The following is a 245,296-nucleotide window of genomic DNA, read 5'->3' on the forward strand; positions in this document are numbered from 1 at the left end:
AATACAACCATTATACAGTATATAATTCTCTTTTACCAATGATATAGAAAAAAAATACAACTATTCTAATTATCTTTTACCAGTGATTTTTTAATATAGAAATGAAATTCTATGAAAATATGATTTCACTCATTAGAGTTATGGAAAACAGTTTTCTACATAATCTTCATTCATAATAAGGCATATTAATGCCATAGGTGTATTGAATGCATCTTAAATATATCAATATTATTTTTATTCTTAATTTCAAAAGATTTAGGAATAAAAATATGAATATTTGGTAGTGCAGAATCACAGGTATAGTCAAATATTTTTTCACCCATATACCTGTATTTTGTTCTTATCTGTACATTTATTTAATTCTGGTATCAGTTTAAAAATGTCAATGATACATTATAAAAACCCTCCATTATTCAAAAATATAACATACAGTATTTTGTCAAATATATGGGTGAGCTTGTGGTATTAAATTGGTTATTAATTCCCCAAAGTAAAGAAGAAGTGAAATTTATTTTCTAAAATCAAAATTAATTCATATTCAAATGATACCCTCTTATAATGAAATTAGGTTTACAAGTGATAATAGAGTGTGTTATACCTTCTGGTTATGTAAATTATAGTTCCTGTTCTAAAAAGTAAGGTGATGCTGATACATTTTTTTTGCTTTAAATCCTTTTAATTATGACAAAAACAATTTTATTTTGAATATGTGATCTTACTGTTTTAATAAAGAAATACATGTTGTGTGATATTTTATATTTAAAAATAAAATTTATGAAAAGAACAAAAGTACTTTCACTCAATATAACTCAATATATTAAAGGAAGCAAGGATTTATATTTTCTAAAAAAAAAAAAAAAATACTGATGAAAGATAAATGAACACTTGTAATAATTCATACTACTTTTTAAAGTTTATATATTTATAAGATGGTAGTTCACCAATTCTTAATGTCAATTTTTTTTTTTTTTAATTTTAATAGACAGCAAAATATTTACTTACCCAGTTTTGAAAATGTAAAAAATCAGGGACTGAACCCTAGCATCATTTCAGCAACAAATTAGTAGAACTATAGCTTCATATATTTACTTTTTCGATAAATGTTATTTCTAATACATGCACAGTACATGTATTTTGCAATATTTTTTTTATTATGACAATGATTAAAATCTTACACATGGAAAGGTATAATGATATGTCTGAAGCAATGGAGGGTGCTCTATTTTTTCCTTTAAGCACATGTAGCCATAGACATTGAATACTTACTACTGACAGATCTTTTCCTGATAACTTGTTCACAGACAAAATTAATATGGAATATATTTAAATTTTTCTGTGTTCCTAATTCTTGAATGAATTTGACAACCATACCAGGATTTCACCAAGTTTTGAAGCTACCACGAAAATAGCAATGATTTTGTTTTATTATAGTTTGCTTGAGTTCTATGCATTGGTTTAACTTGTAACTTTATTTTAATGATAGAATGAACATCGATTAAGCTGTAAAGGGTCGATTTTTCAGTGCATGTTTTGGCAGTGAAAAATATCGCCATTCTAGGGTCATTTGTCACGTGACTTTTGCAGATTAGCGTCGCCATTTTATTGACTTTGATTGTCCATGTAAAAATCAGGCAGATCCTATGATATGGGTGGCACAGTGTGAAATTTTATCGCACTGGATTTTTGTTGGAATATAATGAACACATATATACCATATGTGATGTGTCAAAAAAATCGATAATGGATGACTCTGAAAATGCTTTAAAAGTTCTCTGACAAAGCAACAAAATTTTGCTCAAATGAAAGAGTTGTCTGCCTTTCTTCAATTCAATGTAATTTGTTTTTTTCTTTGGTTGTTGAAGTTAATCAAAAACCAATTTTCAACTTTGAAAAAGGATGCATTTGTGATATGAAATGGGTCAAAATTTTTTGTGCCACCTTCTTCCTAGTTTTTGCATGAACACCCTTGTAAACATTATTGAACTTACTGAACTCAACAGAAAGTTTCTTTGTTAACTGAAAAAAAATGTTGTAAGAAATCATTTAGTGAATGAACTCATATTTATCATGTAAAGGATGAATGCTAAGAGGATAAACAATTTAAAAAAAAAAACATTTTGTTGCTTTTACAATTCTAGTTTTAATCGTCTTGATAATGTAATTAGCAATTGGGAATTAAAAGACGGATGAAATCTCCATTGAAACTCCATTCCAATGGTTTGATCTTGAGTTATGTGGGCAATCAAGAAAGGAGAACAAATAAAAAATAAATAATTCACAAGTTCCAATTTCCTCTACTTTTGCTGAAATTGCAAAACTGAAATCCTTACCGGCTCTGTGAAGTTCAGATCAATATTTTACGATAGCATATATCATGTTTATGACTAGATCAAAGAAACTAAATTAATACATCTTCCTGCTCAATGGACCATGGTCTGCCACGCATGATGAATCCCATTTTAAGAGCCAACCCGAAGCATTTAACTGCAAAATAGTGAATTGGTAATGGCAGCAATTAAAAATAAAGAAAGACTTTAGAATGACAATTTCTATTAGTTACGGGATTCCACTGTATCCGATTCACCCTTTTTTGAAATAACACCGGTGGACTATGACCAAGTTGTAAGTGACTTTAATGTCCGTCTCCATGTTATCATGCTGCGTAATTTGGGATATGGCTGCGCTAAAACTCTGCTTTAATGAACCAGGTTTTTTTTATCATTTCTAGCTTCCAGCTTTATTGTGTCATCACAACTCGAATCTTAAAAGTAATCAAGACTTGTAGACAATCAGGTAACCTGTCTGGGGTAATAGGGGCGCATTCGTAACTTACTCGTAAGTAATCGCTGCGCCTCGCGTTTGCCCTGCCGTGGTTGGTATGCGATCCATGTTGTATGATTGGTTAGAGAAAGAGATTATGTTACTAAAAATTATAAGCACCTTTGTTTACGACTACTAAATAGTTTGTTTGTTGGGGTTTAACGTCCGAGCAGCAGTATTTCAGCTATATTCAGACGACTACTAAATAGTAGGGATTCTCTCCAACTATTGGTGAGTCAGGGGTTAAATATACAATAAATCCTGAATTGGGCAGGGAACAAGCTTTACACCTCGAAAAATTTAGCAAATGTTTATTTTTTATCTGAACTTTTTGATTTTGAAACAACAAAAAATAAATAAATAAAGGAAGAAAAAATGCATTCAAAATTCATAAGAGCATTTCAACATCAAAATCAAATTTTTAAATGATATATCAATACACACTTTTGGACAGGTTCTTCTCCATATATTTCATTAAGCAGTATACACTGTTGTAAGTTTTTCAGGTTTTTAAGCATATGAGCATAAATCTTCAAAAAATCCTAAAATAGTCTTTTTTGCGTTAACTTCAGGGTACTCCATGGACATGCATGACATATACTTCTGCGAATTAGGGCTTGGGGTAGAACAAATTTTTCTAGTGTGTACCGTAATCATGCTCATCGACTACCCTGCAGTTAACATGAAAGGGTCTATTTGCAAATTTTGCAGATCCGACCGACAAATAATTCTCTTGTTTTTTTTCGTATTTAAACCGGAAGATTACTCGCTCGTAGTTGTTTGATAATCTCGTATTAATATTGAAGTTAAATTTATTTTTTTACCAATTTCTTTATGTTAAACAAAACAATCTTAACGATATTTTAATAAGTTCCTTTGTCTCAACTTGCTATAATGCATATTAAAGATATAAATTAGGTCACCATATGGCCCTGATTATGTTACAGGCATTTTCTTAATTCACGCATTTGGTTAATAAATTATAAGTTATGTATCAAATTTAATTCTTTTTATATTAACATATATCATGTTTTTAAACTTTTAGTCCCGGTTTGTTGTAGGAATGAAAGCATTTCACTGCGTCGGCTATCTTTTTTTAAAGATAGTACTTGTTTTCATTTACCCCATTCCATTTTGAGAGTAATATTCGTTCTATCATTATTGAAATAATAATTGGAAAGTAATTATAGATTGTAAATTATTTTTATCAGAAATTATTCCTAGACCAAAGGATTTTAATAGGTGTAAGGAAGAGGTTCAGAAATTTAATCAAGCCTCGTAAAATGTTTCTTTAGTTGAAGGGGCTTTTGCATAATAGCTTGTGGAAAGAATTTTCTGTCACTATCCCATCAGATGTTTGTTTTCTGATGGTAGGCAACGCAGGTATTGTTGATCATGTAGAAATACAAACATTACAAAAAAGAATTATCAAAAATATTTCAGTCTACGTCAAACTCTGATAACTCACATTCATATAAAATCTGATAAATATTTTGCTAAAATACCACCAAGTTTCAAATGAATTAAAAATTTTCATTCGAACCCTAATCATTCCTAAAATTATACGATATAGGAAATAAGGATGTGCGGGTTGCAAAACAAATAAAGAACACGAAGCAGCTCTCAATAAATGAATTCATATTAACCAAATTGAACTAAAATTCAAAAAAACATGACTATCAACTACTGGTCAGTTCACCCTGAGATGAAAATGACTGGTTTTTTTTAACGACCTTTAATACCAATGCAGGTCGATGTTAGTGGTTAGTAAAACCAACTGGTGTTGGTAGCGGAGCGCAGCCATCGGGATACCTGACCGAAGAACTCGGTTAGAGTATGTCCTACTAGTGGCTGGTCCCGGGCTGCTGTATTGACGCTCTGGCCTACTTCTAGACCCCACGTGGGTCCGAGAGCTTTTCTCCACTCTAACTATTTGGGAGTACGTCAACGTGAAGAGTGATGAAAATTTTGACATTCTATGAAATGACTAAATCAGTCCAGAAAATTGTTAGGCATATTGTAAAATAACTAGATTTATCGATCAAATTTAAAGAAATAGCTTAAACTGTTTTAAAAGAATTGGATATTGATAACTACACGCCCTTCAGGGTATAGGGTACTCTTAGAAACTAATGGTGAATTTTTGTGAAGTCTTTCATTGATTGGGAAATACGTTTCATCTATGAGTAAAATATTCTCAGAAAACATTAAGTTCATTTGTTAATCTTCCCTTGAAGTTGGCACAGGCAAACTTAACATTAACCTCTGAGCAAAAATTGACTAACTGTTGAAAATTTTGGATGCTAGTACAAAGACTATGGTATGAAAGAAGGAGAAATATATTGCAGCGCTTGAGAAAGTAAAAAAAAAACTCTTTCAAAAGAGCATGCCGTGGACTACTACTATTTCCAAAGCTAAAACTATGTTTATTTCATTTCCCTCCGCTTGATTTAAAATCAACTTTTGTAAAATAAAACATCTGCGATAACTTTAGCAATCTTTAATTGTCCTCCACTGCAAAGCAGAAGCCATAGTGGACATAAAAATTCCGGTGTCTGTACGTCCGTCCGTCCAACCTGTTTAACAAACTTTGCTGAAAAAGTATACATAGATGATAGTTGTATGTTCAACTGAGTACCAAAGTTCATGTTAAATGCTGTAATAATTCATAAAATACACGTTAAAAGTACAAATGGCAGAAAATGTCAGCAAACTGAAATACATATATGTACAACGATAATGACTGATTTAAGTTCATTTAGATAGTAAAACACGCAATATTGTGGATTATATTCTGCCATTACAGGTTCGATGTCTTACAGTGTAGCGATGTGGAAAAGTTGATATAGAAGCGTCAATCAGAAACAGAACCTATTTTCTTTACTACTAGTATGCAGAGGAGGTTAATATTGTTATGAGATCGCACGTCAATACATGACATGGAGGCAGGGATAAAATCAGGTGGAAAAAATGAACTTATATCCAGTGATGTCATTAAGTGTCAGTCCCTCTAAGAATCGGGCAGCGGCTGAAACATGGTGTGAAAAAACCCTATCATTTTGATTGTGTAAATTGACTATTGGCACCATCAGAATCAAGGAAAACAGACAATATTTTCCATGTCATGCTGGACCGTTGAGTTATACTTTCATTGAATTGCACTGAAAATGAAGGTTTCAAGGGCAGATGACTATCAAAAGCCTCCTTTTTCTAAAATTTCTGAACAAAATCCAATGATGCAGAGATCAAATAATGGTCTTTTCAAATAGAGAAAGTATCCTTGAGTGTTATTTTATTGTCAGATCGGTAGGGTTTTTACATGCATGTTTCTGATTTTTCCCCATTTTGCCTGATTCTTACAAACACTTACACTTAATCTCTAAGAGATGTGTGAGGAATGCCAACGGAAAAAGAGAAAAGTTGTAGGTAAAGGTCCTGGTATTAAACTGCTGCTCAGAATACACTTTGACAGTAGAGAGCAAGTGGATATTGTTGATATGCAACCTATGAGTAAATTAAGGTGATTACTATAGTATTAATGTATAGCCTTTTCCATATTGGGCCTGTAACATACCCGAGGTAATGATAATGGCAAATGATTACTGTAATGGCCCGAAGCAACTCCCAGTTAAAAAATAAAAAATGGTAAATTTATAATACAAGATTAAACATACCAAAGAATTGGATATACTCAGTCACATATTGTAGTAAGTTGGTTAATAAAAACTTATGGAACGACTAAACTGTCTGATGATATACACATTTGTTTACGTGTTGCCAATTTTATATTACTTGCTGTGGTTTTATAATTACATGTGGTCATTTTGTATTTACGTTATGTAGGAACATCTTTACATTATGTCCTTTTGTCTTTACGTTCTGTCATTTCGTCTTTACGTTCAGTCATTTTGTCTTTACGTTCTGTCGTTTTATGATTACGTTATGTCAACATCTATTTACGTTATGTGGATTTATCTTTACGTGCAGTGGTTTTCTTATAATGTGAGGTCGTTCCATCTTTACGCTATGTCGATCTCTAAATACATTATGTGCATTTTTTTTTCTTTACGTGCAGTGATTTCTTCTTTACGTGATGTGTACAAAAATTTCATGATGACGTGTGACCCCGGAACTTTTCGATCCGGTGTAAACTTCAAATCAGTCCGTAAAAGGCAAAATAGACGTCACAACGCCGATTAGAAAAATGCTGAACGAAATACACTTGGGTAGTCTATCCAGTCACCCTAGAGTGTTTATTCTACAGTAAAAAATAGCTTATTTGTTATTTACGTTCAATATTATCACAACTGATACACCTGGGACGCTGTTGATGACTTGTGGCGATTTTCGTAGTCAGAATATATTTTTTTAATTCCAAAAACATGGGAATTTCAACTCCCGCGAAAATTTGCATAAATTCGACTCTACAAGTTATTGCGTGACTAAATTTATTTTCTACATTAATAAACCACCAAAGCTAACTTTCAAGAAAGCTAGAAAACTGGTCTCAGATCAAACGTAATTTTCATTCACAGCATAACGACACTGTGAAACACATATTTTAGGCATTCATAATTAAGATAATGATTTACTCAACATATCTGATCAATTCAGGCGTTTGAATTTCTTTATGAATTTTCCCTTTTTATGAAAAAAAAACAAACACATTATTGGCGCCTACGCTCTTGAAATTAGCAAATATGTTGGATCAATCGATAATGAAAGCAATCGCCCGCAACATGCCCAGTGTTGTTAAAAATTAACATTTTGGTTCATGTTGGGTCTTTTTTTCATGGGTAGGGGTGTTAATTTTTGCACAAACTTTAATTGGAAAAGTTCAAATATTAATTACCTGGCCGATTTGAAAGCTTAGACACTATAAAAATCTACTGTATCGCACATGAGCTTGTTTAAACTACGGTATTCTGAAAAAAAGATAATAACTGGTGATATAGAAGAAATTCTGAAATTCTGTAAATTCTACTTTTTACGATTTTATAGTAATTGTGACCCTATAAAAAATCACACGCCTTATCTTTTAAATTATGAATGCCTAAAATATGTTTCAATGTCGGTATGCTGTGAATGAGAATTATGCTTGATACTGAGACCAGTTTTTTTCGGGGAAGGGGTTAAATTTTAAAGCATTAAAAAAATCTTTCTTGAAAATCAGCTAATGGTGGTTTATTAATTCAGGAAACTTAATTTCCATCGAATGATTCAAAATATGAGACGAGTAATATCTTGTAGAGTCGAAGTTACGCGACTTAAACTTAAGGAATATTGAAATTCCCATTTTTGCATTTATTATTATTATTATTATTTTTTGTTTTGGTTTTATAAATTCTGACTACGAAAATCGCCACAAGTCACCAACAGAATCCAAGAAATATCAGTTGTGAATATCCCGAACATAAATAACAAATACTAGTAAGCCATTTTTACTGAAGAATAAATACTCTAGGGATTTTGGCTTTGAAAACTGTCAATTTAAGCGATTTCTATGAGACAGAGTTCCATTGAATTCATTTTGATACAAAACCCAAGTATTACCGCAACTTTCTTGGTATCATTGTAAAGCTGAGACATTTGGCAGCATATTGATACATGCATAAGTGAATTTACTTCGTTTTACAGAAAACAAAAAGTTTAGAAGTATAAAAAACGTAAACAAGATGCTCCAAGGACCCTAAATAGCTCACCTAGTTATTTTATTTTATTTATTTTTTTTTTTTTTCAAGGACAACAACTCTAACAAGGAGATGTCCAACAATTTTTACTCAATGAAAACTTTGGTAGGACTTACTAGAAGGATTCTTTTATCAATTGAAAGTTTCATTCTGTCTGTTATAGTTTTCAAAATATTGGCTGAAAACTGCTAAAACATATTTTTTGTCTTTCAAGTTAAATGAAAACACTGCGACATTATAAATAGTCATCAATAATAGAAACTACAAAGAGGAATGCTCTTGGTCTCAGCCTCTCCCATGTCATATTGAGATCTTTAAGCTCTCCTTTAACAGTCCTTTACAAGACTTTATGGTCTGTCTACCAGTCATTTCACATGTGGTGTCCACCTTAAGGCTGCTTTTTGTAATGCATGATCCTTCCATTCTAAAGACTTATCCAAGCAATCTGAATCTCCTCTATATTATTTCATCAATTATGCATTTTTACTCTGTCATTTTTAGCAAGCTGATGTTTGTGATGCTATTTGACCAAAATACTCAGCAAATTTGTCGGGGGTAGTTATGGTGGAAACTAGACAGCGATCTTTTCTTCTTGTCTTTTTGGCTTGGATCTTCTGTTTTAACTACTGCTCATATGTATACAAATTTATCTGCTTGTTTTATTTGATTGCCGTCAACATTTAGTTTATTTTCAGATGTTGTGTTAAGTTGCATTTCTTCAGTTTTATGGCGTTAAGATAAAGACGAAGTAAACGAGTCTTTGAAATTTTTCATGACTTTAAAAAGTCCGACTCGAATCCCACCTACGCTTGCTGATTTACACAATTTCAAGGATTTAATTGCTATCGTTTAGTTGTTATTTCTTCCTTTGTTGCTCGATCAGTGCTTGTATCGAGTTCATTCTGTTGTTGTATTCCCTCAAATACCGAATCTGGCTCTAGTCTATTCAAAACACTTTTAAAATGTTCAAGCCATTGGGTTGGTTGTTTATTCTCAGTTGTAATAACTTTACCAGAAGAGTCTTTGACAGGTGGCCATGGCATTATGTTTGTTTTTCCACTTATTCCTTTCGTTATGTTATAAACTGTATTTCGGTCGGCTTTTCTGCTTCGCCTGCACGCATATGGATGAAATATTACGTTTATCATTCCTGGCTGATTGCTTTACCTCCTTGTCTTTATCGTTGTATGTTTTTTGTAGTTGTTCTCTAAGTCTTATGAATTTTGTGTTCAAGACTTTCTCTCTAAGCTTTTATTTTCTTTTCTTGACTTTCTATGTGTTTTAAGACAACCACTGCTTGTCATTTCTTTTTTACACCAATAGTGTTTCGACAGTCGTCTGTTGGTAAACATGCTTGATGTTCTCTTGCCTCATTTGTTTGTCCATAACGTTAGATTACAGAGATCTTTGAAGCGAGCTCTTAGTCGTTCATTTATAGGTTCCCACTCTATTATACTTTTTGTACTTTCCGTGTTCATAATATTTCAACGTCTCCTCTATTTTGGTTACCAGATTTTCCTGAGTAAATGATGGCATGGCTATTAAAGACAGCTCATCTACATTCACCAACTCCCATGATGGCAATTTCATATCTGTCCATTTCTTTAATGACCTAAGCTGTTTTCGAGACTTGATACATTGTCATAACGTTCAATATATTTAACTTCGTTCTCTCCTGCCTCACATCAAAAATTGCTAAAGCAAAACTAGACATAAAATATTTCAACCTACGTAAAACACTTATATTGTCTTTCAGATCTTTTGCGTTTAAAACATCAATATAATTAAAAATCAGTTTACTCTCGCGAGATTTCATCGACTTTTTCAAGATTTACGTTATTTTTTTAATGCATTGTTTCAACATTTTGGTCGTCGTTGTTCTGTTTAGTACAACGTGCACTTGGTTTTATCTAAAATCATCATGTCTGAGTGTATTTTTATTCTTTCATTTCGTTGAGATCTGTCCTTTCAATTTTACTCTGTAATATCAAATATTGACTTATCTTGTATATCTAGTGTAGTGCCATCTGCATAAAACGTACCGTATAAAGTAGTTTAAAATATTGGGTAGTTATTTACACATAAAATCAAAAAGTAAAGGCCTAGGTATGAATCCTTGAGGAACCACCTGTCCAATTGTTTTGCTTCGAGGCTGAAACTCATTGTCCATTATAACAAAGATATGAATTTAAAAATACAAAAATACCAATCGTGTACACATTGCATTTCACCATAGAAGAGTAGTTTTGAAAGTTTCAAACAATTTTAACTTGTGTAGTTCCGGGGAAACATTGTGATTAACGGATCAATTAAGGAATGACTTTTACATTTTTCGGTCTATGAAGAAGTAAACACTAAATAACCTGTGCAGCACGACGGGCGTTGAGGTTATTTCAAATAGACCGAAAAAATATAGCAGTCATTCCTTATAATTTAATTTAAGTACCAAAAATTCAACGTAAATCATTAAAAAAAATTTGATGAGGTCACTGTCATTACAAAATTTGGTCTATGAGATGATAACCAAAATTTTTTTATCCAATCAGAAACCGTGTTACTTCTGATATTTAATTATTAACAATACTTCTGATGATTAAGCGTCATCAATATAATCAACCAACGACCCATTCTTGACTATCTGATGCTGTCTCACAAGAACGGATAATATGTCTTTAGGTTACAGACCACCAATTCAACCAATGAGCATTCGGAACGTACGCAAAAATAGTCCTACGCAGAAATTACCCCTGTTCCTCATAGTGCTGTGAAAAAAGTTCTCATCTTATTTAAAAAATTTAAACAGTTTCTGAAAGGAAAAACATTTCTGTACATTTTATAGGTGCATTTTGCTTCTTGTGATGTGAAGCCTAATCTCCATAATGATTTTTAAATATACCGCTATCTTGTGAAAACACTGGGATTTCCCATGCTATTTATAGACCCTTCACTTCCGGTGACCAGTACTGCACTGCAAGTCTGCTAACCCCACATGCCATTCTGAGGATTGTGAGCTGACATATGTAGAATCATGCTGATATATAGTCCTCTGCAGGTTAAAGTTAGGTAAAGTCCAGAGAAGCCATTGAATATTGTGAAATTAGCATAGAAGCCTATGGGAAGTGGAATTAGTGGTTTTTAGCCTTTAACCAGACTGACTAGGAGTTATTTGTCTTTATTTGACGTATATTAAAAAGGCATTGCAAACATGTATATCATGAATTTTACTCACATTAGACAGTACTGAAACTATTCTATAATTAATGACAATTTCATCTTCACCTAATTGTTATAAAAAATGTTACTTTGACATTTTTCAAATCTTTTTCAACACAATTTGTTCAAAATTGAAAAAAAAGGAAATGCATGCACGTGTTAATAGATGAACAATTATAGCTGGTGTTTTTTTTAAGTATTTAATAGATGTACCATCTAAATCTACTGTCTTTGCAGGCCACACAATGACTCCGGTTTTTTTCCAGCAAACTTCCAGACATAAAGATTTACTTGAAATAAATTGTTCAAATTCTGGCAATGGATTATTAGAATATTTACTTAAATTATGACCATTACTATGAGAAAGTGGTTAAAGAGTAATCAAGGAAACCAAGGTTATAGCGGTAATCAAAAGAATACAATCCAGGAACAAACCAGACATGGAAAACAGACATACGCAACAAAGAACATAAAGTAACTAAAACCATACATACAAAGTAACAAAAGCAAATGAGCAACTCGGACTCCACTAAAAACTGGGAGCATGAACTAGGTGCACCGGTATGGTAAGCGTCCTCTGCTTTTCTAGAAACACCCGCCGAGTTGTTCATAAAAAGTCAAGTCCGGGGTAGACAAACGAGGGAAAGAAAAACTATGACCCGTTGAATAAATCAATTTTCTTGGTGCGGATGGGTACACCATAACGATCCACGAGTTAATGTTGACGACCATGAAACTTCTGTAATGATGATTTAAATCTTGTAGCAACATAACCCTGTTCCAGAAGCCTATTTGTTAGAGTTCTAGCGCGATACAAAAAGTCTGCGTAGTTCCGGCAAGCTCTGGCATAACGAATGAGTTGTGATAGGAACACTCCATACGCAGATGCTGAAGGGATGTTGCCACAGATGAAAGGAAAGTTGACAATTATGAATGAAAAGTCATCACGTTTGTCGTAAAGTTTGGTCAATAGTTTTCCTTTACCTTCGATTTCTAAGTGTAGGTCAATCCTCGAAATTAGGATTGTTAAAGATAATACGTCATCTATATTGCGGAAACTGAGGATCTAGCCAAACGATATTTTTTCTTTCGGACCAAATCAGCTATAAATTCAGCCTCATAAGAGTGAAGGAATAGGTCGGCAAGTAAAGGAGCACAATTCATTCCCATTGGAATGCCGACCGTTTGTTGAAAAACACGTCCACCACACTGGAAAAAGATATTGTCGATTGAAAATTCCAGCATTTTGTAAACATCTTCCTCAGTATATTTGGAAGATGATTTGGAATTATTTCTTACAAAGTATGAGGAATCTCTACCAAGAGCTAAGTATTTGTACCTAGGTGTACCATCTTTTTTGGAAAAACAACGATGTATCATGTTTTTAAGTCGAGATTTTAACTGAGTATGGGGAATAGAAGTAAACAGTGTTGAAAAAATCATAGGTTTTAATGCTATTATAATCAGATAATAGTCTTGAACTGATTGTCTCCAAAAGATCTTTCGATTTTTTCAGGATCCACCTTGAATTAATACCACTACTAAACTGTTAACAATCTAATCATTATCAGTAACTATACGACCGCATTTTTTGTCGGTCGTTTAATGGTATTAGTCTATCGTCGTCGTCGTCTTCGTTGGCATACATTAACTTTAGTTTATTTACTATAACTTGAGTAAAACTTAAACTATCTATTTGAAACACATTGTTTTTATGGACATGGTGGAGAGCCCTTTAGTTTTTGAAAGGGGAACAATCGGTGTTACCATTAAAATTAGAAGGCCAAGTTTATTGTAGATCTGATCTTTATGATTCAGATGACCATGTTCTGTGATAAAATATTTTTACAGGATTGACTTATCTTTACCGTTTTTGAGTGAAAGAGGTACAAAATTTGGCCACGTCATTAAATAATTTTTTTTTTTTTATTTTTTGTCCGATTTCGATTTTTAATGGATTCCTTATGAAAACCCCTGCCTTCATTTTGCTTTCAGATATCAGATAATTCTTATGTTTTTTATCAAGGAAGTCTATTTATAGACTGAACTTGACTTAGAGGTCGTCGGCAACCAAATTACGTAACCAGGGTAGACATTTCAACATATAACTAACAAAATAACACTCCGCGGGTTATTCTCCTTGCAAATTTTGCATTAAGATATCGCTCCGTTGTCGATCATACTCCAAGTCAAATATGTGATGTTTACTTTACGTACGATATGGGCGTACAGTAATATTAAGACTATTTAATATGTGTAGAACTGCAAGATTTCAATGATTATATGATATTATCTATTTAAATTTGACGCAGAGAGCTGGACTATTTTGTGAAATTGACCCGAACAATCGCACTCGCAGGGAGAAAAGCTCAATCGAGATTTGCCATTTTTTTTCCTCTCGATCTGACCCTTTTAATGAAGATGTCGGGAGCTTCTAATGACGGATTTTCGGAGTTGCAATGTACACTTTTCATGTAGTAAGTATAGATTACATGTACATACATGTAGCAAACAATGAAGTATTTAAAATAGAAAATAAATAGAATTGTTCAATTATTATGATTTCAAAGCGGAGATATAAACAATGTCTCTGTTTCAACGGTAAGGATGAAAGGAGGTCATGTGGCATATTCATCACATTCAGTAGGTAATCTTGAACTATCAAAAAGGAGGGGTATCCAGTGAAATAAAGTAATGTCCTTGGGACACGAGTGGATACATGAGCCATGACATTACACATGCACTTGTACATGTTCCTAAAATCATACCTTCCACACCGACCACAGACCTATATCGCATACCCTATATCATACCCCTAGACCTGTATCACATACTGTATATCAAACCCATGGACATACATGTATCTCATACAGTATATCACACCCCTAGACCTATATTGCATTCTATATCACACCCCTAGACCTATATCATATACTGTATATCACACCCATGGACCTATATCGTATTCTCTAATTCACACATCCATAGACCTATATGGCATACCCTATATCGCACCCCTAGACATATATTGCATATCATATATCACACACCTTGCACAGAACACAACTGAAGTGCATTTTGTATAGATAAAATATAAGAAAGAATGAACATGACATGAAAATATGTTTGATATGCAGTATCAACCCTCAACCTATATCACCCCACGAGCCAGTGGCCCTTGAGTTGATATAGGAGTCTCCTGTTGATACGGCATGTGATGCAGATTTTGTCATGTACTATTCAGTATGGAATTTAAAGAAATAGTAACACAATGTTCATGTGTATTATATCCATGTAAGTCATAACTGATTGTCAATATGGTCCTTTTTCAGTACATTGTCAAGATATACCAAATACATTTATTTAGAATGTAGATTATCAAGTAAGAAACAGGATTTTCATGACACAAGAAAGACACAGTTATGTTAGAAATTTTGTGTCCATGAAAGTGCATTGAAAATGTGTTGGAATTATCAAGACTACCAAAAGTAGACCTTTTCTAAGAGCTGATTTTCATGGACATTCTTACATGTACAATGTACTAGGTAAGTGTTAAATGTATACATTATTCATATACTTTGTATGTACAGTTATTTAAAATTTTCAAAACTGGTGATAGGAATACTGTTTTTATTGCTAGTGTAGAACAGTGTAGTCATATTTCTTAGCAAAATTTGCAGATTACATTTGTATGTCCCTGAACAAGAAATTTACACTGAAAACTACAAAAATACATGTGCATGTACTCTAACTATGGTTACTGGCGTATGCAGTACAGTATCAATTAAAGATTTCATACATGAAATTATGATATTTGTAATATAGTAATACATGTATTTAATTTGTTTTCTACCTTACAATGTGACATTAGAATAGATAAATCAACATTCAGGGATTGATCCAGAGATTTTGAAATGGGGGTCCAAACATCATTATAAATCAGCAGGTAGCGAAAAGCATACATGGAAGAAGCCCTAAAAGCAATATCCTTAGCAAGCTTTCCATTTTCTGTATTTAGAAGGTTTTTGTCTGGTAAATGAAATGACTTTAATTTATTGTTTTAAACTCATCACTTCAAACCACTTTTCATGATCTATCTGGTTATGAGGGGATGTTGTTTTAACAATGACAGGTGAAAAGTAACCTGTTCTACTCTTACTTACATGAATGTTACCTGTTATTTATAGTTGTTGAAACAAAGATGTGCTCATGAAATACACTGTACAATTTTGTAAAGTTTGTTATGTTATTTCAGATAAATTTGAATTATTTTAGAGAAAAAAATGTTTATTTTTTCTTAATAAATACAGCTGATAGAGATATTCAAAGAATAAAATCTAAGAACACTGAAATATAGTAGATATATACTATATTAACGTCTTTTAATGTAGGACAAAAACTATGAATAATGACAAAAATAGTGTTTGCAAATTTTCAGTCCACCAGTATTGATCACTGTGGGAATATTGACCAGGTGATTTAAAAACCAGTAAAAACCTGGGACTGTTATAACCACCCAACCTTTATTTTTGCCTGATTTGCACGAAATGCCATATAACAATATTTCCCAACAAGAGGAAGTTTCTCCATATCATATGGTTAAAATACATGTATATTTTCATGAATTAACATTGAAACATTTTGCATATATCAGACACTGTTATGATTTTTTCCTTGATTTCTTTTCAGTGGTTATCACTTGTAAGTTTTCCTAGATGAAGTGAGAAGAAAGCATAAGTAAAACAGACCATTTCTGTGCTGGGACACTATTTAAGCATGAAATAATGTTCAATAATTCTCAAGTGCTGGTACATATATGTGTAGCATGAAGCAGCTGTAAATGTGTGTCAACATCTCTTAATAAAAAAAGTATAAAAAACATGAAGCTTGATTTCTTATCACTTATATATTTGCAAAACATAAGAGTTACTTGTATTATTATCTTATACATATTTGTGAAACAATCATGCAGAAAAAAGTGAAAGAAATGCTCATACGTTATTGAAGGCAGACAGGTATAAAACACTCAGCAATAGTGATTCATCATCAAAAAGCGGTACTCATGGGGTATGGGTTCACTAGTAACTTTTTTGTTTTGGAGAGAAAAAAAGATGGATTTATACTCAAAGTGCATCATATTCTCTGTATTCACCTCATCTCTATACCATTGACCTTCCAACTTAATTGGAATCTTAAAGTGCTCGAATCTATGAGCTACAAAGTTGTTTTTAGTTTAATGATCTTTAAACTGCATAGTACTTTTTGCAACAAGAGTTTTTATCCTTTTTTGAACTGAAAAAATCCTAGAGGAAGGTAATCATTTATTGTAAATATTTGCACAGTTTTGACGAGTTACACCCATAGCCTAATCTAGACAACAATGACAAGGACAAATTTTAGTTTAAATTTATTACAAAAAAATTCTACATGAAAGTGAGCACAAACAAGGAAAGGTTTTTTGCTCATTTCTTTCTTGAGATTAGGCCTTTGTTCAACTTCCTCCATTCTGCTGGATTCGTTTTGTTCAACTTCCTCCAGTCTGCAGGATTCATTTCTACTACATGCATCTCCAAACCGAAATTTCAAGGTGTGGATACATTCTTACTTTGAAAATTCATCAAATTTTGATAGTCAGTGATTCTTAGTGGAATTCATATTTTGTAAGAAATGGTGATTCAAGTGTTAGGAAATTTGAGGACATTAACATACGTGTACCGTCAGGAATACCAAAAGCAATAATACAAAAGAACAAAAAAGATCCCAAAATATGTATTGATAAACGGACTGTATAAATGTACACTGCGTTAAAACAAATGATTATTCTTTAAAAGGACTATGTTTTGATCGGTTTGTTTAGCTTACAATTTGGTTATATGAATATTGTTGATTACTTTGAGGTCTTCCTTGACTCAGTGCCTCAGCACTTTGATTGAGTTATAGTGCGAAAAGAACCACACTCCAAAAATCGACTTTTTAAATTTTTGGTCCGATTTAAGAACATTTGTAAGATAATTATAGCATCAGTAATGCATTGCTCACGTCTCAAATGAATCCGTCATTCATTGAAGGGTCAAATGCTCATCGGTAAATTTCGGTGAGCTTTTTAATGATGACCTGATTTCTTAATGGACTTCCAATAATTTTTTTACCATATTTTCTAAATTGTAGGATTATTTTTTGCATCCCTCAAAGTTTCGCTGAAATTTCCTTTTCAACAAAGGAGATGTCTGTACGTCACTAAGATTTTAATTGTCCACAATGAAAGGAAGGACAACAAAAATACTGTGAAACTGTTACTCGCGTAATAAATCATACACGTATGTGAACTCTGAAAACTTCACTGAAGTTAAATGTATTAAAACTTTTGGCTTTTCAAAGTTATATACAACCTTGCCGTAAGATAAATTGAAAACCCGTCTAAAAAGAAATCATCCACAATCCATTTAACTGCAAGAATTTTTAGGCTATGATTCTGCATAATTTTTACCACAAAAAGACAAAATCAAAAAACACCGAGCAATTGGTGATCATTATGCTAGAGTTTCTCCTCGATAACATATTTGTCACTTTTTGGATGGACAATTTTTCAACATTCCAGAGTATAGACATTCCAATCGGCACTAATTGTGCCATTCTCTTAGCCGATCTGTTTCTTTATTCTTATGAATCGGAGTTCCTTCAAGATCTTGTGAAAGAGAGAAAGGTTAAAGAGGTAAAGTCCTATAATTTCACATATCGATGTACATGTATTGACGATATGATCCTAAATTTGGAGAATAGCTTTTGTTCATTTATCCACAACAACTGGAAATTAATGAGACCACTGGTAAAGAATCTCCTGCGTCATCTTTAGATTTTCACATTGAACTTGACGACAGTAGTAAAATATGAAAAACGAGACGATCATACATAAATTTCCTTTTCTTTTGCAATGATATTCCAGCTTCCCCTGCATACGGTGTTTATATTCTTAAGGTATGTCAGAGCTAGTAGCAACTATTCTGACTTTTTAAGACACCACCGTGGTCTTCGAGACCGACTTTCGGCTTTTAAAAGAAAATACGTCTCATACGTTGCATAAAAAAAGTTTTATTTCCGATATCATATCTTAATGAAAAAAATTCTGTTTTTGACAAACAAATTATAGATGATGGATTTTCATAATGAATTGTCCACAAATAACTTTTTGTGCTTATTTGTATATTATTATTTTATCTTGAACTTGATGCACCTTCCCACAAAATACCAGATTAATTTAAAATCCATAACTTGGATTTGCATATTTTTACAGTATTTTTTTCTTTATGTTTTCATTTACTTATTGTTTATATCTTCTTTACTGTTTTGAATACTGTTTTTATCGATTTTGACTAGTGGCAATTTGAATTGAAATGTACCAGAAATAATGAACGTAATGGAAGCGGGAGGTTTAGCGCTATAAAACCTGGTTTAACCCACTTCATTTTGAAATACCTGTACCAAGTCACAACCATTGGAGTGGTTTCCTAGTTTTTACCCTGATACATGTATTGCCATTTGTTACACGGATATTCCATTTTTGACTACTGCATAGAAGTTATTTAGTTCGGTATTTTTTTTAATTGCCCCTCAATCCCTTAACCTCTTTACCAACTCCAAAAACTGAGTCATTGTCACAAATTGTTTAGATGGAAGCGGTGTTAAGTGTGGTTTGTTTATTTTCCAGTAGCTAGAGTTCCATGTTAAAATAACAATATATCAGTGTTACATATTCTGGAGACAGTACCATGCGGGTTTAGGGATATAATTGCCAGTTTATACATTATAGTATGGCATTTATAAACCTGTATGAAAGTTTGCAGGTGCTAAGTATTAGATAACAATAATACTTGAAACTCGAAATCGAAATCTTGTTTTAATTACGTAAACAATAATTTTTTGACGTGACATTTTACGAAAATCGCGGTATGAAAGATAATAATTTATGAAAATAGGGGTTCGCAAACAAGAGAAGAAAATAAAGTTGTATATATAGGGCAGTCAAGACTAGAATTAACTTCATTCTCAATTAATTTGGTGCATGAGTCCATTTATAAGGAAGCTTGTGGAATTTTTCGGACGGACATTTTCAGTGTTTTTCTTTGGTAATCCGGCATTATGATTTGTAAGCCTATATCCTAACGCTGGCGTTTACCAAAGAAAATTGCAGAAATTTTCTACTAAATCAGCATAACTAGATCATTATATTATGTATGTATTTTGAAAGACAAAGGTATGGAGACAATATTTGTGTTATTCCATATAATTTTGGTGATCGTGTATACATGTAATGTAAGGTAAGGTATAAGCGATTTGTTATATAAAATGATCGTTCCACGTAGTACATGTTAATTGATTATTACTTCCTGTCCGTGTTGCTGGCAAAAATTTGCCCGAAAGATTTCTTAAGTTTTTTTGTCAGGACAAACTTGAAGAAAGTATATGCATGCAACAGTCTGAATTTTAATGAGATTAAGTCCATTGCCGCGAATAAGTTACAAGAACACTATTATAGGTAACCTAGTGAGAGCTTAGAGGGACCTAAAGTTTCTTTCCTCGTTAATTCTGGCAAAAGCCGGAATTTTTGGTAATCCAGCTTTATGGTGTGTTTTTTTTTCAATCATGGTGCTCGCGGTTACCAAAGATTCCAAAATGTTGCTGGAATGTCAACAAGATTATTGCTCTGAACAAAAGGGGGCTAATGCACATAAATCAAAATCGGTCCGTCTACATGTTAAACTTGTGTCATGTGTACATACAACATTTTTGACTGGAATGTAGTGCAAAAACAAAAAGTAATTAAAGATATTGTACTCATGATTTTTTTCTCAATTTTTCGCGAAAATTCACGAAACTCTGATTTTTTTTTTTTTACTTTTTTCACTTGTTACCTGTCCGAGATCCAGACTACATCTCCATATGATTGTATCTTAGTGGCCATGTAGCGTCAGAGACACATTTTTTATCTCATTTTTCGAATTACTTACAACCGGTGAGTAGCCTATAAGTTAAAATTCCGTCCTTCCATACTCCAACGTTAGGATGACACCAAGTCAGATAGCTTGCCAGGCAACCTCTATCATTGCTGTAGTAGGGAGTAACCTTGTCTTCAGAAACGGGATTGGCAGGCGGTAATTTGTGAAACGTGACGGATAATTAACAACACCAATATTATGACCATTTACTTTTATTCCGAACTTGCATGCAAAGTTTTCATTAACTCAAAATTCTAAAGCACCAATAACGATAAAGACTTACATTGAGAAATCGGGCACACGCAACTTTTTTTTATTGTAGCAATTACGAAACTGTTTTTGATGAATTATACTCGGCGTCACATAAATAACATACTGTTAAAATTTGAATAAAAATATTTTCTACGACTTTATTGACACCAACCGTCGTTTAAATTGTCTTAAATGACTTGCTCATTCGTTTAGCCAAACAGCTTCTCAAAAACAAGTCGCTTATTAGCTTAAATCATGCGTAACAAATCCTTACGGGAAAATCCCATACTAATATCCGCCATGTTGGTTTCTACGGGACGATTTGTTTACAAACGAAGTGCGTAAGTTCCCGTCGAACTCCGGTGACAATCGTCTGCTTGATCAACTTCTCGGTATTATACGTTGTTCGCGTAAAATAAATCCGAGATATCCGAAATAACGCCGAATTGCATTCTGGGTTCTTCGGTTTTTGGACAAACCATTTAAACGTACACAACATCTCCTAGCAACCCGATCACTGTAAACATGGCCGACTTTTTACAATGTAAATATTGCCACCTAGAATTAAAATCTGACCGGAATTTAACGATTCAATGTTTAGGGAGAAGCCGTTTGGCTAAACGAATGAGCAAGTCATTTAAGACAATTTAAACGACGGTAGGTGTCAATAAAGTCGTAGAAAATATTTTTATTCAAATTTTAACAGTATGTTATTTATGTGACGCCGACTATAGATTGTCTTTGAACAAAGCAGATTTCTAATATAATGATCAGATAACTTAATAGCTCATCTAACATATTACCGTTTTTTTTTTACCTTAAAACATAGGGCTGTTTTTTTTCCTTAAAACATAGGGCTGTTGTACTTACATTTTATTAGAAAGAAAACAGTAGAAATCTCACGTTCCATTTGGCATCATCTGAATGGGATCATGAGATTCCCATTAGATAGCTATGGCCTACGTAAGGAATTAAACATGTCTTATATACCCTTCTGATTTCAATAACACTTATCCGAGAGAAAAAAAAACTTTTCATTGGTTCTAAAGCAATGCCGGCTCCAGGAGATTTTCCTGTTGAATGGACCCCTTCCCTTTTGTACACATACACACATATGCACATACGCACTTTTCTGGGCTAATTTTATTAATTTTGTGCAAATTTGGGTAAAAAACAGTAAGTTTTAGTCTGGAACCCTTTGATAAATTTCCTGATCGGAATCCCCTTTTATTAATTTCTTGATGACTGCTGACTCGTTAGTGTATCTATACGACCCTGTTACAAGTAATATCCTAATCTGGTAATGAACTATATCTAATCGTTGTCTTGTAGGAAACAGCATGAAACTGTTCCCCCAAGTCCCCAAAATACAGCTTGAATCAAAGAAAAATGAAGTAATTTTTCTTAAAGTGTCCAGATAGTGCTAGATTCCCGTTTTTGTTAGTTTTATTTTTACATTGCATTTTGTTTGTTTTGAGCTATTTTTCACTTTCCCACTCAATCCCTTTGTAGAATTGATCACATGCAAATCAACTTTGAATAGTAATATTAAACTGCATATATAGAAAGCTTGACTAGTGTTGTTCTGTCAGTTCTTGAGTGGACCAAGAGCGATTAAATAAGCCATTAAAAAAATGACAATAAGTAGAATCTTCAAAAGGTTGATTACATTCGTTTGATTTTTTTTTTGGTACTCGGCTCATTAATCAGTGAAGTTCTTTTCTCAGTTATTTGTAAATCTGATTGTCTATCATACCGACCAGGTGGAAGGATTAGGGAAGACTTATTTCTACGGTTTACGTACATGTAAGATGTATTTATTGTCAATATAATTACAAGACTTTTATGCTACTGGTATAGTGTATTTTTTTCCATTAATGCCATTAATTGGTTTCTAAAACAAAATAAAATGGTCATATTTAACACAAAAGTACAACCATATTTTGTTTAATACAGTTTTTTTGCAGCTTTATTTTCGTTGGTACGGTATTATCCTACATTAGTCCAATTTTGTAGTAGGTAATAAGCTTTATCGATACAATGGAACTCTTTCGTGTTAGAGTTGTCAAGGTGCGATGTAAACAAATGGAAATAGTTGAGGAGATTGTTTTTGGAGATAACAGATAATTGTCGACGAAAAATCGAATTGAATGCGAAAGGAAATGTGTAATAAATTCATCACTGTTTTTTTTTGGTAATGATGTGCCTTGCTTGTCTTAGACATTAAGTGAAAATTTATTCAGCAGGTATGTAAACTCAACCGGAAAAGGGCAGATAAATATTCATGTAACTGTATGTATTTGCTTCTTTATTTTATCCTTACTTTGTACAAAAACACTGTAAATCATTGACTTTATAAGCCTCTCAACAATATATATAAGAAAGAACATCGAGAAGCAATATTCCTCTATCTCCAATTGATATCTGAGGTTCTTTATTTTCACTAGAATAGATACACTCCAAAATAAATAATGGTCATATCCCAAATTGATATCTGTGGGATCTTATTAAAAAGCGCCAGGTTGTGTTTGAGGCTCCAGGACAATAAAAAGTGCTCTGTAGATAATAAAAAGTGCCATGGGAGAAATAAAAAGCACCCAGATTGTATTTTTTGTTTTTGAATGACAAAATGTGTAAAGTTTGTGGAGAAATAATTTTGCTCTGACAAAAAATATCCATTTATGTCACAATACCCATTCATAAGTCAACATTGAATTTAAAAGATTCATGATACATAAAGAATGACAAAACAAAACCAGGAACAAGGAAATTAACGTTAAGAAATAAAATTTGTAAATTTTTGATGAATAAAAGAGAGTATAATTGAAACAAATTACAGAAAACTTTAAAAATATAAAACCAAGATCAAATCTGTATCACAAAAGCATTACATATAAAGCATATTCTAATATGTATTTGAATTAATCATTTAACCTGAATTAAAATTAAAAAAAGTAATGACACTGGATAGAATTATTACATATACATGTACATGTATCGCATTTTGTAACTCTAGAAAGTGAAGCATTTTTATAAAGTCAAACAAAAAAAAACATGCAATGTAAAGTTTTTTTCTTTAGAAAAATAAAATTTGTAAATATTTGATTATGCATAAAAAAAATTATTAGGACTGACAATATTAAACGAAACCTTAAAAATAATGTCTCATACATGTAAAACCTGGATAAAATGTATAACACAAAAGTATCACAATACATGTATATCCCAGTATATTAATAAAAGCACTAAAACATAATTATGTACAAAGTGACTCACTTCCAAGAATACTTCAAACATATTGCTTTACTGTTTTTGATTCTCTTCTTTTGGTTTGGGTTTTTTGCAGTGATGGTGTTTTTAGAATCTGTTGATTTAATGTAGTTTTCTCTGTTTCTTGTTAATGTCATGAACTTTGAAAGAGTGTGTTCTTTTCGGTTTCATTTTTTGATGCCCACATTGTATCTATAACTTGAATTTCTTCAGCCTTTGGCACAAGTGTGTAATTACCTTTCTTGTGCAGTGCTTGGTGCATGTCCTTGTATTGGAGCTGCACAATTCTGTGAATCTTATCCAAGAGGTCCAGTAATTTCACAGATTGCTAATTTGTGCACAGCTTTAGGATATTGTTTATTGACTTGCTCAAATTTTTCTTCAAATTTACTCAAGCAATATTTTTTGAAGACATCCAGACATGTGTTTTCAGGTAGTCAAAATTATTAGTAAAATATCTTAAAAATTCAAATATACAATTTTCAAATTTCAACTCCAATTCCGCAACTTTATGTCAAATTCAACATCATTGACAGAGTGAAGAAGGTCATCAGTTGGAAAAAAAATTATTAACTGACAGTTTTATAATTTGCAGAGTCAATTATACAGTGACATAGGACATCTTTTGAACCATGATGAGCTTGTATAAGGATTCTGGACCAATCAGTTGGGTACAACAATTACCCTCATTTCTGATTTAAAGTTATGATTCTAAATATTTAGTAAAATCCATGTAAATCACTGAGCAGACTACACAGCTACAGACTACATGTAGCTGTAGTAATGTCACTAAATGGGATTTTAATATTTTTTTTTATCTATCCAATGATATGACAAACTGACCTCTGTCAACCTGTCAAGTACTTCTCTGTCTAAGAATCAGGCAAATGTGTATAAGGTGTGGTACTTGAAGGAAAAGTCACAGAGATTTTATTGCATTAACCAAGTATTTACATGGATACTTGATAACCTCCAGAAATAATCATCAAAGTGTTTGTGAAGTTTACCTTTTTAAGATACTGATATGTCAAATTTTGTTGAAATGCACTGTAGAATAATGGCAGGAAAATTTTCCCTTACTTTTTTTCATACTGGTATATAAGCAGTAAAAAAAATATCTACATCACAGATGGTTCAGGATAAATTCAAATAGCTTTTCAGTTGTTTTCTAGATTTATTGAATATATTTGAGGCAAAAAAAGACTGAACTGAGAATTGTGGTGCCACCCTTTGCCTGATTCTTACACAGAATGGTACTTAAAGGCTTCAGAATGCAAATATGTAGCTGTATCCTTGAGGAATATCATCTGTAAGACAACCATTACATGTGTATGGCATATCCTATTTAGTTGAGAAGATCTCAGACTCCTCAAGTTAAACACACTGGTGGGGGGGGCACAAGGAACTACAAATGTTGCAGCAGTACTGGGTTAGCTTTAATGCTCGGCTTTATTTTCTGTTTCTATGTGGCTGGCACTGTGAGGATCAGATCAATGCCACTCTACATCTGTCTTGACTCAAATCAAATTTTGGAGTGAAAAAAGTAGTTCAAATATGAACACAATTGACTAGGGTTCATAGTATGTCTGGGGGCCAATATACTAGTATTGAACTCTAACAATGTCAGTAAAGTATGTTGCATGGCCCCCTTGATTTGAAAATCGGTTTATTGATTAAGCACTATGAAGAGTCATACATATCAGTCCAACTAAGAATAATTCAAGACAGGAAAAACCGTGATTAATCGAATAATGCATACAATTTCCTTGATATTAGTTGAGTTTGCCCCTAAAATAACTTTAAGTTAGTTAATTCTAGATCAGCCTCTAGATACCAGCAGTGGAATAATCTAATCCTGAATGAAGAAATTTCAAAGAATACTGTGAATGTACTGTTGTTCGTTGGGTATCAATTTTCGTGGTTTTTGTGGGTAGGCCAAACCACAAAATTTGGTTCCCAAATGAAAAGATTTCCATTAATGTGTATGCTGAAAACCTCAAAACCATGAATTCAAGAATCCATGACCTTGTGTTTCTTCTCTTATCCATGAAAATGGGTATCCATGAATTAAAGTATCCTCACAGTAACAGTTTAATAATGTAATACAACAATTTTATAGTGAAATTCTTGTATTGTTACCATCATGTAATAAAACGATTGAAGTTGTATGTAGCACCAAAGTTGGTCTGATAAAATCTTGGTCCAACTTTTCAAAGGTTCTGTTGTGACATCATGCTATTGTGGTATTCATGTGTCAGAAATCCATTTTCTGTCATTTTGCTTATTTTTAGGACCTATAATACTCGTGTATTTTACTTAATTTTCTTTTTATTTTATGAAAAAAATGTTTTTCCTCTACTACTAAGATTTGGCTTCTTTCTGGAGCATTTTATATATATGCATATATGCTTAATGTTTCCTTACTTATTGAAGAATTTTGAACTTTATATGATGCACGACAGATGGTCAAGATGGCTGATTTGGTTGTTTTAGCTACTCGTTTGCCTAAGACTAGGATTTAACCAAGAAATATTTTGAAAGACATAATATGCATAACCAGAATTATTTTTTTTGTTATTCTAAGGCTGTGATGAGCACCATGTTAGACAGAGGTACTGCCATTGCTGCAGCAGTTGAAGTAGAAAAATATTCTAAACAAGGGACAGAACTCTTACAAAGTGGTCATTTAACAGGTGCTGTAAAGGCTTTCAAGTATGCATACAAATTTGCTGGTGACCTTGATGATGAGTACATGGAAAGAGCCTGTGCATTTAACCTTGGGGCAGCTTACATTGCCATGGGGCAAGGAGAGAAAGGTTTGAATGTTCTTAACCATGCTATTCCCACTGAAGAAAGGAAGGATGGAAGATCAAATGGTGACCTGTATTTCAACTTTGGTCTTGGTTATGAAAGTACTAAAAATTTTCCAGAGGCAATAAGGGCTTTTAACAAGGCTTTAGGTGAGTACAGATGTGAGCGAGACAACCTTTCAATGGAGATCGAGACCTTGCTGAAGCTAGCTGTACTATGTCATAATACCAGGAACAATCATCTCATGAATACCTACCACCAGCTTGCAGAGGCTTATGCCATGCAGGATAACATTGAGAAGCAAATGTGGGCACTATGTGAGAAGGCAAACGCTTATAATAGTTATGGTGACATAGAGAGGGCTGAGTCTGCAGCTGATGAATGCTATAAACTGTCAGAGAAATGTGATAATACAGCAGAATCAGGTTAATATGTATGATGAACTCGGTTAAAATTGTTTAAACTCGCGTGAAATAATTTGGATTTTTTCATAGAGTTGGAAATTTTTATTTTTTGTTGTGTACATTAATGGACAAACTGCATCTACGAACTTAAAACTCTACGAATAAATGAAAAGAAACTTTGCCGATTCCACTAAAGTTGAAACCCACAACTTAATTTTTTCACATTATGTAGGTAAATAGTAAATACAAGACTAAACACAAGAAGGTAAAAGATGTAACACAAATGTACAAATAAAACATAAAGATGAAACTGAATGAAGTAACAGCTATCATTTATACATGTGCATACATGTATATATATGTACTATCTCCTGTTTTATATCAGACAATCTAATGTGCAAACATGTACTAGTAACTGATTTTCTATGCTGTATTTTTTTTCAGGAAATGTCTTCAATGACCTAGGTTTGTTGTATACACAGTTACAGAAATATGACAAAGCAGTAAAATGTTTTGAGGAAGCTCTACCATTGGTCCAGACCAGTGAGGATAGGAAGAGAGAGGCAGTTGTACGCCAAAACCTTGGTGCTGCTTACAACTTCATTGGAGAATACCAAAGAGCTATAAGTTTTCATAAATCTGCTGCTGATATGCATGGTAAGATTGCTCATTAAAGGCTTCTTTATTCATTATTATACCCCTCGCTATATAGTGATTATGGTTTCTGTCCACAACTACTCTTTACAATATTCTCTGCTCTGCTTATCACAGCTACTTGATATTATGACAGAAACTTTATATACATGTAGGTTTGTGATTTGAATTGATTTGTTTTCAGGCTGACATCACATCAACTTCCTTTTTAAGGACTTTATTTGGGTATCCATCAGTGAGCTTCACTTTTAATTTTTCTAGTTTTTTTTTTTTTTGGGGGGGGGAGGGGAGGGATGTCAAACCCAGAAATGAAATTTAAATTCAAATGAAAATTTGTATTCCTCAGTGAATCTTCAGAAAAATTGAAGCACTAGCAAACATGCTCAGAGTGAATTCTTTAGAAGTAGGTAAATATCTCAGTAAATCATTGCTTTCCATTTGAAAGAGCTCCTCTTAACTGTTTAATATTATAATGAGGCAAAATGTTCTCTGTAAACCAATTTTTGGTCAATGTCAAATGATTTAATTCATTTAAAATCAGTTTTTTTATATAAATTTTTTTTGTTAAATCATTACCCTGTGTTACATGCTGTATATCATAAAGTCCTATTTTCAAGGCCTTGTTTCTCCATTACATAGGGAGCAGATATCTTAACACAAGAGAGAAACCTCCCAAAGGTTTGCCAACGTTTTCGGTATTGAGAAATGATTTCGGTAAATGCACAGGTGTAAACAATGCAGCTTGCTAGAATTACATAGTATCTGCAATAGGTTAAATGCTTTGGTTGAATTTCTTTAAAGGAATTGTTAGACAGCATCTCCTGCAAAAAAAAATAGTTTTTTACCTCTTACATATTCTCATTTCTTTTTTTGCTGTAAATAAATCAGGGCAATAAAAGATTTAAAACATACCTTTGTGGGTTTTCTCTGTTATAGTTTTCATTGATAATTTTTTGGAAAATCAATCATTTACAAACTTTTAAAATATCTATGCAGTGGCAGATCCGGGAGTTAAGGGGTTGGAATTGATGGAAATATTTTTTAAATTTTGTTCATTTTTTACCTAAAAAAGACAAATACGAGCCTGCCCCCACCTCTCTAAATCTGCTACTGTTAGAACATAGAATAATTTATTTTTATGATGATCACATAGTACCATGTGATATTTTATATAACTGGATGGCAATGTGATGCATAAGTACATTTTCATGGAAATAAAATATATTTTATTTATACCATCAGATTTAAAAAATAGAATTATTAATGTCAGAAAAACCAAAAAAATGTTTACTAGATACCTGCCAAAAGGGGAGAGGTAGTTTATAATATCTTAAAGACCAGGGATGACCTAGAAAATTTAACACTCCAAGAGAAATTAAGCCAATATGAATGTGGGAGGGGTTTAAATGAAAAGAAATTTATTTTTAGTGCATGATCAGCTGTTTTGAATAAAAACAAATTCATATTTTTTTTGTAAAAGAAAAAAACAAAAAGCTGAACTTACTGTTATAAGTAGCTAGAAAATATAGGTTTTCTATGCGCTATTGAGGATTTCTCATTATCTTGACATGTTCACTTTTGTATCTGCCTTGTTATTTATATGGTATAGGTTTGGATAGACACCTAGATAGTTCAAACAGTGTTTGGTATTCTAACCCAACTTGTATACCAGTAATGCACAAGATATTATAATTATGTATCAGCACTTGACTAAAACCATAATTTTTACACAAAATTCAAGTTATTATAAATATAAAATATTCTTGACTTCTTGTATTGCTAAAATAATATGTATACAACTGTTTTGAAATGTATGTACCACCCTCTCCCCTGCAAAGCTGGAACTATGTAGTGATCATGTGTCTGTTAGTTCTTCCATCTTTTTGTCCCTCCTCAGTTTTAATCCAAAACTCCTCTGTAAACTGCTGTATTGAATTTCATACAACTTTCACAAATTCAGTATAACATGATACCATTCTGCACCTCCTATTTTGTTTTTTCTATCAGAAGATTTTTTGGGGGTTTCTTGATGCAAAATATGGACTTTGTTATTGGTTGCCCAAGGAAGACCATCATTTAATCCACAACTCCTCTAAAACTGCTGAATAGAATTAAATAAAACCTTTACAGATTCTTTATCACATGATGCCCATGTGATCTCCTATTCTTCATCAGAATGTGGGGTTTCCTATATGGTTTCTAGGGAGGGGAGCAGGGATATCATCAAATAAAATTTGCTCACAGTTTTTCTAGTTTTTATTGTACATGTTTTATGATATGCCACTTTCAGTATGTTCAACTGTGTGTCACATGTCACATGTCACATGTCAACTTAATAAAACAATAATAATTCTTAAGTACAATGTATGGATGCTGCCACCAGTTTTTCTTTGTTTTCAACATTTTAATTTCATTATGTTTTGCAACCAGTGATCTTCAATTTACATATATGGTTTATCATATTTGTTTCAGCTCGCCTTCAGAACCGCAACTCCCAGGGTCAGTGCTATGCTAATTTGGCCTATGCTTACAGCCAGATTGGAGACATACACAAGTCTAAAGAAGCCTTTAAACATGCACTGTTAGCAGCTGAGGATACAGGTAGCATTACTTGTAGTTGTACTAGACTGAAAAAAAAGAATAGGTTGGAAGGTCAACTTACTTTTTTTTTAAACACAGCTAAATACTTTTATAAACCATTGTTCTTTTATGCAAAAAATAAGAAAAACAGCTGGTACATAGTGCTGCTTTAAAAATTAAATCAAAGTTAGATTAAGTTGATCTTTCAATGTATTTGTTGAAAATTTTTATGAAGGTTAGGCAGGTCTGTCCCATTTCACGGGAAAGTAAAGTCAACATTCGGACAAATAGAAGTTAAATAACACTTGCCCGAAGGACCTCCATATTTTATGTATCTTTCAACATGGGTTAACCTAAGGCCACCTTGTTTTCAATGTGGGCAAATTGAATTTTCATCAACATCTCTGTGAGCTAGCTATCTCCTTGTTATGGTTGCAGTTAATTGACATTTCACAATCATTATTTATTGTAGATGACAATAGGACAACTTGGCAGGTATCAGAAGGACTGGGTTCTGTAGCTTTCTCTGAGGAAAACTTTGATGAATCCATAGAGTTTTTTAAGAAGGCATTAGGTGTACTGGCAGCCAAAGAGAGTAATATAACAGCCCAGAGCAGAATTGTAGAGAAACTCAAGCAAGCTCTGGAGGCACAGATCAAAGAAAGAGAAAAACCTTTTGGTCATATTACAAAAGAGGTGGGCATAATATTCAAGTAAACTGTACTTATAAAATGTATGATACCATTTATTATTGAACTGGAATGGAGTAATTATCTTGAATCACTTTATATTTAGATGTGATTTGATATAGACTCATATTCATAGTTTTTACAGTTTTTATGTACATATTGAAGTGCACCTCCTATACATATTGAAGATGTGGACCTTCTATTATGGACAGAATTTTTTTCTTACATTTATAACGTGTTGAATTTCTTTGTCACTTTGTGTTATAGATTGTTACCGGTACTTTTTGTAAAACTGTGCACAGAAAATACAGTACCTTAACGCAGCGTTTATACAGTGAAACCTTCATAAATTGAACCCTGAATAATTTGAGAATCCATCTTTTTAAAGTCCCTTTATATCAATTTAATTGTATTTTGAACCTTGTTTGTCCAAACCATTTTAAAGTCCATATGTGGTTTAGTTTAGTCAGGTTTCTCTGTATACCCATTGAAGATTTGCACCTTTTGAACAAGTGTTTTAAAAATTAAATATAAATTTTTACCTGTTGATTTTTTTTCTTTCAATATTAAATTAATTTATAAATGAAAATTACAACTACTGCTATAAATAACCAAATTTCTAAAATTATGACATTGCGTTCAATGTAGAGTACTAATTTTTTGTAGAATATATAAATTTATAAAAATAAAATAATTATTAATTTTACCTTTGAGAATTTTGCCTTTTGAAATTAAAAAAAATTGTTTTACAGAGTCGTAAATGATCAGTGCAGCTGTTATTTCAGTTGTTTGATCTTTGATTGCAACATATGTTTAATGTCGATCACAAAAAATATGTTTGGATCATAAAGTCATTCATGCATATCAAAAGGTGTTTTCCCCTTTTGATCATCTCTTGAGACTACTTGAATCAGATGTGTCTAAAACATTTATGAAGTACAAATAAGATTTGTATGCAAAATTTCCATCTTCATTGAACAGGAATTTAGAGAAATTGTAATAAAGAACGGGTACAATGAGATGACCATGAAAAACTAAAGTTTTAAATAAATAATTTATTTTTTGGGTTCTGTGAAAAGTAATTTAAAAGTACATTTTTTACAATCACAAACAAGTTTTAACATCAAAAAGAATATATTGCTATAATTTCCCAATTTTTAGTACTCTGTTATGTGATAACAACTATCATATATATTACCTTTTATACATTGAAGTAACCTCAGGAATCATAATAAACGTCTTAATTATGATTTTTTGTATTCCTTCACGTTTTATAGGGGGCAGAGGCGATAAACTTCTTTAATATCCTTGTGTACTTGAGAATGTCTCTTCAATAAAATTTTGTCAGCTTCAGTTTGGGATCATTTATGATAATGGTTTGGAACAAGGATTTAAATGGTCCAGTATCCTCAATATTCTACCCTAGGACCTTCAAAATTTCATTTACCTAGGTTTTGGAGCATTGTGGCAACTGAACTAATCCATGCAACTATAATTGCAATCTGATAGATGGAAAGATACTTTCAATTGCTGAAATAATCCTTGTAAGTTCTACCAAAGTCTTCTTGAGTCAAAATTGTTAGAGTTATTGCCTTGAAGGCAAAAATTTAACCAGGTGAATGATTCAGGCTCCTGGGAGCCTCTTGTTGTAGTTCATAAAAGTAACATGTGGCCCATTTTTTTTAAGATGTCTTTCTGTGTCATATTTACCTGGTAAATAAGTTTCAATGTTGATTTCAACTAATAGATAACAAAGCGAGTATTTCTTAAATGATTTTTATATTTATATATTCTTCCTTGTTATTTTCAGGATGTTGGACCCCTCAAATCAGGATTCAAAAGGGTATTTATGATTTGCCTCACAAAGTTAATTACTAAGTTCTCAGGCCCTCCCTCATCTCTTTTGAGGGTGCCTCATCACCCATTTTCATTGCCATATCAGTTGAATAAAAAAGAAAGTGGCTTAATTAATTTTTTGTTGCATGTAAATAGAAATAATTTTCTTACGCATTTGTTTCCATGAAAAATAGCATGAAAACCAAGAAATTAACTATGAAAGGCTTTAAGGAGGAAGACCTAAGATAAGGAACACAACTCTTACAAATCATTGGAACGTTTGTATTCGGTATTTTACATCAATCTCATGTTAGCATCAAAGGAACTTGGACTTATTTCATTCTGTTTCAAATGAAAGCTTGATAAGCTTTGGTGAAATTTAATATGATACAAACATATCACTGATTTCAAGAGTTATTTTTCTTAGCCAAGCTCTACCTCCTTAAGAAGCAATTATATGATAGATTGTTTTAAAGTTTCATACTTTCTTTGCAGTTTTGTATGCAAGGAAAGAAACTTCTAAAAATATAAGGTTTCTTGAAAGCAAAAATGCTAAAAGTGTATAAGTAGTTCCAAATGGAATGTAGTGAAAAATTCTGGATACACTTCAGGTGGATTTGGTAATAAATTAACCTCTAGTTTGTAATGCTTAAGTTTGTGGTCTATTTAGATTTTGATTTATCACATGTAAACGTATTAAAAAACAGTACACTTCATTATATTCAGTTGTCCTCCATTGTCAATAGGAATCAAAACTAAAAAAAAAAAATATTATTTTATATTTATTTACTATTTATTTTCAATTGGATATTGGCAGGCCTCTAGACCAACTGCTGATCAACCTATTGTTGAAGAAGTCTTGGCTGTTAGTAGAGTCAATGATCCACAAGGGAAGATGCTGCAGAAAAGGTACTGTCAAGTAGTATTTGTGAGGAGTTATAGGGCTATTCTTGGTTTCTTAGCTTAATTGGATGAATGATGAGAAAAGAGGGATCTTAATGAACATGATTGAATTAAAAAATGAAAACAGTTATTTGGAGTAACTGATATATTTTTATAGAATGCTTGTTAAATAATAATGATTGTACAGAGATGCAGTTAAACTTTTTTTTATTATCCTTTATTATAAACTGTTTGTTGTACATTTTTTATCACAAAAAACGTGTTTCAGTCTTTTCAATGTAAAGATCAAAGTTTGCCAAAAATCATAATAACCGTTATAACCTTATTAGCCCAATAAGACCACATTTGTATTCAAAGGAAGACAACTCTATTTCCTTACATGATAAAACTCACAAGAGGTTTTGTTTATAATTTATCTCAAATATGATACATGTATATTTTTTAATTTTGAAAATTTTGAACACTATCACAAATTCTACTATCATAATTGCCAAAAAAATTAATTATATTAATTTCACACCATATTTAATGTATGGGCACAATTAAACTCCATTACAGTGCATACAATGATGTTGTTAGGGGGATAGAGTAAGGCTAGATTGAATGACTTTGCCTTAGGTAATTAACAGCAAAAAAAATGTCGAAGTGGTTTAAACGTTCTTTCAGAAAATTTATCAATAGACTAATTCATATGAATTTGAATATTTGTCTGATAGCGAGTTTAAATCTCTTTCTTAATTCTGAAGCTTACAGTCTGAGAAAATTCATTTAATGAAAGGTAAACAAATGCTACAGTGAAAGTACTGTTGTTCATTGGGTACCAATATTCAGGATTTTCTCGGGTAGGCCAAACCATGAAATTTGGTTCCCAACAAAAAGGAGATTTTCATTGACATGTATACTGAAAATTTCAAAACTACGAATTCAAGAATCCATTAACTTGTGTTTTTTACCTAATCTACAAAACTGAGTATCCAAAAATTAAAATACTTCAAAGTGTTTCCTTAATATATCATCATTGTATGCGCTGTAAAAATGTGTTATGTATATCAATATTTATCTTTGCCTATTCTAACAGTACAAGGATCCGTTCAAAAAAGTAAGAGAGTGTGTGTTATTGAAAATTTGATGCTATTTGGAAAGGGAAAACAATTTGTGCACGATCTAGATTTGATGGGGAAAAAATTTTGGTTTACTTTGCACTAACACTCTCTAATACAATAACCTCTCCTATCATTTGTAATTCTGAAAGCATTTTTTCATTTCTTAAATTTTGAGGGTTGTTTATGGAGAAAGATCTGTTTGCTGTTATATAACACTATGTCTTTGGTATTATTCTTAGTCTGTAAGATATTACTTTGATTTTTCTTTCTTAACCAACTCATTTGGCTGAAATAGGTCCTACTTAATTGAAATATATGATAACTGGTTTAATAACATGAGAATAGTAGGGTATATATGTCAAAGAGACAACAACTGTACCAGGATGAAAATGTTAGCCCAAGGCCTAAGTACTTACATGTACATTTTGTATTGTATTAAGTTATCATATACATGTATTATGTTTTATCAAAAATATAACAATTTAATTTTTTAAATATGCATTCAACCATGTTTAACCATTCAGTGTAAATCTTTCACGATGTTGAAGGATGCTGTAGACAATAACTTTATGTATAAATAATCACTTTCATACTATGAATTTCCAAGAACAAAATTACAGCCTCTGTAGCCAGGGTAGAGGAGGTTAAAACATTCGTTGTATTGGTTAAATGTAGAAAATTTCGTCCAAGTTATCCACTTCAAACCCACCTTAAAAAAATTGGGCTACAGGCCTGATGACTTTACATGTGCTTGGTGAGTAGGATATAACGGTGTATTAAATCATATATATATAGGTACCAGGCAGGAAGGTAATCAGTCATTCAGTATCCTATGACTTATCATTCCCACAGTTCAAGAGGTCACTTTGTTATCCATTGATTTTTCACCTACTTAAATATATACAACTTTGTTAATGTTTTATTTCTGTTTGTCATTTTTTTCTGCCATTCTCATATTTTCCTCCTTCTGATGTGTCATACTTGATTAACATAAATTGCTTATGTTTTCAAATTTTCCCAGTATTTTAACAATATCACTTGTTGGCCATTTTTTTTTTTTTTCTGTGAGGTATTTGTTAAAAGATTAGGGCCCATTTTAGGTGGGTCCCACTTCAAGTCATTTGTTGATTTCACACAAGCTGCATAGTTTTCAAAGAAAATTTCTCATTTACAAAAACCATGAAAATAGATACCCTTTGAACAACAGTTCTATAGTATCATTGACATTTTAATCACATTTTGTTGTGATGTACAACCTTATCAAAAGCTGAGATCTAGCCCAGACTGACCTCTTGAATCCTGTATGGCTAGGGTAGTATTGCATGCCACAATAACCTACATAACACTAGTTTCTGAAAGGTTCAATCATAAGGTTGGATAGGACATCATATTTCATCATTTGTAGAGGGAAGGTTTCATTGCAGCTAGAGTGGTGCTGAATTCCTAGCAATGATAATTCCTGACAATCTAAATAGTTTGAATGTGTTTTACTATTGTAGGACCACAAAACAATACCCAACATATCATGGCATCATGTAGTCCTCATTTTTGTTTGTAACATTTGAAGTCCAGACAATAATTGGAGTATTGATCTCTATGACATTGTGTTTAAAGTTGCCTTAATAAAATAAAGCTAGAATTGATTGATGGGGTCGTGATATAAAGTGTTTAGAATTTGGGCAAAAAAAAGTAGTAGAAACAATGCTTTTTCTGATGTCTGAATGATGATTTGAGTAACAGTAAACGGATTTCTGTCCAATAGTAGGTCTCTTACCTTAAAAGGAAGGGTAGGATTGATTTGAGGATTTTGACTTGAATCATTGAGGAATTAAGGGCCAAAAGGGGTCAAAAATGAAATGAGCATTTTTCAAATGGTAGACAGTAACATAAGTCAAAGTGATACTATACCACACAGTGCCATAATACAAAGTGAAGGCTAGGGTAGAATTTTTGGGTTGTAACTTCAAGTGCTCCTGAATTAGGGGCCAGAAATAAGCATTTTCCTGTGTTCAAACAATAACTTGAGTTGAAGTGCACAGAGGATCTTCAAAAGATGGCTGGAATTGATTTTGATGGTTGTGCCTTGAATAATTTAAGAATAATGGGGCCAAAAAGATGTCACTTTGATTCTGGTCAAATTCGTATTTTTTGTCAAACACTTGATTTCAATTCAAAGTCAGAGCTCTATCAAGCTTGACTGATCTGTCTATATTTGCCCAAACAGGTTCAGGGTTGGACATTTGCAGTCGTATCAAACTGCACCATGCAGATTTTTTAATACATCAATAAAAGCCTTGATATTACCTACTATGAATAATTACCTTTTCACGTTTTCAGCCAAAGAGAAGAGTGAGTTGTTATTGGAAGCTTTCCTTGGTTGTCTCCCATTTTTGTTTAAAATGCTTGATTTAAATTAAACATTTTGCTTATGAGTAATTTAGAAATAAACCGTTGAAAATACTTTAATCAATAATAAAGTTTGGCAGGTTAGCCTGTTTCTTTGATATCAAACTTGATTATGACCTTTCTTGCGTACTTACCTTTATTTCTAAATTTTATCTTCAGAAAATAAACTTTTTGGGGTGGTCAAAGAGTTTCAGACCTTAATTTAATTTTACGTCTAAAACTGAATTTTTATTTACTTTTGGAGTTTTTTTTTTTTGCTTGATGAACATAGTCAAAGTAGATTTAGTTCAATTGTATATTATCAGTAGTCTTTGCATGATTGTTTTGTACATAATGTCTAATATTACCTAATATTTATTTATATTTTACCAGTACTTTATTTTTTGTATTTTTGATTAGATAAATTATATATATAAGACAAAAACCTCAATTTATGGATTTGTAAGTTTTTTTCCTCATCTCAAATTGCTTGTGGGTGTATGATAATTATCCTATGATAATTAGTAGGATAAATGTGTAGATGTGCATACTACACTGATTTATATAGGAATTTTGAGACCAAGATCGTTAGAAAAGTATTTGACATTTCATTTGTGTCGTGGAACATATGTCTACATGTAGCTGTCTTTTTTGAAAGATCATTGGCTACATGTAGCAATCTTGTTTGAAAGATCATTGGCTACATGTAGCAATCCTGTATGAAAGACCATTCGTATGATAGTTATAAAATCTGTACTATAATGAAGATAAGTATGATATATATGTCAGTCAACAACCCCAACGGGATGAAAATGTCAGCCCAAGGCCACCCATTGGTCTTCAATGAATGTTGAGGAAACCCTTATACTAGTACATTAATTAGAACCTTCACTGCACATCCTCATATTTGTAAAGAAATGTGAAAAGAAAAAAAAATGTATGTATTGCAAAAATTCAGGTTCATTGTAGATAAATTAGCATATGCTTACACACTAGTTAGAAAAGACGACATGCACATCAGGTTATATAGTCTTAAAGCACATAAACATCTGCAAGTCTATGATGTGGGAACTAAGCAACAAAGTTTTGATACATTTTGCAACTTTTATTTAACAAAACATGGAGGCATTTTTTATAGGCAATAGTTATGGTATCTAGTAAATTCAATTAAAAAATTATTGCAGTGTCTAGGTCTACTATGGCAATTTAGGCACACAATAGAGATTGCAATATTGCAATTATATACTTGAACAGGATTTGAGTTTTAATAGGACAGGACAAAAAATTTTTTGTTGTATAATGGTATCAAACTTTCATTGTCGTTATTGACATTTGTTACCTTTAGTTTATTTTTTGTTAGATTTGGAAAATTTTCGATTAAATTTAAAATTTTGTGCAATATTGTGTCCAAACGAGTTATTTAAGTGTGTCAAAAATTAATATTGTGTCCACGCTTGCCTTAAGTAAAGATAGTTCGACATGCTGCTGTCGTATCATGCTGTGCTCCACGATGCTCTTAACAGTAATTTGAGAAAATCTGCCTGTTATATTACAAATTCTGTAATATTAGATTTGATTATTGTGAAAATATTAACAAATAAGTTTCGTATTTGGCAGTAATGAATTTTTCATTTAAATGTTTAGTAAGACCATTAAGTGCAAATAATTCCATTAAATTATTTTGTTTTAAATTTTTTTCAGCTCACAGTTTACAGTATTATTTTGTATCTTTCATTTCTATGATAGAACCAATACATACATGTACTACATGTTTAATAAAACTATTTATACTTGGTTATAACTTTTCTTAACATTACAATTATATTGATCATTTTCACTGAATCAATGTTTTATCAAAAAAAGTAAATTAACTTATTTTTAGGTTTGTGCGTGTGTCAAACTCAAACTCAACCAAAAGATTCAGTAAAGTTGCTAGAGGACTGTCAGATCTAATGGAGCCTGTTCAACTTTCACCTACTCCTAGACAAAGTGGCAGCCTCCAGGGGGAGACACTTAGGCCTGTCCAATCAGAATCAGAGGAGGGATCATCTGAAAGTGAAAGTGAAAGTGAGACAGAAAGTGAAAAAGAAGCAGAAAAGTTAGTACATGTATAAAACAATAATGGATGAAGTTATCATTAAACAGGTTATGTGAGTCCAAATGATTATTACATTTTGTATAAATTGGTCTCTTTCAAGAAATATGAGGTACCTTGTATTAATTTACTTGTATTAGTAACCTTAAAAATCTGTTCTTCAGCAATTATATGATGATGAACTGATTGTAATGAAATATTTCGTTAAACATGCAAATAAAGTCATTGCAGAGTTGTGGGACTTTGAATTATACAAAAGAGGTCATGCTGCTGAAAACATTTTACCAGTAATTTTTAATAACATTTAACATCAAATAGTAAAATGCTCCATTTGTTTGAAGATGGTTTTAAGATTTTTTTTCCCAAGATTTTTGCCATATTCCCCATACTGAAATATCATTCTGAATAATTGTGTTCCTGTAACCATTAGAAAAGTTCTTAAGTCTGACTTCGACATTACAGAGTAATGGGACTTTGACTTTGAGTGATACAATGATAGCCATATTGCCTATATCATTTCAAGTTCATGTAAGAAATCTCAGTTCTAGATTTTAACTCCATTATTGACTTATGACCTATATTGTGGAGCAAGTTTTCTATTTGTACTTTATCACAGTCTAGCAAGGTGTTTATAAGATAATAAACTCATATAAAATTAATAGAGGTGTTTAAGTGTGGCTATTTATAGGCATTATCATGATAAAGTTTGAAAACTTTAGCACTTTTGGAGAATACAATGTATGCTATGATTTCTATATTAAATATACTACATAATAACAGTAGAAGAAAAATGATGTCATTTTCTTTTCACTTGTATATTTTTAAACCATAAATCCAAGCAGTTTATGATATCTTCATTTTGGTTGTAAAAGTGATTGTCAAAACAATGAAGTGTAGCTAGTCATGGACTTATCTGAAGGGACATGTGTCAATAATTTTTTATATAATCTTGAATTCAGAGTCTGACATGTAAAGATCTTCCTTAAGGATAACCAACTTCTTTTCTAGGTATGTAGTTGTGATGTTGTGTTGGTTATTTTAGGTTCCCTTTTTGAGACCTGTTATTGTCTAAATTATTCTTTCAAGTTCAGATCTTCAGGTTTTCTATGGGAGCATTTTTTTCATTCTGATCACTATCATGATAGTTGCATTTTTTTTACATTGATCATAAAAGTGATCAGTGAAAAAAAACTATCAATGTATGAACCATAATCATTTTATGATCAACGATGGTGACCAACATTCTTGACTTTCAGTACACACAAAAGAAATATAGAATGTAAAAATCGCTTGCATAGCATGTGTTATTGGTACTGGAGTCCGTTAACCTGACTTGGGTGAAAGTGCCTATGAAAGTCTGATAAGGAATAACCTGGTGAAATATCCACAGCGTATCTTTGAATCCTGTCCTTAGATTTCCTTTGTTTTGATTGCAAAGTTTTCAAAACTGTCTACATGTCTGAATTTCTTCTTCAATATATAAGTACATGTACTAGTTAATTTGTTGATTTTGTGCGATTAGAGTTAGGAAAAAGGCATCGATGTCTGTGTCTGCCATTTTTAATGTTGAACATAAATTTGATCATTGAAAAATATTATCGGAATCTAATAAACATAGATGTGTTCAAACATGATCACAAAAATAATTATGTAAAAAATGATAATGAGTATGATAGACTGTTTTGACAATTTTTTTATCATGTTCATGATCAAAAGTTGATCAGATTAAAAAATGCACACTATATGTACATATGTAGGTCATAAAACAGTGAAGATTAACCAGTATTAAATACCATTCTGTGTAAGAATCAGGCAATGGGTAACACATTACTTTTCTCAATTTGGTCTTTTTTGCCTCATATATATTCAGTACATCTAGAAGACAACCCAGAAACAATTTAAATTTATTCTGAAGCATATGTGACTTAGAAATAACGAAAAAGTATGTGTGTGTGGGAGTTGGGGGGTGGGGGGGTGTTCCCGCCATTTTTCCATTAAGTATTTCAACTTAATTTGACCTATCATTATCTTAAAAAGACCCAAACTTTACAAACACCTTGATGGTTATTTCTGTAGGTTATGAGGTATACATATCCATGGAAAATGTATATCTGTTTTGTTTATATCAGTCATTAAGAAATATTTTTCTGTCTTGTCTCACCTAAACCCAAATTTGATCTTATTTTCCTATATACCGGTAAGTAAGAAAATACTTTTAAATTTCTGACTGACTGAATTTTTGTCTGACATGTCTGTGATTCAGACAGTATTTCATAATGATAGTTATATTTATCCAGTTCTTTTTAGTTCAGTATGATATATAAACTTTGTTTAACTGTGATTTTGTAGTAAAAGTCAGAAAATGTTTAATGGTTTTCAGCCAAAATGAACATATCACTTATTTCTATTGGTAATTTTTATATCTCCACTTAATGAATGGGTGATACATTAGAATCACACTGTCCAATTATCTCGACTTACAATGGATAAACTGACTTAACATTTGGTGTCTGGCTTTATATAGATGGAGCATATGTTGTTAGCAATTTAAGATACTGTCAAATATCAACTTTCTTTTTTTGCATTGTATGGAATGATAGGGAACATTTTTGTCGGAAAAATCTCGGCTCCCAATGCATGGATTGATTTCAAATTTTGTGTGTGACTTCGGTTATAGAAGAGCCATATGCTATAGTGATTTTGGTTGCTTTCTGATGTATCAACTTCCTGTACAAGTGGGGGTTTACCTAGTGCAACAAATTGTCCAGCTTCATGTTTTATTGAAGTTTGCATTTTAATTCATCTACTATTTTTAAATGTGTTTTGTTTTTCTATTAGGAGAAAAATTAAAAGATTTTATAGAGTTTCGTACGTATTTAAAGATTTGCTTCATTCTTCACTAAAATAGTGCTATTTTTTCTCAGTGGTGCAGTTGCCATTGTAATGGTTAGAGTAATAGCAGTCATCATTGATCATTTAGCTATTCGCTATACATGTTCATATGTTTGGCCAGAATGTTAGGTTTAGCTGTTGCTCTAACTTGGATTAGATAGATTTAATTTTAAGACTGTAAACTGAACCTTTTAGTACGAATTAATCAAGAACAGAAATATGATATTTAAACTAGACATATTGACACATTAGTAACTTTTTTTACAAATTAAAATACAGTTTATATTGTAATTTTAGTTTTATTCAAACTGTACAGTGTTTTGATTTTAAAGAATTTTTTTCGGTTCTATTTTTACACACTCCTTTTTTTGAAGAACAAATTATAAATTATGGTATGGATCTGCCTGTCTGTCTGTCTGTATATAGCATATGTAGTAACTCAGGTGTATTTTAGAAGCTCCCCTTCTTATGCCATTATTTTTTATACCCCTTCACATGAAGTTGCAAGTATTATGTGTTACCCTGTCAATAGTTTTGTGTCCATCAGTCTGCCTCTCCCTGACAGTTTTCAGGTGACATCAGAAGAATAGATCAATGAATTTTTTAAAACTTTGTGCAGTTTGTTTAGAGCCATAAAATTCAGGTCAATTTTGAGCAAAATTAAAAATGTAGTTTTTGAGTTGGGACATTTTGAACTTTTTGCCATCCCTCCTTTTTCATCATTATGTGGGGGGAGTGTGAGTATCACTAAATGTTCCATTAAGACCCAATTTTTGTCCCCTGCTATGGTGGACATGTGGCTACGCCTAGCTATCTTGTTGTTCTGTAGTTATGGATCAGTAGACTTTTTGACAGGGCAAATGTATTGTTTGTTGTTGTACAGATATTCCTGAGTCAAGAACCAATTACCAGTAGACATCAAAAGTTCTGCAAATGATTTGCTGCATTCTGGTTTCGAGTTTTCTGTTTGTCTAATTTTAACAATTCACAAAAGAAAACATAAACAAACATATGATTGAGTTTCACAGAAAACATTTTATCATTTTGATTATCATTTATAAAAAGTTTACCAGTACTACGAAAAAAAATATTTATTTTTTTTAATATTCAAGACAAAAAAATATTCTATTCTGTAGTTTCAAGACGGAAACTCCTAGACCAGGTGCTTCGTCCATGTCCAAAAATGTAGAGACTGGCTCATTGGATACAGAACATGGTTCAGAGGAGGAATCCTCTTCAGGAGAGACAGGGGAGGAAAGCTCAGAAGAGGATGAGGATGCCAAGGCTGTACATGAACAGATGAAAAAGTATAAAGGTACAGTAAAGCAAGAAATCAAAATTCTCTTTAAAAAAAATTGTTCAGATTTAACATGAGATATTTTTTTTTAATTTTTTTGCTCTTCTCCAATGTTTCTACTCAAACATGCCTTTTGGATTTGTTGAATAATATTATTTATGTTTTTTAATACTCATTTGATCTGTGCTTATAGGCTATGTTGAAATCAGCACACTTGATCTTTAAAAAAATTTTTTAGGTCAGTTTGCAACTGACATGAGCTTACTTTTGTAGGGGGGTGGTCTATTTTTTTATAAGCGATCAAATCAAAACAAATAATAGTAACTATGGCATTGCTTCTGGAACAATTACATTCACTTTTGATGTATGTGTCAATTTAAAAGGACCACATCCCAAGTCAATTGTCAGAATGTCTTGCAACAAAAAATATGTTTTTCTTGAGGCGTACTTTTTAGTAGTATTTTGAGTCAAAATGCATTATTTGATTTATTTAAAAAAAAAAAGAAGAGAGAATGAAAGTCATTTTATTTTTAATATTTACTACATCAGGATTAACTTCAGGCTTTGCCCTGGTGGGCTAAACTGACAGTAGCCATGATAATAATAGGGTAATTGATTGAAAATAGTGAATAACCAAAATATGATCACGAGTGCCAAGGAATGCCTAGATTTAACAAGTGTGCCTAACTTGTTCCAGGCACAAGATATATCTTAATGCGTTCTTGAGTGATTTTATGATGGTTAATAACAATAACCAATTGGTTATCCTATTTAGTACTTAGGTTTTCTCCTTTATTTGTTGCTGTTTTCAACATAAAATTCAAATTTTATGAACAGCAGATTGATGTACATATTTTGATGTTTTGTGATATTTTGGCAGGAGAAAGTTTGAGAGTGAAATTACTGAATTTATTTCACAGTGTGAATTATCGAAAATTTTTACACAGGGAACATTTGGTAAATCATTGCTATCTATAAGTAAATATCAAAATCAGTATACAATTTATTCTATATATGTTCAGTAAATAAGTTAGATAAATAGAAAAAACTCAAAAAGATAAAATTAACCATTTTAATATATACTAGTTGTAATGTTGTTCTCAAGAATTTTCATTACGGTAATAATTCTATATTTTAAAGGAGAGAGCGGTCCAGAATCTGAGGAGGATAAAGACAGAGGAGATGAAAAGACTGGGAGGAAAAAGGTAAATTTCCTGATCTTGGTCAAAGGTCAAAGAAGGATAACTTTTTTTAAATCCCACCTGGAAAGAGGCCTATACTTTTTAACCCTTGACAGTCTCTCTGTCCCTCTGTCATAATTATTTTCTGCACCCTTAAAGCAGAACATTTTTCACCTTAAATTAAATTTCAAATTTGTGCTATATTGTGTCCAAACTAGTTGTTATGTCATAACCAATTATTGAACTATAAGTACCTACTTTTAATTCTGTACTGCTAAGTTCTGTATTCACTAATATAGAATGATAGAGAAAAGTTTCATCACAAAAACCTCAGCTCCTACTGGACAGATTTATCTCAAATTTGTTATATGGCTTTATATAGATGGGGCATAAGTTGTAAGCCATTTTAGTTGCTGTCCGATATTAACTTTCTGTAGGAGTGAGAGAATACTTTTTAAACACAGCAATGCATGCAACTTCATGTTTTGTACTTAATATTGTTTTCTTGACTGGTATAATCACTTTTGTAAACAATATACTCCATACTAGTACTTACTTTATGAAAGAATTTTTGATACTTATTAATTTGATTTATATACATGGAGTTATGACCAGTCTGGTATGTATTTTTCCATACACCTATTGCCATCACTTGGCGTCCGTCTTCATCCTCATTGTTATCGTCGTCATTAACAATTTTTCAAAACTCTTCTCCTCTGACAACACTTGAACAATTTGAACCAAACTTGGTATGACTGTTCCTTGGGGTATTGTGCATGGAACTGTTTTAGGGATTTTTGATCCATCGAAAAGCATGGCCGCTGTTACTGAAAAGAGAACATAGGGGTCAGACAGTAGTTTTTTGCATATATCTCCAAAACCAATAGGTTTAGCCAAATTCTGACTTGGGTAAAAGTGTTCAGCATGATGAGATCTATCTATGGTCAAATTTTCATTTTGATATGTTAAGCCATTTTTTGACATTTTTTTGCTATTTTGAATGTTATTTCTTTCAAAAATCTTCTCCTCTGACACTACATGACCAATTGGAACCAAACTTGGTTGAATGTTCCTTGGGGTATCCTGCATAGACCTAATGTTGGGATTTTTGATCAGTAAAAAAACATGGCTGCTGTTACTAAAAATAGAATATAGGGGTGACACAGTAGTTTTTCACATATATCTCCAAAACCATTAAGTTTAGCCAAACTCTTTCAATTGCTGAAATGATCCTTATAACAAGGCCTTCAAAAGACTTGTGGGATGTCAGATGACTCATTGTAAGAGTTATTGCCCTTGAAAGATGAAAAATGATAGTTTTTTTTTTTTACAGTTTTTGGCCAATATCTCAAAAATTATAATAAATAGCAAGAAACTTTCAATTGCTGAAATGATCCATATGATAAGTCCTGCCAAAGTCTTCTCGAATCAAAATTGTTGGACAACTCCTTGTTAAATTTATTGCCTTTGAAAGGCAAACTTTAACCAGGTGAGCGATTCATTCTCCTAGGAGCCTTTTGTTATGATAACCAATTAAATTCCCAACTTTTTGTAAATATTGATAGCAAGATTGATTTGTAGGCTGTTGAAAGAAAGGAAGAAGAAAGTTCTGGAAGTACTGAAACAGAATCAGGATCAGAGACAGGAAGTGACACAGAGTGAGTAAAATTAGAGAAGTCTTATAACTCGTAGTATTGGCTAATTCGGTGCTCTATGATTTCAGGTTCCCTCCACTTGGCCAAGTGAAGTTTTGATGGCGGAATGTTCTTCTTTTTGTTCTGCTTTCTCTTTGGCAAGCACAAGTTTTCAAAAAGATTTATTAAGTTTTGAAAGCAGACACTGTGTTTTTGGTAGAAGGTCCCTCTTAATGTGTATTAGGGCATTCAAAGTTAATTTCTCAGGTCATAAAAAAGGCATTTATTTTTTACAAGGGCATTTTTTTTACATTGCTGATAGCCAGGAAAAATGGTGAAGGAAATGGTTTTCATACAACTAGAAGAAAAATATCTATCGTATAATAATATTACCCTGTCATCATTGTCTTTGGTGGTGTCTTTGTTGTCATTGGCATCCGTTAACTTACATTTATGTATGATAACTTGAGTAGAATCATCTTTGAGAAATTTTAACACATTGTTCTAAGGGATATAAAAAAAAATTGGTTCAGTTTTTGTAGATTTTGGCCCAACTTCTTTTAAAAATGAAGGGCTTAAAGGGAAAAATTGGTGATATCATTAGAATTGATAGGAAAAATTTACTGTTGATTTGATTTTTATGATTTAGAATTTCAAATTTTATGCTATATTGTGTCCAAACCAGTTGAATGTCAAAAACTAGTATTGTGTCCACACTTGTCCCTAGTGAACAGAGTTTGACATGCTGCAGTCATGTCATGCAACACTCCAGGATGCTCTATTTATGTAATTGATATGGTGTTAAACATTGGTTATGAGGCTTCTTCGAAAAAGACAACAAAAGGGCTTAAATCAAAAAAAAAATCTAGTTGTTGGTCAATATTATGTCTTTGTATTAGTTCGACATGCTGCAGTCATATAATGCTGCACTCCAGGATGCTCTATCTATATTATTGATGTGGTGTTAACCATTGGTTATGAGGCATCTTCGAAAGAGGCAACAAAAGGGCTTAAAACCAACAAAAAAAAAATCTAGTTGTTGGTCAGTATTGTGTCTTTGTGTTCATTATTTTACTTTTTAGTTTATTTTGAAGAAGTGTCATTTTTCTGTTACTGTGGATTATATTAATTTTGTTATCTGGCATTCAGAGCTTACTTAAAGATGTGTTTACACTTGTTGAAGACCTTTTGGTGGTCTTTGAAAGTATTTACTATTGTGGATTCAGATTATATGCTGGTGCATTTTAACATATCAGTTTTTTTTCCCTTGCAATGCTTTGTTCTAGATGTAAAATCATTAAGTTTTTCAAAATCCTTCAGCTGTTACATAAAATGATTAAAATATTTTGATTTATTATTCCTTTTTCTACAATGGATAATGGAATTATCTCCCTTTAATTGGAAATATATTTAATGTCTTATTACCCATAATCCAGATGTAATTGTTCAATTTAATAGAGATTTTGTTTGTGTTTATGTCTAAGTTCTGAATTAGATAGGATTGTATTGCTTTACCTTAATTGTTCCATTACTTATCACCAATATTTTCCCTTTTTCTCTTCAATTACTAGTCACAGAAGTTTGGTGTAAGTATGTCATGCTGTAGGATGTGATATCAGACCTTGGTTACATTAACTTCCTGTTACATTTCTTAGTTAATATTGTGACCTAATGGTTTAAGTACTTCTCTGTCTAAGAATCAGACAAAATTTGTATAAGGTGTGTCACATGAAGATAAAAAAAAATTATTGCATTATCCAAGTATTTATACTTTATAACCTCCCCAAATAATCATCATATTAGCCTTTCAAGATATTGATAAGTTAAAATTAGCCAAAATGCATATGCATTATGGAAAAATGGAGGGAAAATTTCTCCACATTTTTTCCGTATTTAAGCAGTCAAGAAATTTCTATGTTACAGATGCTTCAGGATAAATTTAAATAGCTTTTCAGTTGTTTTCTGGATGTATTGAATATATTTGAGGCAAAAAAAAAATCAAATTGAGGAAAATGATGTTGTCTCCATTGCCTGATTCTTAAATAGAATGGTACTTTAGTACAAACTTTTTGTCACATTCATATCTGCAATTACTTGCTATATTGCTAAAAGCATTCTGTAGTTAAACATCTTTGTGAGATATCAGACAATATCAACTTTCTGATTGATGATAAGTTGGGGTATTTATTAGTGAGCATCACATTACAGCTTGTTTATGGTAGGGGAATAACTGATTTAGCATTGGTTTGGAACATATTTTTAAGTTTTTGTTTTGTTTTGTTTTGTTTTTTTATAAAAAAAAGGTGACAATGTTAATTTTACTGGCCCTGAACCAAACAAGTGACCATCATTTATGATAAACACGATATCTAAATATCTGACTTAAAGGTCATTTAAAGTTAATCTTGAAAGTTAGAAAAGCATGTCCCAGAACTATTGCTAGGTACCGATGAGTCTGCAACAGCAATGTCAACTTGGACTCATGGGAGCCTCTAGTTGGCAGTTGTGCACATTAAAAGTCTTACAGAAACTTGTCCTTCCTTACAGTGATGAAGCTCCCCCAGTACCCTTGGGCACTATTCCTAACACTGGAATGATCAATACATACGAGAAGGCACCACAGAGTAGGCCAGGGTCAAAGAAAAAGATGAATTATGCTGATATAAATTTTGATGGCAGTCCTCGCAGAGGTGAGAGTAATAAGTCACGCAGTCATCCTAACTACCTCCAAAGTTCTGATGAGGACAGTGAAAGTATGTTAGCTAATATGGGGACATCAGCTAGTGGAAACTATGCAAATGATGAAGGTGACTTTTAGGGCACTTCATATTAATCTAGAGGAGCTAGTTTGCTAATACATGTAATTTTCATTTTTGCATGAAGCTTAATATTATTAATTGTTGTACATGTATGCTTCTTGTCTTTTATGATTTTCCTTATAGATATCCAACAAATTTGAAATTTGGTTGGGGGGGTGGATGGGGGTCTCCTTGGTATATTGATAAGCAAGTATGAGTGTGCTGAAGGTAAATGATATGAAGTTGTGAATATCAAATTGTAGTAACTCAAAAGAATATTCCACCCACATCTGCAAAAATATTACTAAAAATTCATACACCAATTTTGAAGTTTAAATTTCTTCATGGTGAGCAAGTACAATGAATAAGGTTTTGTTTAATTGTTTTTTTTTTTTTGTGACCATTGGTTGCTTTACAAATATGATAAGAAAATCATGATAATTGTTTTGTATTGATTTTACAGATATTTATACATGTACATGTAGGTAAAGGAATTACAAAACAGCAATAACAGTAACAAATATCTAAAAAAATTATATTTTTGTTCTCTTTTATTGGCATTGTTTTTTTTCTAATAATAGAGACCTATAACTTTCACATGTAGCTGTCTACATTGTTAATACTTAAATCAATAATATGACTATGTCATTAGAGTATAATCTTCTCTGCCTATGATTTGTTCTTGTGAATTTTTCCAGATGCCATCTTTTAGTTTAGCTTTGATGAAGATTTCCTTGATAAATGTCTATAACATTTTTTTGATGTTTTAAATTTTTTTTTTTCCACCTTCAGGTACTAATTGTTTTATTCATATTGTCTTCTCATTTATGATTAATGTCAATTGATGTATCTTAAAAAATGAGGACAAATGATAACTAGTGAAAGGGGGCAGTATTGATTTTAAAATAGTGGATTTGAAAATTATGACATAACACATTAGTGTCTTGATTTGAAACCCAAATATTTATTATCACTACTTCAGCATAAAGCATTTAAAATGGATATTTTTAAGGACCTGGTGTGTTTAAAAGTATTGTTTCTTTTATAAATAACTAAATTGGATGGTAATGAATAAATTTTTTTGTAATGGTTTAATTTTAGTTACATTTTGAGCTAGTCAAAAGTAAAAAAAAAAATAAAGCCCATATTGTTTTTTAATTTATATGTGAATTGGACTTTTTAAAATTAACATGTAGAAAATACTTGTCATTAAAAAAAATTCTTAAATGTGAATACTACATCTCATCAGATTTTTTTAATGAATCCATTGTTTTGTGTCTTTAATTTTATGTCTTCAATATTGTCTTCGAAAATTGTTTCAAACATTTCATCATAAAATGTACTTTTTTTGGTAGATCTAATTTGTAAAAAAAAAAAAAAAATACAGAACTATGTCTTGCTTCCATTCCTATATTTTAAAGATACGGAATAAATGCTTTTGTTTGAAAAAAGCCATAATGCTCAACACCTAAAGAATGCCATAGATATTTTTTATGCAGTTTAGGTCCTAAGTATTATTTCATGATAACACTTCATTTTGGTTACTTTTCATTTTCATAGTAAAATTCACAACTTATCAGGGAAAAAAGATAAATTATACACACATGCACAAGAAATGGCTGTTTGTAACCTGTAGAGGGTGCCATTAATGAAGCCAGTGTCACCAATCCTTTGTCTTTTTGAGACCTTAGATCTGTTAATGACAGTTTATGATCTGTATCGCTGTAAATGACACACTCCTCGTAATTTATATTTCTTTGTACTGACAATCCTGTTCTGGAAATTTACATGTTTGCCAATTGAGTGGGTTAATATAGTTGGTCAGAACAGACAATGAATTTAACCTATTTCTTGTTTCCTTGTTACTGCCAGATGTACACTGCTTGGTTTCTTTTCTTGTTATGACAAAATCATTTCATATCATCATTATCTATATATAGACATTGTATTAGATTTGTAAAATTAGGGCAAGCATTTTTTTTTCTTTATGGACCGTCAATTTAGCTGTTGCAAATGGTTTAAAAGTGAATTTCTTGTTGTGGTGACTGGAAATGCACTGACTATTGGGTAGTTTTTCATCCTGTATGATGATTTAAATTTTTGGGACAGCGAGGTTAGGGATTACAGGTGAGGAGTATGTAATGTCTGTTCAACCATCTATCTGCTTTGAAGCACCTTTTTAAAGATGGGATAACTTAATGTCAGGAAATCTGTGTGTGGTTTTCATGTCCCTTCTTTTGTTATATTATATATGAATTATTGATGTATGTTAGTTTTATATTACATTCATTAAAGTTTAAAAGGGCCAACGAGAGCTTTTGCCATCACTTTGTGTTAGTTGTCATTTGACCTTGAAAGGTGAAAAATGTTAGTTTTTGCAGCTCTCATCTGATATCTTGAAAACTTAAATAGATAAAGAAAACTTTCAATTGATGAAATGACCTTTATGTTAATATGTTAAGGCCTACAAAAGTTTCATCAAGTCAAAATTGTCTGATGACTCCTTGTTAGATTTATTGCCCTTGAAAGTTAAAAAACAATGTTTTTGCAGATTTCAGCAAAAATATATGAGACAGTACATAACTTTCAATTGATGTAAATGATTCTTGCGATAGGACCTACAAAAGTCCCTTTTGTTTAAATTTTTTCGAAGACTCCTTGTTAAAGTTATTGCCCTTGAAAGGTGTAAAATGTCAGTTTTTGCAGTTTTTAGCTGAAAACTATAATAGATACAAAAAAACTTTCCAATTGATGAAATGATCTTTATTATAAGGCCTACAAAAGTCTTCATTGGATCAAAGTTGCATAATGACTTTTTGTTAGAGTTGTTGCCTTTGAAGGTACGAGAACACAATTAATTTTGTAGTGCATTTCAACAGACCCATTTTGACATATAAAAAAAATTCCTTCTCTTCAAACTCAATAAAACTTCACTGATATGGAAACATGTATAAAAGCAGGTTTCTATAAGAGTGCCAGAAAAATTCACCATCATTTTTTTATTTTTAGCAACTTTGCTTCGGAAACCCCATAGACATGAAAGTGACCACTGCCAAATGTCCTAAATTTTGACCTTCTTCCATAGGACCAAATCACAGCTTCCACATAAAAAAAATCTTGTAAATTTGATCCTTGTCCTACATTTCTCCAGTAAATACTAAGCAATAAAGTTTAAGACAGCAAAGAAAAAAAATCAGGAAGAAACGCACTAAAAAAAAGGAACTATATTCGTACACAACGAAAGTCAAGGGGAATTAATTGTGATCTTGTACCTGAAATGTTAAAATGATGGTTTTTGCAGTTTTCAGCCAATATTATGAAAACTATAATAGATAGAAAAAAAGCTTTTAATTGCTGAAATGACATTTATGGTCCTTCAAAAAACTCTGGAGTAACATTTTCTGTCAACTCCTGGTTAGAGTTATCACCCTTAAGGCAAAATATAACTTTTTTGCAATTTTCAGCCAATATCATGAAAACTATAATTGATAAAAATAGCCATATGATAAGGACTACAAAAGTCTTTATTGGTCAAAGTTGTTATACGAATCCTTGTGAGAGTTATTGCCTTTGAAAGGCCAATATCTTGGAAACTATGATTGATAAAAAAAGAATATCTTTTATTTGATGAAATAATTCTTATGATAATGCCTACTAGAGTGCAACAGGTCATTAAAGTTGTAGGATGACTCCTTGTTGACGTTATTGCCCATAAAGGGCAAAAATTGAACCAGGTGAGCTATTCAGGCTCCTGGGAGCCTCTATTTTGAGAACCAAACTACTTGATGAAACTTGGATTACCCCCTTTATTAGCTCATCTGGCCAAAGGCCATGTGAGCTATTGCCATCACTTGGCGTCCATGGTCGTCTTTGTTTATCGTCCATCATTAACAATTTTTAAAACTCTTCTCCTCTGATATTACTGGATGAATTGGGACCAAACTTGTATGAATGTTCTTAGGATGTCCTGCATAGAACTGATGTGGGGATTTTTGATCTGTTGATAAAACTTGGCCACCAATACTGAAAATAGAACATATTGGTCTGACAGTAGTTTTTTTGCATATATCTCCAAAACCATTAGGTCTAGGCAAATTCGAGTGGGTTAAAGTGTTCAGCATGGTAAGATCTATCTGTGGTCAAATATTCGTTTTAATCCATGTTGGAGTAATTATCCTTTTTTTACGTTTTTTTTTGGCTATTTTTAATGTTATTTCTGTTAGAAATCATCTCTTATGACACTACTTGATCAATTGGAACCAAACTTGGTATGGATGTTCCTTGGGTTATCCTGCAAAGAACTGATGTGGGGATTTGTGATCTGTCGAAAAATGGTTACCATTACTAAAAATAGAATATAGGGGTCAGACAGTAGTTTTTCGCGTATATCTCCAAAACTATTAGGTTAAGCCAAATTCTTTCAGTTGGTGAAATGATCATTATTATAAGGCCTACAAAAGTCTGCAGGAATCAAACACTTGTTAGAAGACTCTTTGTAAGAGATATTGCCTTTGAAAGGTGACAATTGACATTATTTTTTGACAGTTTTCTACCAATATCTTGAAAAATATGATTGATAGAAAGAAACTTTGGGTCAAAATTGTTGGACGACTCCTTGTTAAATCTATTGCCCTTGAAAGGCAAAATTAACCAGGTGAGCGATTCAGGCTCCTGGGAGCCTCTTGTTTTGTTAAAGATATGGAATATCATGGTCAAATCAGTTGATCAGCCTATAAATCTGTCAAATACTGCTTTAAATATGAATAAGTTGTGTGTCAGTGTGGCAAAAACCAATATGACCTTAATCAATCAATCAATCAATTATCCTTTCTCCCAATGAGGTAATTAAGCTATCAACATATATAGGCTACAAAATGAAGAATGTTCTTATTGTTATGATATGCATGTTGAATAGCAAGATACACAGAAAACCACCTTGGCCCCATGATTTTGTGATCTGTCTGTAGAAGTCATTCTCAAGAGCATAGATTCCTTACACTGTGCATAGTTTTTAACTAGATTAAGGAAAATCTAACATTATGTTGTAATGTAATTTGTATTTTGTCATGGGGAAGTAATCTTGATCAGATTTGAAGAGAAAGAAAACTGAATTATCGGAAAGTTTCTTGACACTGAAAGTAAATGTTGAAAAATTTGGTGAAAGGATGAGGTATACTTCAGTGGTGAAAGTACTATTGTTTGTGGGGTACCATTTTTCATGGTTTTCATGGGAAGGCCAAATCAGGAAATTTGGTTCCCAAAGAAAAGAAGAATCCCAATGTAGTGTATACTGAAAACCTCAAAACCACGAATTCAAGAATCCACGAACTTGTATTTCTTCCCTAATCAACGAGAATTGGTATCCATGAATTAAAGTACTTTCACAGTAACTTCCTATTTCAGTTTAGTTTCATTCATATGCAGGAAAAAAATTAATCAGTTTTGATTATTGGTATGTTTATAGTTCATATACTTGAAAAATTTTATTGTGTGCAGATATGGAATAAGTGATATATATATAAACTGTCAAGAAGTGTAATATTTCAATGTTATAGAAGAAAATGCAAAATTCCTATGCATCTATTTTTGCACATCTAAAGTTACGTGTGGATGGCAGGGGCGCATTCAGGCAGGGATGTGGCGGGTGTGCACCCCCTTAAAATTTGCAAAGCATAGGTTGTCATGGATAGATTTAGGCGGTTTTAGGTTGAAACTTTAATTTCTTGCTAATTTTACCACAAAAGATATCTACATTGCACCTTCTCTAGAAGAATATTTAAAAAATTTAACCTCGAAAATTTGTTTGCCTCGTTCAGCTCAGCGAAATTTTAACTGTGCAACCCCCGCCCTCCCCAATCTAAAATCCTGGATCCGCCCCTGACTGGATAAAATCTATAGAAAAATCAACAAAATCCAACTTCATCAGCTTCATATACTTCAAAATTATACAAAATGAAAAACAATAACATTATTATGCCATGTAACATGACTAAGATGGATTACTTGTTTCTATGCCCCACCACACAAAGTGGTGAAGTTGAAGTATTATATGATATACACCCCCCCCCCCCCAAAAAAAAAAAAAATGTGTGTCCCTCTGTCTATTCCCTGACAGTTTCAAGGTAATTACTTTTGAACAAATCAATGATTTTTTTTTTATTTTTGAAAATTTAATTTAAAAAAATAATTTATCATAAAATACAGATAAAGTTCAATTTACAGCAAAAATTTAAATGAAGATTTCAAGTTCTGAAATTTTTGCCAATCCTCTTTTTCCACTATTATGTGGCATGGTTTCACTTAATGTTCCATAAAAGCCCTAAAAATAGGACAGCTTAAACTATTTCACTCTTCAAGTGAAGACAAAAATTTATCGAATAGCTATTTTTTTTTCTCAATTTTTCATTTTCATAGGGCCTGCTTTACCTCAAGATGTACTAAGTCCTTTGTACTGAACCCATGCTTCATTTTTTACTAGACAATATTTGAGCTACGTTATTATAGTGTAAACAAGCTAATAAAAATTATGATGTAAAAAATGCATATTGCACCCACCATATAATGTAGCTAGGCCAATATAGGCTATAATCAACAACAATAAAACTAATCATTATAACCCTTGTGTAAACAGATAGGCATTTGTCAATACACTTTGTGCTTGCTTTTATGCTTGTTTGTCAATGCATTAGAATTGCTTTGCATATTTTTTTTTCTATTTTCTTTTCTATATCATATTGCATTAATATGTTCTGAGCTAAAAGTTTATAAATACTCTTATTATGGTTGCTTAAATTCAGTAACATTGGTTTTTTTGTTTCTCTTCATAATTCTTTTATATACTGTAATTGTATTATGGCATACTGTTGACTGTCAGTCTGTCTGTCTGTTCATATTTTGTATGATTCTTCAGAATGGGCCAAATTCTGAATGGATTTAGAGATTTTTGAGAAATAAGGTAGTAGACTTGGGGTAACCCGATAATTTTCCATAATTAAATTTTCTTTAAACTTCTGCATAATATTAAACTAATAGAAGTATATTTTCTGATAATTTTGAAAGAAATTTCACCATGCAGATTTTGAATAATAAGGACTGAAAAATTGCCATTTTTACAAGTCTGAATCAGTTGAGGAACAGATCCATATCTGGTATTTTAGGGTTGTTTTTCACAGAATGTTTAAATAAACAACTGAATATCAAGTCAAATTCACTTGAAAAGGATTAATATAGATTTAATATGAATTTTTTATTCTATTTATATTGTAGAAGAGTAACTGGATTTTTTATTTTACCAAAATAACAATAAAGGAGAAATATTCATTTATTTGTCTATATAAAAACCTCTCTTTTGCAAAAACATAATTCAATTTTCATACAAAAATGATATTTATGTCGTTAAAATCAGAATTCGATGTAACCTTAAGTTATTAAGTGCCATCTATGATATGAAGATAACTACAGGACACATACATGTACAATGTATGACTTGTGACTTAGACTGAAGTATCATCCTAGTTAGTTTAAATGTTTTTGTTCTGGTGAATTGTATAGCCCTGTCCTACATCCAGATTCCTCAACCTAATTACCTTGACCCTCTATATGACCACTCGTAATGAACTAAATGAATAGCTGCACAAATACTTGCAGGCCCTCTGCGAATAGCTTTGACTGCATTGTTTCCCCCTACCTCAGTTTGGCCATGACTGTAAGAATATCACCGCCTTATAGTATTTTAATTGTTGTATTGTTTATGTGTAGTCTGTTCTGTATTATTAGCATATGCCTTTTGAAGTGAAAAGGTGATCTGTTGTAGGAAATCTGTTATCATATACATGTATTCACTACCTCATGTCAAAATAATTAAAACCCAACTAAATTTAAAGTTAATAAGTCTATTACTAGTTCAAAACAAAACATATATACGAAGTTTAACAATATCGTTACACAAATATAATAATCTTACCATTTCAAAACATTAATTCTTATACTCAAGTTTGGCTTTGGGGCAGACTCAGTATTGAAAGTCTTACTAACAATGCTTAACTCGGTGTAACAGCTGAACATGCTACAAGATCCGATGAATAGATGTATCGGTGCAGCATAGGTTACAAAAGCCGGAAAAAACATTATTAGTAATGCAGCTTGAAATGATGCTCTAACTAATTGCTTACTTGTCAACTCGGTGTAGTTAGCTACAAGAGCCGGAAGCGTGGCCAAATGCTACGCGGTGTAACTGGAACTAGAAGAGCCGGAAGACAAGCAGGTGTGTTGTACAAGACCATAGTAGAAAGAGCATAACCTCCAGATAATGCCTAAAATACATGTAGTATGAACCCTAAAGCATGTAATTTTACACTAAAATTAAATGAAATATGAAAAATTTTGGGGATTAATTAATTAGTTAATCCCTTACTCTAAAAATTAATTAAAACGGCCAAAAAATCAGATTGTATACATTATTGTAATTATGCAATCTGAGTGCCCAAAAATTAATCATATGATCCATTTATGTACAAAATCATAAAAGTTCACTGTGTAGTTTTATTTATGATTAAATGAGCTTGAAGTAAAACTTATCTGATATGTCTGATTAATGGCTAAAATTGTGTAAAGTATTCATTATGAATGTTACCTAATACATGTATCAAATTATCATGACTTGAATGAAATGCTGACCACAGAATGATGTAAAATAATGTCATTCAAATATTCATTTTCTGCATGATGGGACAAATTTATATGATGGACAAAGTTAAAGGCTGGATTGAGTCATTTGCTGAAAACAGCTACATTATAACAGCAGGAAGCTTGAAATCTCTTAAGGAATTATAAAATAGTAACTTTTTTTTTACCCTTAAATGTAAAGGAGTTATAAAATTGACTAGGCATTGGTAATTGATCTGTCTCATTCATGACAGCTAGTTTATTTTTCTCATATTTCAATTTAAAAATAGTACCTAAAGGAATCTTTGTATGCAGTAGATGAGCTCATTTCAAATGTTTTCCGACCTAATGAAAGATATATTCCTTAATGATTTAAACAATACTTAAATATCCTAGTTTACCAAGTGCAAAGTTGCTGGAGGCTGACATATTTGTTTTAGAAATGAATCCTTGCTTAGAGTTATTTCCCTCTTACATTGGTATCACTATGAAAGAGTAATCAAGGGAACCATGATTCTAGTAGAAATCAAAAGAATGGAACAGTAATTCAGGGACAAAGACCAGATATGGAAAACAGATTAACACAACTGAGAACATAAAATAAACAAAATAATAAGTACAAAGAAACAAAAGCAAATGAGCAACTTCACCATAAACTTTGAAAATGGAACAGGTGGCCCAGTAGGTTGGATATCAATAGTCATTCAAATGTTCTAGTTACTTAAAACTTCTATTTGGATTACCTCCCTTACCTCATATCTACTGCCTAAAATTTTTAGCACTGATGAAGGATGCTATTCTTTTCATTTTTATACCCCCCACTCAGAGAGTGAGTGTAATATTAGAGTCATCTTATCAACCCGTCCGTTATTTCCTCCATCCTTTCAAATTTAGTCGCAGCTATTTTGGCTCCCATTGGATTGAATTTAAATTGGTGGTTTTATATAGATGGGACATATGTTGAAAGCAATTTTGGGTGCTGTCCCATATCGTCTTCCTGTATGAGTAGGGGTATACCCAGCACAAAAACATGTGCAACTAATTTTATTGTTTTATTTTATTTGGCACTAAAATTTTTTGATAAAAGGAAATAATTTTATCTTGAGTGAAACTGAAAAATCTGTTCACGAATCATGCAGGGATTGATTTGAAAAAAGAAAAATCATTTTGTTTTTTTAAAATGTTGTTAAGAATACTTAAGTGCATTCAAATTTATTGACCACTTCATATAATTGTAATTCAATGGCATTAACAAAAAATAATGAATGTATTAATTTTTTTTCTTTTTTGACAAATAATTCTAATTTTGCTGTTTTACTTAAATACAATGAAGGGTCTGTTTGATTGCTAAATCGTCCACTTCCTGAAATGTATGAAACATCTGCCATAAGATCAAACTTAATTTAACAGCACAATTGTGTATGACTTTCACCTTTGATATTTTACCAGAAGGATCATTGACTTCATGAATACTTCAGAAATCTCCAAGAAATATATATGACAGTTTTTCAAATTTTACATGATTCTTCCATAGACAGATACTTAAATATACTTAAGTAGCACTCCAGCTAAGGATCATGCAAAATGTGATTCATGGGTAAAAAGCCTACATATTTTTATTTTTGACATTTTGTTTGAAATGTCATATTAAACAGAAATTAATATGTGGTTTTTCATATAACCCATGCTCTTAGGAGATAAAAATTACATAGAATGCACTGTAGATTTCAATATTAAGGGAGATAACTCTGTAAATGGCACTCAAATACAATAGAATCTACTGGATTTTCAATGTGGATTATCTCCTAAGAGCAGGCAGATTTGAATGAATAATTACTCATTTCATAGTATAGACCCATAAAACAACTTAATTACAAAAATAAAAATATGTAGCCTATTTTGGGGTATATCACATTTTTCAGGTTTTGCATGATTCTTACAAAGACAGCTATTTAAAATAAAAGTGTCAAAATGCATGATAACTATAAGTGACCTTCATCGGGGAAATATACAAAGAAAAACTTTCAAAAATTTCAAGTGTTTTTTATAGGTTTCTTGAACATACAAATATCTGATCTTAATTCAAGAAAGTCCCTCATATTTTTTCGTAGGGTGTTTTGAACCTATTTAAACAAACTTGTAACCACACCCAACCAAATCTTTCAGATCAGGATGGGTTCAGTCTTAAGCTCACCTCGAAGGCCAAATTAGGTATTGCCATCAGTCATCATCATCATAGTCGTCTTCTCCGCTGGAGCTACTGGACAGAATTCAATAAAAGTTGATTTGATTGTTCCTAAGGGTATCCTGTATGCTTCGATTTTTTGATCCATTGAAACATAGCTGCCGTTACTAAAAATAGAACATTGGGGTCAAACATAGATTTTCTTTTGCATTTAAACATTTAGGTTTAGCCAAATTTTGACATAGGGTAAAAGTGTTTAGCATGATAAGATCTATCTGACTGTTATATCATGTGGAAATTATTGCCCTTTTGCCCTTTTTGTATGCGTTTTTCTTTTTTTGCTATTTTTGATGATATTCTGCACAATATGCCCATTTGCAATTTTATCCATGAAAAAATACAAGGCAGCTTTTATAAAAATTACAATGTACCTTATCAAGCCAGGAGAGCAACTCAGCCCCTAGTTACTATTTCAACTGTATACATGTGTCATTCTAATTTTTCTATGCTAAAATAGATTTTAAAGCTTCATATGTGATTCATTGATCAAAAAGACATAAGAACATTTTGTTCTATTAAATCAGATCGTTATTAGTTGGATATTTTTTTCATAAATGGATATCAATAGAATAAGATAAAACAGTATAACTTAGTGATTTTTGCTTTGAAGCCATATTTTGCCAAACAAGTAAAACAGGTTATTTGAGTTGAATTGAAAATCTTTTTAACAGTATCATAATTTTTTTTTTATTCTTTTATTCAAAAATTCTGAACAATATCTTTCTCTCAGAAAAAGATTAAAATAAATGTTTAAATCTCCTTATCAAAGGCAGTTCATCAAGGGAGACCAACTCTATCCTCTGCATGAACATTATTGATGCATGTGCTATAATTTAACTAAGATAAACTTCTATCATAATCTCAAACCTAAACAGGGCACCTTGTTTTTTTAAAGTGTTCAGTCAATCAACTGTTAATTCCTATCATTAAAAGCTTTTTTTTTGTTGGTAGAGAAGGGTTGAATCTCTGATCAAGATAGTTCATTTGGACATGACTCTATTTGGAGTTGGTTTAGATGTTGGAGGGCTTTGGGTCATAACCAACCATTGATTGTTAAACCCCCATTACACATAGTGTAGGAGATTGTGGTGCCATTCCAAGCTGTGTCACAATCATACCAAATACTTTTGAAATTAGTAGTCTTTGCTGGTAGTCAATAAATGACGGTAGTCAAGCATGGTGCCATGAGAAAAGAGAAAAAGAACTGATTGGCTACGAGTTAGAATAATGTGTTTGAGTGTGGCATTATACCTACCTTTAGGCTGTTGTTGTGTGAGTTAGCACATTAAAAATGTTGCCCAGTGTGTCAGACTTGTACAAAGCAGGGACTGTTTGATTGGTAAAATGTTCTAATCCTGAAATGTATGAATTACTTGCTATACAATATTTAAAATCAGTCAATATTCTAATGCAGCATTCCTTGTAATTTGGAGTTTCATTTGATAACATGATAAATTCCACTATTGACTGTCACAAGCTTTTTACACATGTGCAGAGTTATTTCTTAAGACTTTTTTAATAGTTATATCCACAAAGTATTTGACAGTTGCATTAGAATGTAGATAACTGTTCTGTATATGTATTTTTAAAAAGATTTGTATATGCCAATCTAGTTTTGATGGTGGCAAGTAACAAGTGAACTCAATTTGCCACCATCAAATCCATGGTTGACGCCCCCATACCATCAAATCCATGGTTGACATCTCCAAACCATCAAATCCATGGTTGACACCCCAAACCATCAAATCCATGGTTGACACCCCATACCATCAAATCCATGGTTGACACCTCCAAACCATCAAATCCATGGTTGACACCCCAAACCGTCAAATCCATGGTTGACATCCCCATACCATCAAATCCATGGTTGACACCACCAAACCACTAAATCCATCGTTGAAACCTCCAAATCTTCAAATACATTACAGTTATCTCCTAAATCTTATGGTTACCGGTACATAAAACAAACTTGTTGAAAAATTTTCAAATTTTTAGATGCACTTTTTTCTGTATTTTTAAAAATCAAGTTTTTGTTATCATCAATAAAAAAACTTGAAAATGTGTTGCTTTTATCCTTGTAGATGTACATGATGAAGATGACCCTCTGTATCAATCCATACCGACCAGCAAACTGAAAGGAGATGACATAATCCAAGCCAAAGCTCCAACAACTTACCCTGACTTTGCAAGCCTTCCACGGGGAGAAAAGTATGTTTTACCATGAGATGTCTATAAATTTATTGATAAAGTTTTCTAGTTCCTATTTGTAGCTTGCATGCCAGACATATATATATAAAAAATTCTATAGATTGAAAGTAGTAGACATTGTTTTGCATTTAGATATAACATTTTTTCTATTGCATGAGGCATGCAGATTTTAATCTTTTATTTTCTCTACATGATGAAGTATTTGGGTAAAATTTCTGTGGAATGTATTTTTAGTTATACTAGTCATTTTTGCTACATATTAACATACATAGTTTCATAGGTTTTATAAAAAGACAACTGAGTTTGTAGAATTGATGGTATTTACAAAATTAATAGTGGAAGACTCATGGAGTGTTTTAGGAAATTTGATCAATCTGTTACTCTCACTCTACTAAGATATGGCTATGATTTGTATACAAAAAAATATCAGGTACTATATAGCCAGATGATTTCATATTTAGTGAGTAGCTTTAAAATGATGAGTTGCAAATTCTCTTTTTTTTGTTTGGTTTGGCTTGATGAGATTTAAAACAATTGAGGACATTATAATTTCTATTTCTGCACCTTTTCGTGTAATTTGGAAGTTAAGAAGAATCATTCTTTTCCCTAGAACATGTTTGAATATTCCAGCCTCATCATACAAACATATACACATAGTATAAAACCTGTCTAAACTAAACCACTTTTGTGACAGCACATGAATTTAGTTCAGTGGGCAAATAGTTACATTACATCTGTTCAAAATTCATTGAAACAAATAAGATATCTTGTTTGAACAGGTTTTAGTTTATTTGTCGGGGGTATATGGTTTATATATGTGGGAAGTGGCAGGTGTGCACCATTCCTTGAATTGACAAATCATTGGTTGAAACAGTAAAAACAAGGGGAAACAAGACACATATCACTTTTGGTATCACATTAAGGAGGTTGACTTAGGGTAAGGGACACAACTCTTACAAATCAGTGTTTGAATTCACCATTTTACATCAATCTTATGTAAGCATCAAAGGAACTTGGACTTATTTCATTCTGTTTCAAAGAATAGCTTGAAAGGCTTTGGTGAAATTGAATATGATACAAACATATCACTGATTTCAAAAGTTATGACCCTTACCCTAGGTCTACCTCCTTAAGGTAGAAAACATGTATAAACATCCTACATTCTTTTTATAAGGCAAATGATTAAGAATTGTTCTAAAATAATTTGCATGGCAAACAGCACCCCCCTCTAACCCTGTCCCTACTCACATAATATTCAATAATACAAGGTTTTACTGTGGTTAATGAACGTATTGAGTCAGCATTGTTTACTTTACCAGACCACAGAAATCTTCTAAAGAATTGTATTCTTTTATGAACCAATGCATAAAAATCATCAGAAGTTTTCTACATATTTACAACTCATTGATTAGCTTGTAAAGTAATTAAACACAGTTTTGTTTACTGGATTGAACTAATTTGTTTTAATTATTGTTCCTGTGCATTAGTATGTAAGTAATACACATGTTCTCTCCCTTGTTATTGTGAACTCATTAAAGTTTCTCAGTGTAAGATGATGTATGAAAGGAAACTCAGAAGCTACGATTATATTTAATACAGCTTCTTGTTGTGTTGTTATGTGTTCTCCTAGTTAAACCTTGTGTTGCTCATCATGTTGTGCTTGTGCAAGTGCTGCAATGTCACATCGCTTTCATTGAAATGTCATAGAAATTAACAAAAATGGAAGCTGTAGCCAAATATTGATTTTTTATTTTCGTAATGATTTATAGTAGTTTAAACCATGTTTGGCAGTAATTGGCAGATAAGCAACATGTAATTTTAATTTTTGCTACATTCTGAAGTTTTGGTCAAAAGCATGTTATTTGTTGCTTTTTTTTATTGCATATCAATTTTAATTTCTTGCAATGTAAATGATAGTCAGACATCTAGATAATAAATAAATTAAAGACCTATCATGACAGTACATGTTCTCTGATGCATTGGTGCCCTATGTTCATTGCTTTTATGATTTCTGTATATTGCAGTTCTTAATCTACTTTTCCCTACCACCACCCTTTTTTCAACTGGTGCTTTGTTCATCCTTGTAAATTATTCTTTGTAATTATCCTCATATTTTATTTGGCTGATTCATTTCAAGTTTTGTACGTAGGTTTTCATTGTAATACTTCTATCATTTCAACTAATTGATACTTTGTGGTTTGTATCTGTCTGTAATTTTATATTCAGTCTAAAATCATATTTAAACTTTCCCTGTGAAAAATGAATCTTTTTTTTTGCTAGAAATTTTGATTTATCTTAAAGGGTTTCAAATCTTTAGAATACAATTGGTTCCATGATATTTCATTAACTATGAGCTAGTTAGAAGTATAATTTTAGAGCTGAAGTGTACAACTCGGTACAGGTACAGTGATTCAGACAGCTTTTTAAAGGGGCTTCAGTATACATGCTGTTTAATAACTTTGCTTAAATTTTTTTTCGAGTAAATTGAAGTATAGTATTTGGTTTCTATCAATGGTATAGAGGCTACAATCCTGAACTTCATGTAAACTGTGTTTGAATTCCATCAAAATATTTTTAAAGTGAAAACATTATTTGAATCAGTGAAGTGTGGAAATACAAACAAATACTCCTCAAATCAAAAGAAAAACAAATATGTTTACAAGGCTTTGTCAAAATATTAAATTTAATACCAGGAAATAAAATTACTTCTGGGCCTATATGCATGCATGCTTAATTGTGGTTATTTTTTTTAATTGTATTTAATAGCACCAAAACACTTTATGGTTTCAAAAATGGAAAAATAAATTTAAATCAATGAAAAAAGACAAAATATTTACCAAGGATTCGTTCAAATATCAAATTTAATACCTGGAAATAAAACTGCTTGATTTTATTTTTTTTTAAATTGTGTTTAACAACACCAAAACATTTTATGGTTTGAAAAAAAATGAAAAAATAAATTCAAATCAATGAAAAAAAAACAAAATATTTACTAAGGATTTGTCAAAATATCAAATTTAATACCTGGAAATAAAATTACTTCTGTGCTTACATGCATGCATGCTTAGTTGTGACTCTTTATTCTTGTAATGAGTGACTAACTGCGTTTAAATCTTTTGAGTTATTGTTTAATGTATCATGCAAGGTTTAATGTTGCTTATTTTTTTTTCATTTCAATCTAATTCCTCGTTCTTCCTTTGGTGTAATTAACAGCACTTGTTGTGTGGAATAAGATTATAAAATTTTTTGGAGCAAAATGTGTGATTGTTTGGGAAGCCAAGGTGGCTTCCATCTTTTCTAATGACAAAGGCAACATGTTGATTTGAAGTAAAAATAAATAGACCGATGAGGCTTAAATTCAGGGTTAAACTGTGAGGCTTTGCCAAGTGTTTTATCAGAATTTGCCATATTTTTATATTATAATTATTTCTAGTAATTTTTTTGTTATTGTTTTTATACTGCAGTTTTAATCTTTTTTTTCAAGTTTAATTATATCCCCTGGAATCAAAGTTTGGAGGTATACAGGAATCACCTGTCCTTCTGTCCGTCTGTATATCCGTCTGTCTGTTCACATTTTTTGTAAGTGCAGCTCCTCCTAAACCACTCAAGGGATTTTGATGAAATTTTACAGGAAGGTTAGGTATCATATATAGATGTGCCTGAAGGAATATAAGAATATAATTACAATTTAGGAACTCCAAAGGGAGATAATCCAAATTAAGGGTTTACATGATATAACCTTGAAAAAGTAACTCCTCCTAAACTGCTCAAGGGATTTTAATGATATTGTATATGAAGTTTGAGTATCATGTGTTGATATGCATGAAGGAATATAAATACTTTTGGAGGTCTCCAAGTGGAGATAATCAAAATTAAAAATTTTATGTGAAAACCTTGTAAGCATAGCTACTCCTAAACCATATTTTATATACATGTGAAAACCTCGTAAATGCAACTCCTCCTTAACCTCACAAGGGATTTTGCTCACAATATTTCTAGTTTTTAATTGAAATGCTTATTTTCTTTCTACCTCTCTGGTCCCCCAATAGATATTATATTGGTTTCCTATATAGATAATTTCAATATTAAAATTTGTATTTTATCCCTCTTTTAATAGATGTATTATGAGATGCCACAAGATTCTTTTTGTCTGTAAACCACACATTGCAAATAAACTTGAAAAATAGAATGTTTATCTTTTAAAATGAATGGATAAATGCTACCTTTAAGCTTTAGTCAAAGGGTTGGGTGGGGCCAGGTGCATCATGTGTTATACACAGGCAAAGTTATTTCACATGATTTTCACAAGAATTTTACATGGTTTTCACCTGAGTTGTGCAAATAAATAACGTGAAAATCGGGTGAATGGAGCCTTCATGTGAAATTCACACGAAATGTCACATGAAATTCCTGTTTAGTGAATTTCACATGAAAATCATTTAATTTCATGTGAATTTCACATAAATTTCACATGAAGCTCGATTAACATGAATTTCACGTGAAAAACATTTGCCTGTGTAGCACAACAGTTAATAACCTATAATTACATGTTCTTATTTATTCCATAATGCAAAAAGTGGTCGGCATGCATTTCAGTTCATATCAATTGGAATTTTCTACTGCATTTTGTTTATGTCCATAACTTAAACTAATGCTGTATTGAAATATTCATATAATGTGCACTAAATGTGAATTTAAATCTTTAAACATGTTCACAGGTAACACGATTCTATTGCAAACTGATTTGAAATCAAGTAATGTGCAATATCTAATTGGGATTGGTATTATGTTCCATAATGAGCGTTTTAATTTGTATTGGAAGTCATGGGAACATAGTATAACCCAAAATAAAATACATAATTGAAGTCACATTTACTTGTGAATGGGAATTGGCATCATTCATGAATGAACACTAAGAAAATTCTTATTTGACAAAAGTTCAAGTATTTTCACATAGTCCTGTAGCAGATACTCTGTTTAGCTCAAAGGTGATGTATTATCTATGAAGTTTTCTTTTTGTAGTTTTTTTAGTTTGTAAAGATTTAAGTAGCACTCCAGCTAGGAATCATGCACAATGTGATTCATGGTTGGAAAGCCTACATATTTTTATTTTTGATATTTTGTATCAGACAGATTGGAATGAATAATTTTACATTTCATCATATAGACTTAAGTACTTTTCCATCTAAGAATCAGGCAAAATGTGTATAAGGTGTAGCACATGTAGGGAAAAAAACACAGAGATTTTATTGCATTAACCAAGTATTTCTACCAGATAACCTCCAGAAATAATCAATAAAGTGCTTGTAAAATTTGCCTTTTTAAGATTTTGATTGGTCAGATTTAGTTGAAATGCATTATGGAAAAATGGCGGAAAAATTTTCCTGCACCTTTTCCTTATATAAGCAGTCAAAAAATATTTACGTCACAGATGCTTCAGGATAAATTTAAATAGCTTTTCAATTATTTTCTAGATGTACTGAATATGTTTGTGGCAAAAAAGACCAAATTGAGAAGTATGATGTGTCACCCATTGCCTGATTCTTACACAGAATGGTACTTAAAAAGCAACTTAATAACTAAAATAAGAATGTGTATACTTTTGGGGGTATATCACATTTTACAGAATTTGCATGATTCTTACAAAGACTGCTATTTAAGCCCTTACCATGTTTTTTTTCCAGTGCTGAGGAGGAATCAGAATCAGATGAGTCGGATCGGTACTGATTTGTTTACCTTTTCACAGCTTCTCATAATTCAAAACACAATTCTCTCCCCTTTGTTACCTCAGTATCTAGAAAGTGTGGATCACCGGTCTTGAGACTTAAGTATTTGTCACATCCTACAATTCAACAACTGTTTTTGTGAATTCTTTATTAAAATAGTAAATAGGCCATTTCTTAATAAGATTCATTTAATGAAATTTTCATTTCATAAGTTAAAATATTTGACATGCTTATTTTTTTATAGGTCCATGTAACTGAAGGGCCTTTTGAGATATTGCCATCATCTTGTGTCCATTATCATTTGGTGTTGTTTATCTTGGTTGACGTTTCTTCTCAGTTATAACTTAGTGGGTTCAAAATTTGTTTGGAACTAGCTTCCTTAGCAAAGGCAGGTCCATGATTTCAGGTAATGGGGGGGGAGGGGGGGTTATGGTAAGGGGCATGTAAATAGAATCATTAATGACAAGCAAAACTAGACAAGAAAAATTTTTGGGGTAGATATTGAGAAAAACCAAGATTTCATGCTAAAATCCCCCACCCCCAAATTTTAGGGGAAATGCCTGCAATCTGTCCTTGTATCATTGTCTGCTTAAGGTGTAGACTTTGATAATTGTCTTAACTATGCAATTTTAAGATTATAAGAGTAAATTATATTCTACCTTTTTTTACAAATCAACACAGTATTTTCTTTTTTCAGATTGTAGAGCTCTTTAATGGGGTCTATTGAGTCAAAATACTTAGAAGTTAAATGCCCTTCAAAAGGCAAACAAATAAGATATTTCTGGTGTTTTTGGCTTGTATTTTTTTAAACAATGTACATCAGAAAAATTAATATGATGTTTATACTGAAATCTACAAAAGTCTGATTGGTCAAAATGTTTCAATTAATTACTATTCACATTTTTTTTAATTAATCTGAAACAATGACAGCATAAGTCAGTCCTGTGCAACTTCTCCTAAGCAGTTTGATGGATATTATTGAAACTTTATAGGTATCTTTATATACAGATGTTAGTAAAGCAATTATTGAGTGATTGAAAAATTGTAAGTGACAAATACTTATGTCATCTGACTGTGATATATGTGTCGTTTTAGAATTTTTAACATGCACAAGATTCCAATCTTTCCTCACTTTTTCAAGTACATTGATTTTTTTAATTGGCAAAATAAGTAATTATATATATTAATTTGACAGTTTTGTATCCCCCTTATGAAGGAAGTTTCAGTAATACAAATGTATGCCCACTTTCTTTGAATAGGAAGCTATATATCTGAATTGCATCTTGCCTTGGGTCTTGGGTTACTTACTTAGTTAATCCTTTTTGTCTCCGGTGAGACATAAGGCTGTAATTGTTTCCTGCCTGTCTTTGGCTATCTTCTGGGATTCTCCCCATGTATATCCACCCTGTTTCAGCTCAGCCTCCATTGTTCTTCACCAAGTTGTTTTTGGCCTACCAGGCTTCCGCCTTCCAGGTGGGGCCCATCTGAGGGCAACTTTAGGTAACCGTTGCTGGTCCATACGAAAAACATGCCCTAGCCATTGCAACCTCCTTTTTTTTTATCTCAATGTTGATGTTCTTGCAATATGTTTTTTTGGAGCAGTTTGATATTTGAGATTTGGTTCGTCCAAATGATTTTGGGTCTTGGGTATGGGGTTGATAACTGAAAACTTTTTTCATACCAAAAGAATAACAGAATCCTATAGATAAAATTCTGTATGATTTTGTAATATGTGACCTGCATGTCCATTTGTATCATTATCAACTTTCCATTGTTTTAACAGTTACATATTTTTAACCTGTAAAAGTCAATGACCAATTGATATACAACCATTTCACTTATGGTAACGTAGATAATTTCAACATTAGGCATGTTTCTTTGAAAACTGTGCTTTTTTGAAGAAGTTTTGTGCCTTCCAACTACCTGTCAAAATGCCAGCCACTATGTTTTATGACCTCATAATGATTGTACTAATACAATTAACTTTTTTAGGTTTTTGAGTTTTCCAATAAGTTTTGCTTGCCGATAAGGGAAATAACTCCCTTTACAAAACTTGATTAAAAGGATCTCAACCATCAATTTAATCAAAGATAGTTATTATATCCAATTTTCTTAAACAAATGATCTATTGTGAGAGTGATTTTATCAAAATTTCTGCCTTGCAATAATTTTATTTAAAGAATGTGATATTCCTGATCACTTAGGATTGAACAAGATTTTATATTAAGAAAAAAACAATTATTCATCTTTACTTAAATATATTTTTCAACCATTCTTTTGAAACAGTAATCTTACTTTTTAAACTCCACCTTTCTTTAAAGTGCTTAAGCAAAAACTTATTGTGTAGATATTTTACAAATATCATCTACAAAATAAGATATTTTAAGCTGTGGAAAAAGAAAGATTTTATATGAAACATGATAGACCCAGTCTGTTGCAAAAAAGTTTACCGAGTAACCTATATCATCACATAGAAATGCACATCCTGTTCTGCACTCAAGTCACAATTCTAATCATTATCATTAACGAGTTTTTCTAATTCTTGCTCAGCTTGCAAAATAGATGTACTGACTTATACCATTCTATTGCACATTATGTAATGTCTATTACTGAAGGGAACGTACAATTGACAGCACATACTGGGGTCAATATCAGTTTCTCTCCCTGAAGCTGTCTCTCTTGTCTATTGGTGTCATTAGGTGGAAGATTGTCCTTTATTTCAGTAAGGTTCATGGTAGCCTCTTTGCATCATCCTATGACATTTTTTAACATTTTCAGTTTTAACACTGTATAGAACTTTGAGACGTATTTCATAAACCACAAGATTTTTGTTCAGCTCTTTAAAGCAGCTCATTTTTTATAGGTTCTGTGTGGGTTTTTTTTTGTTTTTTGTTTTTTTTTGTGTGTGTTTTGTGTTTTGTGTTTTTTTTTTATGTGAGTACTGTTATTATGTCCCCTGATTAGTAGGAGGTGTATAGTAATCATGGTATCTGTTCTTTCCTCCACAACTTTTTAATTGTAGCATTCTCTACAACTGGTAGTCACAACCACTTGATATTTTGACAGAATCTTTATATGGGTATGCCATATTGTGAGATTCATTTTACATTGAAGAAACATCAATTTCCTGTTTGAAGAATTTATACATGTATTTTAACCCTATTGTTACTGGGGTAGGGTGCTGAGGTATCCCTTAGTGAGCTATGTTTACAGTTTTTTTTGTTTTAAATTTTAATACTTTAAAACAGATATCTATTTTCAAGTTTTCAAAAGGTAGTGATTAGTTACTCTAACTCTATTGTATCTGTCAAAAGATTGAGTTTATGTCATGAAAACTATGTTGAGATTCAATCTTGGTCTAATATTTCAGGGTTATATGAAGGGCAACTGGTGTCATTGGGTGATTTATTTGACAGTCCTAGTTAAATGAAGTATATACGGGTAGGCAGCTGAATAGCTGATGATGTTTACCCTGTCAGTGCACATGTTTCATATTTCCATTTGTTGTGGGAACTTACTCATTAATTGTTTTTTTATGTTTATTTTCTACTACTTAACGTTTGTTTTGTTTTGTTTCTCTTTTTGTATTTAACTTTGTCTGTCATCTATCATCCAGCCAGAGTTTCATTATTTTCACATTAAGGCAAAGTTTTCTCTGTCATCCCTTAACTGGACAGTCTTTGCTCATATCCAAACCACAGCTCTAATCAATAAGTGGCTACAGTAAATATTATACCCCCACTCAACTTCATTCTATCAGTTGGAATTTTGCCACCAAATGGATGGATTGATTTCAAATTTGGTAGGTGGTGTTATGTAGATGGTGCATACATTGAAAGCAGTTTTGGGTGTTGTCTGATATCAACTCCCTATATGAGTGGGAGTATATTTAGCATGACAATGTATGCAGCTTCATGTTTATTTTAGCAATTATTTCCAAATCATTTTCAAAATTTACAATATAATTCATTCAGACAAAGTTTCAATAGTTTAAGGTGCTGCCTTTTGATTATATTAGGATATTATGTATATCATTTCAGAGCCCCAGAATACAATTAAATATTATGTAACTTTGCACAAAGCATTTACTGCTATGAGCAACAACAAAGAGGGTAGTCTCTTTTTCTTCTTGGAGAACTTTAACGTAATTAACCTCAATTCTAGAGATATTTCATAACATAATTAGACTTAGTTCATTTTATAGAAATTTCACCACTTTAGATATGAAAAATGAGAACTTATTCTACATGTAAATAGTCCATGTAAAACATTTTTATTTCTTGAAATTTTTCTGAAGAATTTTTTTATATGATTGTCCTTTTTAAGATGTATTATGGTTTACTGCTATCTCCTTGTGTCTGTCTGTCTGTCTGTTCTTATATGGTATAATAAACAAAAAGTATTGAGATGAATATTTTTTTTTTGATATTTTTGTCATTATGGTCTTCATTAAAGAAATTGTTTTTTTTTCACTTCAGAGTAATTGATATTTTAAAAAGGTGGGATTAATATGTGCATAATCACAACTGTTTTTTCTTGGTCACTTGTCTACAAAAAATTACTTTTCAGTAAAACATCTATTCAAGTTCTAGACTTCAATATTTCAGTTAAAACTGCATTATTTTCTTATGGAGAAACTTAATTAGGTTTACTGAATGTCAAATTATTCAAATTTCTCACTGATGCAAAACACAAAAACAAAACAAAAAACAAAAAACCAGTATATTCTTTTATACAATATTTTGCAGTTTGTTTGATTATCCGAAGATTCCTCTTCCTAATTAAGTTGAACCCAAATTTTATTTTAAAAAGAGTTTAGATTAAGATCTGAGTCAAATTTTCATTATGTTCTAAAAGAATTTTGTTGGGGCATTAATGCTATGGAATTAATCTTGATTCTAGGTTAAAGTTCAAGGTCACATAGACCAAAATTTTTGCAACCTGCAAGCCCCCATTTTACTTTAATTTTTTTTTCAAATGCTTATCTTCTTTAAACAATGCAGTCATCTAGCCAGACAATTGAGTATGTATACTTTTCATGTAAAAACTCATTAAGATTCAACTATTCCTTCAAAAGCACAAGCGATCAGCCATTTTATTATTGATTATTTTTTATCCATTGTAATTAAATGTCTATTTTAACTTAAAGTGCTCTAGTGTTTAATGAATGCTTTAAGTCACACAAGATTCCTTTTCTTTTTTGTAAGAATGTTTCAGTTTTACTTATAAAGAAATTAAACAACAACTTATCTGAAATTACTGCTTTTTGTATGTCTGTCATTTCTATTAGAGGTGTTTTGGTGTGCATCTCCGTCTGTCTGTCCATCTGTGCATCCACTTGTTGTGAGATAATGCTAAACCACTTTAATTGATTTTTTTTATATTTGCAAAATATTTTGGCAGTTTTTTCATGACAAGTCTTGTAAAACATATTTATCATAGAAGACAATAATATGATGCAAATTTAAAACTCTACATAAGGAGTCAGTTGGAAAACAGTGAAAATGTAGAGTGTAAAAATTTCTCTGTTTACAACCATGAGTATTTAATTAATTGTATTGGATGCTTTATATTTATTTCTGTCCTTTTTCAAGGCAAGGTTTTGTCTTATCTGTTTAATTATTACAAAGCTTGCACTTTCTAGATCCCTTATGTTACTTTTCTCATTGTGATAAGAATATATCAGATCTCATGCTATATAATTCAGCACCATGCATTGCTTGGCATTGCTTACAAAAAATCCTTGATATGCTGATAATCCCCCCCCCCCCATATTTTAACCTTTTTCTCCTAAATGTACATGTCTTAACGTGAGCTATTATTGATAAAATCCATGGGAAGTTTAACAAAAATAATTTTTATCAAATTAAGCATCCCTGCCATGATAGATTTTCTAAAACAATAGATCCGTCTGTTACTAAATCCCCCAGGAACCATTGTCTGATCTTTATAGTTAAAGAATATGTTTATTGGTAAATTTCCATCACTTTTTAAAAATATGAACCCTATGTATTCATTGAAATAATATAGAGAACACTTATCTTATGTTTGCTGTATTAGGAATTATGTACTAGCATTTATGAGAATCAGGCAAAATTTTAAAAATCATATATTCTATCAATCTTGCAAAATGTTTCCCTGAAAGTCATATGACTTATATGATATATGAAATGACCATCATTTGATGTTTATTAATCTTCTGGGACTTGAATGATAGAAAAAGTAATCATTTACAGAGTTGTTTCCCCTGAATGCAATGATGATGTGTAAGTAATAGAGTATCCATGACTTCTGTTGATGAAATAACAATAACTTGGTGAACTGACTTTTGTACCTTCACTGCCTGATTCTAATATGTGAACAGCAATTTAGCTTAGTAGGAAAATATGATTTGAGACAAATACCCATGAGATCCCATTGAATAAATGCCTGTGGTATTATCTAGACGACAATGTCCAACCCTTACACCATAAAGAGTTAAACACCCTGTTATTCATTTCCACTGATTGAAATATTGGATCAACACAAAAAAAAAATGTATGAGAATTTATTTTAGTACAAAAAATAAGCTGTTGTCAGATTTCTGGGACAAGATTATCTTGTGAGCTGATATAAGTATCTCTAAAACTTAAAAAAAAAATAAATATAAAAATAATTTTTAAGATTTTAAGTAAGTTTTTCTAATGTTTTTAGGGAGAGAATCATGTATAGTAAGCATCAACAGGACCAGTTAGGGAAGCATTCAGCTCCACCACTCCCGAGTCGAGGGGAAAAGGATTCCAAAACCTGCTCCATCATGTAGTGATCTCAACTCAACTGTGAATCTATTCACTAAATGTACCTATAGAGTAAAATCTATGGTTTAACTCAGAGTTGGAAAGAGTTAACTGAACATTTTCCATTATGACTGAAAAAGGTGTCAACTCATTTAAATATTTGTTTTGTAGTACATTTTTTTTTTCAGTATAAGCATAAACTATTTTTCTACTATGTGCCACCAAGCTTTGCTCAGGCACTATTTACTTTTATGTAATACATGTGTATTTAATTACTTATACACAGATAAAATAACAATTTTCAGAAATAGCTTAGTAAGGCTTGTGAAATTTTATATTTATATGATCAGGGTTGGATTAAAAAATGGGAGGTTCCAATCCAAAATTTTATCTTTTTTTTTAAATCAAACAAAAGGGGATACAACCCCTTTTCTGGATCTACCACAGTTTATGGTTTTTTTTCATATCCTATTAATTGGTTGTTATGTTAAGTTTTTAGTTTATCATTTGATAAATTTTATAATTTGATATTATGGTAGTGTTTAGTATCTCTACATTGTTTTATGTTATATCAGTGCTGTATACCAGATTACTTTGTGATACATGTTGATTAGTTATGACTAAGTCATATACTTATACAATTTTAAACACAATATTTTTTTTTTCTTTGTATGTCCCTATGGGTGCACTGTACTAATGAGATGTAATAGATGTATTAGTTATGTTCTTAGATTAAAATCAGTCTGGGTGATTTTTATTTAAAAGTTTTAACCTAAAATGTATTTGTAAGGCCCCTACAACTAACTCTTCAAAGTTGATTTGCATTGCAACACTTTATAGCAGGAGATTAAGAAGATAATTAATTTGAAAGAGTAAATGACAAAAAAATTTCACCAGTACCAAAGTGTACATATAAACAAATGTGCGGAACTTTCAAGTGGTCTTGCACAAGTTATTTTATTTTGAATATTTACAATGACCAATAGAATATCATATTTATTATATCATTGTTTGCCACGATTTATAGCTATTTTCAACATAAATTTTTAATTTTTGATTGGTGGATTGATATTTGTGCTGTGACAATTTGGTTGAAGAAAGTCCAAGAGTGAAAGTACTGAATTTATTTCACAGCATAAATCATCAGATTTGTTTTTACACGGAATAATTGTTTCATGGCTGCTATCTATGTAATAAAATATTTCATTGCTTCAATACATTACCCAGAAGTTAACATTTTAGTGACACTTTTCATATTGAAATGCCATGGTATATATCAGCTTTTTTTTTATTGGATCCCTACAATCACCAAAAAAAATGAACTAGTAAGGTCTACAGTACTTCTATTCTTTGAAATAATCCTTCAAAAGGAAGTGCAGTGCTATTAAAATTTCAAAACAGTGATGGTCCAACTTATCATTTCACAGATACATGTAATACTAAATTTTGAGCTGGTGAAATTGGGATTAGTGCACAAACACTAGAAACTCATTTTGTGGACTACTAATCAGTGGCAAATTTCTGCTTATTTTGTTCTGTAAACAATGTCAAAATTTGTTTTTACATGACTCTTACTTGTACTGAAGTTCTTTTGTCATTTTATCTAGGCTATCTCAAATATATTATGAAGTTATATGAACGTTTTTTTTTCTAATCTTTGTTTCCGTCCTATCCAAAACTTATTTGTTTCTTATTGTTTTCTTTGTTAACAATAAAGAACACCCATTACTACGTATTTGTTATACCTTAGTTGCTATAGTAACTATATATGTACCGTATACTAGGGGTGGATCACAGTATGCAGTCAGTTCAAGTTGAACCCCAGATTTGTGTTCCATAACACATGAACTAGAGGTAGAAATTTTGGAGTTTCTACATAAGGTAATGGTAAACAGGCATATACAACTTCCTCATAATAGAGATTCCTGGGAAAAAATGTTAATTTTTGGTTGCGTACATGTATATGTAAAGCATATTGTAATTTCGATAGTTACAATTTTTTTTTGGATAGAACCAGATATATGAATTGGAGCAAATATGACGAAAGCCTCATTTTCATCACTTGGTGTCTGTCGTCGTCACTGTCAACAGTCGTTGTCGTTAATAATTTTTCAAAACTTCTCCTCTGAAACTACAAAACCAATCAGAACCAATCTTAGTATGAATGTTCTTTAGGGTATAAGACTGCATAAAACAGGTGTAGGGATTGTTGATCTATCAAAAAAAAACATAGCCACTGTTACTAAAAATAGAACATAGGGGTCAGACAGTTTTTCTCATATGTCTCCAAGCATGATGAGATCTATCCCTGGATTTTTTTATTTATTTTTTTTAATTTGTTAGCCATGTTGGAGTTATTGCCCTTTTTGTTGTTTTTTTTTTTCCTATTTTGAATTTTATTTCTTTCACAAATCTTCTCCTCTGAAACTACTAGACCAATTAAAACTAAACTTGGTATGAATGTTCCTTAGGGTATTCTGCATAGATCTGATGTGGGGATTTTTTATCTGCTGGAAAAACATAGCTGCTGTTACTAAAAATAGTACGAAAGGGTCAGTCAGAAAGAAATGTTTCTCAAATATATCCTAAACCTTTAGGTTTTAAGCCAGATTCTTTCAATTGCTGAAAGGATCCTTATTATAAGGCCTACAAAGGATTGCATTGAATCGACGTTGTTGGACGACTCAACTCCTTGTTAGAATAATTGGCCTTGAAAGGTGAAAAAAAGAGGTTCTTTTTTACAGTTTTCAGTCAATATCTTGAAAACAATGATAGATGGAAAGAAATCAAAGGCTTGATGTGCCGTCTTGTAAAATATTGGCAGAGTTCATAATGGGATTTCCCCAGTATCTCTGTTATACAGGCTTCCTAAAACAGGTGATATATTTACCTTTGAGACAAAATGCCTTTACTAAACACAAAAAAAGGAATTTCAAACAAAGCATACACATAATTATTATACTGCTAAAACTGTCACATCCAACATATCTTAGATATGACAATGAAACCTGTATAGTCCATATTGTAATGAGACAGTTTACTGTAGGACAGTAAAAATACAATTTACTTGATATTAAAGGTGTCAGACTAAATATATTTAGAAATCATCATCATTTGAATTACCGCAGCAGATTCCATTGACAAAGATAGATAAAGAAAAAGGGGTGATGTTTTTGTTCTGTTTTAAAATTTGTTTTCGTTTTTGGCTTTTTTTTGTAAATTCTTAGGGTATAGTCAGGTTATACAAGTATTTTGTCCATGATCATTGAAATGATGACTCATCACAAATTATTTTGATTAAGTTTTTGATAATTCAGTTTATAAACAAAGTTATAAAGCTACTTGTCAATTGGTTGATTCTACATATTCCTGCTAGCTAGCAGTCTGTAATAAAGATAATCAGACTCACTCCAGTTATAACAATGATAAGGACTTACTAAAAACATAAAGGATAACATGTCAGGGCATTATAAATATCTTGACTGGAGACATTGCCTATATTTGTCAGCACATTAAAAAGGAAAAAGGTCAACATGCCAAAAAATTAGAAAAAAAAACTTTTGTAGAATTTCTCCATGATAAGAAATGCATTCTTCAATATATATTATATATAAACACTGTGCAAAATTTGAACACTATTGGATCAGATAGTGTTTGATTACAGATAGTAGGCACTCTTTCTAGCATTGGGTCTGACGGACGGAATCGAGCGGCAACTAGAAATGCTTTTAATCATTAGTTACGCAGGCAATGAATGGTTATTATCTATCCTTTCAGAAAAGAGCACTGTGATGTTTAAATATCAACGTTTGGTGCTGCTTTTTAAGAATCGTAATTCGTCAAATAATTTTGAAATATCGTAGGGATAAGGAATTAATAAGGACCCTAACCCTAACCCTAACCCTAACCCTAAATATCAACGTTTGCTTTTAATCATTAGTTACGCAGGCAATGAATGGTTATTATCTATCCTTTCAGAAAAGAGCACTGTGATGTTTAAATATCAACGTTTGGTGCTGCTTTTTAAGAATCGTAATTCGTCAAATAATTTTGAAATATCGTAGGGATAAGGAATTAATAAGGACCGAATGTTGAACGTGAACTTCATCGGTCAGCACGGCAGGTGTCTTCCTCGTTTGTCTGCCCCGGATTTGACTTTTTTATGAGCAACTCGGCGGGTGTTTCTAGAAAAGCAGAGGACACTTACCCTACAGGTGCACCTGGTCCGTGCTCCGTTATTAGTGGAGTCCGAGTTGTTCATTTGCTTTTGTTACTTTGTTATGTACGATTTGAGTTACTCTATATGTCTTTTGTTGTGCATATCTGTTTTCAATATCTGGTCTTTGTCTCTGGATTTCATTCTTTTGATTACCGCTATAACCTTGGTTCCCTTGATTACTCTTGTAAAAGGCAGGAACTGGTTACCCATCTTCAGCAACCAAGTTCAACCCCGGTTGATTTTTTTGTTTCGTTTTTGTTAGTTTTGTTTTTTGTCAGGTTTCTACTGCCCGTTCGTGTATATTTTTTGTTTTCCTTGTTGTGTTTGTATATGTTCTCGATCGTGTTTACCCTGTTTGATATCGCTCATTTTATTTGCAGGTGATACTTCGGTATTTTCGATTTGCCTTTCTTGAAATGTAATATTGTACATTTACTACACACTTCTTAGATACGATAACGTGACCCTCCCTACACTACGCTCCGCAGTGTATGGAGGGTATACGTTATCGTATCTAAACACTCCTCTGCTTCTTCAATTTTGGCAAATGCGTGTTGGAAAATTAACTCTATGAAACGATAATCTCCAGACCTATTCATGTAACATATCTCCTCAGTTCTGTGGTACACATGTTTCAGTTCACATGGATATGATATAGATATTTATTACTGTTTCTCACACAAGGTGTCAATGAGTGCTCCCCCGCAGACTATTATTTTCCTCCCACATTTAAGTCCGAAAGTAGTGCCCATTTGCTTGAGGTATAAGTCAAGCTTTGTTTCTAGAATTAATATGTTTGGTATATGCTGGGTGATAATAGCTCAGTTTTTCAACAAGCAATTACAAATTGCCACCCACAAAATGCCTTGAACTTTAATGTCGTACACAAGCATGGTCTGTAAATAACTCAAGTTTCAACTACAGAAATGTCGTTAGGATCAATTTTAATCAGTTATCTTCCATTTTATTTATTTTATTATTAATTTTTTTTTTTCGATTTTAAGGTTTTATTTTCAGGGGTTATGCTCGTCTTCTAAGGTTCGCTGTACCTTTTTGATAGAAACCGATCAGGTCAATTTTCGCAAGTACTAGTAACACATGATAACCTCAGGCTTTTCACTGTCCATTTTCTATGCTTTTGGGACGCATGTGGAATTTTTCCTGTGTCTAGATGAATGTCGTCAGTCCAAAATACATATACCATCATAATCTTGTCAATTGATTTGGAGTGTCTACCCTATCATGAGGGCATCTTAAGTTTGCTTCTTCTGAGTTATATTATACAGTTACATGTAAAAAGTAAGTAAACGACCTCTTGTAAACCTCACCGGTGCATCTGGTTTGCCCCGGTCAATTTTGTCTGTTTTATTTTGTTTCGCTTTGTTTTGTTTTGTTTTTGTTTTTTGTTTGTTTGTTTGTTTGTTTGTTTTTTGTTCAGTTTTGTATGCTGTCTCCGTAATTGTTTGTCTCTTTGATTATAAGCTTTGAATTTCTCACAGACTCAGGTTACCGGACCCAGTTACCTTTGTTTTCACATTTAAACGTAAATGTGATCTGTGAACGCGTAAGAACTGCAAGTAGAGTCCTTGCTACGCATACGACTTAATAGCGAGATCTTAATACAAAACTGTTACGACCCTTGTCCCAAACTTGCAGTCCTTTAAGGTGTTTTAATTGAAATACATGTAGTGAAGGTATAAATTTGATTCTTTCCTCATTTATTTTCTCGTTTCCCACGCCATTAGTTGGTAGTGTGGTTGAAAGTAAAGTATTCAAATGTTTGGAAATTGCTACATTTTCTCTAAAATTCAATCAAAGCTGTGAAAAAAAAAACCCAACATTTTAAGAAGTCAATGACAATGCTGGAATGTTTTCCCCATTGCTTAGGATGAATTGTGTCTAAAAACTTTTTGTTCATCTGAATAAGAGTGAAAAGAGAATGTTCAGTGTTTTATACGCATTCAAATAACACATCAAAAGCACTCGGATTGATATAGAATTTGCGTATATTTTTATAAGAGTAGTTGTTAAAGTTCGAATCTATTGTAATATTACATAATTATTTCCTTCTTTGTCTAGTAAGCAAAGTTAAAAAGCTAGCACTCGAATAACTCAAGAGAAAAAAAAACAATTATTTTTTTCTGATGTTGTGAAGAATCCCTTTTGGCATTTATATACAGCTAATATTTTTTTTTTGTTCAAAGTGACTGTTAAATCGTAGTCACAAAAACGATTGTACTTCCTACAAATTTATATGACTGCATTTCCTCAGGTATCCCGGAGGCCGGGCTCTGCTACAAACACCAGTTGGTTTTACTAACCACTAACATCGACTGTGAGAGGCCTGCTTTGGTATTTAAGGTCGTTAAAAAAAACCAACAAAATCATCATTTCTCTGATCGATCGAATTGGTCAACGATCGCAACAGTCGGTCACATTCCGAACGATTTTATTTCGATTGAATGAATTTACACAGATCAAACTTTATTGTTGATTTAAAAAAATATATATCCAATTGTTAATTATCGTTATAGTAGGAATGAACGATTCTCAGCTTAGATAAGCTTGATATTTAGTTCCTAATTCAACAATGAGGCAAAAACAAAAACAAAAACAAAAACAAAAACAAAACAAACAAACAAACAAACAAACAAAAAAGAAAGAAAAAAAGAAAACAACAAATCATTAAAACAAAACCAAAAAAAAATCAAATATCTGTCAAAACAATCTCTCATGAATCTCTATCATTTAAATTGATTTATCTTAAAATCTGACCGGTAAATGATCGATAATCAGCTTGATCCACTGAACAATAATGTCTAAATTGGTTTTAAGGTAGCAGGTTATATTTGACTGCCTGTTTTGGAGAAGGCCGTGATATTAAGACCAACATACCACTGTTTGTTCATTCTTCAATAACTTTGTCTTTATTTTATAAAATTTATCTGGTCGTTAATCCAGGTTTTATATCCACGATTATTATTTCAGATTTTTGTCGTGATTTCTGGTCCCGCTATCCTCTTTCTAAAAAAGATCTTTGACCCGGCCATAGAAATCACTGGTTGTTTATTCCTTAAGCCTGAATAACCACACAGAGATTTATTTTCCTTCAGGATAAAGTCGACTTCTTACGATGAAAATATGAATAAATGAAGAAGGAAGTTTGATGAGTTCAAAACAACAGGAAACTCTTCAAGCCATTTTTTGAACTTCCATGCTGTATTCAGACAATTATTGTTGCCTAGTAACACAATATTTCCCTGCTTACAACACAACCCAGCATTGAAAAGGTAAATTGGCTGCGACTCTTCATTTTCAGAGTTCCTCTGCAAAAGGTACAGAGATGCACGTGCATTAATATGTAAAAGTTTTAAAATGTTTATTTATACGCAGTTCACAGAAAGCAGCTATTTTAGTCGTTGTTAGGATAATCGAGAAAAAATGGTGCAATCAGTGCATATGGCAGTGCATACGACATGAAGCAAAAAGAGCCCTGCGGTCAGCTAATTATCTTGTCTGCGACAAAATTGCAATGCTTAGAACCAGATCCACCATGATAGAAACGTAAACTTGGACCAAATCAAATGCCAGCAGCTACACGTACAAGTAAATCAACATTTAGAATAAGAGTGGGTGTATTTTTTTTTATCAAAGATAAAGGTTGAAGATTATTGGAAAATCTTTAAGCATGTTATAGTTGTATCTTAAGAATCTATTTATTTTGTTATTACGGCAGGCTCTCTTCGTGTGGTGCCATGCGCGTTGGGTATACATTAAACAATGTCGAAGGCCAACAAAAATAAATCTGATTAGAGACACCAGCCATCCTTAATTCCAATGGTGTATTTCTAAAGCTTTATGCTAAGTATAATAATTGATCACTGCTAGTCTGGTCATTACGAGAATTTGGAAATGGTTACCAACGTTAAAACATGGCATAAGAAACCCAAAGGGTATTTCTATAGAAACAGAGGAAGCTAAACGTGGTTCGTGCTTATGAATATGCTTAGAAGTATTTTGTGTGGTGATTATTGTTTTTGTCATCTTTTACACAGTAAATGTTTCAGATTTTAAACTGTCGACAATGAATGAGCCCCGACGACTTATTAAAATCTTAGAATCGTGAGTTTTATCCAAAAGATGCAGGATACACAATTTCTGTAGCGAGTCGAAGCCTTTTTCATTTCCTGTTAATGCTAACAGACAAAAACTGTAACCATGTAAACAAAATACTGGTACATGTAGCGTATAAACCCTTTTTCAGTCCAATATTGAAATAATTCAATGAGAATGAAATTTTACCATTAAAAATGCGAGAATTAATAAATAGTAACTTAATTTGAAAGTATCACAATCTATAATCATGGCAGTGCATACGAATCAAAATGTAGTATAATTTTATAATTTATAACAACGTTCTTAACAATGTTTCGCTATCCGGAAAGATGAGCAAGTCAGTTCCATCTATTCAGTTGTATAACCCATACATTGTCAATTACTGTCACTTTCTAAAGCCTCCCTGCGTCATGTACATGTCACGTGTCTACAGTTCTTTGCTAAGCCGGTGTATTTCCGATGAAATGTCGTCCATTTATAGCGCTGTTCATTAGGCTGGGGAAATGTTGTCTCCATATAAAACATTCGCTGTTTTATCAGAGTTTATAGAATGAACCTTAATCTCTCTTTTATTTCCATGATTAAAATCATTTTAGCTGACATCAGATGTTGGCATATTCTTTTTAGAAATGTTGAATGCCCGACTGACTGCTTTCTGCGATTGTCTGAAGTATAATAAGCGGTAATAACCCTCAAGACAAACCTATGGACAGAGAGAAAAGAGTTTGTTTCATGACCAGAGAAGAATAAGTTATACATGGAATCGCGTGTATTTTTATTCATGTGCGTAAAATGTCGATAGGGCATTATTACACGACATGTCAGCTTCAGAATCTTCAATAAAATAAATAAATTCTAGTAGTTGCATATGTAAAGGACATTGTCGATAAATTGATTGCATGTGGGGAGTGATGTTATTTTCAACTTTGATAATACCCTCGACTGAGGCTCGATGCATTATCGATATTCCAGAAAATATCACTATTCTTTTGAGCAGTCAATTAATCATGATAATGCCTTCTACACAAGCATTTATTGTATTAATAACGCATTGGTCTACCAAACAGAAAACATAAGACAGAAAAAACAACACCGGGAACACAAGATGGGCATTACAACGCCGGGAACCCCAAACGAAAATATACAAGATGGACAAAACAACAGACGGGAACACCAAACAGAAGAAAAGAAGGTAGACTAAAAACGTCTGGAACACCAAATGGAAAACATATTAAGATGTACAAATCGTACAACACATAAGAAAAACAAAAACAACAACAGTTTACAACAAAACAATACAAAACAAAACAAAACAAAAAACAAACAAACATACTACTGTTTTTTTTTAGTATTATTTTGGACAGGAAAACATTACCAACTTAAATAACATCTGTTATACCTAGTAGTTATACAAAGTAAGTGATGAGCGATTAGGAAAATATGAAATTATTGATATATCGCACAGAAGATCGATTAGTATTATACGTGTCATAAGCAAAATTCATAAATACTTAATGCTAGGATTGATTTCTTCAATAGTTTTAGTATTGTTTAATTGGGTAAGTGATATTTACTAAGCACGACCATAGTGTACGAGTTTTATCTGTCACACCTTTTATATTTTATGGAGATCCAAAAATTGGAGCACCATCAATCGATATTTGTCCTTCTTTATTTTGTTTACAGCTGATAAATTGGTGTACTAGTAATTTGTTTATTCATCCGTACGATTTAAGTAGATCATAGTTTTATACTTTGAAAAGAAATATATGCACTTTCAAGGGCAGGACACTTCTAAACACGATGTGAATTTAATTTTAAAACCATTGCCAACCAAAACATCTCCTGCAGTTGTGTTATTCAAGGAAGAAAGAAAGAATATATAAAAGTAATAAAAAAAATAAATGTGTTCCCTGGAAGAGTAAACAATTTGATGCGTGTCCATAATGTTGATTCTGTGAAATCTGGTCGTTGTTATTTCACTTCAGTGGCGGATCCAGGGGAGGGTACAGAGGGTTAGCACCAATCCTTTTTCATGGAAAAAAATTAAAATCATGTGTAAAATTGACAAAAATGGCAAAAATGTCCTAGCACCCCGTTTTTCTGAGGAACCCCGGGTGGCACCCCTCCTTTTAAAAGTGTCTAGATCCCCCCTACACTTCTACTTTTATAGTCGCTTTCAACACTTAGTGGTAGTCACGACACTCTCTTGCGTGACCATCAAACTATAGGTGTAAACTCAAACGTCTTTAGATATAAATAATAGAATTGTGCTCTATCATGAGCAGCTTGATCTTCATCTGAATAAAAGGGAAATTTTAAATGATTTAGCAATAAATACAGTAAAAGTGCAGCACATGATACTCATATGTAATGTTTAATCAATATGATATCTATATATATATATATATATAAGAATTATATAATAATCATATGAGAATGTATATATATATATGAAAATCACACGATTCTCACATATAAATATTGATATGATAACATATTATGATAATAATCTGTAAGTAAGCAAAATATGATTATCATACAAAGTGTCACGTATTGTAGTACTATGAAGAACCGTATTGATCAGATGTGATATGATTGTCATGTCTTTCAGTTTCTACTGGATTTTTGCACGATTAAATTTTTATAAAAGATGGGGTTTTTTTTGTTTTTTTTCACAGACATGCGATAAATAAAATCCTTTTCCGAGGCAAATATCTACATATGAGAATCATATATTAATTATATAAGCATTATTTGTAAATTAACATATGGACATCATATGAATCTAGCTTGAACATTAAAAAAAATGTAAAATTACATATGATACATAATTATGATAATCATAACTATTATCAAATAATTCTGATGTGTAAATATATTTTAATTACACATCATTATTCGTACGATACTCTATCGTGCTCGTAAATTGTGTGTATAATGATTACAGATATTGCAATTTTGGCTGTGTAAAAATTTCGCATTTAAGTCATGTATCATATGAACATGTGTACATGTAAATCCAGCCAAGTCCTTAGGATTAAAGTGAATGCTACCTCCTGATTCGTTTACTTGTAAGGCACATTCGACTCTATGTAATCATTATGTTTTCCACATATATCATTCATTCACACTGGAAAATAAACACATACGAACTGCATATAAATTATATGAATTAATGCGAAATGGATAATTGAAAAGAAAAGGCATTAAAGACAATAATTAATCTTTAGGCTGTAACCTGTCATTGCGTGTGCCGCGATTCAATATTTTATTATTTATTGTCTCGCCACATACAAACATACAAATTTAAAATCTACATAGAACAAAAAAAAACATTAGCAACGCATGCACCAATCTAAAAAGATTTATGAGAGGCTGCTGAAAGACATAACTGTTCCTTTATACAAGTATTAATATACATTACAATTGTATAATAGTGTTTGTTTGTTTTTTAAATCAACATGTAAAACAAATGACCCTTTTTTATAGTGTCACACATATGAAACATATGTAGAATATGTAATTCGACATATGAATATCATATACATTTGTGATTAAACATGTTTTAATTTGCACATGATTGTTCCATGATTAACACATGCCAAGTTAATATATTTTTTTTCCCCTAACATATGATAAATCACATTTTATTGTGCAAATGTCTACATATGAGAATCTTATAATAATCAATTGAAAATTATCTGATTATCATATGCATCGTGCAGCTTACGATTATCCTCTGTAGCGCTTCTGGCGTAGATACGACGTTCGCGTTTACAAACCCCGCAGAAATATACAAATAAAAAAAAAACAAAATTGACGCATCGTTAATGGGCCCAGTTTCATAAAAAAAAGCCAAAAAAAAAAAAAAAAAAACAACTTAATTTGCGATTTTCCTCAAATCTGCAATTTCAAGCAATTTGATTGGTCGAAATTGAGCTGAGGAAGAATTTGAAGAAAATCTCTATTTGAAATGTTTTATGAAACCGGCCCCAAGATATTTGTTTTCAACATGTGTAAATCACAACAACATTGCATCAAGTCAAAATTAAACAAATGTTTTCGTATCTTTTTTTTTCTTTTGCATTATAAGTAAAATAAACAAATTTTACTGCGTCGGCTATCTTTATTTTTAAAGATAGTACTTGTTTTCTTTTAAGGTTGCATGGTAAGAAAATGACTCTTAAAAATATTGTCTATCTGACATATACTACAATAACTATGATACGCCCCTGGAGGGTCTCATTAAAAATTGAAGCTTACATATTTCTCTCTTTTTTCAATTTATTGATTTAGGTTGTGGATTAGTCAAATTGCTATAATAACGAACAAGGGTTTTAAATAAACGTGTTCTCTTGTCGCGGTATAAGTTCTACATCTGTTTAGCTGATGCTGTGACATACCAACAAGGCTGTGGAAACAACGATGGATGTATTGATTTTACCAACGGTGAGGTAACGTTTATATATTTTTGTCCCCGCGGTTAATTTTAATGTAATTTCTTGTCATGTGACATTTTTCTTCGGAAATCTCGAGATTGCCTGCTGCATAAAATTTCAGAATTTGTGAAATAAGGATAATGTGATAATTTACTTAACTCAAAATGGATTTTTGAAAAGGCAAAAAATTCTTTTAGTTCTATATAAATATGATTTTGTAATAATTTTCATGTCTGTACATGTGAAATACCATGTTTTGTTAAATTGTCTCCATAGTCGGCGACATATATAATCATGTATTTTATGTTAATTTTGAGGCAATAATTACCCTATCGGAAATTCAGCGTAGAATTAGCGAAAAATTATTCCCACGTAGACGCAAAGCTGTTTTGCAAACTGAGAGACTGTCTAATAATTTTGTATTTGGTAAAAGGTGCAAATTTGATCATTATCACCAAACATTTTATTTATTTTATCCTTTGTGTGATTAGAATTATATGTGGATGACTCTGGTACTATTATCTCCTGGAATCGATCCTTTCAGGAGACAGGTGAACTTCTGCATTCCATCGACGTCAAAGCTATTACAATGAGTGCCATCTTCTTTTTAGATTTACCAGAAGATAGTCATAAAAAGCGGGAAAAAGGACGCACTGGTCCCAGGAATATGGTCGGACTTTGCTAGATCCGAATGGAATTAAATATGACGGATTTAAAAATAATTTAATACATTATTCAAATGACTTAATTATTATTTCGAATAATTAGGACTCACAAATTTTCCGCTGTATATAATGTGCATGGCTTTATCGTCTTATGCGGAGACATTTTCTAGCAGCAATACCGATCTTTACGTAAATTGCGGAAGTCTTAGAAATGATAAACATTGGAGATGAGATTAAAGTGGAAAGCGGCTTTTTGGAAAAATACAGAGTTTATTTTCCGACAAAAAAACGAAGCTTTGATAATGTGAATCGATACAAAAATCTACATTTTATTACAAATTTATTTTGTATACGGTATAGGCAAATATGTTAATTAGTAGATGGAAGTAATTGTTTGAATATGTGGAAATTAGTCGCTCTTCACAGATTTATTTAGTATTTTGTTTGTTTCTGGTATATTAGTAAACATTTAAGAATGTTTATTGCTTTAAGTATAAAAAGTAGTAGATCAACATTATAAGCGTATGTTATTTCACGTTGTAATGTTAGAGAATATCTGTTTGTAATTTTCTAGTATAGGATTTTTGCCTTGTATAAGTTAATAGGAAATTTTATTTGAATGGTGATAGTTACAAAACGACCTCATGATGCAGAAAGCGATAAGATTCAACGAAAATCAACTGCTGTACTTGGCAAACAAATCTCGACAGGAAAATACCATGGCAGGATTACTATACAAGAAAAGTTCAGACACTGGAAAATGGCAACTAAGATACTTTATTTTGTACCAAAACCTTTTACTGTACTTCGAGAATGAACAGGCTGCGCGACCATCCGGTGTGGCTCTTTTAGAGGGAAGTTACTGTGACCGGGTACTTACACCTGCTGCGGTGAAGGGCAAGGACACTGAAAAACAGGTAAGAATTTTTAAATGTCATCTAGACCATTTAGTTTTCATTTTAAATATTTTAGACGAGTATTGAGTTTTTACTTATTAATTTTACAAGCAATTAAAACTACTTCGACGTTATTTTTTTTTCAGGTGATCAATTACTCGATACATTTTATTGATTTCAAAGAGGTTTTAATTTTTCACAATATTGGCATTTCAATTTTGATATGTAGAAGTTCTTTATTATGAGAAAAAATGTACTTTTATGTTTGTAGCATCATTACCTTCTTCAAACTAACCGAATGTACGTATCGAGCTCGTTGCACCAAAAAAAAAAAAAAAACCAAAACAAAACAAACCAAAACAAAAACGAAACAACCCCCCCCCCCAAAAAAAACAAAACAAAAAAAAAAAAAAAACACAAAACGAGGTCGTATGTATATAATTATAAACTTTGAGGTCCCTCGGAGGATCAACCTGGTTTAATATCTAGTCCGACCAATTAAAACCCACATAACTTATTAATATAACACTTTCACATATAAAGGCTATAGAAAGTTATACTGCGGGTCACAATCATAGAGGAATTGATTGTAGGTGCATGTGCCTTAGTAAACTGAAGGTTCGAAATCTGATTGCTTTTGTAACTTTTCGTACAGTACTGAGCAGGGCCAGATTCAGACACTTTGAAAGGAGGGTTGTCAGCCGAACTCTCTCAGAAAAAGGGGGAAGGGGGTGTTACGACATTATTTGCTATTTTTTTTGTCAATTTCACCTATGAATATTTTCTAATAAAAAGGGGGGTTTCAACCCCCTGCAACCCTTCAGGATCCCAACTGCTGACGAATATAGGGAAGTATGTAATTAATATCTATTGTAATATTTGCTCTATTTCCTGAAACTTCAACTACTGATAGTATTTGCATATCAGACAGTTGAGCATAAAACTCTACTGTCAAAACCAGTCCACTGGCTTCATTGCCTGCAAATTAAAGGTACCTATCAGTGCCTTTACCTTAGGACACAGGGTCGCAGTAAGGACCTTAAAAGAGATAAACAAGGAAAATACAAAGGTTTAACTTGTGGATGGATTGACTGTTCAAAGTGCCTACTCGTAACAGGGAGCCTCCGTGTACAGAAGAAGGCACTAGGGTCGAGACTAAAGCGTTATACAAGCAGATATTGAAGATAAAAACGATAAAATACAGGAAAAGTTCAAAACTTTTAGCAATTTCTAATAAACTAGGAGTCTTTATATTACATTCATACTCATACTGGTTGATACATGTATTTCACAAGCGCTATTGAGAGTTATTAAGACCTTATATATTATTATTATTATGACTGATATAAAATCCTTGGTATTTGTTAGTCTTTCACCGTCGAAATTTATTTCGATATTAATGAATGAAGTATTAGGGTTATATTGCTATAAGATTGAAGTCATCACTACAGAAGTTTTATGGTCGTCATCATAAACTCGTAGATCGTTATGTGTATCCATCTGCACCATGAAAACTGATTTGTTCAACGTGTCATAGTTTTCCTTTCCACTTTCGTCTACCCCGGACTTGACTTTTTACAAGGAACTCGGTGGGTGTTTCTAGAAAAGCAGAGGACGCTTACACTACCGGTGCACCTAGTCCTTGCTCTCAGTTTTTAGTGTAGTCCGAGTTATTCATTTACTTTTGTTACTTTGTATGTATTATTTTAGTTACTTTATGTTCTTTGTCGTGTTTGTCCATTTTCCATGCTTGGTCTTCGTCCCTGGATTACATTCTTTTGATTTCCGTTAGAATCTTGGTTCCCTTTATTACTCCTTAACAAATAATTATCGGTTTTACTCCCTTGTCTATTTCTCCCGGAACAAGCAACACTTGAGAAAGAGCTGGAGTCTGTCGGAGAATTGAAGTTTGAACCGAGGCTTAACGGTAATAACTGAGTGAATGTAAATTTTATAACACATATATGTTTATTTGGATAAAGAGAGAAACTTAAAACACCATTTAGGTACGGGAACCCAAAACGCACAATTAAAAACTTCCTTTTTTTCCACTGAACCAATTGAGATACTTAGCCTATGTTATGCACAGGGGCGGATCCATAAATTTTGAAAAAAAAAGAAATGGGGTAACATGCTATATTTTGTTAATTTAAACCGAAAGTTTACAAGAAATGAATGAAATTCAAAATTTCTCCCCAAAAGGGGATGGTGACATGGGCTAGTGGATGGTGGTTCTGGTGATATGCCACCAAGGCAAGTTAATGTAAACTATCTTATTCAGTGATAATTTCCTACCTAAAATTGATGCTGGCCATGAAATCTACTTCAATGTAAGTCCTTTGGAGATGCAAATTATTCTACCTATACATGTACATGTAGCTGGTAAACCTAAATTTTCACCAAAGATGTCTTGTTATATCACAAACATGTTTTCCTTTCTATCTGACAATAAAGCATTAGTCACATCTTTTAATGTTGGTTTCCTCCAACCATTAATTCACATTTCTTTCACAGAAGGCTCCTGACTGTCTGCCCATCAGTTAATCATTCTACTGTTTTGTTTACATGTGAATTTGGAGTTCTTTTTTTGCTTTACATATTGCTGCTATCTTTTCCTTAACCCTAGGTTCTTCTTTGGTGTCTTTGTATACTCCATGCTTTAGTTCTTTGCATTTAATTAAACTTTTATTGTGTTTAATTTCCTTTGCATTTGAAAGTCAGCAGATGATTAAAGGTTAATTCAAGGTAATTTAGCTGATGAAAGGTCAAATGTTGACACTATAATTAGAGCTGGAGAATTGCCATTCAACAGAAAATTATCAAAGCACATTTCAATTAATCAGAATAAAAGAGATGTTTGCATAAGACTTAGTACATGAATATCATTGTGTTGCCTTGTTTTGAGAATTTTATAAAGCTGATACTGTATTTGCAGGGGCAAATCCACAGAGTTTGAAAAGAGTGTTCCAGGCTTTTATTTGCTCTTTTTTGTCAAATTTTTAAAAAAAATTTCTAAGAAAGGAGGAACCAACCCACAAAAAATCCTGGATCCAGCACTAATTTACAAAGCAGCTTATCATAAATGTATTCAGGAGATAACTGTACTGTATTTTTTGATTTGTGGACTTGACAGTGGCAAAATGCTTTTACTACATGTACTATGAGTATTTGCCACCATCAAATACAGATTGATGATGAAAAATCTTCAAACACAATACAGGTATCTTACAACTTCAAATGTATCTGATAATTTCAATCAAAAACTCCTAAAACTTTTCTTTGTGCTTACATTAAAGATTTTGAAAACGTCAATTCTGGAATTGATAACTAAGAACTTAACTTAGTTTTCCAATGATATTCAATATTACATTGAATGTATTAGAAAGACTGATTCACTTTAAACAAAATTAAATTATTTTGATAAAACATAGCTCAGACATCTTGCTAGTATCAAGATATTTATCTTCAGAAAACTGTTCTTAGATTTTGGACATGCATGCATATAATAGAATTTTTATTTTATTAAAAAGAAATATTTGTGCACTAATTTGATCAAATATTTGACAATAATTCAGAGTTCAGACTCTTTGTTTTTTTTTCTGTCTACAGTACTGGTCAAAGTAAATCCATTTTTTTCTAGTCATGAATGTACAGACAAACTTCAATCTATTTATAATATGCACAAGTGTTGTAACATCATTCCTTCATAACAGAAATAACCTAAGTTCATTTGTTTAAATTGCTTTTGTCAAGGAGCCAAGATGATTTAATTCTTTTCAATATGGTAGTTATGACTAAAAGTGTGAAATGAATTGCAATTTAGATTTATGTTAGCAAATGGATGTCAACACTATTATAAAGTCATTCTCTGTCAATTGTATTAGCTTTTATTTTACACTTGAAATGAATGTTAATGATAATATGAATACACTTGGTTTCTGACAAAAATGATGGTATGTGATCATAACTGTCGGTCTTTTATGCTTGGTGAATGATGGCACCATACAAGGGTTGCTATTACTATAATTTCTTTATCAAGATGTATTGGTTATGTAATTGAGATTTTATTTGTTACGGTATATATGGTTTTCAGGGACATAGCAGCAGGTTGGGCAGATATGGTTGTCACAATACCAGGGACTGAATTTCAGATTTTTTTTACTAGCTAAATTTAGCAAGTACTGAAAATTTACACTTGCTAAATTTAAGTTTTTTGGGTTATTTCTGGAATTTACCTATTTGACATAAAGAATTCCACTAGCAAATTTTAGCAAGTGGAAGTAATTGCTACTAGCAAAATTGAATTTCAACTTGCATTTAGCAAGTATTTCCCCTTAGATTCAGTCACTGCAATACCAATAATTTCTGTTGGTATGGTATGCTAAAAAAACTAAGTACAGTGAAATCTGTCTAAACTGAACCCCCTTTTGGACTTGACAGTTGGTTCTGTTTAGACAAGGGATCTGTTGTCAAGGTTGAAAATACATTTGAATTGAAATAAAGGGATTTAAAAATGTGACAGTTTTACACAGGGTTTGGTTTAGACAGGTTTTACTGTATTTTACTATATGTCCCTAAACTCTCTTTGCATTTGGCCTATTTCCTGCCGTACCAAACAAGATTTAGGTGCTATGCCTATGCTTTTGGAGACATTGCAATATTATAGATAGAATCTGAAAATACAGGGGCAAGGAAGGAATGTACTTCAGAGTGTAATGTTTTAGATGTACTGTAGACCCTTAGTTTGGTTAAATTTTCATGTCATAACTACAGAGTCTAATGTTTTTGATGTACTGTAGACCCTCAATTTGGTTAAATTGTCATGTCATGAAGAGATGGCTTCATTGACACTGTTTATCGAAATTTCTTAAGGGTGCTTTGAAATTATGAAGAGGGCCACATCGACACTCAGAAGAAGCAAAGGGCATTGGTCTTTGTGAGGGGGGGGGGGGTGCAATACCCCCTCCCTCATTTTGATCTAGTGAGGAGTTTAAATTGTGTTGTTTCATAGATATCTGTTAAGTCCTACAGCTGTACAAGATAATTTTTGGAATAAGTGTATGGAGGTCATTGGAAAACAAATTGAAACGTGAATTATGAAATTTAATACTTACAAACACATTGATCAGTTAATGAAACTGCATGTCATTTTCCTTTCTCAAGAAAGATCCAGTAGTGAATTGGAAGGGGATGGTTTGTTGGGGAATAAAATGATGGATTCCCCTTTCGTTGTAAAATTTGTGAATTTCAAGCCTGGATTTCCATTTTTTTTGACCCCCCAAATTTCTTGATCTGCATGTGTAGTGTGACCTGCTAAATCAGAAGAATCTGTAATGACGAGGATCTCAAGAGAAGAGAACACTTCAGGCATGGTAGAATTCCTCGGAAATGTTATTCCCTACCCTTATTTTTAAATGAAGAAGTTTTTGTGTTTGGGAAAATGATAATTACTGGCGGTCATTAAAACCAGCAGTTATGTGCATCAATGATAGAAGAACACTGATCTTAATCATTACACTGCAATGCAAAAACTAAATACACAAAAATTCACAAGGATGAATTTTGTAATAAAATTTAAGCATTTTCTAGCTACATGTATTCTGTTCCATCCTTTTAGCATAAATTTAAATTCAGCTGAAGCCACATCTTAAGAATTATATTCCCGAGGTACAATTAAATCTGTTTGAACTGAATCTATTTTGGACTGTATAATTTGTTCAGTATAGGCAGTACAGGTATTTGGTTTACCCAGGTTCAAAATACATTTAAATCAACATAAAAGGACTAAAAATGCCTGGTGTAGGCAGGTTTTTGGTTTATTCATGATTTGGTTTAAACAGGTTTTTGGTTTATTCAGGGTTTGGTTGAGACAGGTTTTCACTTTTTCAGGGTTGGGTGTAGACAGGTTTTCAGTGTATTCCAGGTTTGATTCAGACAGGTTCTTGGTTTATTCAGGGTTTGGTTTAGACAGGTTTTTGGTTTATTCGGGGTTTGGTGTAGACAGGTTTTTGGTTTATTCAGGGTTTGGTTTAAACAACTTTTTGGTTATTCAGGATTTGGTGTAGACAGGTTTTTGGTTTATTCAGGGTTTGGTTTCGACAGATTTTTGGTTATTCAGGGTTTGATGTAGACAGGTTTTATGTTATTCAGGATTTGGTTTAGACAGGTTTTTGATTTATTCAGGGCTTGGTTTAGACAGGTTTTTGGTTATTCAGGGTTTAGTGTAGACGGGTTTTTGGTTATTTAGGGTTTGGTGTAGACAGGTTTTTGGTTTATTCAGGGTTTGGTGTTGACAGTTTTATGTTATTCAGGATTTGGTTTAGACAGATTTTTGGTTTATTCAGGGCTTGGTTTAGTCAGATTTTCATGTAATACTTATATTTTGTGGTATTAAGCAATATGGAAGGTCGATCTGATCTTTTGAAAGAAAAGAAGTTTGATGTAGTTGTACAATATATATGCTTCTTGGTATATCATGATACTTTTCAATTAGTCAGGTTATGTAGCAACATCTAAATGGAAACCTGACAGACTTGGATATTAATAGAAAGAAATGGTTATGGTGACTTTCAGTAATAAATACATCATCCCGTTATATCCTTGATGAGGTCATAGATTTAGTTGAAAATGATGAAACCAAACAAACTTCCACCTTGTTTAAAAAACACTTACTTTTATCTTGTCTAATCCATGCTAACTGCCATCTTGTTTAAACCAAATAAACTGCTATTCTGTCTAAACCAATCAAATCCTGGAGTTTGACAGTGTAACTGTAATTTTTCAGAAGCTTAATTTTGTGGTCCTTCTTTCTCCAGAATTATATATTGATTTTTTACATGTATTTTATTTATTTACAAATTTATTTTTTTATATGTATCCCCAGACTTTAGACAGATTGGATCCACCACAATTTAGTTCTTTAGCATTCTTCATAAACTTTTCTCTTTGAAAATATATCTTTGTCTGGTATGCTAGTCATAAGCCCAAGGCTTTTAACATTTTATGTTAGGATTTTTTTTCTTCAAGTTAAGTATGTCTTCCAGGATGTAAAGTGATGGTGTGTAGTCTTGCAGCATTTCTCTTTTTTTAAGGAGGTAGACCTAGGCTAAGGGACACAATTCTTACAAATCATTGTAATGTTTGTATCCAAAATTTTACATCAGTCTAATGCAAGCATCAAAGTGGCTTGGACTGATTTCATTCTGTTTCAAATGGAAGCTGGATAAGGTTTGGTGAACTTGAATATGATACAAACATTTCACTGATTTTAAGAGTTATGTCCCTTACCCTAGGTCTACCACCTTAAGATTTTTGAAAAAAATTGTTATATTTAAGTACAAAGCAACTGTTACAAATGGCTCAAAATCATTGTGTCAGAGATGTATGTATTTTGAAGTAATTGTAAGAACTTTTAAGACAGGCTTAAAATGAACAACTTATTATGCCTCACATATTCCCATTGGTTAAGATATCACCCATAATAAATGGTCCATGTATCATTAAAAAAGTTACAATTTGAGTACAGATAGATCTATTACTCATGGGAAGGCTTAGATAAAACCATACAACATATATTCACTTTGAAAATTTTGGTTGTATGTCTAAAATATAGTTTTGTTTTCCTTTAAGCTATAATTTCACTAAGACCAACAACCTATATTTAGAAATTGTTGCACATCCTTGTACTGATGGATTTCGACACATAGTCACGACTGCGGCTGTTCATGTAGAAATCTGATTATGTTCTGCAGTTATTTGATTTTTAGTGCAAAGAAAGTTGATCAATTTTTCCCCCTGGGATCTAAATGAACATACGCTTTTCAAATGTTTATAATTCAGATGTATGAGACTCTCCAACACTAGAGAATTTCTCATTAGGATGCATAGAAACAGTAAAAACTAGTCAGTCAACATCAATACTATTTATGAATATACCAATAGATGCTTAATTGTTTCATGAGTCAAAAGTTTACCTCAATTACTGTTGATCTATCAAGGGTTACAGACCTTAGACTCACTTAGGTCATAAAGATGAGTCCCAGATTTTCAACCATGACATGCTGTGCAAATATAACAGTATTTGGTGTGTTATCCCAGGTGGTTAAATTCAGAACTAAATTGTCATCATTTTAGATATACATGTAAATTTGGGATTATTTCTTTTCTGTTCTTTTCTGCTATATTGGGCGGTACTGCATTTCGGTTTTCCCATAATTTTTCAAAACGGGGCAGTGATCAGAATTTTTTTTATCATGGCCTATTGGCATTGATATTGATGAATTATTGTTAGGATTTTATTATTGCAAAAATATGATAAGGTTGCAATTACAATAATTTAAAAATTGCATTATCAAGTCTTAAGCAAAAATAAAGCAGTTTATATTGCAAAAATTGAAATGGTGTTTTGAATCAAAATAGTAAATTCAATACAATAATTTTTGAATTAGACAGCTTTAAATGTAATGTATATGGTTGCCGAGTAGAGTGTGAAGTCTGCAATAATGATTTGATTTCTTTTTGGGTCATGACTAGCATGCATATCTCGTATGACCATCCCTTAGGGTGATTCTATTAGTATCTTTGTTAGTTAAACCAACAGTTGTTAGTAGCTGAGCCAAGCTTTTGGAATACCTGACCAAAGAACTCATTAAAGAATTATACTGTAACAGGAGTTATGCCACTTTTTTACTTTAAAAAAAACTAAGGTATCTGCATGCAGATATTCTATTTTCTGTCGGTCTTTATGATAACCTGTGAAAATATCATATTTTCTTATGAAAGTATTTAGCAAAGGATCTTTATCATCTCCACAAAATATTTGCTTTAGCCCTTAGTTCAGAGACCAATTCATTGTTATAATGAGGAAAACTTCAGTGCTGGTAAACTGGAAATACTACACAAGCTTTAAATTACTAGAATGGCTTCTTTTTTAGTAATCACTTATTGGTATCTTATTAATGAACATTCTCTTGTGACAAGATTCTTTGATTTAATTAAAAAATTATGAAGTGTCTCTTCCTTAAACACTATACATTGATTCATTTCACAGATTCTGAAACTGGTATGATTGGCAAATCACTTAGCTTGTCTCGGTGTTGATAAAACTGTTCCCATCCAACATTAGCTTATTTATTTAGTTGATCACATTTTGATGATTTCTGCATTACAGGGCAATCATAAGATCTGTTGACAATATTGAAGATGGTCTAGATTATCATTTATTTATATTGATTTCTCATCAAATCTGCCATAAGCAGCTTGTAAATAAATGGGAAACAGTTGGAATAATACATTTGAGGCAATTGCTTAGCTGGACATATATTTCATGAATTGAATTCTTGTTATAGCAATAGGATGGTTACCTATAGGACTTATTTTGAAGTTATTCATTGATGTGTTGGTTACCCAAGTCACTATCTTATACTGGAAAACACTTATTTTTGCTGTGTACTTATAAATTATGGCTATTTTCGCAGTGGAAAGTGAAGCATAGAAATAATACACACAGCACTGATTAATGTCGTTATATAACACTAACCATTTTTTCAAAACAGTGAAAATAGGATTTTTGAAAATTTGATGTTTCCATGGGAAAGCTCTAAATGAAAATTAATCTTTCCAATTATCAGTGCCAGCTTAATCCCAAATTAATAAATCCTTTTGGAAATTCAAGTTTTTCTTCTTATTTAATACATGTAGGTCAAGAGGGAAATGGAACATAAAATAAAATATTTTTACCTTTTATTCATATCTTATTTGTATTTAGTTCCTTTTTATCTTTTAAACATGGCTGTTGTTCACTAATTTATGTTTAATTTGAGCCACTTCACTACATATATTATTTTCTATTGAATATAGTTGTACGTGTCATTGGTTCACCTATTCTGAGTTTAAATTCAGGACAGTTTTTAAAGTTGAATTCCTGGGTCTCCAAGTTATCTAGGTTGATATTGATGTTCAGTTACCTTATCCCATGGGTCTGATATTAAAACTTAATGTTCTAGGTCTTTGAGATTCATTTTGACACTATCTCTATATAAATCATTATAAATAGATCTATTTGTTGGAAGTCCTGTCTTTGACTCTTAATTAATATATAGTCATATAAATAAACTCTGAATTGGAAAATATTCACCCTATTTTTCCCAGGTCAATCAGTATGTTTTGGAAGCTTTCAATTCACAAATGTTTGTCAAATGGTTTGAAATGCTCAATGAGCCACACAAATTTCCAGTTTACAATTTCTAAATGCTGTAATCAGAACAGTAATCAAGGGAACCAAGATTAGAGTGAATCAAAAGAATACAAACCAAGGATAAAGACTAGACAGGCATACACAACGAAGAATATGAAAAAAAAAAATTGGCAAAAAGATATGTTATACAGCATCCTTGAAAATTTATTTTTTGCTGTATCACATTGCACTGTAAGGCAAAGTGCAAAATAGCTTTACTGTTACTTCATTTCCAAAAAGATATGAAAAATTATGGGGTTTCTTTAAATTAATTGAGCAGCAGTGATTGTTAAATGATTTTTCTTATTATATTAGTTATTCTTCTGTAATTTTCAAACTGAAAATAAGGTATTTTTGTTGCTTCCCTTCTTGTTTAATTTGCTTTAAAGGACAAACTTGAAACATGTCTAAACCAAGCCATAAAAATGAACCCTGTCTAACCAAGCTCCTCTATACATGTTTGAATATATTTTTTAACCTGAACTAACTACACACTTGTCTTTACCGAATGAATTCTTCAGTCCTTTAGTGGTTCCGTTTAGACCACTATATGTTTGCATTCAAAAAGTTTAGGATTTCAGCAATGTCCTTGAGTTGATGGCAGTTATTACTGTTAAAGCTAGGAATATGAATTGTGGTATTTTAATTAAATTGTCATATTACCTGACTTGTAATGTTAGTTCTGGGTCGTGTTACTGCAAAATTTCGATTCTTTGTAAACATTTAATGGAAGTCTCTTTATCAATGACCATAAAATTGTGTTTTTTTATCATCGTTTGCATGTTTAAATTGCATATTAATTAGTTGTTGTCAACGGTTACACACTTTTCACCACTTTTACCAGTGTATTATATTTTCGTAATTTTAAAATGATATTCAGTGATTGTGTTCTGGGACTGTCGCCTGGTAGCTTACGATATACAATATAATCTATTGATTTTTTCGTGTTATTGAACATCAAAGAAAATTCAGATTTCCGTCAGAGCCTTTTATTCTAAGTTAGCTTTAATATTATCAATTGTTTACCATTGAAATGTATCTAAGTATTCAGTAAATATTTGGGTTTCTCCCTAAGTTGTGAATATTTCAGTAGAGTCTGAAAAAAATATGATTTATGGCGTCCTTGAAATTTTCCTTTTTGCTGTATCACATTGCACTTTAAGGTGAAGTGCTACACTATTACTTCATTTTCACTGTAGTATGATTAATTATGGCGTTTCTTTTATAGAATGAGCAACAATGATTTTTATATGACCACAAAAAATTTGTGTTCATATAAAGTTATGGCACTGTCATCATCACTGTTGTCGTTGTCATTGTCGGTGTCATCGTCTGGGGACATTTCATTTCCGTGTGATAACTTACTCAGAAATTTGTGTATGATTTTTCTTAACACTAAAGAAAGGTTCCTATTTAATTTGGACTTTATAGCCCCTACTGTTTTAGAAAAAGGGGCCAAAAAGGGTAAAAATCAGTGTTTTATTAAAACCATGTATATGTATAATGTTGTTTTATTCCGATTTTAAGTTTTCCTTGTTTAATGTGTTCCGTATTTAATTCTGGTAAACAGATGTATCAGCAGATTTATGTGTTTTAGACTGTTTTTAAGTTAAGGGGTTAAAATTTGGGAAACATCCAAAAAATTCAATTTTTTATTTTTTGTCCCATTTCGAAAATTCTTTTTTTTATAGGATTTCTCATAAAAGTTACAGCCTGCATTTTGTAATCAGATTTCAGATATCTTTTACGGTTTTTGAATTGTAAGGGGTCATTGAAGTCACACTTAAAAAAATAGACTTTTTTATTTTTGATCCGATTTCGAAAAACATTTTTTTTTATTGGATTTCTCATAAAAATCCCTGCCTGCTTTTTTCAATCAGATTTCAGATATTTTATTGTTTTGAATTATAAGGGGTCAAAGGGGCCACATCCCAAAAATTCAACTTTTTAATTGTTTGTCTGATTTCAATTTTTTTTTATTGGATTCTATATAAAAATTCATGCGTTGCATTTTTTAATCAGATATCTCTTACAGCTTTCTTGTTATAGGGGGTCAAAGGTAAAGAGCTTCACTTGAAAAAAACTATTGTCTGATTTTGAAATTTTTTTTAATTTAATTTAAAATTTTGTGCAAAATAGTTTCCCAACCATTTGATGTGTCCATAATTGATTGTAAGTGCTTATGCTTAAGTGTGTCAAAGACTAATATTATGTCCACACTTGCCTCAACTATTCAGGGTTTGACCACTGTTATCTTATCATGCTGTGTTTGGCGAACCTATTTATTTTCATCATTTTAGAACCTTTTTTATACTGCAACTTTCAAGCTAAAAGATAGTATTTTTATGTCGAGCTAAAGGACATCAATATGTGACAGGCATGCATGGCTAAGGGTATGGTTTTGTATGGAAATAGATTTTAATCGTAGGATAAAGGATAGGGTTAAGGCATTGACTTCATTTATGTCCATATGCATCCAAAACTTTCATTGACTAAAGAAAGTCTTTTCTAAGAGCTTATATTTTAGGATGGTCTTTTTATCAAATAGATCAACATGGTATATTCTTTCCTGGAATCCTAAACGAATATGAGTATTGTTCCATTGCTTTTTTCTCACCTCTAAGCACTTTGGACATTAGAAGGGAAGGTCTAAATGATTATTTGGTAGTCTTCATATTAATTGCACTTGTCTGGAATTCATTCAGTTTGTTAGTCTTCTTCAATCAGCTACTCCCCTCTCCAACATAGATGAAAGTAATTTCTACAATATTTATTACCCCACTCAACAAGTGGGTGGTGTATTGGAATGACCTTGTCCGTCTGTCCAAATTGATCATAATTATCTCGGCTCCCAATAGATAGATTGATATAAAATTTGGTTAGTGGCTTTATATAGATAGAGCATTGTTGTAAGCAGTTTTGGGTGCTGCCTGGTTTCAACTTTCTGTACAGGGGGTATACTTAGCTCATCAACATGTACAACTTCATGTTTACTGTGCTTTGTACATCAATTAATTTGTTGTCAATATTTATCTTACAATCACACTACTTCTAGTTCTTTTTAAACTCATAAACAACATTCATTGTTTTCAATGAATTTGCTAGGACCATTTTTTGTGATTTTTCCTGTATGAAATAAACTGCCTTTGGTAGTGAACTAAACAATTGATAATTACAGATTTTATAATGAGTTAAAGTTGAATATTGCAAAATATTAACTTAAGTGTCCTGTGCAGGCCCACAGCAGCATTTCATCATCATTTCATGTTCATTTTATCATCCATTTCATGTTCATCGCCTGGATATAGCTGAAATATGGCTGCTTGGGCGTTAAACCTTAATAATCAATCTATCAATCAATCAACTTAAGTTATTTAAATTCAACATCATAACAAACGAGCCTTGGCAAGAGGGTTATAATGTTGAAATAAAATCAAGCCAGTTGATATTTTGCAATATTCAACTTTCATGAGATATTAAACCTTTATCTCTATGGTTCGTTTGGATATTTTGGCTGTTTTATGTACAACATCTGTCATGGCTGAAATTCTACACAGGCAGATATTTTTCATGATTTTCACGTGAAATTCATTCACTTAACATAAATTGCATGTGAAAAATTCATGTGAATTTCACATGAAGGCTCGATTCACCTGAATTTCACATGAACTCTGACACAAAATTTATTTGCTCAGTTCAGGTGAAAATCAAGTAAAATTTGTGTGAAAATCATATGAAATAATTTTGCCTGTGTAGCAGTGTTGTCACCAATGTCAACAGGAGAACAATGTTAGAAACGTCACAAATTTGCTTGTGACCAATCAGGTCTTACAGAAAATGATACACAATCACATAACCAATTGCAATGGAGAATATCTCACATCACTAACACCATTAGGACCAACAACTGTAATGCCTGAACATCATCATATATCAATATATACAAAATTCCTTAACAAGTCAGGACATACAATTTTATATCTGTAGCTGTAAAACATCAATACCAGTTCAGTTAAATTTAATGAAACTACACCACACTTGATATCCACATTTGTAGAGAAATATCCATTTGGTAGACATAAATCTTTGAATATGAGTTAAATTAAAATTGAAATACCTATACCATTCCTTGTGAATTTTTTTCTGCCTCAACAATTTTGGACCCCTCTTTAGACTTTTGATTAAGATATCTGGTGCATATGTTTAAGCAAGATACAAGAAGATAATAACTGGCCAAGCTAAAGGAATGATAAATTTTAATTTTTTAATGAATTAAAATAATTTTTTTAAAATTTAATTTTCTTGTATATTCAGAGTTCAAGTGGTGTTGGGATATCCTCTTCGTGAACGTATTCTCAGTAATTTAAAATTGTTTGGTATACATCTTTTGTCATTCAGAAACTTTATCTGCTGTATTCAAACAAAATGCTTTCACATGGATTTTATTGTAATTGAGCAATTAAAATTTCAACTGACATTTTCACATGAAAATTGTATAAAGCTGTGTTAGTCTACAGGGGTTCACATTAAATCTATAAGGATTCACATTGAGTCATGAAGGGATTCACATTAAGTCTACCAGGATTCACATTAAGTCTACCAGGATTCACATTAAGTCTACTGGGATTCACATTATGTCTATAAGGATTCACATTGAGTCTTGAAGGGATTCACAGTAAGTCTACCGGGATTCACATTAAGTTTACAGGGATTCACATTAAGTTTACAGGGATTCATGTTAAGTCTTGCAGGGATTCACATGAAGTCTACCAGGATTCTTTTTTAGTCTTGCAGGGATTCACATTAAGTCAACATGGATTCATATTAAGTCTTGCAGGGATTCACATTAAGTCTACAGGGATTCACAGTAAGTCTTGCAGGGATTCACATTAGCAGTTTTACCGGTTGGAGGTGTGGAACACTCATTCTGTGATCTACATAGTAGGAGTGTTGAAATTCATATACCTGTGTCCTTGACCTTTAACTCTTTTATTTGATACTTCATGCTCTTAAAATTAAAATAGAGCTCCTGTCTTGATTTTAATATATTGGCTCATTGTACGTGGCCAATAAATGTCCCTATATCTATTCTGTTTTAAACAAGATTGTTTATAGCATGCAGAAAGTTTTTTATTCATTTTATAAATCTTTGTATTAAATGTAGATATTGATATGAATTAAGACAATAGAATAGTCTTGTAACAGCTTGTAGAAAAAATAATATGTTAAATGAATTGTACATCCACATCTTTCATTGTAAAAGATTAGTAATATTACACGGTATGGGTCATATATTTCATTGTTTAACTTTTTTTATGACAGCTGTTACAAACAGGAAACAAAGACACTTAAACTACAACAAAAAAAAACATGTATGTGAATCATTCTCAGCTGTTTTAAAATTCAAGCATGACAAGGAGTACTTGAAATGCATTACATACTACATGTATGTAGCTGGTTTTTGAAATAGGGTGTTGACTTTTTGCAGGTTGTAGTAGATGTACTTGTAGAATAGAAAAGTTCAGTCATCTTGGATTTAAAAAAAATGAAGTTTTAGGAGGAAATAAAATCCACTTTCCCACAGTCAATGATTATTTTACTAGCTATCTGAATGAACTAATTCAGTCCACATTTAAGCAGTAGTCCAAGGCCCAAGGCTTGTCAAAATAGAGATGGGTCTGTAAAATTAACTACTACAGGCCAACAGTCATTATATAAACATTTCTAAAAAACGTATTTTGGGCCTGTCAACTGGAAAGTTAGTTGTAAAGACTGCAAATTTAGACTTTCCATTTGCCTATGAAATGTGTAACTAAGTAACTTACATTCTTAGACTAAAATTTCACTTGCTCTGGTTGACTGGAAATAGCAACCCTAATTAAGCAATACAGTTCGAGCATTCTTTCTCACAATATTTTCTCTGTAACCCATTGTTGGTTAAATTTGAAGGTCATTGACCCATGGGATCATGAATCCCTGTACTTTGCATCCAATATAAATGAAAAAAAAATCCACAATTTCTATAAAAAAGGCTTGATTTAGAATCCTTTTTCCCATGGCAAGTGTATTAAAAATAGGACAAATGTTTTTTTGTATTGGTTGTCTGTTTAGGAGTTGATTTTTGTTTTTATATTTGCAAATTTCTTGAGTTAAATTTTTGTTAGGAAAAGACACATTCCTACCAAGAATTTGGTTCCTCACTGAAATCACTGTCAACAATGTATATTTGCAATTTTCGTGAATAAGAAAAGACATCTCAAATAAATTACTGAAGATAAGTGTTTACACTATGAAATGCATGTTACATGGAGTGTAAAGAACATTAAATAAAAAAAATTGAACCAATATCCTTAAAAGTAAAAATATGTATCTTCAAAAATGATTTGTTTGATTGTAATTTTGTTTTAAATTCCCTGACTTTCTAGTTTGAGAAGAAAAGAAAAATGCTTTAAAAATTTGCAAATCTTGAAGGTTATATTTTCTGTTTAATTCTTTAATCCTAAGCAATTTTTCATGAAAAAATGTGGGAGGACGAGCCTACTGTAAAAGCAATTTTATTTGTGGATATCCATTTGTGGATTACAGACATATTGTTGGTTCATGGATTCTTGAATTCGTGGTTTGACATTTCCAAAAGTACAAATTAACAGAAAATAGGTATTTCGTCAGGAATTTAGTTTTGCGGTTTTAGTCAACTACAAAATCCACAAAATTGGTAGTCCACAAATATAAATACTCTCACTGTATTTTACCCAGTAAAGAAATGAAATGTCTATTGTACATTGCTCACAGCCAGAAAAAAAATATGAAGGAGGTTTTTAATTTTTTAATTCTACTTATATGGCATGTATTGGACTTGGTAATGAGACACCTTAAGCAGTAGTCTTGGTAAGAATCATGCAAAATCTGAAAACTGTGATACACCCCAAAAAAGGCTACATATTTTTATTTTTGTAGTTTAGCTGTTTTATGGGTCTATATTATGAAATTTGTAACTATTCCAATATGTCTACTTTTGGAAGATAATCAACATTGAAGATCCAATAGATTCTATTGTATTTGAGTGTCATTTAATGAGTTATCTCCCTTAATTCTGAAATGTGCAGTGTATTCTATGTTATTTTAATCTCATAAGAACATGGGTTAGGTCAAAAACTGAATGTTAATTTCTGTTTACTATGGCAATTCAAACAAAACATCAAAAATAAAATTATGTAAGCTTTTCAAACATGAGTCACATTTTGCATGATTCTTTGCTGGAGGGCAAAAAGACAATAAAAGGCCTGAGAACCTCAAATTATATTTACCAGGCCTAACATACCGGTGTCCCTTTTTACTGTTTATAAATAGCAACGATAGTTTAAGTACGGCCGCATCATGATTTTTTCTAGATGAAGCAACAAGATGTAGCATAACTGTCTCTGATATTGACAGTGCCAGTTAACATTATTATCAGATTAATTGAATCTCTTTTATAGTTATGATATTAAATGGATAGAGAAATTTTGATCAAGAAACAGGAAAATCAATGTTGGAATGCAAATCTCAAACAAGAAGTAGATCTATGATCCTTCAGAAGATAATGACAATATTTCTTTGTGAGCATGCTGGTTAGCTTGAACTAGAATATATTTCTTGTTCCCATTGAACTATTAACAAATAGCTTCTTGTATATTAAAACATGGAAAGTCAGTGTGCCATTATTAATTCCCTGTGGAAACTACTATGTAAAAAAACACATACTGGAATTATCAAATCTAATAAAATTAGAATATATTGAATCGATTGGAAACCTGTTGCTAATGAATTGAATAAAACAAATATGTTAGAATTCTATGCTTTTTCTGTTTTATTTCACCAATCGTGAAAAAGCGTTCTGAAGTGCTATTCTACGTGATCATGTCAATCGGTAGTCGGGTAACTATTGATTTTTACACTTTTCTATAGATGAAAAAACACTGATCAGCTATGGGTATTATTTTATTAACTTTGGGAATTGGATGACAAATAAACTTCATTGTGACATTCTTCTAGACAGAAATTGAGCAATGATACATTATCTAGCGAACTGTAAATTTTATATTCAATGATGTTCGTTTCTCTGAGCTATTCAACGATAATGTTTCTGAAGGTTTAGTATTGTCAGAGAAATAGAACCATAATCCTGGTTTATTGGAGTGAAATCTTTTGCCAATAATTACGATAGGTCGCTTCGAAAGGTTTTATGGGAATTGAATTAATGAGGACTATACAGAATGTCAGCCCGAGTCTTAGGGTAAAGTTTTTTTATTAAGTCATAAGAGATTATAAGAAGATTATAAAGCTGTTTCTTCATGTTATTGTCTCTCCTCAGTATATAGCTATATTTAATTATGCCTGTCTAATTGGTTTACTTTAAATGAAACCTTTTGAGATGGCTTACATTTGTAATATTTGATGGGCTTGGAATCAATTATTATCAAGTTGGGGGCATTTTCAAGAAATTTCAGTTTGGAAACCTGCAGGCAGGCCAGCCACACAATGATTTCGAATTTGTGCATTAAAGATATTCAATATGTTAACATGATTGTAAATTATCAATAGGAGAAGAAAGGCAATACTGCAGGTACTGGTGAAAGGTAATCGATGGACTAAATTCTACTGGGAACATCAAAAAGAAGGAGAACAAAGGAACGAAAAAATCAGGGATGAACTCGGGAACTCAAGAAGAGTGAGCTTTTCCTGCTTGTTGCAAGACACCTGCTGTGCTACATGCCTAGAGTGCTTATTCTTATTTTGATTGTGAAAAAAGTTGTTATCAACAAATATTGTAGAGAAAATATTGAACTTTATAGCCGCTTTCTCTACTTTCACTTTCGTTTTGCACTCATCAAACAAACCTTTTCAGAGGAAGACCTTTCTTCTTTTATTTCTGAAGTTAAAGGTTTTTCTTGTTTAACTCCAAAGTTAAGTAGCGTACACTGAATATTTATGCCTTATGGTTTATTTTATGTAGTAATTATGGAAGTATGAAAATATTGTCAACTTGTATTGGGCAGTCAATAAATGCCAATTCAATTTTTTTTTGTGAAAAGTGAGTACATATAGGTTAACAGTGAATTATTTCTCTCTCTAAAAATCATTTTAATCCAAAAAGATAAAATTATACCCACTCAAGTGGGTGATATATTGGAATCACCTTGTCCATCCATCTGCCCAGGTAAAGGGCAACTGCCAGTGGATGCATTGATTTCAAGTTTTTTTATGTTCCTTTATATAGATGGGGCAAATGTTGTAAGCCGTTTTTGTTGCTGTCAACTTCTTGTTTCTTGGGATTGCCAACAATGGGGGAGTGGGGGGGGGTTATACCTAGCACAACAGCATGTTTGGTATGTAATAGAAATAAGAAATGGTAAAACTCAGAATCATAAAAATATTTATTTTACTATGAAGTTTACTATCCAGAAGTAAATGTCAGTTGATGATTACCTCTATTAAGAGCACTGACATTTCATTTCCTATATAGCATTAAAAAAAATCTGCAACAAGTGAGACAAATCTCTATGGCAACAATATATTTACAAAATACAGTCCATTATTGTTCATTGTGGTGGCCATGGAGACATCATGGAAACATGTTAATAATAATATTAGTAATTTTCCTGTCAAATTTACTGTCGGTCAGTAGAAAGTCATATAAGGTGGATTTAACAGTAAGTATGTTACATGTACAAAATCTACTAGTGTTTGAAATACAGTGAAATCTGTCTAAAATAAACAAAATCTATTTGGGAATGTAAAAAATGTTCGATTTTTAAGTTAACAAAAGTTCAGAATGCCTTGAAATTGACTTCTGGTTTCTACAGATTTCACTGTTGTATATAGCAAATGATTTTATAATGTCTTTATTATTTAGAACAACGGCTCATTAATTGTTAAAGCAATCTCATAAACTAGATAGAGATAATACAATGGATGGCTAACCTTCTTAACTATTGGAGCATGACTTAAAAAATATCTCTTTTAATGCTCTATGAATCACATCCAAGTTATTTCACACCCATCGCCTGTGTCAGTAGTGTTACAATACGCTGTTGTCTGAACGAACAAAATTTTACAATCTTGTCACCATATACCTTGTTAAATTAGAAATCAATACCACATAACCTTACAATGTTTGATTAAAGAATGGCCCCTTGGGAAATTTTCCTGTGCTATCAATATTGTCTCTATATACACCATTCCTTTCTGACAATATCCATACTGTAACTTTTTTGTTCTTTAATGGAGTCGCTGTCGTTACCGATTCTGGTCAGGAAACAAAAGAGAATTGACTGATTACTTTCCATTATGGAAAAATGAAATGATTGTCAACATCAGCTATACTTGACACAATACGGTTGCTATCATGTATATGATTTTTTTTCACAATAGCATGCACCCATAGTACACTATAATAAATGACATATTTTCACAAGTTTTCTGAAGTACAGATATCCTTGGTTAAGTTTCATATATTATTCATATCTTCCTCTGGAAGCAATATTAGCTGATGTTGTAATATTGCATTATTGAGTATTTATGATCGTTGGGAAAATGCAGGCTTGAATATGAATTTGTCCTGAAGATATGTTAGATTTGGATTTATTATTGCAATATTAACTTTTTATGAATGAATGAATTTTTTTTCAGTCAAAAGTTTTGATTTGAGGCAAGATTTAAATCTGGGAGTTGAAGTATAGGTCAGTGTTCATGCTCCTTATAGAATAAAATTTTTCATAGAGAATTGGATTTTGTAGTACATGTATGATTGTATTATGGTAGGTATGGTCCCTGGCTGAGTGTCACCAAGACTTTAGAATTTGTAGTCACTGCTTCTCCCCAAAGCAAGTGGCATATCAAAGATAGAGTAAGTACTTGAAGGCTTAAAGACAGGGTAATGTTTCCTCGTGTGAGCTAGCATTCTAAAAATCTGGCTTAGCATGTCTGACTGGTACAAATCTGGTTCTGTTTGATTGATCAGATGTTCTTGTCCAGAAATACATGACATTTCTGTCAGGGAATGTAAACCAACCAACCAACCCAACAATCAGTCTGTCAATCAATCTTTGCCCCATTGAAAATACATACCTGCCTTTAGTAATTATCTTTGAGGATATTTATTAGTAAGCATATATGACACAAATGAGCAATTCCAGCTCACAGGAGCCCTAGTTGATACAATTGCCAATTATAAAAGATGATAGTGTCTGCCAATTAAAAAAAAAACAATAAATGTGGTGACATCTTGTTAATTGTCTGAGAGATAGGAGGAGACCCTTTACATGTACAAAGTAATTTTCTATACCAAAAAAAAAAACAAAAACAAAAAAACAATTAGGGTCTGATGAAACTATCAATGACTGTTATGCTAAAAATATTTATTACTTTGATTTCTTTTAGTCTGCCTTTTTCTTTCCAAATTGGTTGCTTCTATTTACCCATAACACAGTAGCTGTTATAAAATCTAATTGTGCAGAAATTCATATGGGGTTCTCAAATGATTGGAAGTAGTACAAGTATGCTGTAATAGATATTTATTTTAAACCCTCCTTTAAGTGATTCTGTCATGTGATATAGTAAATCATCAATGACTTGTATTTATAAATGGTTGCACAATAAACATATACCCCGGTAGATCAAGAGGGTTTTTTTTTATATTTTCTCAGATACACTTCATTCAGTGATTCTAAACTGGCTCATCCATCAAAAAATGAAAAAAATCTGACAGCATGGTAATTGTCTGTAGTGTCTTGAATTCACAAGACTTTGGTTGGAGTTACTCTTGTAGTTAAGGACATTACTATGCTGAAGAATTTTCAAGTTTTGTTAAACTAAGAGCTGATGTTCTGTTTTCTACAGTTTTCTATTTTTATATCCTTATTACTTGCAATAACATCCTCATCTTTTGTCTTCTTAGACATGAGTTCTCATTTGAATCTATGAAGCTCTGCAAAAGATTTTTTTTTCTTTAACACAAATAGTAATAAGAATCAGGTAGGTGATATACCTGGTTTTTTTTTGTGGAATCTTTTATGATTGAAATTAATTTGATGCATCAAAAAATCATTCTACTGCAAATACTGACTGGTGAAGCAAGATTGTGTTTGACTGGTGAAGAGAGATTGTTTGACTGGTGAATCGAGATTGTGTTTGACTGGTGAAGCAAGATTGTATTTGACTGGTGAAGAGAGATTGTGTTGGACTGATGAAGCGAGATTGTGTTTGACTGGTGAAGAGAGATTGTGTTGGACTGGTGAAGAGAGATTGTGTTGGACTGGTGAAGCAAGATTGTGTCTGACTGGTGAAGTGAAATTGTATTTGACTGGTGAAGTGAGATTGTGTTTGACTGGTTAGGTCATGGAACAAAAATAAAAAATTAATGGCTTGAACTTTTTCTAATGCATTATAACTTTAAAATGGCTTTATTTTCTTCTTTATCCTGAATCTATACTATAAGGTGGAAAGGGTTGTTTTCGAGATTGAATATTTCACACCTAGAAATACATTTCATCAATAAAATGTTTTTTTTTAAATTGTATCTGCCTGATTCTTACACAGATTAGCATTTGAAAGAAAAAAAAAATTGTATTAGACATTGTTTTATAAATTAATTTGAGATAAATACTCTGATTGGTTTAAATTATCTTGTTATATCTCAATGGATAAAAAAATATGACACACCCTTATTCAATTAAATTCAGAGCTACTTTTCTTGTGTTTAAAGATAAAACTATGTTTTAAAATTAATTTATAAGAATTGGCTATGATGAAAATTTTGTCTATTGAAAAAAAAAAAAAATTTGTTCTTGCATTTTGCGCAATAAACAATATACACATGGAAAATTTATGTTATTTTTCAATAGACAAAATTTTTATCATAGCCAATTCTTAAATACAATAGTTTACTTTTAGAGATGGTCGCTGACTTTCCAAGTCTGATTCTAGCTTTACCCTGTTAACATGATCTTGTTTTTTCGTTTTCTAAATTCCACGATATCATGCAATACCCCCGTGAAATGTATCAGTAAATTGATGAGCTTTCTTTTGTACAAAATTCAGAGCGTGCTTGTGTCTTCTGAGAATTGAATGATAGTTAATGTGTAATGATTTTAGAAGTAGTAGTTGTATTGGATGAAATTTTATGTTGATGAATCCCATGACAATTTAGCTTGATCCTAAATGAAATCATATTGAATGGTACCATAAAAAATTTAGTCACATCTGCAACTCATGAATTAGTATGAGGACACAGTGAGTTACTAAATTGTGGGAGGTATGTGGACTTATGTGTTGACCTTAAGGTGAAAGCATTTAAGGAGGTAGACCTAGTGTAAGGGACATAACTCATAAAGTTGGGGATATGTTCGTATTATATTCAATTTCACCAAAACCTTTCAAGCTTTCGTTTGAAGCAGAATAAAATGAATCCAAGTTAATTAGATGCTTACATAAAATTGATGTAAAATGCTGAATGCAAAACGTTCCAATGATTTTTAAGAGTTGTGTCCCTTACCCTAGGTCTACCTCCTTAAAGCAGCAACAGAAACAAGAGCTGAGATTTGTGACTGTAAATCTAGAACATGTCATTTATCCAACTATATAACAAAATACTGTGTAAGTACTATTGTTTGTGGGGTACCAATTTTTGTGGCTTTCGTGGTTAGGCCAAAACATGAAATTTGGTCCCTAACGAAAAGGAGATTTCCATTGATGTTTATACTAAAAACCTCAAAACCACGAATTCAAGAATCCACAAACTTGTGTTTCTTCCCTAATCCATAAAAATCGGTATCCACGAATTAGAGTACCTTTACAGTAACAGAGCATCATAAGGGGTTCAAATAAGTGGTAGTGTGGGGTCCAGAACCCTTAAATTTTGATCTAGTCTTCAGGTCTTCCTTTAGATTGAATAAGCCAAGTATTTATGAACTTTTGGGAGACATCTCTTTGAGGACCTCTTTGGGAGATTTTTTAGGTGAATCAATCCTCAGGAAAATTCTCTAACTCAAATAATTCTAGAGTAAATTGAAAATTTTTTCCTGGCGCTGAAAACTCATTTCAACTTTTGATTTGGCACTAAATTTTACTTCCCAAGTGGTGTGACAAGTTTTTTTTGCAAAGTATTTCTTTTACCACATTTGCAACAAATAGATATCCAGTATATGTTCGTTTAACACAATCCTCATATTTAAGGATTTTTTAATCAGGCATTATTTTTATTTTTTATGTCATAACCCAGTTGAAATAGTTTTGATAAACCTCATTTTGATCTTTTTAAAAACCCAAAAAATGAATTTGAAAACAAAGGTTTGAAACATCAAAATTTCTTGACCAATCCTAAGTAAGGTGCACTTAGTTACGGTTCAAAATTATTTTTTTGTAATGTACAATATCACAATGGCATTAAGATTTGAAGGCAAATTTTCTCTGAGCACATAATTTAATGTTCCATTCTTTTCTAATAACTGCTACAACCTAAGGTTTCTAATGAAAAAGCAATTATTTTTTTTCTCTTAAAATCTCACTATACCATGTATTAATTCCAAATGTCCTAAAGTAAAATGAGAGATAAAAACAATGGTTCACATATTACTTTATTCTTGATTAAACTATTTAATAAGCTGTCAAGTATTCCTAGACACTGTCATACATTCCATGGAAAACTAGGATTTTACATCCTTGAATGGCATTGATATGGTTATAATTTGCTGAATTGGAAGCCATGTAAATCTTGGTTCTAATAGTGACACTGAATTGTAAAATAGCCACGGTTGACAATGTAAAACTTAGCTGTACTCAGAAGCCACAGATGTGAGTTATTGATTAATTATAATTGACCAAGATTATCCATCAAATCACATGAATATGGTATAACCTTTGTTATAAATCTGTCACATGATTATGTACGGACTTGTCATTTTTTTCTTGCGATTGATGAAGTGGTATTTATATTCTTTTTGCAATTACATATTGCTTTGTAACACTGATTTGTTTGACTTGAACTGTTTTTATTATATACAAATGTAATTTCATAATCATAATATGAATTTTGTACTTGTTGGTTATAAAATGATCAAATTTAGTCATGTCTGATCAAAGACTCAAGATCTGACCATAATAATTGAAATTTAAGGTCATGAAATTAAAATGAGACAGTGTAACTTGACTCTTTTTTCTATAAGGATCAAGGAATAAAGATTTTTGTTATCGTTTTGGTAAAATGAGTTATTTTGAACTTTAGTTTCAATTGGAATGCACCACAATGAACATTTGAAAGGAAGATAAATTGGCAAAACATCAATTTTCTAATGTTTTTGCTTACCCTACCGGTGCACCTGGTCCATGCTCCCAGTTTTTAATTGCCCAATTACTTTTGTTACTTTGTATGTATTATTTAGGTTATTTTATGTCATTTGTTGTGTTTGTCTGTTTTCCATGTCTGGTTTTTGTCCCTGGATTACATTCTTTTGATTTCGACTAGAATCTTGGTTCCCTTGATTACTTTTTCAAACATCTCAACAATCCAATAATGGTCATTTAAAAAAGGGGGACTTACTTGAGTAAAGATATATATTATAATGTAATATCAATTGCTTTTTGACATGTATATTTTAGGTTTTCCATATTTTACCAGATTCTTACTAAGACTTATAGTTAATGATTCTTAAGTCCAGTGTTCTTTCCAAATAAAGAACAGCCCAGACCACGGCATAATCACTGATTTTGATGCATTTAAAATTACTGTCACTTAAAATGATAATTTTTCTGTATAATACATGTTGATAGTTCACAGCAATGTTTTGCAAGATAAACTGTCTGCATTTTACATTTGGAAAGCCTGTTATTTTGCTTAAAGAAATAAAGATGTAATATAAGACTTGAAATTATGCATGAAATACAATGTATCTAGTACCAAATGGCCATAAACAAACGTTTTATTAGGAAATTATTACACATGCAACATTAAACTTGTCAATCTGACTGAATTACAGTCATTATTGTAGAGATAGTCCTGTTTCATGAAATACTCTTTAGTATAGTTGAGCAGTCAATAAATCCATGCTTGTTTAGGGGAGGGTTATTTGAGGTGTAGCATAAAAATAAAGGTGTAATGAATGGAGGGCATACAACCAGGGCAATGAGTACATGCAACACCCATTCACGGTGATTTCATTTTCATCTTTGCAGTAGATGAAAGGACTTGAAAACAAAAAGAAAACATTGTGATTGAATTTGAGGGGAGGGGAGACAGTTGAGAAACAATGGCTTACACAACACAAAACACATGGATTATGTGTGAGGGAAGGGGAGACAGTTGAGAAACAATGGCTTACACAACACAAAACACATGGATTATGTGTGAGGGAAGGGGAGACAGTCAATAAACAATGATTTATTGGATACAAACCACTTTTTTATTATATCTGAGGGGAGGGGAGACAGCCAAAATCAATAGTTTACACAACACAAATCACTTGGATTATGTGTGAGAGAGGGAAGACAGTTAAGAAACAATAGCTTACACAAATAAACCACTTTGATTATAAACGTGGAGGGGAGACAGCCAAGAAACAATGGTTTACACAACACAATCCATTTGGATTCAATTTGAGGAGGGAAATAATCATGAAACTATGGTTTACACAACACGAACCACATAGATTATATATAAGAGGAATGGAGACAACCAAGAAATATTGGTTTACACAACACGAACCACATAGCTTATATATAAGAGGAATGGAGACAGCCAAGAAACATTGGTTTACACAACACGAACGACATAGATTATATGTGAGAGGAATGGAGACAACCAAGAAACATTGGTTTACTCAACACGAACCACATAGATTGTATATGAGAGGAATGGAGACAACCAAGAAACATTGGTTTACACAACACAAACAACTCAAATAATACTGTAAGCTTTCTTGACCTTTTAAGAGAAAGATAGGGTTGTCATTATTGGATAAACATGTTCATACATAGCATATAATGTAGTGTAAGTAAAACTCCCTTTTCCATACCAGCCTACAGTTGTGGTATGGATAGAACCATACATGGATTACAGATGATTCCATGTTTCATGTTGAAGGTTAGACAATTACATCTTGCGGATTTTTTTTTTATAAAAAGTGATTGGAAAGTGGGAGGTAAATAGTAATTATGCTGTTCCTCTGTCAGGCTTTTCTTTCCTCCCCATTTCTAATCAGCAACTCCTCTCTTTTTCCTTAATGGAATTTGAAAAATTGTTTCCAAGAGTAATCAAGGGAACCAAGGTTATAGCGGTAATCAAAAGAATGTAATACAGGGACAAAGACCCGACATGGAAAACAGACATACACAACGAAGAACATACAGTAACTAAAATCATACATACAAAGTAACAAAAGCAAATGAGCAACTCAGACTCCACTAAAAATTGGGAGCATGGACCAGGTGCACCGGTAGGGTAAGCATCCTCTGCTTTTCTAGAAACACCCGCCGAGTTGCTCATAAAAAGTCAAGTCTGGGGTAGACAAATGAGGAAAGGAAAACTATGACCCATTGAATAAATCAGTTTTCATGGTGCAGATGGATACACCATAACGATCCACGAGTTCATGATGACGACCATAGAACTTCTGTAGTGATGACTTCAATCTTGTAGCAACATAACCCTGTTCCAGAAGCCTATCACATCATTCAATTGTGCACCTCTTATTTTGTTTGTCCAGCTGAATGACTTTTTAGGTTGACTGTTTGGATTCTATTGAGGGGAGTGGGGGTGTCATCAATTAAGTTTTTAATAGAGATCAGGCAACTCAGGCAGTCTTTTATATGGTTAAAGTTAACCACTGTTTTCTTACATCATAAACTGTCCAAAAACTGTATCAGTAGTCATGAATGTTATTACTGATTTATTCAGGCTTAAACATCTTTTATTAAGTATGCTCTGATGTACAAAGTTAAAGGAGAAAAAAAAAAGACAAACAGACATATTGTCTTCAGAGACTTTCTCATTCATGATTTTAGTAATTTTTTTTTATATTTTCTGTATGCAAAAAGTTAAGATTCATAGATTTATTTCACAATTTATGAGGTGTTGCTTAGTAATGCATTTCAAATCTTTTCACCACAACTCAATTTGTTCCTAAGTGCTTTATTGAGTCTGATAACACACTAGCACTGATCCATATCAAAGCTCATTTGTTTTAGACACAAAGATGGTATCAACCTGTCAGAATTTTTCTACCATTTATAATTTAAACGTGGAAATGGCGTATTAAGTGACAAGAAGTTTATTTTTCTATCGATTTACCGGTTCTTAGTGCTGGAAGCAAAACCACTGTCATATCAAATGTTGGCTTTCTCTCTTATTTCTTTATATGGAAAATTATGAGTCCTTAGTATGAGTCCTTGTAAGAGTCAGTCATACAGTGATACACTTTAAAAATTTTCTAGAACTTTTTATTTTGCTGGAATGCATCCAGAAGACATTCTTTACACAAATTATAGTGCTTAGATAGGATGTGAAGAGACATCATTTTATACTAGCTATATAAGAGAAAATTTTAACAAATTTTCATATAATTTAATCTTACTTATTCAACCTGGATGTACACTACTAACTGTATGAGAAACGATTCTGTAGTGTAGCAAAAGATAGTTTAATTTTTTTCAACATGCACTGAAACCTGAAAACCCGTCTAAAACAACCCTTAAAAACAGAAAACCTGTCTAAATCATCAGTTTTTTTAGTCCCTTTATATGAATTCCAATGAACAATGAAACTGGGTAAAACTGAACACTTGTCTAAACCAAATGGGTTCTACAGTCCAGAATGGGTTTGCTTTAGATAGATTTAAATGTGTCACCATTATAGAATCTGCCTGATTCTGGGATGGATTTGTATATGAGATATAAATGATTTATGCTTTGCTTGATTTGTAAGAATGTTATATAAAGATTTTCATCCACAGTGAATAATGACATAGAAGTTCTATATTTCATTTTCTTTACTATAATAGGAGATTGTCTTCTTTGCTGTTTTTTTTTGTGAGTTTGAATTCTAGGGAAGATAATGATCTGCAAAATTAATCTGGTAAAAAATGGTACAAGCTTCGTTAAAAAAACCAATCTGTTTTATAAAGCTTTTTTCATCAACTGTTAAATGAATAACTGACAATTCATGTATAGCTTCTTGGAAATTGAATAATTGAGTTAGTTAAAGGCCCTTTCTCCATCCTCTCCTGTCTGAACATAATTTTTTCACCACCTGTCAACCTTTACATCCTTGTTACTGTTCATTGAGGCTCAGAATTAATGTTCTTTAATATTTTCATTCATTCAACTCTGACAGTTTAAAATTTATGGCAAATCATCAATGTTTCTGATAGTTCCTTTCATGACAAAATCTTATTTGTTATTTGAGAGATCTCCAACAAAATTGAATCATTTTAGGATCAGTTTTAGAATCATGTCATTTGTTGAGAAGCATTAGTCAATAATGCCGATACATCTGAAACCCACCAATGTTTCCATGCTGTGTAACACTGCCAGGGTCCTGATAAATCTAATTAAATCAGGGATGAAATGTAATGGAAAAGATGATTTTATTCTATACCATTTCAATTTGCTTTAATTATATTCTATCAAAAATATCTCCATTAATGCAACGTCATAGCGTATTTACTAATTTTGTTGGTTTTATACCCATATCCTTGTTCTAGGAAGAAATTATGTTTGTGTTTGGGGATTTAGATCTTTGCTCATGTGGAAGTATTAAATACCCCTGAAAGATCAAATGTGAGGTGAAGTTTTTCATTTTCCCTCTAAGTCTGTTGAGCCACTTGTACCTTTGGTGTCAAAGTTCATGGATTCTGGATTTCAAAAGTGAAGAATTTCTGTAGGATGACTATGCAACTGGTTAAAAAGATATTTTGAACAAAAGATTCTTGGTATAAACTGTTACAATAAGGTTTAACGTCTTTAAAATTGGTCTTAATATTTTAGAGTGAGATGGAGTTAATACTGGTACCTAACTTAAGACTTACAAAATATAGTAAAATGGAATCAGTGCTGCCAATCAGTTGCTGACAACAGTTTCAAACTGTTACATAGGAACACATCACATCTTACCAGTAGTAAATTCATACAGGCTACTGGTGATTTTTCTTACATATTTTAAATGACTTATAGTTCCAAAGAAATCGAAAGAAAAGTATTCTGGAAATGAAGTCATACAGACTACAAGTACAAAAAATGTATAATTTGTCTTACAAATGTCAAATAATGAATAGTTTCAGAGAAATATTGAAACAAACAAAAAATAATAATAAAACAGGCCTATTACCAAGTAAATTGTATCATTAAGTAATACTGTAGTTGAGAAAACTTTTGAAGTTGGGTAATAGTATTGATAAGGAGTAATATTTACAACAGGTAATAACAATTATATAAATGTTATAGTTGTTCAATATTAACTCTGGAAATAAATGATAAATAAATCATTGTCTTCTTTTAAGTTAGGGGCTGGTTTTAATGTTTCTTGGTTGGAAAGATAAATATTGCATCATCGTTACGTCAGGTTTCTATTTTGGGGAATATTTTGTAATATTTTTGATATATTATTGTTTCATTTTACACCAGTTAAAACGATGAACGGAATTGTAGAAAATTATAAGGCCAAGAAAAAAAATACAAGTGTCCACTTACATACTCATAAAAATAATGGTCGGTAGGTAGGCAAAACTTTATTTTTTCAAAAGTTTTTTACTGGTTTGTGTTTGAAACAGACTTAATAGTGCTAGTTAAAAATTGCAAAATAAAAAAAATCTTTTGGGTAGGCACAAAAATTAATGTTGGTAGGTTTAGCAGAAACACAAGTATTTTTTTTCTAGGCCTAATAAAAATATCTGAATGAAAAGAAGGGAACAGATGACAAGAATGTTAAAATACGTACATTATTTCACTTATTGTCAGAGGGTAAAAAGCTGTAGGTATGATAAATCTGAAGGTGGTCGTCGTGATCTTTGTTGGAAATAGGTGGATTTTATAAAAATTGTCAAATAAGATTTTTTTTTTTTCAAAGCATTTTAGAGAAGAAGTAAAAGTGTCCATTGGTTTTTCAAACTTTTCTTCATAGCCTAGATTTGTTTTCACTTCATATATAAAAATAAGCATGGATGATGCATAGGAAAAAAAACATATTTTGCTTGTTTTTTTATTTCCATAGAATCCTAGCTTCTTTACAATGTTTAACATTATACTTGCTTGATATATTACTGAAATCAATACCTATTTAGAATTTCCCAGTAGAGTATTTTTCTCACAAATTTAAGCCCAAATATGTCGAGTCTTTGTTTTCTTTTTAAGCAGACTAATGTGGTTAGTACTTATCATACGGTGAAAATTATGTTGCTTGTAGGGTTACAATAGTTGCTGTTTCAATTGTCAATCATTCCATAATATGGATATTCTGAAGAAAAATTAATATTTTGTAGAAAACAAGATCAGATGAAAGTATCAACAAAGTTAGAAATAAAAACTTCCTGTCAAATCAACAGATATAAAAAAAGTTGTTGGAAGAGTATCATTGAAAATCCCCCACCATTCAACAGATTATCACCAAACCACATAAACTTGCACCCACATTGAAATGCTCTGGCAATAACTCATTTTAAAAATGAGAAACAAAACTTCAAAACAAAATGCCATGGTGATTTTGAATTGTCACAACCTATTGTGACATTCTTTCATGTCTTAGGCTATTCAGGTCACTTGTGAAGGTTAATTAAACATCTATGGAAGAATTAGAATTAATGAATGTAGATTTTAGTTTAATCCTATTGAGACATTCTGATTAGTTTTACATAAACAATGACTTAAGGTTTCTTATACAGAACATTACAGCAAGTAGGATACAGTCAGTTCAAAAATACCTCAGCTATTGAACTGTTCAAATACAACCAGTCAAGATTAAGCAGGGAGTTTTGATGGATGTTGTCAACAGTTGTATAAAACCTTTATGATGCCTCTTTCATATGTATTGACCTATCTCAGTGGATTTTACACTGCCCTCCAGTGTTGGAGGCCATGGGTTCCATCCGTGGTGTAGTAACAGCATAGACTATAAAGTTGATAGTTGCTCATTGGTAGTCACTGCATTGGTAGTGATGATTGGTTGGCTGTGTGGGGTAGCACAGTAAAGTCCCAGCTTAGTGTGTTTTAGTAGTACAAAGGGTCTGTTTGATTGATGAAATGTACTTGTCCTGAAATGCATGAAATATCCCAGCTTAGTGTGTTTTAGTAGTACAAAGGGTCTGTTTGATTGATGAAATGTACTTGTCCTGAAATGCATGAAATATCCCAGCTTAGTGTGTTTTAGTAGTACAAAGGGTCTGTTTGATTGATGAAATGTTCTTGTCCTGAAATGCATGAAATATCTGCAATAGGTAGTTAAACCACAATCAATCAATCTGTCAATCAGATGTAATGTGCATTGTGTACGATTACCTGACTCTGCTGGTGTTTATTCTGTATTGAATATACAAATTAAAATTCACTTAGGGCTTACTAGTGATTGATATCTATTTTTCATTCGTAAGTTACTTCACTTGATTCAACATTTTGATTTGAGTTACTCTGGCTTCACACATCATTCTGTTGAATGTAGATTCCAATATTGATTGATTCTAATGTGCATTATCAAAAATGTTTCCCCAGTTTGAAGTGGATGATGCACATTAGTTTCATTCTAATCCATTTTTATCAAAATCTTCATCAGATAGGAATTAATGTGCTGATTTTAAAAGCACGTTGATTGTGCATTATATGTAGATATCATGAATGAGGCATTACTTTGATATACCATAACATATTCCATACTTTGTTACAGAGGAAAAATATGTCTGTTTAGGATTCATACCTTAAAAATAGTATAGATAGGTAGGGATTGCATTTTTTTCACAATGTTTTTTTACCTTGAGTTATTGGGGTAGAAATCTGAAGTTTTACAGTGCTTCTGTTAACATGTCCATACAAATGCTAAGATAGGCACCAATAACCAGAGTAGGTATAGGGTAACCTTAAAAACATATATTTTATATTTGGCCTTAGCACATCATTTGCATGCAACTATTAGTAATGACTTACTACATACAGTTGTACTAGTTAAAAACAGTTCTTTTCTGATGTTGGAAATCCATTTTTTCCCTTATATTGACATCATGATGTTCCTACACTTGTACTTTGTAAATTTAATTTTGACTGACTATTTGTACTGCTACTAATATCAACATAATCAATACTTGAGCTAATTTCAAATAGGATATCAATTTTCTGTGGACTTTGTTTTATAGACCAAGGAAGCGGTGACAGCAGAAAATGGAGTATACATTATGTTCAGATTGGATGTCACATGATTATTACCCTTGTAAATCTCTATCTAAACATCAACAAAACTCATTAAATTAAATTGAGGAAATTGATTTGAAAACACTTATTTGAACTACACTGTAACAGATTATGTAAATGGACAAATTTGATTGCTTTTAGAACACTCTGGGATTGTTTGATTGGCTTTTGTCGTTTGTCAAATTGAAATGAAACTGTGATATTTGATGAGTGCTCCTAAGTCTGATGTTTGAATTATATTGTAAGTTAGCAAAATATTTTGATGTTTATTTCTTATATTAGTGCATTTAATACTATGTGTTTTTAGTTCCACAATTTAGGGTTTTTGGTCAATCGCCACATGGCTTGGAATTTCTTACATTGCTACAACTGACATTTTTATGCCCTGGCCAGGAAGTAGTTGGGGCATATAGTTTTGCCTTTGTCCATTTTTTGGTCAATCTGTCCTTCTACAATGACCAGTTTTCTGGACTTTCTTCTAAACATCTTGAGGTGTTTGAGGGATTTTTTTTGTATGCAGGTGTGTATTGATGAGCAGCAGATCATATGTAAGTTTTGTTTTGGCTCATTGATTCGTTGATTTTTGATTAAGTTGTGCCCCTTTAACTTAGGAAAATTACTGTTACAACCAGTTTTCTAGACTTTTTTTTCTAAACGCCTTGAGAAATTCAACTGATTTTTTTATTCCAGTGTATATTCATTGATGAATTACAGGTCAAGTTTTGATGGGAGTCATGCCCTAAATGATCTGTAAAAAATAATACTACAAGCGGGGGCATTTGTGTTGTGCTGACACATCTAGTTTCCTTTAATTCTCAAAGACAGTCATAAAAGCCCACAATTTTCAGTGTAGCAATAGTATCTCATACATACAGTTTACAAATATCCGTTCTGTCTATGTAAATAATACTCTGCTTGCATAGGATTTTTCCAAAAAAAATATTTATTTTTTGGAAAGATAATGTAGCAGTTACACATACTTTGCATTCATGCACACTGTGTCTGCTAATACAGCCAATACAATGAAACTTGTCTAAACCAAACCCCTTTTGGTCTGTCTGGTTTACACAGGTTAAAAAAGTATTGAAATTGGTAAAAAGAGTCTTCAGAAAATGTTTACACAGGTTACCAGTTTATCCAGTGTTTAGTTAAGACAGGTTACTCTATAACCATCCTGCTTCATTATATTGGTACCCATTTATAATGATGCTACTTTTTTGCAAATCTGTCAAAATTTACACAGCTTAGTATTAGATTTCCAGTTATTGTCAAATTTAGCACAAATCTAGTGTCCAATGTAAACTTTTTACTCCTTTTGACTGAACATGAGAATGTCATGTGACAGATGAATGGATCAGATTTCTATTGTTAAGGATATTTTCTGTAACACAAGGACTTAAGGTTAGGATGGGAACCAGTCATTGACTACTTCAACTCCCTGTACCAGCTGGTTATAACACTAATGAAATATTTACTCTTTAGATATAATTGAAATGAATCTGACATGGCACTCAACAACTGAAGTAAAACCTATCTGTAGACTTAATGATTTGTCAACGTTAACAGGTGCTACAGTTTTTATAAGTACATTTTATGACAGATGAATACTAGCATCATTCGTCTATCTCACTTTATGCTCCTTACAATTTACTAAAAAAATACTGGGAAGGATTTTGGATTATTTTTTCCCTTTAGTTTGTCTTGATGGAATGATGCTTTGTTTGTTATATTTATAAAATTGGGTTGGATTTATAGGAATCTGTCTGTCTGTATGTCTGTTTTATGTCCATATAACTTGTATCTTCATATGCATGAAGGTAGATAGTTATTGTCCGCCTTCAAAGGGAGGTAATCCAGCTTCAGGGTTTTAAACCTTATGAGCAACCTCACCTAAAAACTCATGAGAGTTAATTAAAATATGATAGGAAGAAGCAATGTAATTAGTTTTGGAGACACAATACTTACACAAATTTCCAAAATATATTGAATGCATGAGATTTTGGGAGATTGTTTTTGTAAGACCTGAGATTTTACATGTAGTATGTATCAGTTAGTTACTGTATAGCAGATGATTTTTTGTGAGTTGCTAATTTTTGCATAATAATAATGTCTGTCGAAAAATGCCAAAATAAATTTTGCAATATATTTTCTCTGGGCTCAAGCTCTGAGTACACCACTAAGCATCTGCCAAAATTAGACATGCCAAAACTTTCTCGTGTACTTTTTTACCTCAAAATGGCAACCTTCTACACTCACAGAAATAACATACCATACTGTATACAGGTATTGCTTACAATTGAAATGAAAATTTTCCTTGAGAATGTAGGTAGTCTAATAAAACCCAGTGAGTCAACTAAAATGGATCTTCATCAGTTTACACTATTTAGTTGTGTGAAGATCAGTCTTGACAAAATGATTTAAAAAAAAAATAATAAAAAAAAAAATCATTTTATTATTTTGAAAACTCGCTTGCAGTTACTCTGATTATTTTGTAAAGCACAATGTCAAATACTGATTCATGTCTAGAAATCAAACTTGCCACAAAATAATTGCTTTTATACTTTTTTTTAGATGCATGCAAGTGAAAAAGACCTCATTACTTCTAGTTGATTTCATGATGGAGAAATCTAATTCATTTGTTTTCCTGCAGGGTTTTAAATTAGGCTGAATGACAAACACCTTGTGATAACCTGGTCTTAAATTGATTTTACCTTCTACATTATATGATGTTTAGGTCTTTTATTGGTGACAGAACATTTGGCTTCATTATCATGAAGCTGTTTGTCAATGTTTCACAGTTTTTAGGGTAATCATTGAAATTATGGTTTGAATATAATGAGTGGAAATGTGTTGATTAGACAGGAACTATAGAAAATCATGTTGGATTTAACTTACTGTTTGTATGAATGCTCAGATTTAACAGCAATAGAAATAAAGATTTTAAAAAATACGAAAAAAAAATGTTTGATGAGTGGATGCATGAGTGATTAGTCTGTATTTATCTTTCTGATATCTTTAATAGTAAATAAGACAGTTTTGAATATCTGATAAAGTCTAAAATGCTTGATCTGTGACATTGTTACATCACACCCTTTATTACACCTCTGTATCACATGGCTAACATATATCACTGCCCTTTATTGCATGGCAGAACCTTTATCGAACTCCTACTTAGAACCTTTGCAGGGCCTCGGACATTTGTGTACTTTAAACCTCATCTATTTGAATATATGGTAAAGTGTATATTATATGGCTAAATCTGTATCACATACCATGTTACCCTTGATTGATATCAGCACTCAGGTAAAAGGCACCTTTGCTGGTATAGATATGTCAAAAATATACAGATTTTGCCATGTATTATTCTCTATGTAAAAATTGTAATATGATTTTCAAAACTTTGAATCCATTGTAAATTACTATTAGGCTGTCGTAACAATTTTTCAAGTGAATTTTATTACTCCGCCCCCTTTTTTAGGTCCTTGATTAGTATTATGTGGCAAGATAAAGTACTAGTAGGAATTTTATATAAAAGAAAAAAAATAGAAAATGGTCAATGATTATAAATTTTCTTTTCTTCCAACACTTTGTCCTTGAAAGCAAAGGAATCTTGAAAAAAAAAAGTTGTTATCTACCTTCAGTACTTTGGTAAGATATAGTCTGAGATAGATCCAGTGGTCTACGGCATTTGAAATCAGCTTGCATGTTACCACACAAACATCAGAAAGTTCCACACCAATGCTTGAATTAGTGAAAGCCTATACAATTAGCTAGCTCACGACAACCTAAAGTTCATTAGTCGCAAGAGATAATGATAGTCTGCAATTTACTGATAAAACACAGAATTAATCTAAAAAAAGAAAACATTTCCTGGAAAAAAACAAGTATAGACCAGACTGTTTATGGAGAGCGTGGCTGCATTTTCCCCATTGGGTATTTAGGGTTGTCAGTTTCAAGCAATATGTTTGACATTTTATGGTCAATACTTCATCATTCATGAAATATCTACACTTTGCCTTGACTTCTGAAATACATTGATGGTTGGAAGTAGATTCCCATTAGTATAAATTGTCCATGTCAAATGTGCTGGTTGTTATTATGTCTGGTTATATAAGGTCATGGTGTACTTTATAGTGGATTAACAGAATGCAGAAGTACTAAATTTGCCATTTTTTAAAGCACTGGAATCTTTTTTAATTCTGCATATTAGTATTGCTGACTCATCTGACACATTTTGTTGATGTTGATTTTGACATTTAAAATATTTTTAACCTAAGAATGGAAGGTGACATTTTCAAAGCAATTTGAAAGTTTAGCTTTAAATATTTCTAGGAAATGGAAAAACAGATTTCTGAAAAAAAGGTATATCAGTGCATTTCACTGATCACTTCATTATCATACTTTAGATTTGAAAATAATTCAAAAAGTTTTTTGCATTAAGTCATCATTTAATTGATTAAATTATCTGGTGAACTTGGTGTCATTCATTGAATAATATTAATTTATGTAAGTATAACTGTGGTTAAAATTTTCACAAACATTTTACAGGGAATCAGAAAACAATATCTGCCTCTTATATCTACAGCTAAGTATATCTTTGCGAATAGAACTACTGAATCCTTACCCAACAGAAAATTATACTTCAACCATGCTCACTGTTGAATTAAGTACCAGTCCATATAAAATTCAGACAGTGCCAATATTAAAGTGATTCATGGGTTAGAAAAACCTACCAAACAAATGATGCTTTTTTCAATCTACTTATGCCATATTTTTATTTAATGATTGTCCTTTTCATATTTAGATCTGTACTTTTGAGAAAATCATTCATTTATTCTCACTAAAATCAACCAAATCAATCAGAATCAAGAACAATAACTCTTGCAAAGTTCTAATTTCCCGTACAATCTATATAATTTTTATCTCAAAAGCTCTACATCCTAATGAAAAACTATGACTGGTTATGTGATCAGTAACTGTAAGAAATGAAACTTAATTTGGTGGGTATTGGATGTGCATGAATCACTTTCTGTCATATTTTAGAAAGACTGCTACTTAAAATCTGTCAATGACCTTCATAAAGCAATGAAACATAAGCATAGCCCCTTTAGGAAAGTTGTATGGTCTGGAATTCAGATGTGGTTTTTCTATGCAAGGAAAATGTGGTATGCTTAGAATCACATCAACCATACCATGTGCTATGACAGTGTGTAAATTTTAAGTTTGGCAAAGTTGTATTACTAAAGAAGATATTTGGTCTCCACTAGAGTTTGTTGAGGTTACCATTTACAATAATTTGTAAATTATATCACATTTTTACTTTAATTTCACCAAAATTGTTCATGTGAAATTCATTTTTATGTAGAACACACAAATTCTGTGTTAAGTTAATGTGAATAGATGTGAAGCTCCATTCAATATTTGCATGTACTATTTAAAACATATTTTTCTATTCTTCTAGGTCAATAGGCAAGTAACTTTCCATTTCAACTTGCAAAAATAAAATTTCACTAGCCAGCATTATCCTTAAACATTGATATGTGACATGTCAGGTTGGCAGAAAGGGATATTTAAAATAGATAAAACATCAAATTCATTACTATACTAGTTAGGAAATAAGCAATTGCCTCCTTGGTGGGTGCTCAATAATAAGTATTAGCCAAACACAATTTTATTCGCCTTTTTCAAGTTGTCCAGTGGAGGTTTCACACAATCTGCTGAGTTGGCACTACATTAGATAACAGAGTGAGGGTCAAAAAGGGGGAATTTGGATACATAAATCATATTTTTTTCAATAAAATGTTCTTATTGTACAGTTTGCTCAACTTCGGTATTCAGTGTAAGCAGTAAAATAAAAAAAGGTGCTTTAAGTCAAAATGTCTGCTTTCCATATCTTCTACAAAAAATCACATTTCCAAAGATTTGTAGAACTGATTAGACATAAAATCATGAAAGTGACCTGAATTTACATAAATACGATTTCTAAGTCCATGATTACTGAGTTTATTACACTATCTCAGACAGCAAAATAAGGACATGGTCTGGATTTGATGAAGATAATAAAAGTAATTAGGGCATGGTCTGGATTTGATAAGCATACAATCATAGATCTGAAAAAGGATTTAGAAGAAGACTGCAAGGATCATCCTCTAGTGTCATAAAATATAAAAACATTACTGGAGTCTGAGAATATTGTTTAGTACATAAAGTTGAACAAAAACCTGTGATTCGATTGGTTGAGAATAGACATTTAAGAACTTTGTACTTGTACAAAATAATTTTGCTAAAATGGAGTATTTGTTGAGTGACATGTTTTTATTGCGAAGCAAATGCTTGTGTGTATTCAGCTTTCACTTATTGTGTGACTTTTGTTTCTGACACACCATAACCCCTTATATACAAGAGTCTTAGCTTAAACCTATCGATATAATTGAGGGGTCCTCTGGGCCTGGTAATTATCTCAACAGAGAAATTTCTAAAATGGTCCACTAACTGCAATATGTTTAAGTATTTATTATTCAAATCTTGAAGAGCATCGTCAAATTTCCATTATAAAAAAGCATTATATGAAATGGCTATCTCCAAAATTGTTTCAGCGTTATACAAAGAATTTGTATGCAAATATTGGCATAAAGATGCTTAAGAACTGTTTCCTATGTTTTCCTCAAAGGGATAACTTAGTTCTATATAAAAGTTACCCTTCTAAGATCATTATCAAAATAATTAGATAGTATACATTTCCCTGGTGATAAGGTTTCTGTAACCTTTCTCAAAACATATAGCCACATTCATTGTAATGTCTGCTTTGTAAGTTTTAATATGCCTACTGAAAAGACTATTCATGACAGCCTTTACTTTATGGTTTTATTCGAACATGGTTTCAGTAAATGTTCTTATCTATGACTACTGAAATCTGCACTCAATTTCTCAAAAAATAAGTGATAAGTTATGTTGTCATTACAGAATATTACTGTAATATAATGACTTCAGACAGATTTTGCATTGATGATTTTTTTGTAAAATCGACCATAGGTCAGGTTCCTTGCTCGTCTACCGTCCATTGTTAAATTTCAACCATTAGAATTTCAGTTGTACAGTGGAGCCTGTCTATACCATACCCCTTTGGACATTAAAATTGGTTCATTTAAACAGGTGTTTGGTTTAACAAGGTTCAAAATGCATCTTATTTAAAGATACTTTAAAAGTGTCTGGTTTAGACAGTTTTAATAGTTCAATTTTCACAGGTTTTCAGATTATTCAGGGTTCTGTTTACACAGGTTTTCAGATTATCCAGGGTTCTGTTTACACAGGTTTCACTGTATACTTTCTGTTGTTTATGAATCATATCAGCCAGTTGTTGATCTGTAGAGACAAATAGTTTAAGTCTGTCGGTCTGTCTGGTCATTTTTTTTTATCTTTATCTGTCTGGTCATTAATGTTTATTTGATTGGATGAAAAGAGTAATCAGGGAACCAAGATTCCAGAGACAAAGATCGGACATGGAAAAACAGACAAACACATCAAAGAACACAAAATAGCCAAAATAATACATACAAAGTAACAAAAGTAAATGAGCAACTCAGTCTCCACTAAAAACTAGGAGCATGGACAAGGTGCACCAGTAGGGTAAGCTGAAATATCACACAATTACATGTGTGTTAGTTACAATGTGCAGATTTTATGGGATATTTATAGTTTTCATCAATTGTATCTGAAAAATGACAGATAGAAATGACCAAATTAGGGGGTGTTTATAGAAAAACAGAGGACATATGATGTTCTGAAGCACCTGGTCCATGCTCCTAGTTTTTTGTGCAGTTTGGGTTACTCATTTATTCTTGAGTTTCTGTGTGTATAGTATTTCTTGCTTTTACCATTCTTTCTACTTCAGAAGAAGACATTTATTTTGGTATTTTTTCTTTTCTGTTTTTGAATGGTTCTCAAAACTTTGTCAAGTATACCATGAGTGAATATTGGAATCTAAGGTCAATTTAATTTAACAGAAATTATATTAATATATAACATTAAAACTATAGATTAATCTGTTTTGATCAGATTTACACCACTGTTGCACCATGGTCATAAATTTAGTTTATATGTAATGTATATTACATTGTTCTGTTTTTGTTCATGCCATAACCATTTACTGTAAATGTGTTTGTGCAAATAAAATTGTGTATTGTCTATTGCCTATTCACATGCATTTATTCTAATTGCTTTAAAAAAGAATAAGATGTTTTATCTTTAAAGTATCTTTCACTTTTTTTTTTGCCAAGGATGAAAATAGTGCTATGAGACCTTTGAAGAATAGTCATAGTACTTTTTGGTGTATGGAAGCTCATTAGGGCAAAAAAACAAAGCTTTTAGTTAATCAATTTATTTCTGATTTGTAGATCAGTGTTAAAAAATTATATCAAAACCTCACATGGAGAAAAAAAACTCTTCTTGAAGATTTTAGAATTGAATGAGCTACTCCAAAAACACACTGATGTTTATGTTGTTATTAAAAGCTCATAACAGAAAAAACATGTTATCTTCTCATTTCGTTGGTAACTAAAACACAGGAGTTTAGAAACATAATGGTTGCTCACGATGACATGTCTGACAAGTCTTTTTCTCGTGTTTTCATTGTTGATGAGGAAAACTAACATTTGCCAGCGTAGATGATTACACAATTTGATTTGATTTCTTCAGATTCCTTGAGAAGATATGTCAGTTCTGAAATGTTAGTTAATTTTAACAGTTTGATTACAGATGCCACTGGAAGTTTCAATTATACATCCACTTTCATTGGATTATTGAAATATTTTTCATTAATTTGAACATTGAAGTAGATAGAAATCTGTTGAGTTCTCATACAAATGTATGGGAAACTGACGGAAAATCATTGTAAGAAGTATTTAAAGTGTTCATAGCAGCTTAGTGAACATCTTTTAAGTACTCTGTGGAAAATGGTAATATGTTTTTTAACATAACTGCACTGAGTTTAGGGGTGTATTATACTCATATTTTCTGCTGTTAATAATTAAGTAGCGTTATTTATAAATATCAGGCGAGAGGTGTGATGCAAGGATGTTAAAAACTCTCATAATGAACTTATATTGCTAATTTAGGAACACACGTGTCTCACAAATGGTGGTTATCTCATGTGGTGTTTCAGTCTGACCAATCAGAAGAAGAAATCTTTTTTCCATAATTTTCTATTTTAAAAAATTAGTAATAGCTTACCAATTTCCAAAATCATAGATGGTTAATACAACTAGCCATAACAACTTAGTAACCCAGAATTGAAGGAGTTGTTTTACAATCATAGATGGTTAATACAACTAGCCATAACAACTTAGTAACCCAAAATTGAAGGAGTTGTTTTACAATCATAGATGGTTAATACAACTAGCCATAACAACTTAGTAACCCAGAATTGAAGGAGTTGTTTTACAATCATAGATGGTTAATACAACTAGCCATAACAACTTAGTAACCCAAAATTGAAGGAGTTGTTTTACAATCATAGATGGTTAATACAACTAGCCATAACAACTTAGTAACCCAGAATTGAAGGAGTTGTTTTACAATCATAGATGGTTAATACAACTAGCCATAACAACTTAGTAACCCAAAATTGAAGGAGTTGTTTTACAATCATAGATGGTTAATACAACTAGCCATAACAACTTAGTAACCCAGAATTTTTCTGATCTTTCAACATGTTACTAATAAAATTTTGATTATTTGTTACTTGATATTGTTTTGTGTGATACATGTATAACTATATTGTAGAGTCCAATTCATAATCAATTGCATGGAGATATCTCTTTAATTGTTAAAATATGGCTCTTTTAAGCCCAATGTGATAAACAGTTATGAACTGGTAATTATTTGTTCCTTTTGTGGGAAATTTTATTAATGAAACATAATTCAACCCTGTCTTGTAACTAAAAGCAAACTTTTAAAAGAATCTTTACCTAAATGCTCTACACTAGCTTTATAGCTCATATGTCAACTGAGCAAAAATGTCAAATTAAAATGCATGAATTGTAGAAGCCCAAGCATATGATTTATGAAGTGTAAAGGCCCAAGCTAGGCATATAATGTATAAGAGGCCTGAGCATGAAATGTATGAAGTGTAAATGCCCAAGCATAAAATGTACAGATTTTATGTACAGGCCTAAGCACATACTTGATCACCTTCAATGCTCTACTCTACAATTCCACTTTTATTGAATATTAGTTGTTGTCTAATATTTAGACAGTGTGAGTAATATAGTCAGTCAACTTCGGGGAATGGAGTTGGTCTATGTTGATTGAATGGAGAATTGACAAATTAAAATACCTATGAAATAGAAAAATTGTTGATTGAACAAATAACTACCTATGATATTTCATTAGGTAATGGTCATTTAATCAAGGTAAGACCAACTGTTTTCCCTGAAATTAACTATTTTATTTGCTGTAAAACTCTGCTTCAGACTGGATATGATTTGATGTGAAAATTGAACTTGTCATGAATTACCTTATTACACTTAAATTTAATTGCTTAAGTAGATTTGCTGAGTCATTCCTAATGTTACAGGAAATGTCATGGTCATTTATTGAACTTAGGCCTATAATAAGGACTATATTTTGGAGCAGCAGATAATTGATTGAGCTGGCCTGTTGTAATGACCTTATTTTGGACCACCAGATAATTTATTGATCTTTACTAGTAGATAATAATAAATCCCAGTTATCATTGATAATTATATTGCAAACATGTATTATTAATGTGACAATCAAACTCTATTTCAATAAAAGTATAGCAATGATGTAATGAAGTTAAAACCAGGTCAGCCATGCTATCATTCTGTTTGTACTTTTGTCACATTATTGTCTTCCAAGCTTGTAAGAATATCACTCCTTTTCATATTTAAGATACCAAATGTCTTTGCTTTTGACAAAAAGTTCTTTACCAAGTAGAAAAAAAAGAACAAATTTAAAATCAGTAGCTGCAAGTTTTGAAGTTGCCATGGTAAACATTTTATAATGATTTATTGGTTTCCTACAACTAATGGACTGGGGCCAAATAGTTTCACATTGTCTTTCATTCTGTTCTTCTCTCTTAAGTTGCACACATTTTCCTAACTTTATTCCCCTGTCAAACTAAGATTTAGGGGTTTTGGGAAAATATAGGAATTATTATACTGTCTGTCTGTCTGTCTGTCCATCCATGTGCCTTACAAGTGCAACTTCTCCTAAACCATTCATTCAATGAATTCAATGAAACTTTTAGAGAGAATGGTCATGCATTATTGCCAGATACTTGCAAAGGGAGATAATCAAAATGGGGTTAATGTGTTAAAAGGCGTGTAAATATATGTCCTAAGCCATAAATGAATATTGATGAAATTCTGATAGGAAGGCTAGCTATCACATGCAGGGGCACATAAAGTAAGGTATGTATTAATGATGCTTGCAAAATGAGATAATCAACATCGAAATTTTCATGTGAAGTTTTACAAGCAGATATCGCTCAGGTCACTCATACTGTGTTCAGTTTTAGTGTACGAGTATTATTGGATACATACAGATCTAGTAAATATACAATTCCACTTCTCTATTGTGAGAGAAGTTACAAGTGTTTCTAACCAAATGTCATTTAGGGAAAGGATGAAATTACCAAAACAATGACAATTAACCCATCAATCAAAATTATTTGAGTGCCATTAACCTATGATCTTACTCCATGCAGGTCCATTTTATTGGCAACAATATCATGTAAATCAATCAGCTTATCTTGTCTAAACCTTCAATCTGATTATTGAACATATTTCATCACCAGAGGAGAATGGTACAGATCTGTTAAATAATCATGTCAGTGAAGCTGATCTATTACACTTTGTTTTAAATGTTCTTGACTCTATTTTCATTCATTTCCAATATTATGTGGATAAGATTTGTCGTATAAAATGAGAGACCTGTTTTTTTTCCCTTGCTGCAACATGACCCATTGAAATGCTAAGTGTCCATATGTCTGTGTGTCTGTATTCCATCCTTCCTTCACACCTCATTAGCACTCCCACACTTACATTTCTCAACTTTACTCCATTTTTAGGTTTAGGGGGGATCATGAAACTCTCTGATATAAAAATCAATGATGGACAGCTAATACTGTGAAAGTAATCTTCCTTTGAAATTGAAATCTCAATACACATTTGTACATTTCTCAGTGGGTTTGGATGGACACAGAACTTATTATTTATCTGTTGTGCTGCATGCTTGGCTTAGAAACAGTGTTTACTAACTTTAAAGTCTTTTGAATGACGAATGACTTGTCAGTGGATTGAAGGAATAACATTCTGCATATGACACAAGAATGCTTCCATTAGTCCATTGAAGTTACTATCATTTCTTAGAAGGAACCATGGAGATTATTTTAATTCCTGGAGAACAGTTTTTGATCTTTATCAAAATTTGGTTAATTCCACAGACTAACACAATTTTGACAAAACACAGAAACTGTTTTCCTGGAATAAAAGTACTTTCATAGTACTTATTGTTGTATTTAAGTGTATTTTTTTTTAAATTCCTGAGTTTTGTAATCAGTATGTAGTAATGTATATATAATAATGAACATAAAGATATGACTGGTTTCCAAAATGATTTCTTTTGATAATTTTAATGTCCTTTTCTGAATCCATTGGTTACTGCTGCTTTTTTGCATATTTTCTTCAATCTTTTCACTGAATGCTGACCATACTGGTATTGAGCATAGAAATTCTGTAAACATAAGCTTAGAAGGGATATCTCCCACATCTGATGAATAATCCCTTGGTGGTTTGCAGTCGCACATCTTAGTCGGGGAGGTGTATATTTGTGTAATCTGTTTTGCTTCCGTGCGGAGACACGATGTGATAAAGATTGCTTGATTAACACCTAATTGACTCATTTGACCAAACTGGTTAATTTGTGGTAAAAGACCATTTATCGGAGAAATTGATTTTCACTTAAGCGATTTTCTCTGAGGCTTGTTTTACTGATATTACCATTGTGTAAAGGGTAAATTAGGAAATGATTGGGTATAAACACTAACTATATTAGTGTTAAAGAAATTGTCAAAATTGACATTAACTTGGTGAATGAAATGAGTTTGCTTCTTGTTTAATGTATACCTGGTATGAAAAGTTTACACACTGTCTGAAGTTTGATAATTTTTTAGTTGTTAATATATACCTAAGTTTGATTTACCTATTTGTAGGGCAATTAGTTATAGAGTATAATTTATATGTAAACTGAGTTGCAACTGGAACATATGTATAACAATTGAAAATCGCTAATATCAATTTTTTCATACAAATGCACTGATATTCAGATGAAAAGGCTAGCTAGGTCAACAAATGTATAAATTTAATGAAGTGAAAATCAAGTAAAACCTCTCTATACTATCACCTTTTGGATTGAAGGTTTTGTTCACTTTACACAGGTTCTGTATATGCATTTAAATGGTCATTACAGAATTGTTTAATCAGGCTTCCATATTTTTAAGATTCAGTTTATACAGGTCTCCAATTTGTCAGGGGTTCAGTTTAGACAGGAATCCAGTTTATTTAGGGTTCAGTTTAGACAGTAATCCAGTTTACCTAGGGTTCAGTTTATACAGGTCTCCAGTTTATCAACGGTTCAGTTTAATCAGGAATCCAGTTTTATCCAGGGTTCCATTTATACAGGTCTCCAGTTTAACCTGGGTTCAAGTTAGACAGGAATCCATTTATCAAGGGTTCAGTTTCACTGTGAATCTGTACAAATGGAGGTTTTGGTTCTTTTTTTAGATACATTATGGTTGTCATTATACTGTCTGTCATTTCTTTTAGCACTTAAGGCAGTCACATTGGTATTCCACTCTTTGTAGTCTTTTGACAGCTTTTCTCATGTTTGTTGATAGATATTGAAACTTTCTGATCTTCTTATGAACACACTATCTTCTCGTGTTCCCATAAATTCCAAAAAGGGTTGGGGAGGGGGAGGCTACTCCAGGTTATTTCAGATTTTAGTATGGAAACAGCTATTTGGTTTTAAAAGCATAAGGAGAGGGCAGACTCACCCTACTTGGATCCACCTATGTCTTTGATAGAGATTCAAACTCACTGGCTTGAGTTTCCCTGCTTTTGTATGGATTATAGTACCCCCTGTTTTTTTATTTCTCATGGATTGTGAAATATCTGTACACTAAATCAATAATATTAATACTGAGAAACTGTGAAATGCTTGTTCCTAAATCAACAATATTGATACTAAGAATCAGTGAAATGCTTGTTCATAAAGTTTAATTACAGGACAACTACACTAAATCAGTAGCATTGATATTGAGAATCTGTGAAATGCATTTGCATGAAAAATGAGCATTATTGCATTTATAATGATAATTTAGTTTGTAATTCATAGCTATTATAACTGACTATTTTTAGCCATGCAGAATATTTGTAAACAATATTGCCATAAAGAGGGTGCATTTTTCTAAACAGTAAAAAAATTTGAAAGTAGATAGTATTAGTAATTTTTAGGTCAGTACTTCATGGTTCAGGTGAGGGATTTTATATTTTGCTAGTATATTATTATGTTAAATGAATGATCTTGTTCTAGGTTAAAAAAAATGATAAAATACTAACTTTTTCTTATTGTTTTCACAACAGACACCTTACCCAGGTTGGGGTAATTACAAGTTAGAGGTGAGAGTTCTTTGGTTTAAGGTCTAGTTTCATATTATTTCTGTTACACATGCACTATAATTTTTAAACATTCCAGTTTTCATAGAACTCCTTAAAGAGGTAGACCTAGGGTAAGGGAAATAACTCTTGAAATCAGTGATATGTTTGTATCATATTCAATTTCACCAAAGCCTTCCTTTGAAACAGAATGAAATCAGTCCAAGTTACTTTGATGCTTACATGAGATTGGTGTAAAATTGTCAATACAAACGTTCCAATGATTTTAAGAGTTGTGTCCCTTACCATAGGTCTACCTCCTTAAGATAGAAATTGAGGAAAGAAGAATGTATGTAATTTTTGAGTTAAATACTTGTAGAATGTCTGAAAGTCTTAACTTTTGTGTGTGAACCTTTCCAAATTTCATTTTAATAATTTGTTATTCACTAAAGATATACAGTTTAGGCTAATTTGATATTTAGAATGGAAGACTTATTATTTGGATTTAAAATGTTGAAAGAGAAATCTCTATGAAACTGTGACCTTAACCAGTGTATATATATTAACCATAGATTTCACTGACTGCACAATATAGATTGTTGAAGCACACATACAACACATTGATAGCATGTAGCATATATTTTATAATATTGAATCCTACACCTCCTGAGATGTGTAATATTTCCAATTTAACGTGCATGATGCATCTTCAACAAGATACACACACTCTAACACACATTTCACACTATGCATGATTACAAGTTTTATGATTGTGAGTGAATTACAGCGAGTAATATAGTTAACTTCAAAATGTAGTTGGTTTTCCCATAATTAAGTACCATTCTGTATAAGAATCAGGCTATGGGTGGCACATCATAATTCTCATTTAGTCTTTTTTGCCTCAAATATATTCAATACATCTAGAAAACAACTGAAAAGCTGTCTAAATTTATCTCAAAGTATCTGTGAGGTAGATATTTTTTGACTGCTTATATAAGGAAAAGTGTGGAAAATTTTCCCGCTATTTTCCTATAGTGCATTTCAACTAAATTTGACCTATCAATATCTTAAAAAGGCAAACTTTACAAAAACTTTGATGGTTATTTCTGGAGGTTATCAGGTATAAATACTTGGTTAATTCAATAAAATCTCTGTTTTTTTGCCTTCATGTGCCACACCTTATACACAGTTTGCCAGATTCTTAGACGGAGAAGTACCTAAATGACCATTACCTGATAATTTGATAGCAAGGGGATATAAAGCTTCTGACATTTCAATGGTATTATAATTTTGTATCTGATAGGAAGTTTAAATTTCTTCCTTAATTGTTCTGTTAAGTACCTAAAGGAGTATTCAATCTAGGGAAGGCCAACTCTATTCCCTGAAGTTAACGCTGTGTATTTCAAAATTATAGAAAGTATGAAAGGAATGGCTCTTACTTTTTATGGAATATAAATAAAAATTTCTGTTTAGAATACCATATAATTTTTTTTTATGAAAGAAATATTTCTTTTTTTCAAATAAGAAGACACTGAATGAGTGCACTTTCAGTTCTTCTTGTCTGTTCAAAAAGATTTGTTCTGAATTAATTTTTTTAGATCATTAAAGTAAAAATACTAACTGTTTGAATATTTCACTTTTGAAAAATGAAAGATGAATTCTTGACCATAGAAAAGAGGATGTTTCTCATTGCATAAAGTAAGTATTAAGTACAAGCACATGGTTTCTCACACAATTCACACAAATTATTGATATTTTGAAATTGGAATGTTAAACATGTCAGGAGATGTATGCATGTAGATCATTTTTAAGGAAAATATGTATTTTTTTTTTATAGTAGAAGCAGTATTTCATGTTCTATTAGCAAGATTTGATTTTAAATAGTAATTTCTAAGAAACAAGTACCGGTACTAGTGTTTACTTTTAAATGAATAAGTATAATTTTTAAGAGTTATCTCCCTTGTATGGCATACAAAATGTCGCACAAATGTCTTATTTTTTTCTATCACATACATTTGTAAACCTAAAGGTCCTGGATAATGACCCCCACTGGTTCCACATTATCTTTTTCTATCCCCTTGCCTGTTTCTTTTTTCAATTGTTTGTTTCCTTATTCATAAAAAAAATAACAATTTTTTTGTCAGTGCCTGGTTTAATAAAATAATCTCAAATCCTCAAATCATCAACTTAAGAATTTGACAGATCAGATCTCTTGGAATTAAAGACTTGAGGAAATTCTTAATATGAGATAGGCTAGGTCTCACTTGGCATCAAAGTATAACTTATTTGTTACATAAGCTTTACATAATGACCTTTCTTTGCTGTTTCAATTCAAATTTTGTACGTAGCTTTGAGATAAATAATGGAATGTAAATGCACCCTGTTTAACCTCTCTTTTAATTTCATTCAATATAAACTTCACAGACTATTAAATTGTTTATTTGTTGTTTTTTTTTCTAAAAAAAATCATACTTCTGCATGTCAGTTAAATTTAATTTAGAAATGAATCTTATTTTCTTGAGATGATTTCATACTGAAATTAACAGAAACTAAAACAAATCCAAAAGCCTAAGGGATTTTGTAGAAGAAGAAAAAACTGAGTCTTTTAAAGTGTCCAAAGTAGCTGAGTATCTAGTAACTTATTTAATTCTTTTTTGAATGGTGTATTTAATTTTTTTTTTCGTAGCAACTCAGCAAACAAATTTTGAAACCAACATTTTTAGAATCCCTGGTTGAAGTCATTGTATTTAGATATATTAAAACCCAGCAGGGATGATGTCTTTAAATTCCTAAACAACTCCCTACAGTGAAAAAACCAAACTGCACTTCCTGAATGCCTGGCCTCTAGAATATTGTACTTACTTACTGTAACTTTCAGCAACAAATAAATTTCTTTTCTTCAGATTCGTTCTCACTACTCATCGTAGAAAGTGCCTAGAGTCATGTTAGATTTGACACTCGAATGCTAATACAATTGTTCAAAATTCTTTCTTCTTATTGTTTAACATCAGTAACTGTGGTTTTTATTGATGTAATATATAACATGTTTGATGGCCACTACAATCTGTAAATGAACTTTATGTCATATTCAGCAGATCAATGTTAAGGATTATTTCTTCGTGTCATTTATGGAAGCACTTAAACACCAGATCATTTCTGAGTGAAATAGCTTTTTCTTCTATGCTTTTATTAGGTTTCTTAATTTCTGAAATGTATTTATAGCATCATTAAATTTGTAGTATGCCATAAGAAGATAAGATTGGCTTGGCTTGCATTTTGTCTTTACTAAGGATAAGTTATTACTGGGGGTTAAGAACTGAAATTTAAGGTTTCATTATTTGCCAAATATTGAGTTACCTCCCATTGACAAAATTTGTTTTCTTTGAAGGATGTTTGCTGTTATGTTTATGAATAAAAAAAAGATTTCAAAGGGTTAAGAAATCTTTAATCTGTGCTAGAACAATATAAGTAGAAATAATAGATGGGTCTGTGTGCCTGTTTTTGAGGTATATTTTAAGCATTTGAAATTTTGGCAGGAAAGGGAATTCTCTTGAATTTCCATAGATAGTAGGTTTTATCTATTAATACCACTGAAGGCATAACATTCTGATGTGTGTTTAATGAATAATGTAAAATGTAAAATGGGGATCTTGGGCAAAATATATTTATGCTATGAAATGGATAAAACCAGAGGGGTCTGAAAATCTGACAAAATGGCTGAGCATGAGCAGTGAACATCCTTCAGTTAAATACCTGAACTGAGTCTTGTAATTATTAGTGACATTTATTAGTCAAACCTATCCATTTCACTTGTGATCACATGTTTTTTTTTATTGGACTGGTGATCCATTCATATATTTTAAGGAATGACTTGTTTTCTCTAGCATTTAATGCATATTTACTTAATACAGGTAATTAAAAAAATAGAAATGATTTTAATTACTTTTCTTTTATGTTCGGTTTTGTGAATACAACACCAAACAGGAATTTGATATTTTGAATTTAATGATAAAGATGAAATTACTACATAATTGATTATGCACCAATGAAAAATTTTCTGTTTTTATGAATCAGTTATTCTACATTTTACATAACAAAACTTAATCAAATCAGTCACTGGTTATTAATTATTGATCCATCAGTGATCAGCCAATTATTAGTCATGGATCCATTCAATAGTTGAATGAATCAGTTCAGGGACAGGGCCCAGTTTCATAAAAAATATCAAATTGAGATTTTCCTCAAAACTTCAACTGTCATTTTGACCAATCAGATTACTTAATATTGAAGCAATGAGGAAAAAATGACTTGAGGAAAATCTCCATTTGAATTTTCAGGTGAAGTAAGTGATTAAATAAGGAACAGTAAACTTCCAGCAATGTTGATTTATTCTTTTGCTTTTTTTTCTCTTTTTATATTTAGTGAAGTCATTAGCAGCTGCCCATCTGTATGAGTTGTCTTTCCTAGTATTTCACAATAGTGAACGAAAATTGCATTATTTTTTTATTAAAAATTTTTACAGTCTGTTCAGGTGACCTCAGTATAATATATGATGTTATCAAGATATCAAAGGATTTAAATAGTGTTAATCACAATTTGTGCTTTACCGTATTTCTTTACCTCAAAAGCAGACCCCAGTCAAGTCCTACCAAAATCTTTAAATTGATGAATAAATCACATGACATATCACAGAAGAAATTAGTGGTCACGGCTTCTCCATAAATCACATAGCATATCAGCATAAAAATGACGGAGTCAAAGTAAACATTGCAGTATTATAACCCTAAGTTAAGGGCTAGTGATTCTGTGAGTTAGCACAATAAAAATACAGCTTTTATTCATAATTTTAACAGGCTCTACTTTCTTTGAATATTTTTACTTTTAATCAAGTTGTTCCATCTTTCCAAAGGTGAAGCTTGATATGTTATTAAAATGTACTTTATTTTACTCTGTAATTCAAAACAGGAGAAAGGAATAATATCTTGGTTTCCTGTACGGACACACTTTGACTGGCTGATAGTATCAACTCAATACACAATCAGAACCATTAGTAATTAACCCATTGACAATAAAATATATGCCTTTCACCAACCCTTGTTGTTATGTTGTTTTGCAAAACAGACCTATTTCCTATGAAAGCTAGAATCATTTTTCTTTTTCGCTGAATCAATATCAATTTAATAAAAAAAAGATATATGAAAATGAAAAATCAATGATCTTGACAAAATTGCTTTAAGAATAGGTATTATTAATGTGAAATAAAAGGAGGTAATGAGAAATCAATGGTGTTTACCGATAAGGCGATGGAAATAATATTTTTATTTTTCTCTTAATTGCCCCTTTAAAGGCCTCTGTAAAAATTGGAGATTTTGCCTTGTGAGTTTAAAATGTTTGCTTTTACAATATTTTTTTTTTTTTAGATTTAGACAATTCTTTCTTTTCTTGGTTTTAGTTTTGTCAAAACTACAGGTTTATCTTCCTAAATTTTGTAAATATTGGCCAAAAACATTTACCAAAGTATCAGCATTGGGATGATTCAAATATGTCCAGAAACTTGGCCTAAAAATGAACTCATAAAACAGAGACCATCTACATATACAATGTGGTGAACCAAATCATAAAGATAACGCAGAAAAACTACAGATAAGGGGAAAAAAACCGAAACATTAGCAATATGATCTCCCACAAAAAACCCGAAGTGACATCAGGTGCTCTGGAAAGGTAAACAAGTAAGTATAATCCTGTAATAATCTAACAATAATAATGTAATACCAAGACATGTAACAAATGCAATGTTTACCTGATAAGAATGGTTTCTATGCTGAATGATGCATTAGGTACCAATTCATAAAAAATTCAGACACTGCCTATGGAACTGGTGATTCATAGTGTAGAAAAACCCACCCATCTTTAGATGCTATATTTTAGCCAAACAGTAGTGTTTTTGTAATCAGATCTGTACTTTCAAGAAAACTATACATTCGTCTCACTCTAAAATCAACCAAATCAAAGCAATTGAAGAACAATAACTCTTGCAAAGTGTTAATTTTGTGTATATAAATTTTATCTCAAAAGTGCAGCACCCTAATGATAAACTAAGACTGGTTACGTGGTCTTTAAATGATTCTTACTAAGAAATAAATGTGAATTCAGTTGGTTCTTGACATGCATGAATCACCTCAAGTCTGATTTTTATAAAAAAAAAACTTCAATGAATGGATACTTTTATTTAATTACTTGTAGTTAGGTTATGTTGTAACCACATAAAAACTATTTTTTTGTAATTTGGAAGGATTTTTGTTTTCATATAAGTTTCAAGGATTTGTTACAGTAACACACTCCATGGAAGACCCAGGCTGTGGGTGGCACATACCAAATTATGTTTTTTTCACAAATTTTCATCTGGTAGAGATCACATATTCATATTATCTAAGAAATATTATGTTTTTTTTTTTTTTATAATTTACTGACATGGTTAAAATGAAAATAATTTATGAGAAAGTACAAGAAACTTAAAAATTAAGGGAAATAACTCTTTGATCTGTTCAATATTTAGTTGATTTGTTTAGGGAACTTCAAACATATATATTTTAAGTCTTCCATTTTCTATACAGAAAAATACTTGTTCTTCCTGACATCAGAATAAGTTTAATATTGCATTGGAAAAAAAAACATTTGTGGTGTGCAACTCATGTCAAATGATTGTAAAGTATTATTGTTCCTGGGGTATATTGCTGCTCGGACGTTAAACCCCAACAATCAATCAATCATGTTCCTGGGGTATCAATTTTTGGTGGGTTTTCTTGGATGTGGTAAACCACGAAATTTTGTTCCCATTGAAAAAGAAATTTCCAATACATTTGTTAGATAGAGTTGCCAAAATATGATCTCAAGATTCTAGGAACTAACATATTTCCCTTCAACCACAAAAATTGGTACCCATGAATAAAATATTTTTATAGTATGCCAGAGTCACTTTAAGCCTTGTTCCAATTTTTTTGCGATGATAAAGACATTACAATGATTTCTTAATTAACATAGTTTAGGTATGGCATTGATAGAGTATACAAAACAGGCATGAAACGATAGTCAGTAATGATGGATACTTTCTGTAAGATAGATATGCATTGTACATGTACATGCATATACCTGTCTTCATTTTTTTGCTTATAGTTGATTAACAAACAGTAGCAAATGTTTGTAGCTGTATATCTTGCTTTATTTAGCAGGTTTTGAAATTAATTTGAGTTTGCATTCTAGAGGATCATTTAATATGTTAGAGAAAGTGCTCTTTACATGTGTCAGCTGCAAATTAGACTTTGTGGTTATTGTAGCTTGCTTTCGATAATATCTTTTACCATGCTAAGGATAGTGCTTTTCTTCTTTGTTAGCCACATGTTTTTTTTTATGGGATATTCTCAAAAAACACTGTCACCATCCAAAGATAGTTAGCCAAAAATATTAGCTTCATGAAGTTTTCCCTTTGAACTTCATGTTGAAAAATAGCTCACATAAAATTCATGTGAATTTGATGTGAAATTCTGCATTATTTTCTTGGGAATATTTTGTTGTCAGATCTGAGTATACAGGCCTAATTATCATAATTCACAAAAACTCTGACACAAAAGTTAAACTCTCAATTAAAATGAAAATAAAAAGAAATGATGGTGAGAATCAAGTGAAATTCACATAATTAAATATTTCTGTATATATGAGTATTTTAAAAAAGGATCCATGCTCAATAACATTGATATGCCAAACACTGCACCATGTTACAATTGTTGAGATGACATAAGTGACGCCATCACATGACAATAGGATGTAATACAACACCAAACAATATTATGATGCCATGCTGTAGAAATCTTTTCAAATGAAGCAATACAATTGTAAAATGAGTTTGTATATCTAGTGTAATGTCACAGCCATGAAATTACCATGAATGTTAAAGTTTACATTAGTATTCTATGCAGAGTCATGCTTCTATAACTGTTATTACAATTTTCTCATGTATTCATATTGTTTCTAAATATTTAATGAATCATGTACTGTAAAGTTTAGCTATTCATATTTGTTGACAGAGTGTAATGTGTTTTTCTCTCCGAAGGTTACAGCATCATAATGGATTCTCCGTATTGGCAAAATGGATCAATGCCTATTGGTTAATATTAAATACACATTAATATCAGTTTTTAGTTAAAGTGGAAGCAAGTTTCTTTTTTTGGATAATCTTGAAATTTAATATTATATTGACAGAAATGATTGCAAGCTGCATATTAAATGAGTTCTTGCTCAAGTGAAAAATAAGATTTATTTTACCTTACCCTTATTAAAGTGCATTCAATGATAATGTTCAGAACATGGAGTTGGTCTTTTCTTGATAAAAATTACAATCACCCAATGAACTGCTTATATAAATCAATTGAACTCTCTGTCAGAATCAGATTTAATTACCTATGGAATGATAATAAAAAAAGATCAAATCTTTTTCTTGAACATAAACATTTTATGTGCTGTAAAAAAGAAGCTTTGATATCATTTTTTTTTAATTCAGAAGTTTGTTTCAAGTGCTTATATGGGTCTGTCTGTTGACAGACATATTACATATACATGTAGCTTTCAGCCTGTACGTCTGTTTACATCTGGTATATTTTATAGATTTTTCTTTGGTACAATTTTTGTGGTCAGATCAAGGAAGCCATCTTATGTTTTTTTTTGTTTTGTGCTTCAGGTTATTAATTGGGATTTAAATGAATTAAAAAAAGGGGGATAGGGCATGGGATTTAATTTGTTTTAGGACAATTTTTGATGTCGGAGATGTTTGCCCTTGATTTTATCAGAAAGGTAGTGAAATTTGCATATCTATCAATGTTTAATGATTCAATTTAGTAATAACTCTCTTATTTTAAATGATGAAACTTGCTTCGATAGAAATTATAACAAAGTTCAAGAACCCTCATGTGTATCAGTAGACTAATTTCTCCATTTAAACTGCATCTTACAATATCTGTTGTCAAGAGTGCTATAGCCATTTACCTACAATTATTTTCCCATTTACAGATGTGAAAGTTCTCAGCACTGTAAAATGAGCTGCAGTTATGCTTTTTTAACAATTAAAAATAACCCCAAAAAAACAACATGGCAATAATATTTGACTCTCACTGTTGTTCTTGTGACAAAATCTTAGTAACTATGGACAAAATCATCAATTATGTAATATTGCTTCCATTAAGGTAATTGTTCAATTATCAGAACAGTACAGTTCCAACACTCCCCTGTCAATTCCGGTAATCTATGTGTGATTAAATAGCTTCATTTGTCTTCATTTGATACTGAACCAAGTCATTATTTATGAAGGGGATGGTGATACTTCTGTTGAACAGTAACATATTGATTCCGAGGTAAATCACAAATATGTTTATGTTTTTAAGATAATACATGTAGCTTGCTGTCCGAAATAGAAAACTAAACCATCAATAGAAAGTTGACTTGTGGGTATGTTGTATAAGGAGACTTCCATGTTTAATATCTCTTCATCATTTGTTTTTGTACTAGCCCATGTGAGGAAAATTGTAAATGGATAAATGTAACTAAGCTGCAATCACAACAGTTAACATCTGTATAGATATTACTTTAGTGTTGTTTTTTTCAATGTTGCAATGTTTTGTTATCATTCTCTCTGTAGGCCTAAAAAAAATGTTGTCGATCAGCTCATACTTAAAACAGTATGAACTTTTTTTTTTTTTTTTTTTTTTTTTTTTTTTTTTTTTTTTTTTTTTTTTTAATAAAAAATGCTTTATTTAAAAAAAAACCACACTTGACAGTTTTAAATGATTTTCCCTTTGAGAGGCAGACCTAGGAAAAGGGACATAACTCTTACAAATCATTGGGAACATTTGTATTCAGCAATTTATAACAATCTTGTTTAAAGTAAAATGTTCTGATTTCATTCTGTTTCAAATGAAAGTGTGATATGCTATGACGAAATTGAATGTGATACAAACATATCACTGATTTCAAGAGTTATGTCCCTTACCTTAGGTCTACCTTCTTAAGGTTAGCCATGTATATTGACTTAGAGACTTTTGGTGTTTGCTTATACGTGGGTACCTTAAACAGACATGTATGGACTAAAAATTTAGAATAAAAACTTATTTATCAGAATTTAATTGTTTGAATCATTGTATTCAAGACAAAACCATCCTGATATAGTGTACAATTATTCTTTTCATTATGAAAAAAAAACACCAGTTTATACAGATGTATTAATTAGCAAGTTTGCTATTTGCACACTGCAACATAAATGTTCTAATTTCATCTCTTTTACACAGAGGTTATGTATCTGTTGAAAAAAAAAGCTATCTGATGAGTTTATTTTTCCAAGCTTCAGAGAATTAATCAGCCTGAAACAAAGCTATGCTGGAGACAATCATACCTAATCCGGTTTAAGCTTGTGCATTTTTTTGTCAATAAACTCTGGATTTTATGGTTGTAAGCTAATGGCAGTTAGGTCATAACTCTGCAATATAGTTATCTGGCTAATCCAGTGTTTTTATCGTTGCCAAAGTAACCAAAGGTTTAAAAAAATTCTGCAATTTATTTTTACTTTTGATAATTCCGATACGTTGGATGATTTGCTTACCGAACACCTCATCGATTTCTCATCAACAAACATCATTTGTTTTGCGTATTTTATCAGGGAACTAGTGTAATGGCTTGATCAGCCTTTGTTCCGAACATTAGAATCAATTTAATGAAGTCTAAATTAGAGTTATTGAGGAATGAGTTACATCGTATTGGCGGCACTGTAGCAACTCAATTTATTCTGTTTACAAATTAGATTTTCAGACGGAAAATTACATACGTTCAGAAGTTCCTACTTGAATAGTTATACAATTGACATTAATGTAAAACCAATGACACTTAACCAATGAGCCTAGTTTCTTCTATCAAGGCATCCTTCTATTATGGTCTCATTTAACGCTAACTTGGTATCATATTGGCTCTCATTTTTTTTTATCATGTCTTTGAGATATTTTTTGTACTTTTGAGAAAGAGATATAGTTTGTTAGGCCACACTAAATTGATTTTCCATTCTTTGGAATCTTAGGAGAATATATTGTACCAGATTGTACTATCTGTCACCTATGGTGAAAGCAGATCTAGTATCCACTCAACTCTGTTTGTTTTTCTCTCACATTTAGAGGGTACCGCTGTGTCATTTGTAGATCAAAAAGTATAGTACCATTATTTTTCAAATTTTTCACAGTGTTTAAATACATATTGAACATGTTCAGCTCCTATTATGAAGTAATTTGATTCTTTTTGGTTATGTTTTAAGCATCTTGAATTTACTATTTTGTTCTGAAATTTCTTAGGGCTGTAACTTTATCAAAATCCATCAATAAAATTTTACAATTAAATGACAAATACCATGTTAATAAATTTTGATTCCATGGTTTTCTTGGGAGTCAATAGAGACAACATTTCTGAATCAAAGTTTCATTGTTTTGATCACAATTTTAATGAAAATCTTATTATTTTTCAGTACTGTTTTACAATCAGCTACAAAAATGAGGGACAACGACACTATGACCTTCGGACAGATACAGAGGCTGAATGTAACGCATGGATTGACAACATCAAAAGGGCGCCGTAAGTAGCAAAAACATGCTTAGATAAATTTGTCTTAATTATAACTAAACCTTTAAAAAAATACTCCTACCACAAAGGACAAGTTTTAACTTTACCATGCATCTTAAATTCATATTATGTATAAACCTCAAGCCTATCATTACAAACCCTGAATTAATCTACAACCAATCACAAAAAATCTTGGATAAGCATAGCTCCCAAAAATAAATCCTGAATAAACCTAGAACCCATAAAAATAAACCCTGAATAAACATAGAACCCATAAAAATAAACCATGAATAAACATAGAACCCATCAAAATTAAATGTGAATAAACATGGAACCCATCAAAATACCGGTAGACCCTGAATAAACCTAGAACATGTCAATCTTAAACCCTTGATAAACATAGTACCTGTCAACCCAAACCCTGGGGCACAGCCTCAATAATATTGATGTAGAATGCTTGCCTCAAAGCAGGGGTTTTGGGTTAAATCCCTGACCATTTCACACCAAAGATTTAAAATTGGTAGCTACTGGTTCTCCACCAAACAAGCAGTATTTAGGGGATAGAGTGATGGCTGGTCAGCACAGAGTGAGAATAATGTACCATAGTGGGGCATCATGTTTACCTTTAGTCTGTTGCCTCTCTGAGCTAACACAATAAGGTCTGGCTTTTACAATGCAGGGTCTGATCGATTAGTCAGAAGTTCTCATTCTGTAATATATGAAAAAAATCTGTGAAATATGATAAACATTATTTATGACATATGAAATATTAATTTATAAGACATGAAAAATGGGAGTGACATAATGAAACGTTTTTATATCAGAGAACAGCTGTTACAGTGTATTAAATGTTAAAAGTTAGATACTGACCTACAGTTTACACTGGAGTACATTGGGTGCATAAGTAGTACTGAATGGATTAAGCTAAAGCCAGATAGGGAATTTGTTCATGCAACATGAATATACATTCTCCTAAAGGCCCTTATTATATTTAATGGTGGATGTTCTCAAGAAAGTATATATTAATCATGCTCATTGACCACCCCACAGTTGACATGAAAGGGTCTATTGCCCAGCCATTTAGCTGGAAATTAATGGTCACTGGCAGTAGTTGATTTGTAGGGATAAATGCTTAAATCTGTAGGTCAAAAAGGCAAGGCCATTTACTTGGGGGAATATTTTTGCATCATATTGTAGGGTGTTTGAAATTATTTTTGTTTTACGACTATGCAGCCTTTCTAAGAGATCATACTTAGTATACATGATGTGACCTTGAGGTGAAAGGTCAAGGTCAAAAATTTAAAATGTCCATAGTGACTTCCCATCTTCATGTCATCTAGTTTATAATGTTTAAGACCAGATACAATTTTTAACACTTTCCAAAAAGCTTATTTAACTTAATAGGAAATGATTTGATTAGTGGGAAAAATAATGTAGATAGCTGTTGACCATACAAAAGACTAAATTTTAAAAAAAAGAACAATGTTGAATAGGGACAACATATTAGACTGATAATTTATTTGTAGGTGCTGAAGCTGGCATCGATATCTGAAATTCACTCTGATATTAGAAAACCTCTTTAGTTCAATATATTTTTGAAAATTTTGCAAATACCAGGTACTTACGTGCATATTATGACATAGTTGAATTGAAGATTGGCTTGACTTTTATTATTAATTAGTCATATGCAATTAGGTGGCTTACAGTAAAGGTCCTTTTAACAGTTGACTTAAGGGGAAGACTTGTTTTTTTATCATGTAGACATTTTACTCATTTCAGTTACAGTAAAGTATTGGAGCAGAAAGAAGAATTGGAACAGAAACATCTCCATCTTTTACAAATACTGGACAGCGAGAGGCAGTCAAAGTGGCAGTATGTTCAACAGACAGAAGAACTAGGCCAGGAAGTGAAAAAAATCAGGGCAGAGGTACTTATCATCTCTTCCAACATCAGTTGGCTGATGACAGGGATTCAAATAAGTGGTGAATCAAGGCTTAGGACTCTATATTTCTGATCTAGGACATTTGAAATTTCATTTACCTGGGTCTTTGAACTTAAACCCTTTTAATTGACACTTTTTATGAACTTTTGATTTCCCTCAAGTGGACCATTGGTTTAAAATAGGAAAATTCCAGGGCCTCCAATTGTGAAAGTAAATTTGGAATCTGCATGTGACAACCAATTTTGGAATTTGGTGCCTTACTACAGTAGTGCTGGAGGTTGATCTTTAGTGTGACCTTTCTAAACTGAACCCTGTATATTAACAGAAATCTCTGTTTAAACCAGATAACTGCTGAAGTACCTTTTTGTCAGTATTAATGCATTTTAGACCTATATCAACCAAACAGTTGCCTATAAAAGACAAAACCTTCATTCCGAAGTGTTCAGTTTAGACAGGCTTCTGACATAGTGCCATTGTTATTTCCTAGTTTGAGCATGGAGGAAGAAATTTGGACTTCTTATCTTGTAGGGCTATACTTAACTTCATCAGTACTGTCTTTCACAACAGTTATTTTACAATGTGGGACTGGAAACCTTTTCAATTACTTTGTACTTAAAATATGTTCTACTAAAGAGGCTTTGACCGGCTTCTTGTAATTTTTTTAGTACAGTGTATAACTTGTCTGAAGGATGCCACTTTGCCTATTGTGATACACACATGCTTTGAAGGAGGTATGTAGTGATGGAGGTGTCTGTTTGTCCATTGTTCCTTTACAATTTTTTTGTTAGTTTTCTCTGCAACTATTTCAGAAAAAATAAAATGCAAAAATTTCACAGATCTGTGTATGGTGTGCTAAAGACAGGTGTTAAAATATTGGGTTAAATGTATAACCATGGTGGTTAATATAATAGATCAGTTTTATGTAAAGAAGTCTGTTGTTTCACTCTTTCAGTTACAGAAATTTAAGAAAGAAAGAATCATATCCAACCACTCTGTGGATGAAGAAACAGATGAACTCAAGAAAATAAAGAAGGTAATACAATAGGGACATAGCTATCTGAGTTAACAACTTGGCTTTGCTATTTAGAAAATGTGGTTTTTTTTGCTGAGATTTAATGAAATAAGCTGTCTTAAATCAACATTTTAAACATTCTATGAGAAAAGAACACATTAAAAAAAACATAATTGAAGGATAAGCACTATTATCGTAACCATAGGTTAAAAAGTTTTTAAATTTTATTCTGTATAATTACAAATGTAAGTTGTACTGAGTGAGAAACGCATAAAATGAAGCCTGGATGAACTGATAACCTGTGTTAACTGATCCCTGTATAAACTGGTAATATGTATAAACTGATATCTGTTTAAACTGGTAACCTGTGTAAGTCAAGGCTGGATATGTAGGTGTTGAAAACAAATATCCAGACTGTAAATTCACTGATGTCATATAAAATTTTACTATTTCCGTGTTACATGATCATTGTATTTGTGTTTTAGATTCATTTTTAGCTCACCTGGCCAGAGGTCAAAATTATTAGTAAACTTTTTGTTCAATTTATTCCCATTGAAAGACAAAATTTAACCAGGTGAGTGATTCAGGCTCCTGGGAGCCTCTTGTTTTTCTAAAGCATTAGCAAATGTAAATTCACTAATGTCATACAAAATTTTACATAACCATTTTTCTTATGTGTTTTAGGTTCAAAGTTTTTTCCGAGGCTGGTTATGTAGAAGACGATGGAAACAGATTGTAGAACTGTATATTCGCTCCCCTCATGCTGAGAGTATGAGGAAGAGGAATAGTATTGTATTTAATATGGTTGAATGTGAGGAGGAATACAATCGTCAGTTATCTACCTTGGTCACATGTTTTTTACGACCTCTACGAATGGCAGCATCATCGAAAAAACCACCTATATCACATGAGGATGTTAACTCTATATTTTTGAACAGGTAGTAAATAAATGGAAATTAAATGGTACAGTCAAAGGGAGATAACTGCATTTTCTTTAGCATTTGATGGATAAAAATAAAACTTTGGCACATAAATCTTCTTTTTTAAGACAAATAATTTCATTAAAAATGTCTTAAGAGTAATTTTGACCTTTAAATAAAGCAGTAAAGAAGTCTCTATTTACTGGAATTAATCTGTGATAAAAAGGGAAAAAATATTTATATAGTGTTGGTACCATAGGCCACTTTTTATAAAAAATGATGCAGAAGGGAGCCTTTTTTTTTTTTTTTTGATCTGTAGAAAGTTTTCTTTTTTTTGGAGAAATTTCATTGAATTTAACAATTCTGTTAACGTATAGGATGTTGAGAAGTTAAATAAAATACTCCATGGCATTACTTTACTGGAATATGAGATGTGGCAAAAAACAAAAGCCATCTCTCCACCACGAGACAAACTTTTGTTTTTTAATGATCAATGTTAAATAACACCCTCATTCGCATCATACTTTTTACATTTCTGTCAAGTGGGCAGATGATTCCGCAACTAATTAAAAGTCGATTCCGGACTAGATATGAAAATTTCTGGATTTTACCGTAATAAAAATTGCAGATGCGGGAGGATTTTTAGGGATGCGAACGTAGCATATTTTTTTTTAGCTTTGTATTAACACTTTTTCTTCAGTGTAAAATTCAGTGACAGTAGCATATTTTTTTATTTTTCTTGCAAGGTTAAAATTGTTGATTTACGAAGGTAGAGCTAGGGTTAGGGACCTAACTCTTGAAATCAGTGATATATTTATATTATATTCAATTTCACCATAGCCTATCAAGCTTTCATTTGATACAGAAGGAAATCAATCCAAGTAATTTGGATGCTTACATGAGATTGACTTTAGATACATTACACAAACATTCCAATGATTTGTAAGAGTTATGTCCCTTACCCTAGGTCTACCTCCTTAAAACCAAATTAACAACAAAGATTACCAGTTTGATTACTTTTAGTCATGTGGATTGAGAACTAATTATCACACATTTTTTGTTGCAGATGTTAGCCCAAGAGTAGGCAGAGATTATTTTAAGATCTTGTTCCTGTTGGTTTGACAATTGTCAGAACTTTGTTTTGTCTTTATAGATCTCTTGGTAGGTTAGAAGGATCTACATGCATTTGCTGGGCTATAGATAACTAATGGCTAATAATTATATTTTCTATTTGGCAGTGAAACACTATTGTTTTTACACCAGATATTTCTGAAGGGCCTATGTGCTAGGTTAGAGAATTGGCCCACTCTGGTTCTAGGTAAGTTTAGTGCTGGTAAGTATCACATAATTTCATTTCCTGTGCTAGGATATGCAGTTTGGACTTTCTTTCTCTCTTTTTCTATCTTTTTCTTTTTGTATGAAAAAGTGGTGGTATTTCCCTATTTCTTAAAAAGAATTGCCTGTTAGGCCATTCAAAAGTTAACTTCTTTTTCTCTAGCTATCGTTATGAAAGGAGGGTATTAGGAGGGGAGGCACTTATTTCTTAAATTGCTGTATAAAAATGATGAGTGCTATTTTTATTGTTCATTGCCTTGACAAAAATGATGATGTATTTATTTGGTTATAATTATAATTGATATGGTAATGAGGCACCCCCAAAAAAGAAACAAAGGGTGTCTGAGAACCAAGAAATTATTTTGTTTGGCCTAATGTTTATTGATCAATCTCCAGATGCATATTCTAGTTTAAACCATTCAACCAATGAATAGAAAAAAAAACACTAGAAGTTACTGCATACACATGTTTAAGGTTTTTGCATTTAGTAATATCAGGGATGAATATATATACTTTTATATAAACTAGATCTTGTATGCAATAAATTGTTGCAACATTTAACCCCTCCCATTTTTCTTATTATTTTTTATATTCTGTCTTTTATTTAATTCCCAGATACATTTAATCAAAAGTAGGACACTGCCATTATACTGGTAATTTAATGACTACTATATTTTTAAATTTACTGTGCTCATTCCAATAAAATTTGGACCAATATGCATCCAGAAAAAAATATGATTTTATAAGTGCTATTTTGGATTTAAATTTCACATAATGTACTACTGGTCAGAGAGTATATCTGGACATTTACAATACAGAAGCAATTATTGCCAATCTGATCACCAAAATTTTATTCCTCAATGAAATTTGTTGCATGATGCTCATTTTTGAAAGCAAAATATCAGCAATCTGTTTTGGACATGAATCAGTTTCACAGGCGAGGAGGAAAAATGAGTTAGTGAGAAAAACTTTCCAGTGAGAACTACTCTTTGACCAGTACGTAATCTTTATAAAACAGTTCTGTAGAATGCTTAGCTTTATAACAAGTAAGTTCAAATTTTAAAGAAGATGTTGAATGAATAGGATACTTCAATCTCATTCTTGTTTTACCAAAAATTTTTATGATAATCTGATTTTCTTACTCTGAAGTCCAAGCTGTATATCTCTGTCAACACAGGATTTATATGTGGAATGTATTGTATCTGGGTCACACCTCCTTACCCAAGTCATTTTGCCTAAATGCTATGGGAGATGGATGTCATTATCTATTTTTTTTTGCCTTACCTATTCCAGAACCTGATATGTTGATTTTGTTAACTGAATAGTTGCCTATGTGCCTAGTCATCCTTTTCTTTTGAACAGAGATTTTTCTTTTGTTAAATTGAAGGTTGTGGATATCTTTTCAAGATTTTTGGGATTTCTTATATAGAACCAAAAAAAAAAACTTCCTGAAAAATCACTGTGTTAATTTCCATGCCCTCTTGTAGTAAATAGTGGTTCTCTTGTGTTTTAAGTTCAATCTGGGTTTTTCTGTAGTGTTCCCAAGACTTTAAATGTTAGCAATGTTTATTTACATAAAAGATCTTTGAGTTTCTAGTAAAACATAGAAATTTAGTAGATTAGATAGAACCATCAGAATTTGTACCTTTCTGTGGATGTGAAATTAGTTTCAGAAAAAAATTCAAACTAGAAAAAAATATGTTTTTTTGTCTAATTAATGAAATCATTGAATAAGGGGAAGTAACTCTAAACTAGTTATTGGCATATTTGTGAAATTTTGTTTCACATGAAGATCAATAACATTCTACTTCCTTAAATAGAAACACTAGATCTACACCATACATTTTTACTGCAACTTAAAGTTAGCATTAAACTATAGATTATTTTCCTAAGTCCATTTTATGAAAATATTTACAGCAGGTGCATACAGTCCTAATCTTTATTTCAGATCAGCTGTTTTCTACTTTCACTTTCAATTTTAGGTGACCTATTTGACATGTTACTACCCATGCTGTGTATATACCAGGAATATGTACGTAATCATCACTACAGCCTTCAGGTGCTAGCTGAATATAAACAAAAACCTGAATTTAATGCCCTGCTGAAACGGTATGAAGAGAAACCCATGTGTGAGGGACGATCGGTGGAAGTTTTTCTTACCTATCCTATGCACCAGGTAACACTGTTTCAGCTAAAAAAATCTTGCACTTTGCAAAAGTACAACATTGGGATTCCAAAAGATTTTTATGCCTCATCACAAAGTGGTCCATGACATATAAATTTCTGTCTGTCATTCTGTTATTTTGTATTTATCAACAAGCAGTTTTCTCAACTTTTTTTTAGAATTATTTTAAAATAGGTGAATGTGAAAATTGAATGTTTTATTGCCTCATGAATAACATTTAGTTGCAAGACATGGTCTTTGGCAAGTATCCAGTGAAAATTATGAAATGATACATGTAAATGTGCCAAAAAAATTAATATATAGTCTAGAAGTTCACTCTACTTTCAGATACCTCGTTATATTATAACACTCCATGAACTGCTAGCTCATACGCCACATGATCATGTAGAAAGACAGAGTTTAGAGTACGCCAAGGGAAAGTTAGAGGAACTGTCTAGGGTAGGTACAGTTGTGACAAGGGAAAGTTAGAGGAACTGTCTAGGGTAGGTAGAATTGTGACAAGGGAAAGTTAGAGGAACTGTCTAGGGTAGGTAGAATTGTGACAAGGTAAAGTTAGAGGAACTGTCTAGGGTAGGTACAATCGTGACAAGGGAAAGTTAGAGGAACTGTCTAGGGTAGGTACAATCGTGACAAGGGAAAGTTAGAGGAACTGTCTAGGGTAGGTACAGTTGTGACAAGGGAAAGTTAGAGGAACTGTCTAGGGTAGGTACAATCCTGACAAGGGAAGGTTGACGAACTGTCTAGGGTAGGTACAATCGTAACAAGGGAAAGTTAGAGGAACTCTCTAGGGTAGGTACAGTTGTGACAAGGGAAAGTTAGAGGAACTGTCAAGGGTAGGTACAATTGTGACAAGGGAAAGTTAGAGGAACTGTCTAGGGTAGGTACAATCCTGACAAGGGAAAGTTGACGAACTGTCTAGGGTAGGTACAATCGTAACAAGGGAAAGTTAGAGGAACTGTCTAGGGTAGGTACAGTTGTGACAAGGGATAGTTAGAGGAACTGTCAAGGGAAGGTAGAATTGTGAAAGCTAGAGGAACTGTCTAGGGTAGGTACAATTGTGACAAGGGAAAGTTAGAGGAACTGTCTAGGGTAGGTACAGTTGTGACAAGGGAAAGTTAGAGGAACTGTTTAGGGTAGGTACAATCCTGACAAGGGAAAGTTAGAGGAACTGTCTAGGGTAGGTACAGTTGTGACAAGGGAAAGATGGGGGAACTGTCTAGGGTAGGTAGAATTGTGACAACTGAAGACCTGTTTGAGGCTCTTTTGCCAAATAATCAAATAGAAAAAGTACAGTTTAGATGCCAAGGGAAAGTTAGAAAAACTGTCAAGGGTAGGTCAAAATGTGACAGTTGGATACCTGTTTGGGGGGAGCAGGGAGGGGGCTAAAACTCTAGCTCATTCATTGTATGATCATATAGTTTTTTGATATATGCCAAGAAATTGTCAAGGGTATGCACTATAACAACCACTACAGTCCTGTGTGATGGAGGGTGGGGCGACACTACATGGTTTGAGTATGCTAATGGAATGCCTGGAAAATGCTTGCTCATATCATGTTAGAACTATTGTTGAAGAGCAAAGTGTATGTCTTTTGCTTAGCTTTGTTTTTTTTTGTCTGAGGGGACACAGTTTTTGTCTCACCTGCGACAAAAGTTGCGGAAGGCGAGATTTAGGTTTTGCTTTTCCGGCGGCGGCGACAGCAGCATCCACAAACTTAACATTAAGTTTTCTGATCAGTTCATTTCAATGTGAACCCCTAATGCTAGGTCAATAATATTTGGTGTACAGATGCATTACCATCATCGCATCACAAATTCATGCCAATTTTATGCATATACCACAGTCATGGTCTGTTGACTGAAAAATTTTATAATATCATATTATTATACAAAATATTGAAAGCAACACAAAAAATAATATTTAATAAACACACCAATATATTGACAATATCGAACAGACAAAACTTATCTCTGTGATAACGGTTTATATTATTTATGATTGATTTAAACATAAATGAGAACATTTTCAATAGTATGTTTTATTCAGTTGACTTTTACGGTATATGTTTCTTTAGTTGCCTACAGGTGCTTTTTGCCAAAGGGGAATTTAGGTTTGTACTCTTTCTGTCAGTTGTTCAATCAGTCCTTCTGTCAGGAAATCTGTTTTCCACACTTGTTTTTTTTTTCATTGCTTACAAATATTCATTAGATATTTGGTATATTGCTTAATCATCACAATTTACAGATCAAGTTGGAATTTTTTGTTCTGGTCCATTGATTTTTTTATGAGTTATGATTTTTGGGTTTTGGTAATTAATGCAGACTCATTTTTTCGCATTTTTCTCTTTAACAAATATTCCATCAAGTTTGCATTCTGTTCTCTTCCACAGATTTTTCTTCTGGGAGGGGACTTAATATTGTCATGCAATACTCTCAGAATGCTTGTTATATAATTGTAATAACTTGTTTGCATTTACTCTTATTTTGTCATTTTTTTCAGATAATGCACGATGAAGTTAGTGAGACTGAAAACATCAGGAAAAATTTGTCAATAGAAAGAATGATAGTTGAAGGTTGTGATATTCTCCTTGATGTCAATCAGACCTTTGTAAGACAGGGTAGGTGCTTGTATGTATAAAGGGCCGGTGGTTGATGTGTTTTCCATGTTTTCTAGTTAAATACATAAACAGTAAAACCTGTCTTAACTGAACCCCTTGTTGTCTGAAAGTTTTGTTTAGTTTAGACAGGTGTTTGGTTTTCACAGGCTCAAATTAATGCCACATGATTTCAGACAATGCCTGGATTAGACAGGTTTACAGATTATCCGAGGTTTCACTGTATCAATACCAACAGCTAATGTAGCTTTAAACTGCAAATTAAAGGTCTAAGGCTAATGACTACTGTAGTTATAAACAATGCATCAGGTTCAACTGTATTTATCTTTATTGATACTAACACCTGTAGTGCCAATTACTTATTCTCTAATGTTCTGTAGGACCAATCCCTTGTCCAGAAGGCATATTTCAAGGCTTTCCACCTCTGCCACAATCAGTACTTAACGCAACCTCTTTATGCAAATTAGTACAGTACAATTGAGAAAGCTTTGTGGATTTGCAATGAGAAGTTGGCATGCCATGTTTTATTTTAACATTCTGAATAGCAGAGCTAATAATTGCTACTTGAGTGACACACCGATTGATTGATTGTTGGGGTTTAATGCCCCAGCAGCAATATTTTAACTATAATCAGGTGATGAACATGAGGTCGGGCAATTTAGCCTCCTGTGGCGGAGCGCAAAGGTTCCTACTCCTATCGAATACCACAGCAGGGTTCTTTAACGTGTGAGGAACGTAGCATCTTTCCCAACACGGGGCACCACTATGGTTTGCGGTCAGGTTTTCCGTATTATAGCCTGACAACTCCAGCATGTAACATGCCAGGGGTACCCCATTCCACCACCTGGGGCACACATCCCAGTTGCTCTGTTGGCAGAGCGCCTAGCCCACGGCTAGGTTTCCGAGCACTATTTAGTCGCCTTATACGACAAGCTTAGCGCTGCTGCATGCCTATTCTTTTAACACCCAGACCTGCACGGGGCTTGACAAATTTTGATTGCCACTTGAAATAGGAATAGGTAGGTAGGGTCGGGCAATTTAGCCTCCTGTGGCGGAGCCCTATGGTTCCTACCCCAGGAGAATACAACAGAAAGGTTCTTTAACGTGCAAGGAACGTGGCATCTTTTCCAACATGGTGCCCCACTATGGTTTGCGGTCAGGTTTTACGTATTATTGCCTAATGACCCCATCATGTAATATGCCCGGGTTACCCCATTCCACCACCTGGGGCACACAACCCAGTTGCTCTGTGGACAGAGTGCCCTAGCCCCTGGCCAGGGTTCTGAGTACTATTGAGTTGCCTTTTACGACAAGCTTATTGCTGCTGTGGGCCTATTCTTTTGACACCTGGATCCTCACAGGGCAAGTGATACACAGTAAATCAGGAACCAGATATAGGTTTGCAGAAGTGATTGGTTGTGTACAAGTCTGTAACAAACCCTATAATGACTTTATATGTCGTTGAAACCAGCAAATATGTTACGAGATGTTTAATTTGATACACCTGATAATTCTGAAAAAAAAACCTAAAGACAAAAGTTCTTTCCCAGTATTACAAAACTGAAGACTGCATCTCCATCTTAAGGAACACAAATTTAGGTTAGTGATATACAAGTCACTAAATCTGGTTATATTATGCAGCTGAACAATGCTTGGAAAATTATACACTTACAAAAATATTTTAAATATATATTGGTCATTCTTTCTTCATTGTTCCAAAGTTGATTTTATGTAAAAAAGTATGTACACTCAAATGTTTCCCTTGTGGATTTGCATAAACAGTGCCCTGATGCATTAACCTCCCTTTCTTTTTTTATGTGGTTGATATGACAATAAATAATATTTGGAGTTCAAATGTGATGAAGTGTTTCAAAAAATTAGAAATTGCTTGTAGAAAATAAAGGGTAATTAGTGTATCATTAATTGTGATATTGGGAAATCAACTATCCCACATAGAAATCAATTAAAGTTGAATTGGACCAAAAATGCCCATAGCCAAGGGGTCCATAGGATTACAACAACTCTCCCATTGGACCAAAAATGCCCATAGCCAAGGGGTCCATAGGATTACAACAACTCTCCCATTGGAACCAAAAATGCCCATAGCCAAGGGGTCCATAGGATTACAACAACTCTCCCATTGGACCAAAAATGCCCATAGCCAAGGGGTCCATAGGATTACAACAACTCTCCCATTGGAACCAAAAAGAAGTTATTTGACATTTTGGTCATGGTAATGGATCCTCTTATTTTCCCTATTTTTAACCAATAAAAACATAACTGTCCTCCAAAGTATGGTTTGAACTCCTTAAATGACAATTTTTTCCTCTATTGATTTGCGGATGGCTGAAGTAACACATGGTTCCAAGTCGTACTACATGTATCTTGCCAGATTTAAAGCATTGTTTTGTAGCTTGAAATCTCTTTTTTAGCTCACCTGGCCAAAGGCCATGTGAGCTATTGCCATCACTTGGTGTGGGTCCTCGTTGTTGTCCATTCTCGTTAACAATTATACAAAACTCTTCTCCTCTGAAACTATCTGACTAATTAAAACCAAACTTGGTAGGAATGTTCCTTGGAGTATCCTGCATAGAACTGATGTGGGGATTTTTGATTCGTCAAAAAACATGGCCGCCGTCACTAAAGGTAGAACATAGGGGTCAGACAGGGTAAAAGTGTTCAGCATGATGAGATCTATCTCTGGTCAAATTTTGGTTTTAATCCGTGACGCCATGTTGGAGTTGTTGCCCTTTTTGAACGATTTTTGCTATTTTTAATATTATTTCTTTCCAAAATCTTCTTCTCTGACACTACTTGACCAATTGAAACCAAACTTGGTATTAATGTTCCTTGGGGTATACTGCATAGAACTCATGTGGGGATTTTTGATTCATCGAAAAAACATTGCCGCCATTACTAAAAATAGAACATAGGAGTCAGACAGTAGTTTTTCACATATATCTCCTAAACTGTTAGGTTTATCCAAATTCTTTCAATAGCTGAAATGATCCATATTATTAGGACTACAAAAGTCTTCAGACTCCTTGTAAGAGTTACTGCCCTTGAAAGGGGAAGTATGACTTTTTTTTAATAGTTTTCAGTCAATATCTTGAAAACTATGATAGATTAAAAGAAACTTTCAGTTGTTGAAAAGATCTTGTGATAGTCCTACCAAAGACTTCTTTAGTCAAAATTGTTGGACAACTTCTTATTTAATTTATTGCCTTTGAAAGGCAACATTCAAGAAGGTGAGCGATTCAGGCTCCTGGGAGCCTCTTGTTTTACATGAGGAGAACATCCACCAGTAATGGTCTTTCTAATAGACCAGGGTGCAGGGTAGGAAACTCACTCGAATTTTAGTCATACCTTAATACAATTTTTCAATATATTTACTATATGGCTATATAAATTTTTGCTAAAATTAGCCAGCCCTGCCAAAAAAGCCAGTCTCGGGCAGGCAGGCAGGCTACTATTTCTTACTCTGCCTGGGTGTTAAGGGAAGATATGACATTTAGTCTGTCCTTGTATGGTAATACCCTTTCTTTACTACAGCTTATCCATATTGAACCATTGTTACAAGAACACAGATTTGAGAATCCAGATACTTGTAGTTTCAACTGATTTTGTTGAATTATTTGTAAGTCAATCTTTGGACTTCTTTCTCATTTATAATGATCTATTTTAGTTTCTCTAAAGTTCACTTACACGAGATAGAGTTTTATGTCAGAACCTGACCCCTCCTTATTATTATATCAAATGGCGAAAGAAGAAATGTAAAGTATGTTTAAGTGCTTTTTACCCCTTGCAGACTAAGTTTTGGGGTTTCTAGGAATCAACCTATACATCTGTCTTTCTTCATATCTTGTAAGTGCAACTCCTTTAACCTTTTAATGTACTCTGATGAAATTTTATGGAAAGGTTAGGATTTTAATGTAGATATCTGTAAAGGAAGATAATTATTTCTTGCAGAAGGAAAAAAATCATACTGAAGTTTTACATGTAAGCATGACTATTCATTAGCTGCTCCATAGATTTTTTTAATTTTGAAATTATGCATTTACAGTTATCTCCCTTTGTCCACCTGTATACTTGTCATTCCAAGCATATAACAATGTGGTGTAATGCTGTTTTCTCATTTAAAAGATTTTGTACTTGTAACTTAGTTGTTTATCACAGGTACTTGGATGTTGCAACTCCTCTCTGACCAGAAATAATACATATTTGAAGTTTTGTAGGAAGGTTTGAGCACCATATAATTTTGATGTTACATGATTTTTTTGATTGGACAAATTATGCAAGGGTAATGGGTCAAAGATGATTTGTGTGTGTCAAAATATACCAATGTTTGAGAAAATTTGCCGATATTTTGTTATCTGTTTATTCGATTTCTGCAAGTTGTTTTTGTCTCTTTATTTTGTTTTTGTTTTTTTTTCCATATACACATGAGAATACCTATTGAAGATATACCTTTGATGCAATTTCTATGAGACTAGCTGTTTGAATTTCATGAAATTTTGTAATACATTAGATTTACTCAAACCTATCACACCATTATATTGATGTAAAAGATTTTCTTTTATTGAAATGAAGACAAGTATACTTTGTAGCCATTTTATTTACACATTTGTAGCTCATATGTCCCAAAGGTCTATGTGAGCTATTGCCGTCACTTCGCTTTGTTATTACTTTCAAAAATCTTTTTGTCAAACAAACTGCAGGACAGAATTCAATAAGAGTTGATATGATTATTCCTTGGGTATTAGCCTTGTTCTTTTTTTCCATGAAAAAACATGGCTGCTACAAAAAATTAAATGTTGCTTATCAAGCCAAGTGAGTGATTCAGGCTCTTTAAAACCTCTAGTTTCTTGAGTAGTGGAAGTTCAAATTTTACCAGCATTAGGAATCAGACATGTTCATGTCGCTATTATATTTTTGTTTTGTCTCAGCCCAATTTAAAATGAGTTTTGGATTTGTGGTTAATGATGGTTACCCTTGATTTCATTTCCAGTGGTACATATCTTATATGAAGCAGTTGTAACCTGCATTATACCATAAGTTATAAATCAGAGAAGCCTTAATAAAACTGTAGTGTTTACTTTTGAAATGAAATCATAAGTTATAAATCAGTGAAGCCTTAATAAAACTGTAGTGTTTATTTTGAAATGAAATAAACTATCTGGTTAGTTTTGGATTACTTTAGCTTATGTACATGTGTATTCCTTCTCCAGGTGCAATTCCATTGAGACCATCTGTCAGATTTTGTTGAAATTTGAAAGGACATCACATGTTTTTGATCATATCACACAGAATTTTGAAACAACAGAATGAAATCAGACTCAAAGTGATGAACAGGTTAAGTTTGCATGAATACCTTTATAAGGTAATTGTATATGTCAACTGTATAATGATTCCTATCAATTGTAACATTTTTTACTTGCACCATATTTTATTACTACCAATGTGTGTTGGAGACCATATGCAATATTAGTTTTCTGTTCATGGCACTGAAGTAAAATCCAATAAGGACTCAAACATTCATTGGTAATGATCTTGGTGCTGGTAGAAAGCGTTACATTTGATAGGAATTGTTACACATTTGATCAGGAAAACCAGTAATGCATTTGTAATTAACAAAACCTGTGATAATGTCACATTGCATCTACTGCACTTTCCAACTGATATACAATGAATTTCTCCTAATAAAACGCATCTCTATAATAAAGCTGCATAGTCATGTGGTTAAAAATCAAAATGTTTAAAATGATTAAAATGGAAGTGAAATGTGTACAATATGAAAAACAATTGTTCATGTAAATCACACATTATGACATGTGATAAATATATAAAATATAGAAAGGGAAAGAACTTATACAGTAGTATCCTTTGATCCTATGAAGTACATGTGCTTTGTCACACATCTAGAATTGTTCCTGGATTTCTTTTTTTTCTGAACATAATAGCTATTCACCCATTGTCCTCTGGATTTTTTTACTGCATTGAAGACAGTATGGATGACATAAAAAGTTATCAAATGTCTTCTAAATAGATGAAGAAAGTAGAAGTTCTGTACAAAAATGCACCAGTAGATTAGTCATTCCTTAAAAGTCAGTGAATAATATACTTGAACAAGGATCTTTGATGTTTTAGATTTACAAACTAAAATATGATAACTAGTATCTTGTTATGTTGACCTGGTACAATTTAGCATCTTTGGCTTGACTACCAGCTGGCCTTGAATGACCAATCAAAAGGGATCCGGTTGTAGGGAAGGCTAGAGAACATGGATAATTTATCCCTGCATCGTTGGTGTCATAGGCAAACAGTAGATCTCCAGTGTTGTCCAGAAAGTGTAGGTAACTAGTCCCCTTGTCCACAACCATCACATTGCTTCTTGGTGAGGTAGCTATATCACCTGGGAAGAATGGTTTGTCTTTGTTAACACAAGGATGTCCATTGTAAATGTTTCTGATGTCACCTTCTTGAGATAACACAACTATTCTCCCTCTTTCATGATAAGAATCACAGTCAACAACATTTATGTAGCCATTCCTGGTACTAGTGATGTCATAGGGATAATTAAATAATGGTTTGTTATGTTTGTCATGTTCATAAGTCTTCTCATGTCTTCCATCTTTGTCCATGACAAACACAGCCCTCCTGTCTGTTTCATAATTATATCCTCCAATGATGACTTTCTCCTCCCTTGTAATGTGAACAGATGTAGCCACTAATGGTGTTACATCATACCTAGTGTCACTGATCTGACCAGTTTTGCAGCTGATCTGTTGTAGTCTGGATTCATCAGTAGATATGAGGAGGTCATTTGATGTAGTGCTAGCCATTCCAAAGAATGTGGTGTTGATGGTAGATATTACTTTCAGTTTATCCTTGTCAGGTTTGACTCTCTGTACTAATTTATCTTCATAACAACCTATCCATAGGGAACCATCTGTACATGGACACACATTAGTTAGGTCAGATAGTTGTGTCTGATATTTTTCAATGATTTGTAAGTTAATTTTAGGACTTTCTGATTCTTTATTTGACATGCTTTGAAGTTCACCAACATGAGATGAAGTAATGTCTCCTGGTATAAATGTTGGTATAGACATGAATATTGAAGAAGTTAATGGTACATTACTGTTGTAGGAGGACAACTTTGAAGCACCAGTAAAAAAATTCTTAGCATTAGCAGTGGTTAGAAGTTCTTCTAGTATCTTATCTTTTGTTTTGACTTCTTGCTCTGTCCTTTGTATGGTCTGAATATCAAAGTCTGTTGCAGTGATCACTTCTTTACCACTCTGCTGAAGATCACTTAAAAGTTTGTTAATATGAAAATCAACAGCCATTTTCAAAGCTTTTCTGTGGTCTTCAATTTTCTTTTCTTCTTCCACCATTTTACCCTTGTGCATTGAATTGATTTGCGCTAGGTTACCTAAAACTGCCTTTATATTGCTCAAATATTTCTCAGTATTTTGTTTCTTTCCTTCAATTTGCTCAAGTTTTTCCTGATGTCCTTCATTTATTTCTATGAGGTCATGTTTCTTATGACCTTTAGCTACACAGGTTGGACAAACAAGGAAGTCACATGACTTACAGAAAAGACAACAGAAAGCTGAATGATCATCACACTTCAAGTTTGTAAAATCTATTTCACTTTCAGTTCCAATGTCTTTGATGTCCACAACTTTATGTCTCTCTGCATTCTTAATTTTCACATGAATTTTGTCCCTGCACTTTTGACACATTAACAAATTACAATCCAAGCATAAATTTAATGTTAGGACTTGACTCACAAAGATGACAGGAAGATGGAAACTGTCCTCTCTTTACAGACTGGGATGAAGCCATAATGCTCAAGCCAGATCTGCAAAATTGTAAAATTGTTAACTTTAGTCAATTTGGCCACAGCCTTTAAAGTGAAAAGTGGTTTCAGTTCTCCAAACTTCCTGTTTGGTCATGCAATTCCTGATATCTCACAATGAGAATATACCTGGAGACAGTTTTCATACCTTCAGTGTTCCATAAATCAATAAATTGTAGTTACCTGTTTAATTGATAGACCCAATAAATTATAGATATCTGCAAAGTGCATTTCACTGTTGAAAAGAACTAGGCAGTCATTTATGTATGTAAACTGACTCCTGATGTAACTCTTGATGAAATTTTGAAAGAGCTTCTACAGACTTGTTTTAGGAGAGTAAAGAAATTTTGTTTTAATTAAAATGGGAATATTCTGCTTAAATACTTAAAAACTTAGAAAGAATTGAAAGAAAAAAGAAAACTGGTTATAACCTGTTTTCTTTGTAAAAAATTAAATATCCTATTCAGTATCTTTTTACATGTCCAGCTATTACAGCTACTGTTACTGAACTGCATGTATAACTTTATTATTTTGCCTGTTTTTGGTTTATTGGTACCAGTATCGTATTGCATATCCCTGAACGGGTGTACATCAAAACATGGATGCTATAAAATATAGTGCATTTTCTTTTTGCCTCTCTACAAACTAATGTTTTGTCAAAAGATATGAACAATGACTTATAAAATAGAGCAAACATCACACTGTGAGATGAAGAACATTTTAAAAGAAAATCTAACATAATAACATAAAAATGTTCCACTGAAAAGGTTGGTTTGGTGAGTGAAAAATGAAAGTGAAAGTAGGGAAAATGGCTATTTATAGTTCAAGACTACTTTTCTGTCCGATCTTCGTGGACTCATCCTATTTTCGTTGCGGGAAATTATTTTTTCACATGTCCTTAGAAATGCTACATAAGTGAAAGTTTTATTGAATCAATTTACATATTTTTTTTAAAAATCCTAAAAATATGCACTTCACTATAGAAGTCTATGGGAATATTAATACGATACTGAGACCTATTGATCCACATTTAATTCAAACTGAACAAGATGATCACAGTTATCTTTCTTTGTCTATTTGTCTTATTCAAATTAATTGTGAGTAAGTCTAAGTATGCATACTCTTGATTGACATCTTTTAATCTGTTTATTCTAGAAATCCCCATGTATATTTGTATTGAATTTAACTAATATTGCTTTTTTAAAGGCTGCATTAGCTGTCATTTTCATCAATTTTTGTTTCTGTTAAAATATATCTTAAAATTATGAATTATTTCTGCTAGATTGTACTTTTCCTGTATAATTTCATTTGATATCCATAAATAAAATGCATTTAATACATTAAATAGGTGTCTATATATTTATTGTCTTGCAAGACAAAATATTGACCTAGTTAAATTCGTATGCATGTGACTTCTGGTGACCTTAATCCGTGCATGTGCTGTAAGGGTCACTTCTTTGATAACAAATATGATTGCAAAGCGAAAGTGGTTATTCAACAGCAAGGAAGACTGATGGACTCGAGCCGTAAAGGAAAGAACTTGGAATATAATGCAAGGATCTTTTTGAAATTTATGTATTGTGTTATAATGTGGCTTAAATATGGTAATTATTTGTTCAAAAACTAATCAAGAAATAGATGAAATGAAATGAAAAGAAGACACATGCTTACCTGTGTATCTGTTTTTTGTTATTCTTTTACCAAGGTTAAAGTATTTTAACCTAATTGAATGTCCTGTCTGCAATCTTTGGAAGTAATGGCAAAAAATAATTAGATGAGACCTATCGATCTTCTCTGATTTGAAAAAAAACAACGTTGTTTTCACAATATTCTGTAGGTATTATCGACATTTATTGCTTTAATTGCATTACTACAAACTTATTTCATTAGTCAGCAAAATTTATTAGAATCAAAACTGATCAAATTTGGCAGCTAATGCATCTTTAAAACAGGGGTATTTTTGATATTCACCTTGAGTCATATTTTACCACCCAACAACAAGAACTACATGTATTATACTTGTCATTACTGCAATATATAAGAATGTTCAAGGCATCCAAAGAAAATGCTGTAGAATTGACTAATAAGAAAAAAATACTTTTGCCCTCACATGTGTTTTAACCTGATTGAGATTACTGTGAAAGTACTTTAATTTGTGAATACCAATTTTCGTGGATTAAGGAAGAAACACGAGTTCATGGATTCTTGAATTTGTGGTTTTGAGGTTTTCAGTATACACTTCCAATGAAATCTCCTTTTCATTAGGAATCAAATTTCGTGGTTTGGCCTTCCCATGAAAACTACAAAAATTGGTACCCCACAAACTATAGTACTTTCACAGTAATTGTCCTATGTTATATATTATAAGGTATTGACTACATATACTATCCTACATAAGTTGCATTCTAATCCAAAGATTAAGTTTGGTGATTTGCAACTTGAGTCATTACGACTTCTTGTGTGAAAGGTTTTGTTCATAAGGGTACTGGTGAAGAAAGAGTCATTTATTAGAATGTTGCATGTTTAGCAATTTTTAATTCAACATTTTGATGTAGTGTAATGTGGTTTGTCATCGTTGTAGTCAAATATATCATTTAAACTAATGGAACATGGTTTGATTACTTGGAAATAGTATGAGTTTTGCACTGGAATAAATGGACAGCAGGCTGAGTATGTGATTTGGTACAGTCCCTGAACCGATTAGTGCAGCTATTTGACTCAGATTAATAACCCATTACCAGTGTGACCAAACTGATCAATGTTTTGTTCTTTAAAATGATAGATAACTGGTTCATGTAAATTTAAGAATTTCCATTTCAAAATGCTACCATATTAAATTTACTTTAAGTAATGATAGTAAATCCACATATTGTATTTAGAAGTAATTTATTGGTGTTTAAATCTATTGCTTTATGTAAATATGAGTAAAATTGACAAATGAAACAATGGATTCTGTAAAACATATTGACCGCTCTGTGGTCACATGATGCTATTAATGGATTGGTTTGACGGATCAATGACTGATCAGAGTCTGATTGATGATCAATCACAGATTGCAACTTTGGTTGCTCAGATCGGTTCAGGTACTGTACTCTTTGTTGGAATTGTCAGGGCACTATCCATACCAGATGTGAGCATGCTAGGATTCCCATCTTGGGAAACCTCAGTCCTACAACACAACAGTGTGTCCAGTCTGTTGTCAGGTTTGAACCTTTTTGAACTAAGCAACATCTGAGCCACTTTTTCATTCATTTTTCTTGTTAAAACAATTACTGCGAAAGTACTTATATTCATCGGGTACCAATTTTCGTTAATTTCTTGGTTGACATAAACCACAAAAGATAATTCCTGATGAAATACAAATTTTCCATTTATAAGTAATGTGGGAAATGTCAAACAACAAATTCAAAAGTCCATGAACCAACCACTTGTCTGCTATCCACAAAAATTGTATCCATGAATAATAGTGCTTTCAGAGTATTGTACTGCTGGACTGATGATTCCCATGCAGACAAAATTCACCAGCAGTGAACCAAGATTCATGTGGAAATCAAAAGAATGCAATCCAGTGACAAAGATCAGACATGGAAAACAGACAAATGCAAACAAAGAACATAAAATAACCAATATAATATATACAAAGAATAATACATACAAAGTAACAAAAGTAAATGTGCAACTTGGACTTCACTAAAAACTGTGAGCATGGACCAGGTGCACCGGTAGGGTCAGCATCCTCTGCTTTTCTAGAAACACCAGCCCAGTTGTTCATGAAAAATTAAGTCCGGGGTATATGAAAGAGAAAAGGAAAACTAAGACACGTTGAACAAATCAGTTTTCATAGTGCAGATGGATACACCGTAAAATGCACAATTTCATGATGATGACCATAAAACTTCTGTAGTGAAGACTTCAATCTCGTAGCAATATAACCCTGTTCCAGAAGCCTTATTGTAAGAAGTTTAGTGTGATAGAGAAAGTCTGTAAAGTCACGGCAAGATCTGGCATAACGTATTTGTAATATGAAAACTTCATACACAGTTGCTGAAGGGATATTGCCACAGATGAAGGGAAAGTTAACATTATGGAATGAGAAGTCATTGCATTTGATGTATAGTTTGGTCAGTTGTTTTCGTTTACCATCCATCTCTAAGTGAAGGTCAAGATATAAGGCTGACTTCACAGAGTCTGTAGTATCCAAGTTCCATGGGGTAGATGCGATTTATCATTTTTTTTTTCATCTATATAGCAGAAACTGAGATTAAAGGATCTAGCTAAACCTTTTTATTTCTTTTTGAATCAGATCAGCTATAAAGTCAGCCTCATAAGAGTGAAGGAATAGGCCAGCAAGTAGACTTGCTGCAAGTCCCTCTCTTTATATTAAAGAATATATAAAAAAAGTTTATTGATTGCATGCATGTATCCCTCTAATAGTAAATCTACTAACTATTACAGAAATTAGTACTGGTGTTATCAGAGAGGTTAATTACATAGATTTTCTGTGTCATATAAATAATAAAGAGGGACTTGTAGCAAGTGTACTCTTTCACAGAAATTAGTACTGGTGTTATCACAGAGGTTAATTACATAGATTTTCTGTGTCATATAAATAATAAAGAGGGACTTGTAGCAAGTCTAGTCAGCAGGTAGAGGAACACAATTTGTCTCATAGGAATGCCAAACATTTGTTGAAAAACATATCCACCACTCTGGACAAATATATTGTTGATAAAAAATTCCAGCATATTTTGAAAACTTCTTCAATATATTCGGAAGATGAATTGGACTTATTTTTTTTTAAGTATGAGGAATCTCTGCCAAGAACTACATATTTGTATCTAGGTGTATTGTCTTTTTTTTTTAATAACATTGATGTATAATGTTTTTTGAGCCAGGGTTTTAATTGAGTATGGAGAATAAAAGTATACAGAGTTGAAAACCCATAGATTTCAGTGCTAATGTAGTCTGATAATAATCTTGAATTGAAGATGTAGAACAATGTAGTTAAATGTATTTAAGTCAATGTTGTGTGGATAGAAACATTAAATCATATAGAATACACTGTGTCCAAACAAAAGTCCTTTATCCAAGTTCCTATGGAATCACAAACATAATCATATGCATGACTAAAGATTGTTGAAAATGTATCTCTATAAGAAAGTTGCATGGTTAAAATCACTGTGATATATGAAGTTGTCTAAAGTGATTCAAGTGGAAGTCTGTGTACAAAATGAGAAACAATTGTTCATGTGAATCACACATACATATATAATAATAAACAAGAAAATCGAAAGGTAAAGAACTAATACAGTACAATCCTTTGATATGAAAATCTAGAGTTGTTCCTGGCTTTGCTTTGTTTGAACATAATTGCTATTCACCCATTGTTCTTTGGATTTTTTTAATGCACTGAAGAGACAAGATGGTTGACTTATAAAGTTATCTAATGTCTTCTTAATAGAGGATAGAAAGTAGAACTTCTACACAAAAATGTCATTGAAAAAGTACTTGCATGAGCTGCTTGATTGTTAAGATTTACAAATAGAAAATGAGATGTTCAGAATCCTGATAAGTTGACATGGTACAGCTTAGCGTCTTTGGCTTCACTACCCAGTGGTGTAGAACAACCAATCCAGAGTGATCCAGTTGAAGTAAAAGCTAGTGAATAGGTATCCCAGCATCATTGGTGTCATACAGTGACAGTAGCTGTCCAGTGTTGTCCAGGATGTGTAGGTAATTAGTTTGTAAGTCCACAACTATCCATTGCTTCTTGGTGAGGTGGCTCTATCAACTGGGAAGAATGGTACGACTTTGTTAACACCAGAATGTCCATTGTAAATGTTTCTGATGTCACCTTCCTGAGATAACACCACTATTCTCCCTCTTTCATGATCAGAATCACAGTCAACTACCGGTACATTTATGTAGCCATTGCTGGAACTAGTGATGTCATAGGGATAATTAAACAGTGGTTTGTTGTGTTTATCTTTTTCATAGGTCTTCTCATGTCTTCCATCTTTGTCCATGACAAACACAGCCCTCCTGTCTGTTTCATAATTATATCCTCTAATGATGACTTTCTCCTCCCTTGTAATGTGAACAGATGTAGCCGCTAATGGTGTCACATCATACCTAGTGTCACTGATCTGACCAGTTTTACAGCTGATCTGTTGTAGTCTGGATTCATCAGTAGATATGAGGAGGTCATTTGATGTAGTGCTAGCTATTCTATAGTTAAGAGTGTTTTTGATAGATATTACTTTCAGTTTGTCCTTGTCTAGTTGGACACTATGTACTAATTCATCTATATCACTACCTATCCATAAGGAATCATCTCTACATGGACATACATATCGTGCTATAGATAGATGTTAGATATTTTTCAATGATTTGTAGGTTAATACCAGGACTTGCTGATGATTTATTTGACTTGCTTTAAAGTTCACCAACATGAGATGAAGTAATGTCTCCTGGTATAAATGTTGGTATGGATATGAATATTAATGGAGTAAGTGGTACATTATTGTCCTGGGATGACAACTTCAAAGTACCAGTAAAAAATTTTTTAGAATCAACAGTTCTTCTAGTATCTTATCTTTTGTTTTGACTTCTTGCTCTGTCCTTTGTATGGTCTGAATACCAGAGTCTATGGCAGTGATCACCTCTTTATCATTCTGCTTAAGATCACTTAAAAGTTTGTTAATATGAAAATCAACAGCCACTTTCAAAGTTTTTCTGTGGTGTTCAATTTTCTTTTCTTCTTCCACTATTTTAACCTTGTGCATTGAATTGATTTGCTCTATGTTACCTAAAACTGCCTTTAGTGCGCTCAAATATTTCTCTGTAATTTTTTTCTTTTTTTTAATTTGTTCAAGCTTTTCCCGATGTCCGTTTATTTCTATGAGGTCATGTTTCTTATGACCTTTAGCCACACAGGTTGGACAAACAAGGAAGTCACATGACTTACAGAGAAGACAACAGAAAGCTGAATGATCATCACACTTAAAGTTTGTAAAATCTATTTCACTTTCAGTTCCAATGTCTTTGATGTTCACAACTTTATGTCTCTCTGCATTCTTAATTTTCACATGATTTTTGTCTCTGCATTTTTGACACATTAACAAATTGCTATCCATGCACTGAAATTGAATGTTAGGACTTGACTCACAAAGATGAAAAGATGATGGAAGCTGTCCTCTCTTTATAGACTGGGATGAAGCCATATTGTTCAAGTCAGGTCTGTTAAACTGTAAATATTCCTAGATAACTTCATTTTTGTCCATGTGATACCCCAGAATGAGAATATACTTGTAGACTGTTTAATACTGTCAATGATCCATAAACCAAAAAAAAACTGTTTATCAGTAGAGTCAATAAAATTGTTGATTTCACTAGATTTCATATATGTGTAATATATGTATGTATGTATACTGACTATTTGTGTGACCTTTAGTGAAATATTTATTGCACAGGAGCTTCTACAAACTGTTTTAGGAGAGGGACAAATTTTGATTAGTTTGGGAATATTCTGCTTTGATTCTTAAGTAGCTGTCTTTGTAAGAATCATGCAAAACATGAAAAATGTGATACACCCCAAAAAAGGCTACATTTTTTTATTTTTGTAATTAAGTTGTTTTATGGGTCTATGTTATGAAATGTGTAATTATTCATAATCAATCATAGATAATCAACATTGAAAATCCAATAGATTCTATTGTATTTGGGTGTCCATTACAGAGTTATCTCCCTTACTTTTGAATTCTACAGTGCATTCTATACAATTTTTATCTCCTATGAGCATGAGTTATATGAAAAACCAAATGTAAATTTCTGTTTACTAAAGCATCAAAAATAAAAATATGTAGGCTTTCCAACCATGTATCACATTTTGCATGATTCTTAGCTGGAGTGCTACTTAAAAACAACAACAATTAAACATATCTACATAGAAAGTATTGAAAGGAAAAGTAAAACTGGTAATAACCTGTTTTTTTTTGTAGAAAACTAAATTTCCTATTCAGTAACTTTTTACTTGTCCAACTATTACATCATCTGTTATTGAACTACAACTGTTTATTTTTTTATCTGTTTTTTTTAGCTATTGATCCACATTTAATTCTAAGTGAATGAGATGATCACAGTTATCTTTCTTTGTCTATATGTCTAATCCAAAGTTTCAAACACTTGAGAATTACAAGTTAGTCTAAGTATATGTATATATGATTTTCATTTTTTAATAGATCCCCTTTAAATAATTTTATTTATTGTATTCAACTAATATTACTCTTTTTTAAATAAAGGTATTTGATATCCACTTTAGGTCAGATTTTACCAACCCCTCACAACTACATGTATGACAATGGCCATTACTGCAATATATAGGAGTGTTGAAGGCATTCAAGCAATACACTGTACAAATAACTAAAAGAAAAAAAAAACTTTTGCCCTCACATGGGCCTGTATGAAGTTAATTGTCCTATTTTATATATTTTAAAATATGGTCAAAAAAATTTTGGAATGACTATCTATTATGCTTCCGTCACTGTATGTTTCTTTTTTCTGGGTCATTCATTGACTCAGAAATTGTTAAATTGTCTCACTAAGTGTGTGGTATGATTGGAATAACCTTGTCCATAAGTTGGTAATTCTGACTGTCATTCCATCCATCTGAATTTCGTGGCAATTATCTTGGCTCTCAATGGATGGATTTATTTCAAATTTCTGACTTGGCCGTTACTTGGCGTCTTTCGTCATTGTTGTCTTTGTTGTCCATTGTCATTAACAATTTTTCAAAACTCTTCTCCTCTGAAATAACTTGGCAAATTTAAACCAAACTTGGTATGAATGTTTCTTAGGGTATTTTGCATAGAACTGATTGGGGGGAATTTTTATCTTTCAAAAAACAGGCTACTGTTACTAAAAATAGAACATAGGTGTCAGACAGAAGATTTTCGCATATATATATATCCGAAATTGCTAGGTTTACCAAAAATTTGACAGGATTAAAGTGTTAAGCATGACGAGATCTATTAGTGGTCACATTTTTGTGTAAACCTGTTAAGCCAAATCTGTTGGAGTTATTGCCCTATTTTGATTTTTTTTGCTATTTTTAATGTTATTTCTTCAAAAATCTTCACCTCAGACACTACCAGACCAATTAGAACCAAACAAGGTTTGAATGTTCCTTAGGGTGTTCTGCATAGGACTGTGGTTGGGATTTTTGATCCATCGAAAAACATGGCCACCGTTACTAAAAATAGAATATATAAAATCTGTCACTAAAAATAGATTATAGTTGTCCAACTGTAGAATTATGCTAATACCGGTAATTGAAAAACAGTTGGGTTAATCTAAAATCTGGTAGGAGGTTAAATTGTTCAGCATGATGGAATGGACCTATGTCGAATTTTCAGACAGATTCATTGACGAATGAATGAGTTATGGGTCCTGAAATGTATTTTTTCCCCGAATTTTACATTTCAAACTTTGAAAATCTTGTCCTTTAAAACCACTGGATGGATTGAAATGAACTTTGCATGAATATTATGTAGAACATGTTAAACAATCTGTGTGTGGGGATTTCTGATCTTGTGAAAAATACGGCCACAGTTACTATAAATTGACCATAGAGGTCAAATTCAAGAATTATGCAAATAACTCAAAAACACTTTGGTTTAGCTAAAATCTGGTAGGAGGTAAAATTGTTCAGCATGATGATATGGACCTATGCCAAAATTTTCAGAAAGACCCATTGACGAATGTATGAGTTATGGGTTCTTAAATGGATTTTTCCTCAAATTTTACATTTCCAACTTTGAAAATCTTCTCCTCTGAAACTACTGGATGGATTAACACATAAATTTGCATGAATATTATGTAGAATATGTTAAGCAATATATGAGTGGGAATTGTCGATCTTTAAAAAACATGGCATGCATTTTTAAAAATAGACCATAGGGATCAAAGTGAAGAATTATGCAAATTACTCAGAAACAGTTGGGTTTGTCTTAAATCTGGCAGGAATTGACATTGTTCAGAATGATGGGATTACCTACATGTACGTGAATGCCGAAATTTTCAGAAAGATCCGTTAACAAATGAATAAGTTATGGGTCCTGAAATGGATTTTTTTAAGATCTCCTCTTAGATAACTTGTAGGATGGATTGTAACCAAACATTGCATAAATGTTTGTTAGGATATCCTTAACAACTTTTTGTCTGTTGAAAACATGGCCACCACTGAAAAATTTGTTGAAATAACTTGAAAACCATAGAGTTTAGCCCAATTTTCTAGGGGGAAAATTGTTCAGCATGGTGAGACCGACCTCTGATTTGTGGTTTTTACGGTCTTGACTATCCTTGTAAATCTCACAGACCACCCCTTGTGGGGCTTGTGTTAGTAGATGTCTGTTAGTAGTGGGAGGTAGTGAAGTTCAGCCTACGGGATACCTGACCGAAGAAATCAGTCAAAGTATGTCCTACTAGCAGGTGGACTGCTCTGTTGACACTCTGGCCTACTCCCAGACCCCATGTTGGTCCAAGAGCGTTTCCCTTCTATAACTGTTTGGGAGTATTTCAATGTGAAGAGTGGAGCCCAACCTAGTTTCATAAAGATCTGTTGCTCAATGTTGGAGTTGATGCCCTTGAAGAGAAAAAATGACAATTAGAGATTTATTTTATAATACGAAAACCATGTGGACAAATAAGATGCTCTGTATTGATTAAATAATTCTTGTGACAATAGTATAGTAAGGTCAAGAGTCCAGCTTTAGAAAGCTTTAAAGACTATTTTTGTCCAGTTGGGTGTTTATGGCTCTCTAGAGCCTCTAGTTTTGCTATTTTTTGTGTTATTACTTTAAAATAATTTCTTCTCAGAAATGACTGGACATAATGTAATGAAATTGATGTGATTGTTGCTTGAATATGAGCATTAGGAATTTTTATCCAAAAAAAAGAAAAAAACATGGTTGCTTTTACAAAAATAGAATGTTGCTTAGTGCACCAAGTGAGCGATTCTTTAGAGTCTCTAGGTTACAGACCACCAATTCAACCAATGAGCATTCGGAACGTACGCAAAAATAGTCCTACGCAGAAATTACCCCTGTTCCTCATAGTGCTGTGAAAAAAGTTCTCATCATATTTTAAAAATTTAAACAGTTTCTGAAAGGAAAAACATTTCTGTACATTTTATAGGTGCATTTTGCTTCTTGTGATGTGAAGCCTAATCTCGATAATGATTTTTAAATATACTGCTATCTTGTGAAAACACTGGGATTTCCCATGCTATTTATAGACCCTTCACTTCCGGAGTCCAGTACTGCACTGCAAGTCTGCTAACCCTACATGCCATTCTGAAGATTGTGAGCTGACATATGTAGAATCATGCTGATATATAGTCCTCTGCAGGTTAAAGTTAAGGTAAAGTCCAGAGAAGCCATTGAATATTGTGAAATTAGCATAGAAGCCTATGGGAAGTGGAATTAGTGGTTTTTAGCCTTAAGCTGAAGCCATGGCAAAATGAAAAGTTTCTTGAAATAGCTTTAAACTACTTGAAGATCTTGTTAACTTTGCCATGAGAGGAATACACTACAAAAATCCTTCAAAATATGCATTTTTTTAAGTTATAGGTCCAAATTATGAAAAATTGGTCTTTTTGGCTGATTTTTATGTCCTATCTTGTAAAAAGTGTAGAAAATTTAGTAAAAATATCAAATATTAAATTTTGAGGGCTATATTTACCTAAATATGGTGGTAATAAGCACTTGAAATCAAGTTTTGTGTAGATTTGAGCAAAAATTAGGTTAGAAATGAGGAAAAACTCACTTTCATTACTGCGGTTAAGGCCATATAAGCATTCCCCTATGGCAACATGGAAAATCCATTATTGAGTACTTTTTTTGCTTTAGGTGCCCTTTACTGGTCATGTTTTAATGTGAAAACACTGTATTTACAAATTTAAAGCCAAATATATCACCTTTTGTGAAAATTTAAAGATTTAGGATTTTTGACATGTGATCAAGAAAAAGGGGGAGGCATGTCAGAAATAAATTTTTAAAAATAGACCAATTTCTCAGAAAATGATTACTTTTAAATCTATCTCTTTATTAATATTGTTAAAAAACAAGTTGTGATTGATTTTTTTTATTTGAAAAGTCTGAAAAAGTTCTTTGCAAATACTTAATGCATTTAAGTATGGTAGAATATTGTCACTTTTTTGCTCGCACAACTTGGTTACCCTATATTTAAAAATCAAATATTTAAAAAAGTGCTTGTCACATTTCACTGAAACTTTGCAAATGCATTCAGTATGTGTGTAGGAAGATACCTGTATAGTTATTTATTTTTTTCTAAGACAAAAAGTGACCCTTTAGGTTACAGACCACCAATTCAACCAATGAGCATTCGGAACGTACGCAAAAATAGTCCTACACAGAAATTACCCCTGTTCCTCATAGTGCTGTGAAAAAAGTTCTCATCTTATTTAAAAAATTTAAACAGTTTCTGAAAGGAAAAACATTTCTGTACATTTTATAGGTGCATTTTGCTTCTTGTGATGTGAAGCCTAATCTCGATAATGATTTTTAAATATACTGCTATCTTGTGAAAACACTGGGATTTCCCATGCTATTTATAGACCCTTCACTTCCGGTGACCAGTACTGCACTGCAAGTCTGCTAACCCCACATGCCATTCTGAGGATTGTGAGCTGACATATGTAGAATCATGCTGATATATAGTCCTCTGCAGGTTAAAGTTAAGGTAAAGTCCAGAGAAGCCATTGAATATTGTGAAATTAGCATAGAAGCCTATGGGAAGTGGAATTAGTGGTTTTTAGCCTCTAGTTTAAATGAAAAATTAACAGAACTTGATGATGACTCCTACATGGATTGTTTGATTGAGTTACCAACAAGTCATTGATTTTAGCAAAGGACTAGCTAAACATTTTGTACCTTTTAGATTGTCTCTATCTGTAACATGTTTGTCCTTTATGCCAGAAGACAAATAAGCATAGGGGAGATAACTCACAGGCTGTTAATATGCCAATTACCCACAAGTCCTTAACAGGTGGATTGATTGACTGAAGTGTCATATATATATTCATTTAATGCATACACTCTTTGCCAAATCCATCCAGTAAAGAAGAAATATGATAATTGGATGAATTACTGAAAAGACCTCCCCCTGAGGAGGAAGACTTTAACAAAAGGTGGACGACTAAATCATTTGATCTATGCATTACTTAATATCTGGCTATAAGCAGGGTAGGAAACTCACTCAAATTCTAGCCAGTCCTGAATACAATTTTTCAATAAATTTACTATATGAATTTTTGCTAAAATTGGCTAGTCCTGCCCAAAAATAGCCAGTCACGGGCTGGCGGGCAGGCTACTATTTCTAACTCTGCTATAAGCAATTACATTAAAACTTCTCTTTTATTTTAAAATATTTAATTTATATTTCAGCCAGAAAAACTTTCAACCCATGACACTAGCAGTGAAAACAGTTATAGTAGCTGCTTCATTCTACATCATGAATACCAGTACTTTCGTGCATATTATAACTATAACTGTATTCAACTGATGTTTTTCTAAATTTGCATGGTGTTGATATTTAAAATGTACACAGCTTGTATGGATTTTATTTGACTTTTAACCATGAATACTTGTATGTTGATCTTATCCATTTTAGCAGAATATTATAATGTGAATGTTATATACTTTCACCTGAATCATGACCTGAATAATACATGTATTTGTTAAATGAAAGCACTTTTTTAACTTAACATATCACATCGATATAAGAGTAATAATAACTTTATTCTGACTCAAATGTGACAGCTTCACTAAACGTCTGAAGTGTAAAACGTAATTTCACAAAAAGTCTGAAGTGTAAAGTTGATTGAAGGTAATGATGTCACAATAGAAAATTAGCCCTCTGAGATCATAACTTATGATCAATTTGAGTCTTACAGGTACTGCTTTTTATATTGATACCTAAAAAAAAAAATTGATGTTTTATTGGCAAATTGGTATCATGCTGAGTCTTAAAGTGTTTAGGAATTAAGGAGCAAAATTAAATAAATGTTCTGTCAATAGACAATAACTTGACTATAAGTGAATGAATTTCTTTGATATTGTACTACAAGATTGCAGGGATTGATTTTGATTGATATAACTTGAAATGATAATGAATACAATGTAATTAGCTAAAAATGGGGCCAGAAACAAGCATATCATGACTGTAGATAATATTTTAACTATAATTAAATTGATCTCTTTGCAATTGTACTCCCATAGGAAGGCTGGGATTGATTCTTGGGGGTTGTGCTTATTGAGGAATAATGGTCAAAAAAGGGACCACTTTCTGGTTAATTTTTTTCTGTGTCAATTATTTTATCATAATCAAAATTCAGAGGTACATCAAGCTTGAAATCTGTGTCCATACTTGCCCCAATTGTTCAGGGTTTGACCCTGCAGTCATATCATGATACACCCTGTAAAGCATTTTATTTACAATTGACTGCTGACCTATCCTGAGTCCTGTTTGTATATTTTCTGTTGAGGCTTCATGCCTTTAGTAATGATTGATTATAAAGTAAGGCAAAAAAAAATAATATGTCTCCCTGCTATCCTTTTGTGCATATTCTAAACATTTTATGGTAATTTTGACTCAAGCATTGTGAAAGTCGAAATTGTTTTACCCATTTACTCAATGTAAAATGTTTTTTTAAGAAAAAATAATTTCCCTACCTACCTAACCTATTTTTTCATGCTGGTAGCAGGAAACAAAACTATTATTTTTTTGGCCTAATAGTCTTGTATGTACTCTCTTACTGGATGAAAGGATTTAGGGTGCAGGCACTATACATCTGAATCCTTATCCTTTAACAGGATGTCTTTAGTTTTGTTGGCTCATTGTGTTTGGTTTTTATAGAATTTCCCATGTTAAATAGATCCATACCTGTAACTGGTAATAACATTTTGATATCATGTACAAAATAATGATTAGTCAAAATCGAATATGACCTAAGTACAAGTCCAAAATGTCAAAATCCTAATGATGATACAATGTATTTCAATGGTATTGTTGGAAACGATTTGTATCTGTCAGAAATTTTAGGGGTATATAGGAATCACCCTGTCTGTCTGTCCGTTTGTTCATCTATCCACAATCCTTGTAATAGCAACTCCTCTTTAAATGCTCAAGGGATTTTGATGAAGTTTTATAGGAAGGTTGGGTATCATATGTAGATGTGTGTGAAGGAACATGATTTTTGTTGGAGGACTCCAAAGGGAGATAATCTAAATTATTGGTTTTACATGTTACAACCTTGTAAGTGCAACTCCCCTTAAATGGTTCTATGGATTTTTATGGAATTTCATAGGAAGGATGGATATTATATGTAAATGTGCATGAAGGAACAAAATCACTGTTGGATGACTCCAAAGGGAGATAAATTAGAAATAAATGTTTTACATTTGAGTTCATTTGAAGCAGGGTTATTCTCATTGTGAGTTTGCTTATAATATTTCTAGTTTTATCTCAAAGTGCAGTCTGCATTTAGGTTCAAGCATGCAAAATTAATGTGCATTATGGCTTGTGTTAATGTGTAGATTCTAGCCCCAGCATAACTTTTATGATGAAAGGATTTTCCTCTGTTTGTAAGGAAATAATACTTCCAAACATATATAGGAAAATACTGTGGTTCTTAACTTTAATCTCTGTTGGCATAAATCTTGTTTAAATTGACAAAAAACCTTCAAATTCATCCAGTCCTGACCAAACCTCAAAAGCTGTAGATTAAAACCACAAGAAATTGTATACATAATAGAGGGAAAATATTTTTTTGGCATTATTGGTTATTACCATAGAATTGGTTATCTTCTATCTACTTGGTTTAACTAGTAAATAAAAAGTTGTCAAATACATGTATTTAAGACTTATCTTTAAACATAAGTCTTCCCATGTTTTGTACAATGTTTTTCTATTTCATGTCAGTTTGATTTTTTTCCCCAAAATATTATACATAAGTTTTGTGAGTAACCTCCCCTTTTCAATGCAAATTCTTAATGGTAACTTCAATGCCTACTTCTGACGTTTGCTAACATTGAATTTTTGTGGATTTTTTCTTTGGATATTAAGGATATAGTTGAGCATAATAAGTATGAATTATCTTCTGTTGCTTTTAATTTGAAGTCAGAGTCATTTTTATGTAAGTTTGGATGTGTCTGCTGCCATTGAAGGATATCTACTGCTTTGTTGTCTTTCTCATTGGATAATGTAAAGCTAAAAAAAAATCCAATTATATTGTGTACAGGTTAATTCTTCCTAAAGCCCAATAAAAACATTTCCTTGAAAAAAAAATTCCAATATTATTTTCCTCAAATGTTCACTGATACTATATATAAAATAAACTGTCTCTGAATCTTTGCTGATTGATTCGTAAATATAGCGGTAAAAATTGATAGTATAATCAATATGTGAACTGTATTTAGCCTCAAATCTCTGGTACACAATGTTATATTGTCAATCGCTGGTTTTTAATTTGCTATAAACTAATGAGCTTGTATTGTGGATCAATAAGAAACCAATATTGATTGGCAAACATATTGGCTTTACTCTGATCATATTCCTGTTATTGAGATGAACAAAACACATGTTTAATATGTGTATAATAATTATAATATTAATGATAAAATCCAATCTGGTCAATAAAGGTTTCTTTTTTTGCCACCAGATGGCAGAATTTCACTCCATTTTTTCTACTGTAAATGCACATGCTCAGAATAAGTTTAATATCTTTTGACTTCTATTTCCGTCATTTAAGGGGTCTATATTTATATGTGACCTCATTAACTTGTGTTTTCATTCATTGTTTTAGGACCATTGCTGCAGATTCTGCATGAGAAAGGAAAATCCAGCAGAGGACGTCTTGGATCGTTAAGCACCTCTTTTAAGGATTCCAAAAAGGAGGTCGTGAGGCAGGTCTTCCTCTTCACAAATCATATGCTTTTGACGACACGCGCCTCAAATGGAAGGCTCCACCTTGCTAAAGTAAGATCTTTCTATCTGATTTGTTTCCAATATTGTCTCCTACTAAATCAATACAACACAGTATGTGTAGAATTGTACCATATGATACCATGGCCTATTCTATATGTCCTCCATTTTTAGGTATGGAAACAAGTTGGTGCCAATTACAGCATTTTTAATGTTGAAAATATGAGAATGTTTTGATTTTCACATCTGTTCAAAACAAAATCACATCTGGGGCATGGTATAATCCAAATATAGAGTGAAATGCATTAACATGGTATGGATTTATTTGCAAACAAGATTGACCTTGTAATAACAATATTGGATTGTGGATTACCAATGCTAGAATTGAGATTTCCTATTGTGGAATTGAAATGTATGTCTCTTCAAATCTTGCTTGTGTTTAAGCTTTATAATTAGGAATATATTTCTGTGATTTGTTTAGAGAATGTACTGATGTTTCACATAACCTGGTAGGCATGTTTATATTGGTGAAATTTCTATACTCTAGACTCAGCATTACACAATACAAATGATTTTTTTGGAATGAAACATATTATGTATTTCATTTTATGTGCCTTCTGTTCTTTGAGTAGACCTGAGTTCTTCTAATGCTTGCCAATGGTCGAACTCCATATTACCATGGCAACCTTACAAGTCCTTTTCAGGTTTTTTGTGCTTACTTGTATCAATACCTTATGCAACCACTTTTTGTTCCATATATAAGAAAAACTGAACAAACATTTAAGATTGTGTAATGGACATAACATGATCCTTTAGCATAGAGTTCTCATACTTCTTACTGACATAAATATAATGCAGTAATCCCTTTTCAAAATTCTCTTTAGTTCACTCGTGTAATATAGCCTTTACATTCAATTATTGAATTCCTTCAAAGTTTTTGATTCTTGATTTTTTTGGACTTTTTTTTTTTTTTGCTAAAACAAACCTTGTGGTTTATACTTGGTCCAATTATATACTATTTTCCATAATTCTAAGAGTATGCCCATTTTAGCCCAGTCAGTTGTATGTAACTGTTCAGATCTATCATATTCTCAATTTGGCCTCGTCATTTGTTATAAGTAATCAAAGGAACTAAGATTCTAGCGGAAATCAAAAGAATGTAATTCAGGGACAAAGACCAGACATGGAAAAACAAAAACAACAAAGAATGTAAAATAACCAAAAAAATACAATGTAACAAAAGTAAATGAGCAACTCGGACTCCGCTAAAAACTGTTGTATGGAACAAGTCAACAAGGCCTTAATAAATAATATTTGTTTGCCCTTTGCCAACTCTTATTGTTCACAGTGGGTTTATAGGTAAGTAGGAAGGGAGGAACTAATTTCATTTTACAATTTAGAATCTAAACTTTAGGTTTAGAACATTTATTACATATCAGTGTCCATTTTCTTTTAAAAAATTGAAAATAAAATCCTGGAAGTTTTCGGGTAAGGCTATTTTTCAGACACAGTCAAGTTGTGCTTTTTACTCTTTGACCTTTAAGATGCTCAATCTAGGGAAACTGAAGTCACTTGATCATATTTCTGTTTCCAAATTTACTCTATCGGCTATCTTTTTTTTTAAAGGTTAAGGTCTTAAAATACTCTATAGTGAGTAATTTTCGCAGAGTGCTAATTCTAGGTTATTTAAAGGGTCTATCCAAAACACTAAAAAATGTTCCATAATATTTACTTTGACCTAAAGTATTTAGCTTTCCTTAGCTTCTGCAAAAATAAAAATTGGCAAAATTTTCACTAATTCTTTTGCCTCAAAAAAGCCAAATTTTACACCTGCTATACAGTATAGATAAAAGAGGGTCTTGTGAATGGAGAACAACTCAAGATCAAAGGCAAGGTCTTGTTATTATTGCCCTTCTTCAAAGCTTATTTTCTATTTATTGTTATAAGTGTAAAGTTATTTAAATCCATTCCATTCCAGTAGTAATCCATATACTATCAATATCACAAGAAACCATTCAGATATTTTATTCTTCAACCTTCATTATCAATTAGAGGAAAGAAGGATTTTTCTAAATATCTAATTTGCTTGGCTTCATTCCAGTATTGACTTATTTTTTTTCTTGCAGAACCATAAGTATTCCAATTTTTTAGAATATCTAAGTTTTTGCACAAAACAGTGAAATATTTTAACTAGCATCTGTAAATGTACTTTTTATTGGGTATCAGTCATTCCCCTTAACAGTAAACCACATTTTTTTTCTCGTTACTAGAGTTGTGTCTATGAGAAGCCTTATATGAGTACCTCCTAATGTTTGTTTTGCCCATTTACTGAGTTAAATGAGTGTAGGGCAATACCTCCTAATGTTTGTTTTGCCCATTTAGTGAGTTGTACGAGTGTAGGGCAATACCTCCTAATGTTTGTGTTGCTAATTTAGTGTATTATATGATGTTCTTTCAGTCATTTCATTATCTAGACTAGTTTTAGTGTTTCCTATGGGGTTTGAGTATAAATGTTTTAAACTGACTGAGTTCTCTCTAATTATATTCTTTTGATAAATTTCACAGGCCTATGATTAAGAAGTAGTTGTTATTGAAGTGTTTTCATGACTTGGTGGTCTGAGGGGTAGTGTACTCACCTTATGTGACAGAGGTCGTGGGTCCAATCCAAGGCAAAGTCACACCAAGGACTTTTAAATTGATAGTCACTGCTTCTCCTTTAAGTGCAATTAAGGGAACCAAGGTTCTAGCTGAAATCTAAAGAATGTAATCCAGGTACAAAGACCAGACATGGAAAACAGACAATCACAACAAAGAACATTAAGTAACTAAAATGATACATACAAAGTAACATAAGTAAACGAGCAACTTAGACTCCACTAAAAACTGGGAGCATGGACCAGGTGCACCAGTAGGGTAAGAGTCCTCTGCTTTTCTAGAAACACCTGCTGAGCTGCTCATAAAAAGTCAAGTTTGGGATAGACAAAAGAGGAAAGCATGTAGTATTTAGGGAATAGAGTGATGAATGGTTGGCTTGGAGTCAGAATAATGTGTCTGAGTAGGATTGTATGCCTACCTGCAGGCTGTTGCTTATGAGAGATAGCGTAATATAGATCCAGCTCATGTGTCATACTAGTACATATAGGACATGTTCAATTTTCCTTTGGATTTTTTTTTTATGACTAAATTGTTAATTCAGCATACTATTTAGTTCTATATTTTTAAGGGATTATTTTCAGAACTTTAATAATAAATAAATAAATGAGTAATTTATCAGATTCATGTAGATAACCCCTTAGTGACCAAACAGAAGAGAGCCTTGAGATGAATAATTTTATTGTAATTTTTTTATTAGTTTTTTTTTTTTCATGACATATTTATGGATACAGTTGTCCATCTGTCTATTTCTCCAAAATTTGTACAAAAACTCAAAAACACTTTAAGGGATCTTCATCATTTTGGGCCTGTATGTTCTTTTAGAAAAGAAGGACCATTAATTTTTCATTATTTTCTGATCCTCTCCCAAGTTGGCTTTCAAAAGGGTAAAAAGGAAAATGGGATTTTTTTGTGATTAAGTTTTTGACTATATGTTTTTGTTAAGTCAACTTCCATTGTGTCCATTAGGAAGAGGGTTAGAAATATAAAACTTTACTATAGGGTAAATTTTGAGGGAACATTGAAACAAATCTCTTTATCGTAAAAACTTTTACAGATATTACCTCGATCTCGTCAGGTGAGTGGTACACATGTCACATGACCAATTTCAGGAATGTCATCTCGCACCAATATTGATGTTGCAATCTTTTCTTAGTTAGGATCATTAGATTAGTATGAACACTCTGTATTAGCTATTTCATTATGCTGGTATATATATTGTAGCCCTCCCCCCCCCACCAGAATGTGCAATTCTTTTCAAGCATTGACTTACCATACAAAATTTTCATTCAAAATCAATTGTCCAATTATTAAAAAATGATTAAGTTTTAGATCTAGTAATTATGTTAATTGTTATGCCTATTTATTAAGAGTGCTGTGAAAGTACTTATATTCATAGGGACCAATTTTCGTGGATTTCTTGGTTGACTCAAACCAAGAAATAAAAATTCCCAGTGAAATACATATTTTCTATTTATTTGTACCCTGGGAAATGTCAAACCACAAATTTAAGAATCCATGAACAAATGATTTGTCTGCAATTCACAAATAAAAGTACTTTCGCATTTTTGCTTTTTTTCATCTCTACACAATGTGTACAACCTGAATCAAGGTAAAAGGGACACGATCAAGAGATTGAGTTAATGTTAAGGAATATTGTTATAAAACCTTTTTTTGTAATGTCTAATTTCATTGGATAACATCATAATATAAATTTCACGATTGATTTTCTCAGTTTTGTAAGCATGGGCATACATTATTGTTTAAAATATTTTAAAGTAAAGTTCTCACAGATAATTTTGACACTTGCATTAGTATAGAGATAACCTACTTGTATTTGTAGATTTGTTGTCAATTCTGATTTCACTGGTTTGTGACTGCCAAAACCAAGAAAAATATCTCATTTAAGATTTGAACTTTGAACTTTTCTTTAATGTTTAATGGTACTTTTTTTTTATTTACTTCTTTAAGTTAAGATAAAACCCAGTCAAACAAACAAAGCAAAAAAACTTACCACCTTTACTTAAACGAAGATTTAAAACTGCATGAAAATAGATTGAACGCAAAAATCCAAAAAGTTTCAGCTTCACATACATTTTATATGTGCAAATTTTGCCGAATAAAGTATTCATTCTTTGATGCCATTCAATATCTCCAGCATAATGAAAGGCATTTAAAACAAATCAGAGTAAATCCATGGTTGCATGACAAAGTCCTAGAAATGCCCCCCTCCCCTCAACCTCTAGAAATCTCCTTATTCTGTCTGTAAGCGCAACTGACTGTCTTTATTTGTTGACAATGATTCAGTAACTTGGTTTCAAACCCTTTCTTTCTTATTTCTTTCGTGTACATGTAGTTTTCACATCGTCTTTATTTTTTCACCTTTTCTTATTGATGACATCATAACTGAGTGTTATGACTAGAAAAGAAACATGTTTTTTTGTTGTCACATTATTTTGTAATTAAAATTCTTTTTTTTCATTTTTATTCATGGGGATGTTTACCTGAAAATACCTGAACACATTTAACAAACTGTAGTTTTCAGTCAGTATCATTTTACGATTTATTCATGACAGATAAACAGAAGGAAGTGCATGTTCAATTTCAGTGCTTGTTACAACATGAGTTTGAAAATTGACGTTGGATGTCTGTCTGTCTGTATGCATGTCTTTTTGCATCACATTATCAAGATACTACCACAATATTTTCACTGCGCGCTGCACTAGAGAGTACATACCTTTATAAATGACAATTCAAAAAATTTTTTTTTGTTCATCAAAACTCTAAACAAGTAAACCAAAAGACTCACAAAAGGACTACCATGATTCTTTGTGATGAGATTAGGTCTATGGATTATGTCCAGCAACTTGAATGATCCATCAGTACACTTTTACCAAGAAAGAATGTGTTGTCTACAGATTGAATGATTGGCATGATTTTGTCTAGTCTGTATGTTGCATGTCTAAATGATTGTTTGAGATTCAAGATTCAATACCATGAGTTTTCATACTTTGAAATGCAAACCAATGATTTCTAATACTTGAGGAGGTAGACCTAGTTTAAGGGACACAATTCTTACAAATCATTGGAACGTTGTTTTCACCATTTTACATCATTCTCATATAAGTATCAAAGCAACTTGAACAAATTTCATTCTGTTTCAAATGAAAGCTTGATATGCTTTGGTGAAATTGAATATGATACAAACATACCACTGATTTCAAGAGTTATGTCCTTTACCCTAGGTCTACCTCCTTAAGAAAGAGTTTTAAGTAGGGGATAGATTAACTTTTGTTCTTTGTTTCACATTTGATTATGGTAAATCAAGTACGTTCCACAAACCGATCAGTGCAACTATTTGATAGATTGATGACTGATTATTGACCGATTGCAAATGGATGATGGCTGAGTATTGACTGATCTCTTGGGGAGTGATGACCAATTATTGACTGATTGCTGACAAATTGATACACTGGTGACTGATCTCATCACAGTTTTGTGACTGATGATCGATTCATCTTAATTTCAAAGTTTTTATTGGAACAAATGAGGAAAGTAGTAAATTTACTTGTTAAATTTATATTATTTTTTAATATAATTTTAATTACAATTTTAAAAAAAAAATGTAAAAAGGAAAACAGAACTAGTTATTCTGTAAAATATATGAACCAATCAAAAGTCATGTGGTGTACAATGAAAGCAATAGCCAGTTAAAGGGATCAGTTTGACTGATCCAAAAACTGGTTGGTGATCAGTGACAAATCACAAATAAAGTTGCATGGATAGGTTTCGGTGCTGTATTTGTAGTAGATGATGTTCTTTTTGCATGCACATTCTCAATAACTTTTTGGAAGTTGATGAATTTTACACTTGCTGTGAACATGAAGAAGTTCAAATGATCTAGGATTAAAAATTTTTAAATTAAAAATACTCCTCACTGTGAAGGAACTTTTGTTCATTGGGTGCCAATTTTCATGTTTTTTTTATTATGATGTCAAGCCACACAGTTAAATGCACAATGAAATGTAGAATTTTTGTTACAGAACTTTTGAGGTGTAATGACATTTGGGTAATCAAACTTAACAAACAAATGAAATTTTTAGAAACCATAGAAATTGATACACAAATAAAAGCTCCTACACATCTTATACTATTTTAAACTGTTGTGTTTTAGGAAAGTATATGTGCATTCATGCAGTTGCTTGATCTAAATGGTTTTAACCTTATGATGTTGGCAGATTTCAATTTCTTAAAAATATTATAGTGTTGATATCTACATGTATTTCAAATTGATATATCTTGTGTTGTAGTAGATAGCAGTAGGCTGTGTGTTTTTAAAGTTTTTTGGGTACTTCTTGCATGGAAAAGGGAAGGGATAATGCTCTGATAACAAGGATTGAGGATGTACACATGAATACCGAATCATTTATTTGCATGTTCTTGACCATTTCAATGCATTGTTGAATTTTATGTTTCAAAAATTAAAGGTGGTAGAGTTATATTATGGCTGTTGTTGCTGATGCAATACTGATTTTTTTTTAATTCATTATTTAAAGTAAAAATATCTTGCATTTTGTTTTTGCCACAGTAGTTGAAAACTGTCAAGTTGGAAATTGACAAGAAATTGCAGGATTTATCCAAAACTACAATTTAACTTTACTGGACAATTTTTCAATAACCAATGGAAGCATACCTTTCTTGAAATTGTCTTCAATAATGATTTACTTTAACTTTTGGAGTTTATTCTCTAATCTTTAATCTAATTTCACACTAATTAGCCAGTATCTTACTTGAACCAAGTTACTGTTTGGGATGTTTATCTTTTAAAACATGCCCTGGTTGTAGTGTATAAAACATCAGCAATGACATCCAGAATATAAACCTAATTATCCATAATGTCATAAAATATCTGACATCATATGATATATTTTGTAGCATTATGGAAAGATTCCACTGATAGATTGTACCTTGATTGAGGATCCAAGCTCTGATGTGTATTATTTTGATGACGATAGTAAGTATTATCTTCCTTGTTTAGAATCTTTTGTGATAGTACATGTGTTAAGCAAACCTCAGAAAGGCTGCTGGTTTTTTTCTGGTTTAAGGAGATAGACATAGGGTAAGGGACATAACTCATGAAATCAGTGATATGTTTGTATCATATTCAATTTCACCAAAGCCTCTTAAGCTTTCATTTGAAGCAGAATAAAATGAATCCAAGTTAATTAGATGCTTTCATAAGATTGATGTAATATGCTGAATACAAACGTTCAAATGATTTCTAAGAGTTATGTCCCTTACCCTAGGTCTACCTCCTTAAGGCAGGTGTTTGATTAATTCAGGTTCAAAAAGCTATCGAATAGACAATTACCCCGTTTGTTCAGGGTTGGGTTGAGACTTAATTGGTGTTTGCTTTTTATGTAAGCCTTAACTATACTGTGCAGTCTATGCACCAATGTTAGTTTCAGAACAGATATACATTGTACACTATTGTCCAAGACATTTAAGAAAAAAGAAAAAAATGCATTTTTAATGAAACATGAATAAAGGTCAGTATTAGTGTTATTTTGATAAAGCTTAAATAATCCTTGAAAAAATACAATAAAATGTTGAACATTCATTTGAATTGTTTCCGTGGGTGTAATTAAGGATAGCAAAGCCTTGTTTCAGTGTCAATGTATAAACAACACCCAGCTTGAAATTCTTTTATTAAAACTTTAACTTATCTTAAATGGAAAAATCTGATAAATACTAGTAAGTAATAACAATACATTCAAACCTGGATTAAGGACCGTCTGTATTCAGCAATAACCCATTTTCTCATTGTTCATTGAAGACCTATGGGAGGCCTTGAGCTGACATTTTTCATCCAAGGGGGTTGTTCCGTCTGTCTGTTGGTAAAGATTTCCATCACGAAAATCATTGCTTCCACTCGGCAGATTGATTTAAAATTTAGTTAGTGGGTTTATATTCAGTGGCATGCATTGAAAGAAATTTGAGGGCTGTCTGATAATAACTTCCGGTTTTGTGGGACTTCTCATTTTTCAGTATATGGAATGATATAGAAAATTTTTGTCACAAAAATCTTAGCTCCCATTGGACAGATTGATTTCAAATTTGGTATGTGGCTTTATGTAGAAGAAGCATAGGTTGTTAGTGATTTTGTATGCTACATAATATATAAACTTCCTGTATGAGTTAGAGTATATCTCGCAAAACAATGCATGCAACTTAAGGGGGTACACCTATGGTAAGGGACATAATCTTGAAGTCATTGAAATGTTTGTATCATAATCAGTTTCACCAAAGCCTGTCAAGGTTTCATTAGAAACAGAATGAAATTAATCCAAGTTACTGTGATGTTTACATGAGATTGATGTAAAATGCTTTATTCAAACATTCCAATAATTTGTTAGAGTTATGTCCCTTACCCTAGGTCTATCTCCTTAAAGTCTTTATTTTTACTGTTTACATTTATTTGGATTTTGCAGCAATATCTTGGGAAAGTTTTGGTAGTTTGACTTCATCCACGACACTTCTGACCACCCAGGCCTGTGACAGAGATAGAAACAACTATAATGGACTAGATTTTAAAATCATCATCGATTCAAAAAGTGGACCACCGACAACTTTAACATTGGTAGCCTCTACACACCAAGAAAAAATCGCTTGGTGTAGTGACATAAGTCAGGTAGGGAGAAATTTTTACTAATATTTTTCTTTTTTCTCTTCATAATATAAAATGAAGAAAACCTGACTGTAAGTTGTGAAATGATTAACATTATGGTAGATTTGCAAGGCCATATTTTTTTATACTTTAAATTAAATTTGTTAGTCTCACTCAGCCTTTATTGTAACTTTTGTGTCAATAATGATAATTTATCTTGTTGTTCTGTTTTCAGTGTATAGAGAACTTGCATTACAGTGACTTATTGAACTCCTCCATGAGTGAGTCCTCTTCAGTAACGATGCCCCAGTCTGTAAGGTGAGTTACCCCTCTTTGTTGACCTTATCTCAAACTGTATTTATACAGTTGTGTCTTGCCTATATAAATATTTGTCTTTGTAGTTCTTTATTCTCATTTTTATTATTATAATTGATTGTACGTAAATATTTTTACAATATGTGGTGCCCCTATCACAGGAATACTTGAATCAATTCTCATTCTATACATTTACATGATATTTATTGCATGAGATTATACCTGCTTCATGAAATCATGATGTGTGCGTTATATTCTTCTTGTAATCCCCTTCTCAATGAAAGTAGTAAGAGGGACATTCTGTAATACCCCTTGTAAATTCCTGAAGACTAACATGAAATAAATGGATTTGACTAAATTCGGTTTACATTTAGTTGCAAGGGAAATGATCATCAAGGCGAAAGATGAATGGCCAAGGTTGCAAGACAAATTTTGTTATCCTTCACATTGCCCATGTTTAGTACTTGGTTAAAACTAGGTTTTTTTTCTTTTAATTATTTTATATTGAAATAATCTCTCTTAATGTAAAATCTTAATTCTCTCCACTACCATACTGATTCAATAGTTTTGACCTTGAAATTTATGGTCATTATATTTTTTTATCTTCATAAAGATTTGAACTTGCCTTGTCCATCTGTCCACTTGTCATTCTGTCTGCCTGAATTTTTTTTTAATCATCTCAAATCCAAAATGATGAATTGATTTCAAATTGATGATTTGGCTTCCTATAGATGGGGCATATGTTGTTAGCAGTTTTCGATTTCAACTTCCTGTATAAAACGGGGTAGAGCTAGCATGACAATATGTGCAATTTTATGATTTGAAAAACTGTCTCTCCTTGTGTTTGATTTAAAAATCCAGGTTTTAGTTTAAATACAATGCATATGCTTGTGTTTTAATTTTCAGGAAGGGGTCAATATTACCCCAAATGTTCATTGTCATGGAATCTGTTTTAGTGCTAATTGCATGGCGTGAAGAGGGGGGAAGAGGGGTTGTTGGAAGTGAGGTTTAAGGTGTATTTTGTAAAGTATTCAGAAAAAATGATCAAAAATTTAAAAGATTTGTAAGAGAAGACGTACCTAGACCATTTTTACAGGGAGTATATATATAAATGTTTGTAGCACTGAGCTCTGTATATAGTTGTAACATTGTTTTGCTTATCAACATGTTACTGCGAACTTTTTAGATACATCCATGATGCTCAAATCTGGTGAGTCCTCTCTCAAAATTCTGTTGTGTCACACAGAAAATTCTCACTGTTCATTTCTTTTAAACAGTAGTTAGTAAAAAAATAAAAATAATTAGCATAAGGGAATGGTAGTTTGAAGGGAAGGGATAAGGTCTGTCAAGGTTTATTATTTGTTTTAAAATCCATTATAAATACATTTTGAAGAATGCTGATTTTTTTCTCAAACATTCTTCTACAAGCGCCCTGCCCTTTGTTTACAATTTTATGATAGACTTACCTCCCTTATACTGATTGTTAAAAAAAAATATATTAATATGAAATCACAAAAAAAATATTTTCTTTGTGATTAAATTTTTTATTTTATAAAACATTTTTTGTGCATAGATGTTAATTAGTGGTGCATGACATAATGAGGACCCTCCCAAACAATTGGAATCTCCCATATTTTTTTTAATTATTTTTATCTTCTGATACTGGAACATTTATGCATAGATGAATAACACACATGTTTAAGAAGTCCCTTTCACAAAAATCATCTGCACATAGTATTTGAATGTGAATTAAATGGCAATTTATTTCAATTCGCATTGGAATTTAGTGTTATGTGTGAACACATAACTAGATTATAATTTTTATTGAATGCAAATTTTTTCTCATTATTTTGACCTTATAAAGTACCAACAGATTGATACTATCCAACTATGGACAAATAAAGATTGATTTATAACATTGTGAAGAAAGGGTAAAATCAGTTTGTAGCCGTAATAAGGGTTTAATACTTTAATCACTATTATTAAAAGTATGTGTTATAGGTGGATCATATGAAAAGTTGAACAAAATAATTTAAGTTACTTCAATAAACCACCAGAAAGAAGTTTTTTTTATATTTTTATAAGATTTCTGCATGATAATTCTTACAGTAAGGACACACAGAATTTTGTGACATTTTGCTAAAATAGTTCACTAGTTGCTTTTGATTCCCTGGGCGTAGATTTAAATATAGATTTTGTCACCATGGATGTTGGGATTTAGTGCTCGTCTTATATACTTTTGAATGTTGCTTTTGCATATGTGTCTATATGTTTTCTAGATAACATTTTTCATGGCTTAATGGCTTACATGTAATTTATAAAGTTTTACACTGCACCCAGTGTTAAAAATGACATTTCTAAACTTGAGATAGTTAAATTTTCAAATTGTGGGCATAAGCCTACTTGAAATGAAGTACCGTGTTTAAAAAGATGAAGACTTTTTTCAGTATTGCTTTGTAGTTGGACCAGAGTTTAAACAGAATGTGGCTGTTAGTAAGTCTTCTGTACCGTCTGATCAAATTCCAGCAAAAAAAAATACATTTCATTGAAAAGTCCAAATTAGATTTGGCTGTTTTCTTACACCCCTGCAACAAAGTTTTAGAGTATATAGGGATCACCATGTTTATTTGTATATCTGTCAGTCTGTTCATATGTTTATGTGTCCATCTGTGTGTGTCTGTCTGTCTGTCTGTCTGTCTCTCTCTCTCTCTCTCTGTCCATGTACTTCTTAAGCATAACTTCACTTTCATGAAATTTTATGTAATGGTTAGGCATCACATGAAGAAAAGCATGGAACAAAATACTTATTGTTTCTAGGACATGTTTTGCAATGGAGATAATCATACTTTGAGTGTCATTTGCAAACAGGACTATTACCCAGTTAGCTCACTCACAGTTCAAGATTTATATGTTCCTAACTACACACTGAATAGAAATTGCATACATTGTCATCTGTTTAACTTCCCCTATTACCATATTTCATTATATACAGGTTCACAACTTACCAGGTTTATGAATACTCCCTTCTCAAAGCTCTAAGTCTGGATTTTGTGTATTTAACTATATGATTTTTTTTTCTTTGCATGACCATAATTAATTTTATTTTTCATTGCAATGTTCAGCCAAAGCCATGAAAATTGCTACCTAGATTTTTAACTATAAACAGGTTATAATTTGAAAAGTTTTTAAAGCAGTATGCTTTAAATGGAATGGCCTTTATTTTTATTAAGAGATTTTTATTATATTGCAACTGCTTTTTGTTCCCCTTGCTCACAGCTAGCCAATATTTGTGCATGTAAACTTACCATATAGATAGGACACTTTCTATATTAGGTCACTACTAGTTTATTTTTAAACTCATTTCTACATTCTTCTAAAATGATTAGAGTTAAAGGGGATAATTTTTTCTTCGTTTCTAATACATTTATTTGATAAAAAGTATAAACCTTTACACTTTGACAGGAACAAAATTTAAAATGAAATGACTGGTTGATTGTAGGTTTGAATTTTGAATGATAACTTTTAAGTTAAGGGGTAGATGTAGATGAAAACCTAAAAATGAGTTTATACTGGTCTGCACTAGCAGAGGTGGATCCAGGATTTGAGTTTATTGGGTGTGGGGGGGGGGGGGTAAATTGAAAATTAAATGCTGTGCAAAGCAAGGCAAAAAATATTATGGGGTGAAACTTGTAGTGAAATTTTTTCTTCTTACCGAATAAGGTGGGTGTACGCCCGGTACGCCAGTCCTTGGATCCGCGTCTGCACAAGGTTATCTAAGTAACAGTACAGAATATCCTTTAAAATTAAAAATTGATTTGAATATGTTGTCAGATCATATCTACATTGAATTCATAACATTTGTTATATAAAGGTGGAAAACATTTTACACCTGGTTTTCAAATTTTAAATATGGAATCTGTCCGGGCTTGTTCATTTTCCTTTCACTTTTTCAGGAAAATATATAAAAACAGAAAAAAATTAGTAATTAGATTTCTTTTTTCTTGTCCCTGCTTCATTATTTTTGGCAATGGCTGTGTCGTTAGAGAGAAGCGTTGTCATAATACTTGCACTGAAAGACCATAGGTAATTTTGTCCGTCTGTCTGTTTTTCAGGTCTGATCCAAAGTTGTTTAAGGATGATGTGGACATCAAGTTTAGCAGAACATTAAACTCTTGTAAAGTGCCTCAAGTAAGTATTAATATGGTTTAGTGTATGTGTAATGGTAGTCTTTTATTTAGCTCAGTTGGAAGGCAGGGGTTCAAATTAGAAATAGTCTGAGGTCCAGAGCCTTTCATGTCTGAAACCAGGACATTTGAATCTCTTTTTACTTGGACCTACATGTCATTGCAAGATTTCTCCACATAAGATAGTTAAATTTTAGATTTCAACCAACCTTTTCAGTGAGTGGGTTAATTACTAAGAGTGGATAAATCTTGTAATCCATGAGAGCTTTGGTGCGCATCTCTCAAGCTACTGAGCAGAATTTTATGAAAAATGGTATGTTTCTTTATGTTTAGGTAAATTTTCCAGATCTATAATGTGAATTCCCTCCTAAATTGACTTCTTGATGTTAAATTTCTTTGTTTAGACCCATTACAATAGCCGGGATCACATGCTTGATGACTGACTTGTATATTTTCAGATCCGTCATGCTAGTGTGGATCGCCTCCTTGATCGACTGACTGATCTCAGGTTTCTTAGCATAGATTTCTTAAACACATTCCTGCTGACATATCGTGTGTTTTCCACGGGAAAAGTAGTGCTAGAAGCCCTTAAAAGAGTGTACAAGAATCCTGAACAAACATTGGATTCTAGCCTATCTTCTTGCCAGTAAGTTTTTGTTTTCTGCCATATTAAATTAAAATACACTGAACACAGTACTGTAGATGGTTACACAAAAAAAGTTGTAGCACATGCAAGTGTTTATTATATTTTGTGGAACACATGAAAAACGTGTTTAGACCCAATATGAAAATCATATGGAAATCGTATTTTTTGGATTAAAAAAGAATTTTTGAAAATGGATAAATGAATATGGTATGAAAATTATATGTTTTCCCTAGAACATTAATATATAAAGTGTATATTTTTGTGGGATTTTGGAAAACCTATGTTTTGTTTTCATATGCACAAAAATAATTTAACATATTGGTCTTAAATTTTAATTTCCATCTGTTTTAAGACATGACAACATATGTTGCAATTCTTTTTTGTGTAGGTGTAGCTTTTTTTCAAAATTGTTTATATTAATTTTAAAATTGATTGTGTTAAGTTTTTTTTTCCGGTATGTTCAAATAATACCAAATAATTATACATTGTAAGTGATTGTAGGTACTATCTGATGATAAAATCTTCCTGTTTCGTGGGACTTATCCAGTTTTCTTCCATACATTGTAAGTGATTGCACGTGCTATCTGATGATAAAATCTTCATGTTTCGTGGGACTTATCCAGTTTTCTTCCATACATTGTAAGTGATTGTAAGTGCTATCTGATGATAAAATCTTCCTGTTTCGTGGGACTTATCCAGTTTTCTTCCATACATTGTAAGTGATTGCACGTGCTATCTGATGATAAAATCTTCCTGTTTCGTGGGACTTATCCAGTTTTCTTTCATACATTGTAAGTGATTGCATGTGCTATCTGATGATAAAATCTTCCTGTTTCGTGGGACTTATCCAGTTTTCTTCCATACATTGTAAGTGATTGTAGGTGCTATCTGATGATAAAATCTTCCTGTTTTGTGGGACTTATCCAGTTTTCTTCCATACATTGTAAGTGATTGCACATGCTATCTGATGATAAAATCTTCCTGTTTCGTGGGACTTATCCAGTTTTCTTTCATACATTGTAAGTGATTGCATGTGCTATCTGATGATAAAATCTTCCTGTTTCGTGGGACTTATCCAGTTTTCTTCCATACATTGTAAGTGATTGTAGGTGCTATCTGATGAGAAAATCTTCCTGTTTCGTGGGACTTAACCATTTTTCACTATACAGAATGATATAGTGAAAATTTTGTTCACTTGTATGAATGGGAGTATACCTAGCATGACAATGTGTAGAACTTCATCAATGTTTTTTTTTATTTATAGATCAGCGTCAGATACAGATATATACAGCACCAGTCCCCCGCAACAATTTACAGAGCATCCACAAACGGACACAAATCTTCTCCTGAAACCTCAGGTGGAGAAACCAAGGAGAATCAGTACGGGAGACATGAAACATGAGGTTACCCTGGAGAAACGACCAATTAAAAAGGCACCAGTACTCGGCTCAGAATCATTCCATAAATGTAAGATTTTTTTATATTTTATTCATCTTTTTTTTTTTTTTTTTACAATAAGTGTAGTAAATTTAGCAGATGAGATCAATTGAACATGATTTTATGTTCAGATATTAAAGTTTCTGAAAGGATGCAATATATCATTATCCCTAATAAACTAAGGAAGGAAATGGTATTGGTATAAGTATCAATATGTCAGTCTGGGCATCTATTCCCAAAACATTTTAAGCATTGCTCCAATATTTGGTAGGATGTAGTATTATGAAATGAAGATATGCTTACTACACCAATATTTTGATTTAAGTCAATATTTTGGGACTTGGACAACATAAAATTTCACTTGCCGTAGGGAGAATATGGCTACACAAGCAATTCTGTTGTATAAAAAATAATTTTTTGTTGGTGCTTAATTCACCAGTTACTTCTACCATGACAATCAGTTTACATTGAGAATTCAATGATTACAGTTATCCTTACAGGACATAGTTTCTTATGGCAATTTGAACTCAATTATACCAGTTTCAAAACTAGGATAGGTAGCTTGCTTCAGCTTCGTTGGTAGAATTTTGGCCTATTTGATATCAATTTATCTTACTTTAGGACTGCTGAACAACTCTGTGATCTTTCAGAGTTTGAAGATATATTTATGGCTCTTTTTACTAAAAAAAAAAAACGTACACATGTACTTCATACAGTGGTTTTGCTACTTTTTTAAAAAATTATCCTGTTGGATTTGGGAAGAAAATAAACGAATTGGGAACCAAAAAAGCTTGGGAAAACTGTAGTATTTGGGAAATTGCATGAGTTTGAAATAAATTTGCTTGGGAAACTGCCTGTGTCTGGTGGTAAATTTAAGATAAAAAAAAACACTGTCATAGTTCAGTACTTTTTTTCTCACTATTTCCACTTTGCAAATGGCTGATATAACCATTTTTACAAAAAATGTTTAAAATACTTGTAAATAAATAAACATTTTTTTTAATTTGAATAATTTCTTTTTTGTAGATAGCAGAGATTCTGTTGACAGTGACGAGACAGGAAATGAACTGTCGATTTATTTAGCTCCACCAAAACAGAAGCTCGCTCCTATAGCATCAACAGAAACTCTAACAGACCATGAGCATGATGATATTCCTTCAATAAGAATGGATCGTTCTGGTTCACTTAAATTGACACTAGGTGTTGAAGAGATAGGTGAATCTAGTTGTGATTATTCAAGTGAGGATGAGAAGGATTTTTTAAGTGATTCGCAAATGTTTCACATGACCGCATCAGAATCCACGGATACATTCCACACAGCTCGTGATCAGAGCTCCACAACAATAAGCTCAGCGGCTAGTTCTGATACACTTACACCTGGGACACCTCGACTCAGTCCTTTTCCATCTCCACGAGTGAGTCCTAGGTTTAATATAAGAGGGCAAAGTAATGGACTACCTACTAGAAGTTTAAGTCCTGGTATTGAGAGGAGAGCACATTCCCCAAGTCGTGGATTTCATTTCAGTTCTGACTCTCACATGCTAGAGGCATTGGCTTTATCTCCAAGTAGTCCAGTAAGAGTGATCAAACCTCACCCTGTCTCATCTCCAATCAGAATACCATCACCAACAGCAAGGGCAACGCCACCACTTAGGCGAGCTCAGTCACCAAAGAGGGATTTATCACCTTCACAACAGAGGAGAGCCTCACCAACAAGGTTAGAGGTATCTACCTCACCAAGAAGACAGTCATCACCTACACGGCGAGAACTCTCTCCTGCTGTGCGTGATCGGCGACCTTCGACCCCACCTAGATTATCTCCTATCAAATCACCAGTTTCTAGTCCAAAAATTCACCGTGCACCATCACCCATTATGTACAGCATGTCTTCACCAAACATCATGTCACATATCAAACGGCCATGTAAGTACAGATAGTTAGAACTCAATATGTAACATTTGTACTTTCTAGATTAAGTTTATACCAACATATGTACAAGTTATATTAAAGATATAGTTATTGAGGAATAAATACATGTTTTTTTAAAAGAGATATATGTTAACTAAGTGAAACGCCATCTGTTCTAAAGTACTTGCTCTTAGCTGTGTTTAAATGGGTTAGTAAAGTGTAGAGTGGAAGTTAAACAATTTACTTAGTATTGATGGAGCATCAGTAACGTTCTATAAATATTAATGCTCTGAAATAGGAATGGCTTGAAACTGTTGTCAGAAGTGAAATATTTTCAGAATTGATGTATGCAGTTAGGAAATAATTGTTTGAACCTTTAAAGCAAATGTACAATGTGTGTTATATGAAGTCTCACATGTGCCCATTGGTTGAGACATCAGAGATATAACAATATATGAGTGCATTGTCAGCAGTCAAATGTTATTTGAGTGCAAATAGGTCAGTCCCTCATAGGCAAGCCCTAAAATCATATTATGATTATTGCCATGAGTTCCTCAATAGTTCCTCCAAAGGCAGAAGAATTTGTGTTTTTGTCCTTAATAATACAGTCATTTCAACAGAATTAAAAAAATTTAGAGTAACTGTTCTAAAGTACTCATTACTTTGTTATTTGACCTTTTGGCATAGCACTTCTAAAAATAGGGTATGGTTGTAACTGATGTCTGTGATATTTACTTTATTTTCTGGGTCAATCCAGTTGTTATATAACAGTACATTCCCTAATGTTTAATACATTAGCACCTGAATCTCCTGCACTGAGGTATATTTGCTAAACTTTACACCTCTGTCACACTCAGTATTTAAACCCACCTCTATATGGAAATTAGTACAGTACAACTGAAGCAACTTCATGGATGCTCATGCCTTTTGATTTTGTTCACAGCCTGAACAGCTTTTTTAATTAGTGGATAGATACATGTACCTAGTGAGTCAGGAAGCGGTTATAGGTGGAATTGTACTATTTATTTCCCATAGGCGACAATAGTAAGACTTTTGAAAAATTCATCTCTTTAGAATAATAACGGAGTTTTTTCCCTGACATATCTCCATTTTCCTTACTTAAATGTGAGCAAAGTCATATCATAATCATCTCATTTTTGTGGAATTTTTGGGAAGATGATGTTTGATGTCAAAGTTCACCTCTTTTTCTGTGAAAGGCACATAAATTTTTCTAAATTTTAATATTTATATGAAATGGTTTTCAAAAAATTAAATGCAGTTTTTTAAAAGTATAATAATGTTAGAGTCTGGAATTAATAAAACATTTTAGGAATCAGTACAATTTGTTCAATCACAGTGTCTGGCAGTATTTACCTAAGTAGGTAACATGAAAGGCCAACCTAAAATAATGAGAAATAGTACCTTTCTACCTATAGGTAGAATGGTACTACTTATTTCCCACAGGCTACAATAGTAAAACTTGAAAAATTAATATCTTTAATACAATGACGAAGCTTAAAACTGACTTTTTTCCTGTCAATTATCTTCATTCCCTAATTATAAATGTAAGCAAAGACACAGCATAACCGTCTCGTTTCTTTTGTATTTTAAGCAGATAATGTTCCCTCTTTTTTCTGCGAAAAAGCACATAAATTTAAAAAAAAAAAAAATTAATATGAAATGGTTTTCAAAAAATAAAATGCAGTGTTTTAAACGTATAATAATGTTAGAGTCTGGAATTAATAAAACATTTCGGATATCAGTACAATTTGTCCAATCACAGTGTCTTGAAGTATTTACTTAAGTAGGTAACACAAGAGGCCAACCTAAAATAATGAGAAATATTACTGTTCTATCTGTAGCACTTGGGCTTTCCATTTCAGTATGCATCTAACTTGACTATTGAACTACATTTAGGAGGAGTTTAATTTGTAAAGTTTGAGATATGGAAACAATAATTGTGGAGCACAAAAACTTTGCCTTCGACAACATCTGATCTGATGATGTTAGTTTACATTGTTTACACTTTTTCATCAGTTGCTTTCAGACCCTTGAGAGTAGAAGAGAATTCAAAACAAAAAAGGGACTGTCCGAACCATACTAACTTTTATGGGTGCCATGCCAGTGTTGATGCATTAGTTTAAATCTTATTACTTCTAAGTTTTGTGTCCATTCTTTGAAAGAGTAATCAAGGGAACCAAGGTTATAGTGGTAATCAAAAGAATGTAATCCAGGGACAAAGACCAGACAAGAAAAGAGACATACATAACAAAGAACATAAAGTAACTAAAATCATACATACAAAGTAACAAAAGTAAATGAGCAACTGGGACTCCACTGAAAACTGGAAGCATAGACCAGGTGCACTGGTAGGATAAGCGTCCTCTGCTTTTCTAGAAACATCCACTGAGTTGCTCTTAAAAAGTCAAGTCCAGGGTAGACGAAAGAGGAAAGGAAAACTATGACATGTTGAACAAATCAGTTTTAATGGCGCAAATGGATACACCCTAACGATCCACGAGTTGAAAAGATGAAAGGATTACACTATTAAAACATACATACATTTACCTAGACCATTTCCAAACTTAAGATTGTGTGTTTTTTCTTCACAATAGGTTAGATTACTTTTTTCCTACTGTTTTTGCTTCTTATTTAAAGTAATGACAGAAGAAAACATTGATATAAGATTTATCTAAACTTATTATATAGATAGCAGTGTTTTATCGAATGTTCCTAGTGTAATAAATTTCGATAATTGGTACTGAGAAATAAATTTGATAATTTCACTTTCGCGCTTTCTCCCGCTAAAACGTCACAACTTCAATATCAATCTGCCAATCACAGAATTTCATATTCATATTGAAAATATCAATAAATTATAAAGAAAATCTATACAATAAATAGGATTATCAATTAGTTATTGTGAATAAGCAAAATATCACTTGTGCCAAGAAAGCTTGAGGATCTAACTCGTGTGCAGAACAAGTTCCGCACACTCGTTAAATCCAGGCGTTCTTTGGCACGTGTGATAATATTTTGATTATTCACTCTTTCCAATTAATTATCCTATTATTATTATTTTATTAGTAAACTTAGTGGTCAGTTAAAAGTATAAATCATTAAAGTCTTAAGGATGCTCAACAATACCAAAAAAGTAACCATTTTTATCCTTGAAATATATTTGATTTCAGTACCTGCTCTTGGCTTATTTGGATAATTCTTTCAGATTTGTTTAAGGAGGTAGACCTAGGGTAAGGGACATAATTCTTGAAATCAGTGTTATTTTTGTTTCATATTCAATTTCACCAAACCCTATCAAGCTTTCATTTGAAACAGAATGAAATCAGTCCAAGTTACTCTAATGCTTACACAAGATTGATGAAAAATGGTGAATACAAACGTTCCATTGATTTGTAAGAGTTGTGTTCTTTACCCTAGATCTGCCTCCTTAAGTGGAACTGTTGTTGATGACACTAATCTGACAATTTTCCTAGGTTCCTCATGAAAAACATGTAAGATTACAGATACAAAAATACATGTATCATTTATGGTTATGTAGGATACATTTACATGTATAATTTAATAAAATTACATTTAATGGAATAAGTTTTCAATTTACAGTTACATGGGATAAATTTACAGTTACATGTTACATGAATAATTAAAAGTTACTTGAATAATTAATACTTATATATTTGGTTTACAGTTACATGTTACATGAATAATTTACATTTATATGTATAATTTACAGTTACTGGTAAGAGAGGTAGTGCTGAAGCTGAGTCAATAGGTAGTTACAGTACTCCACGTAGTAGCATTATCAGTGCCAGTACGCCACGGAGCAGTATTATCAGTCAGATAGAGGGCTCACCTCCCCAAGCCAAATCTGGTGCTGTAGTTACTTCATCTCGAAGATCCCAACGAAGGTTAATATTTTATTCTGAGTACATTGACATATTCTGCAGAGTTTAAGGGGTCAAAATTTTATTAATTTTTATGCCACCGCATTAATAAGTTGGGAGGCATATTGTTTTACCCCTGTCAGTTTGTCCGTAATTCTATTCATCCCGTAAGTTTTCTCCACTTTTTTTGAAAGTCCTTGAAGATATTGAACTGATTTTTTGTATGTGAGTCTTTCATGATTAGTGACAGATTGAGTTAAAATTTTGTTCCGCTATGCTGAGTTTTATTAAAATTATGGACCCTGGACTTAAAAATTCCATAGAAATGGCAGTTTTCCGCACTTTTTTTGTAAACCCTTGAAGATATTGAACTGCTTTTTGGTAGTGAGTCTTTCATGATTAGTTACATTAGTTATTAGTTCATGATCGAGAATAAGTTTCATTCTTCTACGCTGAGTTTCACCAAAATAATGGGCCCTGCACTTTAAAAATTGTATTGAAATAATAGTTTTTCACTTTTTTTTTTGTAAATGTTTGAAGATATTTGACTGGTTTTTGGTATGTGAGTCTGTCATGATTAGTTACAGATTGAGTTTAAGTTTCATTCAGCTATGCCGAGTTTTACTCAAAGCCACATGCGGGGGCATCATTTTATCTAGTGTGCTTTGTTTTGGCAGAAAATGACAATTACTAGCCTTATCCCTTTTTTCTAGAACTATTTTTTCATAACCTATGAATCCATACCTGTAAGTTTCATTTTGGTATCAGTTAGTAATGAAGGATGCGAAGAAATGTCATAAGACAAAACAGGACAGGATCCAAAAAAGAGAAAGTCACCAAAAATTTATACTGGATTTTATGCAGTTTTCAGATTAGGTTATGATTTATATTATTAGAACATCTCTGTTTTGCCATCGTAGGCAGATTCAGGACTTTAGGGTTGTGATGCCTAAATATATTAGGTATGAACAAGATTTCATGCTGACGAAATTCAGCTTTATACACCCTTTTACTACCAGTCTATGAAATTTGTTTAATTCTTTGAAAGGAAGTTTTTCAGTACTATAGGAAGGCAATATTTTTGATCAAATATACAACAAAACTAAATTCTAAACCCCCTTAAAAATTTGCAATCTTTAAAAATTGTTGAAAACTGTTTAAGATACCCTCAGAATGCAGGATTTGAGGTTTAATATTTCCAAATTTTCTTGGGGGGTGGGGGCATGCCCCCAAACTTCCCTAAAAATTTGGATCACTTCGTAATTCTCACCAGTGATCCTGTCAAGAAATTTTTTTTGGGGCCCTCTTACCTGAAACTCTGGATCTGCTACTGTAAACCTTTTTAATCCAGACTCTTTTGAAATTCTTCCATATGAATTATTTTGCATTTCAGTATTTAAAATTAGGACCTGTCTAAAGTAGGTGAACCAAGCCTTCAGTTTAAAAGGATTCTATTTAAACAGATTTCAGTGTTGAAGATATAAAATGTCTATATTATTTAAGGTCCAGTTCCACTGCAGCCCTGACAGCATTTGCTGTAGCTACTGCTGGTTCCGTGACATACCCTGAGAGTCCCCAGCCCACCCAGGGGCAACAGCCAGCCACTACCCAACCCCCTCCCTCAGTATCAGTCCCGGTGACAACACAAACACAGCAACAACAACCACAAGCACCCCCACCAACTCAACAACCTCAGACTACACCAAGGACATCGAGGGCATTCCTCCAGCCTACTACTGGTAAGTGTTTCTTCTGGTTTTATCCTCTTGGTCACAAGCAATTAATATGGAAGCAAAATTTTGTAAAATTGTTAGTTTTTGTATGTGATATATAAAAACACATTTAGTAATTCTCTCTTCGCCTTAAATGTAGTTAAGACGTGTTTTGCACAGATAAAACTTTTTGAATATTTTCTTCATTTATATTACTGATGTCAGTTTTTGATGGAATTAAATCTTTGGTCTTGTGTGGTATCCTATTCTCTAAATTTCTGTGTTTATTTTAGGAACAGGTGATTCCCGACTGCAGAAAAAGCGTGAATCTGTGATAAGTACTGCTGCTACAATGAGAGTTCTTAACATAGTCAAACACTGGGTCTCCAAATTTCAGCAGGTAATGAATTACTTTGACATATGTGGAACAGCAAGGGACCATTCATCTGCTTTTTTAGTTATTTGGAAACTGAAGGTGTGATTTTTCTGGACATTTTTTGGTCCTGATCAGAGTTTTGACTCCATCGTTAGAAATTTCTAACTTCCTATGAAGTTTTGTTAGTTGTATGATTATATTTGAAGCTCTGGCAGTTCCTTCTTCTTTCAAGACACCTGTCTTAACTATATCAACCAAGAGACTATATTCTCCACATATACTCACAATACACGAATAAATTTAAGATAGCTAGGATTTAAAATAGTTGAAAAAAAAAAAGGATTTTGGGGATCTGGGTTTCTATTAGGCGACAAACTAACAATATCTAATGCACCATCTTCATTTATATCTACTTGAAAAATTTTTTATCTGATATCAAATGTATCTTGCTTTAAAAATATTTGGACTTACAAAGTTTAGTTTGTTTATTTAAATTTTGTATTTTCATACTTTATTTTACAGGATTTTGAGAGTGACCCTGAATTAAAGGCAGCCGTGATTGATATGTTGGAGGAAATGGTTTGTAACACATCACTTCTACCAACGGAACACAAAGCTGCTGCATCAATACTACGTACAATCAACAAGGAATCACAGGAAGTTAAGAAAATTGACCTGGATAAGTTACTGACACCTCCAGCGGTAAGATAGCTGAATTTTCAAGCACATTCATTCAGGATTTTTATGCTTTTGTCCCTAAATTGCTGGGGCCAATTGTTTTACCTTTTTTATAGTCTTGTTAGGAATAAGCAGTGTCTAGACTTTTATAGTTCCCAACTGCTTAGTAATAGAGGAACATGATAAAGGTATCCACCTATCCATGCATAAACTAAGGTTTTCTTTTAATCTTTGTTATGTACAAACTGAGTTTTTGTGGTATATATATTATGTTTGTCTGTCAGCATACCTTGTAGTTGTAACTCCTTTAAAAAACATTTTATGGGACTTGATGATACTTTTGCCCAAGTAGAAACTATGGAATATGGTATGTATCAGCTCACATTATACTGTGAAAGTACTCATTGTTTGTGGTGTACACATTTTTGTTGGTTTTCGTGGGTAGGTCAACCCACGAGATTTTGTTCCCATGAATAGTAGATTCCCATTGATGAATATACTGAAAACTTCAAAGACACGAATTCATGAAATTTTGTTTCTTCCCTGATCCATGAAAATTGGTAAAAGTACTTTCACAATAAGTTTATGATTTTCAAATTTTAGATTCCTTGACTTAAACCTCTCAAATTAAGGAACATTTGCACATATTATCTTTTGTTTTTGTCCTATCAGATTTTTGATTTTACAGTTTTGTGACTCGTATGGTTTAAGTGTGACACTTCATCAATGTTTGTAGGAAATGGAGTGATCACTGGTCAGAGTCGGAATAATTTGTGTGGGTTAACATGCCTACCTATGGGTTGTTGTTTCTGTAAGCTAGAAAATAAAAAATAATTGCCCAGTGTTTTAGACTTGTATAAAGCAGGCTCAGTTTCATTAATCGAAGTTTTTATCCTGAAATACCTGCCGTAAGATGTAATACTACAATCAATTCATCAATCTACAAAGGCAAATTTATTTCACATGATTTTCACCAGAATTGAGCGAATAAAATGTGCAACAGAATTCATGTTAAATTCAGGTGAATCGAACATTCACATTAAATTTGTGTCAAGGATGTTCATTGCTCTATTTAAGAACAACAAGGATTTCAAAGGGTTGTGAAATCTTTTATGATCTTTCATGCTAGAATGAAAGTAGAAGAAGAAATATAGGGGTCATTGTGCTCTTTTTTGAGATATAAGCATTTAAAATTTTGGCAGGAAAAGGATTTCTCTTGATTTTTCATAGGTTTTGTCTTAGTAGTTACAGTGAAGAAATAACAAGGATTTCATAAAAACTTCCCAAATAACATTTGAAGGTTTAATGAAATTATGAAAAGAAAAGTGGGGGTCCCTGGGCAAAAAATATTTATGCTTTGAAATGGATAAAACCAGATGAGCCCTAAAGTCAGACAAAAATAACTGGACACGAGCAGCAAACACCCTTAGTTTCACATGAAAATCACAGATTTGTTGTTAAGTTCATATGAAGTTCATATGAAGCTTGATTCACAGGAATTTCTTGTGAACAATTTATGCCTGTGTCATTATGTGCTTTAGTGCAGGTTACTATTTAGTGACAAACTTGTTTAGTTGTTCTAAATGTAATGTTTTCATCTTGTTTGATGAAGTTTATGTCTATAATTTGCTTTTTCCTTTTTAGGTGTCATCAAAGGATACTTTTGATACCTTATCAGCATTAGATATAGCTGAGCAATTGACCTACTTAGATCATAAAATATTTATTAGTATTAGGAGCGAGTAAGTACTAGTAAACTGTGCATTGAAAAAACCTGAAATTACAGCATACATTTTATTGCAGTTCAGATATTTCAAAAGAGGAATATGATCTTAATTTTTGTTGTATTAAGTTCAACTCTTTAAGAGGCTGTCCATGCACAAACCAAGGCAGTGGGTTGAGCATGACAAATTTTGTTTAAAAAAAAAATTCATCCATGTCATATTATAAATGCATCCTTTCTCAAAGTTTGGTTTTTGATTGAATGCAACAGTTAAAGAGAGAAAAAAATACTTAGAAATCAATGAAATTCATTGAAAAGGGGAGATAACTCCTTATTTCTGTGCAAAATTTGGTTGGTTTATAAGCTAGGGAACTTTCGAATAGTTTTCCAAGCCATCCATTGTCACATTAAAAAAACCTTTTTACTATTTGACATACATATGATATATACATTACATTGGAACACAAAATTCAGTGGAATAAAATATACCATGTGCCAACTATATCATAGGATCTGCCTGATTTTTACATGGACAGCCTCTTAATTGATAAGAACAATCAAGTTTAAAGTTTTTAAAGTGTATTGCTTTTAAAACCAAGCTTCAGAATATCAAAAATTATTTCAGAATTCACTGTACATCATTTTCTTTTCTTTATGGATTATTTTTTATTCACTTCTTTACATTATTACATAAAAAACTTTGTATTACTTTGGAAACTTAATTTTGTCTTATCCTTTTGTTCTTGTTTAACTTTTTGAACAATTAAATATGTCGAAATTTCACATACCATTTTAATCTCTAAATAATTCAATGTTTTCATACGGATACTTTGTATAAAAAAAATATGCAACATACCGGTCTGTTCTTCATGTGTTTTGAAAGCACCTGAAAAACATGTTTCTGACTAACCAGTTAATCGGTGAAAAACAATTACTTTGAAAGTACTTTAATTCGTAGATATCAATTTTCGTGGATTACAGAGAAGAAACACAAGTTCATGAACTCTTGAATTCATGTTTTTTTTAAGATTTTCAGGATACACATCAATGTAAATCTTCTTTTGTTGGGAATAAAATTTTGTGGTTTTGGTCTACCCACAAAAACCACGAAAATTGGTACCCCTACAAATAATAGTACTTTCACAGTAAATAAAAATCACATTTATATGTTTTCAATAGGATTTCACATATGAAAAGAGTATGGTTTTCATATGATTTTTGAAAACATATGATTTCATCTATTTTTAATAACACAAAATACACATTTTTACCACACTGGCCCTAAACATATGTTTCCACATGTTTTAAAATATATGAAAACATATGTTGTAAATTTTCCAGTATAGCTTTAACATTTAATAACATTTGTAGGGAGCTGCTAGGCCAGGCCTGGATGAAGCCCTCAAAAGCTCACAAGGCTCCACATGTACTTCTAGTCAGTAAAAGATTCAACGAAGTAAGTTTATATCCACTTTTTTCTCCATTGATGCATAATATATAATAGGCAAACTAATTAAACCTCTGTAAACAAAGTTTTAGGGTAAAGGAATCACAGTCTGTCTGTTCATGTACCTTGTAAATGAAACTTCAAAATTGTGTTTTGGAATTGTTATGAAACTTAACTGGAGGTATGTCAGTGTGTTAAGATGTTGTGTAGGGGGAGATAATTGTTCTCAGGAGCCTTTAAAGAGTGATGATTCTACATAAGGGTTTTTCATGTTTCCAGTTAGGGCTGTTACTGAAGAAACTCGGTAACAATTCTTGTTTCTTTCATTTAGTTACATCATCATATTTAGTTATCAGTATATTAACAATGCCTAATAACAAAAATTCTAATTATGCTTTCAATTTACATTTATGTTGTTGGAGCCTTTAAGGGCAACTATTTCACTGTACTTGTGTTTAATGTTGTATTGGGGTCAATTGCAGCCTGCCCTGTGTTTGGAGGGTTTCCTCGTTCATTGAAGACCCATGGGTTTACTTTGAGCTAATCTGATGGAGTTTTTGTGTCTTTGACATATTAACCATATCCATTCTCGTTATATTGTTTTTGAAGCATACATACATTATACCATTAAATAGAGTAGATTCCTTTATCTGCAATAGAAAAATTTCACCAATCACCAATACTTTAATTAGGACTCAAAAAAATGTTTTAATACTAACCTTACAAAGAAATTATTATAGAAAACTATTGTAAGGGAGATAAGTCATATTTACCTAGTTAAAAATTATGAGTTTCATCTATAGTAACAGCCAGATTAGTTCAAATGATAATTAGAAATTAACCCAAACTTCCTGTTTGTGTTTGTAATAATCATCATTTTTATGAATGTTTATAGGTCAGTCGATTGGTTGTGTCAGAGATAGTAAGCCGATCGAACCTGATGGATCGTGTAGCCTGTATAGAGAAGTGGGCCGCCATAGCTGATATCTGCCGCTGCATGCACAACTATAATGGTGTACTACAGATCTGTGCAGCATTTGTCAATAGTTCTGTCTACAGACTGAAGAAAACTTGGGAGAAACTGTCTAAACAGGTCGGTCATCTGTTACTATTGGAAAGAAAATCTGGTGCATTTTTTTAGAATCCTGTATTATACAGACAAATGCTTGATTCAATACAAAGCAGGTCAGGTCTAAAATTTAGAAGAACATGAACTTTGATGAAAGCAAGGTGTTCTAATACTAGCTGTCAGCTTTTATAAGGTATTGAATGTGGTGTTAAAGAAAAAATGGACAAAAAGCTGAAGACAAAATTGAATCTATTTTTATAATAAACCTTTATTGTATTCTCCATTTGTCACTCCTGCGTATAAGATTTAACTACTTGAATTAAATATTCCATAAAATAACTGATAAGTGGACATTGGAATATTTTAGATGATATTAACCTGTTTTCAACAATAGTAAGGGTTCTTTTGAAATCAAAGTAAATGTCAAACATATCTGTCATCTCTGTTGTCTTTTTGCCAATAAAGAAGTAGCAAACAGATATATATTGTCAATCCATTCATTACATCCTAGCTGTACGCAATAAAGTCTACATCCTGCAACTAATTTTGGACTTTGGCTTATTCTTAGACCCTACAATATCTAGAACATAATGATTTTCAAGTTCAAAGGTCAAGGTCATAGAGTCAATTTTTTTATGGTAATTTTTTTAAGGCTGAATATAAATCAAGTTTATATATAATCTGCTAATCAATTTATATTTTCATGGAAGATGCAATTTTCTTTTTCAGACAAAGCAGATGATAGAAAGATTACAGACCTTGGTGTCATCTGATGGTAGATTTAAAAACATGAGAGATGCTTTACACAGGTGTATATATAAGTGATTTTGTCAATTTAACTTCTACAACTATATTCATGTAGCAATTTTTATATAACCATCTCATACACAACTCAACTGTTCATTTGTCTACATGGTGTACAATGAAGAAAGGTTTGATTGATATAGACAGTGGTTTTGGTATAAAGTTTACCAAGTTTAAAGGAACATCCTTTCATTATCCTTTTGTTTGTTTGTTTGTCTGTTTTTGGTTAAATCTTCAATTGGAAAGTGTATAATGGATGTTTTCATCAGAGTTATGTCCCTATTGCCATGTGAATATGTTGTTTTTGTGTTAACAGACATTATTTTTGTTTCAGATGTGACCCACCTTGTATCCCCTACCTTGGGATGTACTTGACAGATCTCTCCTTCATTGAAGAAGGAACACCAGACTATACTGAGGAGAATCTCATCAACTTTTCCAAAATGAGAATGGTAATTGAGCATTTTTACTTTTGATCAGTATTGCTTATGAAAAAAAAATAAGATGTATGTTGATTTAATTATTTGATTCTCATGGAAATGCTGACTCAATCATAAACTACAAAATACTTTTTTGAAAAGAAACCCAATCAATACCAAAGTCTGAATTTGTTTGTTGTTAGCTGAATTAGTTAGAACAAAGGTGATAACATTCTGTTTACTAAAAACACCCACCTTCAACATCTAGTAATAAATAAAAAAAAAACAAGTTTTATTATGACAATAAATCTTTATTACTTAAGTTTCATTTCTCATATGTTTAAAAAAAATCAGCATTGACACTAATACAGTGGATTCAACTTCATCCCATACCTATTAATTACATAGAAACTCAAAGAACAAAAACATTCCCCTTTTTAGCCATGTAAAAAATTCCTCTTACTTGCATAACATAAGACCAAATATAAGAAAATTCCTCTTAATTAGATATATATTTTTCAAAATTTACTCAAAAATGTACTTAAATAGGTAACACACTTTATTAACATGCTTTCATTTTAGTAACCACTAAAAATATTTGCTTTCTGTATATATTTTTATATTACATTACAAGCTGTACTTTGCGGCAAAAGCCGTTAATAGCATGTACTGGTATATATTTATTTGTTTTACGTAAAAAAACTCATGAAGTACATTTATTGTAATAATGTTGCAATTTTCAATGTAAGATTTTATTGTGAATATAATATCTACATGTAATCAAGAAAATTATTACTAATCAAAACATCTGCTGTATTTTTTATGTTGGCATTCCTTGAATAGGTATTTTCAAAATGTTGGTATTCCTTGAAGACACCAGTGAAATACCTTAGTTTTCTGAAGAATTTCGTTATAACATCAATATTTCCTCTTTCTTTTGACTTGACACTATGGCAGGAATCTTATTAGACATGATAAAAAAATATAAGTCCATGTTAAACATTGAAAATATTAGGAATCCCTTGAAATGATAATTTTTGTTTATTGCATATTTTTTTCTAACAAATAGGCTGTGGGATTAACAGGAATCCAATGTACCCCCTGTGTCACCAGAAAATGAATTATACCCCTAGGTAAAAATCGATGTTTCCCCTCCTATTTTTTTCATAAATTCCTCCATTTGATAAATTTATAACCCAACCACTGATTAGTACTCCTAAAACACCTTAATTAGAAAAAATACAAAAGCCACTGACCAGAATGTATTCAGTGACTTTTTAACCTTGGGGTGAAGATAAGAAAAAAATGAAGTTATTGTTTGATTTTCTCTTACCAAAAGTTATTTATAAGTAATTATAATAGAAATATTTTTTAAATTGCAGATTGCACATGTTATACGAGAAATCCGTCTGTTCCAACAGACACCATATAGAATAGAACATCATCCTAGAGTATGTATACTTATTGTCAAATTAGTCATAATCTTCTGAGTGGTTGGTTATTCCCAGTCTTCTGTTTGGTTGATGATAAAACCAAGGTAGACCATTGTCAATGATATTTTTTGTTTAATGATCTGATTGGCAGATATATATAGTATCCAAATGATAATTATAGAACTTAATTATCAAGGAAACTCTTTCACACTTTAGCACATAAAATACAGGTCAAGTTCAATTATAGTATTTATATAGTATCTATTGTATTTGCCATTTTGAATTTTGGTCCAGTTTAAATAAATTGGATGGCAAAGGTATCTGTGATCACCAGGTTAACTGTCACTAGTAAATATTTTTTTGAAAAATAGTTCAAAATTTTACAAGGGTTTTGCTTTATAAAAAATTTCAGAAGCTAAGCTCCAAATATTTTTCTTTTAATCTGACAGTACACTACACATGCTTAGTTGATAGTTCAACAACATGTATTATTTTTGCACCTGTTTTTTTAAATTGAAATTTAAATTCAGCACCTCTTCCAATCCATAGTAACCCTTTTGTGTCAATACTAAGGGAGCATGGATATTTAATCCCCTGATCTTCCACCTTACTACAGGTAATGAGCTGACCAGTCTGATTCAGTACATGTATTGCATGATTGTTATAGTGAGCCACCAGAATCATATCTGTTACAGTGACTACAATGCCATATGGAGTAAAATTTGATTGATTTGTGTTAACCATGTCACACCCAGAGTATACCCACAGAACATTACCCCTACAGTCCATCCTAACTACTCTCCCCTCCTTTTGCACCTGTTTTTTTTACATTGAAATTTAAATTCAGCACCTCTTCCAATCCATAGTAACCCTTTTGTGTCAATACTAAGGGAGCATGGATATTTAATCCCCTGATCTTCCACCTTACTACAGGTAATGAGCTGACCAGTCTGATTCAGTACATAAACCTATAAACCTAGGGTCATTAACCTTTATGTCAACCACCTTTTTCTCAGGGATCTTGGCATTTATTTTGCCCTTGGCTGTGAGAACATCAGAGGCTTGGTTGGCATGTAAAGTTTTATCTAGTTCTGCCTTTTCTTTTTGGAACTTTTCTTTTGTTTGTTTGATAGTTTTCAGCTCATCCTGAACTTTGACCTGTGCTGGTGTATTCGCAGCATCCACTTTTTTCAGCAAGTTATTAGTGTATTCAGTAACAGCATCTTTCAGTTCCTTGTCCTTTTAAGAATCTTTTCCTTTATATTACTGTGCTGGTTTTGTACTTTAGTGTCTAATTGTTCAAGTTTCTTTTCCTCACTCTCCAAGAAGGAAAGATAGCTTTCCAACTCCTTTTTCAAATCCTTCATTTGTGAAACATTTTCTTTGTACACAGTTGTAATTTCTTGAAGTTTATGATTTAGATGGGTTTCCCTTGAACACAAGAAGCAGATTGCTAATAAACAATCATGGCAAAATGAAACACATTTCTGACCTTCCTGGTCAGTACATGTCAAATTGTCAAGGTCAACCTTTCAATATGACTCTGCAGCATCTTCAGTCCCACAATCCTTCAGATTAATTATCTGATGTGCCTGGTTGGATTTCTGTTTAGAATGAAGGAATGAATCACAGTTAATACACATACAGCATATTTGAGATTCCTCACAAAACTGGCACTTGGCTGGAATCGGAGCTGCTTCATTTGGATCTGCTGAAGCCATTGTTTCTTGATTTCTTTCCAGTGTTATTTCTGTTCCTACATATTCGATATATAACTTCCCGGTCTTGTCGGGAACACTTAATTATCACATTATTTCACCCGTGGTATTTAAATTAGATAAGTGTTACAGTTGATTTTATTTGCTGTAACAATTATTTAAATCGAGAGATTTGCATACAAACAAATAAATAGGTTGGAAAAAAACAGGGAAATGTTCTGTTTGACTAGTTAGCACTACTCTTTTCTTTGTAAGTTTTCTTTTGTAATTGTCAATAATTATGAACATTGATTCTCATGAAGTAGTTTAATTTAAAGATACATTATTTTAGATGCAATATGTGCTTTTTATTTGTCTTATACATGTATGTTTTTACTTGACTTCTACTTTAATCAACTTGAATTATATATTACAGTGTCTTTAAAATTTATTTTAAATTTAAAATATAAATTTCCTCATCACATCATATTATAATACAAATATAATAGTAACACATCAGTGTAAACATAGCATTTCAATAATATCTAATATTACTGTAAATTGGAATGTTTTGGTTGTAGTTTTGTTTTGGCTTATTTTGCGATTCTTCTGAAAGTGCCAAAATTTATCGTGCCAAGATAAAACACATGCAACTCCAAGTATAATAAAAGATTGTTTATTTTCTCTCTTAAACACCAAAATATATCAGTCTGAATGCACCAAAACATAACACTTATCAGTCTGAAAGCACCAAAACATAACACTTATCAGTCTGAATGCACCAAAACATAACACTTATCAGTCTGAATGCACCAAAACATAACACTTATCAGTCTGAATGCACCAAAACATAACACTTATCAGTCTGAAAGCACCAAAACATAACACTTATCATTCTGAATGCACCAAAACATAACACTTATCAGTCTGAAAGTACCAAAACATAACACTTATCAGTCTGAATGCACCAAAACATAACACTTATCAGTCTGAATGCACCAAAACATAACACTTATCAGTCTGAATGCACTAAAATTAAAACTGTCACAATAACTCCACATCAAAATATCCCAATTTACAGTACCATCAACAAGAATGATTGAAAATAAAATTTTATCAATTTTTGTTTCAATTTTTGTTTCTATTTTTGCTTCGTAGGTAACCAATTACTTATTAGATCCAGCCAGATTATTGGACGATGATCAGACATACAAGTACTCGCTAGAAATAGAACCAAAACAATCAAGATTATCTACTGTTTCCCTACAGCCCTCATGACCACAGACTCCTCATTAGGTAGGAACCAGTTCAACAGCTTCAAGTCAAATACCGTCAGATTTGTGGTGTAGTGATTTTGAGGCAATGCTTTGAAGATTTAGATTTTTTTTTGGAATGTGGTATTACATTTCAAATCACTAACTAGTTGATATTCTTGAAGGATATACTAGGATGGATTCAAATGTTTTGAATATATGATTGTGTTCCATTTTGTGGAAATTTATTAAAATCATTGGAGTATTACATGTACTCTTAACATCAGAAAAATTTTGATGGATTATGAATTTATATTGATAATTGTGACATTTTGATCCAGCGTATTTACCGTAGTGGAAGAAGGAACCACAAAATTGTTGCTGAATCATTTCTTGTGTACAGCTTTGCAGATGACTTTACCAAATATGGAATATCATTGAATCGATACTTGAGTATCAGCAATCGTGGCATTTCTTTATATATGACCAGGACTGGTTGCAAATTGTTCATCGTTTTATAATGGTTGATAAAAGAACTTTATAGAAGAGAATCTTTGAGGATTTTATAAAATATCCAATTCAAAAAGAAAATATAGATCTTAATCTATATGTACAGATTTTCTTTTTACTGGTTATGAATTTTATTCTCTTATATAGACTTACCCTTCAGAGTATTTTTCTCTATGTACTGTTCCTACAGTGTTGTGACTTTAACCACAAAAAATACCCATACCTTTTACAGATATACCATAGATTACATTTATATAATATTTAATAAACCATATTGTTATCTTTATTACAGCTTTATTGTATTTATGGTCTACACAGCCAGAGTGCTACATATATGATAATCATATGTTGCTTCACTCATATGATAATCATATGATTATCATACAATATTAATATGATAGTCATATAATTATCATATGATTCTTTTATATGAATATTGGTCTGCTAACATATGATAATCATGTGATTTTGAAAAAAAACATATGATTATCATGTAAAATAAGAATCATATGAAAACTAAAACATATGATAATCATATCATGCTTGATTCATGTGATAATTATATATTGCTCCTCATATGATTTTCATGTGTGGTACTTTTGGCTGTGTACATGTATACTGAAAGTTGATGTATACATTAAACATATTACTTCTCGGCTGTTTTTTTCCCACAAGTTTTAGTGAGTGGTTGACATTAGTGCTTATTAGTACCGATAGATATATGAATGCACAGCTGAATAATTTAACTTTATTAAGTATGAAATTAAAGTACAAATGTTATTGTTTTTTTAAAATGCTTAAAAAAATATGAAGTTGCACAAGAATAGACAACATAAATTTCTCAATTGAAAAATACAGAATGGTATGAAAAAAAATATATCAAGTTACATTGATGCACATGTGTCTTTTTATGCCAGGACACCCTCAAATGTGGGAAAATTTTATCTTTATTACTACCATGTTAAAACCGATGTTATTTTCAGATTTTGAATATTACAGTTAAGAGATTTTTTTTACATTTTGTAGAAATCCTAAGGTAGTTTTAATACAAGAAAGTAACTGCTTGTTTCATATTTCTTGAGATTAGATGGTATACTCTTTAAAGAACTTCTGAGCCTTAGATTATTTTGTAAAACCTTGGTTTAATTTCACATTTGACCAAAACTGTGCAATATTTACATGTCAGATTTTGAAAAGTACAATTTTAGTTTTATTTTTAAAAGATGTAGAAGTTATTAGGTGTTTTAAATGCACCTTTCATATATCTGAGGATGAGGTGGTAACCTCTGTAGAGATCCTCTGAACCATAGTAGAGGTGTCTTGCTAGAGAATATTTAAACTTAACCTTACCACAATCCATAAATCTTTTGTTTTGTATATTGCAATAAAATACCTGATTCTTTTATAAAACCTAGGTGTAATTTTATATTTGACTAAAACAGTGCAATATTTACATATATGTGCAATACTAAAGTTAAATTTTTTTCATTGCTCTCTATTTTAAAAAAAATAGGGCTTTTATTTTATTATTATTCATGATTAAAACAGGAACAGATTTATTTATTTATATACATTATATTTATATGTAAAAGGGGAAAATTAGTGTGTGGATTAATTATTGTAATTTTGTCAATGTAGTTTAAAATGCGATTTTATTTTTTTTCAATTTTTAGAAATAAAAGTGAATGTGATTTTAGGTCACTCATATTTACATTTTTCTCACAAGGAAGAAAACATTACAATAATTTTCTATTTCACAGTTTAACTAAATTTTCACAGGGTTTTTTACTGAGTTATGAATATTGTCATCAGCTACTTAGATTACTAGTAAATCATATAGAAAGGTCCATCCTAAATTTAAAAATCTGAGGCCTTTGACATGATTGAGCATATTTTATGAGCGAAATGGTAATTAAGCATTGTGTTGTACAAATGTTCTGATTTTTTGCATTTTTTTGCATAATCTATCAGACTGATTTAAGGCCAGTTTTTTTCTTCTTCTTTATGAAATGTATTATTGATGTGCCCTTCTACTTCCATGTAAAATAATTGTGATACTAAATTGGTTGTGAATGTTAATTTGTTTGTTTCACATTGAATGAGTGCATTTCAGTATTGTTAAAGGTGATTATTGACAATTTCTGTACTGTTCGTAAGAAAAAGGTCATTCCCCCTGTTTTTGTAATTTTTGACATTTTTAGGCATGAAAATGAATAACAATTCCACTGGTTATGTATTCTGCATTTTACCATTGTATGGTATTTTGCCTTAAAAATACTATTAATTAAAAAGCAGTTATTGTTTAGGTGTGACTAAAGGAAAGATATATCATGGTCAAATTCTTTTTAAAATAGTTATGTCCCATTTTGTTGGTTAATATACTACTTCCAACTATGGTAAAGAAAAGTTTAAAATTAAAGCATTAGGCCATTCAATGTTCATTTCTTGGTTTTCAGGCAATTTTTTATGGAAACCAATAAGAGAGGGAGACATTTGTTTTTACCTTTTTTAATGTCCCCAATAGGTGATGAGGGTGTTTTATGCATTGTTCGTAAACCAAAAAGTAAATGATGAGGGAGATGCTTTTTTTTTTATTTCATTAACATGTTCATGAATATGAGCTTTGAGATACCCTCAAAAAGATGAAGATTGACCTAAGAACCAAGAAAATAACTTTGACTGGCCTTTGGAAAATTCTGGTATTTAACTGCCACCTGACAAACAATGTTGCTTACTGTCCCTGTGAATTTTCAGTTTGCTCTTGCAGCTTTTTTTACTTTTATTTTAAAGCACTGGCTTCAAGATATTAAGGTCCAATATAGCATTTTCTAATACATTTAAGATTCTTTTATTGCTCATGGTTTGAATACAGGTGATTCTCTTCAAAAGACCATGTGGAAGTTCCATTGGGAGTCAAAGCCTGTTTTTTATTGTTGATTTATGTGATAAGTACAATGAAATCTGTGTATACCAAACCCTTAAAACCCAAAACATGACTATATCCAGGGCCTTATTTAGAGTAAATTAGCAAAACTTCTCATTTGTGCACACTTCTCTCATTTGACAGGGAGAAGTTTTTGTTATGGATTACATAGACAAAAATGTTAATATTGTTATTTATCAAATAGAATTTACTTAAACTTTTATTTGTCTAGGCCTTGATTAAACCAGACACTTTAAGTCCATTCATATAAGTTTAAATAAGTATTAAGAACCTGGGTATAAACCATGTGTCTGTCTTAACAGGACAGTTTTGACAGTCGATGTGGGGTTCAGTATAGAAAGATATCTTTGTACATGTATTCTTTGATCTAGTTAGAATAATTTATATTCTGTCTGTGTTGATAGAAGACATTATTTGTACCAAGTCTTACATTCTGTCTCTTTTTAAAAATATTTTATTTATATGCATTTTATTTTAATTTTATTTATCTTTGTGTTAATAGATATATGCCACATTTCACTAGTCAAATCTTTTTCCTTTTGAAAGTTTACAATTCTAAATCCTACAATGATCTCCTAAGATTTATGTTTGCTTTGTGTGTTTACATATATTTTATTTATCTTGAATATTCTTTTTTAATCCAATCTTAATTCAGGATATGGTTTAGATGAAATTTATTATATATTTTTTTTTTATGTCTTGTTAGATGATTTCATGAAAAGACTGAACAAATTCGTTTCTTTCTTAAAAAAATCTATTGTATTTTTATTACTTCAAAATGCCTTTCAACGCAGAGATGTAGGAATAATTTTGTTTTTATATTAATTGGAAGCTACTATAAGAGGAGAGAAAATTGGAAGTTAAAAACAAACATGTTCATATGATTGTATTAAGGACAGAGCATTAGCAACATGTGGATATGATTGAATTAGATACCGAGCATTAGCGACTTCCTATATTTGAAGATGCTCTGAAACACGAATGGCTCAAAAACTTTCCGTCGGAAGTGATGTAAAACATAAATGATTTATTTAGTAAGGAAGTGATTGTTTAAGGTGGTAGACACTACTCTTGAAATCAGTGATATGTTTGTATTATATTCAATTTCACCAAAGCCTATCAAACTTTCCTTTGAAACAGAATGAAATCAATCCAAGTTACTTTGATGTTTACATGAGATAGATGTAAAATGCCAAATACAAACGTTCAAATGATTTGTAAGAGCTGTGTCCCTTACCCTAGGTCTACCTCCTTAAACTTTTGAGGCAAAGGCTTTTTATATGTCATAGAAAGTCTTGAACATTCTCTTTGATCAAGAAATTACCCGTTACAATCAGATATTGCTCCATTCATCATAGACAAAGGCTTAAACTAGATACCAGTACTATTAGAGAGAAAATAGTTGGAAATTAAAAGCAAATGTGTAGGTAAAAAAAAACTTCATTTATGTCAATACATACTTTTTAAGGTCATTCTGTTTCATAGCTTTTTAAAACACTTTTTTGAAGACCTGTATACAGGAAAAAATGCAAAATATGAATAAAAACTAGAAATGTATGTTTAGGACCAATATGGAAATATGTACATGTATATAAAACACCTATCACCTGAAAAAAAACACATCAGATGTAGAAAGAAGAAATTCTTCTTGAAATAATTATTTGCTTGAATGTTGCGATACAGTGATCAAAGTAGTTTAATTCACCACATGACACAAAAAAGTAATGGTAAAAAATTCAACCAGATCAATTAGAACTTAATGAGACAAATTTTAGACCAATTCTTCCACGTACTGCATACAAAGTTTTCTTCAGTGATAAAAGAAAGACTGAGTAGTTCTGATTGATAAAACACATGAAAGGTGTATTTTTAAAATCCTTTCAAAACCATAATCTTTTCATACATGAAGTGTAATGGAAAAATATCACCATCCAATTTTTATGGACATATCCTTTTCATGAATTAATTCATTTGTCCGAAACATGTTTTACATGTTAGTCCCAAACATACAGTACCTGAACCGATCTGTGCAACAAAAATTGCGATCGGTTCTTGATCACCGATCAGTTTCCGGTCAGTTATTGATCCATCAAACCGATCCATTTAACTGGTGATCGCATCACGTGAGCACAGAACAGTCAATATATTTTACGGTTTTTGTTGTTTTCTTTGTCAATTTTACACATATTTATATAAAGTAATAGATTTAAACCTCAATTTGTACTTTCATATTATTTAAAACAGATCTTACATCAATTTACATAACAAAACTGCAATCAGATTAGTCACCGGTCATCGATCCATCAAATTGTTGCATGGATCGGTTCAAGGACTGTATGATAAACATGTTCCTATACAAATGATAAACATGCTGATCTTAAACACATTTTACATGTTGGTCCCAAACATATGATAAACATTTGTAAACAATTACCTGTGTATTGTAAGTACATTTGTATTTTTATTCTTGTCGCCAGACTAGATCAATCTGTATTTAGTGTGCTACTTCCCAGTACATTAATTGTGATGCAAAGTTATAATTATTTATTTTGTGTTATTACAAAACTTGTTATAGTGTAGAAATAGTTAACCTTTGTATGATTATAATTATATATTAGCATAAAAGGTTTTTATTGTCTTTACCTTATAAACAAACATTTTGTATAATTTTAAGGAGGTAGACCTTGGTAGGGGACATAACTCTTGAAATCAGTGGTATGTTTGTATCATGTTCAATTTCACCAAACCCTATCAAGCTTTCATTTGAAACAGGATGAAATCAGTCCAAGTTACTTTGATGCTTACATGAGATTGATGTAAAATGTTGAATACAAATATTCCAATGATTTGTAAGAATTGTGTCCCTTACCCTAGGTCTGCGTCTTTAAAAGGGAGTTGGGGACACATTCTTGTGAAGTCATAGCTTTGTGTAACAAGACTTACAAGTCCTACAGTAGCTCTTCAAACCTTTCATTGACAGGATAGTTTTGCAGTTAAAATATTGTATAAAATTGTTACAAGTGGGACCATTGTTAAATTGCCTGTTTTAACCTACCCTTGATTCAGAAAATATAATAAAAACATGTTTTATAAGTCAATATATCATAAAAACTGTGCTGTGTCATATTTCAGTATTAAACTTAAGTTCATTTCAGTATAAGGTTTAATTAAATTAATTTAAATTAAGAAATATTGTCATTGCTTAAATTGTGCTATAACTGTATTTTCAATTCAGTTGAATTTGACTGTTACAGCTGTTAAAGTTTCAAAGTAAAAAAAGTAATCTGGAAATTAATCATTTATATATATATATATATATATATACACGTATGTTACATGTATGTCTTTTGTTATATGTATTATGGTATTACACTGTCCATCTGTCTACATTCACACCTGATACAAAAACTTAAATGAGATTTAGGGGACTAATATTTCTATGGTACAATATTTATCAAGCTTTCTCCCCTTCTTCAAGGGTTTTGGATTTCTTCCTGAAGATTTATGGGACTTTAAACAAAAAGGGGGAGGGTGTAACATGTGCTTCTTCACAGCAGATTTTAAGTATTTAAAAAAAAAAAAGACATTCTAAACCTCCTTTTACATAATTATGTTGATGTATAGTTGCCATTTTGAAGATGGAAATTGTTTATGAATGTGTTGTGTTATTACTGTAAGAATCTATTAAAAGCCCTGTTTGGCAGCTGAAACATGTGTTAAGCTTAAAAACTTTTGTTCTGTTTTCACTTATTTCTTTGCAACAGTTCTTTAAGGGTTCACATTGCTATGTAGTTGCAACTAGCTTTGTAATATTTCAGGCGCATTATTCTTTTATTCCCTGCTAATTTAAAATCAAACACAGGTACTTGGGAAGCCATAAACAATTTCAGTCTTTTCTCTTGTTTTGTAGCACATGGACATCAAGCACTAATTTCCAACAACAGAAAATTTTGGTTACAAATTGCCAAATCCAATAAATCTACTTATGTCACATTAAAAACAAAGTAAGGATTTGTATTGCAAGAAATGCAATTTTTGATAGGGGTCAATGGTAATATGTAGAATATCCTTAACCTTTGACCTCAAACTGACAATTATTCTCATATTTTAAGTATTGATGATTTTTATAAATGACATTTTTTAAACATACCAAGTTCAAAACCGAAAAACCAGCATAATGTTTTCCATGCTAACAAGTAAAGTCAGTAACTTTTCTTTTAAACCTTAGGTATTTGACCCAAACCAGATTTGACTTTTAGTCCATTGTATGATAGATTTTAACTAACTAGTTAACAACCAAAATCATCCATTTATTTATTTCACAAAAGATATACAAGTGTGATTTGAAAAAAAAACTCTTTGATAATTTTATCAGTGTATTTCTTGTTTCTTGTATTTTTTTTGCTTTAATATTCAGCAGTATTTTTTGTGTTTAAGCAGAATGACTGATATTCTAATGCTTTTAGCACATAACTAAAGGAATTAATAATAATTTTAAAGTAATTATTTATTTTAATGTGACATGTTTTCATGTAACATTTCACTTGTTATAGTTCTTTATGTCAGTATTTCATGTTGATTCAGTGGCTATTAAAGGGAGATAACCCACAATCATTCTGGTCAAATGAATGGTTGTTTTCTTGGTATATATATCTTGTTTGTTTCTTTAAACTTATTGATCTATTTCTTGTTGTGATGAATTCCATTATTTTTGTATATTTGTTAAGAATTTCCATACTTGTACATATTTAAAGAGTTATGCCCCTTGTATGATATTGTTGTTTTTCCTCCAACTTTTAATGTGATAAAGTGTACGTCAGTTTTTTAGAAGTTGTTGTGAACAAAACAGAGCATTACAACAAAAATTTTATTATGGGAAACCATTGTATTATAGATCTTACTTAATTCTTTTTTTTTTCAAATGTAACGACAAATAAAAAATTTTATCTTCGTATACTTAAGTGTTTGTATATCTTGTTTCTATGGTACCTAGCTGTTGCTCCCTCACCATTATACATCAAAATTATTCAAGCTTTAGGAATTTTTAAACAACAAAACCTGTCTAAAATAAACCCATTTGAAACTTTTGAAGAAATCCATGACATTGTATTTGCCAACTTTTCAAATAGAACTGCATGGTTCTTACAGAGAACTGTGCTAAAGTATTTGTGCAGGTTAGGATGATTTTCAGTCATCTTCCCTAGCCAAGGGCAATGGTTCTGCACCTGTTTTCCTTTCATCCCTGGTGGACTGCCAAGGGAGAATGGATGGAATCACAGGACAATAACCCTCGTCTTGCCCAGATGACTTTCAATGAATGCAATTTCAAATTACAACATGGTTTAGACAGGTCTTTGGTTTTTTCAAGGTTTGGGAAAGACGGGTTAAACTGCACTTCTCAACTCGTGGTAGAATATTGTTTCTCTTGCAGGGAAGGTGCTCCTGTTCTATTTTCCTTTTTTACTGGATTTTAAACCCCCATTAGTATGTGATTTTAGCTGATGGATGCAAGACACCAGTAGCATGGGTGACATGATAATGCATATTTTTGGCAGGACTAAGTTTATTAGGGATTGTCAACAATTAAATCATGCTCTAGAAACAACACCAAACAAGAAATCTGTAAGTGATGGCTCACTAATGATTCCCCGCTTTCAATCATGTTAGAAGGAAAATAAACCAAATCCTCTGTTAATATGAGGTCGTTGTCAAATTTCCCCAAAAATGGATCCCATTATATGGCATACCTATAGGGAGAATGAGTTTCAAATGACGAGTAGTTGCTGAGTAAAGTATGACAGAATAATTGTTACAGACGGAAACACAGACAAAGATAAAACAGTATACACCCTCTAATAAATAAATAAATATGGATATTCTATGATTATTACAAAGGCAACTCATAGGCTGATTAAGTTTCAATTTATTCCACATGTAAATAAGAAGTTGATGTCACAATTCAACATCAATACAATGAAATATAATAAAATCAACAAATTTATATAATGTTTATCCAATTGGGCGAGCAGAATTATTGAGAAATAATTAACAGTAATCATTCAATTTAATAAAATTAGACTAATAAACCAATAAATTAGGGACTATGTAAAATTCCAAGTGTTGTAAATTCAGTGAAATATATAACCATCCTTGATATCAATTCTTTACAATTTTCTTCTATGTAATTTTTATCAAACCGGCAAAAATTACCAGTCTCAGACCGGAGGTCTAGCTACAAATTCTTCTGGCTAACAATACAGTTGTCGTGTATGAAGTTTGACACCCCACATATACATGGTGATACATTATTGCTTTATCATCTTGCAATATTTGCATAAAACACTTACTAAATGTCGTGTCATATATCTTATTGGAGTTTTCACAATATATACATGTACATGTATAATGGAATGTAAAGAACATAAACCAATATAAAATATTGGAGCAGACATGGAGATGGTAATGCTTTTTCATTTTTATCTCACCTCTAAGAGTCGTGTGTGCGATTGCCGTCACTTGTTTTTTTTCTGTCCGTTCATTAATTAAGAAAAAACTTTCCTGATATTCCTAGGCATAATTTTGAACCAAATTTAATGGTTTAGTAAACTCATGAAAACCACAAAAATTAGTACCCCATGATCAATGATACTTTCACAGTACGATATTGGTAAGACATTTTTTTCAATCATCAAAACACACACATAACTCCCATGAATAAATTCATCTACAAACTGTTACAGTATAAAGTATGACGGAATATTTCAGTCAATAAAATAAACAAATAACATTAACAACAGGACAGCAGCAAGATTAGAAAAATAACAAAAAGCAAGAAGTAAAATGCTATGTTTGAAATTGAAAGACATTGGTCAACAGTTAGGAAATAATAACAATGAACTTTGAACTCCATAATATACATTCATTGAGAATCAAAAAAAAATTAAGGGAAGAGCATACAGTCATGTGTATACACAAAACAGATGCTTAATTAGCACAATAAGGTCAGAACTATATATAAACCTATGTTATATCAACCTACACATGCAAAAATAGATAATAAATGCAATCTGTACTTCATGTAAAATTGACATGAGTAAGCTTTACTTGAAATTTTCAAGTGATTTTTACATAAAATTTACCGTACACATTTCTCATGTAAAGGTTACATAGAGGCTTGATATACAATAATCTCACACGAGCTATATAATTAAATATATAGGCTCAATTACAGTGGAAATCATTTAAAAAATGCTTCGTATCTAATGCATCATATCTAATGTACATGTATTTTACCAGTTTGATTGTGATGTGACATCATTATAAGAAATGGCTTCAATGCTTACCTACATCTTCTATATATGTACATGAAAACAACAACATTTCTTTATAAAGGGAGTGTACAGGAAATTCATGTTGAAAAAAAAAATGTATTACACGAATACAAAATATACTGGCCAATGATTATAGATGAAGAAAAAATAATCCAGAAGGAACATTTGGTTTCAACAGATTGAAATATATTAGGTATTAAAACCCCAGAACCAGGGTTTATATTACAATTATTCAATAAATTACTTATCAATACATAACAATTAAACAATGAACTAATAAAACTAGTTCATGAATATAAAAAAAACAATTACATGTACTAATACCAAAGTAAATGCTTTAAGTACCAGTCCATATAAAATTCAGACACTGCCTAATGTAGAAGTGATTCATGGTGTAGAAAAACCAACCAAACAATTTATACTTTTTTGGTCTACATATACTATACTTTTGAGTAACAATAGTCCTTTCTGTATTCAGATCTGTACTTTTGAGAAAACTAAACATTGATCTCCCACTCAAAGCAACCAAATCAAGTCGAATCAAGAACAATAACTCTTGCATACACAATCAATATAACTTTAATCTCAAAAGTGCAAGAACCAAATGACAAACTAAGACCAGTTTTGTGATCTGTAACCTTTACTGAGTTAGAAATAAAAGTGAAAATGGTGTGTTTTTGACATGCATGAATCACCTTCTGTCTGATTTTTATAAAGACTGCTACTTAATATGTAAGTGAAGAATAACAAATTTCTGTCTGATTTTTATGAAGACTGCTACTTAATATGTTTGTGAAGAATAACAAACAATCGTATCCATTTTCGTTGAAGCTGCTTTCACTAGGGTTAGTTCCTGAGGTAAGAACTTAAGCAAACCTTTAAACCTTCTGAACAAAGTCATGTGGGAGATACTCCCCCATTGACACCCTCTCAAGTGGGCAATTTTTATGTAAAACCAAATTTTTTTAAGTAAAAATTCAATTGTACAGTATGATACTTCCATATCACAACCAAATCAAGAATGATAACTCTTGCTCATTAAGTGCCAATTTCATACACAATCTACACGTATAATTTTAACAACAAAAGTGCAATAACCAAATGACAAACTATGACTGGTTTTGTGGTCTGTAACTGTTTCTGAATTATGAAATAAAATGTGTTTATTGGGATTTTCACACTCATGAATCACCTCCTATTTGATTCTCATAAAGACTGCTAATCAAATAAACGTAAGAGAAAAGTTGCCCAGGTACAGTATTATACAAGTGTTGCTTTAGGCTTGTGGTATGTAATAGTAAACAATACTATGGCAAGGTTAACCAACAATTTCCTTTTCCAATTTTCTTGTCTTGAAAATTTGTATGGTTTTCCAAACCAGCCTAACAATAAAGAAACTGTGAATATGTATCTTACACCTACAATCTAATAAAATAAATGTTGAGATGTAAACTGGCCTTAAATATATAAATGTACGTAGTTAGTAGAATAAAAATAAATCTAGTCAGCAGGATTTGGTACATGTAAAGCAGAATACTTTCCAACAACAAACATTTAACAATGGGATAATTAATTGGAAAGAGTAAATAACCAAAACGTGATCATGAGTGCCGAAGAACACCTACATTTAACGAGTGTGCGAAACTTGTTCCACGCACAAATTAAATCTTAATGCATTCTTGGCACGAGTGATCAGTGTGAATTATCAAAAAAATTACACTGCAAACATTTGGTAAATCACTGCTATCTATGTAATAAAGAAATTTATTTTAAATTCAAACAAAGACCCTTGTCTTATCTACATTAAGCACCTATAACATATATATATTCAATCTATAGAAACTGAATATAATGCTAAGATGGTTTGAATTTATCCAAAAAATTCTGTAATTGTACTTATTATCACGATTACTGGTCTATGGACATATTCACAGATACTAATTTTTGCAGAAAGCATAGTTTTTGCATATAAGATAATTGTAGAAATTCTCTTTTCTGTGTATTTATTTTCATGGAGAGTGCATCATCGTGAAATTAGTGAAAATAAGTACAATTGCAGTAACTACATGATTTCAACTTACTAAATGAACATTAAAATAACAAACTTGCATTTATAAATAAATCTACCATATACAAAATTAATACCGGTAGTAAGTAAAAACATAAGATGGACGGTATCGTTTGATAACTACTGAAAATTATATCAAAGAAAAAACTACTTGCTAAATTTCTCTTTCAACAGAGAATCAAGTTTTGTGCTCTTTGAGTTGATTTTTAACTTTTTATTTGGAATGTAGTCTGTCTCTTCAATAACCTCTTCAACCATGTCAAAATTGTTATCTTCAAAAGTTTCCATGCCAAAAACTCTCTCTGGCTTTTTCCTTTTCCTCAAGGATTTTGAACCAGGTGAGGTCTCAATGCTCAATGTCATGCTTGTATCCAAGGTCACAGAATCATTCTCAAAATTTTCATTTTTATCAAATTCATTTCCATCAACAAGTGAATTATACAAATACTTAGAAAAATTATCATCGTTATTTAAAGTATTCTCGTCTGATTCTTCCAGTAAGCTTGAAGTATTGACTACCTGACCTTGGTTGTTGACACTTTGACCTTGAAGCAGTTTCCTAGGAACTGATTTTCTCCCTTTTCTAGGGGACTTCGAATCAGGTGATGACAATGCCTGTTCAGTGTTATCGTCATTTTCATTCTGGACCCCTCGACCGGACGACATTTCATTCAAGAAGTTCACAGCTTGTTCTTCCATGTCTTCCGTAGATTCTTCAAGGCCGTGCTTTACCTTCTTATGTCTGTTCAAGTTACCTTCAAGAGCAAAAAAAAAAAAAAAATTTTTTTAAATTGCAAATTAAAGCACAATTCCAGCACATTTCATTTCAGCAATAAAAGTGCTTATAATGTTCATCAGTATTTTAGTGTCATCATCTTAGTCTCTTGATATTCTTAACTTCGAATAAATATTGCTTTATCCATTTGTCCTTTGCATTAAATTAAAAAGCATTTGTTATGATTGACTACTTTTGATAATTATCTCTACAACATAATAATATGACACAAATGTATTGATTAAGCTGTAGGTGAAAATTTTGCAATAGTAAAACTGTTGTAAGGGTATTTTCTTGCTAATGACCTAAATATGTACTCAGCTGAGCTCTATAAAAATGTAAACTCAGAATTTTGTTGATACATTTTGTAGCTTTCTTGTGGCTACTTACTACAAGTAACACAGCCTTGAAATTTTCTAGATATTTCACAGTCAGTCTAAAACACTATATTACCTTTCAGAGTAAACGTACTACCACAAAAACAGGAATATGGTTTGGTATCATTGTGCATGTGTAAGTGTCCTTGTAAATTGTGTAACCTTCCAAACTGCTTCCCTAAAAACACATAAAAGACACAACCTTACAAATACACTGTTTAAATCAGGAATTTACAATAAATGAAATACCTGGTAGATATTCAGATGATATCATACACAGTAAAAATACTTTACATTTTTGTCTATTTGTAGTATTGCAATTAATATTAAAAGAAATCTGTAAACTTATGAGATAACTTAAGTACTGCATTTAAGGATTTGGATGCATCAATTATGAATTTAATACAGTGAAGAATTATTTGCCACAATCAATAGATCAAATCAAGATTATCGACTACAAATTTTCAAAAATAATATAATTATCTCCATTCTAATGCAACTGTCACTAATACCTGTAACAGTGATTATTTAGCTTTTTTTAAAAGGCACCTGTGCCTTTCAATTTAGGAAAAAATATCACATTACACAACAAACTGTGAAATTTGAAAGATAATAATATCACATTATACAGCTGGTTACAATGAAACACCTTTCTGAACAAAAGCTAAGCAAGGGAAAAGAGAAATTTAAAGTTTTTTCATGTTTTTGAAAAAAAGAAATAGGAAATTATATTTGGTGTGCCCTAGCTGACTGGGCATGCCATATTGAAAAATTCAATAGCTGGATTTTGGGAATATTACGTAAAAAATTTGGGAAAATCAACATGCATTTTTTCATTGTAAAACAGCCATATTTCAGCTCTCATTCATAAACAGAAGGTATTAACCATGGATTATAAACAACTTGATGTGTTCAATCTGTAACACTGCAGTTAGAACAAGAGCGGTGTCTCAAAAATTTTATTTTAGAATATTTCATACCTAGACCTCTGACATATTTTTTTTTTTAAATGGATAAGTCTGTTTTTCTTTTGTGCCAAAGCTTCCTCCTATTTGAATTTCATCTAAATCTTCTAGGGTAAACATTAAGTTTTAGTATCTCCACATACTGACAAAAAATGTAGGGTCGAAGAGAAAAGAACAGTTCTGAATTATAGCATTTTCTCAAAATTGACAATAGCTTTAAATTACTTTTTCACAAAAATGACAGATCCAACAATCCACTTACCACAGAATTTACACTGGAATGGTTTATTTTTACTGTGAACCACTTGATGGGCTTTCAATGTCTGTGGCTGTGTGAAGGTTTTTCCACAAATTTCACACTTAAATGCCCTTGTAGCACTGTGTATCAGCACATGTCGCATCATGTTGGCTTTCTGATTAAATGCTCTGCCACATATTTGACAAGAAAATGGCTTCTGTCCAGAATGTGTAAATTGGTGGGCTTTGAGGTGATGCTCCTGCAAGGTACAATGGGTGTTGCGAATTTCTTAAAAGGCTGACAATCACAAGTATAAGCAACATGGTTGGTTGTTTTAAGATGTTTTTGGTTTGTTTTTTTTTTTTTTTAAATGAAGTCACCTTTTAAAAAAACTGAATTTAAAAAGATTGTTGGGATACTAATATTTGCTATCTGTAATTGTGAAAAAATTTATATGGTGAATTAATACAGTAGGCTAATTGCTGATTCATCTATTTCATCACTTATCATACAGGTTGTGCTAATTTTTAAGGTAGCTGTATCTTAGACGAAATATACAGGTATTTCACAAATGTATCATATACTATTTTGGACATGAAGCACTAGTATGCTTCATTGAAAATGTGCTACAGTCAATGCTTTTATACCCTGAAGAAACATTCAATTCTTTAATATTACCAGTATACAAACCTTCATGAAGTCCATTCCACATTCAGTACAAATATAAGGTCTTGTCCCTTCATGGGTAATCATGTGATCTTTCAATTGACTAGGATACCTGAAAACCTTCCCACAGTGCTTACAGATAAGCTCTTCCCTATTCTCATGGACAACCATGTGGAGCTTCAGTGCCTTAACCGACTCAAACTCTTCCCCACACTCCTCACATTTTTCCTTTTCTGAGTTATGTTTCTCTTTATGAGTTCTTAACTCGCTTGGATATGCAAAGCCACGCCCACAAAGGTCACAAATATAAGGCCTACTTTCCAAATGCACAGTTTGGTGACGTTTCAAATGACTTATCTGTGTAAATTCTTTCCCACAAATATTACAAATGTGTGGTTTGATGTTATCATGAGTCAGCATATGTGTATTGAGGTGACTGAGCTGTTTGAAGTATTTACCACACACCATACACAGATGAGGTTTGATTCCATTGTGGTCAAGAATATGTGTGACAAGGTTATGTTTGGTGGTATAGGATTTGGAGCAAAGTTGACACTGCCATCTTTTCTGTTCTCCATGTTGAATGAGCTGAGAATCAAGAATTTGAACATTTATTTCCATTCTGTCTAGGAGTTTATGTAATTCTTCCTCCTCACCAGTATCAATTGCTTTCAGTTTTTCCATGACATTTGTATAAGACTTTTTAGATTCATTTTCATTTGATTCTTCTTGGTCTTCAGTAGCCTCATTCAAAATGTCATCATATGTTGTTTGCCCTTTCTTAAAATTTAAAGCCATGATTCCACCTGTACTCAAATTGGATGATGTCAAATGATCAAATGTATTCTGAGATTTCTTTGTTACTATGGAAACAGTAACAACAGTCCCAGTATGGTGGATAGAAGTTGTCATAACAGCAGGAGCAGCAGCCTTGTTGAAGCTAGGGGAGGTAATAGCAAAGGGATGTAACTTTTGCTGTAATCTCTTCATCTCAGGTGTCATTGGTGCAGTCAAATCTGGTTCATTATCATATATCCGATCAACTGTTGCATAAATTGTCTCATTCGACTTTGACAGAAACTCATCGTGAGATTCTTCCTCTGATGTACTGACAATTGGATCTTCTATTTTTGACTGTACAAATGTTGGTTTCTTCCCTTTCCTTTTTCTTGCTGTCTTTCCAATCCTATCAAAGTCTGTTGTAAATGGATCCTCTAATTCCTTCTCTTGATAAACCAGAGGATCATTTCCCAACAGTTTATTTTTCAGTAGTGTATATTCTTCGTCCCAAACATTCACACTCTCAAATTTTTCAGCCGCAGATTTTATAAAGCTATCACCATCTGAATTATCAAAGTCTTGGTTCTCTCCAGAAGAATAAGAATACCTTTTCCTATCTGTCTCTTCACTAACAATAGAAGATGTGACATCTGAACTTACATGTGACTTCATATCATCAGCAGTACTAACTAAGGCTTTTAAATCTGAGAAGTCATTTGATCGTAATTCAGCAACTGGTTGAGGTACTAGTTTGCTTAGGTCAGTAGTGCCTGGTAAACTACTGTATTCATTGCCTTCCTGTAATTGAACTGAATTTCCATTAGTGCCTTTGATTATTTGTGTGGTTTGGAGAATGGTTGTACATGTATCAGTTGGTAGTTCCTTCACATCAACACCAATGACTGGATGTATATCTATTTGTGCACTCAGTCTTTTTGGTCCGGTGCACATTCTACCAAGTAATGTGAATTTCACATTTTGTGTTCCCTGTTTGTTGGGTTTCACAAAATTTGAACTTTCAACTGGTTTCATATTGTTTTCATCAATGACCTTTTGAAGAAATATATCAATACATCTTATATTTTGGGTATCAAATGTTTGTATTTTGCTTACAGTTGAACATGTATGACCATTATCGTCAGACATTTTAATAAACGAAGAAATATTGCCATCTTTATCAGGAAGACTATGATCATTATCTTTCCTATTGCTCAAGTCACCCAGTCCCTGAGATGAAGACCCATACTCTTGTTGAACCATTTGGTCTGTTGTTCTGTCGGAATGTTCAATATAGCCTGCATTGTTTTGTATGTGCAGCTCATTGTCCTTTTTTCTCTTCCACATGTCATCTTCTTCATCCATTCTGAAAAAAAATATATCATGGAAAAATAAATTATAGTGAATTTAAAATGTAGAGTTACTGCCTGTTCTTCGAACAAGCCAAGTTAAATGTTAATAAAAATATGTTCAATGTACACTGCAAGTTTTGAAACTGATGAAAAAACATTATAACAATGCTCACTTGATGATAACCCTGCTCGCCCCCCCCCCCCCCAAAAAAAAAAAAAAAAAAAAACCCACTTAAGTGATTTGAGCATTCAGGTGAAAAACAAAATAGGAGGTGCACAATAGCATCATGGAATACAGAATTTGTGAAAGTTTCATTAAATTCCATTCAGCGGTTTCAGAGAAGTTGCAGATAAGATGTTGATCTCTCTTAGTCAACAAATGACAAATTCTGTATTTTGCACCAGGAAACTCCAAAGTCATTCAGATGGAAAAATAAAATAAGAGGTGCACAATTTTTACTAAACTTATGGTTCCCTTGATTTCTCTTTAATTTAATTAAAAATCTACGAAAATATTATAAAACCTTGTTTAACAGTTTCCGAGAGTTGATTATTATTATAATAATTGTGACTATATAGAAATCAATAAAGAGAGATACATGTACAGTAGTAAAAAGGCTTCCCATTTGACCATATTGAAAATATAATGTTCTACTGGGTTCAGCATGATATAACCACAGGTATTTAAACCAGAATTCAAAAATAAGAAGTGTAAATAGCATATCAAAGAGCAGTAAGACCTGAATTTTAGCTAAAGTTTAGTTTTGGATTATAATTTAAACCAACTAAGAAATCAAAACAAAAATAAAATATAGATAGATTCACCATATCAAAGAATTATAAGAAGCCAAGTTTATGTTGGTTTTATAACTAGGAAAACTATGACACGTTGAATAAAACTGATTTGTTCAATGTGTCATACTTTTCCTTTCCCCTTTCTTCTAACAGACTTAACTTTTTCTGAGAAACTCAGCGGGTGTTTCTAGAAAAGCAGAGGACGCTTACCCTACTGGTGCACCTGGTCCATGCTCCAATTTTTTTAGTGGAGTCTGAGTTGCTCATTTATTTTTGTTACTTTGTATTATTTTATTTATTATATGTTCTTTGTTGTGTTTGTTTGTTTACTATGTCTGGTCTTTGTTCCTGGATTACATTCTTTTAAATTCAGCTAGAATCTTTGTTCCCTTGATTACTCTTTGTCTGCTTTTTTGTAACACTAAAGCTTTTTTGTGTGATTTTTTTTACTATGATATAATTTAATTTCATTTGTACAAGCTTTCTAATCGGATGGTTCTCTTTGAGCAAACCAAGTTACTTTGGTACTGTGAAATCTTTAATGTTGATTAGTCCGCATTCTGCTTTTCAAAATACATGTATCCCAAATAAAATAATGTTTTGATATAAACATATTCTTAATAGTGAGCACCGCAAAGCGGAGTGAGCTCTACAGTTATTACATGTACTATCTAAATTTCCCTTAAGGTTCCCAAATATACTAAAAAAAAAAAAAAAATCATGTACTGGAAGTAACAAAAAGTGACTGTCCTTCAGAGAAAATTCATCGCTTCCTTAAATCAAACAAATAAAAATACATAGGTTAAGAATATATTTCAGTAAAAACAAATTCATCTTTTCTAATTTCTCTATTTTTTTTTTACCTATTAAAAGAAGTGAATATGATGTTTTTAAAAAGTACAGGAATCATGTGGATGTACATACGTGTATCCCCACTGTTCCACTTTCACTGATGTCAACAAGCTAACCCACCTTGGAAAAAAATATAACTCTGATTATATTATCAAATCGAAGCATAGCTTTTCTAAGATAGGAAAGGCAATCATTTTCTTGTTTGGAATTTGCAGCTGTCATCTGAATTATGTTTATGTCACATGATATGTATAAAATAATCCCACCATCCGTGGAGAACTCTGATAATTTCAGTATCTGTACAGATTAATCTGACCGGCCAAAACTAAAATGGATTTTGCTAGAGATGCCCTTAAGGGATAAAAAATGTAAAGTATTGCGAAGTGCTATAAAGTTATCAACCATTTTGAGAGGGGAAAGGGATATGGGGTTGGAATTTGGGAACAAAATTTTCAAGTTATTCATTTATTCGAAAAAAAACTTCCCCAGTAATAAACAAGACAGATTTTCAAATAGAAATATTGATTTCAGTTGTTGCTTAAATATAATAAAAATATTGCACTTGCAAAGCAAAAATTTCATCCGGGCCGACCCTCCTCTTTGTAATGGCCTTAATTATTTTTACGAGTCTTGCACAGACGGTACATGTATAGTAAAACTCATGGTGCTCACTGATTTAGGCAATGCCTGCCCCCATATTATTATTACTTTTGTTTGAAATTATTAGAAATACAATTATTTATGGTATAATGTTTCTAACCTTCGAAAACATTATACAGAAAACACATGGCTTGTGCCAGTTTAATTTTTTTAGAAACCGCTTCAGAGTTTTTAAGTGCAATTTCTTCAAACCATGTTATTTTCTATAACCTGATCAAAAATAAGAAATATTCCTTAAATAAGCAACATATTTTAAAATAGATAAAAAGACTTGATGATGTTTTTTTGCTTATACATATAGCAATTTATATTTATAACTTAGGTTCTGTATTTGATCTTTTATTATTTGTTTGTTTGTAAGAGCGGTTAAAAATAATTTGGATCTACATCTTTGTACATTGATTTGCGTTTTCATACTGAAATTCAAATATGAATAGTTCTTTCTGTTACTGGTACAGCTATATTCTTTGAGTACACAAAATATTTTATTGCGTGGCCTTATTATATTAGTGTGGCCACGCCCCCTTGACGAAAAGGAGAGAATAATGGCGGAAGATAGTACAGACGAATAAATCAACAGATTAGAGCACATATCTTACGACAACAAGCACTTGCGATGTTATACACTTAAGTCTTTATTCCGACGTGAGTGTAGAATTGTGTCTAAATAGTAAATTGACCTTAAAATCATTGCATGACGGGACAGGAGAGACAGACTGAAAAATGGAGGAGACCTACTAAACGTCAAAATAAACATAAAATTGTACCATGTTTCTGTTCATTAGCAAATTTACCAACAAGTTAAAGTATGCTTTGTTGGTTCCCACAAAATTGTGCAGATGACATGCTTTTCTAGGTCGCAAACCTAGGCCACTAGCTAACTAACCTGTTGGGATAGAGTGATTGCTGCAGTTTTCCGACATCTAATTTGTGCGTAAGGATATGTTTCGTCTGCAAGTACCTGCTGGAATTGGTTTTTTGATTAATTCGTTTTCTTTTATTCATAATCTGCATTTATTTTAATGAAATGAATTAATGTACAATTTCAATAAGACAACAAAATTGTTTTGAGAAATTTTGTAATGGTTATTAGTTGCCACAAACTATTTTGTGCGGAAGATTGATTATTGTCATTCGCCCGATATTCAGTGCCTCCACGAACCGCAATTAAACATGACTTGTTTGGCTGTTAGAACCCATATTTAATTACATTATGATTCAGGTTGTAGGTTAATACTTTTAGAAAGTTTTTATATTGTTGTTCAGCTCCCTCTATTCAAACCTTGATTTATTGCAATAATCAGAATTCATATTGGAATTTTGAGCTAAGAAAGACAACTCTTACTGAGGTCAAGTGTCTTCTGCTAAAGCTTGAAATCTTTTTTTTTTTTGTAAATTGTCAACTGATGTCTTTACTGAGACTAGGTACACGGAGGACACTGTGTATGCCCCTTCCCCTAAAATTGTGAAAGTTTTTTTAATTTGATTTCCAGATTTTTCACAATTTCAACTGGTGAAGGAGTAATCCCTTTTGGGATTATATAGTCCAGGAGTAATCAGTTGGCGAGAATAATTTGCTGGCGAGATGGATATTTCCTCCCCTCCTGTGATATCAAACAAGTTCATGCCCAAAATGTAAGAAAAAATGCCTTACAGTTATCTGATATTTTGCTCATTAAATAAGCTATCATACAATGATTTTCATTGAGGAATAAAATTTTGGTGAGCAGATTGGCAAAATTTCAAAAATAAATATTCTGACCCACCAAAATTTGCCAGGCCCCCTTCAGAATCAAAAGGTCATTCCCTATTCAAAAAAGTAAATATTATGGTTACAATGGTAAAGCCGGATGCACTTTACAAAATTCACATCAGTGCTATATACATGTAAATCTTTGGGTTTGGATTTTGAAGCTATAGACATCTACCATGTCATAAAAACAAAACAAAATCTGTACATCTAATCTTGATACCCCAACAAAAACAAATTCATTGATTCCTTCCTTTTTATTCATTTGCATTTGCAACATGTAAAACAATGCTGACTGATTATATTTGACAATGTGTTGACTCAGATCAAGATAAAGCATGCTTATGGGATTAAAAAACATAAGTGTTTTCATAGAAATTGTACCTTTATTATACCCTCCTTATTAATGGTAGTAGAGGAAGAGTAAAAGGATCACCTCATTCATCCAGTCATTATGTTGTTATTGTAACTCTTCCTTAACTGTTGTATTGATTTTAATGAAGCTTTATGGTCAGATGCTTATTACGTAAATTTTCCTTCTGGAGGCTGATTTTTCTTCTTGTAAGTAAGATTTCTTTTTGGGGGGGGGGGGTTCACGAAGAAATTTTCATTGATTCCTACATGTACATGTATTATCTGTATAGTTGATAATATTTTAAAGTTTTAACGAGTTTTTAAAATGGTATGAGTTTTAACAAAATTCCAATACATTTGTATCAGCACAATTTCTTTTTTCTTTAAAAAAACCTAGAGTTATCTTTCTTTCCACAATTTTACAAGCCATACTTAATTTGAATAACATACAAGCCATTTGAAAGTATATAATTCTATGTTACTGGCAGTGCTTTCAGTACATTGTATGTGCCATCTTGTGTTTATTTCCATTTAGAGGTATCATGCACTCCTGATGCAGAAGAGACTTTTCTTCTTTCTTTGTTGTTAATCTTCTGTCTATCATAATGGTTGTCTCGGAAATACTAAATTGAAATGAGAATTTTCTGTAGTATTTTGTGCAAGTCATAGTCGGGTTTTTAATCCAATTCTTTTCCCACAAAAAAGAGGTGTGATACATGTGATTAGAAAAATTGAATTTTATCTTCTACTTTGAATAGATTAAACTGATCTATGTATTCTTTGATCAAAGTAAAGGATATTAATTAAACTTTACATGTATTACATTGTGATACAGGTAATAATGATGATATCCATAACAACTTGGTGAATACTTTCAAGAATTTCATCAATTTATGTTAACATTGTAAGTTCAATTTTGGTAATCATTTTTTATTCTTGGTTTTGGTTAAATATTTTTTCTCTATTTTCTAGCTTCAAAAAATATTACTGTGCATGGAAATTTAAATTAAAAAAAATAAATAAATAAACTTATATATGCAAATTACCTTTCACAGATGTTTTTTTTAAATTAGAAGACTGTTTTTTATTGTTTAGCCTCAGTGTAACTATGTCCCATCCACAACATTTAAACATGAAAGAATAATGTGAAGAGTTCAAATTTTATTTTTTAACTTAATATTGTGCTAAGTGGCTTTTTACTATTAAATAATGTTGGGTGGGAATTTTGTTCAGAATACTTCAAGTTTATGACTTTATCACAACCTTATACTAAAGTTTTATGTTAACTTCAAGTTGCCAGCAGTTGACTTAAATATTGGTTTTGAAAGGCATAAGCTTTGTTGTAGCCAAAATGTTATTTTAAAGTTACAAAAAATTTCAAGCCATTTGCACTATTGACAAACTGATTTTTGACAAGAATTTTCTAATATTGAGAAATTGATTTTTCATGAGGTTTTCCTTCATCAAGTATGGACAAGGATTCAAATAAACTTTATAGAGTCAAAAAGTCCTGGCGTCGATTTCACAAAAAGTCGTAAGTGTAAAGTTGATCGTGAGTAATGACGTCACAACCTAAATAGCATTGTGACATCATAATTTACGATCAATTTCATACTTACGACTTTTTGTGAAATCGACGCCTGGACTTTCTTGCATCTTTATTGAAAGGTCCACAAGAAAAAAGTGTAAAGGTTCTCAACAAAAGTAAATATTAGGTAAATCCAGACATAGGTAATTGAAATTTCAATGGTCCTACATCAGAAATTGAGGGGTCTAGACTTTGGACCAGTGCTGGTGTGAACCTGAAGGGAATGCTGAATCATAACTTTTTTTTGCAGGTCTGAGCCATAATTCAGGAATATCACCGAAAGGTGTGATTAATAAAAACAAAATTAAGTTTCCGTTGTAAAATTGCAAATCGTTTATCAAACTTTTGAATTGGTTAAAAGAATAATAAATTCAAGAATAAATACATGTTAAAAGTTATTTATGAAAAGTAATGAGCCATTATATTTCTAATATCACATTAATTAATGATGATATCATTTGTTTTATGCAGCAAAAAATCATATAGGATAAGTTGAAACAGACCATCTGTTCAATAACAACATGTATAAAACTTCATTTGTGTTTTGACACAAGTTAGTGGAAAGATGAATTCTGAACAATTAAAATTAGGATGTTTGAAATTAAAAAAAGATTACTGCATCTCTCAAGAGTATTTGACAGAGCTTAATCACAGAGAGCTGTTTCACTGTTATCATATTTATGGAAATTTTCTTTCTCTCCTCCCTGCAATAAGATTACAATGGCTGAACCGATAATGTTCCTTTAATCCAGAGTTGTCAGATTTATGGAAATTTTCTTTCTCATCTACCGATACCAGATCGGTAAAAGCTGAGTTGTTGTTATTCGATTGGTTCTATAATCCTGTTAAATGTCTGGACCTATGCATATTATTGTCCATTTATTACCGTTTCTGTCTCCTAACACCGATTAAAATAAATGAATGGCTTTAACAATCTTGCTTTGTTGTCCGTGGTGCAGTAATGTATCGTTTTTTGGATTCATATTATATAACACACATTATTACTATGCAGAAGAATGGTTTATTTCTTTCATCGTGCTATTTTATGTCTTTCTGGTTGTGATTGTTAAGGAAGCTCTGAAGATTTTCGCTTTTTATTTCTCGTAATGTAGAATTTTCTTGACAGTCAATAGGCTTTATTATCTCCAGTAACAATGTGAAATAGGATTTTTAGATGCATTTACACTAGGATTACTGTTATGGGATTTTAAATACTTTTATTGTTGTCTCAACTTCACTAATGAACTTAACACTATTAAGCAATAACTTTTTTTTTGCATTTTGGAAAGGAAACATATTCCTCTTGACTTCACTTGACCTTCAATATCATTTTTGGCAACAGAAAAGGTTATCAGACTAGTTTAAACGGCCCACAAAATGTTAAGTCCCCATTGTATGTAAGATCAATCATAATTCTTCCAATGCAGGGTTGAGAATCACGGTACATCATAAGTCGAACAATAAGGAACAACCCATGTAATGCCAAAAACTGCTTTTAAATATATTAGCGAATCAATGTTACCGGTAATACCAAAAAATGATATCCATAACGATGACAACTATATCATAACTATTTTCTTTATGAATGAGCCTCTTCAATGGTTTAACTAACTTATTAGGTGAGTATCAGGCTTTCCGTGTTTTATGTAAAACATCACTGTAAAACAAAGGATGAGAGATATTTGCATGTATTTATCCTTTACATGTAAATCTGTATTTGAGAGTGAGATCCTTTATTTCCGTTGTAACAAAGGACTCGGACCTTTTTGAACAGATTTTTAGGTGTGTTTAATTGTGTAATATGATTCCCACAGTGGCCAAATTTTAAAGGGGGAGGGTTGTAATCACACCAAAGTAATTTAACCCCACCACATTTTGCGCCAGTCCCAAAGTCAGGAATTTCTAGCCTCTGTATGTCATATTTCATTTTCACCTTCAGTTTATTTCTTATGTTACTTGAGTATATATGGGCAACTCTTTCGCTGTGCCTGTGTTTAATGATGTTTTGGGGCCAGCTGCAGCCTGCCCTGAGGTATGAAGGTTTCCTCATTGTTCATTGAAGACCAATGGATGGCCTTGAGCTGACATTTTCATCCCAGTGAGGTTGTTGTCTCTTTGACCTGTACACCATACCTATTTTTGTTATATGTACATGAACTGACTTGCAGTGTATACACTATGTACATGTTGATCTTCAATGTTGATCATAGTTTTGGTTTTTCTAGTTCTAGAATATTACCTGGTAAGCAGTTCTATGTGTTTTCCCTCAAAATGTCATAGAAACTTTACTTAGCTGAAATCTAGAGTTTGAATCTATGGTCATGGCATGAAGTGTGTTGTTTTCTTCATTAAAATGTTTTATTAAATCAGGTGTGAAAACTTAGGAGGGTCTTCTTATTTACTACCTGGTCAGCTAAGTAATCTTGTTTTGTTTTATCATAAGCCGAAGGCTGTAACAGGTGCTTCCTAATTACAGTAGATTCAATCCAATTGGAGACCTACTGCGATTTTGTTGGATATGACCCAAGTAGCATCTTAAGCGCAATTTGGGTTTGACTTTCCACATTAGACACCATTAAAGCCTACACCCCCACTAGCCCATGCTAAAGTCCACTAAAAATTGGCTTTGGCCAGTGAAAATTCTGTGGAAATATGTTTACAAGCTGTTT

At 32.0% G+C, this 245,296-nt stretch overlaps 4 protein-coding genes and 2 pseudogenes across 28 annotated transcripts; 2 read left to right on the top strand and 4 right to left on the bottom strand.

The window, feature by feature from the left end:
• The first annotated feature begins 22,954 nt into the window (after nucleotides 1-22,954).
• On the top strand, nucleotides 22,955-76,850 carry LOC148621432 (uncharacterized). Of its 19 annotated transcripts, none has more exons than XM_088575795.1 (17): nucleotides 22,955-23,214; nucleotides 26,823-27,474; nucleotides 27,898-28,110; nucleotides 28,747-28,821; nucleotides 30,580-30,708; nucleotides 31,160-31,383; nucleotides 33,187-33,217; nucleotides 34,025-34,121; nucleotides 36,014-36,028; nucleotides 39,486-39,701; nucleotides 43,727-43,905; nucleotides 45,028-45,092; nucleotides 46,650-46,726; nucleotides 49,250-49,509; nucleotides 62,491-62,617; nucleotides 68,302-68,337; nucleotides 75,037-76,850. In XM_088575795.1, the coding sequence occupies exons 2-17, from the start codon at nucleotides 26,829-26,831 to the stop codon at nucleotides 75,143-75,145; spliced, it is 2,499 nt and encodes an 832-aa protein (XP_088431921.1). In that variant the 5' UTR covers nucleotides 22,955-23,214; nucleotides 26,823-26,828; the 3' UTR covers nucleotides 75,146-76,850. The 19 variants fall into 19 exon arrangements, with proteins under 19 accessions (XP_088431921.1, XP_088431923.1, XP_088431918.1 ...); XM_088575797.1 differs by lacking the exon at nucleotides 36,014-36,028 and adding an exon at nucleotides 37,556-37,567; XM_088575792.1 differs by lacking the exon at nucleotides 36,014-36,028 and adding an exon at nucleotides 35,194-35,214 and having other exon boundaries at nucleotides 22,956-23,214.
• Nucleotides 76,851-87,737: 10,887 nt separating this feature from the next.
• On the top strand, nucleotides 87,738-227,035 carry LOC148621433 (ras-specific guanine nucleotide-releasing factor 2-like). Of its 7 annotated transcripts, none has more exons than XM_088575813.1 (31): nucleotides 87,738-87,911; nucleotides 88,508-89,478; nucleotides 137,776-137,811; nucleotides 149,336-149,442; nucleotides 151,210-151,357; nucleotides 152,325-152,405; nucleotides 153,069-153,322; nucleotides 154,543-154,622; nucleotides 156,622-156,815; nucleotides 157,152-157,262; nucleotides 159,324-159,441; nucleotides 184,185-184,357; nucleotides 191,891-191,969; nucleotides 193,447-193,646; nucleotides 193,858-193,940; nucleotides 195,124-195,147; nucleotides 198,050-198,125; nucleotides 198,580-198,767; nucleotides 200,032-200,234; nucleotides 201,231-202,127; nucleotides 205,864-206,038; nucleotides 207,518-207,753; nucleotides 208,020-208,126; nucleotides 208,625-208,804; nucleotides 210,425-210,522; nucleotides 211,875-211,959; nucleotides 212,846-213,043; nucleotides 213,749-213,828; nucleotides 214,158-214,275; nucleotides 215,625-215,693; nucleotides 218,531-227,035. In XM_088575813.1, exons 2-31 carry the CDS (start codon nucleotides 89,206-89,208, stop codon nucleotides 218,648-218,650), a joined length of 4,791 nt encoding a protein of 1,596 aa, XP_088431939.1. In that variant the 5' UTR covers nucleotides 87,738-87,911; nucleotides 88,508-89,205; the 3' UTR covers nucleotides 218,651-227,035. The 7 variants fall into 7 exon arrangements, with proteins under 7 accessions (XP_088431939.1, XP_088431938.1, XP_088431942.1 ...); XM_088575812.1 differs by having other exon boundaries at nucleotides 87,738-87,906; XM_088575816.1 differs by lacking the exon at nucleotides 195,124-195,147 and having other exon boundaries at nucleotides 87,738-87,906.
• Nucleotides 164,039-167,466, bottom strand: LOC148621434 (uncharacterized; annotated as a pseudogene).
• On the bottom strand, nucleotides 172,650-174,610 carry LOC148621435 (uncharacterized; annotated as a pseudogene).
• On the bottom strand, nucleotides 214,545-217,494 carry LOC148621436 (uncharacterized). The gene is made up of 3 exons (XM_088573846.1): nucleotides 217,211-217,494; nucleotides 216,666-216,914; nucleotides 214,545-216,491 (listed from the first exon to the last, which is right to left on the bottom strand). Exons 1-3 carry the CDS (start codon nucleotides 217,394-217,396, stop codon nucleotides 216,129-216,131), a joined length of 798 nt encoding a protein of 265 aa, XP_088429972.1. The 5' UTR covers nucleotides 217,397-217,494; the 3' UTR covers nucleotides 214,545-216,128.
• A 952-nt stretch (nucleotides 227,036-227,987) lies between the features above and the next one.
• LOC148621437 (uncharacterized) lies at nucleotides 227,988-239,868 on the bottom strand. Its single transcript, XM_088575820.1, has 5 exons — nucleotides 239,822-239,868; nucleotides 234,524-236,642; nucleotides 233,858-234,092; nucleotides 232,707-232,808; nucleotides 227,988-232,233 (listed from the first exon to the last, which is right to left on the bottom strand). The coding sequence occupies exons 2-5, from the start codon at nucleotides 236,639-236,641 to the stop codon at nucleotides 231,626-231,628; spliced, it is 3,063 nt and encodes a 1,020-aa protein (XP_088431946.1). The 5' UTR covers nucleotide 236,642; nucleotides 239,822-239,868; the 3' UTR covers nucleotides 227,988-231,625.
• Nucleotides 239,869-245,296: the final 5,428 nt, after the last annotated feature.

Source organism: Perna viridis, chromosome 3, assembly GCF_037379345.1.
Source record: "Perna viridis isolate PV_CMFRI_1.1 ecotype Kerala chromosome 3, ASM3737934v1, whole genome shotgun sequence".
NCBI lineage: Eukaryota > Metazoa > Mollusca > Bivalvia > Mytilida > Mytilidae > Perna > Perna viridis.

Excerpts from the sequence above, each read along its gene's own strand:
- LOC148621432 (XM_088575792.1), top strand. The coding sequence starts at position 26,829 with ATGAGCACCATGTTAGACAGAGGTACTGCCATTGCTGCAGCAGTTGAA. Across the intron at positions 27,475-27,897 it reads TGATAATACAGCAGAATCAG|GAAATGTCTTCAATGACCTA; the intron begins GTTAATATGTAT and ends ATTTTTTTTCAG. Across the intron at positions 39,702-43,726 it reads AGTGAAAAAGAAGCAGAAAA|TTTCAAGACGGAAACTCCTA; the intron begins GTTAGTACATGT and ends TCTATTCTGTAG.
- LOC148621433 (XM_088575813.1), top strand. The coding sequence starts at position 89,206 with ATGATGCAGAAAGCGATAAGATTCAACGAAAATCAACTGCTGTACTTG. Across the intron at positions 152,406-153,068 it reads AACTCAAGAAAATAAAGAAG|GTTCAAAGTTTTTTCCGAGG; the intron begins GTAATACAATAG and ends TATGTGTTTTAG. Across the intron at positions 208,127-208,624 it reads GGGTCTCCAAATTTCAGCAG|GATTTTGAGAGTGACCCTGA; the intron begins GTAATGAATTAC and ends TTTATTTTACAG.
- LOC148621436 (XM_088573846.1), bottom strand. The coding sequence starts at position 217,396 with ATGGCTTCAGCAGATCCAAATGAAGCAGCTCCGATTCCAGCCAAGTGC. Across the intron at positions 216,915-217,210 it reads AAGATGCTGCAGAGTCATAT|GACAAGGAACTGAAAGATGC; the intron begins TGAAAGGTTGAC and ends GATTCTTAAAAG. Across the intron at positions 216,492-216,665 it reads AAAAGGTGGTTGACATAAAG|GTGCAAAAGGAGGGGAGAGT; the intron begins GTTAATGACCCT and ends TAAAAAAAACAG.
- LOC148621437 (XM_088575820.1), bottom strand. The coding sequence starts at position 236,641 with ATGGATGAAGAAGATGACATGTGGAAGAGAAAAAAGGACAATGAGCTG. Across the intron at positions 232,809-233,857 it reads ATTCCAGTGTAAATTCTGTG|GGAAGCAGTTTGGAAGGTTA; the intron begins GTAAGTGGATTG and ends ATGTGTTTTTAG. Across the intron at positions 232,234-232,706 it reads TAGTACGTTTACTCTGAAAG|GTAACTTGAACAGACATAAG; the intron begins GTAATATAGTGT and ends TTGCTCTTGAAG.